This window comes from Triturus cristatus, chromosome 6 (assembly GCF_964204655.1).
Source record: "Triturus cristatus chromosome 6, aTriCri1.1, whole genome shotgun sequence".
In the NCBI taxonomy this organism is placed as follows: Eukaryota; Metazoa; Chordata; class Amphibia; order Caudata; family Salamandridae; genus Triturus; species Triturus cristatus.
The window spans coordinates 1,461,819,452-1,462,107,809 of record NC_140589.1 but is presented as its reverse complement, the minus strand read 5'-3'; the positions used below and the strand labels follow the sequence as shown (position 1 = coordinate 1,462,107,809).

The 288,358-nt window shown below is 44.9% G+C and overlaps 1 protein-coding gene across 1 annotated transcript; it reads right to left on the bottom strand.

The window, feature by feature from the left end:
* Positions 1-102,623: 102,623 nt before the first annotated feature.
* Positions 102,624-258,331, bottom strand: SERTAD2 (SERTA domain containing 2). The gene is made up of 3 exons (XM_085612524.1): positions 258,007-258,331; positions 163,645-163,790; positions 102,624-110,088 (listed from the first exon to the last, which is right to left on the bottom strand). The coding sequence occupies exon 3, from the start codon at positions 110,082-110,084 to the stop codon at positions 109,155-109,157; it is 930 nt and encodes a 309-aa protein (XP_085468650.1). The 5' UTR covers positions 110,085-110,088; positions 163,645-163,790; positions 258,007-258,331; the 3' UTR covers positions 102,624-109,154.
* Positions 258,332-288,358: the final 30,027 nt, after the last annotated feature.

Here is a 288,358-nt window from a genome sequence, read left to right as displayed (position 1 = left end):
AACTTCTTTTCAAGTTGTTTATTGCGTGCTGGACCCCATATAAATGTTTGACCCACCCATCACCCGAACCTAATACCCTAGCTGTTATAGACTGCTTTATCTCCCGGTTTTTTCTTTCCACAACAGATTTTCCCTCAGGATGGAATGGAGAAGAATGCCACAATGCTACGCCCAGACTGGCCATGGCTTCTTTGTAAGCCCTAGAGCTAAACGCAGGACCCTGGTCCGAATGTAGTGTGCCTATTACGTATGTGCCGATAAAGACTCGCAAATCTTCTATAACATTTCGAGCGTCAGCCGAGTGCTGGGGCCACATCCATAGGAACCTAGAGCACGAATCCACTGCGACCATGATATATTTATAGATCCCATCCCTTTGTAAGGGACCGCAGTGGTCCAGGTAAACACAAGCTAATGGTTTATCTGAAATTAACAGGGGCGTCTGCGCAGGACGTTTCACAGTAGAGACTTTCATCTTTTGGCATATCTCAGTCCAAAACATAATTCGCATCAATTATATATGAGTATTTGAGTGGAAACTTTTTAGGTAATGCCGCACCGCTGCCTTTGCTTGATGCATTGACAGCCACCATTATTTCGCGGTTTGTTTTTGTTTTTGAACGAGTGTTTGCAGCTTCGGAAGCCGTTTGCACAGCCCCTTTCGTGGCTTCATCAGCCAATGAATTCCCTTCAACCTGAACGCCATCACGTTGGTGACTCAGCGTGTGTATCATGTGAGTGTTTTGTAGTCCGTTTCGCAACTGAACTACTTGTTCCCAAAGCAATTTGTGCTTGATTGTGCCACCTTTTGCATCTTTGAAACCATTTTGAATCTAATTCTGTAAATATTCATTGTAAGATTGAACACAGTAAAAAGAATCGCACACTATCAGTGTGGGGAATTCGCGATCTGTATTTTCAAGTGCCATCTTAAATGCTTGTAGTTCAGCTCGCTGAGCTGTACAATCTCCTAGAGATTGGGTTTTTGTGACCATTGGTCTGAATTTGCCATCTCGCATGCGACCTTTAACGATAGCACACGCTGCACTGTAAGCTTGTTTGCTCGCCGTAGCGGGCTGTGCAGATTCGTCAGTATAAATTATAAATTCGTACTGGTCAAGAGGGAGAATTTCAGTAGGTAGAGGACATTTGTGTTCATATTGCAGGAATGCTTGTGTTTTTAAATATGGATCAAAAACTTATTCAACATCAGTTGCAGCAAGAGAATTAACCCATTGTATCCATCTCGGATGTAAAGCTTTTGCATTTGGAATGCTAGCCTTTGTTACTGCCTCTAGGGCTGGTACAGGAGTCACAACCATAATGCGTTTCCCCTGTGCTAGGGCTTTCTTTTGCTACAGCGGTTTGAACTGCTGTCAGAATTTTTTCTGTAGAAGTGAATTTCATTTCTGCTTGTGTATACAAGTGGGATTTGTATGCAATTGGTACTTTTTCACTTTGTTAAAAGTTAAGTAGGTGAATCCGCATTGACCCGGAATTATTCGGATCACTAAGTTGCGTACGTTTACGCGTGTTTGCAAGTATTTCGTTGCTAACATGTCTGGAGTGAACGCAAAATTTCAGTGTTTTTGTGTCCAATGTGTTATTTTAAAATCAGGTATGATTAATTCATAGAGAGGTTTAACCCTTTCTGCGTAATTTCAAATATAAGTTCTTCCAAAATTCAGCAAACCTAGAATCGACTGTAAATTTTTCAGCGTTTTTGGCGGTTGGAGCAGCGCACACTTTTCTAAAAAGTTGGCTGCCAGGCTTTTGCCTTCACTTGATAGTTTTTAAAAAAAACTTTATTTAGCATGTTCACAGATCATTGAACAATTCCATGAAATATGGACAGTTATCAAATAACAAAGAAATATGGAAGTTACAGTCTAGGTAGATAGGCAGTACGTTCCAAGCAATCATGGCAGGACATCAAAAAACAATCTAATAAAAGCTCTCATATCGCAAGTCCACCTCAACCTCAGGTGATGCTATGTGACTACGTGTGTGACAATTTACACCAGCAGGCCAAATTATTCCCTCCCGGGTTCACCCCGCAACCAACAAGTATATCTGTGCACTACAACAAAGAAAGACGGCTTAGATGCTAATGCTGTTTACCCAATGCCTGTAGGGACAATGCCCTGTTCCTGCTGTGTAGTGGGTTATGTTTGCTGCGCGGCCAAGTAGTTTCTTAATGGTGCCCATATGTCTTTGGGTCTGGAGGAGGGAGGGGAAGTGGATGCATACAATTCACTTTTCATGGAAGACGTGGCTAAACTATTCAGCCATCCTTTTACTGATTCCCACCCCAATAAATGGCAACTTCTCTTTTAGCTAGTAACAGGCTGATGGCGACAAACCTACGAATCTTGGGAGGAAACTGCTCTACATACCCTAGTAAAGCAATTTCAGGTAAGGGCACCATCGAGACATTCACCATATTACTTATGGTGTTGTGAATTTGAACCCAGAATGCATGTATACGCAGGCAGGTCCATGCCAGATGGGCGAAATCCGCATTGAGGGCATTGCATTTGGGGCAGTAATCGTACCTAGATGGGTCTCCTTCACTTGATAGTTCATATCCTAGGAAAAGGATGTTGAGGTGGGCAATTCTTGACTTTTTAAAGTTGAATTTGTAACCCTCTGAGGCGAAGCCCAATATTATGGTGCTCACCATGTTCAAGTGCCTATCCAGGTCATCGTCTGTCAGATGTATATCATCAACATATGACAATGCCTCGTCATCATAAGTTTGTAGTAACTGTTACCCTTGCAGAGAATAACCCCGGGCTGTTTTTGAATCCCTGGGGCAGTCGACAAAATTGACGCTGCGTCCCCATTATTGAGAAAGCGGTCAAATATCTGCTTTCTGGTGCAATATTTGGACAAAAGAGACCATTTGAAATGTCTAATGTGGTTTTATATTTTTTACGCACAATGTTATTCATTAATGCTGTACCATGTGCATTTTGCACTGCAAATGTTTTGCAACAAGAATTTAAGTGTCTGTAATCCAAAACTAGACGATATGTATTGTCTGGTTTGGAGACAGGAAACAAAGGATTGTTCATTGATGATGTGCATTTTTCAATCACCCCCTGATATTCAAGTTGATCTAAAATCTCCCTGACCTGTTTTTTTTAGCTTCTTGCTTAACTGGGTACTGCCTTTGTGCAGTCGTTTGATTTTGTTAACTGGATTTTATGGTGAGGTGAGTCCTCATCCCATCCTACATGATTTTTATACTGTGCTGGGGCTTGGGCTACTGCCCATTTCCTGGCTAATGTATATTTTAAATGAACTAGAACATGGTTGGAGAAGGCAGGCATAATGATGTCCTGGTGGCCAGTCCTGTTCTGCTAGAAGTATATCATAACCCTTTGAAAGATGCTCCCAAAAGAGTGTTTTCACTTTTCTTGGTATGTCTCCCTCCATCCGGAGTGTTATTTCACATAACCTATGTGGAGAACTAACCCTGGTGTCTACAGTCTCAACTTGTATATCTTCATTCAAGTCCACTGTCTCCAGAAGTCCCTTCAGTTTCTGGCGAGCTATTGTAACTTCTGCTGCACTGGCCAACATGGTCTGGGTCCATTCTCCGTTCTTGAGTTGGGTTCTTAGTATTCTCGGCTTGTCTGATCTTCTGACCTGCTCCCTTTTTCTTGGTGAATTGAGGTTTTGCTTTATTTTTTTGAACGTGTTGATCGTCTTTGGACTTCACGCGTTCTTCCTTGTTTTCTGACCATCCTCTTTTTTCGGATGTCTGTGATGATATCTCAAAGGTACGAGAGGGACGTGTATCATTATCTTGATATCCGTCAGGTTTTCTCAAATTATCCCTATTCCTGAGGTTGTACCTCCTTTCAGAGGGCTCCTTCTGTGGAGGGGACCTGCCTCGGGAATGAGAACGCTTCTCTTTGGAATTCTGTTTACTATTTTCCCACTTCTTTTTAGAAGAGGTAGGAGTGTTTTTAGGAAAGACCTTAGCAGGACTTTCAGACAGTTGTGGTTTTACTGGTTTCCCTCCCAGACTGTCTCTGCCTAATTCCTCATAGGATTTTTCAATTATTCTGGCTAGTTCTTGAGGTTGTTCTGTTACATCAAATTCCCTTAGTTTCTGGCGAATCGCCACTGATGCTGCTTCTCCTTTAATATTGGATCATATTATTGCTGACACCTGGTCGAAATTTTTATGTAACTTCATACCTAAATTCAGAGCAGGCTCTGCCCCGTATTCGTTTTGAATCTGTTTCGGGACATCAGGTATTACCGCCTTTGACGGAACACCATGTGTTTTTGTGTAGATAGCAGCAAAGACTGTGCCCCATGAGGTGCAGTCTTCCAGGTGTGGTGTGATCCCCATTGGGAAACAAATTGTTAAAATTCTGTGTTTTTCAAAAGGGGTAGTATTAGGAAATACTGCTTCGATTTTAGTAATTTTTTGAGCTAACCAGAATGGAATTTGTTTGCGTTTTGCAGGTAATTTACCCATGTCTGAGTGTAAAGTCTGTGGAGTAATTTGTAACGTATTCCCCTTATGAGGGACTGGATTTTGAATTGTTAATGGTTGTTGGACTGTGAAGGCTCGCATGACATATTGAACCAATTGTCTATATATCTTGATTAACTCCTTGAGTTGAGCAAGTAAATCTACGTCTGACATAGTTTCAATGTCAGGATGAGGTGTATAGCCGGCTAAAATTGCCCATGTTGCTCCTGGTCTACCTAGTGGACCGAGCCTGGTAATGTGATTGTAATGTTTTAGGGCACCTTTAAACCAGAGCTCATGCTCCTGGTATGTGAGTGGAATTTCAATATCCTCGAAAGGAATATATTCCGTAGGTGATTCATCTTCTTTGTAGAAGTTAAACATATGTGTTACTGGATTTGATTCTGGGAATACTATCCCTGAATAGAATACCTCTGTCTGGTGAGATTCATGTGCCTCTATCACGAAAACTGCTCTACCACCTCTTGGTGACAGACCATGTTTTATAAGTTTTAGAGTGATGGCTCTCCTTAAATTTGGTGGGATGTGTATAACACCCACCTCTTCTTCATTAAGACCTGTAAGGTCAGCCGCAGCGTGACCGTTGATGACGATGGGATCGTCGTTCTCCGACATTGTTTAATGAAAGTTGCAGAGCAAGTTTCAAGGAAACAAAGATAAGGTGCACAATATTTTGGAACACTGTATCCTTCAACGTTGAACAAAACCAAACCGCTAATACATAGGACTTTTGTCCTACTCGGCTATGGCGGATATTATCCCTACCCACTCCAGACGTCTTATGGAGTTTTATGAGTAGAGGATCTCTGAGAAAACCACGACTGAGTTACTTCAGTATCTAGCGTTGAATTAGTGCCTTACCAAACCGTTGGGCGCCATGTAGTGTAGTTCCTATATCCCGGATATCCCGCATTGGAATAACATACACTATAGATTTGACATAGGACTAAGGTCAGTATGTCTCTATCGAGTATATTAAACTTAATTACTTGTGTGTGCCAGCTAACTCAGAGGTCACTTCTGAATATAAAAGAAGGGATTAGTCTCTGACAACCGCATAAACATGACAACTTTGTTTTCCTTTTAGAATCGAACAGTCTCAGAATCGTGGAAACAATAGATAACATTTTCACTCAGTCAATCGTGCATGCTTCGTTTCTACAGAGTTGCACAGAAATAGAGAGACGGGCGTTTCAATAAAAGGGTTTATTGAACAGTGTTTTTTCTCATGAAAGAGATATGAATTGCTACAATCGTAAGACAGACTGCAAAGTACAGTATGTACCAGGTTAGCAGTAAGATAAAATAATGCTGCAATAGCATGGTTTGTAGCTATGACATATATTAATCAAAATACATACATAAATAACATAAGCTAAAATGTGATACTCATCTGATGCTTCTAAATTCTTCTACCCCAGTGTACCTCCTAACCTAAGTGCAGTATGAGGTTTGAAGTAGGTGCCATTTCTAAAGTATAGCTAGCTATATTTTAGTTTAGCCAAGAGTTGTCAAACGTTTCTCTAAGTTCTAGTCAGCTCCATACCTTAGAATGAGAGAGGTTGGAATCTCTTTTCTGGACTCGATAGTCTAACCCCCCGCAAGGGAAGTCGGAGAGCACTGGAGCTGGATTCTCTGCAACGAGGATGGCAGTGTCAGGTCAGTGCATCAGGCTGGAACTCGATCTTCTTCCGAACGTGCCGTCGCGAACCGCGTAGTCTGGGTTGGATCGACGTAAAAGTCGGGCAGAGCAACGTCATGCATGAACCCCTAAGGAACAGATGTTCATGCATACCTAATGAGTTCTTGGAGAAATCAATATTCAAGCTGAGGGAAATTCTTAAAGGCTTAAGGGTCTGGTTTTCCAAGATTTCGTTGTGACGTGGATGGACGGATTTAGGTGGCCATGCCTGTATTCGGTTTGTACAGACTATGTCTAAATAAGGGCCGGATTTCAATGTCCAAATAAGAGCAATGTGAATTGTACCTATATAAGGGCATAAATCTGGAAACCTATATATGGAATTTAAATCTGAACACAACACCCACTCCAGTTTCGTATGAACGACGTTACTAAATCCTAAACGTTCTAAACATATCTTAAAACAGAGTATCGCATGGGTTTGCTAAAATAAGCTAAAAGCATATGTCCTGAAAATACTAAAATATATACATGTGATGAAATGGCTCGTAAAGTAGAGAAGAAAAAAAAGGCCGAAACCATTTCATATCAGGTTACACAAGTCAATTTGTTATTCATGACAAGGTGGCATACTGTCCCTGGAAGTGTTATCAAAGAATTCTGTTCTCTATGAATAGTTCTACTATAAGCAGATTACTGTGCCACAAAATGAAAAAATACTATTTTAGGACGGGAAGAAAAAAAATATAATCATAGAAAAAGTTCCAAAGTCAGTATCATGTTTGAAAAAGAATGAAGGCCAAATTCAGAGTCTCTCCGGAAAACTGTGTGCTTGAATCAAACGTCAGTGTGTGGGGATGGAGAAAACATAACATTTTCTAATCCTGCAGACAACAAGTCGTCTACCGTTGTGGGTGAGAGTTGGAATACCTAGTGTAGAAGATCAACAGCACATAGATGCGAACTGTCGCCTTCAGCATGGGAAGCATCAGCAAAGTCCGGATTGGATGTTACCTGCGCGCCTGGTGTTTCCTCTCGTACCTCAGCAGTAGCATGTTGCGTCTGTGAGATCTCAATGAGTGCCGCCATCAGGATTGGATGCCGCTGGGGACAACACATAGCATGGGCCGTTATCAGCTCCAGCAGAGTATTGATATCAGTAGGCATGACTGATGGGAGTGTCAAACAAATGTCCAACACGCATTCTTCACCGCATAGCAGGCAGCGTAGAACAGGTAAGATGCAAGCTTGCCAGATTGGTCTGAATGACAGAAACCAAGTGGTGTTTAATTCTCGTAGACGAGTTAAGCTTAGAATTTGGACGGTGCGCTCACGACACTTCATCTCCAATAGAGTTCTTTCCATGGTGAACCGGGTGTCGCTGGTGATTTGGCTTGCAAATTTGGGAGCAAAAATAGTATCCCTGCTATAGGGAGCGGCAGTCCACCAAACACAGAGTGCACGAAGTTTGGAAAAATTCAGAGGACTGCTTGAAAAGATGCTAACAGTCCTGCACACACGTTCTTAAATCCATGTACAATACCGCTCGTATCAGACATGTTTAAGATACGACCTAACATTTCTGAGAAATGCACAGGGCAGTTTGTATACAAAAGGGTATGTATATCTGCAGAAGTCCTTGCGACTTGGAGATCATAGGTTTCTTTGGCAGAGGTCAAAAGCACAGTTTTTTGTAAAAGAATGGCTTTCATTCTGCTTAGAGTATCAACTCGTATAGAAGAGAGATTCAGTGAAGGCCATAAAGGCGACTCCCTGACTATGTCTATTTGGGGAAACAAGACCTGCATACAGCAAGTGACCCTGGATGTAACCGTTACTAGATATGGGATACCTGGCAGCATGCCACAGCAGCTGTGATCATTCAACATAATGTAACTCCCATTTGAAAGTTGACCAAAGATTTGATTAATCACTGCTGCCGGTGAACCGTGCAGGTGGCAGGATACGTTTGTAGTGGAACCGTCACAGACCCCGTGTAAATTAATACCCTGACAAAGGAGACAACCGCTTAGTGCGTGTTCAGTTTTCACCGCTAAGAAACACTTCACGTCCCCCACTCCAACATCTGTGTGTGTAAGGTAAATCCCAGGATGTCTTGATGTATTCTTTACCCAACCTTTCATATTTGCCTGCTGGTATATTTTTTAGGCAATACTGAAAATGGAAAGTCGGAACAGGCAGAGTGATCTTACCATGTATGATCCACTCAGTAGCTGTTTTTTCTGCCACTGTGAATGGTAATTTCTCCAGCTTTTCAATGCTCAGCACCGTATAGTCTGCTGCCCTTTGTGCCAGTTTGATCTATCTGTCAGTGAGATTGAATTCTGCAAACAGTGACGTAGTATTGATTAAAAGCCAAGGCACATAGCCAGAACGCATCTTTTGAAGCGTCCAGCCTAATAGCATGATAGAACGTAGCTGTGACTGACCATGTTGCAACATGACCAAGTCTTGTTCCATGATGTCTATGACAGTCCTGTCCAAAGAATATATCCTGGACGACAGTCGTTAACCCATTGTCTACTACATAGGGAGATTTCTCTAAATGAATACGATCACTCCCATCAGACCGAGGTGGTCTTGGACAGAGCGCACAGGGTGGGGCCGCCCCGTGCCCCTAACGCCCCACCAGCGGACATTCTGGTGTGTGTCCAGGACTTCCGTACCAAGGAGGCTATCTTCACAAAAGCGAGGTCACTTCACCCCATTGTTTACCAGGGGCACTCCTCAGTGCTGTACCAGGACTTAGCTCTGATTACGCTGCAACGGCGCCGCCAATTCCGTCCGGTCACTGAACATCTGCGCCAGCAGGGAGTCTCCTATTCCTGGGGGCACCCTTTTCGCCTCATTTTCCGCCACGCTGACGGGCTCTATCAGATTCGTTCACTTGCGGAGGCGTGCCGGGTGTTGGGGCTGGCAGCTCCCACCGAGGACGACTAGGCATGCAGCTCTGCTTCAAATCCAGAGGTGTTCCTGGCGGGATGGCGGCGCCGGAGCGGTCGACGCGGATCTCGGCGGCTGCCCCGTTCAGAGATTGTTAAAGGTCAGCAGGCAGCCCTCTCTACGGCAGCTGAGGCTCTTTCTGGAAAGGATGCGATGGCGAACTGACTGCCCTTCCGGGCCGGATTAGCTTCTCGCTTCTCTGCTGGGGGGGGCGGCGGGGGGAGTGGGTCCTTCTCTTGGTCCACGTAACCCCCATGTGGCAGACTGACCAGTTGTCCTGGGATGACGGACTCTTTCAACTATCAAGACGGGCTGTTCTGTTCCGAGTTTGGGATTGGTTTCAGGGACAGTTGGTAGTTGGGTATTCAGGATGTTTCTTTGTTCCTCGTTTTTCCCCCTCTTTATTGTTATTGGGTGGGTCCCCCTTGTCCACGTTTTCTTTTGTAGGTCCCATTGAGCGCGCCTCGGGTAGTCATAGTCCGCTCCTGCCCGTATTGCTCCCTTCTAGGGCCCCTGCTGCGGCTGCTCTCACTCATCCCCCTTAGTGCGCTAGATGCCAAGTAGACCGTTCAAAGTGTTGACTCTCAATGTCCGGGGTCTGAATAACCCAGTTAAGCGTAGGGCGGTTCTCAGCTATCTGGAGCACTCGGCTGCCGACATTTGCCTCCTACAGGAGACTCACCTGCTTGCCAAGGATCACCATAGACTTAAGTCCCGTGCCTTCCCAACGCAGCTTTTCTCCTCTTGCTCCACTAAATCGGCCGGGGTGGCAATTCTCATTTCCCGCTCCTTTCAGGGTAAACTCCTTCAGAAGGGTGCTGAGATCAGGGGTCGCTTGCTTACATACATTTCGCAGTGGCTGGGGTGTCCCTCGTGATTGGCTCGGTATATGCTCCCAACGAAGGGCAGAACAAATTCCTCCATCATGCACTCACTGAAGCGATGGCTAACTCAGAACGGCGCCTATTGCTTGGGGTGGGGACCTAAACCTAGTGTTCGACAATGTTGTCGATCGCTCGTGCCAACTCACTAGTCAGGTAGGGGCCCTCTCTCGGTCCGGTTTGACGCATATTCGTGACTTGGGATTAGTGGATCTGTGGCAATGTTTCCACCCCTCGAGCCGCACATATACTTTTTATTCAGGGGCTCGTAAGACTTATGCCAGGCTCGATTTTCTTTTTGTGCTCCTCCCCACTGCAGACACTGGCTACGGAGGTGGAGATTCTCCCCGTGGCGTTGTCGGACCACTCACCGGTCATGGCTTCTTTATCGATACCACCCACGCACCCGCCACTGCGGCATTGGCGTCTACGGGATTCCTTGCTCCATCGCGCCTCCACGGTGGATCAGATTAAAGTAGCCACTGTGAACTACCTGGTCGCTAACGCGGACACTTCGCTCGCGACTCAATGGACGGCCCTCAAAGAGGTCCTCCGCGGAGAATTTATAGCGATTTCCACTGCAGATAACAGGAAGCGAGGCCGGAAACGGGCCGAACTCAGACAAAGGGTGGCGGAGCTGGAGCAGATGCACCAACGCACCGTTGCTGCTCGGCTTGGCACCAGCTCTGTACGGAGGGTAAACAGCTGGCGGCGCTGGACCAGGACAGGGCCGAATATGCAGCCCTTCGCCTTCGCCATTCTTACTATAATGGGGGGGGACAGGTGTGGCCGGCTTCTGGCGCACAAACTCAGAGAGGTGAGGCAGAGGCAAGGTGTGCAGGCCATCCGTCAGCCGGGGGGTGAGCTCACCTCAGATGATAGCGCTATGCCAGAGACCTTCCGCGAGTTTTACGCTAAGCTGTATTCGGGGTGACTCCCTTGATAGGTCGCATTGCCTTAACTATTTGGAAGCGGCCCAGGTGCCTGCTCTGACTGCGGAACAGGCCGCTCATCTTGACAGAGATATTGGCTTGGAGGAGGTGGTCGCAGCTATTTCCCGTCTCCGCCTCGGCAAATCACCTGGCCCGGACGGTTACTCCGCGACCTTTTATAAAGCCTTTTGCTACCAGGTAGCCCCTTTGCTGCGTGACCTTTTTAACACATTTGCACAGGAGGGGACGATTGAAGAGATGTTGGAGGCCTCTGTCATTGTTATACCAAAGCCCGGTAAGGACGTTACAACTTGCGGTGCGTATAGACCAATTTCCTTATCAAACATTGATATTAAATTATACACTAGCATCTTGGCGACACGTCTTGCCCCCCTATATGACTAAACTGGTGGAGCCAGACCAAGCAGGCTTTATCTCGCAGCGGCAAACCAGTGACAACACGAAGAGGGTCATCCATCTTCTTGAAAAAGCATCACGCACGCAGGGGGATTATATGCTACTGGCGATTGACGCTGAAAAAGCCTTCAACAGGGTTCACTGGCTCTACTTGGAGCAAGTCCTGTACCGGTTTGGCTTTGGGGACAAGCTGCGCACCCGGATATTGAATTGCTATCACAGGCCCCGGGCAACGGTCAGGCTAAATGGACAGACGTCTTCCCGTTTCCCCATCAAGAGGGGCACCCGACAGGGGTGTCCCCTCTCGCCTATCTTATTTGCGCTCTACATGGAGCCTCTGGCGAGGAGAGTCCGACAACACCCGCTTATATCAGGGATCAAATTTGGGGGAGATATACATAAGATCAGCTTGTATGCGGACAACATTCTTCTTTCCCTCACTGACCCCATCCAGTCGCTGCAAGCCCTCTTTATTGAGCTTCATAACTTCGCCCTAGCCTCGGGCTTTAAGATTAATGTGGACAAACCAACCGCCTTAAACAGCTCACTGTCCGCGCCCACATTAGCCCGAATACAGGAAGAGCACCCGCTCCAGTGGTCCGACACTACGATACCATACCTGGGGGTGCAGTTGGGCCCAACGATCCCAGCTACCCTCACGGCCAATTACGATAGGCTTCGAGCTCAGATCCGCAGGGAACTCGGCAGGTGGAAGCACTACCCCCCTCTCTTGGCTTGGTAGAATCGCGGCTGTCAAGATGACCATACTCCCCCAAATTCTTTATATTTTCCAAACTCTTCCGCTGCGCCCTCCCACAGGTTGGATTCAACAGACCCAGTCCGACCTGGCACATTTTATATGGCAGGGGCGCAAACCTCGGTTTAAGCAGGAGATTGTGGTTCTTCCCCCGGAACAGGGAGGGGTGGGCATACCGTCCTTGCAGCTCTACTTCCAGGTGGCACAGCTCCGCTATTTGGTTGAGTGGAGCCGGTTAGAATCTGAAAAGCATTGGCTATTTCAGGACCAGGTGATTGCAGCGAAACTTCTTCAGGGTATCCCCTTTCTCCCGAAGCGGCATAGGCCGGCCAACCTCTACGCCTCTTACATCACCGGCACTATTTTAGAGGCCTGGGATCGCACTGCTGCCTCACACAGGCTAACCACATTTCCCTCAACCATGACCCCGTTGTTTGACAATCTGGACTTCACCTCTGGGTTGGATCCTAGGGCATTTACAAACTGGGGTCTCACCTCTTGTCGGTCCTTAGGGCACTTGTTTGATCTAGAGGGCATACTATCCTTCCCACAAGTCAAGACACACCATGGTGTTCCGGAGTCTGATCGGCTACAATATTTGCAACTCCGACACTGGGTACTTCAGCCACAAATTAAAGCCGGGGCTCAGCGCTTTTTAACCCCATATGAGAAGTGGCTGCTTACTCGGTCTTCCGATAAAAAACTTATCTCTGACCTATACAAACATCTGCTTGCAGCCACTACCCACACTTACAACGCCAGACGGGCGAGATGGGAGCTGGGGAGGACTCTCTCTCACAAAGAATGGGGCAGCATATACTATAAAGCTCGACACTCGGCGTACCATGCAGGCCTAACAGAGACGCTGACCAAGGTCGCCACTTACTGGTATCATACGCCGGAACGACTCCACTGCTTTGACTCTCGCGTTAGTGATAGGTGCTGGAGGGGCTGCGAGGAGGTGGGCACTTTGGAGCATATTTTGTGGAGTTGTGATCGCATCCAGCCCTACTGGGCATCAATTGTGGATGAAGTAGATGCCCATTTAGATACGCAGCTTCCTCGCTTTCCAGCCTATGTCCTCCTTGGCCTACCCCACCCGCTAACATACCCCCTGAAATCTCGGAGAGGCTGCCTCATTGCCATTGCCCTAGGGGCAGCCACTCAGAATATAGTAGCACATTGGCGCTCCCCGCAGGCCCCTCCGCATTCGGACTGGCTACAGCGGCTGTGGAGGATCTTGGGCATGGAGAAAATGTCCCTCACTCTAGCGGGCAAGGGGGAGGAATACCCGAAGCTCTGGCGGCCCTTCCTGTCTCTGCTTACAACGGAGTTCCGGGAGTTGACGTGCCCCCGGTACCTCAGGCTTCTCCGCCTTGCGTATGCTGAACTCCCTGAAAAACGTAAGCCTCGAAGGCCACGCTGAATGCGTGTCTCGGGGACCGTCCTCTTTTTTCTATTTCTTTTCCCGGTTTTTAATCATAGACTGTGGTCAAGGGGGGGAGGGTGGGTTGGGGTTAACGGCGAGGTCTGATTTGGGGGTTTTGCGTTGGCTGTTAAGGGCCCTTGTTGATGACCGCTCCTCGCATCTTACTTAGTAATGCTACTATAGCCGGTATTCATTGTCTGTACTGCGCTGTCTTTCAGGAGCATGAGGTCCTGTTTTTTGTTCTTGTTTTTTTTTTTTTTAAATCAATAAAACAGATTTAAACCATAAATTAATACGATCAATTTCTCGTATTTGTTCTGCAGTCTCTGCTTGTGTGACCTTCCATGCTTCATTATAAGCAGCGTAGATACCGGCATATATGAAACGTTTTTTGACGCGGCTTTCTTGGTCCTAGCAAGAATTCTCTAAGGTCTGCACCGTTTTGAAGTAAAGTTAAGTGTTGTTTTACATCTTCTAGTGTAGCTTTCTGTAGCCAATCAAGGCAAAGTTTTCCTACACTGTAAGTTGTTACTATCCCCGGATGCTGTCTTTGGACATAACGTGGGTCTGGCCTTTGAAAGGTAAAACCTTGTGTTTTGTTCAGGAATCTATCTTGACAGTTGTTTGTGTCTAAGGGCCAGAGCAACCGTTTTTTCCATTCAGGATCTGATCTGTTATTATTCAAAATATTATGTACGTCGACCTCCCCCTGTGTAGTGCTTTCACTTATAGGTGCAGGTATAGACGGAGTGTTCATGTCTTTTATCTTGGCTATTCCAAGGCATTATGCTTGTTGGACAGTGTCATAATTTGCTCAGGGATGATACAGGCTCTAAACAAAGCTTCTATTCCCTGTACTTGCCAATCTTTAGTACCCCAGACAGTTGTCTCCATGTTGTCTTTCCAAAAGTCGTAACCCTGTCTAGACAGTTGGGCAATAAAGGCTGTAGAATAAATCTGTTTGGTATTCGTTAACATATTTTTCATTCCTGTCTTGTTGACATTCTTAAAGTAAAGTGTCTCTGCATTCGAGATATTAAACCCTGAAAAATATGGAAATTTCATTGCAAATGTTTTGGAGCTACCCTTTGGTGGCGTAGGACAATGTTCCCATTGGTTATACATAAAAACATTTCTAGGTGTTGCAGATTTATGCAAGAAATGATGACCATAGTGGTTATAACAATACAGTTGTTCATAGTCTGATGAACCTTGTAAATATTCATTATCAGTGAATGCAGTTGACGCCTCTAGATCAGACATCATATTATTAACAGTCTCGAAGTCGCAATCATCAGAAAAGGTACTGGAGGTAATAAAGTCACTTAATGAAATTTTATATAAATGTGGAATCTTCAAAAGCTCCGGCGGGCCAAAAATGTCATATTCGGTTTTGTCCCAAACTATACCATCAGGTATAGGAATTGCTTTGATGTTCACTGCTGACAAGTCTCTTGCTTCACGATGGGGTGATTTGTGTGGCTGGAGAAGTAAATTCACTCTTTTACTTGCTGTGTCCATTTGAATATATCTTCCATTAACTAGCATACCCAGAGTTATTACCAGAGCTAACCAAAGTAGAAAGAAGAATATTCCCAAAACAATCCATACTTCAATCCATGGTGAAACTAGATACGTTTTTTCCAGTAGATGAAAAAAGTCTGTTGCTTGTTCTTTGAAACTTTTTTGTACTGGCATTGTTTCAGGCTCGCTGGGATCCTCAGAAAACGTATCGAAGTTCATGAAATAGCCAGAAGCAGTTCTGTCAATGGTTGGAGTTGCATCCGTATTTGATGAAATTGCTGGAACCAGTTCAGCACTTGTTACTTCGTTGTAAACAGGTGTATCTGGACGAACTGTTATTTGGGTCTCAAGAGGTACAAGGTCCATAGCATTGTTACTTAGTCCTCTATTTCTTACTTTCGAATCTTCAAAGGTGATGAGTCTCTCACTTTGAACCTCTTGGATTGTAGCTATAGGAGTGCGTCTGCTACATTGGCGGAATCCACTTGGCCTACTGTTCAGTATCGGCCACATAGTGTGGTTTGATCTGGTCGATGGACACAAATCTTTTCTCCTTTTTACCAGCAAGGGGCGGCAAAAGTACTGTTCTTGATCAATGGATTGCTAGGACAGGTACTGGTTGTCTGTATGAAGGCCCAAATTCCTTCTTATCCATGATCTTTTCTCTGACTAGATCCCCAAGCTTTGGGATCCAGACAGGCCTTGCTGGGATGGCCAGATTCTTCTCAGTGGTGGCTGGCTTCAGGACAACATTGCTTTGTTGCGTTTTTAGTTCATTTAAGTCCTGTAAAACAGCCAAACGATCTTTGATATCAGATTGTTTGTTTTCCACCACTGTGCCTTTCATATCTAAGTCCGGAACCAACATTCTAGTCCCAAACAGGACCTCATATGGAGTGACACCCCCTAGAGAACTTCTTGGCAAGTTGTTTATTGTGCGCTGGACCCCATATAAATGTTTGACCCACCCATCACCCAAACCTAATACCCTAGCTGTTATAGACTGCTTTATGTTTTTTCTTTCCACAACAGAATTTCCCTCAGGATGGAATGGAGAAGAATACCGCAATGCTACGCCCAGACTGGCCATGGCTTCTTTGTAAGCCATAGAGCTAAACGCATGACCCTGGTCCGAATGTAGTGTGCCTATTGCGTATGTGCCAATAAAGACTCGCAAATCTTCTATAACATTTCGAGCGTCAGCCGATCGCTGAGGCCACATCCATAGGAAACTAGAGCACGAATCCACTGCGACCATGATATATTTATAGTTCCCATCCCTTTGTAAGGGACCGCAGTGGTCCAGATAAACACAAGCTAATGGTTTATCTGAAATTAACAGGGGCGTCTGCGCAGGACTTTTCACAGTAGAGACTTTCATCTTTTGGCATATCTCACAGTCCAAAACATAATTTCTAGTCTGTTTCCTAATGCCGGGCCACCAGTACCTTTGTTTTAATAAAGCCACTGTGGCTGAAACACCTGCATGGGCAGAGGCGAGCCCTTCATGTGCTTCTAGGATTAGCCGTAGTCAATGTTCCATGTTTGGAATTACTCTATCCCCCAATCCAGGGATTCGAGCAAACGGAACGCCATTCGCATCAATTATATATGAGTATTTGAGTGGAAACTTTTTAGGTAATGCCACACCGCTGCCTTTGCTTGATGCATTGACAGCCAGCATTATTTTGCTGTCTATTTTCGTTTTTGAACGAGTGATTGCAGCTACGGAAGCAGTTTGCACAGCCCCTTTCGCAGCTTCATCAGCCAATGAATTCCCTTCAACGTGAACGCCATTACGTTGGTGACTCAGCGTGTGTATCACGTGAGTGTTTTGTAGTCCGTTTCGCAACTGACCTACTTATTCCCAGAGCAATTTGTGCCTGATTGTGCCACCTTTTGCATCTTTGAAACCATTTTGAATCCAATTCTGTAAATATTAATTGTAAGATTGAACACAGTAAAAAGATTCGCACACTATCAGTGTGGGGAATTCGCGATCTGTATTTTCATGTGCCATCTTAAATGCTTGTAGTTAGGCTCGCTGAGCTGTACAATCTCCTAGAGATTGGGTGTTTGTGACCATTGGTCTAAATTTGCCATCTCGCACGCGACCTTTAACGACAGCACACGCTGCACTGTAAGCTTGTTTACTCTAAGTAGCGGGCTGTGCAGATCAGTCAGTATAAATAATAAATTCCTACTGGTCAAGAGGAAGAATTTCAGTAGGCAGAGGACATTCGTGTTCATATTGCAGGAATGCTTGTGTTTTTAAATATGGATCAAAAACGTATTCAACATCAGTTGCAGCAAAAGAATTAACACATTGTATCCATCTCGGATGTAAAGCTTTTGCATTTGGAATGCTAGCCTTTGTAACTGCCTCTAGGGCTGGTACAGGAGTCACAACCATCATGCGTTTCCCCTGTGCTAGGGCTCTTTCTTTTGCTACAGGGTTTGAACTGCTGTCAGAATTTTTTCTGTAGAAGTGAATTTCATTTCTGCTTGGGATTTGTATGCAATTGGTACTTTCTCACCTTCGTTAAAAGTTAAGTAGGTAAATCCGCATTGACCCGTAATTATTCGGATCACTAAGTTGCGTACGTTTACACGTGTTTGCAAGTATTTCGTTGCTAACGTCTGTTTGGAGTGAACGCAAAATTTCTGTGTGTTTTTGTGTCCAATGTGTTATTTTAAAATCAGGTTTGATTAATTCATAGAGAGGTTTAACCCTTTCTGCGTAGATTAAAATGTAAGTTCTTCCAAAATTAAGGAAACCTAGAATCGACTGTAAATTTTTCAGCGTTTTTGGCGGTTGGAGCAGCGCACACTTTTCTAAAAAGTTGGCTGCCAGGCTTTTGCCTTCACGTGATAGTTAATATCCTAGGAAAAGGACGTTGAGGTGGGCAATTCTTTACTTTTTAAAGTTGAATTTGTAACCCTCTGAGGCAAAGCCCAATATTATGGTGCTCACCCTGTTCAAGTGCCTATCCAGGTCATCGTCTGTCAGATATACATCATCGATATATGACAATGCCTCGTCGTCATAAGTTTGTAGTAACTCTGTTACCCTTACTGAGAATAACCCCAGGCTGTTTTTGAATCTCTGGGGCAGTCGACAAAATTGACGCTGGGTCCCCATTATTGAGAAAGCGGTCAAATATCTGCTTTCTGGTGCAATATTTGGATCAAAGAAACCATTTGAAATGTCTAATGTGGTTTTATATTTTTATGCACAATGTTATTCATTAATGCTGTACCATGTGCATTTTGCACTGCAAATGTTTTGCAACAAGAATTTAATTGCCTGTAATCCAAAACTAGACGATATGTAATGGTTGGTTTAGAGACCGGAAACAAAGGATTGTTCATTGATGAGGTGCATGTTTCAATCACCCCCTGATATTCAAGTTGATCTAAAATCTCCCTGACCTGTTTTTTTAGCTTCTTGCTTAACTGGGTACTGCCTTTGTGTAGTCGGTTGATTTTTTTAGCTGGATTTTATTGTGAGGTGAGTCCTCATCCCATCCTACATGATTTTTATACAGTGCTGGGACTTGGGCTACTGCCCATTTCCTGGCTAATGTATATTTTAAATGAACTGGAACATGGTTGGAGAAGGCAGGCATAATGATGTCCTCGCCATGTGGGCACTCCCTGACAAATTCTGGTGGCCAGTCCTGTTCTGCTAGAAGTATATCATAACCCTTTGAAAGATGCTCCCAAAAGAGTGCTGTCACTTTTCTTGGTATGTCTGCCTCCATCCTGGTGTCCACAGTCTCAACTTGTATGTCTTCATTCAAGTCCACTGTCTCCAGAAGTTCCTTCAGGTTCTGGCGAGCTATTGTAATTTCTGCTGCATTGTCCAGCATGGCCTATTCTCCGTTCTTGAGTTGGGTTCTCAGTATTCTCGGCATGTATGATCTTCTGACCTGCTACCTTTTTCTTGGTGAATTGAGGTTTTGCTTTATTTTTTTGAACGTGTTGATCGTCTTTGGACTTCACACGTTCTTCCTTGTTTTCTGACCGTCCTCTTCTTTCGGATGTCTGTGACGATATCTGAAAGGTACGAGAGGGACGTGTATCATTATCTTGATATCTGTCAGGTTTTCTCAAATTATCCCTATTCCTGAGGTTGTACCTCCTTTCAGAGGGCTCCGTCTGTGGAGGAGACCTGCCTCGGGAATGAGAACGCTTCTCTTTGGAATTCTGTTTACTATTTTCCCACTTCTTTTTAGAAGAGGTAGGAGTGTTTTTAGGAAAGACCTTATCAGGACTTTCAGACAGTTGTGGTTTTACTGGTTTCCCTCCCAGACTGTCTCTGCCTAATTCCTCATAGGATTTTTCAATTATTCTGGCTAGTTCTGGAGGTTGTTCTGTTACATCAAATTCCCTTTGTTTCTAGTGAATCGCCACTGATGCTGCTTCTCCTTTAATATTAGATAATATTATCGCTGACACCTGGTCGAAATTTTTAAGTAACTTCATACCTAAATTCAGAGCAGGCTCTGCCCCGTATTCGTTTTGAATCTGTTTCAGGACATCAGGTATTACCGCCATTGACGGAACACCATGTGTTTTTGTGTAGATAGAAGCAAAGACTGTGCCCCATGAGGTGCAGTCTTCCAGATGTGGTGTGATCCCCATTGGGAAACAAATTGTTAAAATTCTGTGATTTTCAAAAGGGGTAGTATTGGGAAATACTGCTTCGATTTGAGTAATTTTTTTAGCTAACCAGAATGGAATTAGTTTGCGTTTTGTGGGTAATTTACCCATGTCTGAGTGTAAAGTCTGTGGAGTAATTTTTAACGTATTCCCCTGATGAGGGGCTGGATTTTGAAATGTTAATGGTTGTTGGACTGTAAAAGTCCGCATGACATATTGAACCAATTGTCTATATATCTTGATTAACTCCTTGAGTTGAGCAAGTAAATCTACGTCTGACATAGTTTCAATGTCAGGATGAGGTGTATAGCCGGCTAAAATCGTCCATGTTGCTCCTGGTCTACCCAGTGGACCGAGCCTGGTAATGTGATTGTAATGTTTTAGGGCGCTTTTAAACCAGAGCTCATGCTCCTGGTATGTGAGAGGAATTTCAATATCCTCGAAAGGAATATATTCCTCAGGTGGTTAATCTTCGTTGTAGAAGTGAAACATATGTGTTACTGGATTTGATTCTGGGAATACTATCCATGAATAGAATATCTCTGTCTGGTGAGATTCAAGTGCCTCTATCACGAAAACTGCTCTACCACCTCTTGGTGTCAGACCATGTTTTATAAGTTTTAGAGTGATGGCTCTCCTTAAATTTGGTGGAATGTGTATAACACCCACCTCGTCTTGATTAAGACCTGTAAGGTCAGCCGCAGCTTGACCGTTGTTGACGATAGGATCGTCGTTCTCTGACATTGTTTAATGAAAGTTGCAGAGCAAGTTTCAAACAAACAAAGATAAGGTGCACAATATTTTGGAACACTGTATCCTTCAACGTTGAACAAAACCGAACAGCTAATACATAGGACTTTTGTCCTACTCAGCTATGGCGGATATTATCCCTACCCACTCCAGACGTCTTATGGAGTTTTATGAGTAGAGGGTCTCTGAGAAAAGCACGACTGAGTTACTTCAGTATCTAGCGTTAAATTAGTGCCTCACCAAACCATTGGGCGCCATGTAGTGTAGTTCCTATATCCCCGATAGGCTCTGCGCATTGGAATAACATACACTATAGATTTGACATAGGACTAAGGTCAGTATGTCTCTATCGAGTATATTAAACTTAATTGCTTGTGTGTGCCAGCTAACTCAGAGGTCACTAGAAACTTCTCGAATATAAAAGAAGGGATTAGTCTCTGACAACCGCATAAACATGACAACTTTGTTTTCCTTTTAGAATCGGAACAGTCTCAGAATCGTGGAAACAATAGATAACAGTTTCATTCAGTCAATCGTGCATGCTTCGTTTCTACAGAGTTGCACAGAAATAGAGAGACGGACTTTTCAATAAAAGGTTTATTGAACAGTCTTATTTCTCATGCAAGAGATATGAATTGCTACAATCATAAGACAGACTGCAAAGTACAATATGTACGAGGTTAGCAGTAAGATAAAATAATACGGCAATAGCATGGTTTGTAGCTATGACATATATTAATCAAAATACATACATAAATAACATAAGCTAAAATGTAATACTCATCTGATGCTTCTAAATTGTTCTACCCCAGTGTACCTAACCTAAGTGCAGTACGAGGTTTGAGGTAGGTCCCATTTCTAAAGTATAGCTAGCTATATTTTAGTTTAGCCAAGAGTTGCCATAGGTTTATCTAAGTTCTAGTCAGCTCCATACCTTAGAAGGAGAGAGGTTGGAATCTCTTCTTTCCTGGACTCGATAGTCTAAGCCCACCCCCCCCCCCCACCCCCCCCCCCCCCCATGAAAGCCAGTATTGACGTAAAAGTCGGGCAGAAGAACGTCATGAATTAACCCCTAAGGAATAGATGTTCATGCTAACTTAATGAGTTATTGGAGAAATCAATATTCAAGCTGAGGGAAATTCTTAAAGGCTTAACGGTCTGGTTTTCCAAGAATTCGTTGTGACGTGGATGGACGGATGTAGGTGGCCATGCCTGTATTTGGTTTTATACGGACAATGTCTAAATAAGGGCCGGATTTCTATGTCCAAATAAGGGCAATGTGAATTGTACCTATATAAGGGCATAAATCGGGAAACCTATATACGGAATCTAAATCTGCACACAACATAGCTTGGCATGAGCTTCTTAACTCCACGGCAGTTCAATTGCTACTGGGAGTGGAGGAGGCGAGTCTGGCATATACGGAATGGCTGGAGCAAGCCTGTGACGTAATAGCTCCAGTCAAAACCTGCCGACCTAAAAGAGCCCAGCCCTCCACGGTTTACAGAGGAGTTCAGAAATCAAAAACTCATTTGCAAACTGCTCGAGCGGAATTGGAGGAGAAGTTATAAGGAATCAGAGAAAAAGTCCTACAAACTTAGCCTGCAGAACTAAAAACAACTCCTCTTCTCTGCGAAACAAAACTTTTATGCAACTCGTATTGAAGGAACGAAGAACTCAGTAAAAGAATTGTTTAGAACAGTTGCCACCCTGGCTTCACCTAGGCCTGTCACAGTTCAACCAAGTCAGGAACTATGTGAAGAAATTGCCAATTTGTTTCTGTCAAAAGTGGAATCCATCTTCCTGGCCTTTAGTGGGGTAAGCACAGATGGCACTAACATGGCTAGGGATGAATCCAAGGTTGAGAGGGCTCTTATCCCCACTTTTGAGAATTTCGCACCAGTGCTCCCTGATGATATTCAAAGGATCCTTAGGGATGTAAATTCAGGGTCACCTTATGACCCATGTCCGGTTGCGGTGGTCAAACTGGCACCGGGCCCGATCGTAGCATCCTTATCATCCATATTTAACAATATGTTTGGAACAGGGCACTTTCCCAATCACTGGAAATCGGCCTCCATCTTACCCCTTTAAAAAAATCCTAGCTTGGATCCTAAGGATCCAAATACTTTTCGCCCTATCTCTGGACTCCCACTCCCAGCAAAACTGATCGAAAAAATCATGAATAGACAACTAAGCACCTTTTTAGCAGAGACACAAGCCTTAGATCCCTCTCAATATGGCTTTAGAGAGGGACACAGTACAGAGTCCGCACTCATTAAAGCCACTGAGGAGGTCAGGGAAGCCGTTGATCAGGGTGGCAGGGCAGCACTGATCTTATTAGATCTGTCCGCCGCCTTCGATACGGTCCACCATGATATATTAATGGACCACCTAAAAGCATGTGTAATCCGTGGGAAAGCCTGGGATCTTTTAAGATGTTTTCTTGCTGATGGAGGACAAATTGTTGCATTGGGAGATTACCAGTCCAATCCTTTTGCTCTGCCTTGTGGGGTTCCACAGGGGTCCTCTCTTAGTCCGACGCTTTTTAATGTCTACGTGTGCGCTCTGGCCCCCAATATAAACGCATTTGGATTTGGTCTCACCTCTTATGCGGACGATACCTGAATTGTGGTATTTATGACACCCGGCAAGGAGGTGGGAATAGAAGGACGTTTTCCAGAATTGCATGTTCTCTGTGGGAAGTTGGATGGCAGAAAATTGCCTAATACTTTACACGGGTAAACCGAGGTTATATTGTTCGGCAACAATACCAATTTCTGGACACCAAATTGGTGGCCAGACTCAGTGGGTACTCTCCCTACTAAAAAGGTTAAAAACCTGTGTGTAATAATTGACGAGAGTCTCACCTTTGCGCCCCAGGTAAATTCAGTGGCATCAAAAACAATGTTTGTTATGAGAATGCTCAGAAAAATATTGCCGTTCTTGCCCCCGGGAAGCAGGCAAACAGTGGTCACAACTCTTGTAATGGCGAGACTGGACTACTGTAACAGTATTTACCTAAACGTTCAACAAAGATTCTTGAACAAATTACAAGTGTTGCAGAATGCAGCAACTAGACTGCTCACTGGTACATCGAGATTCTCTTCGATTTCTAATTAAATCGAAAAATTGCATTGGCTCCCGGTAAGGAGCAGAGTACGTTTCAAGGCTCTTTGCATGGTTTCTAGGCCACTCCAAGGCACGGGACCAGACTATCTAAAACGGAGATTCCAATGGTTTATCCCAGAAAGAACACTGTGATCAATGGGGGCCAAGTTGGTCTTAGTACCACGCATAAAAAAAAACGATGGGGTGGCAGAAGCTTTGTTCACTGCGCGGCAAAAGCTTGGAATAATTTGCCGTTCCATTTGAGAAATGCCACGGAAATTTTATCCTTCAGGAAGGGCTTAAAAACTTGGCTCTTTTCCCAATAATTTGGTCCCAACAAATCTATCTTCTGTTCTCGGACATTAGGAGATCTAGCTAGCGCCAGGACACCTCCGGGTAATCGACGTGCTTTAAAAATGTCATTAACATGACATGCAACCTTTCGCTGTGAGATCTGGGGTTACAGAAATATTGCCCCAATGAAGGTGGGGGAAAATATGTTCATGAGAGGCCTTTTAGGTGTAGGGCAAAGTACCCCCTCAGAGATCATCCATGAGGAATTGGGCATGGGTTATATTGAGGACTTTATCCACCTTTGCCCTTTCTTATTGTGGTGTTCTGTTTGGGTTAAGGATGAGTTAAGCATAAATAGATTAATTATACAGTATCGCCTACCCTAGACAATAACTTCTGCATACAATGGCTACAATACATAAAGTCACATTTAAAAGCTCTTGGAAGGCCAGAGTTATTTACCATCCCGAGGGCATTCCTAAACCTGACATTGTTTGGCTTAAGCAGGTCTTCTCTTTTTGGGTGGCAGCCGAAAGGAAGGCCTTGGTCTTAGCCAAGCGTTCGATGCAACAGTACTGCATGGTAAAATCCGTTTATGGCATATAACCCTATCTTCTGTTGGAAAGGTCTATTCCCCATCAACGTCTCCTGACGTACTTTAGGCTGGGCATATTCCATCAGTTTTTGTTTGCAAAAAGTATTTGGTTTAAACCGACTGATTTACCAGTTTGTGTCATTGATGAGTTTTCAGCTATGGATACCCTGCACGTTGTTTTTATGTCCCAGGTTCAATACTGTCCATTGCAAATTTATTAGGTTCCTTTTGTTGCCTCCAGATTTAAGACGGACTAGACCTGTCTTTTAAGCTTACAGCTTTTATCCACACCTAAAATTTGTTTCAGATGATGTGGTTTCTGGCTGGGATTTTTAGTTATAGAAATTAGTCTATTTTTAGCATGTGTCCTTGTATAATGCTGCTGTCCCCATCCTGTTCAGTTTAAAGGATTATCCCACAGAGTTACACTACAGGTACACATGTAGACAGATTATTTGCAAGTTGATGTCTTTTTCGTATTTTTTCTTATTTGTTGATGACATTTTTTTATATTGCTCTTTCTGTGTGTATCTATATACATATATATAGTACGGTTCCTTGGTCTTTTGCTTACTGATTGGACATCTATAGTGTAGTGTTTACCTTATATGATTGTATTTAAAAAAAAAAATTGATTAAAGTTATGATAATGAAACTCTCAATTGTGAAGAGATGGACTTTTCAAGTTTAGTGTCACTGAACTCACAATTTAAAATCACAAATTATGATGGAAGTTGGATTTTAAATCCCAGTTTAGCAAATGCCACTTTTAGAAAGTTGGTATTTACTTACTTTAGAGATTTTGAAATCTCAGACTACTCCCCCCAACCCCCTCTCTAGTGGCGAGGCATGCTGATCTCCAGCACTGGGCCAAGATGGCGCATTCCCAGGTCTACCAGTGTTGGTAAATCTGGGAATGGCTCAAAATACATGAGTTGGTAGCGGAGGAACACCCACGCTCCATCCATGAAACGTCTCTATCACATAGAGTAACACAAGGCAGGAACTTGTGCTGTCATGCAACACTCCGGATTTACAAAGGTGGCCTTGCCTGGCTTGTTAAATCTTATCTAGATTTTGAGCGGCTCAAGGGCAATGCAAAACTTTGATAAATATGCTGCTAAGTAAAGTGGTGCGTTAATTAAAGAATTCCCATTCACACCTTCCTCTTGTTCAAAAATAAATTATTGGGTGTTACCATAAGCCACAGCTGAATAGATGTTGGTCCCGGGAGTACCAAGGGGATCTCTAAGAAAGGCTAATCATCTCCCAGCAGAGAATAAAACAAGGCGTGGCATAACTTCTGTAATTTTTTGTAGTCTAATCGTTCAGAATTACCCTCAAATTCTGTGAGATTCTGCAGAATAATGAGAAGAAGTAATTCTGCATTAAGAGCTATTTTCATAGTGCAAAAACTCTTGTTTCCAAAATGAAACAAAAATAGCACTAAATAGCACTAAATGCAATGAAACATGCAAAGTAAGCGCAGCTAGCCACTCACACTTGCTTAATGTGCATTTGGGGTAGGATTTCCCCCAATTTACTACCAGCATTTAGCGCTGATTTCATAGCTCAAAATGCACACTCACATCCAAAATGGACACAAGGATGTATTTTGTGCTAAGAAAAGAGTGCTAAATGCAACAGCACATATACACCAGTGTGAGCAGCCACTCGCTACATTTGCTGAATTATTTACCCCCAAATTACTCTAGTTACGCGAGTAGTCATAATGGCATTATTATCAGTAATTCTGCGTCACAGAGTAATGCTGATTTAACAAAATTACTCTGGCGTAATTGAAATTCTGCCCAGCCCAAAATAAAACCGTATCCTTCCAGCATGCCCTAAACAGTTCTGCCCTGACCTCTGCCCCCACCCTTGAATGAAGCAAGCTGATCTTCTTTTAAAGAGACTAGCAGACAGGCAAGCTTGGAGACATTTTAGCCCAAAGAAAATGTCTCTAGATCTGCTAGTGCTGAGAGTTGACAGAAAGGAAAAAGGGGGCTTTTCAGTTTCTGTCAATGTCTTCCCTTTTGCATTTTTTCTGTGCTTCTTTTTCTTCTCCATTCCATATTTCATATAATCAATCCTTATTCAGCTCTGACCACCCTTTGTCTGCTTCTCTCTTTCTTTCCCTGCCTGTCTCAATCTCTTCCTCCCCCACTTCCCTTTAGTTCGTCCTTTTTCCCAATGTCATTATTTCTTCACTCTCCTGGTGACCGTTCTTTCCTTCTTTGGAATCCTTAAATCTCAGCCCTGTCATTTCGTTTTGTCTCAGGCTATTTATGAGCTTCAGTGCAGAGATCTTTGAGTCCCTGATCACGGTCCAATGGGGTTTAAATGCTAATAAAATCACAAGATCTGCCCCCCCGCCGCAGATGCCAAAGCGGGTGATTCCCATAGCCCTTGTGCTGGAGTCTATAAGCAGTGGTTGTGAAATAAGAGGGAGACTTGTCTTTTTGCAGTACAACTAGTCACAGAATGAGCCTGGAGAAGTGACGCATCAGTTGGATCACCTGGATACGAGATACAAAACCTGCATTAAGACTTGCTTGAGTCCCTTTGAACCCTTGATGAGGGCCTGGCGAGTAGACTGTGCCATCGAGAAGTGCGTGGTGGCTGAATCAAAGAGGTTAAGTCAGAAAGAGATTTCCCTTTGGACCTGTTTGTCAAATCTCACACACAACCCACACTCTATCATCGCGATCAATGCTTTATGTACACCCCCTGTTACATTGAAGTTCGAGTACCACACCTGTATGTTATTGAAAAGTTTTTGTCACTTTATTTGTAAATAAATCACCATGTCTAAACTAAAAGACACTTGTCAAATTTCATATAGGTATCAAAGTATAAAACCACTATCACATGTTTTAAAATTGAATAAAACCCAATTAAAAACCCTTTTCAATACTAGACTAGATACTGATCTTTTTTGGCCTACTTCACAATCACAAATGCATGAACGCAAATACATGAACATAAAACAACTGACAGGGAGAGTACAGTAGACAATCACCCATGTCCTTTTCAGCCACTAATCTGTTTAAATCATTGCTCAGTACACAGAGTATCTTCAAGTAATTAATATCCACTGAGTCCTTCAATGCCAGTCCGATTTAGTGTCATCAATGGAGCAACTGGTTTCAGCGGATACCCAATATTTAGAGCCAGCTTCTTCAGGATAGAGTTCTCCCACAGTATCTAAAAAACAAATCTAACTATACAAAAAGACATAAAGCCAATAATAAACCCAAATTATTTCTGTATATATATATCTACACATATTTCTCAAATTTTCTTGTCCCATCTCACATTATTGCCATATCTTCCAACTTCATTTCTTCCCCACAAGAATGTCTATATTTAACAGGTTTACATTTTTCACATCCAACCTAACTGGTATTCCCACCTCCATGTGCCTGTGTTTTCATACACTTCATACTACACACATCCGATCCTGCAATCAACTACATTTTGTTCTTCCTATATACTCACGACCTGTTGCACATCCCTGTATAGGAGTATTATTTTTGGAGTCGCACTCTATGATTCCATACTTCAACTCCTAAGGGGTCATAAATCCACCCACTCCATAAAACATCTATTATAAGATGTACCAAATCACTTTTCTATTTTAGTGTGACACCCCCGATTTTTTTGCATGCGGGTCTGTTCTTGTCTGGTCCCAATGAATGTGGACCCAAGAGGATTCCTAAAATAAAACAGAGGGGGAGAATCAGGGAAATCCTGTTATAGCGTATTTTTTCTCTCATCATTTTATTCCCTCATCCTACCTTTCAGGGTTCCATTAACAGGATCGAATGGAATCCCTGCTTGAAGAACGTGGTAAATTTATCACCTGATGTTACTTCTTTTCTCTAAAATCCATCCTGTGTTGTTTTTCTAACAGGGATGAGGCTCTTTTCTATATATGAAGCCTATGAAATAGAGGAAACACTTTTAGCTACACATTCCTGTGGAGTCAGCGATTAAGTGTAAAACATTCTCTGAGTTAGAGAAATAAATAAGGGTTTTGTTTAATTTAATTTTTTATATCGTGAACGTGATTGGACCTCCTCATGTTTCATAACACTCCCTATTTTCCTTACTTCATATACAAGAAACGCCCATGTGCGTTCATCGGGTTTAAAATAAGTTATTCTGCTATTTCATCTCCCGTGATTCAGTACCTTGCATTCTATATCCTCCATTTGCATTGTCATCAAAAGAGGTACCCCATATAAACCGGGTGACACCCCGCCCCATCTTATGTTGTTTAAATAAACCGATAATCGCCATTACCTTCCACGTGTCGGGACGCAGTCATTTGTCCTCGTTCAATCCCATTAAAAAAACGTCCCGGCTGTTCTTGCTAGGGTCTATATACTTACACTTCCTAGGGCATGAGTTACTCACTCCTTCTACACTTTGGCCAGAGTCCTGTCATTGGCTTCACCATCCTTGACTAGTTCATCTTTCCTTTCCCCATAACATCTGAAGTAGATCTTTCCCTCATATATTCGTATAACGAGGATGTTGCCATAACCGTTCTTGTTAAACAATGAACCCCCTTTTTAACTCTCAATTCATAATATAGTGTCTAGTTTAATGTCCATTCTATTTACATGAATCATCCCATTTTAACTCTCTCAATTCATAATATAGTGTCTAGTTTAATGTCCATACTATTTACATGAATCACCCCACCTGGGGCCATCAGTCGGCACTGTAGTGAGTTCTTTGTCATCTCATCATCCAAACTGCAGTTTTCCAATAATTCTACTACTTTTCATGATTTTTTGATCATCCTGCATTTCAGTTTTTGTGGAAGGGATCACCCCATGTGATATACAATGTCACATTGCGCCGGAATGTTACTAAGATGTATATACAGTTTCCCTTCCATCAATGTAGGGCACATTAATTTCCATCAAATGCATGCTTTATTCCTTTAGGAACCACTGGTCCTTCAAAGATAATAAATCCTGTATAACTCTCAAAGATTGCAGACCTATTGGGGATATTCTGCTCTGTGTCTCACAGAACCCCTGTCAAGGACAATGTCTCCTCAACCTTCCCATTCAGCTCATCCATTATTATGTCTATACACTGTTTTATCCATGCAATTAATTTCTCCCATTCTTCTCTCGAATTCAACCCATTCCGGATTGTATTCAACCTGGATATGTGCCACTTGTTCTCTTGATTTACGCTTATCATCTAAGCAACCCTGTTATTATTTCCCAATTGAAATCCATGTGTCCACAGCCTTTTTTTCAGAAAGTAATCCACAAGTGGGACATTCAGTTTAGATGTTTGAATCGCTGACTTATGCCCTTGTTCTAGAATCCTTAATTCTCTGCTTGTTTTCTCCACATATCCTAGCTCACAGGGACATCTAAGGAAATGTACCACATTGGGTTTTATCTCATTTTTAAACGGATGTGAGAGTGGTTTTATACTTTCTGATCCCTATATGAAATTTGACAAGTGTCTTTTAGATCAGATATGGTGATTTATTTATAAATAAAGTGACAAAACCTTTTAACAACATACAGGTGTGGTACTCGAACTTCGATGTAACCGTGGGTGTACATAAAGTGTTGATTGCGATCATAGTAATAGTGTGAAGTGTGGGTGAGGTTTGACAAACCGGCCCAACGGGAAATCTTTCTGATTTAATGGTCTAGCACGGTGCCCTGTCTATTTGGGAGAGTGGGGCCCCTCTCTGCTTACTTTGAAACAAACAGGCTCCAGGGAGTGCTACTGCTTTGAGTGAGAAAACAAGGAGAAGAGATTGAGAGTGGGCAAAGGAGAAAGACAGAAGCCTTGTTAGTGTAATAGGTGGCTTCCAGTGAGGAGAAGGGCAGCAGAAATGGGTAAAAGGGAACAAATACATTGCAGCCTCATGGGCCATTAAAGAACTACTGGAGAAGTCTCAGGCTCTGGCGCCATGCGTGCTGCACAGAGCCCAAAATTAGCAGTTATACAGGAGTTCTAGTCAAAAGGGGGTAATGTCAGAAGTACTCCCAAGAGAAAGGATCAGAGGTCTGCCAAGAATGCCCAGGTGCGCAAATAATTTACAATTTGAATAGTGAAGGGCAGACAATTTAGGGAAAGGGGTGAAGATGAAGAACAGTGTCCTAAGGGGAAGCCTCTTGGTAAGCACTGCGACACCAGATAAAATAGAAGGAGATGGAACTTCAGTACATAGGCTAAGATGGGATCGTTTGTAGCAACAATGCTAGTTAAACAAGCAATGGAAAAGCCAATACTTTTTGCCTATACAAGATCTATTGGCTTTGTCAATGTTTTAATATAGCTTAAAGTAAACATTTTCAAATGAAGTGCTATGACACGGCCAGTATTGACCATGTCATAGCGCTTTTTAAAATCTTTCCTTTATGCCATCTTGGGCAGCAAACAACATGAGGGAGGAGGGTGGGGGAGTGTGGGACAATAAACAGTGGGAGGTGGATGGGAGACAACAGACAGCGGAGGAGGGCAGGGGGGGGTAAACGGGGAAAAAAAAAGCGTTATGACGCAGCCAGTGTAGACCGTGTCATACTATTTCTATTAACTTGTGTGTGTGTATTATTTTAATCAGCAGGTGAAATTTTAAATAGCCTTTTTTCCTCCTAAAAAAAATCGATTGACCAAGAAGTGTTGGACTTTCTGGATGTTTTAAACATTAACTTGGATGAGCTTGTTGTGATGCCAAGTGATGGCTTGCAAGAGACTGGTATCAACGTGATACAGTTTTAGAATGTGATGATGCTTAGAATGTTGGTATGTGAGCCTGGCAATTATTTGCAGATAGTTTTAGGATAAATCCATGGAAGAAATCTGTGCCCTTTTGGCCTTGTTATGAGCTACACTGCTGCTTGTCAAGGGCAGTCTTGTGAGAACAGACACACACCTACCTCCCCCCTTACATCTGTTACATCTATCCCACTTAATGGCTAGTTCCTTGATCCCCGTATCTCCAGAGCAAGTCAAAATGGGGGGTATTCCTTATCTGTTCCTAGAAGCAAGCTCCCATGTGTTCAACCATTTGATGTAGCTAGGACCCACCGCTACAATAAAGTTGCTTACAAGTACACTAAATACTCACTCTGACCAACACAACCGTTACTGAATACCATGAACCCTTCCAATGAGAGAAGAAAATAGAAAAGTTGCAACCAATATTTTCCAATCGCAAGAAACAAACACAACTGTGACCAGTTGCAGACAATGTTCCACCCTTCAGAAATGTAGCTTTCCAATCAAAGAAAACCAGAGATCCAGTGTAGTAACTAAACAAGCACCGTGCTCTACAACCCAAGCCAATCATCCAATCTAATGGAAGAGCACATTTACATCCAATGAGAGGATCAGAGAAATGACTATCCGAGAAAATAAAAGAACCCAAACATGCATGTAAAAATGTGGCAACATCTACAATATCAAATAACTTAATATTGCCACACAATGTGTAATCGATCTGGAAGGCAGAATCTAAATATTGGTGTAACCAATCCCAATACCCGCTACACAAACTCCTGCAAATGTAAGATGGCCAACAATTATGCAGCAAAGTATCCTAATCCATATTTTTAGTGTGAGGACACAGAAAACGTGTATAAACAATGATTTGCAATATAGTAGCTGGTACTCAGTTCTGTTGGAATCGCTGAAGCCTTCTCAAGCTCCTGAGTGAGTCGCCTCCAGCAGGTATCTCCCACCATTTCTTACATTGTGCATCTGCTTCGAGATAAAGACTTGAACTGCATAAGAAAGATCTCCTTCAGACCAAAATGACCACAACAGATGTTGTCTTCCTTAGCATTTCGTGATATATGTGTATAAATACTGCTACTGTAACATTTACAGGTGGATACAGGTTATTTTCTCAGAACTTGTAAAAGAGCCTTTAAGTTGCCCCATATCAGGCTTGTATGAATATCATAGCCGGGGAAGTTTTAATGTTGCAGCCTCGGTTATGTATTTCTACTTTTATTTTAGGGGTAAAAAACAGCACAGGCGGGAAGGGTTGTTGGGAGGGCAGCCAGCAGCGCGAGGGTGGGGGAGTAGAGGACCACGGGCTGGGGCTGGGATGATGGAGAGGGATGCAGACACATCCACTATAAGAGTGCATGTGCAAAAGTAGAAAAGGAGTACCTCTAGGATACTGCGGCCAGTGGAAGGACACTGACCACAAGAAGCCAGAGGTGAGGAAAAGGTGCTCACAAATAGGAAACAAGCAAGAGTGACGTGGGAGCCAGCCAATGGTAAGTAAAGGTAAGTAATGGGCAGCCAATAAGCCCCTTTTGAGATTTTTCTTTTCTTTACAAAGATTTCTCAAGTGCTGTACAGGCGAAACTTAGTAAAAAGGAAGGGATCCTCACACAGATAAGGTTAATTTCTGGATGTACCGACAGGGGTGCGCTATCCTGGGTCTTTGGCTCCTGAATTAAATCACTGACAACCTCCTTAGACTTTTAAGGATGTTTGGTTGCCGACATTTGAGCAAGCCCTCCCTCTGGCAAAACATGCTACTCTGGCTATACTAGACATGGTGGAGTGCCTGGAGAAGTTAGAATATAGACAACTGCAGGCAAAAAACTTGATTAAAAAAAGTTGGCAACAACATAACTAATAAGAAAACTGTCAAAGAACTGGTGCTGAAAACCTCTTCCCGTGGTGCTAAAATGTATGTCCTAGAATATCATTCACAGCAAATGAAGGAAAAATGGGAAGCCATAGAAAATTGGTCTATAATAATGAACTCAAAAGGCCGGAGCATTAACGAGGGAGCAGAGGCTGAAGACTCGGAGGGGTATCTAAAAGCATTATTCCCACCTTTTCTTATTAACAGTAAAAGATAGAAAGGGAACACAGGTTAAGGTGAAAAGGAATCAGAACTGCACACACATGTTCTGCTTCCAAGGAGTTACTAGTCTTACAAAACCTTTCAACCTATTACTTTGGGCAAGCAAAAACACCTAAGTGTTAACTAATAAACTGAGCACCGACCCAATACACTAGGGGCCATATTTGTGACTTAGTTTGCGTCGCTCTTGCACTATGCAAGGTGGAATTGATCGAGCAGTTGGGATCCTCAATGAGGTTACATAGTTGTACCTGAACACATTTCTCAAGGAGTTTTGCCAGAGTGGGGATGTTTGTGATTGGTCGGAAGTTGTTCAGATCCTCCGGGTCGGCTGAGGGGTTTTTAAGAATAGGCAGCACCAGACTGGACTTTAAGCAGTCGGGGATCTCACCTTGAAGAAAGGAAGCATTAATAATCTTGGTCCAGAGAGGGACTAGTGACCTTATCAGATACTTGAATAAAAAAGAGGGAAGGGGATCATTGAAGTGATTAGAGGGTTTCAGGGTAGAAAGAATGTTGAGAATGGATGTGTCGCTGAAGGGTGCAAATTGACTCCAAAAGGCTTTGTTTTTAGGGGCGTGACTTGCAACCAGCTGGGGCTGCGAGCGGAGGGGGTAGTCTGGTAAGAGTGGTAGATTGACAAGGGCCGACCTTAGATCAGAGTCGATCTTGTTAGATTTTTCAAGGAAGAAGGCGGCAAAGTCCTCGCAATTTGGTTGTGGACTGTAGATGAGTGTTGATTGCGTGGTAGTGTTTTTGGATTGATGTTTAATAAGATCAAACAGCATTTTGGGGCGATTTTTGGCTTTGTCCAGTTGGTTTCTGAAGAAGAACTCTTTTGCCGTTCTGATGTGTCTGCTGTACATACTCCTTTTCAGTCTCAGAAGCTTAAGGAGTTCGGGCGATGGAGAGGCTCTCCATGCGCGTTCTGCATCTGTCGGAGTTTAAACTATCATTGAACCGGGGATTGAAATCTTTGTTGGACTTTCTTTTCAGTTGTAGGGGAACAATTGCATCGAGGACTTTCAGCATGGAGTTTTTGTAGTGTTCAGTGAGTTTGTAGATGTCGGACATGACCGTAAGTGGAGGCAGGGACAGATTACATCGAAAAATTAGCCCATTAGAAGAGTAAATCAACATTGTGAAGAAGACCATTGATGAGGACTGGTAAGAGGAACTGAAGCTGAATGGATCATTAGAGCCATCGGCAGCATCTGAAAGGAAAGGATTCATATGAGGTTTAGGTGGAGATGAGAAGAAAGTATTGGTACACAGGAAAAAGGGAAGGCTTATACGAAGATATATATCCATAATGTTATTGGGGTGATAGAGTTTTATTGTGATGGGAGACGTGTATCATATTACCAAGTGGGTATGGATAGGTAGGACTGAGGACCCTGGGTAATACCCGAGACTGAAAAGAATCTATTGTTTTTGGATGTCATGGTCGAAGGTAGAACGCTGGAACGGCGATGGAGGGGAGAGACGGCCCCACAGAAGGGATTGTAATGAAAGATGGTAGCACCATGAGGATTTGTTGGTTTCTAGGTAAAAGTATTTCTGATTTCCTTAGAATTCTGTTATTTCATGGTTGGGTAGGGAATGTATTGGAGAAGGAGAGGGCCAAGAGGGAGAGCAAAATAGCAGTGGTGGCCGGTAACTTTGAATTTTTATGAAAATGTTTTAGGATTACCACATTCATTGTGAACAGCAGTGATGCCCCATCAGATGCCGCTCAAGGAGCCTAGGGGTGCGCAGGGGTTACACCCATGAGGGATGGCATCACTTGCCTCTGATGTCTGAGAGTCCATCCTACTATTGCTCTGCAAGCTGGGCCAGATATACCCCTATCAGCACTTGGCTTAGTAGTAGTAATGGTGAGCAGCCACTGGCTTTTCAGGGAGGTTTTGTGGGGGTGCATTTGGGTCAAACTCAACAAACACTCATCACGCAAACAAATGATTATCCAACCCAATGCTCTTCTTTAGAAAAGAAATTACTTTATTGCACACACAAACGAGCTACTACCATATTCAGTTGTTAATCCTCTGGAGGGGGCCTTTGTACTCAGAATTTAAAATGTCCTTTTCCCACCTTCCTTGTAGCTCTGTAAGAATGATGTGGCAAGTTTCAGGCACAGGCACATTGCTACCCCACTGATGTTTAGAGTTTGTGCACTCCGATTTATAGTTGCTTCTCCCAGCCTCGATATTTCCAATTTGAGTCTTTTAGTGTTCTGGAGGACTTCTTCTGAGGGTATGGTGAGTTGGGCGGGGTCAGAGGTCACAGGACCACTATTGGAACTTCTCAGGCAGCAGGGTGGCTCCAATGAAAAATTTCCTAGCTAACGTAACGGAAAGTTTCAATTCTATTAAGGACTCGGAGGCGAGGATTATGCTCATCTTTCTTTAATTCAATCAGCAGCACTTCAAAGTTAAACAAAAAAACACTGTTCCCATGAACCATAGGGAACCATAACACAGAACAATAGAGTGTCCGTGGCTAGACAGTCCGACTTCCATGCACCAATCACAGGGCTCCTGGGAGTATGTAGTCTGTCTCTATCCATTCCTCCTCTTTTGTCACTGTAGGCCAGCCAGTCCCAGATTCTCACGAATCTTGTTTGCCAGAATCGCCTGCAGAAGTAAAGCACAGAGTAAGCAAGAGCATTGGCTAAGGCTTAACCCTACAGGGGAAGGAAGGCCGTGAAAACATTCAATGGATACATGATAAAACCCAACATTCATAAAGAAGACCAATTACTTACCTCAGTACAAGGGCGAGAAAGGTAACCCCAGAACTGGTACCCTGGGTGGGATAATCCTCGCCTCCGAATCCTTAATAGAATTGAAACATTCCGTTACGTTAGCTAGGAAATTTTTCATTCTATGTCAGGACCGGAGGCAAGTATTATGCTCGTTTAAAGCTTGCTCACCACCAAATGTGCCATATCCAGCACTGGTTTGAAATAAAACCGTTTAAAGGTGGAATCCGAAGACCAATCTGTTGCATTAAGAATGTCTTCTAGACGAGCTCCCAGGGTAAATGCTTTAGAGGCCATGGCCCCTCTGGTAGAATGGGCACCAAAAACACGGAGGTCAATGCCCGCCTCCTGCACCACCCACCGCACCCAACGGGCTATTGTGGGGGAGGAGACTGCCTTGTGAGGCTTCTTCAGTGCGATAAGCAACTGTCGTTCTCCGGGAGGGCGGAATTTGTCTGACATTTCTTCATAAGCCATGAGGCAAGACACCACGCAGAGCTTTGGAGAATCCGGGAAGGCAGGATAGGAAATGGAGGTGGTACCGCATTTCGTTCGCCTCCGGACAGTGAAAGTAACCCCAGAAGGGGAGAAAAGCCTGCCTGAGACATCCAACGCCCAGACGTCCGAGACCCGTCTACAAGATCTAAGACAAAGAAACATCGCTAGTTTAGCTGAAAGTTCCTTTCGGGACAGAACCTGGTTCGGTTGCTAAGACAAGAAAAGGTTCAGGACTTGATTGACGTCCCACAGCTGGGAATATCGAGGCTCTGGCGGCAAAGAAAGACGAATGCCTCGAAGAAGGCAAAAAACCAAAGGGTGCTCGCCCACAGGGGAGCCATCCACCAGGGAGTGGCCGGCTGAAATGGCTGAGCGAAAGGTATTAATGGTCCTATAAGCCAAACCGTCGTCAGCCAAAGCAGCCATAGAATTCAAAATCGAAGTCACATCCGCCGCCACGGGATTGAGACTCCGGCGCATACACCAACGAACCCATCGCCTCCAAGTGGATCGGTATCACTTGACCGTACTATCGGCCCAGGCCTTGGACATGAACCTCTCAGCCGTTCCCGAAAGGCCCGGGACCGCCCATCATCCCCGGTAATCCGCCACGGCATCAGGGCAAGGGATCCCTGCGCTATGAGGGATGAGGAACTCCGTCGGGATTGAGGAGAAGAGTGGGGAAACAGGGGAAAGGCGTAACCTGCCTCCTCCCTCCAGTCCTCGAGAAACGCATCCGTGCTCGCCGCCAGGGGATCCGCCGCCAACTGAAGAACCGAGGCAGCTGGAAATCCAAGCGGGATGCGAACAGGTCCACTGAAAACGGACCCCAGATGCTCTGGAGGTCTGCAAACACGCCCGGGTGCAGCTTCCACAGGCTCACGTCCTGAAAATGCCTCGAATGAAAATCTGCCACCTGGTTGTCTTGACCTGGGAGATATTCCGCCGTGACGGAAACGCGATGGTCTAGGCAATACTGCCAGAAATTCGCCGCCAGGTCAGAAAGTGCTCTCGAGCAGGTACCCCCCAGGTGGTTGATGTAACGCACCGCTGATACGTTGTCCATCTTGAGGAGGACGCAAGAACGGACCGAGTCCTTGGTCCAGCACTTGATCGCGAAGGAGCCCGCCAACAGTTCCAGACAGTTGATATGGAGCCGCTGCTCCTGTGGCGACCACAAACCTCCGGTAGCAAGCTCTCCACACCGTGCGCCCCATCCGGACCTGCTGGCGTCGGACTCGATAACGATATCGGGCGCGGAACCGAAGATCCCTCGCCCATTCCAGGCTTCCATATTGGCAAGCCACCACTGGAGTTCTTCCCTGGCCTCGGCCGAGAGGACAACTTTCTGAGAGTATGAGAGGCCCCTGCGGAGGTGACGGGCCTTGAGGCATTGCAGGGCCCTGTAGTGTAAAGGGCCCAGAAAAATCGCCTGGATGGAGGCTGAGAGAAGACCTACTATGCGGGCCAACTGACGTAGGGTCATCTTGCGAGAAGGTAGGCTGAGGGTGGAGCCACCGAGTCGATCACGAAACCCAGGAACAACACCTGCTGGGCCAGAACCAGGAGAGATTTTGCTTCGTTGATAATGAAGCCCAGGCCCTGAAGGAGGTCGACCGCCGTCTGAAGGTGAGTCGACAATACCCGTGGACATTGGGCCATGATCAGGATATCGTCCAGGTAGACGATCAGTCGCATGCCAGACGCCCTCAAGCGTTTGATCGCGGGCCGAAGAACCTTTATGAAACACCAAGGGGCAGATGAAAGGGGGCGTGGCCAACCGGGCAGCGAGATGGCCGCTCTGTGAGTGAGCTCCGCCGGCTGCACTCATTAATCCTGCAAAAATCCTGTTCCGGACACACACAGCGTCCCGATTTGCACACCAGTTGACAGCGGAAGCCCTGGTGCCTCACCGATCGAACTTTGGAGGCTTGTGGTAAATATTTCGTTACCGGTACTATTTTTATGCGGTAAAGTCTATTAAGAATAACTCAGTAAATATAAGAGGCAGAATCCGTGGTATTAGAGGTTTTAAAAGGCTTTATTCCTATACAAAGGAATACAATTCGAATTGTAGGCATTCTATTCCATCACCACGAGAGTTCAGGAAGGAAGGGCATATATTATTGACAGATAGGCAGTTTTATAGAAAATACATTACAGTATCACAGATGCAAGAGGCGTAACAGCTGATAATACAGGTAAACTGTGCATACGTAGCTAATAGGGGCGTATACATGGGTGTAATTTAATAAACGTCATCATACATGATATCACAAGTGGGTGGATCCATAAGAGAATCCTGCAATGTCAGCAGAAATATTTGGCAGAGATGCGCGCGCAGCCGCATGACGTGTGATTGACGTGCAACTAGAGGGTGAAGGGGACTTGACATTTAGCTCTACATGTGGAGACAGAAGTCTGGGGTTATGTCAACCTAATTCCAAATCATATCAAATATCCTATGTTTAAAGAACTGTGTTATCCAAAAAGAGAGGTCTCTTAGGATAGAATCTTATTCTATACTGACTATACTGACTGTTAGTGCGTGTACAAGCGTCTAAGTGTCTACACTAGATGCGAGGGGGTAGGAATATTCCATGGTAACGGGGCTATGAATTATTTGCATGAGGGCAGCGAGGCCTGGCCCTTTGCACGGTAGCTAGAGGAATGTTTACCTAAACTACTAGACAGGAATGCATCGGATGAGGAGCGGAGGAGATAATCTTGAAGGTGAAATACAGTTTTTGGCAGGCGACGGGCTGGATCAGGCACCGTTAGCCGCGCAGGGAGTAGGACAAAGTTCATGGACACAGATGCAGGCTCAGACTGGAGCTTTCAGAGGCAGAAGGCAGAAAAGGCTTGATGACAGAATTCGGGCCTACTCGCCTGAATCTGTAAAAATGTGGAAAGTGAACCACATAAAGTCGGTGGCCTTTCATACTTAGGAAAGGAATATCTGACCCATTCATGGCGGATCTGAAAGAGGACATGTTGACGGTGGACGCACATATATTTGCGTCTTCAGAACTGGAGCAGGAGGGAACATACATGTACTTATAGCATGTACATGGAGCCGTTGGGGTCTACGATAGGGGACATAACTGATCACAAAATTCATATTTCCTCATTCCCTCCTTATCCCCTTCGGACCCTTAGGAGATATCGATCTTCATCAATCCATCGATCTGTTCATATAGCATCATTTGTTCTTCTTTCTTCTTCCGGGATCTCGAACGAATACTTGGATGTGGGATACACGAGGTGGCACACAGACCACAAATCGCTGGCCCACATTGTAGACATAAGCAGCAACTGAATAGTATGAGAAAGCCAATACCTAGGAAGGATAGGATTCTCCATCCCCAGGCTGACAACACGCCCCAGAACCAACCGGACCAAGTCCAGGTGCCTGGACTCTGGTGTATCTGGCTTACAATCTTATGAAGGCGAGTTATGGCTTTATATACTGACGGCGAATTTTCTGGTATGAAAATGCAGCAACTTGATCCGATGACCCTACAAGCTCCGCCCCTATCGGCCAGGATGACGTCAAGGACAAGACGATTTTGAAGCACAACAATCCGCATAGCAGACTGCTCTTCTGTTAAATTGCCTAAGGCGGAAATAGTTTCGTTCACTACTGCTTCAAGGGTTCTGGTTAATCTACGTATCAGCTTACTATTAGTGACTGTACCTATATAGGGAAAGAAACCTTTATTGAAATCTGTGTACTTTTCCCATGCTGTTTCAGTGTAATCGACAATTGGGAGATCTCTCTGCGGTCTATTGTGTACTAAATGGGTATTTCTATGATAATCAGGAGGAGCTAGGAAAACAGGTGGCAGAAGGAATGCTATGTAACAGGTACCATCCCAATCTAGAGGTAGACGTATATATGCGGTCTGGCCACATATAAAGTAGGAATGGCGAGAAGCTCTGTATGTAGACTTGCCTTGATCACTGAATTTTATTACAGTGGTGCATTTACTATGGCCCATGTGTATGGAACCATTCTTTCTTACACATAATTCCCCTTTTACTGGGAATACTGACATGGCGGACAAGATTGGTGTAGCTTCAGATTCAACGTTCAGGATCATGAGGTTAAGTGTAAAATTACCTAATCCATATACTTCATTTTCTAGATCAGTTCCTGTTCTTTTGGGAAGTCCCTCCTTGTTAGGGTAGCAGACTTTAAGCAAAACTAAATTCAGGTTTCCCCATACCCAGTTGTCTTGATAAACTGCAGAATTCGAATCTAGGGAATTTATCAAACTAAACCATGCTCCACAGGAGCCATTGTGTGTGAACGGATAGGGAAAGAGGGGCAACACTCCCTTATAGTTCTGATAGGGAGGGAGTCGGCCACATATCCAACAATTTGTGGCATTGCTGGTTTGATGGGAATGATGTAACATACTAATGAATGTGTTGTTGCGCAGCGCAAATCTATAAGACAATTCATGTGGAGGTAATTCACTAAAAGAATGTTCTGCAGTTATATTGTAAGCACGCTTAGGAATAGGGTAATACATGTGCAATAGGATGCTGACAATGATGATCAGAAGACTTAGAAAAAACAAAATTAATAATGTTACTGTGCAGTGACTACGAAATGATTTACAATACGCATGCTTCTTGAGCTGCATCTGATGATTTCTTTCTCTATTCCGGTCTAGAGGATACATGTCAGAGACAAATTCAACCGATTCACCTTGGAGAGGACTTAAACAATCAAATTGTCTGACTTACTAGACCTCAATTTTAGTTTGTAAAGTTCTGGTTTTGTTAATTCAGCCAAGGGGAGCTTTGAGTCTGTCTGTGAGGGAATACAGGGTTGAGTATCTACACTGGATGGTAGTCGATAAAATTTCTTGATATGACTCGAGTGCAACCACCCTTTCCTTCCCTCGATCTTCACGGCTGTCCTTGTGGTGAGTAGAACCAACTTCGGTGACTTCCACCTAGGATCCAGTTGGGTCTTTCGGTCAAAATTCCTGACCAGCACCAGGTCCCCAGGAACCACGTCATGGGGCTTCACCTCAGTATTGTCGGGAAAAGCTGCGGATACCTGTGAACGACAAGATTGTAGTGCAGACATCAAGGAAGCCAGGTAATCTGTCAGCATATTACAGTCAACATCAGTGATTTTGCGAGGTATAGGCGTCCCCCACATATTTGGTGGTCTACCGAAGATCACCTCGTATGGGGATAGCCCTGTTCGGGAATGTGCTACCATTCTCATGTAAAAGAGCGCAACTGGTAAGGCTACTATCCAATCAACTCCTTTTTCTCTACATATTTTGGACAATCTAATTTTCAGAGTTTGATTATGACGTTCCACGAGACCTGCCGCCTCGGGATGTCGGACACAGTGGAATTTCCATTGGTAGCCTAATAGAAGGGAAACGTGTTTCATTAGTTCGGATGAGAACGGCTGGCCGTTATCTGAGTAGACAACACGTGGTAAACCGTACCGTGGGAAGAATTCTCGAACTAACTGTTTGGCTGTAGTCGGGGCAGTGTTAACTGGCATGTGGATACTGTCAAGTTCTCGTTTCAGTGCTTGGCTATAGATGCTGGGGCTTTCTGTAAATCCTTGAGGTGCGCGTGTGAATTTAAAGCTTCGTCCATTTAAACTAAAACCGAACAAATATTGACTTTCCGGATCGATTGGGACACTAAAGAAAGCATTCTTGAGATCAATTACAGTGAAAAACGTGGCTTCTGAGTCAATAGCTGTGAGTAATGAAGAGATATCTGGGACCACAGGGTATTGTGGTACAATACATTTATTTAATTCGCGCAGATCAATAACTAATCGATATACTGGTGGAGCTTTTGGATCCGTTCTTTTAAGAATCGGAATTATCGGGGAATTACATACATTGGAGTCAGTTTCGACAACCACTCCTTGTGCAATGAGCTCGTCAATGATTTGCAGTAAAGCCACTACAGCATCTGGTGGTAACTTGTATTGTCGCATTCGTGGTAGTACTATTCCTGTTTTCAGTGTAACTCGATATGGTGTAATGTTCATGCAACCAACATCAGTGGGGCCTTGTGCCCATAAATGTGTAGGTAAATTCTGCAGTCGGTGATCCATGTCTCTGGACACGTAGTGACCTTTAAAGTCACGTAAAAATAGTCGTACTCCTTCCGGAGAACAACATATTATGGCTCCTAGAGCTTTCAATGTTTTTATGCCTAACAAGTTTTCTGGACATGATTTAGTAAGCAATAAATCTGTAGTACGTGTCAATGGACCGACTGTAAGTGGAAGAGGTTGTGTTACGTCATTGATTATAGGTTTTCCTGAGAATCCAAGGGAAATATTCTGTGAGCCTGAGAGGGGTGCCCCTGGAACTTCACTGCGTCTTATAGTTGTTCTGCTTGCCCCTGTATCAAGTAAAAACTTTCTGTCTTCCCCTAATAGTTCACTATGTACATAAGGTCCCTCTTGGTCTACAGGAACCTCAATAAGGGGTAAGCCAACTTCCCTCTCTAGGCTATCTCATGAGTATCGCTGATAATCGGGATAATCTGTTTGTGCATACTGATACATCTGTTGTGTTGTTGCTTGGGTTGCAGCAATAGGCGGCGCTTGTGGTGGTGCTACGATCTGTTGTGGAGCTGCCTGTTGCGGAGCTAGTTGTTGCGGAGCTAACCTAGGTTGTGCATTCTGAGGGATTTGTTGTTGATTCTGATCCTGTCTAGGTGGACGTGGTCTCTCATGCGTTCTACCTGTGGCTATATTATGTTTCAGGACTGGACAATCGTGTATATAATGACCTGGTTGTTTACAATAGTTGCATGTCCCTTTCGCAGGACCTGCGGAATCACCTTTTTGATGACTATCGGCTGGAACTGACTGTGCAACAAGCATTTTCATTTTTGTATCTTTCATACGTCTTTGTTCGTGTTCTTGTTCTTCTCTAATTCTATTGTGGTGATATTGTAACATCTGTAACATCTGTGATGGGGTATTACCTTGCCAGGTACTTTCGAATTTCAATACTCTATTCTTGACTTGTAGCAGAGAATTTTCAACTAATTTTGTCACAAACAGATGTGGATATGACTCACTACTGGCTTTTATGCCACTATTTATACTAAAACATTTTTCAAATCGGGAATAGAAATCACTAGTGTCTTCATCTGGTTTTTGTTTACAGGCTGAGATTGCACCCCAGTCTTCCTTTTTCGTGGTTAATAAACGTGGCAGTACCTGTATTAGTAATCCTGCTAGTGCTGTAGTCTTTTCCCCAAGCCCTGCTCCTGCAGCTCTGGCCTTTTCTTCGTTTTCTAATGCTGTCCAATCTATCTTTTGGTCTCCCACCTCCCATTCCTTTTCTTTGAGTTTTTCGTAAACACCGGCGGGTAATAGGACTTTTAATATTTTCATAATATCGGGGTAGGTATACTCTCCCATGAGTAACATGTCTTTTATCTCACGGTGGAAACCTGCTGGGTCCTTGTCATGGCTGGGTACTACTTTCTTCATTTCTAATAATTCCAGTTTAGTTATAGGCGTGTACACAAACACGCGTGTAAAATTATCACCGGCACCTCTGATTGGGTGCACTTCGCGTAACGGGTTCTGTCTATCTATGTGATACATTTTTCTTCCCATGATGGGAACTGGAACGTGTTCTGGGCATACGAAATTTAAATATTGGTTTCGGGATTCTAGAATTTCCTTAATCAAATCAGTACCTGACCCTCTCCATATGTTCGTGAGTAGTTCTGTCAATATGTCAGGTAAGGGTCCTGGATCGGAGTGTTGGCTTTTATATAATATAAGGAGGTGTTGAATCATGTATATACTAGCTAAGCGTTGTTCATATGGGTCTAGATTCAGAAACGTGTGTGCAAGTACATCATCATTGTATTCGCCGGGACTGTCAGCCCATTGTACTGCTGACCTGGCTAATTCTTGTTCGTCCATGGAATCGAGCATGTGGTACCCCCTTCGATCTCGGAGTAATTTATCAGCGGCTTGGAATAGGTGTTCAGGGGATTTTGTATTTAACATAGGGTTTGGAAAATGTCTATTATATTCTGGACGTATTGGACGTATCGGGTCATTAACCCCTTCCATGCTGCGCAGATTCCGCCGCTGTGCTGACGGAATCTTGCGCGGGCGTGGTCATGACGGAACGGTTCCGTCATGAGCACAGCTCAACCGTGGCTCATGACGGAACCGTTCCGTCATGAGCACCGAAGGGGTTAAAACCTCTGGTATTATTATGGGGTCTTCCTCTACCTACATAAGCTATTGTGTCTAATTGCTCTGATTCTTGCTCCTCCTCCTCTTCTGATTCCACTCTGTCTGTTTCTCGTCTTTCTTTATGTATTCGTTCTACTTCCTTGCGGATCTTTCGACACATGGCGATTATACACGCCTGTCTATCATGTTTCTCTTCTGATATGTTCTGACCCCATTTGGCAAGTCTTTGCATGGTATCGTGATCTGCCCCAGGTCTGTCTTGATTCCTTATTACACAATTTATGAAAAAACGTAGTAGTTGTCTTTGGACATCCACTTTCTGGTATTCCATAGCTTCGTTAATACTTTCGGGACCTTGCCCTGTTTGGACAAAGCGATATATATTGTCTAGGTGTTCACCCATTCCTGGTATTGTCATTAAATATAATGTAGCTCGTCTTATCCGAAGTGATGATATGAGCAATTTATCCTGTCTACCTGGTACTGGGTCGTATCTACAATCCACAAGCTGTTCTTTAAACATGTCGGATGTCGCTAGTTGGGGTGTACGTTGGAGTGCTAAATCTCTAAGGGTCTGTTTATTTCGCGGCGGTGTGGCAAACATGTCTGTCGTACCTCCTGTAGCACCTTCTGAAGTGCTAGGCACGAAAGGATTCGTTGGGCGTAGGATAGAGATTGTAGATGCGGGAAAAACTGTAGAAACGGACGGGACTTGCATAGGAGTTTGTTGCTGCGGGGGCACAGAAGGATGCTCTTGGTGTTGAACACCATCGGCAGGCGGTGTGGGTGGTATGGCATTACCATACTCGGGAGCTGCGTCATCTAAATAGGAGGAAAGGAAAACGTCTTTTGCTGTTTTGGGATGTGTTTTGGGATGTGCTTTTATCGGGAGCAATGGAGGAGTTAAATCTTTTGGTATTTCCGGGGTAGCCTTAGGTAACCCTTCGGCCAGAAGTGGATACATACCATTCATAAGAGCGTTTCTTTGTCTATCTACTTGTTCTGATTTCACTCGGGTACCTTCCTCAAGTAATAGATTTTCTCGGGTTTTATTTGAATTCTCTCTACCTTTCTCTTCCTGTCTGAGTGCTTTTTCTGTACGTCTATATGATTCTTTTCGCCATAATTCAATGGCATCTTTCTGTGACTGTCTGGCTTTCTTTTTCCATAATTCTTCTTCTACTCTCATGATGCAATCTGCATCCCAGGTCCCCGCTGCGGGCCATCTCTGACTCTCTGGTAATTCTTTGGTGTAGTCCACCCATAAATCAAGAAATAATACGGCATCTAGGCCATGCTTATGATACATAAAGTACCCTGGAGTGTCCCTAGGTGGGATGGGAACAGCTTCTTCGAGTACACCTTTTCTAGTTTTGATCTGTCTTAGTTTCGAAAAGAGCGGCATTTTTAGACCTTATTACTAGAACACACTTTATACAAAAAAACACAATAATGAACAGTCATTCACACCACAATATATAGAACGTATTTAAAAACATTTAACACTTAACAGTTTTACGAACAATGATAACTAATAGAAAACTAGTTACTGACATAATACTGACACTAGATAATACTTATTTATATGCAAGACATACTATATATACTGCTAAACAGTACAGATACACTGCTAAAACAGTGCAGACCGGATTTGTGTACCCAAACCCGTCTTGACCGGCACAGACTATGTGCACGTTAAATGCCTCCCCGGTAATGGTACTCACCGGGTAGCTCGGAACGGAAGGCCTCGGAACGGAACTGAAACTGGACCCGACTCGACTGGACTCGGAACTTCGGAACCTGGCGGGTCTCTGTATACCTCGGATCTTGCTCTCTCAGCTAGGCTCTGGTCGGGATACTTCGCACTTCTCACCGCCTCGTCTGGGTGTTGATCGCAGCCTCAGTCGTCCCCGCTTGGCCGGAGGGAGATACAGGAAATCCTGCAGATACGCGTTTTTGTCCGTTCAGCTGTGGCAGGAGACCGGGCCTGCAACGCACCGCCGGCGCGTGAGATGAGAAAGTGTCCCTGTTCGGGCGCCAATTTATGTGGTAAATATTTCGTTACCGGTACTATTTTTATGCGGTAAAGTCTATTAAGAATAACTCAGTAAATATAAGAGGCAGAATCCGTGGTATTAGAGGTTTTAAAAGGCTTTATTCCTATACAAAGGAATACAATTCGAATTGTAGGCATTCTATTCCATCACCACGAGAGTTCAGGAAGGAAGGGCATATATTATTGACAGATAGGCAGTTTTATAGAAAATACATTACAGTATCACAGATGCAAGAGGCGTAACAGCTGATAATACAGGTAAACTGTGCATACGTAGCTAATAGGGGCGTATACATGGGTGTAATTTAATAAACGTCATCATACATGATATCACAAGTGGGTGGATCCATAAGAGAATCCTGCAATGTCAGCAGAAATATTTGGCAGAGATGCGCGCGCAGCCGCATGACGTGTGATTGACGTGCAACTAGAGGGTGAAGGGGACTTGACATTTAGCTCTACATGTGGAGACAGAAGTCTGGGGTTATGTCAACCTAATTCCAAATCATATCTAATATCCTATGTTTAAAGAACTGTGTTATCCAAAAAGAGAGGTCTCTTAGGATAGAATCTTATTCTATACTGACTATACTGACTGTTAGTGCGTGTACAAGCGTCTAAGTGTCTACACTAGATGCGAGGGGGTAGGAATATTCCATGGTAACGGGGCTATGAATTATTTGCATGAGGGCAGCGAGGCCTGGCCCTTTGCACGGTAGCTAGAGGAATGTTTACCTAAACTACTAGACAGGAATGCATCGGATGAGGAGCGGAGGAGATAATCTTGAAGGTGAAATACAGTTTTTGGCAGGCGACGGGCTGGATCAGGCACCGTTAGCCGCGCAGGGAGTAGGACAAAGTTCATGGACACAGATGCAGGCTCAGACTGGAGCTTTCAGAGGCAGAAGGCAGAAAAGGCTTGATGACAGAATTCGGGCCTACTCGCCTGAATCTGTAAAAATGTGGAAAGTGAACCACATAAAGTCGGTGGCCTTTCATACTTAGGAAAGGAATATCTGACCCATTCATGGCGGATCTGAAAGAGGACATGTTGACGGTGGACGCACATATATTTGCGTCTTCAGAACTGGAGCAGGAGGGAACATACATGTACTTATAGCATGTACATGGAGCCGTTGGGGTCTACGATAGGGGACATAACTGATCACAAAATTCATATTTCCTCAGGCTGCCAGATGGGAGGAAGCCGAGCTGTGACCCTGGGCGGCCTGTCCGAGTCGACATAGAGTCGCAAGCCTGCCGCCTTGGAGCCTGGGGCGAGCGAGGACAGCTACTGCGGTCCGGGGATCGAAGGGCCTGAAGGTAACCCCCGTGTCGCGACGTACGAGCCAGGGACCGAGAGCGGAACACCTCTGAGCAGCACCGGTGGGACACTAATACGCTGGGGCTGCAACGCCAGTCTATATATATCCGGCTGATAAGAGCGTAGACGCGGATATCTCCCCCGGGCCTAACTTGGGAGCACCCTGAAGGCGGGACCGCCATTTTGTGTGAGGGTCCAGCGCTCGGCTAGAGGCTGGCCGCGGGAGAGATCTCCCCGGTCTGGCCTAGGAGCTGCCCCGTATTGAAGCGAAAACACTGCGGAGAGAGCCGGTAAATTAATGTTAAAGACTCACGCAAACGGTTGCCGCCGAAGGGTACCCTCACACGATCTGCGACCCGAAGACTAGAGCGGGGAGCGCAGGCACGACACTCCCCCTTGGTCGGAGACTGGCCCTGGGATGCGGCGCCGCTTCTGGGGAGACCGCACTGCACCCGACCCTGCCCCACCGCATATGTGCATGCGACATTCATGGAACACGCACCAAGTTGAAACCAAAGCTGCGCATGAGGGGGAAATCTGCTGATTGTGCTCCACCTGAACTGTACCTGGAGCTATCACCGGTGCAAACGCCCTGAAAGACACAGAACCCTTGCACCTACTGTATATTGGCTTAGGGTAGAGCCTTGTGGACGCCCAACATAGCGTGGACGGAGAGGCAGCACTCCTGGCTCCTTCCTGTGGACGACGCCTCAAACACATAACGTGAGTGCTGTGCTGCGCAGAGTCATTCTGCCAAACGCGGGCGGAGTGGCGGACACATTCACTAGCTGCAGGCTGAGTGAAGTTGCAGGCACCAGTGTGACTTAAATAACTAAGGCACAACAGGGCCGGGACATAGGCCTCACGGGGTACTTGTGTGATGGCACACCAGAGGCAGCGCTGCAGTACTGTGCACTAATCCTGGGTCCTGCAGGGGTGTGGACGCTGCGGGACTACCGTTGTGTGCAAAGCCAACTCTGTAGGACTGGGCACTAAGGCATCTGCGACTGTCCTGCCCTGGCCTGGTGTCCAAGAGAAGGGGTGCTCCGCCGCTGACATACAACCCACTGAGAAATCTAGTGGAGCCCGAGACCAAACCCTGCGCACGTGGTGGCCCTGTTGCGGCTAGGCAGTGTACGTGAGGAGTAGGAGGTGTACATCTGGGGGGCCAGGTGCGGCCTTTGACACTGCCGTATAGATAAGCAGCTAACAGGCATTGGTGTATAGCTACGCCTGAAGTGTATACCTGTAAGTGAACACGCCTGAGGCGTCGCAATGGGGGGGAAAAATGATGCAAGACAGCCCAAACTTACTTTCGCACAAAAGCGCCAGGCCAAACAAAACGCGGCAGACCTGGAATCGGCGGAGTCTTCCTCACAGGGAGCTGATTCGGACATTGATTTCAGGGCACTGATGATGGAGGTTAGATCGAGCCTCAAAAGCATAGGTACCAAACTTGACGCCATGTCCTCACAGCTGGAATCGGTGAAAAAACAGGTGGACACTCACGAAACCAGGCTGGACTGCCTAGAAAACTGGCACACAGAGGGCTGCGAGTTCCAACAGGACACCAAACAACGTCTTACAAATATAGTAAAAGAGCTGGAGTTCCTCCGGGCTAAAACTGATGATCTGGAAGCACGCTCTCGAAGATCTAACATTCGCATCACGGGCATTCCGGAGACGACGAACACTGGCAGAATGGAGGTGTACGTGTCAGACCTGCTCCACGAAATTTTCGACCCAGCTCTCACAGGTATTTACGGTCGAAAGGGCGCACAGATCGCTTGGGAAAAAAACGCCGGTGGGATCGGCACCGCGCCCCATTCTTGCTAAGATTCTGAATTTTCAGGACAGAGACCTTATCTTACGCCTGGCTCGAGAGAAGGGTAAAATCACGCACAAAGGCAACAACATCTCCTTCTACCCTGACTTTACTCCTTTGGTGCAGACCGCCCGGAAAGAATTTTTGCCGGCTAAAAAACTGCTACTTCAAGCTGGCGTCCAGTACTCACTGCTATATCCAGCAAAATTAAGGGTGATGCATGAGGGCACCGCACATCATTTCACAGATGCCCAATCGGCACTGAAATTTGCCAAACATATCTGTGGTTCTGGGGCGAGAAAGAGGTCACCAAGATTAGGGGAGGAAGACGGACATCTGGGTGACAATGACTGATCACATTGCGAATATGTAGAGTGTAATATATGCATAGGTTGTCTTACTCTGTGGTTCAGATAGAAGCTCCTCTACACCTAAAGTTGCTCTGGTGAGCCTGTTTTGGATTTTGAGAGGGCGCGGAGATATTGCCCCTGATTTGTTGCTGGAATAAGCCAACATTATAATACTCCGCCAGGGTGAAAGTTGTGAACTGTGTGAGGTGGTCAGCGCTGGTGACGTGGATGGACTGTTATAGTGCAGCTACCCTGTGCAAACAGGGGTGTACGCTTGGAGCACCACGCCCCCATGGGGTGTCTCCCACTATTTTTGTTTTTAGGTTGCCAACACGCTATGCGTGTATACAGAGGGGATTTGCCACAACCTGATTGGGGGGTTGGTGCGGGTGGGGGGTGGGGGGGGGAGTTGGGAAGTTTAACGTTACTTAAGTACTGGTACGATGGAAATGCTTTCACACAACGTGATATGGTTATGCTCTATCATTGCTCAAGTGGTGCATCCTGGTTGGTATATACTAAGCTATGCAGCAGCACTGTAAATATTACGCAGAGTGCGAAGTGGGATGGTAGGCGCTAGGATATTGACATGGAACATTAGAGGACTCGGGGACTACAAAAAGGCTAGATTAATGCATGGGTTCCTCTCTAGGCATAATGTGGATATATGTTTTATACAGGAAACGCACATCAACTCCGCTCCATCACCCAGACTGAAACACTCAAGATGGGCACGGGTGTACTCCGCCATTTACTCTAATTACACTAGAGGGGTGGCGATCCTCATCCGTAATGGGCTAGACTGGAAAGAGCACCACACTATCTTAGACAAGGAGGGTAGATATGTTATTACACATTGCACACTTCAGGGGAGAACACTGGTGCTGGCGGCCATTTACGGCCCTAACGTGGATGACCCAGAATTCTTCAGAGCTGTATGGGCACAGATCATTTTACTAGATTGTTCAACAGTTGTCCTGGGTGGAGACTTCAATGTTGTGCTTAATGATGCGTTGCATCGTAGAGGCGCAGTGAGGCCTACGCATACTAGAGCCCGTCAGGCTATCTTGGATATAATGGAAGATGGTCTACTATCTGATGTGTGGAGATCTAGGCACCCCAATGACACTGTAGGGACATGCATTACGAGTCAACATGCGGCTTGGTCTCGCCTGGCCTACTGGCTGGTGTCACCAGATGTGGCTTCCTGGGTGGTGGGGGTGGACATTCAAGCCAGATCGCTCTTGGATCATGCCCCTTGCTTGTTGGAGATAAAAGTACCAGATGCCCCTACTCGTGCGTTCTCCTGGCGTTTACCCCCTCATGCGCTTACCGACTCCGCTTTCACTGAAGAAATAAGAGCAGACATTGTGAAGTATTTTGAAGACAATGCAGGGTCGGTCACTGCCGAGGCCGTCCTGTGGGATGCATTTAAGGCGGTGGTCCGCGGCCAGTGCATCTCTAGACAGGCAGGTGTCCTAAAAGCAATCCGCAATACTCTAAGCACTTTGGAGAGGGAATTAAAAGAGTTAGACACGCGCTTCTGCAATGACCCTTCACCCGAGTTAGCGGTACAGATGAAGGCTAAACTGATGAAATTCAATGAGGAGGCGCAACGAGAGGTAAGATTCCTTGGCAAACAAGCGGAGGCACGTACATACGGGGAAGGGGACAGACCAAGCAGAACCCTAGCGAGACTCATATCTCCACGCACACAGTCAAACTATATACACTCCATTAAAAACAGTGAGGGGAAACTCATTGTAGGGCAGGAAGCAGTTCTTAACACATTTGCAGAGTTTTACTCGACCCTATATACCTCCAGACAGACTACTACTCCGGCATCCCTAGACGAATTCCTAGACTCAATAGCCATCGTATGGTTTAACGACTTCCATCGTCGGTATATGGATGTCCCAGTTACTGCCCAGGATATAGCTCAGGTAATAAAAAGTATGCCCGCAAACAAGGCCCCGGGCCCAGATGGTCTGACGACAGCCTTTTACAAGGCCTATGTCGAAGAATTGGCCCCCAGACTCCACTCTGTCTTTGCCGAGGCCCTGGAAACCGCATCCCTGCCCGACTCGATGCGCGAAGCATTAATAATAACGCTGCTAAAGCCGGACAAGGATTGCCAAGTATTAGACTCGTACCGTCCCTTATCCCTAATTAACGTGGATGCTAAAATCTACGCTAAAATCATCGCGGACAGGCTACAGCCCTTGTTACCAATGGTGGCACTGCCTGATCAATCTGGGTTTATCCCTGACCGGGCCACATCGCACAACCTCAGAACGATATTTTCAGTCTTACACTATTTACATCCTTCCATACAGGCGGCGGTCATTTTCTTAGATGCTACAAAAGCGTTTGATTCGCTAGAATGGCCCTACCTTTTTAGGATCCTCAGCAGGATGGGTTTCAGCCCCCTCTTCATAAACTTGATAAGATTGTTATACGACGCTCCCAGGGCAAGAGTGCATGTAAACGGACTTGTATCCCAGCCATTTGACATCTCCCGTGGGATAGGCAGGGGTGCCCCCTATCCCCATTACTCTTTGCTATAGCCATGGAGCCTCTTGCGGCTAGAGTCAGACAACATCACACAGCGAGAGGTATAGGGTTCAGCTCTCGCAGCCTGCTGATTTCCCTATATGCGGACGATGTCACGCTGTATGTCACCAACCCCGCTGTGAACTTAAACCCACTGTTGAGGGAGTTCGTCCGCTTCGAGGGTCTGGCAGGGGTATCCATCAACTGGTCCAAATCTGTCGCATTCCCCTTGACAGATACCACATCGGAAGTGTTATCTGATTATCCCCTACGCTGGGAACCTGACTCAGTCAAATACTTGGGGGTTTGGATCAGTCGCAACCTGCAAGATTTGTGGACTCTGAATTATGGGAGAGCGGTGGACTGGCTGGAAGGGAAGATAGAACTCTGGAACAAGCTCCCCCTGTCTTTGGTCGCGAGAATAGCCCTAGCAAAAATGGTGGTCCTTCCAAAATTCTTATAGCTATTCGTAAACATCCCGATACCCCTGACTGCACACTTTCACGCTCGAGTAAGATCACTACTGTTGACGCTGGTTTGGGCTGGTGGTCAGGCAAGGTCATCTTGGGCGCTACTTACACTCCCATTGAGGCAGGGCGGACTGGGGGCCCCTGATATGAAACTATACTCGCTATGTGCGCAAGCACAATTTCTACAGTTTTGGGTTTTTCCCACTCCTTGTCAGCCACATGTTGCGGTGGAATTGGCTGTCGCTGCCCCATCGCCACTGAGCGTAGCACTATACGGAAAGGCGCCTCGGCCATCACAAGACGTGGACACAGTGGACATGCTCCGGTGGACGTGGCGGGAATTACAAAAGAGGGCAAAACTCCCACTTCTTTATGCGCCAGCCATTCCCCTGCGAGGCAATCCAATGATGCCCTGCCTACAAGATAGAGGGGGTGACGTCACTATTAGGGGGGAGCCCCTGCATACATTTGCCGACATCTACCCCAATGGCACCTTCAGGGATCCCGGTTCTGGAGAGGCTGACCCACCTGAGTCCTTCTCTGACCTCTTCACTTACCACAAGCTCAAAGAATCCTGTAAAGCACTGTGGCCTCAGTTTCCAGAAGAACCCCCGCAGCTCCAGGCGCTACAATACTTGCTCTCGAAGGCATCTTCTAAAAATCTCGTGTCCAGGTTATACAACTGTATGCAGGAACAGTCCCCTGTCATGGTACCTTTTTTCCATGCATGCATGGAATGCGGAATTGGAAGATCCCTTGTCCGAAGACCAGTGGGCCTTCTGCTGCAGACAGCTAACGGAACTATCGCCTAACTATAGGTTGCGACTGGTGCATTTCAAGTTTTTACATGGGTACTATCGTACACCAAAGTCGTTACACCGCATGGGTCTTAGGGAGGACGATACGTGCTGGAAATGCGGATCCGAAAATGCTTCTTTTATACATGTGGCATGGAGCTGCCCGAGGCTAGAAGAATACTGGTCAAACATTTTTGTTGCTATTAACCAAATCTTACTCAGAGCCGATACGCCATCTCCACACCTCGGGTTGCTGGGATATGTTCAAGATACTATACCAAAGAATAAGAAGCTACATGCGCTATTGCTCCTTTATGCCAAGAGACAGGTGGCGGTGCGCTGGGGTCGTCGATCACTGCCAAAATTTACTGAGTGGGTGAAGGATGTGACATATGGTAACACGCAACTCGAACGCTATTGGGAAACGATGCCGACTGCTTCCCGGCCCAGAGACATCTGGGAGCCCTTCCTACAGTGGTCGCGAGAAAGAGCAAGCTCCCCTAATTCCACACATTCGCTGTCTGGAGAGGTCTCTGATGATATGGGTTGACACTGTCTGGCGGGAGAGTGCGTTCACCTGTACTGCTGGACTCTGTGCACTTTCAAATTTCATTGATGACTTCTGTGGGTGGTGGGATTGAGATCGAGCCTCGTTGTCTGGAGGGTGTATTGCCACGAAATGCCTATCCCGGAGTCCGTATATTACAATGTGTAGTCCTGCGCCTATTGCACCGTACCACAGTCAGATCTATATGTGTATTTTTTGTTGCTGTATACAAATACTAAATGCGAGATGCTTCCTTCGTAGGTTTTGCTCCTCCATTACTAGAGCAATAAGTTTTTTATCTAATGCTTTCCTTTTGTACCATCGTTCGTTTTGTTTATGTTCTTACAAAAGTGGATTTGGGTGTAAAGGGAAATCAATATTCGTTTACTTACTGTTTTACAGTGTCTGATTTGATTAGAACATACTTTTTTTGATGGAAGTATGAATGTAAACAACTGTAATGTCATTGACTTGCTAACCTGAATAAACAACTTTAATAAAAAAATTTAAAAAAAGAGGCGGGTACCTAACCGTCCTAAATGAAAAAAGAAAAAAAAAAAGGGGCGGATGAAAGGCCGAATGGAAGGGTGGTGAACTCGTACACTTTGTCCTGCCAGGGGAATTGCAAAAATCTCCTGTGAGGAGGGAAAATCGGAATCGCAAGGTAAGCGTCCTTGAGGTCCAGGCGCGCCATCCAATTGTTGGGCCTGAGGAGATCGCGCAAGAGATGGATGACCTCCATCTTGAAGTGGCGGTATACTAGCCACGCATTGAACTCCCGCAGATTGATGACAGGACGCTGCGTCCCATCGGCCTTGTCGAGCAAGAAAATATTGCTGAGGAAACCTCTGGGGTGCGGAAGCGCCTCCACGACCGCCTGCTTGCCTAATAAGGCGGAGACCTCCTGATCGACCAGCACCATGTCGGCGGCCGAGAATGAGAGAGAGCGCGGGGGAACCGGCTGTGAAGGCTCCCCGTGGAATTCTATGTGAAACCCTTGGATCGTTTGAAGCACCCATGCGTCCCCTGTGACAGAAGTCCAGGCCTGGAAAAAATGCGCCAGACGGCCCTCCACTTTTAGAAGGGAAGAAGGGAGAACACTCACCGGAAGAGTTGGAGGCTCAACTGCCCCGACCGCCTCTGTTTTTCCCTCGGCGACCTCTGGTCGGGTAGAAGTTCCCGAATCTGGCTTGATCTTGGTAGTTGCCATTACCGGAGCCTTGCCCTCTGCCCTGATTAGGACGGCCGGACGAGCGGCCCCTGCCTCGTCCGGCCCCCCAGAAAACACGGGGGCGGAAAACTCTCCTGATGTAAGTCTGGGCCCTGTCTAAAGAGGTAAAGGTATTAACAAATTTGCCCAGTTCTTTGATAAAGGGCTCTCCAAAAAGACCTACCTGGGCTACAGAGCCCGCCTCGGAATCAGCCAGGTCACCGAGTTTAGGGTCCACCTTAATGAGTAAACTCCGGCGTCTCTCCATAGAGAGCGCGCAGTTGGCGTTCCCTAGGAACACCACCACCCGCTGGGCCCAAGCAGAGAGGGTATCTGGAGAAATCAGGGAGCCTGAGAGCTTGGCCTCCTCAGCCATATCGAGAATCTTTGTGGCGGGCCCAAAGACGTCAAGAAGCTTGTCCTGACAAGCACACCAGGACCTGTCAATACCCCGCTTGGGGTCCTTGACAAACTTTTGCAGGAACGTCGCCATGCGGGGATCTATCTCTGGGGTAGCAGCCACCACCGAAGGCCGGGGGCATTCCGGCCTGAGACAGCTTCTGGCTGTGGCCTCTTAACGGCCGGTGGATTCTGCTGGCGACGTACTGGGCAACTTTCTCCGAGGGGTCCAGTCCGAGGAACGGGGTGTAGGATATCGTCGGGGTCTAGCATATCAGCGCAAAGATTTTGCGCCTCAGGGGTCGGATCTGGACGGGACGGACGCCAGGGACGGGATGGGCCTGCCTCATCCGCTGCATCCCCTGATGGTGCGGGTGTCACCGGTGTGGGATTGCACGCGAAGAACGCCTGCTTAAGGCGGGCAAAAGCATCCATGTCCACCCCAGCACCCCTAGGACGTTTAGGGGGTGGGGGCTGAGTGTCGGCGGGGGTACCACCGGTACAGGGCAAGGAGGGGGGAAGGGTCCGCGCCTTGGCTAATGTCGCACAAGCCTGTTCTATTCTCCCGGATAGGCGATCCTCCAAGGGCCCCGTGGCCTGCTCTACCGCCTTGTGGATAGAATCGTCCACAGCATCGTAAAAATCCTCATCCCACTAAAGGGCAGTGAGGGGTCCTCCTTCCACTGATCATCCTGCTGATAACTTCATCGTCATATGCCTCCATGTGGACAGCAAAGGAGCGTCAAGCAGGTGAGTGGGGCCAGAAGAGGGAAACCTCTTTATCAAGGGGGGCTGAGTGTCGACCTAAATCAAGTGCGGGCAGTGCTCGCTTGCAGGAAGGGAATAAACCCACGGGACCAACAGCCCTGGTGCAATGTTAAGTCAAAAGGGCAACCCGCCTAGTAGTATGTGAGTCCCAATACTGACTCCCTTCTGGAGCGTGTATGCAGGCCTAAACAGTACAGACCCCCAAGGCGATTTGAAAAATCCGCAGAGAAAATCACTGCCTAATGGCAGGTACTGACTCACGTTATGCGAGCGTTCACAGGGGGGACGTGAGAAAAATAACACTGCCTCATGGCAGGAACAGACCGCAACGCTGTAAACCGGCAGGCAAGGCTCCTCGGAGAAACGTCTCCAGCTGAAAAACACACGAAGAATGCGCGGAATGACGCGAGACGTTTCGTCGATGAGGCGCGCACCAGGTGCCCTCTTGCGGCAGGAAGACTACCGCGAGCCTGAGCACCACAGAGTCAACGGCCGTTAGGGAGCTCGACGCTCCCACGGCCGGGCGAAGGAAAACCGAGTAGCGGTTCCCTCGCTAACACACACAAGAGAAAAGTGTCATCCCTGACAGAAAACTTAATAATTAAAGCTGAAAACAAACGTGCATAAACAGAACTGCGCAATACAGCGAAGGCTGACAGGATAACCAAAACGTTCAGTACATAAGCGAAGCGCGTTCAAGAAAAATTCAACAGCATAATTTTACACACTAAGCATTAAAGAACATTCCTATCCACCAATTATGAGGAAAGGAGAAACAAGGCACTTATCTGGCTGCAGCATTAAAGAAAGAGGAGGAATGGATAGAGACAGAGGACTACATACTCCCAGGAGCCCTGTGATTGGTGCATGGAAGTCGGACTGTCTAGCCATAGACACTCTATTGTTCTGTGTTATGATTCCCTGAGGTTCATGGGAACAGTGGTTTTTTTGTTTAACTTTGAAGTGCTGCTGATTGAATTAAAGAAAGATGAGCATAATCCTCGCCTCCGGTCCTGACATAGAATTCCATTCTCCATGGTGACAAAGCTGCTTCGTCCACTTTGGGGAACAATGTCATGAAAACAGCTATGCAATCAGCTCGGGCACATGGTCTTGCCGGTTCGGAATCACAGTGACACAGTCTGCTTCAGGCACACTTCTGGAGTGTTCCACAGCAATGCTACATTGAACAAGTTACTTATCTTTGGTAACACCTTATCGGTGCAGATGCCTTACCTTAGAATTATCCCCAGATGTCAGACTGGATCTGGACATTTTTCTTTAGCAGTACCCCTACGCGCCAGTAGGTAGCGTCGCCTGCAACAGAAGTGACTTGTGCCGTGCGTGCTGACACCAGTTACTGTTCATTGCGTTCCACACCCAAAACGCAGAGCTACGAAGTACAGTGACCACTGGTGTGACAATCTATGGCCCTGAAAGGGTGAAAGCTCTTGTCCCTAGAAATCCGCTGGGTCTGTGGACCAATTTTTCACATGAGGAAGTCCTGCAAGACCAAACGGGCAAAGTGCCCATCTCTACTGAGCTGCATGTCTAGACAGTAGTGTTTAGTAAACGTGCGCAAGGAAGCCCATGTTGCTGCCTGACAGATGTCCACGACCCGAATGCAGTGGTTGCATCCTTAGTTCTGAAAGAACTAGCATGCAACCCATCAGGAGGCTGCCTCTTAGCCAACGCATAGCAGATTTTGACACACAGCACGATCCATCGTGAAATGATCTACTTCTGTCATTTCTTCACTACAACATGCCCCACGAAGAGTTGTTTGTCCACCAGGAACTCTTTTGTGCGGTCCAGGTAAAACGACAAACTTTTTGGATCCAGACAAAATCTCTCCTCATTTTTGAAGGGATGAGGCGGAGCATAAAAAGTAGGCTGAGTGGTGGATTGGCCTGCATTAAATGGAGTGACCACTTTTAGAAGAAAGGAAGCTCTCCTACGAAGCACCAATTTGTCTGAGTAGATGTTAAGATAAGGAGGCTTGGACGACAAGGTCTGAGGCTCAATAACCCTCTGGGCTTAAGTTATTGCCACCAGGAAGGCTGTCTTCATGGTCAGGAACCTGAATGGGCAATTTTGCAGAGGCTCAAAGGAAACACACGTAAGGGAAGTGAGGAAAATGTTGTGGTCCCATTGGGGCATAATAAAGGGAGTAGGCGGAAACGAATGTTGTAGACCTTTTTTATGTACAGTAGGGGATTTGAAGAGGGGTGGCTGATTAGGCAACCACAGAAAATCTGAAATGGGGGTGAGATAGCCTTACAGAAGGGCAGTGCAGAGCCCTGCTGGGCAGGGAAAGGATGAAAAGGAAAAGCTGAGAAACGGTCAGGAAGGGGATTGATTTGTCTTTCTGTACACCATGCCACAAACGTACCCCAACAGCAGGTGTAAACTGTCTTGGTGGAGGGATGCCTGGCTGCCAATATAACATTACAGACTTCGAGAGGAAGGTCCACAGCGGTCAACTGTCATCGCTGAAACTCCACACAAGATTGCAGAGCGTTAACCGGTTTGGGTAGAGAACTCTCCCCTGCTGCTGCGACAGAAGATCCTCCTCAACAGCTTGGGATACCAGACTATCCGTGCAAGAGCCGCAAGAATGATTTGGGCCCAATCGTTTCTCATCTTCTTGAGAACTCTTGGCAGGAGTGGTATTAGCAGAAAGGCGTACAGAAGGCTTGAGCTCCACTCAGACCAAAAAGCTTCTCAGAGAGCGAGCCGCCTTGAAAACTCCATTGCGCAGAACTACTGACATTGCATGTTCTCTGCGATGGTGAACAGATCTACCCACTGCTGAAAGTGACCTTGCACCAGCTCCGAATGGAGATGCCATTCGTGATTCGCGACAACTGTAGCTGAGTTCATCTGCTCTGGCATTCAGAAAATATCACCAGATGTTTAACCACCAGGGATATGCCCTGCTGTTCTGGCCATGTCCAGAGACGGAGGACCTCTTGACATGAGGTCCACGACCCCACACCAACCTGCTTGTTGTAGTACCATGGCAGTGGTTTTGTCCATGAACAGTTGCACCAGCCTTTCCTGGATGGAGGGTAGAAAGGTTTTCAATGCCATTCGGATCACTCGGAGCTCTAACAGCAAGATGCAGGAGGCAATGAGGCCCAGCAGCCTCAAAGTGTCTCACCGAAATCTAGGATAGAGGCTGAAATATCATATCATAACCTGAATATCCTGGACTCACCTTTCGGGGGGTTGGCCCGAAACTGCACTGTGTCCAGAACAGCTCCAATGAAAGGGAGCATCTGAGAGAGAGAGAGAGAGAGAGAGAGAGAGAGAGAGAGAGAGAGAGAGAGAGAGAGACAGGTGTGACTTCGGCACATTGATAGGGAATGCAGGAAGTTAGCCATAGTCTAGATGTGGGAGATGACAGCCTGGGGCGAGCCCCCCTTCTTTCACAGTCTTGCCACGCTTAAAAGCAAACATGGGCACTTCGATTGTCGAATCTATGTTCTTTATGATATGCCAGTTCTTTGTTATTAACTTACGGACTTGGTTGGTATGAACACCGAACGTAGTCACGCAAATAAGTCTGTCAATTGTGGTCTTTTCTTCGGTGACTAACAGTTCTTCCCTAGGACAAAACCAGGCTCGTTTAAGTGAATTCCTGACTAGCCTGTTGGGGTAGCCTCTCACCACTAATTTGGCTTTTAAAGTTTCTGCCTCTTTAGTGTAGTCTTCCTTTTTCGTACAATTTCTGCGTAAGCGCAGAAATTGCCCCAATGGTAGACCATCTCTTATTGCACGTGGGTGGTAACTTTTGTAGGAAAGTAGTGTGTTCCTTTCTGTTGGTTTTCTGTGAAGAGAGGTGTATAAAATCCAATTTTCCTGTTGTATATTTAAATCCAGAAAGGCTATGCTAGATTTATGTATAGTTGAGGTTAACGTGAGATGTTTTTGTATAATGTTCAAATATGTAACAAAGTCATTGAATTCAGACTCACTTCCTGACCAAATGAGAAAACTTTCATCTATGTAACGCTTCCAACATTTAATGTTGGAGCGGTACATATTCGTGGCATCAGGTACTCTACACTATCTGTTCTCTCCATTTACAAGCTCAGCTGCTTCATCACAGCCACATACTGACGTTATCCCTCCCTCTTTTTGTAGGTGTCCCTACACCCCTAGGTCCTGAAGAGACCCTACATTGCACACAGGGTCGAAACACCGTCGACTGTTTACAAAAGCGAACCATTTAAAACCAGCACTTATCATTGAATAAAGCGCGGTTTATATACCGTATATCTCCTAATGGTCGTCTTTATGATATATAGGAAACCTTGTACATATGTCACAATTATGTCACCACTGTTTTAGGTTCCATTTTTCACTGGGACACCATTCACTATTGTTAGAGTATTATTTAAATACTGGGGCAGATTTACAAGCCCCTTGCGCCACTTTTGCGTCATTTTTAACATGGGAAAAATAACGCAAAAGTGGCACAAGGGACTTGTAAATCTGTCCCCATGTGTGTAGTTTGTTTAAAGAACTGTATAAATAATTGTTCATGAAATACAAATTTAAGGTGTGTTCAACTGCTTCTCCTTTTGACATCACATTTAACCCATTACATTGCCATTGTGCATTTCTATATCAAGATTAAGTTGCCATTAGTCCACAGATGTCGTAAGTAGGTGGCATAGAGGGAGGGGCAGTCTCAAAGGGCAGTGAGTAGGCCCTTTGGACAATCTGCAAAACCCACCTGTCTGATATTATGGACTGCCAGTGGTGCAGGTGATCCTGCTGCCCTCTGGGTGCCCATGATTGTAAACGGAAAGACTAGGAGGGTTTGGAATCTGGTGGGGGTGAGGGGGTGGACTGACTCATCTGCTGGCCCCTTACTTGACCCACTGGTCAAGTGTGACGCCTGGGTATAATTCTAAGGTAAGGAATCTGCAGCTAGAAGTCTCTATCGATCAGGGACACAGCGAGGCAGTACGTTTGAACACACCAAGATAGTACCACATCAGAAGCCCCAGCTGGAAAGAGAAATGATACCCTGGTTGAGGAGCATGCTGGTCGCACTTTCTTCAGTTGGACGGGCCCACAGCTTTGGGGCCAACTGCTTTTTGCTTGCCCTGGTAGACAGCTGCTCCTGCAGGGTTGGCTCACTCTTTTCCTCTAGCAGGTCGGTTTCCAGGTGATTTAAGACAGGGAGACGGCTCTTTTTTCCAGGTCAGATTCCAAGTGATGTCCCCTAAACCCTGGGAAGCTGGCTGTTAGGCAGACTTCAGCTCTGGTTGCACAACAATTACCTGGGAACTCTGCAGAGTACCCCCTTCATTGGTCAAACAAAACTTGGAACTGAAAAAGCAATTAAGTCAGCAGCTCCCACTTTTATGCCGATAAAGAAGACAGCAGATGTGCATTTATGACACTTTAATCATCTGTTTGTGTCTGTTCTCCTCTCATGAGTTCTTTCTTGGCTGTCTTACAGACTCAGCCTTAATCTTGAGTGATGCTCCTCGCAGAAGGGTTATCTCCAGGTTGAAGCACCAACAATAGAAGCACAAAGCTGTGTGAGCATTCTACACTTGGTTCTCAAAACCCACATTTAAAAATAATCGGGAAGTGAGACAAAAAGCTAGCCTCAGTTAAAAGATCCGTCACAATCTGAAAAACAGAGACTGCAGTCCTACCCTTTACTCCACAGTATAACATATGGCAGTGCTCAGGAAGCCCCATCAGCAGCTCCTTGTAGCAAGGAAGCTGGGCTCGAGTCGGGGTACCACGCGGGTGGACGGCGTCCCCCCACTTATTTTACCGGGTTTTTACCGGGTGGACGCCGTCCCCCCTGCCCAAAAGATGGAGCCGGTACCCGAGCCTGCGCGCGCGCTCAGCACTCACCAAACCCCACCTTCTATTGTCGAGAGAGGGCGAACAGAGCCCTTTAAGTTGTTTCACGTTGATGGAGCCGTTCAGTATGACAGACGGGTGCTCGTGGCCGTATATTAGAAAAGGTCAATATGTGTTTATGCATTTCAGACGGAGACCGGCAAATTTACTGTGGGCAATAAATACGCACCGAACAAGCGCAGCTTTCATTTCCCCGCTCCTTTGAGTGTCAATACGGTGACTAATTCCAAGGTAAAAATTCCCCTTTGAACCTGCCCCCATCGCCTTCTAACCTTTGTTAATTAGTGGGGACTACATCTCGTGACGTCACTTCCTGTCGTGAGGTCACTTCCGGTGACACCACCTAACTTGGAGAGTCCCCCCACTTCTTTTTTTAGGACTTGTGCCCTGCAAGGAAGCACGTTGTACACCATGCAGAGGACAACACGTCAATAATAGGAGACTGCCAGCACTAAAGCTCTTGTTAATTGCATAATATGACATATGAAGCGTCTAGCTAGAAGAAAGCATATAAGTGGACAAACTGAGATAGCAGGGTACAGTGTATGTGTGGGATATATAGTGTGAGAACGTATCAAGAAATCAATGGAGCGCTGTTTGAAAATAAGGGACGGGTATTGCCAGATAACTGATTGTATAAGAGGGAGTGGTGCACATTTGAAAAATGTTTGATTCCCAGGTGTTAAAGTTAGCAATGGCGCTCTATTTGAAGAAAGAGGTGGGAGTTGCCATATGGTTGACTGTACAAGGGGGGGTGCAGTCAAAAAATATTTGCCTCCCAGGTGGAAAAGTTGGAAGCGGGTGGCTATCATCATACAAAGGAAGTTCCCATTCATTAAGCCAGTGCAGAAAAGGAAAGCTGAACTTTTATAGATGATGGTAAGAGAGGTCATATGAAATATTTTCATCACATAGCATCTGAGTATACACTCAGCAAGAGCCAGGCAAGGCGGCTCCTCCGTTCTGGTGGAGGAGCGTCGCCCCACTAGGTGGCAGCAGAGGTAAACACTCGAACAATAAAATGATAATAAACCAATTTTATCATAGTTTTATTGTTCTTCTTACCTGCGGCTGCCGGCGGCAGGTCATGGGACTGGGCCATGCATCCTACAACAGCAGCGGGGAGGCAGGGTTATGGCCACTACTAAGTGCGCATGACTGTTTGGCTGGTCGTCTTAGGCTGGCCAAACTGTCATGCATACTTAGCATTTCGCCACCCGGCTGTATTGTACAGCCAGGTGGAGAAAAGCCACAGGCTCCCAGCCACAGTCTGAGCGCCGAACCATGGCGCACACACCAATCCCAGCGCTGCTCTCATGCTGGGAATAGCATTTCCAGCATGAGAGCAGCGTCAGAAATTGCCATCTGGGAGCCTGCGCAGTGTGTTTAGCCCGGGACCGGATCAGGAAAGGAGCAATACGGCAGGTAAGTTCTCTATTTTATTTTTTATTTGGTCGGTACCCAACTCCCCTACCTCACTGCTTCGCATCCTGTGCAGCCGCCATTGGAGCCAGAAAAGGTTTGTCAAAAACTTTGTCTTAGAACAGGCACACTTTTCAGTGGTAGTGGGAGTTGACCTAAATATATACACATAGGAATCCTTTTACTGGTCCTTAGATTAAAAGAAGCATCAACTAAATCAGCTTCTCATGCCCTGAAAGGGTTTTCAGGAGGCTCGTCTAAGAGATGCGTCAAGGGTATTCCATTCTGGTAAGAACCTACCTTTAATCCCAATGTTAACAGAGCATACACAAAGAGATTAAATACTGTCCACAAATGGTACTTCTGATGGCCTTCGGGATTCTTTAATAGGGAGTGTTACAGTATCAAGGCAGGCTGCTTTGATGATAATCATCTGTATGAATAGAAACCGCTACAATGGAGGCTCAGTAACAGACATTCTGTGCTTTGTGCGGAGATAGCAGATCAGATTAAATATTATTTAAAGGGTATTGATTTAGGGGAGGCTAATACAGAAGTGTTGTGGAATGCAATTAAAACATTGTTTCTTTGCAGAATCATTATGATTGCAACACTCTTCAAGGCATTGAGGCATCACATGGTAGAATGTTGACCAGGAACTAAGGTACCTGGCACAAAACAACTATGAACTAGTAGGACTGTAGAAGGCTAACTATAATTAAGGTCCAACTTAACAGTGTTACAACTTACAGGCCAGATCAAGCAATGATGAGAATGAACCAAAAGTTCTCTGTATCTAGTAATAAAACAGATGCACTGAAACCATATGCCCAGAAGATACAATATAGGAAATAAGCAAACATAAAGAGACAGTAAAGGCCTCTGACTAAATCAAAATGAAAGCTGGTATGGTCTCTTATCTGGAAAAGAAATATCTGCTCCAGATATATGTTTAAAGTGTGGTTTCCTGAGTGGGCTAAATCTTCCCAAGCTGCTCGTCATTAAGTAATTTGTTAGAATAACTAATCTTGCAGGAAGAGGTCTTGGCAGAAGTAAAATGTATAAAAACAAATAAAGCTGTCACTCATATGACTTCTTTGGCATATATTTACCACAATGGTGTTAGGGATGCTAATTGTCGTTCAACACCTTGAGCAAAGGTAGTTGCTGAAACAATACTCTCCATGATGCCTAAACTGTGTAAAGACTAGCAGGGAAGAGCCTCATATAAGCACACCGCATTGTTAGATCTGCATGTAAAGATTTATCTCGAGGTCCTTTGCAACATGACTGCAAAAGGTTCTTTTACAACATACATCAACTGATCAAAAAGGTAAAATCCAAGATAGTCAGGCATTTGATAATACTAGAGGAATTGTGTACATCATCCACAGAGTCAAAAGAACTGCCAGTACTGGTCTCACTTGATGTCAAGAAGGAATTTGACCAAGTAGGGGTAATTTCTTCTTAAAATATTTGTCAAGGTAAGGTCAGGCCCAACTTTTTTTTTAAATGATTGAGTTGAGCTAGAAGGATCCCATAACCTAGGTAGCAGTCAACAGATGCATTTAGACAAATCTTCTTTAGAGGAGAGGGTGGCTGTTTATCACTGCTCTTATCTTCTCTCTTGAATGAGCCCATGGTGGCCAAAAGTGTAGAAAAAGGGTAGTTTTGATTCTGCGGATTACTCATCTATTGAATATTCCAGGCGCTAGACTAGATTCAGAAACTTTTCCATAGCTCTTCCACTGATTCTATATAGTCATCATTATATCCCTAGTCATTAAGCATCCACCCCGATGTGGCAATATAATATTTCTTTTTCGTGCTGTCTACCTGAATGTAGAGCTTACTCTTTAACAGTTCTGTCAGAAGTGCTTCATGCCTTCTACTAAACACTTAGGCTTCAAAGCCTGCAGCGCTAGTGAGGGCCAGATGTTTCTTCCTGACCATCATGACATCTGCGTTTGGTGTCTAGGCTCAGACCACGACTCCAGATCCTGGGAGTCCTTTCACAAAATGCATCCTAAAGCCATCAAGGAGAGGTAAACGTACCTCTTCATGGTTAGAGCAAGCAAATTATGCTTTCTGCTACATTCGAGGTCACCTGGGTCCCAGGAGTCTATTTTGAGGAAGAAGAGACGCAAGCAAAAAAAAAAAAAAAGAAGACCGTAATAAACATAGGAAAAGAAAGTCCCTAGAAACTCTCTGATCCCAGGTTTTGTCTGAGCCTGAATTAGTAGGCAAGAAAATCTTCTCTGCGTGCAGTTTAGCACTTAAATCCCTCAATTCCACCTGCCTTTTGGGACGCAGCACCCAACATGCCTTATAAGAAATGCCAAACCTAATTACCAACAAATTGCCAGAACACCTACAAGGACACTATACTGAGCTAGTACGTGATGGCAAGGCGGCTTCCCCGCAGATTTTTCTATATATCTTGAATTTGGCAGAAATCGGTTGCCAAAGCAATTGGAGCAATGGGATCCTCAGTGATGCACAGGTGTCTTGCCTGGCTGAGAACTGCTGGCTTCTCCTTGATTGTTCAGACCTCCCTCATGGACTTGCCCTTCAATGGGTCCAAGCTGTTAGGAGAGAAGGTCGACTTTGCCGTGGAGTGCTTAAATGTAAGCCATGCTACGGCATGCTCCCTTGGATTGCAGCCCGCTCAATGGGATTCTAGTCAGTTTTGAGTGTTTTAGATGTTCAAGCAAGGCTTCAGTTTTCACTACTGCCAGTCTCAAACAACCCAGCAGCAGCAATTCTAGGACCTTTTGCTCCAAGAGTATAGCGGCAGGGTCCACCCCATACAACAGCCAGCCTTCTCCTCCTCCCCTGCCCTCAACTCTAGTTTCTCCTTTGTCAACCCATTTGTGACTGGTTGGAGGCCAGGTGGCCTTTCTACAGGCCTGGAAGGCCATTACTTCGGTTTAGTGGGTCCTTCAAGATGAGGGGAAATTATTTACCCTACTCTTCCACAGGTACTTCCCCATCTCCCCTCTCTATTTTTTTACCAGACAGAAGGCCATATCGACATCCTCAAGCAGGATGTGGCAACCCTGCTGATAAAGGGAGCAGTAAAATTGGGCAGAATCAGGAGATTGGGCTGGGGTACTATTCTCAGTACTTCACAAGATGGATAGCAGTGTTCGTACTATCCTAGACTTGAGCATTTTGAATTTCTTTCTCCACAAAGAGAAATTTATGACGCTAACCCTGGCACTGTTTCTTATGATTCTGGAAGCAGAAGAGTGGGTGATGTCCTTAGACTTGTAGGATGTGTATTTTCATATTCCGATCCTATAGTCACACAGGAAGTACTTACGGTGTGCATTTGGATCCACCCACTACCAGTTTGTGATCCTCCCATTTGGACTGATGGTGCCCCCACCCGTCTTTACCAAGGTGATGGAAGAAGCAGCGGCACATCTCAGATGATCAGGAATTCCACTATTGCCATTGCCAGTACTTGGATAACGAACTCCTGAAGGTCAAGTCCCCAGAGATGATGCTGCAGTACTTGCGGAAGATGCCAACCCCACTGTTCGACCTGGGTTTTTCAGTCAATATACCCAAATATCACCTGGAGCCTTCTCAGTGGCTCCTATTATAAGGATGCAGTATTCAGTATTGTGGAGAGGGGCAGTAATGGTGTAGTAACTCAATGTTATATGTAGTATATTATGTGCCAAGGCTTAGTGAATAGAGTGGTGTGGGGAAACATAGAATGTAGAACTTTGGGTGAGGCCGGAATGTAAAGATTGCAGTTGACCTCCTGCGTTTGAGGTGGCAGGGACGTTTCTCCTTATCTTATGCATATTTAATAAAACCTTCTTTGGATCAACTCTCCCATGTGGCTGGATCTCATTTACTTCATTTGGCAATGATTTCAACCCCTGAGACACCTTCAGACGTCTCAACAGCTTTCGCGTGCGACAGCATCCGACACTGACCCAGAGATATCGCCTGCTACACCTTATTTAGTTATGTGGGGCAAGATCAACCAATGGAGAGTATATTCGTACTAGGGGAAACGTCCCAGGTTCACTAACAAGGTACTGTGTAATTTTTTTCTAGAAGCACTGCCTGATACTGGTCGTACTTGGCACGCGACTGGCACTGGTTGACTTACATATTTTAAAAGTCAACCGTTATTGCACGATGTGCCAGCTTGCTTCGAACCACGTTGCGTGTGCCTCCATAATTACTTTTAACGTACCCAGTATGCAATCCTTGCACGCGACCCCCCCTTTGCTTCTTGGTCTGTCCGCTTTGTTCCTGCCTCGCAATATCATCACATAACAGCTTGCAGGAGGATAAAGGCCCAATTCCTACTGAAACAGATGCACAGTGACGTCCTGCAGCCACTTTACCAGGTTGGGAAGTAATCCATTGATCTGAATGTTGCTTGAGATATATCCTGAGCCAATTACCGTTGTACAATTTCCATCAAGGTATTAATAAATACTAACATTAAGGGCAGCTCAGTGACGGGCACACCTGGTGTAAGGAGAGTAGCTCGGTGATGGGCGTACCGTTCACATATTTGTAATGTTTAATTATTAAGTGGAACCTTTCTTTCATTCATCAATTGTGATTTTTGAGCATACCTAGAGTACAGAGAGCAGCTTGGTGACAGGCACACCTTTCTCATACTGGTAGTCTTCAGTACCAGCCTGCCTGCCTGTCACCCATCATTTGTTGTTCACTGTGATAGGCACACACTTGTGCTTGTGGTTATCTTCGCTTACCTTGGTGACAGGCACACATTTCTCATATTTGGAAATCCTGATAGCCTGCCTGTCATCCATCACTTGTTGTTCACAGTGATAGGCACACCCTTGTTATAGTGGTTAGCTTTGCTTACCTTTTGTCATATTGATGCTGTGTAGCATCGGCTCCCTGCTCAGTGATAGGCATACTGTGTCATCATGATATGAAGCACCTAGGAAAGTAGAAATAACTAGCTATACTGTACTTGTCATTGTGTTCTTTGGGGGTTTTCACTGTAAAAGAACTGTATATATAGGAACTATATATATTTTATTCATAAGCTTTATGAATTCTTTCCACATTTTACAGAGGACAAATATTACACCACATCTATTTTTCTTATCCCACAGGGCCACCTCCAGGGTGGTCAAAATGGGAAACAAATATGCATAAGATAAGAGAAACGTTCCAGCCACCTCAAACACAGCAGGTCAACTGTAACCCTTACATTCCAGCCTCACCCAAAGTTCTACATTCTATGTTTCTTGACACCATTCTACTCACTAAGCCTTGGCACATAATATACTACATATAACATTAAGTTACTACACACCTCCTTCCCTTTGGCAAAAAAAAACACAAGAATCTCCAGATGTTCAAATACTTCTTGGCCCTCTGGGCCTAAACAATTTAACAGTAAAGGAGTTTTTCTTTCAGCACTTAAAGCACCACACAAATATATAACGAGAAAATACTTTTTTCGACTTACATTGTTTAGGTCTAGAAGGCCAAAACAATGTAAGTCTAACAAGCAAGTAAGTATTTGAACATCTCCCAGATATTGAAGCTAGCGAGGCAGAAGAGCTAAGTGAATTGGATATTTGTGTTAAGAAGCTTGATAAACATTACCTCCCAAAACTGAGTACAATTCTTGAGAGATACCATTTTTGAAAGTAAATACACAAATCTCAGGAGTTTGTGGAAAGTTATGTCACAAATTTGAGGAGGTTAGCGGCCACGTGTAAGTCTGAAGAAAAGTTAGTAGAGTGTAACCTTGACCAGATCATGCTCAGTTGCAATATCAAGATAGTAAGGGATGAAGTGTGGCAGAAAGACTATTTCAAGCTTGATGAAGTACTTATGATCGCCAAGAAAATTGAACTTTCACTAGCTTGTGTTGATGTTATTAGAAACTAACATAATCCTCCACTTGGAAAAAATTCATGCAATCCACAAATTTACATCTAGAAACAACAAATCCATTTCTTCAAAGAAAATTGCGGGGGGGGGGGGGGGGGGGAAGTGTTTAAGTGTAGTGCTTTCGGCCATTTGGCCAATGACAGGTGCTGCCCTGCTGTTGTACCATCTCTGTCTAAGAAACCTTTTAGTGGGAGGTGCGGGGCTTCCAATCATTTGACCAATAATAAGAATAGTCCCGCACTGTATACCAAGTGTCATCTATGTGCCGTGTTGGGAAACTTTGCCGAAAGTTGCAGGTCTCAGAGTAAGGCTAAGACAAAGAAAGTGAAAGAAGTGATGGTTTATGATTAAGATGATGAGGTTGATTATGATGATTTACATTGTGGGGAAGTCGTTCTTCAAATTGGACAACAGGGCACAAGCGGTCCTTTTCACAAAGTAAATGTTAACGGTGAATGTGTGGATATGCTGTTTGAATTAATCTAGAAACTTCATAGGTTGTCCACCATAACCTAATGGACGTACATCCGGTTTGTAGAGTTTGACCTTCCCAAAGAGTTTGTGCGTATAAATGTCTTTATGTATTAGGGAAATCTTAGCACCAGAATCAAAGGCAAACTCGGATACATAGGGTGTCTCACTGCTGGGAAGATATAGGTTTCATGTAGGGGAGACCGCATTATCAGTTGGTTTCACCAGAGAGATTTAAGAGTTATGTTAGATCCCAATAGTGAACCAACATTCAGAAACAACTGCCGGATGTAATGGATGGAGTCAAAAGTAATGAGACTGGGGTACCATCAGAACTACAACATAAATTCAAAGAAGGTCTTTGAGGAAAGGTTGGGAGGTTTGACTAATAAGGGGCATAAGATCATTGTGAGGAATGGTGTTTACCATGTGGCATGTAAAGCGTGTAGCATGTTTTTTGCTTTGAAACAGACCAAGCCTTAAGAACTCAAAAAGATTTGAGGATTAAGGGATAATTGTTAAGACTGAGGCCACAGAATGGTTGCGCCTGTAGTTCTAGCGCACAAGGCCTCTTGTGATATACAATTGAGTGTCGACCTGAGGGCTCTTAATAGAGCTGTGGTGGTTGAACCTGCTCCCAAATAAATCGGAAATGCTTACGCAGTTGGTGGGAACTAGCATTTCTCAACTTTAGACCTCAAGGTGGCATACCACCAATTTAAGTTGAATGGTGATTCGAAGGATCTGACCACATCTTTTGGACTGTTCAAATTTATGAGATTACCATTTGGGCAGTTTTTCAGAGAGCAAAAGAGGATGTGTTAGATCTTTACCCCCGGAACCCCATCTATCTGGAAGATATTCTGATTTATGGCTCCAACCAAGAGGAGCATTATCTTACGCTAAGGTTAGTCTTAGAAAGGTTTAGGTTGAGCGGTTTGATGTTATGACAAAGTAAGTGTAAGTTTAGTCAGAAAGAAATCAACTACTCGGGCACAGATTGACCAGAGAGGGAGTGAGACCTAAGGAACAATTGGTTGAGACCATCAATGGCCTTCATGTTCCTGAGGATAAGGAGGAGCTGTTAACCTTTTTAGGCACATCAGAATATTACAATCAATTTGTGCCTTCTTTTGCCAGCCGCATGGAAAATTTGAGGATGCTATTAAAAAAGGGTGTTAAGTTCAATTGGTCCTCTTCTTGTGAACAAGAGTTCAGGGATGTTAAGTCTGCACTTAGTAAAGCCCTGTCTTTTCAAAGTTTTGATGTTCATGATGACACTGTTTAGATGACCAATGCCAGCTCTATGGGGGTGGGAGCCGTACTGAAACAACTAGGAAAGGCGTGGAAAGAAACATGTTTATTTCAAGAAGTTTGGTGGGGCCAGAAAACAAATAATCTGTAATTGAGCGTGAGGCTCTTTGTATTCACTGGGCCAAAAAGAGACTTAAGAAATTTCTCTGGGGAATTGAGGACTGATCATAAACCTCTCAAAGAGATATTTTATAAGAAAAACCTAGATGTGGTTTCTGGTCGCATTTGCAAATTGATGGTGGCTCTACAGGATTTCAACTTCAAGATAGTGTATATCCCTGGAGTGGAGAACAGGCTTGCAGATTGTCTGTCAGGGTTGATTCCAAAATTAGAATAACAAACCTGATGTAGTTGATGAATTTTGGATCCTTAATGAATACACAGCTTGGGGCGCTAGAGGGCGCCAAGCAAGATGGCCGTGCTCGTGTGAGGCTCTTGCTGTTCGGGCTGCAATCCGCCAGATATTTGCGTCATCTCGTGCGTAAAACCACTTCAAAACACTGAGAAGGCTTGGGAGGAGATGCGGCACTGAATATACATTGGCAAAATTGAAATTGAGCAGCGGTGACCGAGGATCCCTTCCCTGGAGCCGGAGCTGATCTCTACAAGATGGCGGCGGCCGCGGAGGACGGCTGAATTCCGGAGGGAGCGAGAGCAATCTAACCGATTTGGGACTGAGCAGCTGGCGCTGACCGGAGGGAGCGACTGCGGCCCGACGTCCCTGCTCGAGACGGTGACTTTGCCTGGAACCTGCAGCGCCAACGGATTTGGTGGAGATTGCCGCATACAGATAACCCGGTAAGACGTGCGTTGCCATTGAGCGCAGTTTCACCGAAGGAGGGACTCCCGCTGCCGTCCTGCATAGGAGGAGGTGAGCGTAACAGCGCTCAGCCATAGGGGGCTAGGGAGAGGACCGGACGCCGGGGCGTGGAGGCGGCGCACTGCTGGGTCGTCCGCAGCGCCCCTTCCCCCTCCCCCTGCGGTCTTGAGTGAATCGAAGGCTGCTGGTGGGCCGCTGGGGCACCCTGGATCGGTGGGTGTGCCGGCATTGCTGCCTACCAGCGGGAACCACCTAGGGCTCGAGCCCTACAGCACCAGTAAGAGACTCCTAGCTGTGGCTGACAGGGGGACATTGAAGGAGAGCTGATATTGCGGCCTGGGACCCGGGGGCTGGACCCTTCCGATCCTGCCTCCGGGGCTGGGCTGCCCTGGTGAGGGAGGAAGAGAATCTTAGAACCCACATTGCCTGGAAGGTGCCCGCTTGTGAAAATATTTCCCCGCTCCTGCAGGGGACAGCTAAACCTGTATTGCTGCTGTTGGGGGGGCTGGGTTACTGCATGCGGATGCCCCCTCCCCCCCCCCCCACTAGATGAGTTATTGCATGAAGCGGTGAGTGCGCCAGGAACTGACTGGAGCGCGTCGCGATTCAGGGAGCGCGGTGGCCGGGAAGAGGCTGGACACTGGTATTGGAGTGGTAGAGCTCGCTTTTGGCTGGCCGCTGCGGGGACGCCGTGCCTTCTTGCCGCTTGGGACCTGGAGGTCTACAAGTGATCTGCGCAGCACGGAGAGGATAAACCTACGAAAACCACTCAGGGCGAAGAGAAAGTGAGGGACCTGGGCTCGCGGTCGATCACTCTCCCCTATCGCTTTGGTACGTGATTGCACATCCCAGGTCTTGGAGATGGGAAAAACCAGACGGCCGCCAGCCAAAGCTGACCTTTGAAGCGCGAAAAACTACCCGCTCACAGGCAGAACAGGAGAAGGATCACACGGAACCCCAGCCCCCCTCCTCTGCAGATTTGAAGGAACTCCTGCTCATCATGCAGTCCAGCTTGACCTCCATCAAATCCAAGATGAACTCCATGAATGCACGGCTGGACGGAGTCACGCATAGGGTAGACAAGCATGAGGACCGGTTGACTGAGGCGGAGCGCCGGATTTCGGACCTCGAGGACACTGCCACTGCCACCACGTCCCGGACTTTGGATATGGAGAAGGCTCTAAAGGTGCTAGCGGCTAAGAATAAAGATTTGGAATCCCGCTCTCGCCGCAATAACCTCCAAATCTTTGGTGTATCCGAGACGACAGCTACAGGGAGTATGGAGGAATTTCTGGAGCGTCTCCTTATCACGCTGTTTGGGAGGGATGCCTTCTCGCCGGTTTTGGTGGTGGAGCAGGCGCACCGCACCCTGTCTGCACAACCTTTCGCCGGGGGCCAATCCCCGACCGATCATAGCCCGGATACTAAATTATCGGGACCGCGATGCCGCCCTCCGCCTATCCCGAGAACATGGGCAGCTCCGGTTTGAGGGCATGGACATCTCTCTCTACCCCGATTTTACCATGGCGGTGCAGGAGCAGAGGCAAAAGTTTATTCCAGTCAAAAAGAAACTGCAGCAGCTCAATCTGCCCTACGCTATGCTTTTCCCGGCACGGCTCAAAATCACGCACTCGGGGAAACAGGTTTTTTTTAATACCCCCCTAACAGGCACAGGACTTTCTTAAAGGCTTGTCAAGACAGCAGACGGCCCGCGCCTCTCCTCCGCACCCCCCGGAAGAACATGGCGGCGCCTCCAACAGAGTGATGAACTGCCGCATCGACCCTACACTAACCTTTGCATAGTGGACAGGAACTTGCCGTCACGATATCCCTTTCCGGGAAGCATCCTATTTGTCATCTCTGATGGGCGCGGGGGAGACGCAATACGGCACAGAGACTGAACAGGATGATCTGTATGGACTTCTGGGGCACGCTTTCCCCCCTGCTCAGAGCTACTGAGCCTATAATGTACTAGACGGTGGGGTCCTGGTAAGTTCTTTGTCCCATTCTTGTGACCTGTATGCTGGTAATTACTTTATTCTGTAGAACGCTGATATTTCCGCACTGGTCACCCATTAAGCCATAGACTTAATATCTGAACTGGTACGAGATGATTTTCTAATGTTGCCCGAACGCCCTCTCTTCTGTGAGGAGGTTTCGGACGCCCTCTAGAGCTCACCCATCAGGTGAACCCTATCTACTGTTTGTATTCCTTGGTTGGGGTTGCAAAGCTTTGATTGTTTGCTGTTTTTACTCAGTCTTATTGTTTAGAAAGAAATGACGGTGCCTCTAGGGACACGGGGGTGGGGGGGGACCACGGCAGGATTGGGCTGCTTATGTGGGAGGGGGGGAAGTTTATTTCTGGCCACAGAACCGGACAGATCAATGCCTTGCCACAAGCCACTGTTCCTCAGACCCTCGATGTGAACTCTCTCTGCAACTGCCACTTAACACATCGCTGATGAATATGTATTCTTACGCCTGTCGCCATGACTGATCCCCCGACTCAGCCTACATACCGGTTCCTCACATGGAACGTACGAGGACTAGGGGACCCGTGCAAGCACCGCCATATCCTGGCATATTTAAACCGTCATAATATACAATGTGCTATGCTGCAGGAAACTCCTTTTAATCCTAGTGCTACCCCTACATTTGCCGCTAGATGGGCCAGCTATGCCAGTTTCTCTTCCTACTCATCGTATGCACGTGGCACGTGCATTCTCGTGAGGAAAACTCTTCCCTATACTCCTATTGGGTCTCTGGTGGATAAGCACACACCTTTACATTCGTTTTATGTTATGGGCCTAACTCTGATAACTGAATTTTTTAGACTACTCTGGGGTAAAATATTGGAAGTAGGCTCCACACACTTGCTATGGGGGAGGGGAGGGGGGGGGGAGACCTGAATGTCACCATTGAGCCTGCTTTGGACCGCTCACACCCGCAACTCCGCCACTGGTCCACATCCCAATCTACTTTAAAAATTATTATTGCTGATAACGATCTCGTGGATGCGTGGCGACATATGCATCCGTTAAAGAGGGAAGGTACCTGCTTCACCACGGCTCGGGCCTCCTGGTCCAGAATAGATATGTGGCTTCTTACTAAAGGGCTTATCCCATGGATGACGCACACCCTCCATCTCCTACACACTTACTCCAACCATTCCCCGGTGCTCATAGTTCTTACCCCTCCGCACAAAAGCTCTCCATTCTTGAATTGGCGCCTGAATCCACTTTCTCTGCTAAACAAGAACTTGAACAGGAGATCACAGACTTCTTCCCGCGCAACGAAAACTCGGTTAGGCACTACTCCACTATTTGGAAGGCATTTAAAGTCACCATTCAAGGCCTGTGCATCGCTAAGAGCGGAGGGGTCCTGAAAGATATCAGGGCTAGACTGCGGCGACTTGAGGGTGATCTCAAACATATCGAAAAGAAAATACAGACAGCGCTGAAGTCCGAGCTACAAGCACAGTTTAGGAGTACATTAGATGAATACCAAGACACTGCGGAACAAGAATGTAAATTCAGGGGAAAGTACTTTAGGCCGTGCCAATATGGGGAGGGAGGCAAGGGGTCTGGCATCCCTCATCCGGCCCCCGCGGTTTTCAAACACAGTCCTAGAGATAGAAGATGTGGATGGCCAGACCCACAGGGATATGGTGGCTATAGTGAAAACTTTCCAACGTTTTTATAAAGGTTTGTATAAGGCTCCTTTTTTGAAGATACCACGATTGCGTGGTTGGGGGATGGTCAATGGGACTTTCTGTTGCGTCATCACGAGGATGAGGAGATGATAACCGCTATTATGCAGCTGTCATCTGGGAAGGTGCCGGGGCCGGATGGCCTCCAGGCGGAATTCTATGAAACCTTTCATCACCTGCTCATCTCGATCCTACGACATATGAGGAGGCTAGTGAATCTGGTTTTCTCCCTCCTTCTATGCGAGAAGCTTACATTATCTCCATACCCAAGCCAGGAAAGGATGCCAAATATTGTGAGTCGTACTGAGGAAATATGAATTTTGTGATCAGTTATGTCCCCTATCGTAGACCCCAACGGCTCCATGTGCATGCTATAAGTACATGTATGTTCCCTCCTGCTCCAGTTTTGAAGACGCAAATATATGTGCGTCCACCGTCAACATGTCCTCTTTCAGATCCACCATGAATGGGTCAGATATTCCATTCCTAAGTATGAAAGGCCACCGACTTTATGTGGTTCACTTTCCACATTTTACAGATTCAGGCGAGTAGGCCCGAATTCTGTCATCAAGCCTTTTCCTGCCTTCTGCCTCTGAAAGCTCCAGTCTGAGCCTGCATCTGTGACCATGAACTTTGTCTTACTCCCTGCGCGGCTAACGGTGCCTGATCCAGCCTGTCGCCTGCCAAAAACTGTATTTCACCTTCAAGATTATCTACTCCGCTCCTCATCCGATGCATTCCTGTCTAGTAGTTTAGGTAAACATTCCTCCAGCTACCGTGCAAAGGGCCAGGCCTCGCTGTCCTCATGCAAGTAATTCATAGCCCCGTTACCATGGAATATTCCTACCCCCTCGCATCTAATGTAGACACTTAGACGCTTGTACACGCACTAACAGTCAGTATAGAATAGATTCTATCCTAGAGACCTTTCCTTTTGGATAACACAGTTCTTTAAACATAGGATATTAGATATGATTTGGGATTAGGTTGACATAACCCCCAGACTTCTGTCTCCACATGTAGAGCTAAATGTCAAGTCCCCTTCACCCTCTAGTTGCACGTCAATCACACGTTATGCAGCTGCGCGCGCATCTCTGCCAAATATTTCTGCTGACATTGCAGGATTCTCTTATGGATCCACCCACTTGTGACATCATGTATAATGACGTTTATTAAATTACGCCCCTATAACCGCCTTTATTAGTTACGTATGCACAGTTTATCTGTATTATCAGCTGTTACGCCTCTTGCATCTGTTTCACTGTAATGTATTTTCTATAAAACTGCCTATCTGTCAATAATGTATGCCCTTCCTTCCTGAACTTTCGTGGTGATGGAATAGAATGCCTACAATTCGAATTGTATTCCTTTGTATAGGAATAAAGCCTTTTAAAACCTCTAATACCACGGATTCTGCCTCTTATATTTACTGAGTTATTCTTAATAGACTTTACCGCATAAAAAATAGTACCGGTAATGAAATATTTACCACAAAAATTGGCGCCCGAACAGGGACACTTTCTCATCTCACGCGCCGGCGGTGCGTTGCAGGCCCGGTCTCCTGCCACAGCTGAACGGACAAAAACGCGTACCTGCAGGATTTCCTGTATCTCCCTCCGGCCAAGCGGGGACGACTGAGGCTGCGATCAACACCCAGACGAGGCGGTGAGAAGTGCGAAGTATCCCGACCAGAGCCTAGCTGAGAGAGCAAGATCCGAGGTATACAGAGGCCCACCAGGTTCCGAAGTTCCGAGTCCAGTCGAGTCGAGTCCAGTCCGGTCCAGTTTCAGTTCCGTTCCGAGGCCTTCCGTTCCGAGCTACCCGGTGAGTACCATTACCGGGGAGGCATTTAACGTGCACATAGTCTGTGCCGGTCAAGACGGGTTTGGGTACACAAATCCGGTCTGCACTGTTTTAGCAGTGTATCTGTACTGTTTAGCAGTATATATAGTATGTTTTGCATATAAATAAGTACTATCTAGTGTCAGTATTATGTCAGTAACTAGTTTTCTATTAGTTATCATTGTTCGTAAAACTGTTAAGTGTTAAATGTTTTAAATACGTTCTATATATTGTGGTGTGAATGACTGTTCATTATTGTGTTTTCTTGTATAAAGTGTGTTCTAGTAATAAGGTCTAAAAATGCCGCTCTTTTCGAAACTAAGACAGATCAAAACTAGAAAAGGTGTACTCGAAGAAGCTGTTCCCATCCCACCTAGGGACACTCCAGGGTACTTTATGTATCATAAGCATGGCCTAGATGCCGTATTATTTCTTGATTTATGGGTGGACTACACCAAAGAATTACCAGAGAGTCAGAGATGGCCCGCAGCGGGGACCTGGGATGCAGATTGCATCATGAGAGTAGAAGACGAATTATGGAAAAAGAAAGCCAGACAGTCACAGAAAGATGCCATTGAATTATGGCGTAAAGAATCATATAGACGTACAGAAAAAGCACTCAGACAGGAAGAGAAAGGTAGAGAGAATTCAAATAAAACCCGAGAAAATCTATTACTTGAGGAAGGTACCCGAGTAAAATCAGAACAAGTAGATAGACAAAGAAACACTCTTATGAATGGTATGTATCCTCTTCTGGCCGAAGGGTTACCTAAGGCTACCCCGGAAATACCAAAAGACTTAACTCCTCCATTGCTCCCGATAAAAGCACATCCCAAACCACATCCCAAAACAGCAAAGGACGTTTTCCTTTCCTCCTATTTAGATGACGCAGCTCCCGAGTATGCTAATGCCATACCACCCACACCACTTGCCGATGGTGTTCAACACCAAGAGCATTCGTCTGTATCCCCGCAACTACAAACTCCTACACAAGTTCCAACAGGTCCGTCCGTTTCTACAGTTTTTCCCGCATCTACAATCTCTATCCTACGCCCAACGAATCCTTTCGTGCCTAGCACCTCAGATGGTGCTACAGGAGGTACGACAGACATGTTTGCCACACCGCCGCGAAATAAACAGACCCTTAGAGATTTAGCACTCCAACGTACACCCCAACTAGCGACATCCGACATGTTTAAAGAACAGCTTGTGGATTGTAGATACGATCCAGTACCAGGTAGACAGGATAAATTGCTCATATCATCACTACGTATAAGACGAGCTACATTATATTTAATGACGATACCAGGAATGGGTGAACACCTAGACGAAATATATCGCTTTGTCCAAACAGGGCGAGGTCCAGAAAGTATTAACGAAGCTATGGAATACCAGAAAGTGGATGTCCAAAGACAACTACTACGTTTTTTCATAAATTGTGTAATTAGGAATCAAGACAGGCCTGGGGCAGATCACGATACCATGCAAAGACTTGCCAAATGGGGTCAGAACATATCAGAAGAGAAACATGATAGACAGGCGTGTATAATCGCCATGTGTCGAAAGATCCGCAAGGAAGTAGAACGAATACATAAAGAAAGACGAGAAACAGACAGAGTAGAATCAGAAGAAGAGGAGGAGCAAGAATCAGAGCAATTAGAAACGATAGCTTATGTAGGTAGAGGAAGACCCCATAATAATACCAGAGGTCTTAACGACCCGATACGTCCAATACGTCCAGAATATAATAGACATTTTCCCAACCCTATGTTAAATACAAAATCCCCTGAACACCTATTCCAAGCCGCTGATAAATTACTCCGAGATCGAAGGGGGTACCACATGCTTGATTCCATGGACGAACAAGAATTAGCCAGGTCAGCAGTACAATGGGCTGACAGTCCCGGCGAATACAATGATGATGTACTTGCACACACGTTTCTGAATCTTGACCCATACGAACAGCGTTTAGCTAGTATATACATGATTCAACACCTCCTTATATTATATAAAAGCCATCACTCCGATCCAGGACCCTTACCTGACATATTGACAGAACTACTCACGAATATATGGAGAGGGTCAGGTACTGATTTGATTAAGGAAATTCTAGAATCCCGAAACCAATACTTAAATTTCGTATGCCCAGAACACGTTCCAGTTCCCATCATGGGAAGAAAAATGTATCACATAGATAGACAGAACCCGTTACGCGAAGTGCACCCAATCAGAGGTGACGGTGATAATTTTACACGCGTGTTTGTGTACACGCCTATAACTAAACTGGAATTATTAGAAATGAAGAAAGTAGTACCCAGCCATGACAAGGACCCAGCAGGTTTCCACCGTGAAATAAAGGACATGTTACTCATGGGAGAGTATACCTACCCCGATATTATGAAAATATTAAAAGTCCTATTACCCGCCGGTGTTTATGAGAAACTCAAAGAAAAGGAATGGGAGGTGGGAGACCAAAAGATAGATTGGACAGCATTAGAAAACGAAGAAAAGGCCCGAGCTGCAGGAGCAGGGCTTGGGGAAAAGACTACAGCACTAGCAGGATTACTAATACAGGTACTGCCACGTTTATTAACTACGAAAAAGGAAGACTGGGGGGCAATCTCAGCCTGTAAACAAAAGCCAGATGAGGACACTAGTGATTTATATTCCCGATTTGAAAAATGTTTTAGTATAAATAGTGGCATAAAAGCCAGTAGTGAGTCATATCCACATCTGTTTGTGACAAAATTAGTTGAGAATTCTCTGCTGCAAGTCAAGAATAGAGTATTGAAATTCGAAAGTACCTGGCAAGGTAATACCCCATCACAGATGTTACAGATGTTACAATATCACCACAATAGAATTAGAGAAGAACAAGAACACGAACAAAGACGTATGAAAGATACAAAAATGAAAATGCTTGTTGCACAGTCAGTTCCAGCCGATGGTCATCAAAAGGGTGATTCCGCAGGTCCAACGAAAGGGACATGCAACTATTGTAAACAACAAGGTCATTATATACACGATTGTCCAGTCCTGAAACATAATATTGCCACAGGTAGAACGCAGGAAAGACCACGTCCACCTAGACAGGATCAGAATCAACAACAAATCCCTCAGCATGCACAACCTAGGTTAGCTCCGCAACAACTAGCTCCACGACAGGCAGCTCCACAGCAGATCGTAGCACCACCACAAGCGCAGCCTATTGCTGCAACACAAGCAACGACACAACAGATGTATCAGTACGCACAAACAGATTATCCCGATTATCAGCGATACTCACGAGATAGCCTAGAGAGGGAAGTTGGCTTACCCCTTATTGAGGTTCCTGTAGACCAAGAGGGACCTTATGTACATAGTGAACTATTAGGGGAAGACAGAAAGTTTTTACTTGATACAGGGGCAAGCAGAACAACTATAAGACGCAGTGAAGTTCCAGGGGCACCCCTCTCAGGCTCACAAAATATTTCCCTTGGATTCTCAGGAAAACCTATAATCAATGATGTAACACAACCTCTTCCACTTACAGTCGGTCCATTGACACGTACTACAGATTTATTGCTTACTAAATCATGTCCAGAAAACTTGTTAGGTATAAAAACATTGAAAGCTCTAGGAGCCATAATATGTTGTTCTCCGGAAGGAGTACGACTATTTTTACGTGACTTTAAAGGTCACTACGTGTCCAGAGACATGGATCACCGACTGCAGAATTTACCTACACATTTATGGGCACAAGGCCCCACTGATGTTGGTTGCATGAACATTACACCATATCGAGTTACACTGAAAACAGGAATAGTACTACCACGAATGCGACAATACAAGTTACCACCAGATGCTGTAGTGGCTTTACTGCAAATCATTGACGAGCTCATTGCACAAGGAGTGGTTGTCGAAACAGACTCCAATGTATGTAATTCTCCGATAATTCCGATTCTTAAAAGAACGGATCCAAAAGCACCACCAGTATATCGATTAGTTATTGATCTGCGCGAATTAAACAAATGTATTGTACCACAATACCCTGTGGTCCCAGATATCTCCTCATTACTCACCGCTATTGACTCAGAAGCAACGTTCTTCACTGTAATTGATCTCAAGAATGCTTTCTTTAGTGTCCCAATCGATCCGGAAAGTCAATATCTGTTCGGATTCAGTTTAAATGGACGAAGTTTTAAATTCACACGCGCACCTCAAGGATTTACAGAAAGCCCCAGCATCTATAGCCAAGCACTGAAACGAGAACTTGACAGTATCCACATGCCAGTTAACACTGCCTTGCTTCAATATGTCGATGATCTGCTGATCACTGCCCGAAGCGAACATGAATGTGAGACAGCGTCACTGACGGTTTTGAGATTTCTGGCCGACAAGGGGCACAAGGTGTCCCCTTCTAAGCTGCAATTCTGTGTCCAGCGAGTTGTTTACCTTGGGCACTCGCTGTCCAAGGAGGGAAGGCAGCTTACACTTGACCGCATCCAGTTAATTGCTAACATGCCACCACCCAAGACACAAAAGGATGTGCGGGCTTTTATAGGCCTCACTTCATACTGTAGGCAGTGGATCCCTCAATATGCATTTCTAGCAAAACCACTCATCCAGTTGACAACACAGGAGGCAGCCACATCGACTGTCCTCCCTTGGACTCAAGAACATACACACGCCTTTGAAAGCTTAAAGAAAGCTTTATGCCAAGCACCTGTCCTAGCAACACCATGTTACAGCAAACAGTTTACACTCTTTGTTACAGAACGCGAAGGTACTGCCTTGTCAGTACTCACTCAGGAACAAGCAGGATCACACAAACCATGTGCTTATTTCTCTAGTACATTAGATCCAGTAGCTCAGGCTCTTCCTGCGTGCCTGAAATCGGTGGCAGCAACAGCTTTAGCTATCAGACAAAGCGATGCCATAGTGTTAGGACACCAATTGACAGTACAAGTACCACACGCAGTAGAGGTTCTTTTGAACCGCACACAAACACAACACTTGACTATAGCGAGACTCACCGGTTACGAATTGACATTGTTTCAGCCACACATAGAAATCAGACGTTGTAATACGTTAAATCCTGCCACACTGTTACCAGTAGGCGGAACAGATCCATTGGCACATGATTGTGTCGAAGTCATTACTATCACGACGAAACCCAGACAAGACTTGACAGATATCCCTTTGTCAGATCCAGACTTGACATTATATGTAGATGGGTCATGTATGAGAACAAGTACAGGAGAGTTAGTGGCCGCTTACGCAGTCACAACAGACACTGAAGTCATTGAAACAAATTGTATTAACACTTTGTCAGCTCAAGCAGCAGAGCTCATCGCTCTAACACAAGCCTGTATTCAAGCCACAAATAAAAAAGTCAACATATACACAGATTCACGTTATGCATTCGGAGTCGTCCATGACTTCGGCGTACTGTGGCGAGAGAGAGGTTATTTAACTTCTCACGGTGCCCACATCCAACACGGACCCCTCATTCAAGCCCTATTAGACGCGATTCATCTACCTACTGCAATATCGATTATGAAATGCAAAGCCCATACAAAGGTTACCGATATCATTTCTCAGGGTAATGACCTAGCTGACAGAACAGCTAAACAGACTGCTCAGAATCAGACTCACACAACTGACATGACAAAGACAATAGTTCCGACACCAACACATTGCATGACAGTTAAGGATCCCGCCCTTGATGTAATTGACATACAGACACATGCTACACCAGAAGAAATAAAGAAATGGACTGAATTAGGAGGGATCCAAACGGATCAAGGATGGATGACGAAGGAAAAATCTATATGGTTTCTTCCCGACTCAATGGTTCAAGTCATCATTAACACTATACATAGTCCAGCACACCTAGGAGAAAAAGCTATGCTAGACAGCATTCAACACATTTGGTTCAACAAACACTTGCGAGCAGCAGCTAAACAAAAAGTTCGTACCTGTATGATATGTTGTCAGTTTAATCCAGGTAAAAGCATCCCCGTAGAGCAGGGTGGATTTCAACCTCCCGATCATGCTTTTGAAGTCCTCCAGATGGACTATATCCAGATGGAACGATGTCGAGGATTCAAATACGTTCTCGTAGTTGTCTGTGCTCTTTCCCGTTGGACAGAAGCATACCCGGTTTCAGATTACACTGCCCCGACTACTGCCAAACAGTTAGTTCGAGAATTCTTCCCACGGTACGGTTTACCACGTGTTGTCTACTCAGATAATGGCCAGCCGTTCTCATCCGAACTAATGAAACACGTTTCCCTTCTGTTAGGCTACCAATGGAAATTCCACTGTGTCCGACATCCCGAGGCGGCAGGTCTCGTTGAACGCCATAATCAAACTCTGAAAATTAGATTGTCCAAAATATGTAGAGAAAAAGGAGTTGATTGGATAGTAGCCTTACCAGTTGCGCTCTTTTACATGAGAATGGTAGCACATTCTCGAACAGGGCTATCCCCGTACGAGGTGATCTTCGGTAGACCACCAAATATGTGGGGGACGCCTATACCTCGCAAAATCACTGATGTTGACTGTAATATGCTGACAGATTACCTGGCTTCCTTGATGTCTGCACTACAATCTTGTCGTTCACAGGTAACCGCAGCTTTTCCCGATAATACTGAGGTGAAGCCCCATGACGTGGTCCCTGGTGACCTGGTTCTGGTCAGGAATTTTGACCGGAAGACCCAACTGGATCCTAGGTGGAAGTCACCGAAGTTGGTTCTACTGACTACAAGGACAGCCGTGAAGATCGAGGGACGGAAAGGGTGGTTGCACTCGAGTCATATCAAGAAATTTTATGGACTACCATCCAGTGTGAATACTCAACCCTGTATTCCCTCACAGACAGACTCAAAGCTCCCCTTGGTTGAGCAGTCAAAACCAGAACTTTACAAACTAAAATTAAGGTCTAGTAAGTCAGACAATTTGATTGTTTAAGTCCTCTCCAAGGTGAATCGGTTGAATTTGTCTCTGACATGTATCCTCTAGACTGGAATAGAGAAAGAAATCACCAGATGCAGCTTAAGAAGCATGCGTATTGTAAATCATTTCGTAGTCACTGCACAGTAACATTATTAATTTTGTTTTTTCTAAGTCTTCTGATCATCATTGTCAGCATACTATTGCACATGTATTACCCTATTCTTTTTTTTGAAAACCTTTATTGACAGTTCAATAGAGAACAAGTATGGGCCTACAACCCCCCGGGGCCGGCCGCTAAGCGATAAGAGCAAAAACAGGCAAGTGTAAACACAGGCAGCACATCGGGGAGCAGAATCGTGATGCTAATACTGTGAACAACGTAGGTAGGGCACCAGGAGAAAAAGGTTTTCGTTTTATGATGAAACGAGGCAGAAGGATCAGGTGCCAGACAATTTTCAAACAGCAATTACAGGTATGCAGAGTAATAGACGTAAACGATTTACAGCAATCTATTAGGTCAATGGCGCAAACACAAGAACATCAGGATGAGGAAGAATATCATAAGCAGTTGCGCCTGCAGTCCCCCGCCAGAACTCCCGGAGAGCACCCCGGAAATTGTGGTACACATGGAGCGGCAACGAGTCATAGCAAAGGAGGTGTATCACGCTGATCCCAGAAAAAGAAAAACAAAAAGAATCAGAGAAGAAAAAGGAGGCCATGGAAAAAGAGATAAAAGACGAAAGAATCCCCTCCCCCAACCCCCCACCCTGCACCTCTGCAGATGAGTACGGCCCCCCCCCAGCAGTGTGCCTGTCGCCCTGGAACCAGACCCGAAATATAGAAGAATAGGGAAAAAGAAGTAGGAAAAGCCCCCACCAGACGGGGGGGTAGAGAAAGTATTAATAAACTGGAGGAGGGCCTTCAAAACATACCCCCGGCTTCTCCCTCCCGCACGGTAAGTTTCCCCCAAAGTGAACAATAAACAGCACAAAAGCGATCTTCTCAAAGAAAGATGGGGAGCATTATGCACCTATTATGCTGTTAGCTATGCCAGGAGAGCACGCAACCCCTGAGCCCGCCCGTCCACTAGATGACCACCCCTGAAGGATCAGCCCTATCCCTGACCACTCTTTGGAATTCTGCCCATGCCTACCCCTCGACCCAGCACCGTATCCGACGTTCCAAGGTAGAGGATTGTCCAAAAACGTCCGAGAAGCGACGCACACAGGTGGGGTGGAAGTCTCTGAGCATCAACACAGTCCGCAGCGTGGAGAAACAGGCTTCCCAGTGCTGCCCCAGGATATGCACTGCACTCAAGGTCCAGGAAGGCAAAAGCAGCCAAAGCAGACAATAGGTGCTGGAGTTGTCCCTGGGTCACAGGAGGGCACGTACGGGACGGGGCTACCACATCCCACTCAGGTCCAATGCCTCCGGGACAGATCAGGCCCTCAGCTGGACGTACACACTGTAGCATACTGGCCTGAGTGTCCAGCCGTGCACTAACCTCAGGGGTGGCCGCCAAAGTATCCTCCTGTGCGCAGTGTGGGTAGTCCCTGTGTACGTGCGGACAGGCGGGCCGCCATTGCCCCAACGCCGACGCCACACCGTCGAGCTTACTCCCCAAGACCCCGACACCATGAATCAAGGAGGAGTGAAGAGCACCAAGGGCCTCGAGGAGGTCGCCGTACCCCAGCACAGCTCTCTGCGATCGCGCCGCCACACTCCCAAAAGTCGCACTCTCACAAGCCCGCTGCGACCCAGCGGACAGGATGGTAGGCTTCATCGCAACAAGATGGCCGCCAAGTATGCCCGACCCTCACCGGGGCCGGGACCCTGGGACAAGCGTCTCGATGGCCACGTCGCTGGTGACCGGGTTCCGGGGGCAGGCGAAAAGTTATCCGTTGCGTGGTCACGGGCAACAGTCGTCCCCACTACGGACCCGCTCCCGTAAAAATCCGGGGGCGGCCCGCAATGATCAGGGCAGGATACAGGCGGCGGCCGGGCAGCTCACCATCAAAGGCAGGGGCAGCCACCGGAGGATCTGAGAATTGCACCCACGGGCATGCACTCGGTCCGCTACACTTGACAGTAGAAACGACCACGACGAAATGTAGGCCGAGTTTGGCACCGCTCCGGTGGACCGCCTCCGCCCAGTCACAACAGGCCGCTATTGTTGAACTGCCACCCGGCCACGGCGTCCACTTGAGGTCCCGGCTCCAGGGCCGCACAGGCCGCAAAGTTCAAATGCACGTTTCTCCGGCGATACCGCAGCCAGAAACCTCTGAGTCACACAGTTGGGTGCCACTCTCCTTCAGAAACACGACCGCGTAGCACAGGTTGAGGATCTCGTGCAGGATATCCGTGCGGGATGCGGAGGTTCACGGAGCCGGGAGTCTACGCTGCCGTCCCGGTCGCCATCTTGGCTCCTCCCCCGTATTACCCTATTCTTAAACGTGCTTACAATGTAACTGCAGAACATTCTTTTAGCGAATTACCTCCGCATGAGTTGTCCTATAGATTTGCGCTGCGCAACAACACATTCATTAGTATGCTACATCATTCCCATCAAACCAGCAATGCCACAAATTGTTGGATATGTGGCCGACTCCCTCCCTATCAGAACTATAAGGGAGTTTTGCCCCTCTTTCCCTATCCGTTCACACACAATGGCTCCTGTGGAGCATGGTTTAGTTTGATTAATTCCCTAGATTCAAATTCCGCAGTTTATCAAGACAACTGGGTATGGGGAAACCTGAACTTAGTTTTGCTTAAAGTCTGCTACCCTAACAAGGAGGGACTTCCCAAAAGAACAGGAACTGATCTAGAAAATGAAGTATATGGATTAGGTAATTTTACACTTAACCTTATGATCCTGAACATTGAATCTGAAGCTACACCAATCTTGCCCGCCATGTCAGTATTCCCAGTAAAAGGGGAATTATGTGTAAGAAAGAATGGTTCCATACACATGGGCCATAGTAAATGCACCACTGTAATAGAATTCAGTGATCAAGGCAAGTCTACATTTAGAGCTTCTCGCCATTCCTACTTTATATGTGGCCAGACCGCATATATACGTCTACCTCTAGATTGGGATGGTACCTGTTACATAGCATTCCTTCTACCACCTGTTTTCCTAGCTCCTCCTGATTATCATAGAAATACCCATTTAGTACACAATAGACAGCAGAGAGATCTCCCAATTGTCGATTACACTGAAACAGCATGGGAAAAATACACAGATTTCAATAAAGGTTTCTTTCCCTATATAGGTACAGTCACTAATAGTAAGCTGATACGTAGATTAACCAGAACCCTTGAAGCAGTAGTGAACGAAACTATTTCCGCCTTATGCAATTTAACAGAAGAGCAGTCTGCTATGCGGATTGTTGTGCTTCAAAATCGTCTTGTCCTTGACGTCATCCTGGCCGATAGGGGCGGAGCTTGTAGGGTCATCGGATCAAGTTGCTGAATTTTCATACCAGAAAATTCGCCGTCAGTATATAAAGCCATAACTCGCCTTCATAAGATTGTAAGCCAGATACACCAGAGTCCAGGCACCTGGACTTGGTCCGGTTGGTTCTGGGGCGTGTTGTCAGCCTGGGGATGGAGAATCCTATCCTTCCTAGGTATTGGCTTTCTCATACTATTCAGTTGCTGCTTATGTCTACAATGTGGGCCAGCGATTTGTGGTCTGTGTGCCACCTCGTGTATCCCACATCCAAGTTTTCGTTCGAGATTCCAGAAGAAGAAAGAAGAACAAATGATGCTATATGAACAGATCGATGGATTGATGAAGATCGATATCTCCTGAGGGTCCGTAGGGGACAAGGAGGGAATGAGGAAATATGAATTTTGTGATCAGTTATGTCCCCTATCGTAGACCCCAACGGCTCCATGTGCATGCTATAAGTACATGTATGTTCCCTCCTGCTCCAGTTTTGAAGACGCAAATATATGTGCGTCCACCGTCAACATGTCCTCTTTCAGATCCACCATGAATGGGTCAGATATTCCATTCCTAAGTATGAAAGGCCACCGACTTTATGTGGTTCACTTTCCACATTTTACAGATTCAGGCGAGTAGGCCCGAATTCTGTCATCAAGCCTTTTCCTGCCTTCTGCCTCTGAAAGCTCCAGTCTGAGCCTGCATCTGTGACCATGAACTTTGTCTTACTCCCTGCGCGGCTAACGGTGCCTGATCCAGCCTGTCGCCTGCCAAAAACTGTATTTCACCTTCAAGATTATCTACTCCGCTCCTCATCCGATGCATTCCTGTCTAGTAGTTTAGGTAAACATTCCTCCAGCTACCGTGCAAAGGGCCAGGCCTCGCTGTCCTCATGCAAGTAATTCATAGCCCCGTTACCATGGAATATTCCTACCCCCTCGCATCTAGTGTAGACACTTAGACGCTTGTACACGCACTAACAGTCAGTATAGAATAGATTCTATCCTAGAGACCTTTCCTTTTGGATAACACAGTTCTTTAAACATAGGATATTAGATATGATTTGGGATTAGGTTGACATAACCCCCAGACTTCTGTCTCCACATGTAGAGCTAAATGTCAAGTCCCCTTCACCCTCTAGTTGCACGTCAATCACACGTCATGCAGCTGCGCGCGCATCTCTACCAAATATTTCTGCTGACATTGCAGGATTCTCTTATGGATCCACCCACTTGTGACATCATGTATAATGACGTTTATTAAATTACGCCCCTATAACCGCCTTTATTAGTTACGTATGCACAGTTTATCTGTATTATCAGCTGTTACGCCTCTTGCATCTGTTTCACTGTAATGTATTTTCTATAAAACTGCCTATCTGTCAATAATGTATGCCCTTCCTTCCTGAACTTTCGTGGTGATGGAATAGAATGCCTACAATTCGAATTGTATTCCTTTGTATAGGAATAAAGCCTTTTAAAACCTCTAATACCACGGATTCTGCCTCTTATATTTACTGAGTTATTCTTAATAGACTTTACCGCATAAAAAATAGTACCGGTAATGAAATATTTACCACAGTACAGGCCCCTTTCTTTAATAAACGTGGATGCGAAAATCCTAGCTAAATTAATTGCCAACCGTATCAACTCCCTGATGACAGCACTGGTCCTCCCGGACCAGTCGGGCTTTGTGCCTACTAGAAGTACCTCCTACAACTTGCGCACGCTGTTTGCGCTACTGCAGGATATTGATCCGTAAACCAACGCCACAGCAATATTCCTAGACTCTACCAAGGCGTTTGACTTCCTGGAATGGGACTACCTTGCCTTCGTACTGCAGAGAATGGGGTTCCCCTCCCCCCTTTTTGGCCTGGATCAATCTGCTGTATTCGGGCCTGCAGGCGCGGATCCTTATTAACGGGGCGCAATCGGCTCCCTTTGCGATAACCAGGGGCACACGACAGAGGTGCCCCCTGTCCCCCTTCCTATTTGCTATAGCCATTGAGCCATTAGCAGCGAAAATCCGACAACACCATCGGGAGTATGCCCTGGTCTATCCGGAGAGGCAAATTTTAATATCATTGTATGCGGATGACTTGACGCTCTATCTGCGAAACCTCGACATAAGCCTTAATCCAATCCTTCGTGTCATGACTGTCGGGAGTAAAGGTGAACTGGGGTAAGTCCCAGATATTCCCCTTGACTGAATCCACCCCGCGGTTCGAGCCGGATTATCCCTTGGCTTGGTGCGCAGAATCGGTTACGTATTTGAGTATCCGTGTTTCCCGCTGTCAGGAAGAGTTGATGAGGGACAATTATGGTTGCGTATTGGATCAATTAACGGACAAAATAACCAGATGGATTGTGATGCCTTTATCCATGGCTGCCAGAGTGTCTTTGCTTAAGATGGTGATTTGACCTAAGCTTCTCTACCGGTTTACTAATATACTGTACGCTCCGAGCCGCTATTTTTTTAACAGTATCAAGTCACAGCTGATCAGATTGATATGGGGCGGGAAGAAGCCCAGACTGGCTTGGGAGGTCCTCACACGCGCCCTTTTGACGTTGGAGGCCTGGAAGTCCCTGACATTGAATTATATTTTATCTGCGCTCAGGCTCACTTTGCGGCCTACTGGATCCACCCCCCCCGATAAATGCCTCATTTGGCAGTGGAAGATGGATATATGGCCCCCACTCCTTACTCTGCATACTTGAGCGTTCCGGCCGTACCTAGACACCTGGCCTCCACGACTGTCCAATGTACCACTCGTGCTTGGTGCGATCTGGCGCAGAAACTCCTAACCCCCCTTTTGTACTCACCTCTGGCACCTCTGCGAGGATGGCACGACATACTGATGTTGTCGGATGTTACGGAAGCTTTCTCGGCTCACTTGGGTCAACTGTACACACGCGGGACCTTTTGCACCAGTGAAGAATTCTTTGGTGCCTCCTCCCCCACCCCGCTAGAGCGTTTCTACTATGTGCGACTAAGACAAGACGTTCATGCCCTTGCGCCCTGCTTTCCCCTTGAACCGTCCATTATGGTCCCCTTGCACGTCCTAATGCAGCAGGATTCCCCAGAACATGTAGTCTCGCTACTGTACACCACTATACAGAAGGAGTGGGACCCCGCCCCGGCCAAAGCCAGATGGGAGAACGACATGGGACACCCCCTCACGGAAGAACAGTGGTCTTTCTGCTGTCGGCAGACTGGCGACATTTCGGCCAACAGCAGATTACAACTCATACATTATAGATATTTACATCAACTGTACTATACACCTGCCCGATTGCACCGTCTCCGGCTGCGCGGCAATGACCGCTGTGACCGATGCGGAGGGGGCAGGGTTTGGACACTTGGCCTGGGATTGCCCACTGGTCTGGCACTACTGGAGAGCGGTTTTCAACGCACTGGACGAGGTGACCGGGGTACGCGTACCTGATACCCCCCTTGTGGCACTTTTGGGGTACACTGAGAAATTGCCTGTTAAGATCCAAAAATACACTTCTTTGGCCCTTCCGTTAGCAAAAAGACAGATTGCATGCCGCTGGGTGAGAGGACGCGCCCCAAAATTTAAGGAGTGGATGAACGACCTTATACATTTTCAAGATCAGCTTCACACTTATGCTGAACTTCTTACACCACCAACTCGCCCACTAACATTTGGGCCCCTCTGCAAATATATCTCCTGCAACATACGGATATTGATGATCCCAACTCAGCCCAGCTGCCGGGGAGGCCGGGAGGGGAGGGGACACCGAGATGAGGTAAACTCATGAATGGATAGAGGAGGCGGTCTGGCGGGTGCTATGGCATCTGTGGATTTGAGAGTAGCGGCGGGGAGGGATGCGGGCACATGGCGAGGAACTGTGGCTATGATCACTGATTCGGACGAGGAACAGTGGCAAGGGAACTGTGGCCTTTTTACTTTTTTCGTGTTACTGATGTTTATTAAAGACCTGAACAGTTGGCTGAATAACTTGCATGCCCCCCCCCTTACGCGGCCGGCCCAATGGGTTGTAGGCGGCTTGTTGTGAATCTTCCCCTACCCCCTCCGATATGAACTCCTGTGAGATGCAGTGCCGTCCCGCTGGGATGTAGGCACCTTGCTGTGTCAACTTTGCAAACTGTCAATAAAGGTCTTGGAAAAAAAAAGAAAAAAAAATGAATACACAGCTTGTGAAGTCACTGATGGTGTGGTCAGTAAAGGTGAGTGGAGATGTTGCTTGAACGAGGATATAATCTTGAAGGAAGAAAAATAGTTGGTCAGGAAATGGTGGAACTCAATAAAAGTTTGAGAGAGAAGAGGGTTTGAAATTTTAAATGGTGAAGGATAAGTTATCAGAGAATAATGGTTTCCTGTGGAGAGGTACTAAGTTAGTACCTCTAGGTCACGTCTGAATGAAACTCAGACAGTTAAGTCACCATGGCAATTTGGGTATTTCAAAACCCAAGGAGAGACACAGACTGCACTTCTAGTGGCCCGGTATGGACACTTCAATTGAGCGGTGTGTCAGAGAATGTTTGGACTGTTACTGCAGTGACAAGAGTTGCAAGACTGGAGTGCAGCCCATGGTGGTGAGGGATGCTCCTGTGAGAGCATGGAAGGAAGTAGCTCTTGATATTCTGGGACCAGTTACAAGCAAAACTGGTCCCTATTATGTGTTGGTACTAATGAATATGTTCTCGCGGTGGCCAGAAATTTGCATTACACAAAGTGTGGAAACTAGTTGCTTTTCTGAAGGATATTTTCAGCTGCAAGGGTCTTTCAGCTATGTTGATGAACAACAGTGAAGACAAGAAAACTGGAGGGACTGGGGCTTAAGGCAGGTCCTGCATGCGTGCCCCGAAGTAGGATTGATCAAACAAGTAGTATGCAGTTCCTATGGGGTGGGGGGGTTGGAAAGAAAGGCTCTAGGTTGTTTCAGAAGGGTGTGGGGTCTCCTTTTAGGAGCAAGGGCCCTCACACACCCCAGAGGGTGTCATAATTCATCATCGGGCAGCTCCTTGTTGGGCCGGCGCTGCAATGCCCAACAGGCCCCACTGGGGGGCTCTTTGCCGGAGGCCTTTTCTTTTTGCCGATGTGAGTGGAGTGGAGGGAGGGTGTGTAAATAAAAATAACAGGAGGATTCCCCAAAAACTCTTTATTCACTGGGTTCTGAGGTTATGATTAAAAAACAAAGTCAAGGCGTGAGCAGGGTATAATGAGCCTCTCAGACCCTAGTTAGTGTGTGCGAAAGGGTCAACATGTTTAATGCCTATTTTTGTCCATAGGATCATGGCATTTCATCAGGATTGGAAGATCCTGATCTACTCATATATGATTTGTGTACGCTGTGTAATACCATACCCTAAAACAATGTAAATTTATAATATAAAATACCTTCTGGGGAAACCTAAAAATAAAGAGAGGCAACAGAAAATAAGCAACACAAAGTTAACTAGCACATATAGTTGTCAAATAGAGTATGCAGAGGCTGGTTGGTACAATAAGTTATCAGTCAGTGTGTGCAGAACCTGGCCAATAGCCACAATAAATAGTAAAAACCACAATATGAGCCAATAATACACCCATGCAAGTTGATTTGGATCATGGATGCAGTGTTGGATAAAAATAAATATTGACATAAGATGTCTTATAGCATTTCCGCGCATGCCCAACTAGTAAAGCGCCAAAATGGGGCCCGGAAACCAACTTGATAACCCGTGATAGGAACTTACCTAAAAGTGAGGTCTACTGGCCCCAGTCATAATGACTCAGACAAACGCTCATTGGCGTATTGGTGAACCTGTTGGGTGAAATAACATGATCAACTGTATTAGTACAGAACATGGTCCTGTGTTTGAGCCAAGCGGGGTAGGCAGAGGTTGGGGGGAAGAGAAGGGTGAAGAAGTGTTGATGACGTGGGCCTGTGGTAAATGGTGGTGGGCACTGCTGTTTAGGAGAGTGCCTGTAGGGGTTGCAGACAATTGCATGCTGTACCGTTAAAGCCCCTGGGGGGGGGATGGCCGGAGTGACCGGCATACATTGATAACAGGTGGTCCCGGTAAAAAGGTAATTGCGCTCAGGTAAAGGAGGTGCCTTGGCATAGCAAAGTAGTTCATAATCCAGGCTAAGGTTATGCATAATGGTCGTCGTGGAGGCCATGTGCTGCCGTGGGGGCCACGGACCCTCACGGACAGATGGAATGCAAGTATGCGGGAAGCTAGGTCAAGCTCACAGGCGTGGGATGTAACCCGTCAACAGGGGGAAGAGAGGAGAGAGATATAATACTTACAGTTCGCTGTGCTTTTCTGCATGACGACCTACCCCTCGTCCTGCCAGCACAGGAAGGGAGTAATCCCGTGGTGGATGGGGGTTCTTGTCGGGCACAACAGTGTCCAGGGACATGGAAGAGGTTCTAGCCTTGAGGGGAATAAAGCATAAAAAAATGTGCTCTCCAGTTGATTGGCCTGACGTTTTACAAGCCAACCTGTTTTGGAACGTAAAAATACGGTACTATCAATCTGGTTTGCTAACTGTTTTATATATATATATATATATATATATATATATATATATATATATATCCCTGGCATCGCCCATTTTGTACCTATAAAAATGAATACAATTGGTTATGAAGAAAAAAAAAAATTCTCTCGATCATCCCGAGACAAATGGAATGGTAGAGAGATTTAACAGAGCAGTAAGAGTCCATCCTGGTTTGCAAGCCACATAATACAGACTGAAAAAAGGATTTGATGGAGAGAGCTGAGGTTTTATCACCTTACACCACACATATCTACTGGTAGGGTGCCCTTTGAGTTTTTTCAAGGTAGAAGACAACACCATGGTGTCGCATTCATGGATAAGGGATGATAAAGAAAGTGTGTGCCAGAATGGTGATTGGCAGAGATATCAACATGTTGAAAGTGGGGAAGAGTAAGCAACGTTTTGATGAGCACAAAGTGGTGTGTTCCACTCCGGTGTGTGTTGGAGATGTGGTAAAGGTGAGGCTTCCACAGAAAAGTAGGACCTCAAAATTCTCCTCACCTTTCTGGGTTGTGGATGCATTTCCTGGGTTGTGGATGCATTTCCTAATTCGGTTAAACTAAATGATAACTGCATTTGGAATAAGTAGAATTGTGGCAATATGTACAAACGTGAAAGAAAATGGTGGTTCCAATAATAATAGTAAAGACACTAAGAGCCATGGTGTAGTGGACAAAGTAGAGTCCCTCCCAAATTCATGAGGGACTCAAAATTCTCCTCACCTTTCTGGGTTGTGGATGCATTTCCTAATTCGGTTAAACTAAATGATAACTGCATTTGGAATAAGTAGAATTGTGGCAATATGTACACATGTGAAAGAAAATGGTGGTTCCAATAATAATAGTAAAGACACTAAGAGCCATGGTGTAGTGGACAAAGTAGAGTCCCTCCCAAATTCATGAGGGATTAAGTTTAAACATATAGGGAAATGAGACAAAGGAAATCTTGTTTGATATGCATTAGTTGTTTTGACTTTGTATGTTGTGGTTTAATGGGTAGTGTTCTTGGAGTTTGTATGTAATGATCTGCTGGTTTCGTGTATCTTTCTGGTCAAGCATGCTGGAACATGAGGGCTCTCAAGTGATGCCTCTGCAAGGAGTGGTTCCAGCATGTGGGCGACTTGTCAAATACGATCATAATATCTCAGGCCATTACAGTGGATCTAACCTGGTGGGATGTGGCTGAGCAGTTAACATCAATGATTTCATTTCAGCCCCACTAACTGTGGCCACTGTAGTGACGTATACCGCCACTGTCGGATGGGGGGGTAGATTTGGTACAACAACAAGCAGGGTGAGTGGAGTTGCACCTTCGGTCTTGGAAAGCCCTGCTACTATGGCTTGGGCTCACCAGCATGGTGTTTTCCTCTTCAGTAAGCACTTCCTTCCACAACCTTTATTCCTCAAGTCTCAAGGAAACAAACGTATGCACTGGGCCCAAGACCTCTTCCTCAACCCGGGTTGTCTGAGAAGCGTGTGGTACTCACATCTTCTGCGTTTCTCCTGTGCACACGATTCCAGTATTTCTCTCAGATTGGATCTCCTGTCTCAATCGGGTTGCAGGACCTCTATCCGAACCTCCAGAGCCTCCACCTTCATGCCTGGAAATTGATAGGGGGTAATTTAGCCACATTCCAATTGCCAGCACAAGTGGTGGATGTCATTCTGTCTGCCTGCACTCATTCCATCGAGCGGGTGTTCCAGAAGGTAGAACAACGAGTGCTGCCCTGTGGCACATCACTGTACATATCGCTGCCCAAGGTAACATATGTCCGTTGAACAGTGTGCTTTCATATCTTATGTTTGTTGGCCTACTTGCATGGATGCGCTCTGTGTTGGACTTAATGGAAAAGGTAGGTCTTCAAGTGTGTTGGTCTATGTACATTTTCTGCCCATACATTTTTCTGTGGTCTTTGTGCATGTACTGTACAGAAGCCAATTCTAGTGGCTTGGCATACTAGTTATTACCCTCTGTAGATCTGACTGCAAAAGGTTTTTTCTACACGTCAAGCTTGAATTTAGACAATGATTTTTTGTCTATCCTTCTTTGAAAGGTTTATTAAGATACAAGTGTTTTCTGGTTCCACTTATACATTTTTTTTGTTCAAATCTGTTTTATTGAGTTTTTAACAGACATACAGAATAAAAAAAAAAATTTAAAAAAAAAAAAACGTACTTTCCCAGTGTTCACGCATGTTGCCTCATGTCAATCAGCTAATCGCGTTTTCATTACACGTCAGCTGAGCCCTTCAACATTCACGGCTCATTCGTCGCTCTGAATCGATTACATACACAACTTACAGCTCCTCACGTTAGTGCGATGTTTCATAGGTCGGTGCGCCTGGTTCCACTTATACATTAACAACTGTTTGTACATGTTCTATTGAAGCAAAAACTAAACCGTGTTTGAATTTGTTTTAATGTTGCACACAAGTTTTGCATTTGTCACGCCTCTGCAATTCATTTAAACTTTAAGTCAGTTCTCTCCACTGTCAGCAATTAAAAAACAAGTTACTTTCGGTTTGGAAAGGGCGATTAACAATTCCGTAGAGTCATTGTTTCAATTGTTGCCGTCTCTACAAAAAATATATAAAAGAAAAATTTAAAGTTCCTGGACCAGTTGAGCACGAGCTTCTCTTCTCCTTGCCGAATAGCTGAAAAGTGAAAGGGAAGAAACAAATCTTGCCGAAATAAAGATAATCTCGAGGCACATCATTGTGTAATTTGGGATTTAGAGATAGGACAATTGCAGGAATATTGGCCTGGTGTTGCTGTTGCAGTGCAGCCACAACCGACTTCAGCACCAGCAGATGTATCCCCCCCCCCCCCCCCATGCACACTAGGTTTAACATTGAAAACACTATTTTTATTATTTGTACAGCTACATAAATACATTTCACATATGTAGTGAAACAAAACGGAGCTTTCATAGGCAAAGCTGAATGAAGAGTTGGCCGGTTATTTGTAATTTTCTTTCTTTTTCTGTTTAACTGTTTTGGAGCATGCCCTAGCTTAAAGTAAGAGAAAAATGTGATATTTTTTTTCTAACCCCTCTGCGAGCAATCATTGATCAATTTCAGAACGACCATGCGGGAGGCAAAAGGTTCCCAACACCTTATGACAACTACGGGTTACTTTTCCCTAACTTTACACAGGTGGTTCAGAACCAAACTAAGTGTAAATGCTTCTTACACATACCAAGGAGGGAATCCCATTGCTCAGCAAACTATGCTTGCTGCTGAGATGTGCTGTAATGTGCAGGTGCTGAATTTGAATCCTGGCAAGACTGGCTCAGCGTGTTATCCTTCTGAGAGCAGTAAATTGTGTACCAGTAAATTGGGTATTAGTAATACAGGTTATAAACATCACTTAGAAATGTCACCACTGCAGAAATAAGTGCTAGGCCATAAACAAATTGCTGTAGCTGTTTTACATACCATGCCAAAATTGAAGGAATTGAGGAGACCAAGAGGAAAAACATTCATTATGACATCCATCCATCTAAACACGTGTGTGCAAAACAAAAACTAAACCTCACAATCTTCTGTCGATGGTGCTATACTCCATTTGAAAGAAGTTCAAACTTGATAGAGTAATGCTGGCATGGGCATAGAATGATGAGAAACATTGTCAGTAAATGATGGAATTTCCCTGAAAATATGGGAGTTCTTTGAAGGAAATCTGGAACAGGTTTGGCCTATTTACTAATAGATCAGAATCGTAGCAGGTCGTATTTGTTCTAAGTGATGTATATTAAAGAGGTAGGTCGCAAATTACGTCTCGCTATTATTAGACACAAATAGGATTGAGAGCCTCATCAGTTACACCTGCGGGAAATTTTATATAGAATTTTCCCGCATTGATTTATGTATGAACAAATCTGCTCACAAGTATGGTCTGTGGGCGTTCCAGCATCAGTCCAACTATTAAAGGTGAGAAAGATCCATAAACCTGCATGTTTGTTGATACTGCAAATTTGTAGTTTGTTTCCCACTCCAAATAGACTTTTAGATTTCCTCCTGTAAGGTTCCAAGATCCTTAGCCAGGTATACCTGTAGCTGTAACTCAATACCATATAAAATCCACTTGTATTTTTTGTATGAAATGTTGTGGTGGGGAGAGAACATGTTTGTTTCCAGGCGAGAGTAGTAGGGTGACCATTGGTAAGGCAATCAGTGCTCCGAAAGACTTAACTTTATGGGAATGTATAAACTTCACTGTTACTCAATACATATAAATACCTTAAAAAAGGATCGGAGACCGTGTGTTAAAGGGGTGGAAAAGTTTCTCCAAACACCATCCATACTTCTTTGGGCATGCAGTTGAAGGGATTTCTGTAAGGTGGTCAACATTTCAGACAATTTAAAGGTAACCATGAAGCAAGAGGACTCTTCAAATTCTTAAGGATACTCTTGGGCATACTTTGTGAGTCCCCAAAAATGCCTAAATCGTATTCAATTCATAAGTCTTTATTATCGATAGTTTCATCAAAAAAGACATTTTACAAAATAAAAATGCGACCAAACAAATATTAAAACTGTTACTACAATTCACAATAAAAACACAGGAAACCATAGTTCATTAATTTTGGTGCCTCCTAATTCTAATGAGCCAGGCCCAAGCTAAGAATTTAGCGACTGCAATTACGATAAGTTCACTTGTATCAAAACGCAAAATATCCAGTGCTTCTAGGCTTTGTCTTGTTCCCAGTGTTCGACATAGGGGTTTAAGCCATTTGGCCCGTGGAGCAGCGTACGCTGGGCAGACAAAGAAAACATGACCCACTGAATCAACGCAGTCCATACACCAATTACAGGAATCGCGTGATGCACCCTTCCATTTTTTTGTAAAAAGATTAGTTGGTAATGTACCAACTCTAAACTGGTGGTAAAGTTTCCTGTCTTTGGGTCTGGTGATGGTATCCCAATAGGGTTCAAGAAGTGGGGTTTTCTTTTGAACAAGAAATCTGCCTGTCAAGGAGTCGGCTGCAACTGAGGATAGTTGTTTTTGTAGTACCGTTGACCAGTACAGGCTTTTAAAATCTTTTTTAGTAGGGAAAGAGTTGTTACCTGGGTCTGACCACAAAGTTCCCAAACCCATGGAGTCTAGTAGTTGCCTAACCTGTCGGAACCAGGGAATATTACCTGCTCCCATGATGGAGCGGACATCAAGAAAGGCTTTAGCATAGGGGCCTAGTTCAGGTACTGTCCATAGTCGCCTCCAATAGGCCAAAGGCTTAAACCTAGCAATGTCATCGAAAGAGTGGCAACCAAGATCCAGTAACAACGGTTTCAGTGGGGTAGAACTGGGCAGGCCCGTAAGCATTCTGAAGAATTTATGTTGTGCCTTGACCAGAGAGGAAAGATTGGCAAAGCCCCAGAGTTCAGCTCCATATAGAATCGCTGAGTTTATCCTTGCATTAAATATTTTAATGGGGGGGCCAATTATTTTCGACTGGGATAATTTCTGATCTTTAACAAGGCATCCAGAAAGCTGAGAAAATTTAAGATTAAGCACATCAATTTGCGGCCTCCAATCCAGCTTATTTTCGAATACTACCCCCAAATAGGTCATAACATTAGTTCTTTCAAGCAAATCATTATTCATGGATATATGACCCTTCACACATTTCCCTTTGTTAAACACCATATACTTGGTCTTAGATACATTCACTGACAAATCGAAATCATTACAGAAATTAGAAAAGACATTCAAAGCTGACTGTAACCCTGAGAGGGTCTGGGAAAGAAGAAGGGTATCGTCAGCAAACATAAGGAGTGGTATTTTAGTACCACCCAACGTGGGGGCATCCGTAGGGGTAGAAGAAAAGTACTGAACCACTCTGTTAATAAACAGTAAAAATAGTGTGGGCGCAAGTACGCACCCCTGCCTGACACCCCTGTTTACCCTAAATCTTTTTGTGACCTGACCCTGTTTCCCCCAATGAACTTGGGCAAAGTTGTTGTCGTATAACTTAATGATAATGTTCAAGAGATCTCCCGGAATACCTAGCTCCACCAAAGCGTCCCATAGCTTGGTCCTATTGACCAAGTCAAATGCTGATCGAAGGTCTACAAAGGCAGCATATATGGAACCACCACACAGATAAACTGTTTTCCAGACAATTAGTTGGAATTTGAATGCCTGGTCGATGGTACAAAACCGGCCTGTAAGGGAGAGATAATATCCTCCTGATCAATCCAAATCTGGATTCTTGCCAGTGTCATTCTAGCAATGATCTTCTGAACAGAATCAATAAGACTAATAGGGCGATAGTTCCCCGGACAGGAACGATCACCCTTCTTAAAAATCGGGAGAATCTCTGCGCCCCTCCAGGAGTCAGGGATAGCTGCCCCTCTAGCTAAAGCATTGGCAAGATTTGCAATACAAGGTACCCAAATACCAAAATCAGATTTAAAAAGATCAGCAGGGACACAATCCATTCCGGGTGCTTTGCCGCTGGGCACCTTTCAAATTCAAATCATAGCGGGTGGTTTATGATGAGTAGATTTCAAACTTTTTAAATAACACAGGTAAATCGACTCCTGAATGTCCTCAATTGGTCAATGGCTTGCCCAAATAGGCATGGCCAAGATATCAGTTTCTAAAAAGTAGTGTGGCAAAGTAAGCATCTTTTTATAGGGCTTTATCTATCTAGATGCTAAGGATTTGGATTCTTTTTTATATATTAGCACAATCACTTTAGAGTACAAATCCCTACTTTAGTCAACATTGGTTACTTTTATTCCAGTGCTAACCAACTTCTTCAAGCTTTGAAATACATCTGGTTTCCATGGCATGCCATACTGTACCTGTACTATACACGTAACAGTTCTGAACATGACAGACAGCTGCTGTGAAAGGTTAAACTCTGCACTACTTATACATGTTTAGGAGCACACTGTTTCTCTAGGGTCCTGGTGAAGCCCTGAAAATGCACCATGGTGATGTGATTGTAAATGTTAAAGCACACACACAACTAACATGGCACACTTTTCATTCTCAGGTAACAAAAAGTGCAATTTACTTTTCCAGTAGATAATAAATAGTGGTCCATTAAAACTATATACTGGGAACATTTGTCAGGCATACTGGTACGTATACGTTAGCAAAGTTGAACATGTCAGCTGGCCGAGAAAGAAATCGACAAACGCATAAAGACCAGTTTATATTTTAATTTTATTGTATAATATAAAACTACAAAAGACCGGTCATTTTCATGTACATTTGTCCAATTATTTTGATCACAGGCAATACCTACACGTGAATACAGATTTCACGATTCAGTTGTCTGTAATATTGCATAGAAAAGGCACAGCTCTAAGGTCTGTGGGGGAAAATGCATCCTTCCTTTTTGACATCAACTAACACTTAACAGTCGTGCATTGAACAGTTATCATACGTTGCTCTTTTCTAGGAATCTTTGTCGTTACATGTACTTATCACAATAAAAATGTAGCAGAACAGTGTTTGAGGTTTCAGTATGTATTACGATCAGACACATTTAAGTAAATGTTTGCATAGAATAATGCAAACGATGTGTTGTAAAAAACTGAAATTGTATGAGATGATCAACATGTACGATTTTTATGAACTAGCCATATTTTTGGTTTTATTTAAAAATTATAAGGTGGACTCTTAACCTTGCAAAATTTCATTGAATGCCATTCACAGTTACAAATTAGTGGAGAACAAATGAAGAAAAGAAAGCCACCATGAAGATGGAAAAAAGGAGCATTTACTCACAGGACAACCATTTGCAAATGATCTCGCTTTTGTCAGAAAGTCCTGCATGGACTGAAAAAACAAATGTGATTGTCAAAGTCCGCTTAATACATTGATCTTTTATACTTCAACCTGGTACTAGCTCTTGGGTACACATAGCCAAAGAGATGCTGCTCCTCCATGTCATATTTATTTTGGGTCATACTTTCCAATATTTCTTGCATTTTGTTACATGTAGAAATTGGCATCTGTTTAGACTGAGTCCTTCACACAACAATGTAAATTAAACTGTAACCTCAAACAAACTGTAGTAGGTTCCATAACACATCTGTAGATGGTAAACATTTAACAGTTAAACACCTAGTACTTTTTTCAAACCAACAGATTCCCATGCAAATGTGAGAAATTCGGCACATTGCCCATCTCACTAAGAGAAAGGAGGCCATTTTGTTTTGTTTCTTTTTGTAAAGGAGCCTCCTCTCCCCATCTTCCATTCAGACTTGTATTCCTACCAAGCACTGCATTCCTATCATACATTCTATACACATTACAATCCAGATGTTGTTAGCGGCACAAAAATAAATATATTTACAAAAAAGGGAAAAGGAATAAATAACTTAGGAAAATAAAAATCACTTCAAATCCAAAGCGCCTCTATTCTGCTCTTTTCTTGTCACTTCATTGCACATCAATGTTTAGCCATGTACAGCCACATCAGTATGCATGGTTTGTTCTAAGGTGTCTTTTATTTTCTTGCTGTCCTACATACTACACATAGACGTAGCCTACAGCACCGCAGGAGATAACACAGGAAATAATTGGAAAACATGATGTACCATGGCCTTCTGTGACTTTATAACCCCAAATTACTCTTCTCTTTCTAAGAAAGAGAAGATTAATAAAAGGTATAAAAAATTAAATTTGATACAGTACAAAATCAGTGTAGGCTGCTTCCCCCTTTCAATAACATGCTGACTGCTCCTAAATATATTTGAACTATAAAGTATTTATTTGCTACAGAATCAGCGCATTTAGTTCAAGCCGTTCATTCGGTAAACAATTGAAATATGCCTTTTTGGTTAAGCAAAATAGGTTATCGCGTACATTCCCATCTATTTCTTACCAATGATAACATGTAAGTTCGTGTCAATGGTACTTTTCAAATGCTGAAGGACTAAACAAACATCAATTTGGGGCTTTATTCTGGACAGTGATGGATTCCCAACATCCGTACGTAGTTTGTCACAAATTAGTGTTTCACTATTGTGGCAGTTTTAATTCTACAACATTAAGAGCCAAATAGTGCTCTAAAGTTGAAACTAAAGGAAGCATTGTCTTATAGTGTGGTCTAGAAACATATTCTTAGGAATGAACAGAAATTCAGCATTTCAAGATGAAGCAGTTCTACAAATTACAGAATAGTGGTCCCGCTGATTCCAACCTATATTGTAAAACACACAATATCTTCAGTACTTCGATCAATACCAAAAAACTGTGCGCTCACCTTGTTTTAAAGGGAATACACCTTGAAAAAATTCTTATTTTAAATAATTTAGCTTTAATTGAGGACAGCAAACTTTGAATAGGTATTAATTATGTTGTGTAAGCAATAGTTTACTTCATGAGGCATTTGCCAGAAGGGTGTGTTTTAGAAATATAGGTGTATGTGGCTGTGGAGAGGCATGCACATGTATGCATATAAACACACACAATCTAGCCCCCCAGATTGTTCAATATTACACCATACCCCAGCATGTGCATATGTCATCCTGCCTCAAAAAATCATGCATTAGGTGATAGAAATAAGGACAAAATGTATGGCATTCTTCCATTCCAGATCAAAGGAGAAACATAAACAGTGGTTTCAAAAAAGGTGTCAGAAAAATGGGAGCAGAGGTTTCACTTCAGTTTGCACTATAAAGTTGTTTTTAAGAACTGTTGCCTTGTCGTTTGTTCAGTGTACGAGGCACATAAACTCACCTGCACAGGAGCAACAGTATATCCATCAAAAGCTGAGGAGGTATGTGTGTGCATATATATATATATATATATACACACACACACATATCTCTGAGATACTACTGGACCATGAGACACATTATCCATTAGGTATTTTAATAGTGTAGAATAAAGGTTTCAACTTTCCTCTGGGTGCAATCTGCAACAAATCCCTGATTTAAGTAATTCCACTGAGTCAGGATATAAGTCATAGGCATGAATCACTGCCATAAATTACAAGTTTTGAAACCACTGTTTATGTACTAACAGCCCCACACACAATACATACAGTATATTTATATATGCTTGTTTGGTTTATGCCATGCTGGTTTTTTCATGTGCAGTAGTTAGAAACAAGAAACAGATCACAAAGATTTTTAAATCCATGCAGTGTGATAAAATCTTAGTAACTAAGCCTTGCCAGTATTTCTTCATTTTTCTTCTGTGAAGTGATCCTAAGTGAAATATTTGCGTCATTATTCAGTGTTTTCTCAAGTCAGTTACCCGCTACTGTGGTAGTATCACCTTTGTAATTTAGTGATAACTATCTGAATCTGTATTTCTAAATTAACATGTTGGGCCACATTTATTTTCACCAGCACAGCATAAATATATATGTATGTGTGTGTGTGGGTATATTTACTCCCCGACTCAAACATGTCTCTCTCAATACAACCAATTAGTGCCTCTTGTGTTCTACATATCTTGTCTACACATGTATTGCTCTGTATGTAAATACACATGCAGAAAGACACACAGGAACACAGAGGTTTAGAAAAAAACTAATAGACCTATTATACGTAAAGTGCCTTCCTGGAACACTGTCTTCATTAACACAGATAGACCCAATTTTATCCATGGCAAGAAGCGAGCAGAATTCACTCAATATTGCCAAATGTCGTGCAATATAATTTAAAATGTCTTAAATAAATTATTATAAAAGTTATTCCTAAAGAAGCCATATGCATTCCAACTGTATAGTTGCACTTAACAGCAAAAGTACCATTAAAAAGCTAAAATGACAGCGCAGTTCCAGCAACAGGCATAATACATTGCAAATATTTTTAAATTAAACATGTACCCCTTTGAAAATAAAAACCTATGTGCACAGCAATGGATAACTTTGCAGATGCGATGGAGAAAGACATGCATAGAAAGCTGTCCGCAGATTCATTACAGCAATTTTCAAAATGACTGGAGAATATAAACAGGAACTGTAGATTTTAAAAAAATAACATTAGCATGGCCAAGTTGCAAACTGAAATAGCTCCATTTGCAGGAGAGAAAAAAAACAAAAGTAATAATAAAACTAATCTAAACAGGCAATAAGGAAATTTGTCAGGGGTGTAATACTTTTGGTGCCCACTTTTAGCACCTTTTTTAATCAGTAAAATGAAATGTTTTCTTAAAGGGTGAGCAAAACTGACATTCTTTGGAATAAAGAGTTTTTTGCATCAGACTTAAGCATTTTTTTTTTTAAATATGAAATGTGGTGACAGTCATCTGCATTGTCGTGCTATAAATCCGCTGTCAATACAATCCATTTGGGACAATGTTGAACATACAGAAGGGTGAATGGCAGAATTAAAGTGGCAATAACGTAATGAAGCCATCTCAATTCGTACTTTAGTAATAATGTAGTTGGCATACCAATCATCTTCGTAGTACAGGAGGTAGAGAAACTGGCAGATTAAGTTGGCTCGGCTGTCTTACAGAATTACATTTCTGCCTATTTTTCGAGAGGGGAATATTTGAAAAGTTAAAAAAACTGACAGGATTTATTTTTAAGAAAAGAGGATTTTTTCCGTCTGGCTAACACTGGACAATTGCCTTACTTATTCATATGTACCTTATGTGAACAGTATGACTTTATAACACAAATAATGTACTATGAACTGATTGCGGACGCAGCACCGATTCTGGGTGGGCAGTCCTACTGAACAAGAAAACGAGCCCTGTAAAATACCGTGGCAAAAACACTGATGTAAAAACTTTTCTTGCACAGTAAGCATTTAGTAATCTAGTAGGTATAAATTTTGAGTGAGCTGGTTGAGGACCGGGATGAGTTTATTCCGAATTCTCCTACACTCATAGGTCATTGGAGGATGTCATGCCTTCCTAACCTTGGTGTGAAGTTGATCCACAGCCAGAGGTTTATGTAATTTAGATTTTGTGTGCAAAAAAGTTAAAGGCACCAGATGTCAGGGCTTCTCCTACCAAATTAAATGGCTGTTGTTTCTCTTTAACTCAAAGATGCCCAAAGGACAAAACACCAAAAGTATTAAAAGGTAGAGTGAAGCAACTTGCAAGACACTTTCTTGAATGAGAAAAGAAAACATTGTGGGGGCGAAGTGTCAATCAAGCAATGTGGGTGGTGACTTACTGGCTGCCATATCAAAAGCCTCAGATATTGTTTTTCATTGTCTGCAGTTTAAATGCCATTGCAGATAGAGGGCTTGGGGTAAGAGGTATGGGGAATGACAGGGCCCAGCTGCAAAGTGTTGAATTCTCTAATTATGAAGTTACCCTGAGGACCTCCAGCACGGGCAAGACAACAGCACCTTCACGGGAAAATGGCCAACTTCCCAAAGTCACTACAATCCTCAGTACTTCACACTTTCCCCAACTGTATCAAATGCTGTTGTAGATGATCCATCAAGGATTTTTTGAAAAGTCCCATTACCCACAATTCTCTTGTACTTCCAAGCAAGAGAAAGGTGAGCGGTAACAACTCCTTGCAAAGGATGCATTTCACCACTAGCCAGTGGTCACATTTGGTAACTGAATTACTGAGGCGAGTAGAGAGGAATACGTGATAATACCAATATTTGAAACTGCCCCATCTAATGAGAATCTCAGACATTGATTTTGAGATATGATTATTATAGACACTGCAATACTGTTTTGCCACCTGTGGCTAATGCAAGATTAATGGCTTTGAATGCAATTTGGATGGTTTTTATGTAATAGTGTTGGGATTTCAGATAGTGGAACACCGTAATGACACCACAAATGGAGAAACCAGAAAATCCATAGGAGACTTTACGACCTAATGCTATGTTTTGCAGCTATTTCCTGCTGACATCTTTACGGGCTTGCCTGTAAATAGCAGTGAGCCCAGGAAAACAGTTCAGACACAGGAGTTGGCATTAAGGACTAAACCACTTGTAAATTGCATGTACTGTCTTCTCAGCCCTTGCTTAAAGCACTTGGTGTTCCAGGAAATGCGATGGTAAAGCGGTTTTATCCAATATCTTCCAATGCACTGTATGCATAGAAAACTTTACAACTTTGTATAAAAGTACAGCATTTCTTGTAGGATTGGAGTAAGCAGGAATTCATTGGGCACACGCCATCAAAATAGCTCCTTTGAGAGTACAAACAGCATTTGTTTTTAGAAAAAAACACAATTGCATAAACTGCAGAATCTGTACAAAAATATCAAATTCATTTGGGCGGCAGTCACTATACAGCCACGTAGAGGCAATACTTTGAGTAGAGGCACAGCTATTGCCTCCAAAAAGACCAAATTGCTATATCAACTTCTGCTGCAATACCAAAATTATTTTAAAAAGGGGGAGGGTTAGCTCTATGATAAAACAAGTCACTTTTACCCAAAAAAACTTTTACCAAAAAAAAAAGAAGACATGCAATAAACTGCTTTCTCAAAAATAATCCTTGTGCTCGGCATTTACAATTAATTTATGTCATTACAACATAGTTACTTTGTTTACAATGCATAATCTTTCCTATGCTGGGATACTAGATCTCAAAGAACCACTCAAAATGCCTCGACAGTGGTCATACAGGGATGAAGGCACTCCAACTCTCCCGGAAAAAATGTTGTGTTCATGTCGTTTTTTTAAATTACAAAGATGCATGCACAGCGCTGTGAAGTTTTTGAAGGGGGACTGGGAGGATTGTAAAAATACTACAAATGTCAATCAAGGTGCATAAAAAGTCACGCTGCTAAGACCCAACAAGCACCTCCATTATATGATCTAGTTCTGTTAGGTCCATTTTGAAAGGCTGGCTCGGGGTGACTGGTTGACTCGTGTACGGGGCTAAAGTCTTAAGAAGATCATCTGCAGAGACAGGAGATATTTTTGAGACCGGTCCAGAGGCAGATGAGCAAGGGTCAAAATCATACATAGATGTGTCAATGTCAGCAAACAAAATATCATCCAAGGTCAAGTCTGTAAGAAAGCCAGTGGAAGCAGATATCTCAAAATTTCCAGGCAATGAGTCCATTAGTTTTGATTCACTTGCTTTGCCTTCGTGGAGTCCCTCAATCTTTTGAATACTAGGCTCATTGGAGTTACCTTTAGAAACTGCGGCTGCCTCAGTAGAGGTAGGTGTTGTTGGACAAAGCTCCTCAATTTCTTCCAGGGCGGAAGAGAAACTGTCTTTTAAAGGTTGAATTGGCGGCTGTGGTAGTTTAGTTGGGCTATCGCTTTCGGAAGCCTGAGAAGTGCAAAAAGTGTCATCCTCAAGCAAAGAGGCTGGGGTGAGGCAGGATTCTAGTGGCGTAGTGTTTGTTAAGTCAATTGGATGAACAGGGTGGCAGGCAAGATGGCTGAAAGCAGGCTGTGCCTCTTGGTAGCTGTCACCAAGAGAATCAGCAGGCTGCGAAGTGGCGATGAATACAGGCCTCAAGCTGCCTTCCTGTTTCAATTCCTCTTGAATTCGTCTTAACATGTTGTTAATTAGAACAGTTTTTTGTAGGCGTGGTTCTGTTAATGGCCTGTGGTTGTAAAGTTTCATAAGGGAAATGTTGAAGATAGTCTGGCGCTGTAGAGTGTAGGACACCTTAGAAGGACCGTCAACTGAAGACACCACTTTGCCTTCCAGCCCATCTTCATGCTCATCAAACTTCCGCTTTCCTCTTTTACCCAACATAAATCTGAAAAATAGAAAAAAATTGTTCATATCCGTTTGTGGAACACAATTTTTTTTATCTCTAGAAGAACTAATATTTGCACATCACAAAACTGAGGGCTTACACAAGGGTGGGAGGGGTCTGTGTGTGTGTGTTAAGGGAAGATGGATTTAAATAGAAGTTACCTTTAACAGCCTCAAATTAAAGCTATCCTGATGATATCATCAGGGGTACAATATCAATCCGAAGAGATCATTTTTTAATAGTGGAAAATATAAAACAGGGTCAAACACACACACACACACACACACAAGGAACTCACAACAGCCAGCTCACTCTGCAGTAACAATATTACCACTTAACATCAACAAATAATGCATGAAACCAACGCATAACACACTAAACAAAAACCCTACAGTGAGCATTGTTAAAGGGGCAGTGTGGGAACTAACAAAACTTCATAATCTCAGTTACCTCTGACACATACTACAGGCCGGGCATTCACCAATTTTTCCAGGTGGAATGCACTGAAGCTGAATTGGTAAAGATTTCCACCAAGAGACAACAAACACTACTAACCAAAGTAACATACACACAAGCAAACACAAACTATAAAGCAGCATCATGCGCACATCCACACTACTGATTACCAAACTCAAAAAAAAACAAATCAGACTCTGGTCTGTGATGGAATTGTCAAGACCAAAGTGTGAATATAGCTGAATTCTGATAATGCAGTGTAGTCATACAAAAGGTAGAATATGTAGTATTCAAATCTCTGTTCTCTGGAATAGAACAAACCCACACTTGTCTGGCAGGCCCCCTCTGGTAATAAATTCTGGTCAAAAATGTTATCTCCTAAAAACTATACATCTCAGTTTATACCATGCAAATGCATTTACAAGAGAAAAGGATTCCTCCGCAGCAACTCCTGAAATTTTAAAAGACAAATTATGGACCCAAATTTTATGCTTTACCCAAACGACAATTCAATGTAAACGAGGAGCAAAACACTAAAAGGGATTTGCCTCGTTATATTTGCAAAAAATGCAACCTTGATTAGAAGGCGTTAAAAAAGAAATTTAAATCTCTCTATGGAGCTAACCTTAGTCCACTACCATAAATTAGGGCACCAGCTTTAGATCTCCTAGGCGTTTGGTCCAGCAGTTGGTGAGGCAGAAATTGAGCCAAAATAGTTATGCAGGATCAGTAAAGACATAGGGCAAAAGTTGTACTGTTGAGTGATGTTATGCAGGCTGAGGAGCAGAGGAACACAGCTGCTCAAACAAAAGACAGCTTAGCAGCTAACAAGAAAACGTATTTCTAGTTTTTGAACTGGTTTCTATAAGCGAATGTCCTTCGTACAGCTTTTTGTTTCGTTCTAGCAAGGTTTCCACTACATAAAAGCCCACACATACTGTAGTAAAACAATCTTTCCGAGTGCTGTACAGATCCCGACTCGAGTGCAAAGAGGCTCTTGAACTGGGAGTCTGTGTTCTGAGGTAATGACTACCGATTCGCAGTTTTCCTTGTTTCACCGGAAAATACCTGACAAAATTAGTCTAAGGAAAAATGTTAAAGTTACACAATCATATTATCAAGTCTCTGAATGTCATAAAGACATTTTTTTGAATTGCTAAAAAGCTCACATCTTCAGCTTTTGCAAACGTTTTATACCTGCCTCTGAAATCAAGAGGGATTACCGGATTTATTCTCCTCCAACACAGGACCCACATGTAATATACTCCTTCCTTCTGTCCCTAATGCTACTGGGGTTTCTCCAATGTGACGGGGGCTTTTTCTTTTCCAGCTTTTAGCAGTTTTAAACCTCCCACCCTTGAGTCCACCTGCACTTTGCTATCTTCTATTATGTATGGATTCCTTCTTGATCCTCTGCCCTTGAAAGCAACTCATCTCGCCATTACCACCATCGTCCCAACACTTAAGGAAGTTTATAAACAAAGGCTTCTTTCTGATCTGGTCTCATCCTGTTGGAAATAGTCTGTAGGCTACCCTCTTAAGTCAAAGAAACTGGTACTGATCCTTCTATTTTGACTAATTTTCTTTTTTTTCTTCCGAACAATGTTATTGGCATTTTCCCGATGAAACCAAACAGTAAAGAAGAAAAATAAACACCAGACAATTAAGACATGGCAAGAAAGGAAGTGAAGAGCACTTTCAGGAGAATTGAAAACGTTTTTCCAATGCATCGAATACCAGATTATAAGCCCCTAGTACTAACCCCAGAATACCCTGTCTTGACTACTTCCGTTTCCTGCCAATCTTACTGAAGCTGCAGTCAGCAATTGTTTTAACTGATAATCCATGCTTTACTAGGTCCACCGAGGCTGGCTGCTGTCCATCTCATGGGACTTAATCCGTGGTTACAGTTTTTTTGGACCACATACAAGAACTCTGGATGACAGGGGTCAGGCTGCTCTAATTCTTCATGACCTTTGGTCAGTGTTTGATGTGGTCTGTACCCCATTCTATTGACTAGGTGCACAGACATTGTGGTGGGAGGTCCTGCCCTGGGCTGCTAATCCTCCTTTACATCCTGTTGGGGACAGGCTGTTTCTCCAGTTAAAACTGGATTTCATCAGCTTCCATGTGAGGGCCCTCAGGGGTCTTCCTTGAGCGCTACACTTTCCAGTGTGCTTACGAGGAGTCTATCGTAGCGGAGCACTTATGGGAATGTGGACTGAGTCCGGAGCCAGGAGAGGATCACGGCTGCGCCTGCATGAGTCCAGGGGCTGGCGTGACTCATGTAGGCAATTAACTCCTCGTAAGCACACCGCTATGACGATAGCAATTTGTTACTGGATACGTATTTCCTTCCTGAATGTGACGTAGTGGGCACACATCCTGTTTCATCCCTGAATACCTCTAGGCCCATTCTGCCTTACCTCTCATCCCCTTGAGGACATAAGTCAACCACAGCCCCATTGCGGTGCTACACACAGCCCCCCAAAAAATTGCATATATTTCTTCCTTGTATCTATTGGTTTTCTCCCCCTCTCTATCTTTCCCTGTTCCCTGCAACATGTTTTGTGCTTATTTATTTTTCTAATTGTCAACTAAATAATACCCGTTGAGACATTGTTGTATGTTACATACTATCTTACCCAGATCTCAACTGGGTTTATGGGTATCCTCCTGTAGTATGTTTCTGCAGCTGTATCATTGACCAGTGTGGTATTTCTAAGGTTCTTAGGGTTTTTGGCTGGAATTCAGTGCTCGCTTCTCAGTCTTCAGCAATGTGATCTTTTTGGACGCAGAGGTTACAGATCTAGTGTGAGTCCTTCTGTGCAAACTTGTTGTGGCACTTTGGGCAAAATCCAAAGGGAGTATTCTCCAACTCTCTTGATGATACCGGGTCCCTATGTGCATAATATCTGACCACATGGTCGAGCTCCTCTGGTAGTAACCCTGTTGAAGGATTGGGTTTTACTTGATCTTATCCAAAGTTCTTGACGTCCTTCGTTGGTTTGCTGGTTTATTCACAAATTCTCAGTTTTGGTCAATAAATTGTCAGTAGATCTTTTTGGTCCCGCTGGAACTCTTCAGCTTGCTTCCGGACCCAAAGTGAGAAAAAATAAATCTGACGATAGCAACCACACACAGGGGGCTTCCAAGGGCAATATGTCTGACATCATGGGGGAAGGACAAGACACAAGAGGGTCTTCAAAGAGATAACTGTGCACCCCACTACTAGATGGTAGAATAACGCAGAGCATGCAAATCCAGAAAATATTTGCGCAGCAAAACTTTACACGCCAAATCTCTAAGCTTACATGCTTAAACTCATACCCTTAAACCATATATCCTTAAATCTATACCCCTATCCTAAACTCCTAACTTTAACCCCATAGCTTGTAAATATTACACCTCAAACCCTTAATCCTAAACCCAATATTAGTAAGTCCTATATCTTATATTCTTAGCCTTTATTTAACCTTTAACCCACTGCACACTGTCCTTCTTTCATTATATTTTGAGAACATACACTTTAGGAAGTGTTCCTTTTTTGAAATATTTGTTTTTAAAACTAATAATATAAAAGTGTTATTTTTAGATGGGTTGACTCAATACCCAGCACAACTGACTAGGCCAAACTCAGTGCATCATTTTACCACCTATTTCTCACGGTCAGATGAAGCCCAAGTAATAGTTCAACCTGTGGAATATATAAATACTTTCAACATCTTCATTAAAAACGTACTACACAAAGACGGGGAGTATGCACATGCTCTGCTGCATCTATCCTTACGTCAAACTCATTTCTGAAAACAAGTTATAGTTGCACAGACCTTTCTGAGTAGAATTAATCTTTATACCAACATTCTTAGTTCAATCGGCAATGATATTTACCAAAGGATAGTAGAAATTATTGAAGCACAGCCAATATTTATAAATGACTGCGGTTCACTCAAACCGGGTTTTATTTGAAAAACATTAACGTATTTTTAAAAATTATTTTAAAAAAGGCAATTTGAGAGTTTTTCAAATAAGAAGGAAAGAATGAATAGACCCCAGGTGTAAGGAAAAACCAAAACCGAAACAAAGAAGAACTGAGAGGGAGAAAGTGAACGTCAATGGTATATTGGTTTCTTTATATCTAAAGACAGCTATTTATATTCAGCACAATCAAGGACACAGGAAAATAATCATTGTATCACAATTATAGAAACCAGTCAGTCTTTGTACGTGTCTCGGCGGTGTTTCGACCCTTAAAAGAATACAAGGGTCCCATCAGGACTGAAATGACCTGGGGTCTGAGAAAGGAATGACTAAAAGTGGGTTGGAGGCTGGTGAAATAAGCAGGAGCTACATGATGGAAACGTAAAGGAATACATACTGGCTGGTTAATGTAGAGCGTCAGATCCGCAAAAGGGGCACCCGCTCAAGAGTTGAACACAATTATAGTGCCTGGTTGGTAAAGGCGGCTCCTATTGTGGACTTGCAAGGGGCAAAAGTCCCCTTATTAATTCCTTTAAAATCTCCAACACGTAGTGAAAAGGATGCAAATGCGGCCTACATATTATCTGTGAATGTTATTACATCAATGTTGTTTTGGCCAAGACTTTAAGTTGTAAGAAGCATTCGTGGCTTTCCTTGGGGGAGGCGGAAAGGGGGATTCAGAATTATTTGCTTCATGAAAGCAGTAAATAACACTTCTGCCAGCCTCGAGGAATGTGCAATTTGTGGATTTACATTCATAGGTACTGTCTCTGAGAAGTGTCGGCAATTCTAAGGCTTGGTTGCTGTACGCTGTTAAGTGCACATCCTCACTTGTTTTGACGTTAGAGTTTCTACTAAAAACATTATCTGATCTAATTAACATCCAAACAAACAACTGGGACTGACAACTTCGATGCTGTTCTTCAAACACCTACAGTCTATTCAGGTCTCATATGCGATCGCCCTTGACACACAAGCTGGCAAAACTAATAATACAAGCATTGGCAAAGGCAGTAGGTCTCGCCTATGAAGAGCTATTGGTTTTGCCAATCTGTTTTAGCCATGTTGTAAACCAGCGTGGCTGCTGTCCAGCATGGTTAAGTTACTGGCGTGGAGTGGAATGGCAAAGAGTGAAGTAGAGTGTTGTAGAGTGGAAGTGACATTGACTATAGTGGAGTGGAGTGGGGTACAGTAGAGTGACATAGAGTTGACTGGTGTACAGTGCATTGGCGTAGAGTGCTGCAGAGTATAGCGGAGTAGAGTGCAGTGGCATAGAATGCAGTATTGCAATGTAGAGTGGCATAGAGTGCACTATTGCAGAGTAGAGCTTCGTAGAGTGCAGTGGTGTTGAGTGATGTAGAGTGCATTGGCGTGGCATGGCGCTGAGTAGAGTGACAGTGTGCAGAGGCGTGGAGTACAGTAGTGGAGAGTACAGTGCAGTGGCATAAAGTAGAATGGACTGGCGCTGAGTGCATTGGCATAGAGTGCTGCAAAGTATGGTGGCAGAGTGAAGCAGCGCACAATGCAGCGGTGTAGATTAAAATGCAGTGGTGCCGAGTAGTGTAGAGTAGACTGGCAGAGTGCAGTGTGTAGAATACAGTTGTGTAGAATGCAGTGGGGTAGAGTAGCAGACAGTGCAGTAGCTTAGGGTGGTGCAAAGTAGAGTGATAGAGTGCAGTGGCATAAAGTGCATTGGTGTAGAGTGCAGTAGTGCAGAGTACAGTGCCTTAGAGTTTGGTGGCATAGACTGGAGTGGTGTAGAGTGCAATAGCATGGAGTAAATTGTTTCAGAATAAAGTGAAGTGATGCAGGGTAGTGTGCAGTGGCAGAGAGTGTAATGGCGTAGAGTAAAGTGGTGTACGGTGCAGTGGCATAGAGTGCAGAGTAGATTAGAGTAGTGTATAGTGGATTGCCGTAAAGTGCAGGTGCATTGAGTGGAATAGTGTAGAGTGTATTGGCATAATGTATTGGCATAGAGTTCAGTGGCTTAGAGTGGAGTGGTGTAAAGCGGAGTAGTGCAGAGTAGAGTGGAGTGGCCTAGACTGGGGTGGTGTAGAGTGCATTGGTGTAGAGTGGCATAGAGTAGATTTGCATAGAATAGATTGGTGCAAAGTAGAGAGGAGTGCAGTGGGGTAGAGTGGAGTGGTGTAAGGTGGAATAGATTGTAGTGGTGAGGAGGGAAGTAAAGTGGAGTACAGTAGAGTGTAGTGGCGTGGGGTGGTGAAGGGTGGACTGGCATAGCATAGAGTGAAATATGCATGTTGTAGTAGCACACTGCCATTACAGACAACACATTTTCAATTGAATTGACCATTACATTTGCACAGACATACAGTTTTACTGATAAAACTATACAGTGCACAAACAATATGTGGAAATGGCATCACATAGAATATTGATTTGTTTTGATCATATTTTCGGTACGTATTAACAAAAACGTGCCTCACTTGTGCTGTCCTAATTTGGATATATTCTGAAATACTTGCAGTTCATTTAAATGTTGTTGTATAATACAAAAAAATCCTTTCCTTCCCCTCGTTATCCAGCGAGATTGCAATATAAATCCCCTCACTCTGAAGTATTGCATTGTATTGTATAGGATTCCTGTATAGCGCGGCTCTCACCCAACGGGTATCCTGGCGCTTAGAGACCACGATGGATTAGGTCAACGAGAACCGGCTGAACTATTAATCAGAAGTTAGAGAAAGAAAAGTAAACACCCAGCTCCCTCTAAGGTGAGAGTCCGACATTGGACCTCTGTCTTTGCCCAGCAAATGAGACAAGATGAGAACAAGATTTTCAGGCCCGTTTAAAGAAATGAGCACACTCGGGAGGAATACAAGGGGAGTTGGTGTGTAAAGACTTTGCTCTTTGGGAGGCACAAACTCACCCTGAACAGCCTAAAACAAACACAGCCAGCAGATAGAGAGCCAGAAAATGTGAGTTGCAAACCACAAAGGCAACGGTAAGCAATGGGCAGGGAGCATTCCCAAGGACACTTTCTGAATGGCCACCAGATGCCTGCGCTGTCTGGTAGGCTTCGACCTAAAAAGCACTGGCTCAACGAGTTATACGTCTAATTTTCTACTTGCTCTTTACATACCGGTTGCAACATGGAAAAGTCGTCGAAACAACTATCGACAGAAGCGAACGACAACTTCCTGTGATTTTCCAAAAACACTTCAGAGCGTGTAAAATGATTCAGAATTTCCTGTGAACAGGACAGGCCGTCTAGACTCAGGGGGCATTTATCTGTTGCTCATCATCAAAATATTTCTGAAACATTTAAACTACACTTCTCGGCATCGTGTTTTGGGTTTCAGCGGACGTGCACAGGTTCTTTCCTCCAACTGGCCTGCTGTGGCCCCAAGTCGGAGACATTATTCGGAAGATCTCCGCAAACATGGCAGCAGCTGTCAATCTCCCACTACAGGGTACAGGGCGAAATAACCGCGCTGAAGAGGCAGGCTGGCAGCTTTTTGAAGCGCAATATCATATCTGTGTTATTCCATCTACCAGGGAAGCAACCTCACCGCCATAAAAACAACCATAATTGTGCATTAATATCTCCTCGCCCCAGTTCCTACACCGTAGGCAGCAGGGCCGGTCTTTGGAAGAATTTTTTTTTTTTTACATTTTATCATCTATTTTACAACTCTGCTTGTTTCCGTAGGTTGAGAAGACGGCGATCTCAGCACTTCAAAATCTTTTGTCAGGGAAGAAAGGTTCGCTAGGCCCAAGCCCAGGGAGCCAACCTTCAGAAAGGCGCACAGAGCTGTCTGCAATACGATAAACAGCAGGGTCCCTTTTACTTGGCTCCACTGGTTCAGTTTGAAATTATTATTATTATTTTTACAAGCCACGGGGACTGTTTTTAATAACACCTTAATTAACCCCCTTTTCTCCCCCTCCCTTCCGCCGCTTTCCCACCAGCACCAATAACTTGGCATCAGCTCAAGCGAGATGGTAGGTGGGTGATGTAGGGGGGTGATTCAGGTGAGCCGCGCAAGGAGCAGTTTTGTGTTCAGAGGCCGCTTTCATCAGCCGAGGCCTGACGTGTGAACACAACCTGGGCTCCCAGCTGCCTCAGTTTATTCACTAGCAGCAGCGAGTGTGCCAAATTTCTGGCTGCCCAGGGCGCTATCTGAGGAGAGGCCGGCTCTGTTAAACAGGCCTGGGGCAAGGAAAACTCTGAGCAATGCCGAGCACACTTGATGGGACATTAGGAGTGGTTCTCATGCAATGCCTACAGATCTAAGCTCGCAAAAGAGACAAGGGTGCCAAGGGAAGCCAGACGGGCATGCTTTACAAGCCGCGTTACAAAGGCTAACAGAACGCAAGAGGAAGTTTTTTAAATTGTTGGTGAAAAAGCAAACCTTCTATTTGGCACTTAACTTTGCCACACTGGCTGAAGAACTCTGTAGTGCAGCAAGTGGTTTTGTTTCTAGGGTGAGCCTCGGACAGAAGGCGATCCCAATAAGTTATCGGTCTTTCACAAATGAACACCCTGTGGAGTTCATGGAAACAGTTGTCTCTGGGTAGAGGCTGCGCTCGCCTCTCTGGGTGCTCCACAGATGAGGATGCGGCACTGCTGGCTCTGTGCTCAGAGAACACTGAAGAAGCCTGGGCATGCATGACGTAATGCATGTGTGCACGCATAATATATATACATATACACACACATACATACATATAAATACACACACTTACACATACATATACACACACATATACACACACATACATAATATACACACCAACACACATATACACATACACACAATACACACAATACACACATATACATACATACCGACATATACATATATGTAAATATGTAATACTCCCTCCTGGTTTGTAATCGATATATTCCTGGGGTGCTTCCTACTGTCTTTGCCAGATATCCCTCAGGTAAAGAAAAACGATTTGAACTGGTCCAAGAAGGTTTTCTTGGCTGCTGGGCATATCCATTCAATATTGGGATATCAACTTCACATTTTGATATTACCTTTTTCATATCACACTTTATTTTCAGTAGGTTTCAGCTTCTATTTTATGTAGCAAACAATTACTTGATAGATCCCAACACTTTTTTGGAAATTAACTTTCATCAAGGGAAAGTGTTCAGTTTTGATTAGCTTTCAAAGGCTTGCCACACACACTGGTCACACCATAAGGATGCCTCGGTTGTTGGTAAATCATTTCTTGTGAACCTTTTTCATGTAGTGTGGCGTGTGTGCTGCTAAAGTTTTGTTGGCTGTGTTCCTTGGGGCTTGTTGCGCAACTTGGCCCTGTTGACTGCGCTCAAAGACTATTCGGGCCAGTCCCTTAACAACCCCGACAATGGACTACATCTCAAAACCAGGCATCCATCCGTGTACACCCTCAGACGCCCACAGCCTTTGGGGAAATGAGCAACCCCCCTGGTTCTCCCGGTTATCAATCATCTCTCCAGCTCTGGCTTCTAACGATGAATGGATCAATCAGTGAAAGGGTGCAAGATAGCCTGCCTGAGCTTGGAGGTGAATGTATTGATTAGTGAAAGAGAGCAGCAGGCCAGCCTCTCCTTACAGTGCCCCTATACAGAGATCTAAGAACAAGCCATCCCCGGGTAATTAGATAAACAGATACCCATCCAGAGATGGGAGCAGTAGGTCAAATATTCTCTTTCCACGGCTAGTAGAACCAGCCCATGCTCATTTGATGTGTTCATCGTTCAGGTCAGACAGCAGAATTATCTCTCATCTGCCACCATCAGCAGAGCTATCCTTCACCCCTGCCAGAGTATTCACCTGCTCAGCTGACAGACCTCCTCCTCAGAGACCATCAGGTGATGGCACTGGGTTCTGGAGGTGTATGGTGACCGAAACCGCTCCTAGGATGCTTGTTTCCAGTCCAGGGAGGACCTGGCCTAGCAGTTCGGGCTGGACTGTTCCCACGGGGCACAGGGTCAAGACTGATTTGCATAAGCGGGGCTCAAACTGGAATGGCATGGGGAGCAAAACAACGATGGATTTAGGCCAGGATCTCCGCATTGGGGTGAATGTATGACATTGTTCTGCATTCTGCCCATCAATTGTTCTTTTTGAATTTTTACAAATTAAGCACTGGCTAGGCCCCTTGGTCATCTGTGCCATTTGGTGCAATGTACCTGATTGCATCCGGATGCGGTCAAAGTTTGATGCTTTCTTGCACTTCCTCTGCTGCTTGAAGACTGTTTGCAATCCCCATTCCCTTTTTCATTTCAGTAGTAGTAAAACTTTCTTTCAAATTAAAAAAGAGAGAAGCACCGGCTAATATTTTATTAAACAATCGAATTTTATTTATGGTGTCAACAAACATTGAATGTGAAAGAGGCGGGTTTATGGCTTTGCGGAATTCTCTGTAGAGTTTCAAAGGGCAGGGGCGTTAAAATACAAGTGGTGGTGGGGGAAACATACAAGGACCTACCTACACACGTCAATCCATGATAAAGAGCTCTGTAATTTACAATCTCCGCAGCGACAAAATAACTAGTAAAAAAGTATACTCCAGCTTACAAATGAAATTAAAAAAACATAAAAAAGTCCCTATGCCGGAGCGTTCGTAGTTCCAGGCGTTGAGTGGTTCTTCCAGGACCGGTTTATACTTTTCAGTAAGGGATTTGTAGTCCTGTCGACTACATTATAAAATCAATTCTACATATCCACGAATGAAAGTAAAACCCTGGGGAAGGGATGAGCAACCTCAAACTTGCGAACTCTACCCTACGAACACCCTCTTTTTAAATGATGGTGGTCCAGAAGAAAATAAAAATGTCCTGGTTTAAGAGGTTGTCATGCTGGGAAGCTTTGACGTACGTCCGTGGCAGGGCTTTAATTGGAGCGGGTCCTACCAGTGCTCAGTGTAGCAGTCTAGTTCTTCCCCTAAAGACTGCCCCCGTAGCCCGGAAGGGCCCACACACATTGTAGCACTCTCTGGCCAGGCGTGGCCAGCGAGCTTAAATAAACGGGCGGAGGTCGCACAGGACTTCCGGCCCATACTGTGATCCAAGTGTGCGTATCCTTTATTCGCTGGGCCCCATATGCGAGAACAGGTATAGTTAAGGAAGAACGTTACACTCAGCACCAGCAGTAATTAAAATGAACTTTGAAACGTGTCTACACCGGCTCCTGTTTCACCCCAAAACTCTCAACAATGACTGTACAAACCATTAAGGTATTTCATGTCATTGAAGCTCCCCCCCCCTTAACATCTCACGTTTTTCTTCATTTTTCATCTCCGAAGAGTATTGATTTTTTACGATGCGATTCTGTAGTTTCGTTGTTCATGCAAAATAAGACTTGAGTATATTTCAAACTGTGAAAGGGTCACCTTGGGTGTTCCTGGATGATCTTTGGCCACGCCCTTTTCGGAGAACTCACCCCCCCTCCTTTCATCCACTTACAACACTGCTCTATATTATCACCATGCCACCCGAGATGTGGATTAGTCCGAAATGTGGATATCGAATGCACGCGATGGCAGGCAGCAATCAGAGTGTTTGGCTAATGGGCGCCATGCTGTGAATTAAACTTCGATTTTGCCCTGACACGGTATAGAATGCCAGCTGGGTGAGGGTACCCCGGCCTCGAGAGCCCAGCTTGCATCAGGATGGAAGGCCCAGCTTCAAAATAAGAAGCCACCTCGGTGCAGAAAGATGTACATTATTATTATTTTTTCTTCTACAAAAATTCTCAGGTCTTCTAGAAAAATCGTCAGGTAGAGGATAGGGTCTTTTCCAATTAAAACAGACCTGCTGACTACAAGATAGTGGACCAAACATCATTACAATATCAAACCGTAGGACCTTGCACCCAGACGGCTGTCTCTAAAGCCAAGCATCAAGGACAATGGTTGTCTCACACATTCACAGGACAATTAAAAACCATAGGGACGAATTTAATTAAACAAATCAGGACTAAAATCCATGTCGAATAATTGGGGGCTAATTTACAAGTGCACTGGATAGGAATCGCAGTCGTTTTGTACGAGATTCTTGTGAAACTGTTCGGAGGAGGCCTAGTTGCTTTCTTTGACAACGCACACAATGGATATTTACATCTAGGATCTGCATGATTTCTGCATCTCTTTGAATTCACAAAGAGACTCACAAGTGGGCCAGTGCTTAATTTGGAAAACAATAAGGCCACTGCAGCCTGCACCACCCACTGACCTTGCGAGAGCAGCCAATGACGCTACCAAGACAACCACTAACCATCACACTCCTACAAGCATGACAATGCAGTGTATTGCAGGTCCCCAAAGCTTTAAGAATGAATGGCCTTGGGGCGGGAATTAGTCATTTTAATTGTCAGATGAATTAACAGCTGTTGTGGTGCTCAACACTAAATTCGACAAACCGTGCCACCATGTGGCAGACTGTTATAAGGGTCAGCACTGACAATTAAGTGCCAGAGCTGAACACCGGAAACCACCAGCTCAAATTAAGCACTGAAGTGGGCCCAGAAATCTACACAAAACATAGATTTTAATGGGATTGTATGTGAAACTTTAACACATTTTTTTCCACTTTTCTTTGCATGCTTTACCACTTAAGTGTGTTAAGTGGGTGTTAAATCCCACAGCGCAGGTTTGGGAACAGTCGCAAAGCTACTACATTGTGGGTGTGCATAAAATCCCAATAGCCACCCCATTGCCACCACCTCAAATTTTTTTTACTTATGGCATCTGAAAATGCAAATCCTTAGTGGGTTTTCTGTGTTAGTATGGAGGATTTTTCCTAACATAAATCCTAATTGAGTAAATATGGTTTGTGAATTAGATGCTACATCCAAATTTTTGAAGAAGTAGAGTTTACAACCTCAAAATCTTTTGTGAAGGAGATCTTTCCTATTTATTATTTGTTGCTATTTTATTCATACCGAGCATCTGCAGTACAGAGGTCTTGACGTTTTGCAGATCCTGACTGAACACTGATAAGCAAGAAGCGCAACAGAGGTTGCTGCAAGTTAAGTTGTTTCATGTTTTATATTTTGAAAAAACAATGAAAATATAAGAATACCCCTGTGGTGAGGAGTAAACGTTCCTCGCGACCCCAGCTTCATTAGAGCCGAGCTCAATTACGTTTTCCGAGGAACCAACGGCACTTTAAAAGTGTTTTTTATATATAGCGGGCTGGTTAATGCATTAAATTTTGTCAGCATATGAATTTAATACAAACATATTTTTAAATGATCTACTGCCAAAGGTGTATCTGTTGAAATAACAGATATTGTACCACCCAAGTTAATGGTACTCATTATAAAACTGAGAAACCTGAAAGGCTGTTGGCCCTGCATGAGATTAGGGCCTCATGAACAAAGAATCGATTTGGTAAAAGTGGTCGCAAATTAAGCATCGACTTTAAATGAAATATTTTTGAATTTGAATACTGACCTTTGTACTAATAGTCGGTTCACAAAATACAGAATCATAGTGGGTCGCAATTAGACCTACCTCAACCCTGCCAAGTCTCCCATGTTCATGGCCGATGTGCTGCTCCAGTCCAGGTTTTTTTTCTGAATTTTGGGACTTGCAGTTGTGTTTATTATGTTAAAAAAAAACAGTTCTACAAGTCCCAGAATTCAAACACAAAACCTGGACTGGAACAGCTCATAACACATGGACCGGGGAAATATTTATAAGGTAAGTCACAAATTGCGACCCACTACGACTGATCACAATCACAGTGTTGGTGGCCTGTTTGGGTCAGCAGACCACCAGATCTGTGATTGCTTTCAAGTAAAGCAGTCTTTTATAATAAAAAAAAAGTGCAGCCCATTTTCCTGTTACACAAAAAAAAGAAAAATCACACAAACGTTTTTTTAAGAGTGGGCTGTGATCCCATGGAACACACCCAACTCCTAAAAAATATTTTTTGTCAACACTCACAAAAGAGGAAGGGGTCCATTGGCGACCCCTTCCTGTTTACAAATGAGTTACAACCTCCTTTGAGTTGGTGGTAAAATATTGTTTTACCACCGGATTTCGGTGGCAAAACATTAATCCATAAGGAATCAGCATTTGGAAGGTACAACCTAAACGGGCCTCTTCCAAATACAGACTCCTCATTGTTTCCTAAAACCATTTATTGGTTTTGAAAACCTTTAATGAATTGTTAATTGGGTTTAGTACATTTGAAACATTGTTTCAGCAATCACAAGCCCATCAACTGCCCGAATCCTCTGCTGGTTTGTAACCCTTAAAATACTTTGAACAAGAGGCCCTGTGTTCAGTCGAGCATTCAATACTTACAGATTCCTAAATCAAGGACATTCACCTACTCCAGCTACTGTAAACGTTAAACAACAACATTATATTTTATGAAACTCATAAAGGTAAAAACCTGAATCAGTCTGCTGGGAATTCGAATATGTGACTTCGGAGCGGGTGCATTTACACACTGAGTTTTTCTAAGCACCTAAAACACAGTTTGAAGATGAGATACAACCCAGAAAAATCTCTGTGCATAAGTTGCTGTGGTTCTTTTAGGGAGAAAATGCAGGAGGCTGGTGGGGTCCTTTTTTCTTTACTGCACAGCTATTCAGTTTCATAGGGTGGCTATTGTTGTATTGTACTCCAGGTGCATTTGTAGAGTTTCACACCTCTGAGAAGCACAAGTGGAACACATGTATGACACTACAAAATGGGTCAGAGCTGGGTTGGAAGGTGTTGTAGTGCAGCATGGCATGTGGTGTTGCGCCTGAGTAACCAGAGTGGTGCACTCGGGAAAAGCAGTGTGAGAGCGAGGGCACACACTTTTGCATTCATCAATTGGTTTGAATTATTCTGTTAGTTTCTATAGAATCCTCTCCGAGAGCACAATACCAGGGACAGACTGTCCATTTGGGCACTCTGGCATTGCCCCGGTGGGTTGCAAGGTAGGGGGCTGCTTCCAGGGCAGAATTCTGCCATGATCCAGTCGTGAAAGTACTTAACTAACATATTTGAAAAACTGTACATTCATTTTTAACATTTGGACCCATTTTTTGAAAAGATTTTTTGAGGGAAGAACTCGTGAACCGCTCCTCCTCCCTGCCACACATACACACTTGCCCACCCCTCCACAGAGATAGGCTGCCCCACCACGCTCACTTCTACAAGACATTGGGGTCGCTTGAACAAGTTAGCTAGCCTGATTTGGGTTCCAAGTCCAGCCCCGATCAGGCCTCACTGCTAAGTCTAGCTGCAGATCTTGTCCCCTGGTTCTTTTCAATCCTTCTAGTGCCTCAGTGAGTGAGGGTGCACAAATGCTCTGAAGCACCGGTCAAGAAAGAGAAAGTTCATTCCATAGTTTCTTACAAACCTTCCCACACCTAGCCATCACTTTGTGGCCTTACAGCCGGTTATTTGTAAGCGACTGGCTGGTTTCCTGTTGGGAATTATACGGTCCTTGGAATGGTGCTGCCTCTATCAGCAAGTGTTGCTCATAAGCCCCAAGTGGGTGCCCTAATTTTCTTTGGGATTCAGGATCACCAACAAAAATGGCAAATCCACTCATTGCATTGGAGAAGACCAGTTTAAAAATTAGTTAATAGGCAGTGCTTTTCCTACATGCTCGGATGTCTTTGTGCCCGAAATGACACCCCCGTCCCAGTGTTGCAAAGTCTAGAATTAGCAGTGCAGCAAATCCAGTACAATAATGTACCAGTGCTACTGCCATTGGTGCCCAGATGACTGGGGACCCTTGTAACTTTCCCTTTAACAATAGCTCAAGCCATGATAGTTATCCTCGGTGGATCCAAGAGACCCAACAAATCTGCCGGGCTAGTAAACACAATTCTGGGTGAAAACTCAAGAAGCTGTGGGATTGACCCTCTGGCATGAATAGGTCCATGCTGGGTTGGATATGCACAAGCTTTGCTTTGGTGTTTTACCTTGCGCGGAATTAGCACTTTGATCCTGAGGATCATTAAAGCACACAGTGTAAATCCATGCACAGTCGCAATCACAGGCGAGATTGTCTCTGCTTGTTCTACAATATATTAACTTTTCAACATGCAGAAGGTTCGCCCAGTTACCGCTGCTTGTGGTGTGGAGCAGAGTGCCTATTGATGGGACTGGGCTTTACTGGTGCATTCGGAAAAGGGTGCTTCATTTTTAAAGTTGGCTAAAGTGACTGTTACCATACACGAACACCATTGCAAAGTAGGTCAAGGAGATCTGCATGTATCTCAGATTTTCAGGATGGCCACTGACCGGATAGATGAGTTCCCTTCAGATGGATATGGCCTGATTCTGGTTTGAAGTTGTCTTTGCATCTAAGCTTTGAGAACCATCAAAGGTGTTGCATTTGTGGACTAGGTACTCGGGGAAGTGGAAATGTACAGCCTTATATGGCAGGCAGGCTGTTTTAAAGGACACTGTGCTTCCCAGAGGTTAGACGTGGCTCCATGAAGCAGAGTTGCTGCTGGTTTGTCATTCAGCTACCTGCTGCATTCTGTACCACTTTTAGTGGGGATGTCTGACTTTTTGTGGGAGAACCTTTGTAATCCCATTAAAATATATGGGAATCTGCAATCCCTGTATAAACAGCAGTCACTAATTGCTTTATAATGGACGTTCTATGATGCACCAAGTCGCAGATTATAAAGACAATACATCAGAACTCAACTATTACAAGTTATTACAGTCAAGTTCTGACGTCAAAATGCCTGCTGCCAGAGCCAAGGTGAAAGGCAGATCTGGTAAAAGAGCACAACTGAAACAGCTGTTTAAAGCAACAAAAGCAAAATGTTGCTTTTCTTTCTGCTGCTCTATTTTAATAGCTTACAATGCCAAGCCGAGAGAATGTGTTTATTTTTTGCACTCCTTAGATAGAGAAAGCTAGAATCTTTCTGCATCTTTCTACGCATTCCGAGCTACTGGAGCTTTTTTTTTTTTATCTACTTATATCGAACTGTTTCGAATATCTCTTTGCAACAAATATCCAACATGTTTTTGATGTGTTTAATTTTGTACTAAATGTTTTATTTTTATGTTTGCAAATATGCTCACACTTTATTAAAGGTACGCCCTAAGATTTTAAGTGGTGCCTGAGTGATGGTGTGACCCTGTATTATATGAGATAAATTGTCCCTTAGCATACATAAGGATACTGCAAGTCACCTTGGAATTCCATAACCTTTTAAAGGGACTCTGCCTTCGTCCTCGTTCCTCTATATGGTTATGGAACTCCTCGGTGACTTACAATATCCTTATAATGTACAGCAGGGGGGCACTTTATCCCTTACATCTTAGTCAATATGAAACAGCACTACAGCTTAGAATGCAATTTTGAGGTCCCCTTTTGCAATTAATAATTTAGTGTCCGAGTAGTTTCAGTTGGTAAAAAGCATTAAAGCTAAACGTGACTTGAAAAATGTCTTTAAATGGTCCACCTCTGTGAATGAGTAACATATGGATGTAATGGATACTGGAAGAGGTGGAATAGGAGGAGCATGAGTAGTTGGTGAACCTTTTAAGTAAAATTCATATGGTCTTGGGAGAGTTATACAATGATAACACGGGCTTCTGAAGTCGTCAGAGGGGGAAGACAAAGTGGCCCGATCCAGGAAGTTTCTCAGATTCTAACCAAACCAAAATGATAACAAATCCTTTCACTGCACAAGAGTTCAGATTCAGGGGTCCTTTTGCAGCAGCTGAAGGAAACTAAAGACTGAATATTACTCATGTACAACTTGGTGGTACAGTAAGTACAGCCAGTTGCTCCCTAAAAATGTGCAACTGAACTATTCGAAACCATGTTGTCCGGTTAGATGATTGCTTGAGTGGCCCACAGAGATGGTAGAGATTTACTGATGAAAAGCTTCAAATGAGGTCGAGTGCAGTGACCGACTGCAAGGTGGGGAGCCATGCAGAACCTTGCTTTTCTACACCAGGGCTGCTTGGACCTATGATAAAAAAATGTGGAGGAGGAAGCTTGAAAGAGCAGCAGATTTCCAAATCTTAAGGTCCAAAGTGTAGGTACAAGTGGTAATGTAGCATTTATACGCCATTATGACCGTATGTATTATTTTGATGAATGTTGAAAAGTTAATATATTGTAGAACAAGCAGAGACAAGCCCGCCTGTGATTGCGACTGTGCATGGATTTACACTGTGTGCTTTAATGATCCTCAGGATCAAAGTGCTAATTCCGCGCAAGGTAAAACACCAAACCAAAGCTTGTGCATATCTAACCCAGCATGGACCTATTCATGCCAGAGGGTCAATCCCACAGCTTCTTGAGTTTTCACCCAGAATTGTGTTTACTAGCCGGCAGAGATTTGTTGGGTCTCTTGGATCCACCGAGGATAACTATCATGGCTTGAGCTATTGTTACAGGGAAAGTTACAAGGGTCCCCAGTCATCTGGGCACCAATGGCAGTAGCACTGGTACATTACTGTACTGGATTTGCTGCACTGCCAATTATAGACTTTGCAACACTGGGACGGGGGTGTCATTTCAGGCACAAAGACATCCGAGCATGTAGGAAAAGCACTGCCTATTAACTAATTTTTAAACTTGGGTTCTCCAATGCAATGAGTGGATTTGCTATTTTTGTTTGTGATACTGAATCCCAAAGAAAATTAGGGCACCCACTTGGGGCTTATGGGCAACACTTGCTGATAGAGCCAGCACCATTCCAAGGACCGTATAATTCCAAACAGGAAACCAGCCAGTCGCTTACAAATAACCGGCTGTAAGGCCACAAAGTGATGGCTAGGTGTGGGCCACCACAGTCACCAGTGGTTACAGACTGTTACAGGGCGGGATAGAATTTGTATAAATATGCGCCACTGAAAAGAAAGAAAGAAAGTGGTCCCTTTTAAAGGAATAATTTTTTTTTTTAAAGTCAGTACTTTCATTGCGCTAAGCTAGCACGAACACAAGCAAACAAGAATGCATACTGCTAGGACATGCCAGCTATCCCCATACGGTCACGCATAGCGACGTCCATGTACCCATCTAGCTGATCTTGGCTAGCAATACACATACTATTAGAACACTTTACCTGCAGAGCACAGCAGCAAAGGGTCTTTTGCAACCAGATATGAACGCAAGCATCAATGCACCCACACAGAGGGATTCAACCCCAAAATCTCACTATTTAAAAAAACATACACTTCACTGAAGAAATGGAGGTATTCAATATGATTTGTCACATGGATTATCTGGATGCACAAACCACCAAGAGAAAGGGGTGGTCTGAAAAATGGAACATCAAGAGACCAAGGGCCTGATTTAGAGTTTGGCAGACGGCTTACTCCACCACAAACGTGATGGATATCCCATCCACCTTGTTACAAGTGCCACTGGATAGAACGCAAATTTAATAAGGTGGACGGGATTATCTGTCATATTTGTGACGGAATAAGCTGTCCGTCGAACTCTACATCTGGCCCCTAGTCACTTCCTCTACTGCTCAGTGGTCCACTTGATTCTCCCCCATAGCCTTTCCACCTGCCAAACGTTGTATCTACAGGTAACGATACAAATCCACAACTAATTAGCCACCTTAACCACTTGCAGAAACAAGAAGCTATGGCAGATGACTGGAATACTATCCTTCCAGAACCAAACCATTTCCTCCTGGTTCCCGTCGCCCCCGTGGTGTACATAGGGACCTGCTAGGCATCACAAGAATGTCTTCCTTTGAGGATGCGAATAACTACTGCTTTGAGGGAGCTAATCATGAATTTGCATAAGTAGTGAAATAAAAGTTTTCATGTCAAAGAAGCAATCACTTTTTCCAACCAAGAAGTTTTAGGCTTTTTCCGATTATAAACAGGGCTGTTCCATCCAGTCAATCAAATGCAGATACTCAACCCATGCGAGTGCATATCTGCCTTTTTTTATAGGTCGGATACAGCAATCGAGGGGCTACTAGAGACCTCTTTACATTTACACAGTGTGATCGTATTGCCCTCCATGCAGCGTTTTCGTAATCTGCTAACTTTTCATGCTGAAAACCTGCAAATGAAGCATGAGATGGTGGATTATATATCAGGTATTAGGAATCCATAGTCACCACTGACCCTATACTTCCCATCCACTGGTAAAGACAACAGGTAGAGGCGGAAGATCAGGTTGTTTAAAAATCATCAGACAATACTTGAGGGACATCAATAGACCTAGAAATATTTGGCCTATGTGCTTTTCAGAAGGCTGAAATCATTCTGACTTTCAAGGGGTTTTTGGGCTGCAGTGTCACTGCTGATCTCCCATTGAAAAAGCTCTCAAAACCACAAGCTTCAACAAACAAGCATTGGAAAAGTCAATAGGTTTGGCCTTGTTGTGGGAACTTATGCAAACAGCTTTTGTGAATGCCTGAATTATTATAATAAATGTATTGGTTTTGCCAAAGATTGTGCATCAATACAGGTGGAGAACTCAAGTGTGAACATGAACGGACAAAGCTGACAGGTTTGTTGATGCTGGTTTTGCTTCTTTCATGGTTTTTGCTAAACGTTATTGTTGGGAGGAGCTACAGGGCCATCATCAATCTACAAAAAATGGCTAAAAGCAAATATATTTTTGGTCTTAAAAACCACACTGTCATTGACGTCACTGGCCAGAACTACTTTGATACGGATGTGCTCCTTATGGAAGGGCTGAATGCTGTCACTCACAGTGAAGTTAACCAATAGCTGAAGGGGTGTGCTGATCCACTGCACCATGCTGTATGCTAAAGTGAGTGCAAGAAACATGTGAGTGATACAAAGCAGAGAAATGGATGAAGAGGGCTGGCTGAATTCCTCTGTAAGTATGTATGTTACAAATTATAATACAGTTTTAGAAAAAACCTAAAGGTCTTGGCTAACACCAGACATAAAAATGCAAGTCTTAATGAAAACATTTTAAAACGAGCCCGTTGCAGTGAAACACCAAAACAAAAAGTTTAATGTGTGATGATTTAGTCTAATTTTGAGATGTAAAATAGTCCTTCACAGTGATGATAGCCTGCACTGTGTGGGAACCTCAAATGTGGGAAAAGGTGGCAGAGATTTGTTAAGTTGGGAATGTATTCACTTGCGGTAAGAGGGGGGGGGGGGTTGGAGTACATGATCACTCCGTGGCTCCTCACTTACATCGAAAAGGTCAATAGGGGCCCAGGTCCCTTAGACCAGGAGGTGTTGGAGTGGTACATGGTCCAATATTCCTTTGACGGTATTGGTTTTGGATACGTTAAGGTCGACGTGGTTGTCTGACATATAATAATCCTTTTTTTTTTTTAGGCATTAGCCCAGAGTTTCGATTAATCCAGCTTTAGGATAGTCTGACTGCCATCAACACCGCTGTAGTTTCAACCATGCAGCCATGCTCTGCATGGCAGACAACATGTGCACATTTGCTTTTAAGCCCTTTATCAAGGAATTTAAAAGTCTTAAAATGATGGTGAGTATTTCAGATAACTACAACCTGGTTAAGTAATTTATTAGAATGTTATTGAGGCACTAAAACAAACCCCATCGTCAACTAAGGTGACATTTTTTGGCCAGCCATACTTGCCACAGAAAAGTGGTATTGAAATAAGTGTTTTTAAGCATTTGTTTGGTTCTCAAATCCAAAATGACTGTGTGCTCAAAAAAACATCTTCAAGGGCACGATTTTCCATTAAACTAAAATAATAAAATATCACAGAAAATAAAATTAAAAAATATATATATATATATCAAGGTTACAGCATTTCATACCTCAAATACTGTTTTCTCAAAGTCTCTAATCTAGTACAAATTTGGTCTATGGAAGCAAAACAAACACTTTATAGAAAAACAGTAGACCAAGTCACTTCAAGGAGACGACATTGTATTTTGAAGGTTGAGGAAACAAATTGAATTTGTATGTGTATTTTTCTCTCTTCCAACGCAGACGTTATAGTCTTTTTGCAAACAATAAAAGGGTCTGCTCTTCCTGTACTGAAAACTGTTGTACTCAAAAGGCAATGGTTTATCATGTCCAATTATTAGGTGAAGGTGCTTTTTCTTTTTTCAGGGACAGGAAAGTGTCCTCATTTTACACGCATTTTTTATCTGCAATCAGAGTCTTTTCAGTGGGGCTTTACTTCATAAAATCTTTTTGGAGAATATTCTGTTGTCATAGTCTACTTCCCTCTGCCTAAGTTCTGTTACTTACAAAGACAGATAAAACATGTGACCTCCTTCCGAGGCCTGGTTTATATAGGCTCCGCCCCTTCCAACTTCCAGGGGCCCAGGACAGGGAATTTCTCACATGGTATTCACCAATGACGCCCTAAAGCCCATTCGCTCTCTTCCCCGATCCCCGCCCCCACCCCTCCTCCGTTTCACTCCGCCTCCTAGTGGGGAAGTGTTGAAAACACACACCCACTATTTTGGCAATCCTGTCATGGGTTCCTCACAGACCAGATTTCTCTTCTTATTTATTTATTTGAAAAGTTTTATATAGCGCTGGCTCGACCCGGAGGTATCAGAGCGCTTTACCAGAGTACAAAAGGATTATAAGACACAGCATAGTTATTCAAAAGCAGAGCATTCGTGTAAAACACCAGGAAAATAAACAAGAAGGGCAAAGAGCAATATACATGGAGGGCTAATTTAGACAGTAATCAGAGGCACAGGTTATAGCAACGCATTCGGAGAGGTAAAATAAAAGAGATAAGTTCAGACAGAATGGGCAGGAAGCAAAGTGTGAGCGAAAGCTCTCACGGATATGAGGGCCTTGAACCTGCCTAGAGAGCCTGAATGTGAGCATTCCAGCCACCACGGGTATGACTCCAGTGATCTGTGAAATGCGGCACTCTGTTTTAGTGTTCTGTATGCTGCCCTACATTCCACGGCTTGTGAGGCTGCCACTGTGTGAAGTGTGCCTCAGATCTGGTGCTGAAGACATTTGTCTTTGGCCCCTGTTTTTGTGTCTCCGGGTTGCTCTATTTCCAAACTGTCTTAGGTGAGGCCCCTGGAATTATGGAGCAGTGAAGGACCAATTTATATGGCAGGCTTGACTAAATTATGCAGCAAGAAAAGGCAAAATATGTGGTGCAATGCGGCACTTTTTGTGATAGTATTACCTCATTATTTTGTCATCTTTACACAGGTTACCACGATCTGGCCAAAGGTTTCATGAGTGTCAGTTTGACTCTGAACGCAACAATAAGCAACAGAAAGGTGACCAGTCAAATTTAGCAGAGGGCCTTCCACTGCTGCAACACGTGTTGCCGAGTTTTTAGTAACTTTTGAGCAATTTGAACTAGAAATATATATTTTTTTAAATCTGCAGATTATAGAGCATGTGATGGATCAGAATTCTCTTTATTCTGCTGGGAATAGCCATAAAAGCATGCAGGATATGTGTAAAACAGAAATGAAATACATACAAATTATTTAAAAAATGCGAATAAAATAATAGGGTTTGTTGTTAATAACGAACAATCTAAATAAAACAGGCTGGGATGAAAAAAACCAAATTAAAACCGAGACGGGTGCTAATTCCTCACTCTACTACAATTAACCTAAAAGCATCGAACTCCTGGAGCGGACAACAGCTTTAAGAAACAGAATCACATGTCCGCACGTTTCATCATCTGGTAATGGCAGTAAAAAAATGATATGCTTTTACATACAAATCTGTAGATTTCGAAGCATTAAAAACGGTATGAGGATTTTTTTGATATATATTTTATAATATTCACAGAAGAAGAGAAAATGTATCATAGTTTGAGTTTATGATGGATTATGTGGCATACGCGGCAAAACCATAACTATGCAGAAAACGCAGTGGCTGTAAAAGCATGTACTTCCAGTGGCTCTGGTCTAGGGCCTCTCTGTAGCAGTACAGACCACGAGGAACATCTATGTCCGGGGAAGAAGGCGCTACAACACAAAAGGAAAAAGAAAATGCAAGAATTCTTCTAGAAGTCAGACGATTGCTCCATCCCAAAGCCAACAGAAACACTAAAAACTCCATAGGATTCACCTACAATGCACCACATGACATCAGATACACAGTTTGTCAGATTGACAAATTAAAAAATAAATTATGCTGGACGGCAGTGCCAGTATTCCTTATGAATGAACCATACTCGATGGATGTTGTCTCCTTAACTAAAAAAACCTCCAGCACACTAGGGCCTAATGAAAATGTCAGATGTAGTTCTGCTTTGGTACAGGTAGGGAACAATTCTACTGCAGACAAACCAAACAGAAAGAAATAACACATTTAAAAGGAACTCCGATTTCTTGTCGTTGAAGATCTTGCAGCCTTTAGAAGTAATGCTGCAATGTGCAACTTTAATGTGTGCAAAAAATAATGCTAAATTCACCTAACTCCCACCACCAGTTAACACTACTGTAAATCACACGATTAACAGAGCTTCCCTCTCTGGGTATGGAAATATCCATCATGTTGCTCGAAGGTAGCTTATCTGGGCAATATTCCATCAAAGCCGCGAGAGAGCAGCTGCAAAGACACGGCCTGTACAATGCACTTCTCTGAAGCAGGATTCCAGGAAGAACCTCGACAGCACAGGACACTCATTCCTTTTATGCCAAATGAGCGTGAAGGAAAGCTTCACCAAGCAGAAGAAGGAAGGAACGGACGACACTGGGGCACAGAAGACTTCGGTTCTTTTATTAAAGTGGAAACCGAAAAAAGACAAAGTGGGGAAAATAGAATTGGATTTTGCCCCAACAGCCGAGAACATGGAGGTACTCATGCCCATGAAACCTCATGGCGGCCGCCAGCAGTCCAGTTAACACAATCATTTGAGCACTAGAGGGCTCCGGGCAATCTAGGCACTAGAGCCTTTTCAGAAGGGGCTTTTTCTACAGGTAAGAGATTCGATTCTGGCTGAGAACGTGAATGCTCAAGGTGACTTTTGTCACAAACCTGTGCTAGGTCGAGGTATGTGATAAACAGCTCACTGCAGAGTAAATTGCTGGGTGGGTGATTATGTTCTCGAAAATAAAAGTCCAAATCTTAATGGATCTTCAACTGCCTTACGCACAGAAGTTCCATTCATTGGTCAGCGTGAAGAGAGGCAGTAGACGGGCACAACCGGAATCCAAGAAGTGTAAAAAAAACAAACAAAAAAAATGATAACAGGACTTTTCCATTTATGCCCCCAGGAACTGGAAAACCACCCCCATACCCTTCTGGACCGCTTCAGCAATTTAGGAAAGAACTGAAGACACCCCTCTTTAAAGAACACTACATAACAAGGGGCAGTTCCTCCTCTCACTGCTAGCTGCACTCTCTGGTGCAATCGTCAGACGCCACGCCATGCCACGTTGACCACGAAGGGCAGGGCCGGGATCTGCTGGTGCACTGCGGTCATTGAGGGGAGCAGAGCGGCTGTGTTCAGCCCTTCTCCCTTCACCGGTGCTCGCCCAGTCTGCCTCATTGCTGTGCTTACACCATCACAGCTGCCGCGCTGCAGCTTGGTGAGGAGGGACTTGCCGTTCGCCAGAGGAGGTGGACAAGTGGACTCAGCGGTGGTTCTTTCGCTATGGCCATCGGAAGCCTCAAAAAGGTCAAAAATAAAAACTATAATAAAACATGTTTATTATCATTCAATTTTTTCTCTCTTAGTCCAGGCTTGGAGCCATTGCTTGGGGGGCGGGGGGCAGTAACAGTTGGAGTTGTGGGCACTTATCAGTGCGTAATACAATTTGGCCAGCCATCTCAGACCCGCCAAACCATCATGCGCACTTAAACCATCTCCAAATCTTACTCCATTGCTGGGTTGGAGACAGCAGGCACATGCTCCCAGTCTCCCCGGGGCCGCAAATCAAGGGCGCGCAGGCCTATCCTGACGCTGCTCTCATGACACGAGAGCAGCATCAGGATTTGCTGCAGTGGAGCCTGTGCTGCCTGCAGTGGAGCCTGAAGATCAGAAGAGCGGCAGGTACATTCTTATTTGTATTTATTTATTTTTGTCGCCCTCCATTGTCCGCCATCTACTTCCTTCCCCCGCCCCGTCTATCTACCCTGACACCAGCCGCCACTGGGTGGACCACAGGCACATACAACTGGACACTGCCCGGCACATTTGATCACCCAGCAGCCCCGGCGCACCTTCCCCTGCTCTTTACACAACCTGCTGCAGGGAAGGAGGTGGCGAGCGAAGCCAGGACGCAAGGCTGGTGAGTGGTTGTCGGTTGAGCCCCAGTGCACGTGGCAGCAGGCCAGCTTGGTTGGATGTGGCTTGTATCTGGGTGAGCTTCCCCCACCACCAGCACCCACAACAACTCCCTGGAGGGCTGCTTGTTGTTGTTGCACCCTTCTTCTGCCACCATTAGTCTGCCACCCTTCCATCATGAGTAAAGTCACGGTCAGCTCGGATTCTTTTCTGCACTAATCAGCCAGCCATGAGCTTTGGTGCTTCGCGCTCTGTTTGCTGAATTCAAGATCTGGAAGCTGCATCTCAAATTCAACCAAAACCAGCGCATAACTGAAGCAAACCAACATGCAAATCAGCATGCTTGTGCCCCCAGCATCTTGCGGCAAGCACTTCTAAGAGGGTGAGCGGCAGCGCTTGGTAGTATTATTCTTCATTCAGGGTGCCCAATAAGCACCAATCTGGACTGGTTGGTTTAGTGCAGCAAAATATTAACCCACAAATTATAACTCGGGTGCCAATAAGATATTCGCTAGTCACACCGGAAAGTCACTAGACATCAGATTTCCTCTGCGTGCCTTCCCTAAGCCTCTACGAGCTTGCGAAAATGTGCACATGAAGCTCGTCCCTCTTGAAAAGTCATGCAGCAAGAGTATGAAGAGTAGCTGGGGTCAAAGCAATCTTGGGCATATAAAAACAGGGGGACCTTCCTTCACACAACCTGGGCAGTGTGTCATCTTTTTGAAAATTCCCTATCATAGAGCTTAACCAGACCATGGAGGGTCAAGCATCATCTCCCGTAGGAATAAGGTAATACAAAGAGTCAATCTGCAGACACAGGGTGCTTTAGCCCCTTTTTGGGATTTTTTTTACACAAAGGACACCCTGCAAAAGCCTAGCTCCAATGCAAATGTTGCACCCTCTACCACGCAGTATGCCAGTCAAAATGATAAAACCCTCAACGTTGCTAGCGGAAGTTGCATACTTCAACTAGAGGAGGGTCACCGTTGCCCCCCTCCAGCACAGGAAAGGGCCAAGGAAAGGACCCCTAGTGCTTGCGCATAGGTTCTAAGTGGTGAATTAAACAAGGGAATTTCCCTAAAAACAGCCTCATCTTCCACTGCCATGATGGAAAGCCACTAAGTCATTAATCCAGAGGATCAGCTGTCAAAACTTCCTTGGCCCTGACCTCCTGAAGTCAAAATAGTATCAGGCACAACATACAAAACTCCAATAATGTCTCTAGTGCCAAAGACAGATATCGTCCCGGTCTCCAAGGAACTTGCGTCCTTCTGCAGTGCTAACAACGACCAAGCCGTGACCAAGGGCGATCTAGACATTCTCTGCTCACCTTGTGCGACCACCAGAGTGCTTTCCCAAGCCCCAAAACCTATGTCATATACACTTCCAGTCCCAGTGACTACAACAAGAAATCATCTCGCCAAGGTGAAAGAACACTATATCAGGGATGGCAAGATTTTCGATATAAAGGAACCGTCGGACCAGCGGTCTCTCCACACGCGAATCAACATCTGACTGATGCAATTAAAGGTCCCTATGACCAGGCGTTCACCGGCGGCCGTCAAGTCACCAGTCCCCTAGCCTCCAAGGCCACGACATCCTCTGGAAACAGTCCAATAGCTAAGATACGTTATCCAGATCAGTCCGGCCAATGCCTTCAGAGAAGCAACTCTTAGAAGGTGGATGAAGTCCCAGGGGTCAACGCACTGACCTGGCGGCCTGCCATTGATAATACACTGACAACCATGGGTGAGGCTGCCATCATGCACACAGATAAATTGGACAACCAAATAATAATCCTACAATCACTGGCGAACTACGTCCAAGCCATCGTCAATCGACTAGAGAATTTAAACTCTCTCATTAGGAGAGCTCAGCAACTGGCAGACAAATCATTCACCAGCTTTCTTCTCTCTACCTCTAGACAAAATTGCGACGCTATCATGGAGAATGTTGGACCTAGTAAACAAGTGCAATGCAAGCAAGCTCAACCTCAGGCAAAGACGTACTCTGGAAACAGAGGAAATTAACAGCATGGGAGCGTCTCACCCAAGTATTGAGCCTTCACCCCACCAAGTACTGAGCCTTCATCCGATCATGCACAAGAAGACTGTCTCCTGCAAACCTCCAAATCTCGGGCACCCCCAGCTATAGAGGCTGTAGCAAATTCCTCAGCCAATGAATCTTTAAGCTCAAGCACCGGTAATCCATTCGCAAATACGCTGTCGAAGAAGAACAGGAGACATCTAAGAAAGCTCAATAAAAGACAAAAATACCAGACAAAAGTAGGTCAAAAGACTTAACCCATATTTTCCAACTCATTGCAGGGAAACAAGCCAGTAAATAGTCAACAGAGGAAAAATCGCTGCATAATGGTAACAAGTCTCCAGGCGGACCGCAACACTCTTCCGAGGATTTAAATATCACCCCCAGGGCCCGATGGCCTCCCCACCTGAATATTTAAATCTGCAATCGAGGAATAGGCTTTCCTACTAAGTCTTCTCTTTAAGCATTCCATCAAGTCGAGTGATGTACCAGACAGTTGGAGAGGCTCCATACTAACTCCAATCCACAACAAAGGTCTGAGCCATCGACCAGCAATTTTAGGTTTATAGCCCTACTTGACAGTGATGGGAAATGCTTTGCAAACATTCTGAACAACAAATTAGAAGAATGGGTGGACAACAAGGCCTTAATTTCCATCACTTAATCTGGCTTCAGGCGATGCCATGGAACTGAAGACAACTGGATCACCCTTTCTTCCTTCATAGAGGCCGCTTCCTTCAAAGTCGCCCCCACCCCCCTCTGTACATAGCATCTATCAATTTTACCACTGCAATCGACAAAGTGGACAGAGAGAGACCATGGCAGAAAGCACATAGCTGGCGTATCCCAGAAAACGTACTGAGAGCCATTAGCAGTCTTTACACCAAAACCTGGGTGAGAGTGATAACATGGACAAACGGGGTCCCCAGACATAAGATCTGGACCAACACTAGAGTAAAACCAGTTTCACACCAGTGTTGGTCCAGATCTTGTGTGGGGGACATCTTAGCTCCGCTTCTATTTAATCTTTATCGGCTGACATAAATGAGGTACTAGCAGCAGCTTGTGCCTTTCCCCCTAAATTTGCGGGCTCCCATGTTTATTGCCTTCAATACACTATTGAGACGCCATTATTTGATCATACAGCATTGGGGCTGCAATGATCCTTGGATACACTAGCCCGATACTGCAAGGAAAAACAAACTTTTAGTTAATCACTCCAAAACTAATGTCATGGTATGTGGAACTAAATGCATCACGAGATGCAACAAATTGACATTTTTTATGGTTGGCGTACAGTTGGGACTAGTACCAGCCCTCAAGTATTTGGGCATTCATTTTAACCGGCATGGTTCATTAGCAACACAGCTTTATAAATCTTAAAGATAGTGCCTTGTCCCTGATAATGAGCTTCAAGAAATTGGTGGACAAGATGAGAGGCCCAGATCTTACAGGCGTCTGTAAAGTTGCCGAAGTCAAGTTTATGCCAATCTTGACCTACGGCTCATTGATATTTAAAGACAGTCTTGCAATATGGCTGGACAAAGCTCCAACCCGTTGCTACAAGCGATTGTTCCATTTGCCCAACTCCAGAGCTCAATAGAATCTTTGAATGCGCAGGGCATCATGGACAAAGTCTGCTACCAAAGACAATTTCTAAAGTTTTAGCTAAATGTGTAAAAATAACATCAAGAGAGGATGACAGGCAAGACCTTGCACGAACGCACATGCGGACTTATGCGTGCCTCTTTACCAAAACCTGCGAAAAGCCTTATATCTCACCAGCCACAGGAAATTGGTCTTTAAAAAAATAACTAATGAGCCTCAGATGTGGACTAATACTGTTAAAAGCATATACATTTGGGGGACCTAAAAGACGCCTCTAACCAGAATTGCTGATTAGCGTTATTTTAAGCAGGAATCTTTGATGCATATTATTTGTATTTGCCACTGTCCGAAATGTCTACGGTGCTTCTGGTTAATGCCAATTTTCCAACGTCTGGGCATAAACCAATGTAACCAGACCATCCACACTTGCTTGACTGGTGCCGATGCACAGCTTTCAGTTAGATGCTTGAAATATCTTAGGGCGGTCCTAAAGCAGCTGAATGCAGTCCCTGCAGCTAGCCAATGGGGCAGCTTGAAAGCTGCCAAGAGTCTCCAGCGCTAGAACAGTTAACAGTGCCCGAGGCTTTTGCACCTTGCACGATGCACTTTACTTACCGGCCTCCAGCCCTACCATGCCATTCTGGCTAGGATCAGTGGGGAAAAGGAGCACTGCAGACAGTGAACGGGGCTATTTGAACACTTGTCATCAGACCCTAACCCTAGATCAGCTGCCTCAGCCGGAGGTCATTGCACTTTGCACCATGCACTTTAATTACCAGCTCGTAGACTTACCTTGACACCCTGGCTAGGGATCAATGGGGCAGAGAAGGTCTATAGACAGGTAAAGGGGTATATCGAAAGAGGTCACGGGATCATAGCCCTAAAACTACCATTTAAGCCTGAGGCGATCTGTATGCTGCAGGGGTGTGGAATTTAATAAAATATCTACTTGTCCATAGGGCAGGTTGCTTCATAAACCGACTTGTCCTGTAACAAAATCCACTTGTCCCTTTTGTGCCATGTAATGTGGCGACAAATTACGGCAGCAATCTCATTATGCAAGAGTTCTGATAAAGCCTCTCTAATTATGCCAGGGCTTGTATCATAGTAGGGTTTGAATACTAGCAATTTCCTTATGTTACTACGTTTCTGCAGGTCTATATTGGGGCTGAAGGTAGTGGTAAGCAATAGTTCAAGGGTTGGAATGCCCATTTGAGTCTGTGCAAACCTACTAACTTGCATGTTTTAAGGGGTTTCACCAACTCTTTTCTAATCTTTTCCCATACTGAAAAAGGTTGGAATTTTACTCCTGGCAGTGGCAGACGTAAAACTTCTTCAGTGTTGGGAAAAAAAGTGATTGGAGGAAAAGTGAACTTGAAACATTCTGATTTTCACATGAGCAAATCTACACAAGCACATTTTCTCATGCTAAAATGCAGTTCACAAATATTTTCTAGGAGTACTATTTCTTGGCCTACTTCTGTAAATTCTTGCGAATTCACGGAGACTGTATATATGCATTTAATGCATAGATATATACCATGGATGCACTTTTGAGACTTTCCTTAATAATTAGGCCTGAGGTTAACCATGACCTTTTGTGTTTAGTAAAATTATGTCTCTCTCTCTCTCTCTCTCTCTCTCTCTCTCCTTCTCTTGGTCTATCAGCTGGCTTCACTGTGAGTGACAGTATTCTGCTCTATTACAAGGAGCATATTGGCACACAAAGTAGTTTTGTTCAGTGCCTGGAACTGCTGTGGCAATGTGTGCTTTTTGAGACCAAAAACAGTTTTTTGCTTTTCGAACGCTTGTTAGAATGGCGAGGGTCCTGCAGCTCCCACACAGATAAGGTTTTACAAAAACCATGCCTAAACAAGTCACGTATTGACAAAACCAAAACAAGACCCCCAAGTTCAGACCTACTGGCTTTGCCAATGCTTGTTTATTTTTGTTTCCCACAATCGTATTTTAACTGGTTACACTGATTTTCCATTATGAATATTTTTGGGACATACAAGCATACATCAACAGGTTACTATATGATGCTGAAAAGATATGGTACCTAAAATCTTACAGTAGTTGAGCAAAATATTTTTTTCCTTGCATTTTTTTGTGAACATTTTATTTTGAAAGCAAAGAATCACTGTTGCTTTCAAGCTTCTGCAAATATTTGCATATAATCAGAGAGCATTCTGGGAGCATTATACATAGCCTCATATTACTAAACTTTGAAAACGTGTGTACGCGTTTATACTGGAACCACAGTCCGTAGTGCAGGCAGAGCTGGCAACATTTACTTTTAGTGCTCACCCTAATAATAAAGGCTTTGCATTAATGAACCATAAATACAAGTTTGAACCGTGTTAACACATGGACACACATATTACCTTAACTGTAGACAATGCCCTTCCTTGTTCCATAATGTGGTATTGTAAACTGGCAGCTAAAGGGTTTGTGCTGTAGGGGGTTGGGCCTACTTGTCCCAAGGACAAAATAGACATTAAAACTTGTTGCCCTTGACCCCAAACAATATGTCCCGGGCGTCGGGCTATAGGAAGTCCACATCCCTGTATGCTGCATCAAGGAACTTTATTTCCCAGTCCCTAATCCCACGAGGACACTCTGGCTAGGATCAGTGGAGAAGAGGAGCTTTCGGTCTAGGATGAGAGTAGAGTGGACTCAACAGGCCCCTCAGCACTGCACAAAGCACCCTAGTCCCAAATGTCATGTTAGGCACACTGGCATTAATGGCACCACGTCCCTTGCCTAACCTGCCCTTTTTCCAACTCATGCTTACATTTACCAAGCCCTATCAGTCATTCAGATAGTCTATAAGCCTGCTCCGTGGAAGGTTTTAACCTGACCATTGTTGATAGACTAATTGGCATAATTGTACACACACAAGAGTTTCCGACACCGATGGAGTCTGGAGGCTTTGCTTAATTTTCTCCTCCCTATAAGTTTTTCACATCCTTTTAACCTAACTTTGAGTTCATTTTTATTGCTCTTTCTGTTGAATGTTTTAACCTGAATGCTCCATTTGATTCTTTGGTAGAAATGTAATACATCAAGATTGTATATTGACGGGAACAGATGTAATGGACTGTTAACTGTACTATGTATCGCGTTTTGATGACGTATGCCTTTTCATTTAACAAAGATTTCAGATATATTTTCTCCGATTGTTATGGTTTTAAATAACTAGAATAAGACAAGTTTTATCTTATCCATCTACTACATCACAATGCATGAACCGTACTCAACCCAGCTACTTCTTATTCATTGACTTTATGCGCGTCTTTGACCACATACAGCACTCCGCTGTGTTTTGGCTGGCTAGCGCTATAGAAACACCATATTGTGGCAAGCTATTCTCCACAGTCCTATTGTCATAGTCTCCTAAGGCATAACTTCCTTTCCCAATTTACTGATGTTGTGGTGAACTAAATGCGGAGTACCTCAAAGAAATAAAAACAGAAAGAGGCACAGGACAAACATAACCGCAAGCTCTGAAGATGGTGGACATTTATGGCCAGGTGCCGAGCTCTAACGTGTGTGATGCTGTAGTACAACGCTATGGGTTTAAGCAAAAAAACAGAAGCCGTGGAAGCAAGACTAGTCAGCAACTCGCCTGAAAACCCTCCACTGAAAGCCCTGGTTTTATAGATATGGGCTCAATACAAGTTAGACACTCACTCTAGTGATATGCGTTTGAAACAAGCAAGGGATACTCCGCCCTCTGCCCTTCCGAGATTGATACCATCAGATTGTCACAGACACCTGCTACTTCCTATGCTTAGAAAGGACAGGAGAGCTGGATGAAGCAGTATGCACAGAATACTTTTACCATTTCTAAGATTTGACTCTTGCGTTCAGGCACCTGAAAAAGGGGAACGCGACAATAACGTGTGAAGCAAGTAAAACTATAAATATTCTAGTTGAAATAGGCTATGTAGTTAAAGTTTTCACATATTCATTTTCAATTTAAAGCTTAATATATTTTATCATTAAACTCAAATGAAGGACTGTAAATACAGGCAACTATGTTTCTATTACCACCACCCTCAATCCCTATCAGACACATTGGTTTGTGTGGAATCATTCTGAAACGCATTAGGTGCACAATGTAGCGTGTCTGCCAATGTTTCAAAAAACACTTTTGTTAAAAGTTGCTCATTTTGACTTTAAAGAGACGGTCGTATTGGTGGTAGGTACGGTTTGCAATTATAATGAGCATCTCGAGTTGTCAACTCTGATGTCTTGAATACAAACATCCCACAAGAAGTTCCACTAATGAGTTTTCAAAATTCCAAAACATTCAGCAAAGCTGGTTATGAATCAGTCGAGTTAAAAAAAGAATATGGTTGGAAATATCCCTACAAATGGCCACAAAGATCACCCCTAAAACGAAAGGCCCCTTTTGTTTTAGGCGTAAAAATAGGTTGGAGTTAAAATTGGAAGATTCTCTCTTTGTGGCACCAGTAGATTGTGCAAAACACCCTCCTTTTACCTAGACGGCCAGGCAAACTAGTCCCCAGCTCTAAAACCAATGCAGTGAGTACCAGTGGATAAATATCAAAATACTGTGCAGAATTACAAGCAGACCTGCCATCCTTTAGACCATGTGCCAAATGACAAAAAGGCCTTCAAGATTCAATTGCAACCTAATGACATGTAGATTAAAGATGGCATATGTACTCCGTATTAGTGAGGCGATTATGCAAAGATGCATATATATTGGATTGCATCTGTTTCGACCACAGACCTGTCCCAATAAAGCGTCTTTTACTCTCTCAAGGAGATCTTTGTGTTTTCTGCTCCGTCTTGCCCGATACTCACAGCTATATCAGCCAGGATGACTCGGTCCGTCAATGCTGTGATACTGGCCCAAGTTCCTACAAGAGGCAATGTGGTGCTCTACAGAAATGAGCTCTAAACGTAGAAGCCCTAAATCTCCTATACCACAACGGCTTAACATACTTTACTATATAGAAGTATTTTTAGTTGGAGAAAAGGAAACAGAACGCCCTCAGGATGAAAGAATTCAAAGTCCCAAACCAACTGCGAAAATAGGGGGGGGGGGGGGGGGGGGAGAAGACGACTGGCTGGATGTGCATTCAAACATGTACAAGCACAATCGTTTAACAAGACCCCCCGATAATAGGACTACTTCGGAACTTTGCCTTGCGGACACACTGGTTTGCACCAAAGGTGTGAGAAGATATATTCTTCCTTGCACAAAGCAATATGGCCATTTTGCTGCTATTCTACAAGAGAAACATTCATAAAGGACACAGAATAACAAATGTGCAACACAAAGTGACCATTTTTGCCTTGGAATATGACCAACATCTTGTCCTGGATTGCTCATCCTTTTATATGCCATTCGCTGTATCCTGCCGCTGTAGCAGAAAATGTATTTTGTTGCAACACAGAGGAAGGTATTTTGTGTTAGCACAAATGGACTTCAAATTGGGTACCAGCGGTATGGCCCATTGCTGTTCTTCATGCAATATAGGCTAATTTCATGTTCACACTCTAGTTGGAAAGGAAGTCTGGAGGCAGACGTGGGAGCTGTGAGGGAGGGTGCGCTGATAGCTGAGAGGAGCATTGAGGAAGGCTAGATTAGTGCTGTTTAATTTGCTCAGAAGAGATGATCCGAGACCCTGAGGTGATACAAGTGATCAACACAGAGGAGAATGTGGCTTGTGATGGGTACCCTCTTCCCACATAGTTCCAAAAGAAGTTAGCCACTGAGCATTCTTATTGCGCGACAACTAGAAAATCCCGGATCAAAAAGCTAGTTTCAGCTAGGCTGCTTAGTGGCAAGGGTGAGCTACGTCAACAGCGATGGGAAGGCCATGGAGTTTAGGGCCTCCATTAACGCAGTTCGACTGCTATTTACTTCCTTATTAAGACTCCTAATTGTGTTGGTACTCTGTACATTCTTACTAAAGGGTAAAGTCCTCTATTCTCGTATTATTTAATATATGTTCATAATTGTGGGGGCAGTGGAACCAAAGAGCACTGTAATGAAGGCCTGCCCTGTAAGTGGGGTGGGGTATGAGGTAGCCTCCTATGCAAGAGACAGGTAAATGACACCTGCAATCGATCACTATCCTACAGGCATCTTCAGGTGTGTGGGGATGGTGGTGGGAGGGCCCTAGACAAAAAACACATCCAAAGGGAATCGAGTCATAAAACTTTTGGGACTGAGGAAGCAACTTGCCACATGCTGCAGAAACATGGTTAGATTGAAAATGGCAGGGCAGGAGGGGTAGTCAACTCAGCCAAGTAGAAATCAGCAAAATCAGGAGCAAGAGACCGGCCACCTAAAGCAGCAGTATGCCAACTTTATTTTGGGTGGTGTTGGATGAGGAAAGGAATTTTCAAGCTGAACTAAAGAACACAATACATTGTTCACAGGGGGGGGGAGGGGGGGAAGAGGAATGAGTTGTAGGCCTGCAGGTATAACAGTTATCAGTAGTTGTTTCTCGAAAACATTGCAGTTGGGCATGGAAGGGACACATTCATCAATTATGCCTTTAAATTTGTGGGGAAAGCATGGCAGGTCGCTTGTCCAGAGACCCTGGGTATATTTCGTTGTGGAAGGGTATTCAAGTGAGTAAAAGGGCGGTGTGTCAGGACACTAAGTTGAAATGGAGAGGGACCTAGAATGAAAGGGTATGCAGCAAGACATGTTGCAGATGTTAAGCTTTCGGGATTCCGAAAGGGAACGCTAGTGTGGAGGGATAAGATGAGTCAAGTGTAGAGATGTGAGGATGGTTCAAATAGAAAGGACTTCTGCTGGGAGACAGCATCTACAATACAGAAGATAAGTTATGTCACGCAGCCTACGTGTGGGACAGTGCTTTTTAAAAGGTGGATACGATGGTAATAGAATTGATCTCTGCAGGGAGGACCTTTCAGGGTTTGGGAGCAAGAATGCAATAGGTCCCAGGTGAGAGGTGGTATGAAGCAGTTTGGTGTACCAGTGCAGTGGAGGGTTTAGGATTCAGGGTGTGGGAAGTACTCGTAGACGATGGTCTGCATCAACTGGTGAAGTACTAACCTGTAAAAATCATAAACTACTGTGATGATGACAGGCTGAAAGTGAGCTTCTGCAGTGTAGGAAAGTTTTCAGACAATACCCTACGTATACACATGAATATTAAGTGCAGAAGGTAGGCGGGTGGCCTTATAACAAAAACTGCTAAGTGATTCACTTGAGTCTACCTTTCATGCGTGACCAAGTTAGGGGCTGAACCTGGAATTTTAAGCAGCATTTACGTAGCATTCACCAACAGCAATGTGTATATGCTTGGAGTAAAGATGGTCGAGGGTGACAGAGGCAGAAAAGAGTTATTATCCTCTTATTACAAGGTATCCAACCCAGAGTGTATAGCTATTTTCGAAATGTGTATTTTGGGAACAGTTTTAGTTATTTTTAACCTTTTATTGGAATATGAGGACTCTCAGAGTTCAGAGCCATGTGGACAATTATTTTTTTAATATACGTTTGGCATTTTTAAGCCAGCGTTCATCTCTTTGTTTATCTGCACAGTAGCCATTGAAATTATTAGGCAAATCACAGATAACAATAACGTAGTGTCCCCCCAGAGCACTCCGGATTCCTATTCAAGCTTTTTGACTCCATTTACCACAGTACATGATCACTCTTCCATGAACAGTGTTCGCACAATATGCGGTGATAACTATCCAGTTAAAGCCCTCTCTTATATCCGGATCAATCCCATTCAGTTCAGGGCGGTTGCTAGTGCCTTTTGCAAACAGAAACAACTCAATCCATGCCTGAGCCCCGCTTGGGTTCCAAGTTGTCCCACTCATGGATCATAGTGCGCTAATTTCGGCCATGACACTTTGTCTTGATTCCGCTATCCATTCTTCCAGTCTTGGCTCAGAGAACAACTTTCAGCATCTGGAAATCTACCGTTTAGCCAAGAGCAGCTCTAGGTATATAAATGTGCATTATTTTCTGGATTAATGGGGCAAGGTACGTTTCCTAATGTACATAGCACAGTGTGACATAAGTCATGTCTACCAGTCACCTTAACCAGAATCGCAGAAAACACTCCAATAATCCTCCAATGAGTAAAAATCCTCCAACGCGTCAAAACCCCATTACATGTGATAAAAAGTCTCCTCTTTCTCGCCACATCTGGGACAGTTACTGGGTATCTCGGGTTTTAGATGATGCAGCCTCAACGGGGTCAAGTATATTGTTGAAGGTAAGTGAACTGAACGTTTCTAAAAACCTTCTCCAAGAAATACGTGAACCGGTCTCATTCATAATCCGTGGACATCGTCTCCATCACTACTCCCCATCTGAATTTGGCATGCCCATTGTACGTTACCAATTTCATGCTATGCACACCCCATACAGTTGGGTGGCAGCTTTATAGTCCATACCAAACATAAGCAATATTTGCAGGACCTTGGCCATAGGAGGTTTCTCGGTCAACACTCCCCACAGCTGTCGCAGTACATTGGTGATTCTATTATATGAAATAAATTCCCCGGTCAGTAAGTCAGATTCTGCCTCCAGTTCTTCTGCATCTTTAGGACCCCTAGCGCATACAGACTATCCATTACACAGTATGTGGTTTACCCACCTAATGACGCAAACATCTGAAGTCATGCATATATCTCATGCAGATCCATATGGATATTGGCAATGACTATGAAGGATAGCCCGAAAGGGTACGTTCATTCCCATCACCCGCAAGAAATACAAAAACAGCCATACCGGCTGATCCGTGTACCATGTATGCCTCTGGCTGATGCCACGTCAGTTTCACCGAACTGCCCCAAACCCTACATTCAATGTCAGTGCTAGAGATAGTGAGAGACTGCTCCACCCCATGAGTGTATTTGGGCAACACAAATTCTTAGGGCCTTTGGTGTTGTTCAAATATTTCACCAGATTGCAATCAGTAGAAACCACATTGATTATTAAAGCTATAACATTACATAAAACTAACCACCATAGATGATAAATTAGACTAAAATACAACACTGCATTATGAAAAGGATGTAATCGTAGACCGTTATTTGGTGTCCCTGCAGGTTAGAGATTAAGAGCAGGAACGTGATAAGGAGGATGACAACAAGTATATAATATTCTTGTCAGATACCTTCAAGCTGGTACAAGATAATGGACCTTAAACTCTTGGTTACTGTGCAGTCTTCTTCTAGTCAGTGTATCTCAAAATGAACTTCTTTCTTTCAGCTAAGCCTGCTCTCTCAATTGAAACATGGATGATGCTCCTTAATGGTAAGGCAATGTCGGGCAAGGACGTCATCAACTTACATGCTGGGTGTGAAAACCAACACTAAACGGACGCCTAGGCCCTCTAGGGCGTGGTAAACGAAGGGCAGAGGAGAAGATTACGGTGGAAATGCAAAGTTGAGGCAACGTGGATTCCCTAAATAGGAGTGGATAAACAAAGAGCTGTGGTAGCTCTAAACTGGAAGGTGCCTGGCCCAGGGAACTGTAACCCCTGAGCTGATGCAGTTTGGCAAGGCACTTTCCCATATTGTTTCCACACTACTACTTATCTCAACTTGTGCTTTCAAAGCCAATGATCACAAACCCTCAGGTTTCGAAGAGGTGCATTTATCTGGTTGCACAAGGCAACAGGAGCCTATAGGTGGACAGATGCAGTAAACCCACAAGCGCTATCACTACGTTGTAGGGTCCAGCCTCTCATCAACAAGGATCATGAAATGCATGCCAGGGTCTGGCTTGATTGTACCCCCAGGCGAACACTTCAGATGTCGCCATGTTGAGTTATTCCCAATTTATACTGAAATGTGTTATGACCCGCCTCCTCGTTAGTCCAGACTTCCCACAGACTGTGGAACTTATCTATTGTCGGACTGGTCTACCACCATACAACTGATGACTCACAGGGGTGCTGCTTCACTTCAAAATATAGCTTGGTTAAGCCGGAGTACAAAATTGGTGTACACAAAGAATGTGAACTCTTAGCCATATGCCCCGAGTGCTACTTTCCGATTAACCTGCTCTCAGCGGGAGACCTGCCCTCCTTTACAGACCACGGAACATACGATTTTAAGAAGGAAACCTACGCAAAATAACATTTACTGTTGTGCCATGCAGCATTCCTGTTCAAATGCAATACAATATCTTAGAACAAACTATCTTAACTTGTGGATACAGTTGGAATCGCAATAACTCGAACTACAAACTAACTCGTCTAAATTACAAACCGCACCCTCAAAACCAATGCAGTGCTTTTTTGTTTCCTTAGGGTTTAAGTAGTAATCTCAAGAATTCGCAGGTTGAAAAAGTTTAGCCATCAGAGACCAAAGGTTGAACAGAAAGGGGAGTGGCAGTGCGGCCTTAAGAGCCCCGGCAGGGTCTGACACACTGAGCAGCTTCACCAGAACTGAACACTGCACAGAGTAAAAAAGAAACCACGTCTGTGTCCCTCCCACAACAAAACGCAGAATTCTACACCCAAAACAAGAGGACAAAGTAGCTTATTTTAGGTGTGAATGTCAAGCTGACAGAGCAACACAACACCAGAGATAAAGCCCACTGGAGATACTGAAACTACATATACCTTTCAACACACAGAAAACACAATTTACTTTCTTGTGCACTGGGAAAAAACAAATATGAGAAAGTGTAGGCAGATATGGTGGAGCTTAAACCTGCTATAGCAAATCCTAAATCCTTGTATAAAAACCATATTATCATTGCCTGTGCTGCAATAAAATTCTCCCCAAAGGATTCCCTTTCAGAACTCAGATAGGTGCGGACACTCCTTCAATTATGTATATTCCAACTCCAGCATAAAAGCCAAGTGACCGTTTTTGTTTTACAAAGATGATTGTAGATAAATTCAAACTGTTTCCACTGCCATGTGGAAGAATTACACCTGCATTTTAAACAAGGAACACCGGAACTAACGTCTCTGTCTTCTGGTGTGTTTTTTTGTAAAATAAAAGATAAGAAGAATGGATATGTTTATGGCAACATATTAGCTTTTTCCACGCTATACCTCATTACAGGAAATATATAATCTGTGTAAACATAAACTGCAACAATCTTGTAATCTGACTTGCATGAAACGGATCTCAATATCTTTTGCCAAAAACTAATCTGCTTTTACTCTTCATGTCTGCATGGAACATGAGAGCAAGACACTCAGGATTTAAACGGTTTGTGGGAAGGATAAAGGTGGCACCATGTATTATAAGGAATAAATGACCCTCATTATCGTATATTAAAAGGATGTTGCAAGTCACCTCGGAGTTCTATGACAATATAAAGGTACTCCTTCGACATCTATATGGTCATGAAATTCCTCGGTGACTTGCAATATCCCAGTACTGTATGGCAGAGGGTACTATATCCCATAGATTGTATCTCTAGCACGGGGAGGGTCTGACAGACAACCCACAATTGATATCTTAACACACTACATAATGTTAATCTGTTAATCACTATTGTCCCACTGAGTAAGGTCAAATACATGATGAATTGGGGGTACTAAACCCATGATTATTCGTACTATCTATTAATTGTCTGTTGTCTAAAATATATGTAAATTGAGATTTTGTGGTCTTTCTACATTGCCATTACCAATACCCGAGCTGAAGATATACTGTGATGTATCATCGAGGTATATAGAACTCATGCTGTGCTAAGTACACAGTTTGAAATTTATGATTTATTGTTTCACATATTTCATGATATATTATATTTGTTTATTTGCACTGATGTGACATGGAAAGTTGGAAAAATGCACAGTCTTTTCTTTATGTTAAGCGTCATGTGTGACGTGAATTGTGTATATAAAAAAAGTGAACTCCGAGTGAAGGTCATGTGACCAAAAGCTGTTTAGCTCGAAACGCGTCGTTTGTGCCCAGAATAAATTTCATCTTTGAAAACTTGGATCGGAGTGGCTCGTGCTCAATTTATCGTGTAAGTTTGGTGGTGGATTTAATAGAGTGGGGGCGCCGGCGAGCCCCAACCCGTATGGAAGGGCGTTTTTTCGCGCCATTGAACTCTGCTTTGATCTCCAAATCAAAACAAAACGCCCGCCGGCAGCGCAAGAGACTTACCGCAACACTGACTCGGAGAGGAACGGCTCCGTAAAAACCAATCCAGACATTTTCATTTCAGAAGGGTCAGTGGGCCGAGAAACAGTGACCCAGCAGCCAGGGTTCATTTGGACAGTTGTCCGGTGTAACGCGATCCAAGGGTGAACAATCGGATGATCAAAGTGCATTGTGGGCAATGGAGTTCCTGAAAGGCAGAGAGGCATCTGCAAGTTTAATCTTAAAAAAACCACAACGAAGAGCAATCGGGATGGAACAGACACTCCCCAGCTGCAAACAACATTGAGCATTAAACAAAAAGGCAATCATTTAGAAAAACTACGGAGAAAGGAATTGAGTCGATGGTGGGAGGCGACTTCTCTCCAGAATAACCTAGACGTCGACCGTATACTGAGAGGGCTCAGAAACTTCATAGTGCCTACGTTAAATAATCCAAAGCAGGAAGTATTAAAAGCATGGATGTAGAATACCACAGCCTGCTCGAAAACAATGCTACAAATTCTGATTAAAAAACGCATGGGAGGAGCATAAAGATCTGTTGGAACAGATACAAAATCTACTGGATGAGATGGCGAAAGATTCTGACCAAAATGAAGTTAATAAAGTCCTGTCCGCAGTTAATGACAAAATCATCATCTTTGAAAAAGAAATCATAGAATGAAAGCAGAGAAAATTCGAGAGAGACTACAGATGTGGAAGAATTTTAACGTTTGCCAGGAAATTCAACAAACTCCACTCTAGCCTCAACAAAGACCGAGCTTGGGAGCAGCAGATAGAGGAAGATGGGAGTCGGGTACTAGTCTGAGCTCAGACATGGGTTCTGTAGACAGCAGCAACTCCAACCCCTCCGAGATAGTTTCTTTTTCCGAGGAACTGCGCCTCTTGCAAGAACTAAACGAACAGTCGATAAGAGGGAGAACAAGGGGCAGAGGCAGAGGAGGAAAAACAAAAGCAAAAGAAGAAACCGCCGCAAGCAAAATCAACACTGGCATGGGAGCAAGGGGCCAGAATCGAAAGCAGAAGTAATGGATATATAAGAACTTACGGTAATGAATTTATCTCAAAGACGTAACAAAACCGAAGAATAGGTACTCAAACTAGGCCTTACTTTTTTTCCAGACACACCCCTAGATTACTCACAGACACGCATTGACCTTTACCTGTTTGTACGTAAGCTCAAACTTTTCAAAATACACAATTTAAAAAAAGAGAGGTCAGAGCACGAATTATGACAGCAGACCTACCAAATCCCTTTGTATTGAAGATATTAACATACTTCGATCACTCCAAGAATTGGAAGAGGTACCTGGGATCCAGGGAACACAACCAGTGGATCTTTTTGATCCCGTCAACATTTCCACAGTAGCTAATCTGGGAATTGACCCAGTAGCACCTAACATGACGGGTTTAGAGCTAAATCAAAGTATATGCCACAAATTGCCTGAGACAATATGGATATCGTTCATGAAGCTGTTAACCAAGATATCTCACAACTATTGAAAAAACCAGTGTCGAGCTCTAACATAACCAGAGCTCAGAGGGAAGCTATATTGGCACTACAAAGTGACGAAAGTATTATAATAAAACCCGCAGACAATGGCGGTAACCTCATCCTTTGGGACAAGGGAGATTACATACAGGAGGCCATGAGACAGCTTAACAAAACTGTCTGCTATGTCAGAGTAGACAAATCCTACCTGGCAGAACTACATAACAGATTTACTGATCTATTGAAAGAGTGGTCTGATGACAATATTCTTAATTGGGATGAGCAGCAATCTTTAAAGAACATTACACCCACTGTCCCTACCTTTTACCTGGTCCCTAAGGTGCACAAAAGATCCACTACATCGACGGGAGGCCCAATAGTTTCCACCAAGAATAGCCTTTTTGAGAATGTCTCAATCTATGTTGATCATTTTTTGGCAGGTTATATTAGAAACTTAACATCTTATGTAAGAGACACTAAGGACTTTTTACAAAAAATTGAAAACATACACTGGGGTAAAGAGAATTGGTTAGTATGTTTGGACGTTGAAAGGCTCTACACCAACATCAGACACAGATGGTCTCAAGGCTTGTGAGCATTTCTTAAAAACCAGAAGCATACATCTACTGGCACACACTCGCATGTTACTGCAAATGATAGAGATCTGTTTGACAGAAAATGTGTTAATGTTTAACGGTGCACTGTACAAGCAGATACAGGGCACTTCAATGGGCACCTGCTTCGCCCCCAGCTATGCCAATCTGTTGGTAGGCTGGTGGGAGAAGCAGGTGCTCTGGAGTGAGTCTTTTGAGCATTGGATCAGCAAAGTCAATATATGGCTAAGATACATTGATGATGTCTTTTTTGTGTGAGAAGGCGGAGAGGATGACTCCTACATTTTGTAAACTAATTGAATCAAAATACTGTCAATCTCAAATTTACCATGCACCACAGCCAACAGACGATGGATTTTCTTGACATTAGGCTTACTGTCAAAGATAACAAATTGTTTAGAAAAAGCACAGCAGGTAATTTTGTACTTCACTCAGCCAGTTGCCATCCCCCCAACTTTAGGTGGAGTATCCCATTCAGCGACTTCCTAAGGGCCAAAATAAATTGTAGCTCTCAAGATAACTATCAGAGGAACAAAAAAAGAGATGATGGGCAGCTTTCAAGCAAGAGGGTATCCCCTCAAAATGCTTAAATTGGGTGAAAGCAAAGCAGATTCCATTAAGAGAAGCGAGGCTCTTTACAAAGCACCCAAAACTAAACTAACAATGGAGAGATCTTAGATCAGATTGATCACAACATATAACACACAATCTGCACAGTTTAGTAAAATCATTAAGAGAAGATGGGATATCCTCACAAACGATCACACGTTGAGAGAGAAACTGGGACAACATCCTTCAATAATTTATAGAAAGGGCCCCTCACTTAAGGATATGCTAGTCAGTAGCCATATGGAACATCACAAACCCAACTGGTTGGAGAGGACAAGAGGATTCCACAAGTGTGGAAAGTGCAAGGCGTGCAGCAACAGTCAAACCGTGAGGGAAGTCAAATTACAGAGAACCAACAGGCAGTGGATCATTAAAAAGAACATAAGTTGTGGAACTGATTTTGTAATTTACGTGATCACTTGCCCTTGTGGCAAGTGGTACATTGGTTCCACCACTTTCCCAGTGGAGAAAAGGATTTTAGAGCACTGGCGAGCTATCACAAACAAAGATCTTAGCTCTAGCACTGCTAGACATTTTAACCAGGCACACAATGGAGATTGGACGACTGACAAATACTTTGCCCTAGATACCATCCCCAAAAGTTCGAGAGGGGGTAACCGGGTTCAATCCTTGAGAAGGTCTGAATCTAGATTTATTCTACAGGCTGGGAGTGTCTTCCCGTTTGGAATGAATAACGATGAGGAGATGCATGTACATCTTTAAATCTGCTTCTTTACATGGTATATTTCAGGAACTGGAGTTTGCAATCTGACAATGTTATTTTTTTGTATTGGAGAAGTATATTGCATTACCCGTCCCTCACTCTTTCTTTTTGTATCCCTAAATGTTATGTGACTTGCATGCATATTGTTTTTTGACCTACCGGAGATGACCAGTTACTATTAATTAAAATTTTCCGAGACAGACAATGTATGAATTTGATCTTTTTAAACATATTGATTGGTTTTCAGTACGGTCAATTGTAGTTCTACAAACGGGCTTTGTAACACATTGCTAACATTACTCTGTTTGATTGTTTTTTAGCAGATCCACTAGATGGCTCCCAGGGGTACCTCCATCACGAGCTAAAACTTTAGACGCTACGAGCAGAGGGATCCAGATGTTTATACTGAACAACCACACTCTTTATTGGTTTAAACTGGGGCACTACATCCCAAGGTATATCACTTGTTAGAAGATGTCAATGGGAGCAATCCTTAATCAATCGGGTACTATACCCTTGATTGTATCTCGAGCACGGGGAGGGTCTGACAGACAACCCACAATTGATAGCTTAACACACTACATAATGTTAATCACTATTGTCCCACTGAGTAAGGTCAAATACATGATGAATTGGGGGTACTAAACCCATGGTTATTCGTACTATCTATTAATTGTCTGTTGTCTAAAATATATGTAAATTGAGATTTTGTGGTCTTTCTACATTGCCATTACCAATACCAGAGTTGAAGATATACTGTGATGTATCCTCGAGGTACGTAGAAATCATGCAATGCTAAGTACACAGTTTGAAATGTATTGTTTCACATATTTCATGATATATTATATTTGTTTATTTGCACGGATGAGACATGGGAAGTTGGAAAAATGCACAGTCTTTTCTTTATGTTAAGCGTCGTGTGTGACGCGAATTGTGCATATAAAAAAATTGAACTCTGAGCAAAGGTCATGTGACCAAGAGCTGTTTAGCTCGAGACACGTCATTTGTGCCAAGAATAAATTTCATCTTTGAAAACAACTTTGGGTCAATTAATATAAACTTTTAGGATTATTGAAGAAAGTCGCAGTTGCAACTTAGCAAAATATCAAATGTGAGATTGCAAGTGTTCTTAACATGAAAAATATACACTGACAGTATACGAGGGCAAACACCGGAGAATGAAATATGTACTGTGCAGGGCAAAACACAGTGATTAAGAGGCTAGAGGTTGAGGGATGATACTTTTTTCAATAAGTCTTAGCATGCTCAGACCCAAGGCATGTTTTTGTTCAATGTGCCTGCAGAGTGCACCATGGTCACAGGACATCGGTGCAGTGTACAAGGAACAATTTAGCAATAGAGTAAATTAATAGGTATAGCAGAAAGAGAGCGTCCTGAGATTAGAAAACATGTGGAGCATTCAAGAGAAACCAACCACCTAGGTTTTTAAAATTATTGATAACAACTGGCCCGGTTCACAGTGGTATTTTATTTTGGGCCATAAACGCATGTTTATGGTCAAACTACCTCGATTTACACCTCCCAGAAATTCACAAAAGAATTCCGGGCAGGTGTAAACAGATTTACTACTGTAGATTTATCAGCCAAGAATGCAGAGAAAAGCATGGTCATAAATCCCATTGAGGTGTGGGAAGTGAGCTAAAGCGCGGTCTGCCTTGTAAGTTTGTGAACGTCCACAAAGATGCATGTTTGAGGGTGTTCATGAACTCCAATGGGAGCCCTCCTCATCCGAGAAATGACTGGAAATGTATTCCAACCAAGGGCTGGAATAACTTCCACTCCAGGATAGGAAAAGAGACAGATCACCTCCAGATATTGAAGAGGGGATCCAATGACAGGGCTTTCTCCACGGGGAAAACTTTTTCGCCCAGAAAAAAGAATGGGCATTTGTCCAGCGGTCTCTATATCTCGTACCTAAATCTGTGGTATGTAGACTTCCCCACCGTGTGGGACAGGAGCTCGTGAGAGCAGTTGCAAGACTTACATAGCAGCACACCGGAAGCATGCACCTGGTGCTGCTTACCAGGCATACTACTGGGAATATTGGGGGGGCGGGGACATAAAACTACACGTAGCGGGATAAGTAAATCTATTTTTTTTCTGTTTCGGACCTCTAGTCTTTTTAGCTACGATCAAGTCTCAAGTACACTGGATAGAGAATTCCAATTCCAATTAGACGCCAATCACCTTGTTCAGCTACAATTAATTATGCTGTTCAAGTTCCTGTTAGCTATGCAGTTGCAGGATTCTATAGTGGCTTCAAGGTGACGAACTGCTTTAAAAAAAATAATTGGGAAAACAAACAAACGCCAAACTGTTTAGGTTTGTTGTAGGTTAAAGAAAGGAGCACAAAAATAACTGATAGCACTTTAATTGATATTAAGAGGAAAAGGTGTTTCATCCTGAAGAAGACCGCATCAAGCAAGGGTATGTGCGCGTAGAAGTGAATATTGTTGGTGTACAGATTTATAGTTAGCTGGTAATCCTGTTCTGGCCGATAACTCCAGCTTCCTGCGCAAACGGGATTCCAAGGGTCTTGGAATTTACGGAACATATCCATCTGCAACAAGCAGCTGGAAATATGGCCAGCAAACTGGGTGGAATTTGGGAGAAACATGCAGAAAGTCGTGCGGTAACCCCTCTGTGCCTGTTATTCCCCCTTTTCAGATGTTAAAACTTGGGATCTGCCCAGTATGGCAAGTTGAATCGGGGTGCTGTCCTGAAGCATCTTGGTACCAGGCCCTTCAGCGGTACGTAAGCTGGAGTTCCTGGCAGACTGTCACAGTGTCGGCAATGAAAAAGGTTTGAACAAACTTGTAACGACGTTGGTATATCTTACTTTTGCTTTGTCTTTCCTAGGATGCTTTGCCTTTCTAATCGCATGCCAGACAACTCAGGTGTAAGTGGTGCTGAATATGGGGTTTGGAACACCATTTCAAAGAGAAAGAGACAAAAGGGAAATTTTCACATGGAAAACGTATTTCCCTGCAAAGAAAAAAAAATTAAAAAACAACATTTCACATTTACGCGAACCCAATTGATCTTTTCAAATTTGGAAGTAACAAACGGAGCGTTCTGTCTTGACTAAGTAGTCAGTTTCTTCCTCCATAGCATGCAGCACGCTGAATGACACTATGATGGGAGGAAGTTTCGTTAGGCGGTGATGCTTTAGCTGGGACCGCCAGCACTACATCCTATGTATCCAAAGGGTCTGGGCTTTGTGCAGGGACTCCCTGTGAGTCTGTGTCATGGGAATAATGACTAGGGCTACCTGTGTCTGTATCATCTGAAGGATGGTGGTATAGGTTGTGGAGGTGGTGTAATGTCAAGTGGCATAGGGCTAGCAGCCTTATGCTCCATACTCTTCTTCTTTGGAAGAGGCTGTGGTAGTTCAAGGTCTAGCCTTTTCCGGTTGGGGGCCCTTTCGGGCAAATATTCCTGTTCCAGTAAATGTCTTTTATCCATTAGTTCGTATCTGTAGTGGTTGTGGTTTTACTTTTCTTTGGCATCATGCCCTGATCAGTTTTTTTCTTCCTGTGCTCTACTAGAGTGTGGGATGTCGATTCTGTTGATGTCGATGGTTAATTTGGAGTCAATGTATGGCTCTGCTCCGATGGTTTCTTCAGAGTCGACTGATGGCTTGGCTCCGACGAGGTATGCTGCGTAGATGCCATACGTTTGGTCAGCTCCGACAACTTTGTCGACCCCGAAGGAGAGCGGAGCATTGAAGGTTTCATCAGCATCACAGGCTACACAAGCGTTGATTACTTTGTCGGCACAGACTGCTGCTATGGCTGCAAGGGCTTCATGTCCCCTCCACGTCCGTCCCTGTAGCCTGGAGTCTGATCGGGATCGAGCGCAGTCTCATTCTGTCTCAGCTCCAAGGCACATTCTCTGTGTCAGCCAGAACCCGAAGGCTATGGCGCACCAAGGCGATGGTGGGAGGACTGTGGGTGTAGAGAGTTTGAGGACCGTGGGTACTTATGGCCCTCGGCGTGGTCTTGATCCTGGGCTCAGATCCCAATGTGGTTTGCTCTTCCAGAAGTACCACAGGTGACATCATCGACTCATCACGATCTTGGCTGGAGTCATCGGAAGCGACATATTGTAGACTGCACAAGATGGAATCCATCTCTACGGGAACGTACTCTTCCTCCTCATCGCTGATCTCTAGCTGCTGCTCTTCATCTGCTGAGAATTCAGCCTCCGCCACCACCTCTATGGTATGAGAAAGGTGTCGGTCACCTGTGGAGTGTAAGGTTTCTTATTCTTGAAAAGGCCACAGGCAGCGCAGTCCTGCTTATTGTGCTCTGGCCACAAGCAGAGGTTGCAGACGTCGTGCTGGTCAGAGTATGCGTATGCTGCCATTCATCGAGGGCATTATCTGAAATGTCTCTTTACCTTCCATCACCCAGAGCCAAACATTCTAGGCGGAACTTGCAAGTGTGCTCCTGTGTTCCAAAGGCTGACTAGACAGAGATGGAATCCTTGAGCAGAAGCCACTATGAGTCTGTTGCGCTCCATGGGCTGCAAAGGAATCTCAGATGCACAGAACTCCGGCGCAATCCGTCCGAACCCGATGGCAGAAACAAAAAATATATCACAATGAGCCGTTCAACATGTGCATTCCCGCGATGAGGAGGAGACTCAACGTCACGTCAGCAATAAAAGACTTCTTCAAGAAAAGTTGTAGGGTCCGAGCCAAACACTAGATAGCAGGAGTGTGCATAGCATGTGTATCTTCAGCCAACATATGCTAAAAATATACTTTTTCTGTGGAAAGAAAATTGTGAAAAGATCTAGCACTTGCACCTACCCATCTCTATCAAGAATTTACTAGTAAAATATTCCCCTTTAAAACATCACTTGATATATCTATTTATTATATTTTTAAGGTGTTTAGATTTGTATGTAATTGATCCACGTCTAGATGTTTTCATCTCTGTTGCATCTTTTCCCTGTTGTTTTTAATATTTGTATGGAACAATTTCACTCAAGTACGGAAATACCAAATTACATAACCTAACTTTAATTTATTTAGTAGAGCAAGGCAAGTACCATGAGATATCGCAATTAATCGGAAAAATCCATTTGGTTATATCAAAGTAGTTTGTTTATGGTTCCAGAAGTGATTCTTCCAACTTAAATTCACTTATATTCAAACACACCAGCCAACACGTGTTTCACCCCCTTTTCTGGCCTGCAAGCCTGTGGCTTTTTCAAGGCCCTAGTGATACTCTATCCGTCAAGCTGTATTGGAACTCCAATGTGGCTTGACGGATAGAGTATCACTAGTGACCACGGACTACAACAGACCGCAGCAAATATTTAAAGGATTAGGCTCCTTATATGAATTAACTGAAAATATCCCCTTATAGAACATAGCTGACATGATGTAACCACTGATATCATTTCAACAACATACGCCTTGAAAAATATTAAAAACAACAGGGAAAAGATGCAACAGAGATGAGAACATCTAGACGTGGATCAAATACATAAAAATCTAAACACCTTAAAAGCATAATAAATTACGATAGCTCATGGTACTTGCCGTGATCTACTAAATAACGACATGAATTGAACGGGTCAGGGATCTCACATTCTTCAAGGCAAAAAGCCCATCGATACATCCTCATTGATTAGGGATGTTACACTCCTTCAAACCCCAACTGTAATTTACCATTCACTTGTTCTCAGTCAGCTCAACGATTGAACCCAAATGGGAATCTAAACCATTGGCACTCCACCCATCATTATCTCCCATTTTCTGTGTGTGTGCTTCCTCTTTAATGGACCCCCAAGTCTACCGGTTTTATCATTACTTATGGCCTAATAGGTGTGTAGGGGCCTGGTGACAAGAACTTTTTTCCCAAAAATCTAACCAGCCGAGGTTGTCAAGCTCCTGGAGACAAACACTGTGGGGCCATTAATGAGCATCAGTACTGCTTTGTGCCACGGATGTTCATTACTGCATGCGGTCATTACTGCCATTTATGCCGGTGTTATTGAGTGCCATTGATGCTTCGCACCAATGATGTTTACTGCTGCCTGGAGTCAATGATGCTTCTTCGTGGCTTGTTACATTGACACTCATCCGCCATATTCAACACCATCTCCCCCACAATCCTTTTAGCTAGACTGAGCGAGATTGGAGTGTAGGGCCTCCTTGCCTTACAGTGGCTGTCTCATCTCAGTGATCATTACCAGAGAGGAAAATTTGCCTCCTTGATTATCAGAAAGTTTCCCTGTTATGCATTAAGTGCCTCAGGGCTCATTTTAATATAAACATAAACTTTGTTGGTGAACTGTGTAAGTTCCATTGGGTATCAACTGATAATGTATGCTGATGATACCCAGCTTGTCGCGCGCCCTGACAAAGAACAAAACCAGGCCTGTATACCACTGAAAGTTTGTCAGAGACAGTGAACTGAATGGTGAAGAACTTGCTGAAACTCAGCACCAGTAGGACAGAGGTACTGGTTTTAAGGCAGGACAAATCGATTTGGTTGGAAACTTGGTGGTTTTCAGATGTTGGTCCAATTCTTACCCCTCAATATTTGGGCTACACATTTAGGGGTTTAATTAAATGTCAGGCTGTATTTCACCAAGAAATTACTAACTTAGTATCTAACTGCTATTTCAATCTCACAATGCTGAAGAAAATGTTTCCATCCTCTGCTTCAGGGCCAGACGATAGCAGCTCAAGAACTAATTTTATCCACAACCGACCATTTGTAAATCTTTCCTTAGGGGTTTCCCAAATAGAGACCAAGAAGCTCCAACTGAATTTAGCAGCTTGTGTTATATCCAATCTGAAAAAGCAGTCCCATATCTTCATGCACAGACTGGCACTTCATTGGCTCCCGGTGGATAAAAGAATCAGATTCTAGGCATTGTGTTTGATACACCAAGTGGTGTGCAAAAAAAGACATTACTAATCTGCAGGGCAAAATTCATGAATAACATCCCATTTAGCCTCTTCATTCTGCATTAGAAAATAACCTAAACTGTCTCCGTTTTTGGTTATATCAGAGCAGAGTTCACGCTTATCTCGGACAGACAAATCCTGGAACACCGCTCTTGAAATCCAAGTCTTGGTATTTTCCATTTAGGAAAGCTCTAAAAACTATCCTATTTGAGTAATATGCCAGTGGTATGTCATGATTCAGAATTGATTAGCACCAGAAAACACAACAGGGCAACAGTCGTGCTCTATAAAAACTAGTAACAAAGCATAACAAACCACACTACCAGCCTCCAACACTTCTGTCCTTTCGCAACAAAATACCATCACCCTACTGCTGGAATCCCTCTTATCACCCCTCCCCCAGTGGGGTGGAGGGACGGACACTCCTCTCTAGCACCACACTGCCAATTCCCATCACCTTACCTCACGACTCCCAACATACAACTATCACACACGACTCCCAACATACAACTATCACACACGACTCCCAACATACAACTATCACACACCCATGCACTATAGTACCATTCCACACCACCACTCTTGCCCTCTACAGAACCTCACTAACACTCTCTAGCACTGTGCCTCCCCTCCTACATCACTACCATAGTCCCACAACCGTTCATAATGGACATCTTTATGCTCAGAACACGACAGCTTTTCATTATAAAAAGCCCAGGCTTACTTGCTCAGTTAATGCATGTTTATTTTGACACCATTAAGTTACTCAACGTATCTTAAATCCACTTTGCATTCGGTATGGAAGGAAACAAATGCTTGTAGGTCGTTTGACCTCCACTTACTTTACTTTGAGGCCAGTCTGCTCCTTGGCCTTTTGGGGCACCAAGCCGAATCAGGAGAAGGAAGCGCAGAAGACGGCAGTTGAAGGATGTGCTGCCTACATCTTGCCAGATGTTCTTTGAAGTACAGATGTGTGAGCTCAGAAGGCCTGTGGATACAAGTAGGTAAAAACAAAATTTACAACAACAACAAAAAAAACTTTCTATTTTGACTGCAACACCCTCCCCCAAAAAATAAAACCATGGCCAATTTTTGAAATATATCAATTTAAATCATTTCTAATACGTCCACTGTATTCACCTAGAGCTGACTGCGCCCTTCACTAAAACTATTTCACTTGTTTTGGTGTTTACATGTGATACGATTTCTTCTAGTTTGTGTCTGAAATATTCTCGAATAGGCGGACCTTGAAATATGACATCTTACATAAGATGAAAAAAGATTCTCCTTCCTCCCCATCTCAGCCAAATTTCAAGGAAAACAAACTCACATAAAGAGTTTTTAAACCAGGAGAACAGGTGAAGCAAATCATGTATCGAAACTGAAAGTGACTATTTTTCCCAATATATCAACTTTTTAAACAGCACAGGGGAACTCAACTTCGACTGTATTCTGTTACTCTGAAATGCACTTCAGAGGCAGTGGAGGTAACAACTCCTTAATGATAGCATAAAAGAGGGGGACGAAGTAAGAGTCTGCTTTCATCCAAAAACAGTGATTTAGGTCTTGCGCAGTCAATACATTAGTCATGAACTTTGTACAGAGAATGGAAGTCAACCCCTTCAGCCATCTACTGATTTATTTTACACATTTATAAAGCAAAGGTCTACCATACTGGTGTTAGTGCGCTTTAGAGGGAACAGGTGTAGAGATGGAAGCCTGAAACAGCCAGAGACCTGAAACAAAAACTAAAAAGTATGGAAGACACTGGAGTTGCAGATAGCTGGGTGGTGGCAGAAACAGAAGGCTAGAAAGGGGGGTGGGGGGGAGATAAAGGAGGCAGGATGGAGAGAGATGGTGGTGAGGGATAAAGGTAGGTTGGCCAGTAGGTCACAAGGGGTCGATTAAAGGACACAGAGGAGGAGGAAGGTCCTAAAAGTGGACAGGATGTGCAAGGGTTGAGGAGAAGGGATGACATTTCGGAGGATGAATGAGGAGGGGTGTGGAAGGAAGGCTACTGGGAATGGGGGAAAATAGGCGAAAATTTAAAGAGTAGTGATACTAGGAGAAATATTATACAAACATGCCAGAGTTTTTGTTTTTTCCGGGACAGAGCCTTTGATGCATCTCCATTCTTCCGGCAGAGAGCTCAATATAAAAAGGCCACTGCGAGAAGGAATTAAGGAGAGCAGCTGTAGTTTCTTTGTTCTAGGCGAGGGGCCTTGGATGCCAACTTGAATTTGATGCTCTTCTCAAAGGGGAGTCAATGTCATTCGCTCAAGTCAAGAAAGAATTGAGCTACTTAGAAATGAGAAATTACTAAGGAAATCTGTAATTCTGAATGGGATTTCCCTGGTTATTCCTACATTTTGTCAGGTATTTCCCTGGAGACTTCACATGCTCTTAGCAGGCAGTTTTTCTTGGAGAAAGACCAGATCTTGCAAAGTTACAACAGACTCGTAATTTGGAAGGACCTGATATCTCCGGCTACCAGCCCTTTGAGGATTAAGAGCCCATTTATAATGCTGCCTTAATTATCACTGAATGATGGCTTTAGTAGCTGGTCTTAAAAGTCCTGGGCCAGAGCCAGCCTCCCTGCGCTTCACCTTGTACCATCTGCTTTAATCTGCAAGATTGTTCTATGAGTTAAGGACACACTGTGAAGAATGTGCGACCTTTCAGGTCACTGGTTCAAATTCATCTAAAGTTGACTAAGCCTTTCAAAGTTTCAAAACCAACCCATAGAGTATCACTGATATTTAAAGTGCTACAAAATGACAAAACTGCAATAAAGTACTATAACAAAACACCTTATTAAATTTAAAAAAGCAAGTTATAATGCACGCAAGTCTGAAAACTTTTTTGGGTGCAAAAGGAAGCCATTGAAGAGTCTGGCACATGCTAAACTAGCCAACATTCTCTTTTTGGAGATCTCTCTCACTATCAACTACTTTGAAAAACTGGATCTTTCAGCATGGGAATTAAAGGAAGGAAAAAGTGGGTGACTTCCCCTTGAGGGCCCGTTGATATGGGGAGGTCTTCATGACACTGGGGGACGGGTGGAAAACCGAGCCCTGATCGACACATTGGAGGGTGCGGCAAGGAGGGGGAGGGGCTTGCATCCCTCCTCAAGGTAGGCCTGAAACAGCCCGGTCAGAAATAGAGGGTGGGCAGCTTGTACACACTTAGGCGGATTTTGGAGGCCTGACAGGTGGGGGCCAAGTAGGCACTGGTGTTGGTAATCCGGATGAAAATATCTTGAGGGGGACGAGGCGTTCGGCCAAAGAGCTGGCTTGGCAGGCCCTTCAATATTGGAGGGCATGGGGCTGGCTGCAGATCCAGTCAGAGGGGCCGGCGGGGCTGGGAACAGACTCCGGGTGTTGCTGGGAAGGTGGGACTGGTGGGAGAGGGTTCCACAAAGCATAAAGGCGAAGGGGCCAGATGGGTTACCCTGGGGAGGGCAGGACCCCCAGGAGGAAGGGGGGGGAGGGGGGGGGGGAGGAAATCACGCAGGGCAACAGACTCCATTGCCCCCAGCTGTTTCTTCTGCGGTGTAGAGGGGTCCAGCATCGTCATTAGTGGCTGGCATGTTGGAGCACAGATGCGGGTCAGAAAGAGGAAGGCAAGACGCTTAGGAGCAGGCCCCAAGAGGTGTACTCTTGGGGGGGGGGGGGGCTGCGCAGGAAATAGAGCACACAGGGGGTTTCCAGGGATGAGAGAAATTTGCATCCCGGCGCCCGGGTGATGAGAATGTCACTGGTAAGGGTCAGGTTGTAGGGGTTCCACACACTGGATCGATCCTCTTTTTTACAGGTTTATCGTCCACGATAGGCAGCGGACCCGGGAAAGCATGGTGCGGCTCATCTACCCAGAGATGAATAGAAGGCATGGCGCAGGACGGACGGCCGGATGGCATCGTGGGAGCCGGCCTTAACTGACACACATAGAAAGGTGAGGATGTAGAATTACGTCTAGAGCGGTCGACCTCGAAGCTGGGGAACTGGGTTCGAGTCTCGACATGGACGCGCAACATCCTGCGATTCTGGGCAAATCACTTAATCTCCCCATGTCTAACAAAAATTAATGTATCCGTCTGTAACGAAGGTGGTGCTCATGTAAAGCGCTCTGATATCCGATACCTTCGGGTCAAGTTCGCGCTATATAAAACTTAAAAAAAAAAAAAAGGTTCCGGTAAGGCCTTGTCAGGGCGAATGGCGAACATGCGCAGAGCTTCGTCGAGTGGGGGGACATATGGGTGAACAAAGCAAACACAAAGAGACGGACGGAGCGCTGAAACTTTTCAGACACTCCCCCCTAGTCACAGATTTCAGTTGAATCCATCATCGCTCTTTAGCTCACTTCGCCACCTCAGTTCAGACCCAGCTATATGCAACTCAGTCTTGACCCTGTGCCTCATGGGAACAGTCCAGCCCGAACTGCCAAGCCAGGTCTTCCCTGAACCGGAAACAAGCATCCTTGGACCGTGTTCGGGGTAACACCCCTCATCAGCCAGGCTAGCTTGAATCCAGTGGCAAAGTGAGCAAGGGACCCACGTCTGGCATACCCGGCCAACTTAGGGCGAACAAAGCAAAAACAAAGAGATGATGGACGGAGCGCTGAAACTTTTCAGAGACTCACCCCAGTCACAGATCTGGGTTAAATCCATATGGGTGGCAACGGCCTGTATCGTCAGAGTTCTTGGGTGGGCTTGGTATGGCCCCTCAGGGGAAGGTAGAAGGTGTCCCCACGGTGCGGTGCAAGATGCCACATGGGGTGGCTGGTGTAAAACGCAGTGAGGAAGAAGATAAATTGAAGGAGTACATAGACCTGGATTATGAGGAGGACAGCCTTGAGGAGGGCAAGATTGAGGACAGTGATGTCAGAGTGCCATGGAACAAAGGTGGTGGCAGCAAAGCCAGGGGCAACCAGACAGGGCGGGGGTCACTTTTATCAGTGTTTCAGTAGCATTTTTCAGGACACGAGAGAGGCACCGGCAAAATCCACTGACACCCGGTTGGCAGAAAGGAAGCATTCATTGGCAAGGCTGCAGGCTTTGGAGCGGTCACCAACCTTAAGGCCAGGTAAGAGTAACAGCCCCAGTAAAGGTGTCAATGGGGATGGGTGCAGGACAAAACAAGGTTGCAGAATGGTAATTACATGAGGGACACTGCGGTGGGCATGGATGACAAGGGGCCACATGACACAGATGGCTGCAGCAAAAAAAAAAAAAGGATGATTGTGCGGATGGTGGGACACCCACAGGGAAGGCAGCAGCTGAACAGTCGGGCGAGCAGGTCAAGGCCAAAAGTACTGATGACTAGGACAAAGATGGGGATAAAGTAAAGTCAGACCGGACAGATACCAAGGAAAGTGAAGAGTTACAAATAAAGAAACTCCCCTACATGGGGGTGACCAAATCATTGGAGGCACATCTTTTCTTGTTGACTGAAGAAAAGATTTGGAAGGGGGAGCATGTGGAAATATTTAAGTTTGTTAGAGAATTGAGGGCCAAGGAGGGATCTAAGTAGAAGGAATAGGAATTGTTTAAACGTCCACGGGTGCCAATAACCACAGAAAACTGGACAGCTGCTTTTTTAATTTATGCCAGCGCATACTGCGAGAAATACCCTGAGTGGAGTGTGGCTGTTCAAGTAAATGGTCTTCATATGTACAGCGCAAATTTCATTTGGGGCATTGCGTGGGCACAGTACGACGATGAACTTGTTGCTCGTGTGACCTTGATCTGGAAGCAAAATGGGGGGGAAATAGATTCCGACCTATGTCAGCATACGATGAGTCTGGTGAAAATTGGGAAGCCAATTTTTACAGCCAGCGGTTTTCCAATAATCTAATGGCCCTTTCAATCCCCCCGCCCAGGGTGAGGTGGGTGTCAGCTAAAAGCCAGGGCAGAACACTAGGAGCCTGTTAGGGCTTCAATAAAGGGTTGTGCATGACAGAATACTGCAAGTTTAGACACAAGTGTTCCAAGTGCTGGGTAAGCACGGACTCATGCACGGTTACAGTACCGCCAGGGCCAACAGCGGGGACAGCCAGTGTGACCCACCAGCCAGTGGTAGTAGACCCCGGGGAGGTCAGAAGTGACCCACGCCACAGCAGACAATTCCTTGTATGCTGGATGAATTGGACAGACTGACATTCTGGCTTTGGTCCTACCCCAACAGGGAGGATCAAGCAATACTGCAGGAAGGGTTCAAGCAGGGATTTCATTTGGAGTATGAGAGTCCTAGAGTGCGGCGGTGGGCAGACAATCTGAAATCAGTCAGGGAACACCCACAGAGTAAGCAGGAAGAATTGCAGAAAGAGGTGTGGGAGTGTAGGATGGCTGATCCTTTTGACGAATGGCTTATGGAAAATCTGATTGTGTCCCCGATAGGGGTGGTTCACCAGAAGGAACATGGTCAGTTCCTGTTGATCAAGCAATTGTCTTGGCCATAAGGGCAATCAGTAAATGACTATTAATGAGGAGTTGACTTCAGTGTCCTATTCATCAGTGGACATAGCTATGGCACTGGAGGAGCAGGCACACAAATGGCAAAATGTGATGTAAAATTGGCTTTCTGCTTGCTACCGGCACACTCAGAGGATTTTCAGTTACCGGGTATTCAATTTGGGGGGCAATGGTATATGGACAAAGCACTCCCAATGGGATGTTCTATCTCATGCACTTTGAGTGGTTTCGCTCCTTTCTGCAATGGTTATTTAGGTGATGCACTGGACACGTGTGGGTGACCCACAATTTGGGGGATATCTTCTTTGTAACGAACTCTGGCTCCGTGGACTGCCAGCGTTTGCTGGTAGGTTTTCAAAAGCTCATAGAGGATGTTTGGGGTTCCATTGGCAACTGCAAAATCAGTGTGACCACAGAAAACACCTTCATTCTTGGGAATTGAGCTGGACCCTGGGGTCATTGATGCTCGTTTGTCACCGGGCAAAAATTTGGTGATGCAGGTGCTGTTGGACATAATGCTTGCAAGGCTAAAGTCACGGTCAGGGAGGTGTAGGTACTTTTGGGTCATCTAAATTTTTGCACGTATGGTGGTACAAACTTCTGCAGGAGACTTGGTTTGGTACTCTGTGGGCTATCTTTGCCGCACCATCGTGTGCGCCTGTCAGCAGACACGCAAGAGGATGTGCAAATGTGGAGCTTCTTTTTGGATCCGTTCAATGGCAACCCCATGGGTACTCTGAGTGGGAAATCCAGATCTTTTCAGATGGGGCAGGGGGAATAGGCTTTGGATTGTACAGGCAGGGATGCTGGTGCATGGAGGAATGGCTTGAAAGTTGGAAGCACGGGGAATGCAGCATTGCGGTCCTCGAGTTGTTTCCTTTGATGGTAGCGGTCACTCTGGGGAGATTTGGTGAAGCGCAGGAAGGTTCTGTTTTGCATTGACAATATGGCAGTAGTGCAAGTGGTAAACAGACAGTCGGCACAGGACAGGCAGGTGCTAAAGTTACTGCGGGTTTTTGTGCCAACGTGCTTACAGCATGATATTTTGTTTAAGGTGAAACATGTGCAAGGTGTGGACAATATACTACACAAAAGCGGGCCTCTGAAAAAAATGATTGGGAGAAGGCAGTACTGATTTTGCCTACTCCACACGTTTCATATAGGTATAACTCAATATTTAATTCAATAATGTAGACTCATGAATCAGACATTCTGAAAAATCAATAATTGTTAAAGAAGCTACTTCATTTTATATAACATTTAGTGTTTATATTTTAAAAAGCAAAAGTACACTGTCATTGTTCATATCACAATAGTATAAATTTACAAATTCAGTTTTCAGAAAAATATACTTGAGAGTATTTCTCATAAAGATAAATTCATGACAGGACATCCAAAACTCCACGTTTAATAAAATATCTCATCCATACTATGATCTATCATACTTCATTCACTCTACCTCATTCACACCAAAACACATTAAAAACATGACATTATAGCCGAGGGGGGGTAGGAATCTGCTCACGCAGTCCGACTATGGACCAGAGGTCGATGGGAACGACAATCCTCCTGCCAGTGCATCCATTAGAGGTTTTTGCCCAGTAGCATGGGGTAAGAAACTGTGTGGGTGACGAGTGGCACTCACGGGGAAGTTTTCAGGCATGTCCACTGTGATCCGGTGACTGCATAGCAGCTGTTGACAATTCTTAGGAAAGCCCTTGCTAGGCTATGCCACAGATTACGGCTCCCACTCTTCCTTTACTCCTGTTTTTATTTTCCGGATTGGTTTTGGGCCCAGCTTGTCGGTTTGGATCGTTGGACATTCGTTCATGAAATGGGCTGACAGGGAAGGTGGGAAGAGTTCTTGGGGGATGTAACCTGGGGTTTTATTTAAATGCTCTTTCTGTGGCTTGGCATGCTAAAGGGGGTATGCGGTGGAGAGAGCTTATGCCTACTTTGAATAAGTTGTTGTAAAAGAAGGATTGTCCTGACATTTTGTTAATACATTTGGGCGAAAATTATATGGTTGTGGAGAAAGGTCTGTTGTTGCTTCGAGCTATGAAGAAGGACCTGAGGGAGATAAAAGTAGAGTGGTCAGGGTCTTTTGTGGCATAGACTGAGTTCATTCCCAGGAGAATTGGAATGGTGCTAGTAAGCCGGCAGTGATGGACAAGACAAGGAGGAAAATCAACAGGGAAAAGTGGCATTATTGCAAGGACGAAGGACTAGGTCGAGTAGAACATTCTGATCTTCGTTATGACCCGGTGGAGTTTTAAATTTTTTTTTTTTATAGGAGATGGGGTACATCTTTCATGGTATGGGATGTAATTTTATTTCTTGGAAGTGAAGGGGTGACTGAGTGTACAAGGGTGAGCTGGTCTAGCTGCAGGGTGCAGAAAAAGTCAAGCTAGTGCCATTTTAGGTCTTGCGCCTAGCGTTGCAGTGCGCAGCGCGAGACCTCATGTACGGGGATCTGAAAGCTGACCACACGCTCGTGCGTGTGATTTTGCTTTCGCCGACTGCAATTGGCTTTAGCGTGTTTTTTTTTTTTAAATAAGGCACGCAATTGGGCAAAGGCGGGCGCATGTCCCGCCTTTGCTCCGCCCATTCATCGGTGTCTATTACGCGCAGCAGCACGCGTTCTCGCTGCCGCGCTCCCTCGCCCCCGCTCCTCTGTGGTTCGCGCGCACCACTGGTTTTGATTCCCGCCCCCGCTCCTCTGTGGTGCGCGCCACTGGTTTCAATTCCGTGCTCGTTTTGGTTAGTTCTGCCCCGCACTTGGGATACATGAATAATGCAGCAGGTGAGGTTTGATGATTGCCCTCTGCGTGGTTCCTTGCATGTGTGCCCTCCTCCCACAGATGTGCCCCCACCTCTTCACATTGTCACTAGCTTGTGCGTCATATTTATAACCGCATTATCCCTTTCCCAGAAAGCTCTGGCGTGCCAGCTTCTGGCTGCGCGTAGCACCTCCGCTGTGCTGCCTCAGCCCCCTGGCTGTAGGTAAACAAACAGTTAATATGTGAACCACGACATCTGGCGACACAGAAAAACAGCAGCGCAGCTCCACTGCCGGGTGCAAGCCGCACTCACGTTCAAGAGGCCTGGGGGCAGTATACTTGAACTGGAGAGCGCCTGTATCGGATCCCTACCAGCATGTATCCACATGCACCGATGAAATACATAAAAGGGCACCGTGTATACTGACTGACATGCCAGAGACCGGGTATTCTTTTTAGGTGCACTGCCAGACCGGCAGAGACCAGGGACTGTCCATGGACAGGGACAGCAGGATGCAGACCTCGGTGCTGAATATACACACTAATAGAATGGAGATCGGGGCTGCACTCAGGTCCAAATATACTTTAGACCAGTGCTTTAAGTGGGATAAAAGATGAAGGGGTCCTTCGCCCTAAGTGGGATGGGTATTCCCAGACGTGGGACCCGTGCTCACTATGCCACTGGAGTCAAGCTATCCTGGCTGATGACGGCTGATAGCCAGAAACCGGTCCTAGGATGCTTGATTCCGGTCCAGGGAAGACATGGCTTGGCAGTTCGGGCTGGACTGTTCCCATGAGGCACAGGGTCAAGACTGATTTGCATATGGCCATGTCTGAACTGGGGTGGCGTAGTGGGCAAAAGAACGATGGATTTAACCCAGATCTCTTGACTGGGGGAGAATGTCTGCATTGTCAGCATTCCGTCCATCATTTGTTTGTTGTAACGCTTTTCGCCCTAAGTGGGATGAGTATTCCCAGACGTGGGACCCGTGCTCACTATGCCACTGGAGTCAAGCTATCCTGGCTGATGACGGCTGATAGCCAGAAACCGGTCCTAGGATGCTTGATTCCGGTCCAGGGAAGACATGGCTTGGCAGTTCGGGCTGGACTGTTCCCATGAGGCACAGGGTCAAGACTGATTTGCATATGGCCATGCCTGAACTGGGGTGGCGTAGTGGGCAAAAGAACGATGGATTTAACCCAGATCTCTTGACTGGGGGAGAATGTCTGCATTGTGAGCATTCCGTCCATCATTTGTTTGTTGTAACGCTTTACATGAGGTGTGGCACAATTAATTAATGTATGTGAAATAAGACCCTGTGTTGGGCAAATTCATGAATGAGTCTCACTTGACAAAACATAATTAAAATCAACAGGACATTTTATTTAACTGCTCGTATAGCTAATAAGGGCCTACTTTCTCTCACTGGCATATCCAGTGCAGATGGCTGAAAGTGGAGCCCCTTGCTTGACCCAGAGCGTGCATTTTATGTGGACAGCATGGTTGGGTACATGAGAGGATGGGGTATCACTGTTTGTGGGAGGTGGGTGCACAGAAGTCAATTAAAAAATGTTCTATCTCCCCATTTGGCCCCATGCATGTTGCTACTAGTTGCCCTCCTTTGAATGCGCCAGCTGATGTCACTCCGATTGTTGGATGAACACATAACAAATTCACCTGTGCACAGTTTCACCTGTGCACAGTTGCAGCTTGTCCTTTTTTGGCAGTGTCAAATGAAGAGTAGCGCAGTGCACTGAAGTATTATGGTAAAATAATGAAACTTCTGTGCTACTGTGCGGTCACATTCCAAGTACTGCACAGGTGAAACTATACCACCAGAATACGTGTCAGGAGAATTTGTATGTACCATGTAAAATAATGTTCCTCAGAGCATGCCGAAGAACGATGCCCCAATAAATGTACTTGCCCCTCAGAATATATTCCAAACAATGATTCTCAATTAGGATCATTCTCAGCATGGCAGATAAAACTATCACAATATATTCTAGAGAATAATACCTATGAAAATATGTGCCCAAAATAATTCCATTCTGATTATGTACCAAACAGTAGGACTTTCAGACTGTGTTCTGTGGGATAATATGTATCCCATTATCTGCCAGCGATCAATGTCTAATAATATGTGCCATTAAATAAAATGTGTCAAAGTATGTGGCGTATTCGGACGCCACCTGTAAGTCTCTAGACATCTCAGCTTGAGGTGTTCAAAAGTTCTTTAAACAGAGTGCCCATAGGCTCCTCTGGGAGTGATCTCTCTCCCCAGTTAGTATGAACAGTGAGTATGAATTGTGCAGATCCTGGCACTTCCTCATGGATTCCAACCAAATTGTAACCTATCTGTTTCCTTCATGAATTGCTTTAATTGTCGTTTAATTTTATTGTTGCAACCATGGCACAAGTTTTCACGTTTTACAAATTATGCTTCATTTTTTTGTTATTATGCAACAATACTGTATCCTGGCGTTGAGCTGGAATGAGTAACTGAAACATTTTGCGAATGTTCGACCTGGCACCCCGTCACCCTGAATTTAAGCAATTCCATTGGTTGGCATTGGAGTCTCGAGCTTGTTGCTTTCTATCGAGAGTGATTTTTGTGTTGATCGTTATTTTTGTGTAGCTGTCTGTTGGCAATAGGCCTCACATTACTAAAAAATTAGAGCTATTGGTGTTGCATTATTATTTGCAATGCTAAAAGCTCAAACATTTACTAATGTGAAACCTATTGCGTTGCAAATGCTTGTTCTGGTGGCAGTTGGCCCACAAGTTTGTAGGGCTTTAGGTAAGGTTATTGTAGTTGCCATAGGCGATCCAGGCTGAAAGGGAGGGTGTGATCAAGCTCACACAGGAACGAGACATGAAGTTAAAAGTTACAATACAGTACAATATGGATTTGCAAAGTGCATGGCTGCATTCGAAGAGGCGTCCCGGCAGTAGCGGCTTTAAGGTATAACTAGGCGATTGAATCAAGAACCAGTGTAGGGACCTAAATATCAAATAGATAGGTCTTCAGAAGTTTACAGAAGAGTGATTGGGAGGGCGCGAAGCAGAGGGTTGAAGGCAAAGAGTTCTAGAGTTTTCCAGATAAAAAGAAAAAGAACCGCCAACTCTTCTTGTAGAAGTTTTTGCCTATTGGAGTGAAGTACTTTCTCCAGATGGTAGGGATGCGATCTTTTTCTTAGATAGCAGGGCCATTTTGCTCACAAGCTCTGTAGGCAAATGTTGGAGTTTTAAATTTGATGCAGCTAACAAGGGGCAGCCAATGAAGACTTCGCAAGGGGGGCCGTATCAGCGGAGCAAGATGGAATCTTCAGAATCAGCCGGGCAGCAGCAGCAGTCTGAATAATCTGCAAGCGGTGAAGCAGATAGGATGGTAGACCTAAGGATAGGCTATTGGCGTAATCCAGTGTAGATGTTATCAGAGCGTGAATGACTGATTTACAGCTTTCCTTAGCGATCAACTGAGTCATCTTCCTGACCGATTTCATAGTAAGGAAACCACCTGCAGACACAGCTCTAACCCTCGGTTCAAAGGACAGGCTGGAGTCAAATTTGACTCCAAGATTTCTTACCACCGATGCACGGGTAGGAGGGGAGCTTAGCTCAGAAGGCCACCAGCTGTAGGCATCTGGGTGACTGTCAGTGCCAAAAAAGAGTACCTCTGTTTTGTCAGAGTTCAGTTTGAGGCAGCTCACATTCGTCCGTTGGCCGACAACAATCAGCCATCCCTTGAAGGCAGTCAATGCACCCACCTCCTTCTCCTGGAATGCGAGCATCAACTGTGTATCGTGTGCATAAGAGATGACCCTTGTGCCCCATGCCTCCACTAGATTAGTCAAAGGGGCCAAGTAGATATTAAAAAGTAGACTAAGGGCAGAGCCCTGAGGAAATCCGCAATCAATTGGTTTGGCTGAAGATGTAAAAGGGATGAGAAAGACCCTTGTGACTTGGCCTCCAGGTAGGACTTGAACCAGGCCCAAACTGGGTCTTGGATATCCATGTCCCATAATCTGTCCAAGAGAATGGAGTGGGAGACTATTGAAGGCCGCTGACACATCAAGAAGGACAACCATGGCTACCAAATCCTGATCGAGATTACACAATAGGAAGTTCTATTTAGTAGACGTTAATAGATTCACTGTTAAACGGGAGGGGAGTTTAAAGTGGTACCATCGCAGGAGTGCAGTAGGTCATGATGTAGGTACTTGCTGGGTACATTATGTGGGGGGCAGGACCTATGGGGTGGGAGTAGGAATAGTAGGTGACAAAATTGTATAGTGAGGTTTTGGTCTTGTATGGTGGCATGCCTAGGAAATTCTTTGTGATGCGCACCCGTTTCAATAAAGCAGACTTTTTCCACACAAACTAAAGTGTCAGGGTCTGTGCTGCGCCCCTTTCACCCAACGATTTAATGCTTCACTCAATTACAATCAAGCAGCCGTGGAGAGAGGAGAGGATATGTCTGCACAATCCGTTCAAATTTCTAGATAAATGGAGACTTCCAACTTACCGGCCAGTCACTTTTTGAAAGAAATTAATTTACAATTTAGATTGCTAAAAGTTGATCGTCTTTTCAGCCCTGAAAGCGTTCTTTCTGGTGCTTTCAGTTCCACGAACATCTTTTATGTCTTACATTTGAAAGAACATGGTGTACTGGCATTTTGTTTTTATGTACCTTCGGTTGAAGATTCTTAGCCCGGGCACATAAAGAGTCTCTATGGGCTGAATGCAGGCCTTGGAGGTTCGCTTCAGGAGGCCCGGATTTACAGCCTCTGCAGGCTGACGTTCAGTGAAGCCAGTTAAAAGTCGTAGCAGACTCCAGGAAGTTTCCTAGCTTTCTTTTTCCACGGTTGGGGGGGGGGGGGGGGGGGGGGGGGGGGGGGAACAGCGATTCCAGGGTAGAAGAAAAAAATTGGGGCCTGTAGTAAAAGGGTTGCTCTGCAGCCAGTGGGCTTTACCAACCAGTAATGCGCATGAGTAAAGTGGATCTAATTCACAAAGGAGAGTAAAGTAAGATATACTTACTTTTGTAACGTACCCAACACGTGTACATTACATACATGCAATTCCCAAATAGAATATGAAGTGCGAAAGACAGAGCGCAAAGATGAGTGGCATGTAATCCAAGGTGGGTAGCATTCATGCAGAAGTAACTCTCTGGGTGTTCGCAAGGGTTGTAGATCCGCATGTAGCTAGCATGAGATGTGTGAAACGTGCAATGAACAGCACTAATTAATACAGTTGTAAAATTGTGCATAGTGAATGTTGGCATGTAAGGAAACAAAAATGTGGCAGGAAGCATGAAGTGGTCTTTTGGTGGTGTTTTTTGCCAAACCCTATACAATTACAGCCGGGGGGGGGGGGGGGTTGAATGGGTGCAAATCATCAATATGTGTGGTTTATACACAATGCATTCATTCCATGAGCCATTAAATTACTAAATGAGGTACAAGCTTGTGTATAGTAATCACTTGCACAACTTACACCCCCCCCCCCCCCCCACACATACACACACAGCTGTCAACTGCACCATGGGAAATATTTTTCCTAAATACAGTAAAAATAAATCTGTTAAACTCTGCAAACCAGCATTTTTTGCAATTTGAAATAAAAACTATATCGGCACTAAACATCCCAAAAGCGTCAGATGGCTGAGCTACCTCTATGTTACTGCACATAGGGAAAAGTTCCTTGTTGAATATGTAGGTTGTGAAATTGCACCAGTTCTACTTACACGTCCATTCTAGAATCTCGAAAAACAATCACTATTCCATAGATGTCATTCATCAACTGCTAACCGTGCCTTGTCAGTTGGTCATTTGATACTCCCACCAATGGCCTTGCTACATCTCTGGAACAAAGGTTGCACCTTTCGCAGATAAATATAGTGGACTCTTGTTTATGTTTTGAGAATATAGAAAGGCCCGGGGATAATACTTGATTAAGATTTTTGGAGAGTACACCGTATTTTTTTTTTAAAACATGCCAGTTCTGCTTCTGTTTAGTAATAACTTAGAGACCATTTAGATAATTTAAAAATACATTTGAAATTATTCTGTCTTGGAAAATTCAGATTTATGTTTACCTTCCAAATGAAAACATTAGTGGTTTTTGCCAACGACTGCGTCACTGAAACACGATTAGGTGTTTTTTTTATGTAAAACCCAGCATAAAGATATGGTGGTGGGAGGGGGGAGAATAAAGCTAACTGTACTATTTCTACCTCAGATTTAAAATTGTGCCTCAAATCTGGAACCACACAAATGTCGTTCCCCATGTTTATTTGCATGCGCAATATCCAAATACGATGAGGAGGAGACTGCAAATAAAGTTGTGCGTTAGAACCAGTCATATAGACATTAATTCCAACCGCATGGAAAAACAACTCATTCATGGTAAAACCTATATTATACAGTGCAATGGTACCATTTCCTCGGGTGTTTTTTTGCACCCGTTCTAAGATCCTTGTTTACTTTCTGTATTTTCCCCGCTTAGCTTATTCTAGCCCTTGGTCCGCAAATAAGAGGTATGTTGTAAAGCACTAAGTTTGGTACCCACCCCAGTGAGGTTGAGAGGTCAAAGGTTATATGATGTCACTTCCTCTTCCCCTGGTATTTTGGTGAACAGAAGCCCTTATTGCACAAGGTACAGACATCCAAACAGGTCGACAACAGTCTTGGAAGCATGTTTAAGAGATAAGTTAAAAATACATGTACTTACGCGATTGAAAACAAGCATTAGACGCAGGAGTTTTAACTCCGGTCAAACGCTGCGCACACAAGTGCCCAGGTCCCTGCAGCAACACCCACGTTAATTGGGCAAGTCAGACAAAAATCGTCTCTCACAAATAAGCAGCGTAATTACGCAGCCAGTTAATAGTGTGGCAGCGGCCAACGTGTTCCAGCGATATTTTCAAACTGTAACCCGATACTACTGTTTCCATCCTCGTGCCGGGCCTGCACTCCCTTGTTGCATACTGAACTATTTGAGGCCCACGGGGCACGCGGCGAGCTCTTGCTGTTTATTAACGTCAGGCAGAGGCTGGGTTTTCGACTGCGCGCTGCGCGTGCACCGCCACCCACACCATTGCCATCACAGTTCCTGCAAAACACGTAGGCCGCCGAAAGGGAAACGCCGCGGACGTCGAACAACGTCAACAAGACAGCTAAGAAACCTGCAGCACGCTAAAGCAACAAACCTCCGTGAACGCGACAAAACACGAATAGGACGAGCTTAAGGAAAAAAAAGCGTAAGCATCCAAATCTCGCAAAAGGCTGAGAGAAGTCCAAGTTAAATGAGAAACAGAACCGAACGCTGTCAGTATGACATTTGTCAAGAGTAGCCTTAATTTCCTTCTAGCAAGAAAAAACGCCAAACGCCCCCATGAATCAATTTTATATATAAACGCTCTTGGCGAGAAAGTGTGTGTTAAACTTCAGAGCTTGGATACGAAAAGCATTTTTGTATGGATGCATTATAGCGCTATTTATTTATTTAATGTATTTTTATAAAGCGCGGACTTTACCCGAAGGTGTCAGAGCGCTGTACAGTAGAACCAGTTACGTTACATGAGAGAAATGTTACAAAATAGAACGTTACAAAAATAGCAGGACACAGTATCACACACAGCAAGCAAGAGGCGGTAGGGAAAAACACAGAAGGCAAGAACACAACTCTATGCTCAACGAACGTCCACATTTTCCAAAGTTTACTTTTGACCACTAGTGATTTTTTTCCTGCCAAATTTTGTGTAGATTTTGAAGTGTAGGCACAGGTCGGCTCTAAAACTCGTTACATTTTTACCCCAAACAGATATACTTAACACCATTATGCGTTTCCATACAGGAAATTAACAGCTTTACTCCATACTTGGCGTTTAGGTAGAACTTGTTCTAGGGTACGGACTTTTTAGGACTGGATACCGGTGTCTGCTTTAGTTGCATTACAAGGCCCTACCCCCAGTGCATACGATTAAAACACACAACACCGACTACACAACATACCACGCAATACAGAAATGGGCTTGGTGCAGTGCCCGTTAGAAGCTTTGAAAACCCGGTCAGTTGGCGCTTCAATCAATATCTGAAAAGGAATAAAACACTGTCGGTTGATAGGGGTGTATGAGGGGTGTATGGTGAGAACACCTCAGCCCCACGTGGGAGGATAGGAGTTGGGAGGCGATGGTGAGGGCACACTCTACTAATCATACTAGTCGCCAAGAAAACATCTAGAAATCGGACTTAGATTCTATAATTCAACATGGTCAATTCGAGAATTCCTGCCACTCTCACACCAAAACACCCGAGTTGAAAATAAAAATAAATAAAATGCAGGGTGGGTGACTAAAAAAAATCAACACCCCAAAGTCATTGGAGGGAGACCAGAACGTTTATCACAACTAATCCTGTGACATTTTTTGACAAAAAAATACAGTTGAACGTAATTCTGAAAACTAAAAATCTCTGAAATTCTCCAGTTATGGTAACCACCGCAACTGTAACACAACTACGGTCAAACTAACAGAAATAGGAACGGATGTGGCATACACTAGGATGACAGTAATGACTATAAACCAATTTCAGCAGCATTGCATTTTAAAGTGCCATTTAATCATGCTTGGACAGTGACTGTATATTTTGTAGAATTAATTACCACTGGCCTGCAGTAAACAAACCACACAAATTACGATACTGCCGGACCTTACAACTGCCCTCAACACCATCAACCATTCCACCCTCACCCACACCCGTCTCTAATGGGGCTCACGGACAATGTCCTTCAGTGGTTCCCCTCCTTCCTGTCCAACTGACACCAGTTCATTCACATGGGCACCCCCAGGTCTCAGAGATACCCATCACCTGCAGAATTCACAGACTTCCATTCCACCACCTATCATTTTCAATCTCTACATGGAGCCCTGTGATAATGGCATCAATATTCACCACAACTTAACACCACTTTAGTTGAAAGTCTCACCCACTTCAGACAACCAGCATCTCAAAGCACCTGATGTAGACCTGCATGTCCAGTACTTACCTGAAGCTCAACTCTCCCAAGACAGAATTCCTGTTATTTGCTTAGAACAACAAGTAGGGACTAGTACAAACTTAGCTCAACGATATGAATTTTGTTGGCTTCAAACCTCAACTTTCACCTAAACGCAAGTCATTTGGTTTCATAAGTCTCATCCACAAGGAGCACACTGCCAAGAAAACAAAGATGGCCTCCTACCAGCTTTCTTTATTGAAGAAAGTGTAAAAAGTCCACCCAAAACGGGACTTTAGCACTGTTGTTCAAGCCTTGGTAACATCAAATTAACATGGGTGGAATGTGCAGCTCCATGGCCTTCCAGACTCCACACTAGCCCCACTCAAAAGGCATCCTACACAACACAGCATATCTCGTCCAGGACCACAAGAATTATGATCACATCACTGACTTCTCTGGCAGGCCGCACCTTCAAAACCAGTTGCATCACTTAAAAAGTTTCACGATCTGCACGCCCATCTATCTGGCTGACAAGCTCACCATCTCTAATGGTTCTGATCACACCATTACACTGAAGTTAAAGAAGTGTATAAAAGAGAGGGAAAAATCAATGCCACAGGCCTTTTCCATCTATGCAGTCAGGAACTGGGGCAATAGCCCTAACCCTGTTCTAATTCAAGAAAGAGTTGAAGATGCACCTCTTTAAAACCACAAACCAGCTACTTCTCAAACCACTTGTTGACTTGTATTATGGCCTTTGGCCCTGCACAACGCTCTGCTGTCTTTTTAGGTATCGCCTGAGATAGTGCATTCACTATTGCTTGTGAAATTTTTTGTGAACAAAAAGCAACAAAAAAACCTAAAAAGGGCTTAGAGCCTGCGAATTACTTACCATTGATTGCCTTCACTGTCACACTCATGTCCTTGCTCCTTATTGGTCAGGGCATGCCGGTTTCACTTTCCTCTTGACGTGTTTGTCCCTTTTATGGAGCAGGGACCAAGTACAGATTTATTGCTTTATTAGTGTCCTTCCGCTGGTCGCCACAGATTCAGGTACTTTTTTTCTTGCTTCCTTCATTGTCATTGCTTCCTTATCATTGACGCTCACGTATAGTTGCTTGTATCTGCCCACCAATGCAGTTGTTTGCACCCCCTTCCATCGTCGTTGCTGGACTCCCCTCCTCGCTGTCATCATTGCTTGCCTCCCCTACCCCTCCTGTCGTCGTTGCTTATCTGGCCCTTTTGCATTCTTCCTGTTGTTGCTTGCCACATACTCCTGCCACTTCCACACCAGTCATTGCTTGCCCCTTCTGCAATTCCCTTCCACCAGAAAAAAGCACTATGAAGCAGCCAGCTCTTTTTAGGTCGAGCATCAGCGATGACCTGTTGTATCTCTGTGTGCCTTTGGCAAACCCACCCATTGCTATTGGCTGTTACCTGCAGCATTCAGAAATGCTGGTTTCTTATCAGTCTATTACAGCAATTGTCCCTCCTTTGTGTGGCTCCTTCCTCCCATGGCGATTTCACCAATTGTTTCTTTAGGTTGTCCTGCAGGAGGAGGCTGGGCCTGGCTTTGTTTGAGGTACTTCCAGCTGAGTCACTCCTGGCCACTCCTTCTCAGCCAGGGTGCTTGGACTGGCAGCCTTTTTTATTTATTTAAGCTGTTTGGGGATGCACAGCGTCCTCATTATGCAGTTGTTCGTGTTAACTTAAAATATATATCATATTCTGTTGCGGGGCTGTTTTGCGCTCCGTGATGACCTGTGCCCCAATCCTGCCTCTTGGTTTACAGGCGCCTGAAGTCTCTCACTACTGGCTACAATAAGCGCTGTGAGCTCCGATTGACTTGTTTCTTAAGCACTGGCAAACCAAGAAGTCTTCCCATTGCGAGAGTTATTGAATTTGCCAATGCTTGGGCAATGAGTTGCTGGGCCTACCCTCTCCCTCCGCCTGTGTAGTATCGGGGTATGAACAGGAACACTCTGGATACACGTCCGTAATTCAGAAGAGTTTTAATTAAGATATAAAGCTATAAACGTAGGGAGCCCACGGCAGAGATACCAGTACAAACAAGCGGCAAGCAATAACTGCCGTGAGGAAAAGAGAACACCAACTAACAATGCAGTAAGTATTCTAAACTGGAGCACATAGAGTTATAGTGACAGTATACATGTAAAGTAACATACCACATACCCCCCCCCTGAACAAAAAACGAATACATCACATAGTCTTGAAATTTGGTAGGTAACTCAAAAACACGTTGACTGCGCACATCTCCATTATTAGGTGAAGGTAAAACATGCCTAGAATAGCATGAAGGAGAAACCGGTGTAGATAACAGAGTCATCAGTAGAAGCAGTTTGGGAATTAGTAATGTCAAAACCAGGACCAAAAGTAAAATCAGAATCATTTTCATCATCAAACCTGTTAGCATAAACTTTGTTAAAGATCTGGACTTGAGAATTAGTAACCTTCACAACATCGTTCTTGCTCCACCAACCTCTGTTTTCTAAAACAACAGAAGGCTTAGTAACTCTGATCACACGAACAGGCAATGTAAACCTAGATTGGCCATTACATACTTTATAAGGTTTCTTAATGAGAACCTAATCATTAACTTTAAGATAATTATTTTGAAGTTTAGACATACCATCATAAGACAATGGCAAGGGCTTCGCGTTCAATTGTGCTATAATTACATTCAGTGGGTGTCAAGGCACGGGATGCGAAAGCAATAGTACTCTCTTTACCATCCGCCCACTGACCAAACACAGCACCGAGACCTTTTTGGCTTGCATCCACTGACATGAAAGAACTAGCATTAGGAACAAAAGAGTGTAATGCAGGTGCATTTATAACTAAGAGTTTCACTTTCTCAAAAATTTCTCGAAGTGTATCAGTCCATACAAATTTAGAACCCTTTTTAAGGAGACATCTCAAAGGTTGGACCAACTGAGCATAACCAAGAATAAACCCAGCATAGTATTCACACAGTCCAAGGAATGAACGCAAAGCATCTTTATCAGTAGGAGGAGCACTGCATATAGCTTCAGTATTTCAAAATGTAGGTTTGATACCTTCACTGGAAATTAAATGTCCACGGTATTCAACCTCATGAACAAGTAGTTTACATTTGTTGGCTTTTATGGTCATGCCTTTGTTTTGTAATATTGAAAATACCTTATTAAGAACAAGTAAGTGTTCCTCTTTTGTTTCTGTATGGACTAAAATGTCATCTTGAAAAGCTTGCACTTGAGGCAAATCACCAAAAAGATTGTCCATGAGCTTTTGGAAAACGCTCGCGGCTGAAGCGAGACCAAAAGGTAACCAAGTATTTAAAGGCACCAAAAGGAGTCACAAAAGCAGTGAGCAGATGAGAGTTGGATTTGGTGATAAGCAGAATGCAAATCAATGGTGGAGAAAAATTTAGATTTCCCAATATTGGCTAACATCTCATGGATGTGTGGTAAGGGGTGACAATCGACGAGGATATTTTGGGTAAGGGATCTTAAGTCCACACATAGCCCAAGATCCCCAGTCTTTTTTTTCCCGCAAAACTAACAGAGAAATCCATTCAGAGGCATCAATGGGAGAAATAATGCCTTTGGACTGGAGATTAGCTAACAGGGATTTTAAATCATCTCTGACACTGAGAGGAACAGGTCTAACCCTATGTACTATGGGAATAGCATTTTTTTTTTTAAAGTAAAATGGTATGTTCATATCCTTTGACAGTACCTACTGAATTTTTAAACACATCAGAAAAAGATCGTGCAAGTTTGTCAATTGTAGACTCTTGATCAATAATGGATAGGATGCTGGAAGGAAGGTCACCCAAGACAATGGGAGGGTCTTGTCCAGGACGTAGAATGATGCCTGAAAGAGCAAGATCCTTCCATCCTATGATGTCTCTTCCTCTGACTGCCACATACATTTTTGTTTTAACAGATCTGCCTAAGCATTCAAGTTTGCCCCAAAAATAACCCAATAAGTCACTATCTTGCTCTCCAAAAGCTTTGGGATTGATGTCAGGAGCAATTAGCGGTGCACTATTAGGCCATAGTTTATAAAATGTATGGTCTGCAAGGATAGTGACGGGGGCACCTGAATCTGCCATTGCTAGAATAATTTTATCATCAATAGAAATATCAACTAAAGGCCCTTTGATAGGCTTGTCAGAGCACTCAGGAACATCAACAGTGACTAAAATATTAGCAAACTGGGAAGTGCAATCTTGGACCTCAGAGGTATCCACGGAAATATTAGAAATTCTGACTCTACTAGGGATGCGGTTAGGTGTTGTGTTCATACCTCTCCTACATACACTTTGAAAGTGTCCAAATGTCTGACACTTAGCACATTTCTTTCCTATAGCATGGATGTTAGGGTTTTTCCCTATGTGGTCTCTTGAACCACAATGGAAACAAACTAATTGGGTTCCCGTAGGATGAATTTAAAAATATTTTCTGCCAGAATTTTGCTTCGAATTGATGACACAAACAACATTCTCGTCAGATACAAAATTCACATTTTGAGAAGGTACAGAATGCATATTAGGTTGTGTGAGGGGAATAGCAGTTTGATTACTAGAAAAGACTTTGGATGTAACAATTGATCTCTCAATGCTTTTAGCAATGTCAATTGTTTCAGTCAAAGTTGGGTTGCAAGTAAGCAGGCGTTCTTGGATTTTCTTGGAGTAACAATAAAAGAAACTGATCTCATATATAAACATCAACATTAGTACCAAAATCGCATTTTTCAGCCAAAACCCTTAAAGTTGCCATATAATCTTCTGACTCCTCAGAAGATTGTTTGCACATGGCGAAATTAACTCTTTCTAAAAGAACACTTGTAGAATCCGAATATTGTTTTCCCATACGTAACTTTGCTTCAAAAAAGACGTTCCACACAGTATCTTCAGATGTAGGTGAAGGAAAACGTGGAAGGTTGTCGAAGACTCTGCCACCAGCTGTTCCCAAATGATTTATTAACAATGCCAATTTCCTCGTAGGAGAGTAGTCATCGGCGTCAATTGCAGTTAAATAATTTAAAAAATCTTTCAGCCATTCTGCCCATTTTAAATCTGGTTTGCCTGGTTTCTGTAGAAAAGGTGCAGGCTGAATGACATACAAATAGAAATCCTCTATCAAGACCTATATTTCTTTAAACTAGACCTATACAGGTTCTATCCTGCCAATGTATAATCTATATCTATGAAATCATGAAAAAGATACAGAAAAGATGTATTTATTTTAAACTCATTTATAATTTTTATTATACAAAAAGTTTTTTCATTTATGTTTTTTTAACTTTAAAATTATGTTTCTATTCACACATTTTCTCATTCAAATGTTATTTGAATCAATTAGAGAGACACTGATTTTGTGTACATATGAATGACATCTACAAATTGTACAAAAAGAGAAACATCAATAACATGTGATACAAAATGAATGGACATTGATTGTGATGACCCCACAACTACAAAGACAAAACGATATACACCATACACACTACTTCATGCATTCATCAATCATCCTCATATTCATAAAAACATGAGATTCAATCCTGTGGGGGGTCCCACCACTGAAATTGGAGAAAAGACAGAAAAAAACTGTTTCTGATGACACTCTGTCTCCAAGGACCGCTCCTCAGGGATAGAAGCTTGATAATTGGTCTACACGCGTTTCTGTGGAAACCCACCTACCTAAGGATCAAATATAGATGGAGGAGAATCTCAAAACCCAATATAAAGGGCTAGGGGTCATCTTCGATTAGCGAGCAAACTATATAGAATGTGTATGTAAGTCGTCTTTACTGCTGGTAAGTCCGGGGCACAAATTTGAACTGAGGTTGACCAAGAACTAGATACGTCTCCTATTGGCGTGGCATATAATCTAATGAGTCCAAAACCACAGGCACATATAAGGAGGGGGCAAAATATGTCCACATCAAAATGGCTGCCCAAGAGTGATGAGTCTCTTAGTTTTGTGTATGATCTCAAATAGCCTCCTAGCTATGAGGGTTGGTTTCCAGCATACTCTCCGTATCGCAATGAGTAAATATGCGACGACAGGCAGGCCGAATGACACCCTGAGCAGTTGCCATAATAAATAATGAAAGATAGAGAGGTATTAAAACAACAAATTGTAAAACAAATGAAGTGAGGAACAGTATGTAAAGGGGTGTGTGAATCACAGAGGACGAGGTGTCTCACAAGGAGTTAAAAATGTATATAATAAATATAACCGAGTGTTGAGAAAAGAAGTTGAAATAGCGTATAAAGTCACTCACTTGTATGGCAGATAACGATATAAAAGGTGTAAACAGGACTCTGCAGAATACGACAACAAATTAGTGAGGATGGTGTGCGAATCACCGATTGAGGGGTCGCACTATGAAATACGTTGGAGTAAAGTCGGAGGGTTTAGTAAATCAAACCACTTCACGACTTACCCAAAATGGTCGCTGTGTGCGTGACGTCATCGCGCATCCCACAATGCTTGGCAGGACTTCCTCTTCCTCCGTGTCACCGTGACGAAGAGAAAAGAATGGAGGAGACGATGAAACTCGTGGGCTCCGGAGATCCAGATCTCGTATGACAAAGGTAGGAGCGTGCGGCAGCCAGCAGTGACGATTTGAACAGGGTTGCGCGAGTCTATCAACGGTAGCCAGCAAAGTTCCAGGAATATTGTAGAGAAATGAAAAAAAATTACTCTGACCCACCTTCCGGAATAATTAGACAGTCTTTATGGGTCGAGATAGAGTCACAATGGTGGAAACGCCGGTAGGTTCCAGTAAAGTAAATCTCTTGTAAATGCAGTAAAAACAATTTAAGAAAAGCACCCCACTCCTGGTACCAAATTGTAGTATTGGGGTATGAACAGGAACACTCTGGATACACGTCCGTAATTCAGAAGAGCTTTAATTAAGATATAAAGATATAAACGTATGGAGCCCACGGCAGAGATACCAGTACAAACAAGAGGCCAGCAATAACTGCCGTGAGGAAAAAAAAGACCACCAACTAACTGAATGCAGTAAGTATTCTAAACTAGAACACACAGAGTTAAAGTAACAGTATACATGTAAAGTAACATACCACATACTGCATGAGGTTTGTGATCAGAGAAGTTTATTTGGAAGTGAAACTAAGTTTCTGAGGCAGGGAGAGGACACCAGGGGCTGTAGTCGGGCCGCACCCACACTGGAATCATGCCCCTTTGAGGTTAGTTGGGTGCTGGGGAGCCTCGCCTGCAGACCTTGACCTGGGCGGGCAGTATGGAGGTTGAATGGACAAGCTGCTGATGCTGGCTTCTCTGGCTCGGCCAGGTTCATATAACCTTCCCTCTGAAGGTCTCCTCGCCTCTGGCCAGAGCACAGCTAGGACCTCTACTGAATGCTTCACGCGAGAACAAGCAAAAGGCTCCCTGCTTGTTCCCGGCATTGGAACCCAGCAGCAGGATCAACTATCTGGCCATCCATGGTGGGCAAGCTGCAGGGGGGCTCTGGAAGGGGCTAGTATCTGGAACTGAACACCAGGACTCCACCCAGAAGGTAGGCAGGCAGGGTGGGTGGGTAGAGATATAAGGGGTAAAATTGGAAGATCCTGTTTGTGTAAAATATCCCATTTACTTTTCGCCAACTGTTTACCTTGTGGTTCACTGGTCCATTAATTCAAAGGGCCCACCTGCCTTTACATATAGCTGCTAATTAGTCAATGTCAAGCGTGCCACTGAATCAGTTGTGGATTTTTTGCGCTCTCCACGGAGCATTCTGGGAACTGTAGTTTTGCTCATAAGTAATCTGTCAGTCTATTCTAATGTGCAAAGTGCTGTGAGCTTAAAAGCGAGGACTGGCTACAGACGTCAAATATAGCGAGCTATTTAACTTTGCGTAAACACTTATTCCTCAGTGCTCACAATCCCAGTTACAGGTCACCGAAATCTTATCCCATGTAGTCAGTCATATTTTCTCCTTTTAAGAGTCGAATTGTGGGAAAACACAGCAAAGGAATTATAACCTTGAGCGTGAAGGCGATGTGGGCTTGACCAGAGATGTGGCTAACAAGCATTGGCAAAGCCAATAGGTATCACCTATGCGAGAATGATTGGCTTTGACACCATTTTTTAGCCCTATGTCATAGCACTTTTGTAAATAACTTTTAGCCAGGCAGCACAACAGCTGTGCTGCTGTACAACATGGCTAAAAGACATGTTTAAAGCCAGTAGCTCTCACACTGGCAACAGCTATTACTTGTTTTTAGGTTCTTGCGACACTAATACTATATAATATACATACACCCAAACTACCGTTCGGAGGCGTGCCATAAGCAAGCCAACATGGAGTCAGATATAAATATGAGACGCAGTAAAAAAGCAACTTGGAAAACAATTCCAACACAGATTATTTACCAAGGGGTGGCATCGGCTGAACCGTTTCAAAATGCTTTCCATGTAGTAATACAACATACATTAAAGTACATGTTAAACATCAGGTTAAAGCCATGCAATTATGGCCACATTCTTGTCCATATGGTTAAATGGGCAGGAGGGCAAATGATCAGGGTTAACCTAAGGTATAAGCCAGCTGGCATTTTTGTGTTAGCTGTGTGAAGCGGTTGTTGCACAATATGGTGATGATGCAGAAAATATAATGCAACTGGATAGTGTACCGCGGCTTCTGAAAGTGTTTACCTTCTGGGTCCCCACAAGCAACCTATGCTCTGCTGATCAAATGCACCTTACCACTCGCAAGCTACCTCATCCTGGGTCCAGACTGCAGTCCCTCAACCTGGACCTCTCTGCTAGAAGGGCAGCCAAACGGATAGCTACCACCTTGTCTCACAAGTTCAAAAAACACCTCAAAATGCACTTACTCCAACTTGAATGTAAAACGACTGATGCCTCTTACTCCCGCTAGCCTCAGTTTGCTAGCTCCCAGACCAGCCTTCACCCTGCTACCGCCCCACCTCTCAAAACCTGCTTAATGAATAATGCAAAACAGATATACACAATTAAATGTATGCACTGCCTTGTCGTTGCCTAAATCAGCAATATCTTAAAGCAAAGTCCTAACAACTACTCAAGAGGGGGGGTGACTGTCCCATTTATTTAGCATGTGCAAAACTTCCTTCATAATTAAATACAAACCATCTTCTAAAGCTGGAGCAGTGTATGTTTTTTTAAGACCTCTGCGTGGTGTAAGGTTTGATCCACTTCACTTTAACCTGGTATTCTTCAGGAGATAGAGGTAAATCTGAAGCTTCATTCTGGGATGCAAATACAGTAGACAAGTTCGACTCTCTATAAAATAGCTCCAGGTGTCTAATGTATGGAACAACGACACTACATATTTATACCACAAACTGTTTACATTTGTAGGTCATTGCACAATTTCACTGACCTTGCCCATGTCCTTCGCACATTGGATTCCCTTCCTGGCTCGTTATTTCTGTTCATCAGTACCTCCTTATATTATGTGGGTCACTGCAAAGCGTCCCCTCTCCCCACATCACTGTTTGTTCCGCAACACTCAACAGGCAACACACCGCTGTTGATTCTGCACTGCACCCAAGATTCAGCATAAGGGCAACTTTACCGACGTCTGTGCTCCCAGCCGTCTCCCCTCGCACATGGGTACTACACCCCGCTCCCTCCATAATTCCCCTTTCTCCCTAACCCAATGCAGGACATCGCAGGTTCCCCTGCAGCATCTCCTCTCATCTTGGGAGCGGCAAAAAAGTAAGGAGTTACCCCCCATGTGAAACTGACTTGTATGCAATCATCACACACAGCCCTTCAATGCTCGCCCAATTCTCTGCTCACTGACAGTCACTAACAACAAAGCGTCTCATCAATGCAGTGACATGCGGATTTAGAAACGTATTGAATAGTTGCCTTGTGAGAGGCACACAATGACACTGGATCACTCGGGGTACAAAGTGCCAACTGCGGAGATCTGGGTGCCTTCCCCACTTGGGTGACTGCAACTTACTGCAGGCGTAGTAAAGCAGTGTAACACAAGAACAAGACATATTCTTTTTAGGGTTACCACCCTGCAGATAGTGCGTGCAATCATTTCACTAAAAACCCACAACTTTTCATTTTTTCTTTTTCACAAGTGTGAAAACGTTCGTCGACCTGTGGGAAAAATAAGACGATTTAGGGACAGAATTCAAAGATAACAAAAGTAATTGACTCCTTGGCTACCCCTATAATGCGTCCCGCAATAGCTCCACTTCCATTTCCTAACACGGGCCTATGTGACCCCAAGGAAGATCACTGAAATGTACTCTGGGGCGCCCTCTTAAGACTCTGGATGGACATTTACACAAGTTGGGTTCTTACACATGATGCGGGAATGCCTGAAGATATAAGATATGGAAGGGTGTTACACATATACTAACACACTGCTCTGTACAGGGAATAGGGAAGCATTTTGGGACTTTTCTGTCGCACAAAAGGGCGAAAAGCCAAGTCAAATTTCCTAAACATAGTATTACTATTAGCAAGGAGGTCAACAACAATGGCTTGGAAGGGACAAAAAACCCCGATCCCTGCCAGATGGCATGAAGGAATTTAACTGAGCTAAGGCAGAAAGTCCCACATTACACAGAGAAGAGACAAGAGGGCAGAGAGAGCAACCCAGAGCTAGCTAATGGGCCGACCTCCTTCAAGAGCTCTTGAGTGAAAATAAGGATAACAAGCTGCCTCGACTTCCAGCAAATAACTCCTCATCAGTGGCATACACGGACTGCACCATAACTGAACAACTGGGAACTAGAATATTACCCCTCCCCATGCTCCAGGAATTTAACATGTAGAATGAGCACACACGGGGCGGCTTTAGCCGTGGTGGCACCCGGTGCAACAATAATTGTTGGCACCCCTACACCCCATGACCTCCTCCTTGGATTCTCTCACTACCACCGGGCAAAAGTGCCCATCTTCTCTCCAATCATAAATTATTGCCTAAACACAGCACCTCCCCAGAGGACAGCGCCCCCTCCACTGGTCAGCGCCCAGTGCGGCTGCACCAGTTGCACTGCCCTTAAGCCGGCCCTGAGCACACATCCCTGTAACAAACATTTGTGACCGCTTTATTAAACATCCTCTACCGCTAACCCTGCTAATGTGAGCATGGAAACATGCAGTGCTATGTATTTTCTTGTTTTATAAGAACTTCACCTGCAATTCAAGTTCTATCAAATAAGCTGATCGAGTATAAAAGTGTACACTACATATACAAGAGGCTGTGACGCAGCGGCCAGAGCTGCCAACTCGGGGCCTGGGGATCCGGGTTCGAGTCTCGGCGCAACATCCTGTGATTTTGGGCAAATCACTAAATCTCCCCGTGCTCATGGACAGCGCTGGATACCATCACTGGTGATAAGCCGCGCTGTATTAGTTTACAAACTTAACATATGTACTACTGCCAAAGAACAAGGATATGAATGCCCTATAAAATACATGCTCTGAATTGTACGTAAATACCTACACCGATATATACTGCAAATAAACACCTTGTTAAATTGTAAAAACCGGGGATTTAAAAAAAAAAAAAAAATGTAAAAGCCTCCAAAAGCTTTCTCGTAATGCAAGGCATATGACACCTACATAAATGCAATTTTTCACGTTTCCTATTGATAATATCATATGGGCTCCCGATTCTAAGGATGCAATGTTCTTTCTCTTGCAGAACTGGGCTGAAGAATGAAGTACTTGTTTAAGTAATGAAGAGTACCTCTGAATGACTGACAGAGGCATTTATACAGCACCTTTGCAAAGATAATTGCACCTAGGTGCTGCTCTCTTTAACGTAGTGCAGTGTTACTGGTCAATGCAGACATGTCCATGTGGGACTGGACGAAACAGAGGTGACAAAGTGCAGTTTACGCTTATCTAAAGAGGAGGACGGGTGCCACTGAAGCTGGCTTCAGCAGCCTCCGACAGCTGCCAGTCAGTCTTCTTTACAAATTGTGCAGACTGGCCTGGCCCCTTATGAGTTGCCTACAGCAATATCCTCAGGAGAGTGGGCAATACCACTCTGGGCTAGTCAGGGGTCCGGAGTTCCCTGACCAGAAAATGTCAGAGTCTAAAAACTCTGGAGTGGTTTTACTTGGAGGTGATATGCACCCGGGGAAACTAGGGAAGGACATGCAGGGCAGAGGCACAGCACTGCCCCGCCCACCCCAGGCACCAGAGGGACAGCAGAAAATACTTAACCCATGAGGAAATGGAGAAGGTCAGGCAGAGGAGAGCAGTCAATGGTCCCATGAACCAGTTCTCCTCCCCCCCAACCAATGTCTACACAAACCAGAAACTTTTTTTTTTTAAGCAGTGCCTGTTACTTTAAGGAATGCGTGCTACTTTTGATCGAAAGCAAAACACAAGAATGGAGATCTTATGTTCCTTGAAGGCCACCATGCCGGTCTCAGCAGCCAATCACAGTGTGTCGCAACAGGCCACAAAAAGTCAGTGATTATAGTGTGTAAGCGCAACAGACATCCAGGATAATGACCACCAGACATCCAGGATGAAGATCACTCGACTTACATCTGTTTAAGACTGGATTTGTGAAAGGCGAGTGGTGGACTTCAACAATTACTCCGGATTACCAGCTATGAAAGGTGCAACAGGGTATCACTGTGAAGGCCACGACTCCTCGGATGGATAAGTGGAGTCCAATAGATGTTAAAAAGGGTGAGGGGGAAGAGATGAAACCACAGGTTAACATTCAGTGTTTTGAATGACACCAGCAGAGCTTTCCCATAGTTTCCCCATCATTCAGGAATGATCTAAACCAATTCAAGACTTTTCTTTCAATCTTTTCTATTAATGACTGTTTCAGTGGTAAGGGTCAACGATATCAAAGTCTACATACAGAGAGGTGACAGACTAGGATGTCCTTCCACCTCCCCCACTCACTCGGTACATAATCCCAAGCTTGAATCATTGCAGTCTCCAGGCCACCCTGTGACCCAAACCCATTGTTGTTCATAGACAATGTTCTTAGTATCCAAAGATTTCTCAAAGAGGGTTCTTCTAGTTTTTCATCCCCAATGGGCATCCATACGATGGGCCCATTAACCATATGGATAAACGGGCTCTTTTTAAATAATGGAGTGATCTTGATCGGACCATCAATTGCAAATAGATTTTAATTATTTCCAGGAGCATCCACCTGGCAACGGAAATAACTAAAGCGTTGAAAGCTAGGGCTCCAGATGAAGAAAAATAGGGAGTGGCTTGAGGCTATGAAAGATACTGGAATACACAAATGTCGGTTCACATTTCTTGTGGGCTTAAAGAGGCCAAAGTAGGCCCAGACAGCTCCTGTTTTTGATGCAGGTCGTACCATAAGGCTGCAAAGGGGTAGCAGAGCATAAATTCGGGTGGGTTTCATATCTCCGCCTTCAGCAGCAATACTAATAGTGGAATGGTCCTCCTCCCCCACCCACCAGGAAGCATAATCCAATCAAGCATATCCCCTGGAAAATTGCACCAGAAAAGTCATGGATACGCAGCCTTGCGCCATTTCTTCTAAAATGAACTCCCTCTCTTAACACTATTGGTAAACAATATTTGAATTTGTTGAATGGAGGTACATGTGTAGTTACACTGATGCACATTTACATTGTCAGCCACAGAACTTGCAATCAAAATGCTCACACTAGCACAGACAAGCAAGATGGATCCAAGCAATCCATTTACAGGGGCGCATAAAAGGCAGCGCTTAGACATTAATGAATGCACAGATACGACATGGAAAAATGGAGCGAGAATGTACGAGATGTCTAATTTGGACCCTACCATTTAGAATTGCCCACTGCTTGTAATAAGGTCTGGGAACTGGTGGGTGGGGCTGAACACTAGATTTCCAGCAGAAGCAGCAGCATACTTGTGCACTGGAAAAAAACAAGCTGTTTTTTGCACCAATTGCTGGTCACATAATAAATAACCTGTGCAGCCCAAAACAAAGCCTTTCCCAAAACACATTGTTCATCCACACAGAACTATCCGTCAGTCTGCAGCTGATGGCTTTCTTTCTGCTCCATCCAACAGAACAGTAGCATCATTTGTATTTAACCCACACCTATTGTTGGCGCGCCTGGGAGCAGGGCAGCAGTGACAAGCAGCTAGCCAGACTCCAGACATGCCAGATGGGCCCCGAGGAGAACGGCCGCCTCCGTCAGCTGCTGTGGCCAGCCTCCCTCCGGAAGCCTTTCACTCTCCACATGCTGAGGTGTGGGCCCAGCGCACTCCATCCTTCCCGCGCCTCTGGTATCCCTAAGGCGGGAGGCCTACAGACTGGCCCCCCGCGCAACCAGAGCAGGTGCAGAAGCAGGCATCACTGGGGAGAATAGGAACAAGAAAGGCGGAGGCCAACCGAAGTGCCAGGCACCATGCACACATTTACCTGCACAAATGACAACAATGCCCCATGTTGCAACACCAGTATCTGTGTACCTGGGGGTTTCCGATTGGAGACAGCAAAAAAAAAAAAAAAAAACTCGGTGTGTGTGGAGCAGCCCTCTCTGAAGAACCTCCCCCCCCCCCCCCCCCCCACCCACACAGGAGGCCTGTCCTAGGCCTTGGTGCACCTAAGGGGTATGCCTAGCCAAATCCTTTGGGGGCACCTCACCAAATATAGCAGGTGCCGCCATTTTCGCCACACCAGTGGGCACAACACCAACCCCCTTTCAGTGGCAAGCCTTAAATTGGTGCTGCCAGGCTATTACCACACGGGATGGAAACATTTAGTAAACATGTACCACTGCCACGCGCGTCTATCTGTACGACCTTTGACCTCTTCTTCACAGCTGTGCAGCCCTCTGGTACCAAAGCCGCGAGTGTTAACTTCAACAGAGACAACTTTTCAATGCACGGCCAACACGCACATCACGGGCTGCAGAGCGTCATTACTACAAGGGGGAGAAAAATCCGAGCTGCGCACAGCGGCAGATGGCGAGTCCTAACCCCGCCACCTCCGCCCCCGCGTCAGAAGAGAGCGGGCAGGAACATTTGGACACCCTTTGTTCGCCCGTCTGCATCTTTTTTCCCTTCTCCGCGAACAAGAGGCTGAGTAGGTCGGACTGAGACGTGAATCTCGCAGCAAAAAAAATATCCTTACGATGCAGACTTTTTTTTCCACCCCAATTCTTTTAATAACTTCTTGGCTACGACCTTTGTTTTTAACCAATATTTGCACTATCTCGTCCCAAAAGGTAAGTTGTTTTTCCCTTCACAGTACAGGACGGTCATAAACACGGTCTGTAAAAAAAAAAAAAATTTTTAAATACCAGTGTGTAGATATGTTTTTGGCAGCGCCCTCGCTTGCTGTCGCAGCCCTGAAGTATCAGGTTGCTGCTGCAGTCCGGCGGACCCAGCCATTTAGCGAGTTAAGAGCACGATCTTGCAGGCCAAACCGGAAATGTTCCACGTGGGACTCAAAAACGACTTTATTATAACTTAAAAGCATTCTAAACCGTGTCAATTAAACACATTTTACACGGAGGGTCTGAAGACAGGATATCCAAGGAAGCAGAAATGTTATTGCACGTATAATGACTACATTAGAAGCTGCCTGAAAACAAACCGTTCCTATATTTAGGCAGTCATTCCGATTTGCGTGCAAAATCTGATTCTGGCGTAAACTCCGCAGCGCCCGAATCTGGTGTAAAAGTGGAGTGGTATAAGTGCTAGGCCTGGGCGGTAAATTCCATTCCGCTCGCGGGATTTGGGTACATTTCACGTTCCGCGGAGAATGTGAAATAGCCAAAAATTCCACGATCCGCGGCTTCATGGAATTTTTTGCTTGTTTGCGCTTTCAAAGTGCATGTTCACAAGATATTCTCCCCCCACCCCCCCCCCCCCCGAGCACGCACACAACGTCCGCGAACAGGAAAAAAGCAATTTTTGCATGCTCACGGAGATTTGTTACCGTTTCGCGGAGCTTTGCTCAGCACGGCTACGCAAATTCCGCCCACCTCTAATAAGTGCACGCGGGGGCATACTTCCCTGAACAGTTTATTAGTTAAACTCTCCAGCAATTAGTGTGGGGAACAGCAGGAACCTGTGAGGAATTCCCTTAATTTCCATTAGACAAATGATACAAGATTACCCCGCCCACCGCCCCCCACCAATAAATGACACTAATTTACGCAAATTTGCCAATCCATCTTTTTTAGCACGAAATGTAGAATGCAAAGATGTGCTTCTTTCCGGGACTCATTTTGCGCAACAACAAAAAAGACCCAGACAAAATCGCATGTGAGGTAAACAGCCAATCGCGTTAGATTTGTGTTGTTCCCGCGCTCCAGCAAAAGGATTTTTATACGAATGCAAGCGCAATTAAGTCTCGTGATGTACTGCACGTCCCCTAATAAGCATAATGCGAAATACCGGAAATTAAGCGAAACTGTGACGTAAACAGTTTTCACCCAGGCCCAACCACCAGAACACATTGCGAACAGGCTGCATCTTATTATCGAGTTATAGTCCATTCGGAGGTAAGACATTTAAAAGGATACTGCTTTGTCGGACTGGGACAGAAGATAAACCAGGGCACCAGATTAAAAGTGGCCCCCATTAGAGAATTGTAAAGCAAAAATGTGGCTCAAGTTTACAAATCGGTGCAATCTTGAACTTACAAAAAAATGCTGTATCAGGAAGAGTGCGTGGATTTGAGCATTCAGCAGGCTTTGTTTGTTTTAATATCAAGGAAATCAACAGTACAATCCGGCCCAGTAGAGCATAAAACAGGCCCCCCCACAAGCAGACCGAAAACGGACCCACACCCGGACTTGTCTGACCAGCCCTTTGAGTGCTGCCACTTTGCCCTATGGGCCAGTACGACCCTGGGATGCAGTAGAGGTGCAGTCATAAATATCACCCCAGGCTGTATTGGTATCTACCAAGTGCACTTTTACCATCCAATACTGCGACAGAATCCAAAATGAGCTCCTTGGAATAGGCCTTCGTTCTGCAAAACCCCCACGCATGATAGGGATAGTGATGGGGCTCCACTGAGAGCGTTACTATTCACAAAAGGAGAATTTGCTCCAAAGAGTACTCACACCCGCAACAGATGAGCAATTTAAGAACCAGTAAAGTAATACAAATCTAACAAAAATATTTAGAGAAAAAAATAAATATCGCACGAGTAAAATAATCTGGATACCCAGAAGAAAACTGATGTGAAGTTCATGCACCGAAGTGTGAATTTCATAGGCGCGTTGTATCCCCCCCAAACGAGTAGGGTACACGCTCATGCAAATTAAAAAAACGACTGGCGCACGGACAGTAGTATGCAATACAGTTGATAAACACAGAGAAAGTAGAATGTTACAATGCATATTTAACTATTCCTAAAACAGAAGCCCTTTTTGCTTCTGTTTTGCTGGTAATAATATAGTGTTATTTCAACCCTCCAAGACACTGTGGATTTTTATATTAAAATGTTTTCTAGAACAGAAACCTTTTGCCTTTGAAAGATGGAAAAAAATTGTTTAAATTACTTTTTTTTTCTTTTTTCCCTACTGGGCCAATGTAGAAGATCTGGGTCTGCGAATCACACAAAGTCAGAGAGAGGAGTGTGAATTAGAAAAAAAGAGTACATTACAAACAGGTGTAAGCATAGAATGGAGCTAGTTATATCTCGTGGAGATTCAAAAGCCACTACTTCTTATCTAACATTTGGTTAAAAAAAAAAAAAAACTTATGGCAGTCATGTAACAATTCCGCTTGTGTGAATAGGGCAAGCTTTGAATATACAAACTAGACAGATGTGTTCAGAAAACAATGCCAGTCTTCCTCAGCATCAAGAAACCAGGACAAGTGATCTTTTTAGGTACTCAGTCAAGTCAGATAAGATGCACACTCACCTGCATCTAAAAGGGGATACGGTTTGGGAATAAAGGTTCAATACTTCTGGGCGCTTAATGCGTCGGAGCCCAAGGCGTAAATGGTCTGCATAAAAACTTCACATTACAACATGAGGTGAGGCTTACGCAGAATCTCCTTAAACTTTCCAAAGCTGTCACAGATCTAAGTCCTTTTATGCATGTTTAATTATCATTGTAAATAACTTATTTCACCTACTTATCGGTTTGCTACAATAATTATTTTATTTAATTTCACGAAGGCTTCTGACTTTGCACTTTTGTAATCAAATGCCTAAAAACCGCAGCATAATGTATATATAAAAAAAGATTGCAAAAACACTAAAATCAAGTCGCCAAGATGAACTGAAGTTACCGCTCCCACATAGGCCACAGGCCACACACCCCGGTGCTCTCTTGGCCAAGAACCTCATAGAAACCACCCACCACCTCTTCTTTTTTGCTGATGAACAAGAGAACCAGTCCCTTAGTCGTAGGTCTTGCCAGGAAGACACCGCTTGGCAGCCTCTAGAGGGCTGAACAGGGATCTTCCTGCCACTGACTAGGGAGTCTGTTAAAGCACCAGCCTCTCAAGGCGCCTCCGGTTTAATAAAAATATACTGCCTGGCACAGCCCTCAAAAGGATGCCCGATTCAGCGTTTGAGGAAGACTGAGAACTTGCGGTGGTAGGCGGGGAAAAATCAAGGAAGAGAAGAGAACCTTGCACCCACCCTTCAAATGTGATTGGGTAGAGTCCGTACCACAAACCAGCAGCAGGAGGCGCACGTCTCCACGCTCAAAGGGTACGTATTATGTAAACATAAAGAAGAGACAGCAGTGGTCTTCAGGGTACCTTCCACCACACTATATGTTATGTTATGTTAATTAAATTTGTAAAAGCGCACGATTACCCTATGGTGTCCTGGCGCTGAGTTCAGTTTAAGCGAAGGTCAGAGGGGATTCAATGAGTAAAGAGCCAGGTTTTCAGACCTTTTCTAAAAGAAAGAAGGTCTCTGGCATTATTCAGAAAAAACTGTCCCCACATCACCCAATATTGGAGGGCAATTCTGGCCACAATCACCCAGGTATGTGGAGTCGAGGTCCCCCCTGAGTCACGGAGATGCTTGCTCAATGTGTGGGAACCCACGGATCTGAACCACGCAGAACAAAACTGGGCGACCCTTGGTATCACCTTTGCAAAGAGAAATATTGCACTACACTGGGGGGCACCCACGATCCCCTCCCACCAGCAGTAGTGTTGCGGTCTAGACAGCGCCATGGTCGCGGAAAGGGCGGTCTTTATTAATAGGGGATGTCCCTGAAAATGGTTGAGTGTATGGGTTAAAAGGAAGACGTTTCGGGGCAACATATGCGCCACACCACCCGACGACTCAGATCCGGACTTGAGCGAGTGAAACTCTGGATGTGGGCCCACCGTGAGGGACCGTTCCTGAGGGGTGGGAGGGCTTTCAAGACTGTGCGTTGTTGTGATGGTCCTCACTGTACTATTCTTATATGTATTGTGCAAAGTGATATTGCCCCGCATGTCATGCTAACAACAAATGTGCTAATCAACAATGGTGACCATTTATACTCGATGTGTTTTAAATTTAATAAAAATGTTTAAAAATAAAAAATAGAAGAAGAAGAAGAGACAGCAAATGTACTTTATGGGTACAGCTTATATTCAGCCTGAAAGAAGGGACACACTATTTTTCAAAAGATATTTTTTGGGGGGAGAGTGGTGGGGATCATCTCCAAAACCCAGGGCTGAGAAGGTTTGGTCATTGGCTCCTGATTCCATCATCTGGACCCATACATTCGAAAGCAAGTCTTTAAAGGGCTTTTGTCTGAAAATGGATACTTTTTCTTGGAAGATTGTTAAAAAGCAGTAAGCTCTGCCCAAAATTAGTCTTTGTAGGAATGAGGAAGACGTGAACGTAACAGAACTTCTGACATTGCAACAGTCTCAACACGGTCTTAAACCGAGGGCAACAATGAACAAAGGTTTTATAGCAGTTTTCCCAAACTGTAGGTGGGCCGCGAGTCAATTTTAGTAAGTCCAAGTAAGAAATAAAGAGGCCTTTCAACTATTTATCATGTACCATTACCTGCGCTTCAAAGTCAAAGGTCAAATGTCAGTCTATGTATTCTGACAAATTCCTGCTTATGTTTTTTAACATGGGGATTGGTGTTTACATACTTCTCTCACCGTGAGGAAAGTGAAGCGTGCTACAATCTTGGTGTACCCAAGATTGTAGCATGCTTCACTTTCCTCAGTGGGAAAGGGAAAGGCTGCAAGTCTTGTTTGTAACACGCACCAACATGTAAAACCTATAAATGAACTGTACACATTCAGTAGTCAGGAAAGGAAAAATGAAGACCTTTTTTTTGTAATTCTGACGTGTGATGGAAACAAAGATTTTATTAGGATCAAAACAAATTAAGACACTTTACTTGGTGATGCACAAATGATAAATATTAACTGAAACCAGCTTTTCAAACATTATTATTTGTGTGCAATATATTTTTAGCAGCAATAAAACTATCTATGCAAATTTAGTGGCCATTTCAATTGAAAATGTGCTGTCTGTAAATGACAGTGCGCTACCACAGGATGCTTCAGTTACTTTAAAAAAAAAAAAGGTATATATATATATATATAAAAATAAATAAGAGAGAGAGAGAGAGAGAGAGAGAGAGAGAGAGAGAGAGAGAGAGAGAGAGAGAGAGAGAGAAAGATCACCTGTCTCATGTCCATAAAATCCATCTCATGTCCATTAAATCTAGATAGTCCGGAAAAGGTTTTTGTTCTAAAAATTGGGTTATGGTTCTAAAAGGTTTGGGAAGCACTGCTAAATAAGGGTTTTTTCAATGTATGTTTAGGTATTTATGGCAACATTTTAGCTCCAGGGCAAGGACAGAGCTGTTCAAGAGTGGCACTGAAGGGCTCGGGTGCAGAGAAGATTCAAAATAGAGGGTAAAATGATGGGGCAGAGATGAAATCACACAAGAGCAGGTAGTACTTTTCTATGGATTCGATGCTCCGCTCAGTTGGCATGCAATTCAACATTCAGGGCATGTTGGTTTGGAAGCCCTAGTTTTTTTGAAAATGTTTTTGCAATCTCATTTGAATCAGGTGATTAACCGGCCTTCTCATGATATGTTGACCCCTCCCACACCTCAGCAAGTTTCTCTTTTATGACAGATATAGGGGACCGTGATTGGATCGAAAGATCATAACTCAAGGAGCTATAGTTTGTAAAGATCAGCAACCAGTGTAGGAGTCGATAGCTCTCTTGGTTCGCAGTGTTCAATAGTATGCACTCAAAGTCACTCAAAAAGTGGGAGAGCGAAAGTGAGAGACTAAAAGTGTTTCACTGTGACGTCATTGTGGTCCAAGCCTTGGCCAGAGTGATGAGCTTTAGCTGAAACCCATGGCGAGTTCACCGACTCCCTAAATGGTTCAACAATTAAAACTAGAAGAATAGAACTCAACACACCCGAACATAAGTCACTGAGTGTCTGTGGAGATGCAGGGCCTCAAGTTACAAGGGCACTTTACTATTAGCCAGGTCTTCCGTTCTAGCTGTATGAACCAAGTTTGGGGGTCATGTGAAAAAGTGGCTGTTTGGAAACCTGAGGGCTCAAGGCTGTGAACATGGTTCTGGATCTGCTCAATGACGGTAAAAACTACTCTAGAGACCCACATTGTATGGATATTGCACAACCTTGAAGCCTTTGCACAATATTATAGTGATGTGCCATGATGCTGTCAATGGATGGCAACACCTTCCAGAAAGATAAAAACGTGATACTCGGCATAAACCTATGCATGACTAGTATGGAGAATTTATGATCGCATACGAAGAGAGAGACAAATGTGTTGTGATGTATGTTACTGCGCTCTTTTCGGCAATCGTTCCCCTGCTCGCGGCCTTCTCTCAGATGCTATAATCACCCATGTCAACTACCAGTGTGGAGTGTTCCACCCTTGGTTCATCAAATGTGTCCACCTTGTGAGTGCTGCATTAGGCACCCAGAGCACAGGTTAACTGCCTATTTATCTCCCACAAACCCCAGATACTTCCTGAATTTGAGATTAAAAATGGGTAATGCTTAAGGCATACTGCCTAATGCATTGTATTGTATTTTTGCATACCACTTATTTTCCATGACAAAGCACTAAGGAGCTTTGTGCAAGGGTAGCAAGCTACTCCATAGTGCCAGAGTTAGTTTCTAGTGCTAGTTGTATGTTGCCTTAGTATGTCATGAAACAGTATTAGAGTTGGTAATGAGATTATATGTGTGCAGCTTCTAGTGTAAAGTTAAACGCCAACTGTTGTGATCGATGCAGATGGTTTGTCTATCCATAAAATGTCTGCACATTCTGCATCCTGCACAAACAACAAAAGATTTGCATTGGTTCTCCTCCTCTCGAGGCAACACACATCCTGACTACTTCTGAAGCTTATAGGTGCCAGGCCGCAAGTGCTTTTGGGGCTTAAGCCCCACCAATAATTTATGAGACCAATGGTTGGGCCAGCACCTTTTACACTGTTTACGGACTGGGCACAAGCGAGGCTCGTGCATTGCAAGCCGTCTGCTTTCTGAAAGCCAAGGCCTGGAAGAGATCAGCCTATCTAAAGGGGCTGCAGCATGATGTCAGAGACACCAAAGGCTGCAATTCAAGCCAGGTCTCACTTCTGGGGTGGCAAGCTTGAGCGGCGTCCAGCACTAGTTGGTTGGCACTAGTTGCTGATTTATTGTGCTTGAGTGAGGGTGAGCCCTTCCATCCATCGTACAGGCATGCTGCGGAATATGCACTTCGCCTCACCTCCCATGGAACTACTCTTTTGCCCTGGTCCCAGCAATTCCATGGTGAACCTGGCTCCCTCGATGAAGCTGCACAACTCGAACAAGGGCAGCACACCCGGACCTCGAAGGAAAGCCCATCTCTAGGGAAAGGGACACACTAGTGCACCATAAGGCTGCACTATACCCCAACTATAAGGCCAGCTTCCGTAACAGCGGCCCGTGGTGTTCCCCGAGTCTAAAAACAGAGACAAATCCAAGCCTCGAGAATGAAAGTTAATCTGAGGTTGGTGGAGAATGAAGGCTGTGTGACATGGATTTAACGGAGTTCTCCGCCATCTGGATCAAAGCTGCAAGACGTGATTTGCCAAGGAATTCCCTTGGGTGACAAAGGATTTCTTTGCGAGTTTCACTTGCGTTTCGTGCCAAAAGAGCGGGTTGAACAAACCCCTTACAGACTTTGCAGGAAAGTGGAAATTTGGATGGAACCTTGGACTGGGGGAGGGGGCAGGAGAGATAAATCATATGCTGCTAAATGCAGTAAGTAATCCTGGGGTGAATTTATGAAAAGAAGAGGGACATGGGGGAAGAGGCAGAAGAAACGGAAGGTGAGTGCTCTCTGGCACCAATAAAATGGCGGACTTGTGTAAAATTGTGAGGGTGGAACTGGAAAGGTCTCTTTGCAGTACAATTATTAAAGATTCAGTCGCACACAAAGGTTCAATTTGTGATTAGAAGGTTCACACGTGCTCTGGTGCAAGCTCGTGGCTGTGACGCAGCTTTCGTGGCCTGAAGCAGGTTCTGTTAATACCTTTTATTAAATGGTAACGCAGCCGTCCAGGGTTGGAGCGAATCCCCTTCAGAGCCAACCCGGGCAAACGTGTCCTTGACAAAAACATCTGCATCCGATACAGCCGAGGAGTTTCTTCAGTCCGGCCCACGGAAAGAGTGCTGAGTCGGTGAGTTTCACAATGACCCAGCGCGGCAGGAAAACGAAACAAGCTGCTGGAACAAAGCAGCGTATCTTTCGCCTAACAAACTATGTGGAACGACTTTGATCCGTGCTGCACCAGCGCTACTCAAAATTGATGTTAAATTAAAAAAAAAGTAGCACCCCAAAAAATAAACTTCATGGCGGTAGAGCATAAGGTCCAGCCATATTTAACACATTTTTTCTTATACAATGAGACATACGACCAAATGAAGGAACAGCAATCTACCTATGCTAGTTTGTAAAACATTAAAAAAAAGCCATAGAAGGACGCATACATCCTGACCACATACTACATTTTTAAATAAAAATACGATTAGGCACAGTGATAACAAGAAGGAATTCTTGCCTATTTGACAACACAACTTGAAGGCCACCCGGCCCCCAACAATCCCACGTTTTTCGCTGTACCAAAGACTTCGGTGCCTTGTGAATTTGCCACTCTGATGACCAGAGTAGAGGCAGCCTTTTACATCAACTCAAACCCAAATTTGCCTTACAATGTAAAGAGGATTTTAACCTCACATAGATTAAACTTTTCACCAAGATTTCGGCGCCCCGTTGGCTTGAGCCATCTCTTCCTGGACAGCCCTGCATTCAGGGCCGCACACCTCCCTTCAAACATTCATAACAGAGTCAGACATATTCGGGTCAGGAATATATAGAACAAACACCCGCAATCTGCATGTGGAATAGAGATACAAGGAAAAAACGATTGCATTTCCCTCATTAGTGTATGGCCATACAACCCGGCATGATAGGTCTCATGTTAATGTGCCTGTGGTGGAGATGTGTGTAATCTGAGTCACTGGAGTGACTCATGGCGGCTGAATGTGCTTCTCTTGAACGGATGACTAATGGTGAAGAGGCACTCAGAGCAACAAATGTTGTGTGACCGGTAACACTAAAGAACGAGATTTTATCAGGTAAGCACAACCAAACATATTAAAGAGGGAGCTGTAAGGAGCTACATCAAATCTTGTATAATGTGCATTTTGGGTGGCTGTCAGGATTAGGTCAATCAATAAATCCGTTTTTATTTATTGAGCACAACTAATCACCCAAGGGTATCCAGGCGCTAGGATCTCGCAGGTCTCAGTCGAAAAACCAGGTCTGGAGTTCCTTTCTGAATTCCGCTAGAGAGGATAATGTTCGCAGGTGGAGGGGTAGGTCGTTCCAGAACTTGGTGGGGAGGTGGGAAAAGGAACAACCTCCACTGTAGCTTCGGTGAATGCGGGGTGTGTGCGAGGGCGGTGGAGCGCATGTGTCTGGTGAGTTGGTGGAAGTTCAGGCAGTGGTTGATGTATGCTGGCCCTTGGTCGCGGAGGGCCTTGTAGGTGTGTGTCAGCATCTTGAACAGTCATCTCTTCTGGATGGGGAGCCAGTGGAGGCTCTTGAGGTGGGGAGTGATGTGGGTCCATTTGTGGAGGTTGAGGAGGAGTCTGGCTGCTGGGTTCTATATCATTTGTAGTCTCTTGAGGAGCCGGGTGGCGATTCCGGCTTAGAGTGCATTTCCGTAGTCTAACTGGCTGGTGACAAGGGCTTGGGTTTTTGGTGTTAACAGGAATTCATCTGAATATTTTTCGGAGCATGCAGAGGGTGCGGAAGCAGGCAGAGGAGACTGTGTTGATCTGGCGCTACATGGTGAGTTTGCTGTGCAGGATGATGCTGAGGTTGCGGGAATGGTCAGTCAGTGGGGGTCAGAGTTTGGTTGGCCACCAGGTGTCGCCCCACGGGGAGGGGTTCTTCCCGAAGATCAGTACTTCCATCTTGTCAGTCTTGAGCTTCAAGCAGTACATCCTCATCCAGTGGGCAACTATTCATGGCGTTGAGGAAGTTTGTTCTGATGGTGGAGGGGTCTTCCATGATAGAGAGGATGAGCTGGGTGTAGTCTGCGTTGGATATGTTGTTGAACCCATGGGTTCTGACAGTGTTGGTCAGGGGTGTCATGTAGGTGTTGAACAGGGTGGGGCTGAGGGATGAGCCCTGTGGGACCCCACACATGATGCTCTGGGATCAGAGGTGAAGGGTGGTAGGTGGATTCTCTGGGTTTGTCCGGTGAGGAAGGATGCGATCCATTTGAGGACTTCTCCCTGGATGCTAGCATGGTGGAGTCTTTTTATTAGGATGTCGTTGGATACGGTATCGAATGCAGCTGAACGGTCGAGGAGGGTCGGGGCTGGTGTTTTTCCTCGGTCGAGGAGGGTTTTGATGCCATTGGTGGCGCCGATCAGGGTGGTCTCAGTGCATGAATAGGTTTGTCTCGAAGTTATTGAAGTTCTCAGTAGATCTAAATTTAATAGATTTTTGAAATTATTCCAGGGGTATACTGATTGTAGGTGTGTTAGACGGACCGGGAGGGTCGGCCGAGGACAAGGGGAGAGGTCTCCGGGGAGAGCCGTCTCCAGCGATCGTACAGGCAAGTAACTTCCCCCCCACAGATGTACACCACACAAGGATAGGCTTTAACGCTCTTTATAAGCAGTTTCTTAAGGTACGATGGAAAGGTACAAGGAGGTCTGGACTCCGGGATCCCCTCGATTTTATTCTCTGGGTTTGGGAAGGGGGGTAGCGGGACGGTCTGGTTACCAATCTGGTAGATGCAATGATGGATAGCTCACAATCCTCGAGCTTGGTGTTCTAGCTTGGACGGTCCGCGGCAGCGCCAGCAGGTCCCGGTGAAGGTGGTCGTTACACGGTCCGCGGCAGCGCCAGCAGGTCCCGATGAAGATGGTCGTTACACGGTCCGCGGCGGCGCCAGCAGGTCCCGATGAAGATGGTCGTTACACGGTCCGCGGCAGCGCCAGCAGGTCCCGATGAAGATGGTCGTTACACGGTCCGCGGCAGCGCCAGCAGGTCCCGATGAGGATGGAGGATGTAGAAGGCCGCGGCAGCGCCAGCAGGCAGGACGATAGTTCACAAGGCAGGGCTACGGCAGCGCCGGTAGTCTGACAAGGATGAGTTCTTCGCGGTGTCTCTCGACTCCAGGATACAACTGCCTCCCTGCTCTGGAGCTGCCCTAGTTATAGGTCTGGCGCCCTTTGATGTCCGGACCCTCGCACTTGGAGATCGGGAGGTCCGGGATGAGGGAGTCCAGACACCCAGCAGGGGGTGGAGCCAGCGCCCGGGGGAGCTGGAGGGCGATCGACACCTGGCGGGGGAGAGCCATCGACACTCCTTTCTCCCATCGACCTGCCAAGTGGTCCGTTCACCTCCTGGGTGGATGGTGGTGCCGGGATGGCGGGGCCTGGCCAGGCCCAGGGTTAGGGTCGAGCTGAGGCCACGCGGCCTCGTGGTGCAGTGTCCAAGATGGCGGCTGGTCCGGACGGGGGAGCCGGGAGTGGGTCGGCCCCATGATACACAGATGTCCGGGGGCAGGAGTTCCGTCTGGAGACGGGTTGCGGGCTGGTCCTGTGGGTCACACCTGGAGGGCCGGGGCTTGGGCCGTGTCATGCGGGGAGGGAGCAAGCCCTTCATGTGGCCTGTCCAACAAGGTGCGTAAGGCGTTCCAGTTTTATTCTTGCCATGAAGGCTGCCAAGGAGTTTTTCATCTCAGTCTTGCAAACTACCATTCTAAAATGAGGGTGTTGGTCCCAGTCCAACTACCAGTCCATGTGGTGAGAGATTCACCTTCACCCTCCACATCTAGGTCTCCTTACCCCTGCCCGAGGAGGTGTGAGGTAGAGCATGCCTTCACTTATTACTATTTGGAGATCGTGACCATTCCCATACAAAAGGGCACGGAATAGACAGATCTCCACCTCCACACTCCGCCATTGCTTGTTCCAGCTGGCCCCACACTACTTTCTTGATACATGGCACCAACATACCTTTCTCTTCACCATGCTCATGGCAGATGGCAAGAATAACTGCACGGATGCCACATCAGCTCTACTGTGCCTCACAAAAACATTCACAGCTGGCCACTCTGCTGCAGCCAGCCTACCAAAGCACGGACCACCTGGAGTGATGGACCCAACGCACCCGTCATCCCATCCTCCGCGGACCACTGCACACGGAGGGAGCAGTGAGGAAAAGTCACAGGCCTTCAGTTGGATTGTCCTCAGAAATGTGAACAATACTCTACAGAACGGAATTCAGAGGAGGGGGGACTTCAAATATTTTTTGGGGTCAGTTTACCCTTCTCTTTAGACGGTTTCGGCACTTCCAAAAACCTGGACAGCCCCAAGTAAAACTGAAGCTTTGCAGGGAACTCAATATCAAGTCTGGCAGTCGGGATCAAGTTTCCAGGAAGTATAACGGATAGAAAGGTAGAAGTCCCAGTATTCCCACTGAGCCTACTTTTTCCTCTGTGTAATGGCTTAGACATCTTACCACTGGAGTCTGGCGATCATGTCCTTACAACATTTTAGATGCATGCCTCAGAAAAGCCACACACTTGGGGCCAATTCACAAAAGCATTTGAGTATAGAGAGTACTACAGGAGTACTCATATGTATTGTCTTTGTGAATTGGCCCTGAAACGTCCAACTTCATATTAGTAAAAATACAAGGAGGGCAGAATTTTTCTAGCTGTACTAACCATAAATGAATAATCCTTGAATAGTCCAATTTTTGATGTTTTGAGGCCACTTCAGAAATGCATGTAACAGTATGTAAAGGAGAACTTCTTTACATATTTCAGATGCCTTTGTGAATTGACGCTATTTGTTAATGAAAGCAGCGTGCATTTGTCCAAATGTCCTCAAAATCAGATGGACATTGTTTTAGACTTTGATTTGTGATGGATTCTGCTGAAAATGAGAAATTTTCCCAAAAAAAAGCCTTGGCAGATCTCTCTGCACAGTGTAGGAAAAACAGGGGAGACGAGAACTCGCACAGATTTTTCAGTTGGAGACTTCATTGACCATGGTATTCCTTTGGACAATGAACAGAACAGAGGCGTCAGGTTTCCTCAGGAATGGTAATGAGGAATTATCTTCTGAAAGATACTGTTCAGTCCTTCTACAAATACCTCCTAAGGCAACGGAGACCGTGAGAAAGAAGACTGGACCAGAAACAGAGAAAACGCTTCTTGCCTGCAATTGCGTCAAAGATTTGTGAAACTTTACATGCAGTCAATGATGTCGATATGGTTGAATACATATTCCGTAGATCTCCACTTTAATATGTTTTCCATGGTATGGGGTTATACCTCCAACCAAGAACAGTTCCTTTCTAAGATCCCCATTTAAGTCTGTGATTTCTTCAGCAACTGTTCTCAAACACAGGAAATGTGGAAGGTTTCAAAAATGGCAGAGGCAAGAAGGTGGGATTTGCGCTACTTCCTACCAATCTTCAAAACAGGTCTTGTCTGGAAGAGGAGGTGGCGAGCCCAGCTATACCTCTAGTTTCTTCTAGTTATTCACTTAATAATGGACAAGGTTTCCCTGCCTTGACAATTCTTATTGGCGAATTTGCTTCTTTCTATGGCTTTATAGCTAAATTAACAGATTTGAATCTTACATATACGGAAATGTTCACAAAGGGGTTTCAAATTGGATAGTAAAGGGAATTAAGCCGTTAAAAGTCTGCTTTTTTCTTAGTGTGGTCAGGCAGACTGTTGTTGGGTTCTTTTTTTAACAGTGCTTTAGTCTTCAGTGCTGAGGATGTTCAAATCCTTATATAAAAGGTTTTCCAGAGGTCCAGCCAGATTTCCTAGGTTTCATCACCAATGGGTTTAGTCTGCTTACTTCTTCTCGTTGTAGGGGTGGAAGGAACTAGGGTTGAGCTTGTATATTATTCAATTCTCTGTGAAGGGCCTCAACATGAAGAGTTTCCTATAGGTACCTGAAAAGGACACCAAGATGCACAATAATCACACCCAATTTCCTTTTAGGTTTTATTTATCCTTTTCTGACTTCAGTCGGAACTGGTCATTTTTTTCCAAGTTTGTGTCCTTTTCCAGATAGGCAAAGGATTTGCCAAGTAGAAGGCCGAACTAGGCACAAAAATAGTTTTTCATTGAGTAGGAATCTCTGTAGAGGACGAGAGTGTTAACAATGTTTGCCAACAATGCCTAACTGGCCTATATCCACAACACGTGTACCTCACACATTACCCATCAGAAACAAACAAAGCAACTAACGTAAACAGTGTACATCAGCTTTTATAGCGCACAAAAAGATAACTGTGACGGACTCCGGTTATGGTAGGTATTGAGGGGAAATATATTTTTTATTGTATTTTGTATATGTTTTGCTGTTGCTCTGCAGAAGTGAAAGCAAAGTCATGTGTATGTGTGCTGGTGCAGTTAATAAAAGATTACGACTTTCTATCAGGTGCCTCTGGAAAATCCTCATAAGGGAAGGCAGAGACTTTGGGGAAGACAAAGGCTTGATTCACAGTACAATAGTGAGAACTGGTGGGATGAACAATGCCATCTGTGTTTCTTTAAATAACAAGAGTTGTACTCTAGCTACATGTATTTAGTAAACCTTACATTTGACAAGGAAGCGCTTTGCCGACACGACACGCTACTCCATGAGAGTTCTATTAATGGAAGTAAGCACCTATGAATGCACAATATAATTTAGAGGGGGACAGGATGCTTGAGTATCAGAGACAAACTCATGCGAGCACAAAGCAACCAGTGCAACATCAGACATTACATCACAAGACATTACATTGGAAGTCATTACTAAAGTATCTTTACATCATAGTTCTTTACATCTGGAGTTCCTTTACTTCACAGGTAAGGTGATATGTATTAATTCTAACCTCATATTCACCCACATTTCTACATAGATATGCAATTTTTGTTATAATTATATGTATGTATATTTTTTTAACTTCTAAACATTTCTTACATTTAATATTTTTTACATTACAATAATAATTGTATTTTAAATCTAAATAAGTATTACTTTAATTAATTTTTACTTAATATAATCTAATTTTAATGTACCCAACCCTGAACCATTAATACTCCTTACTACCATTCCCTTAACCAGTAGCACAACGCAAAAGATGCCCTACCCCCCCCCAAAGGAAAATGTGAGGAGGGGCCCATTAGACTCCGATATCTCACAGATATGCATTGATTTTTGGCTGAATGGGGTCCTCTTGAAGGGCCACCGAAGGGTTGCTCCTCCCGCACCAAAGGGGGTCAATGGACCTATGTTACGCCCCTGCCCCAAACACAAACCTCCTAATTACGCCTAAACACAACCTACTACTGATCCATAAAACACTTGGAATTCCTTAACACAACCCTTCCCCTGAACCCTAAAAAGCCCTTACTGCCACTTAACACCCTTCCCTGATGCCTATAAACCCCTAACCACCCTTAAAAACCTAAACCTTAAATTAAAGAAAGAAAAAAAAAATAAGAAAACCATACCTAGATTTTAAGTTACATATTTTAACCTTAAATAAAGTCATACGTATTTCTTAATTTTGCCATGCTCCATTACATTTTAATTTATGTATGAAATAACTTACAATTATGTTAATATGTGAATGTAAACGTATAACTTATTGTCAATTATTTTACACAAATACATTTTAAATAAAGCTTAAAGTCATCTTAGCATTTAAAATGTGCATATTTAATTAAAATATAAACGTGTACAAGTTCATATGCATATACCCATGACTGTTTATATGGAGGGCTTTAAACTTTAAAAAAATAAGTGACCTCCTTTGTAAAGAACTGAAAGCGTACTTTTGATGTAAAGACTCCCCCAGTACTGAAATGACAAACTATACCAAATCTGCAAGGTAAAGGTAGCATTCATAACCGCTGGTCTTCCACTCCATAAACAGTGGTACACAGCTGTGTTCAGCAGAGGAAGGTGACACGTGCACAATTTATTCACGTCTACCTCACCACTGCATCGGCTTACTACACACGCAATGTTTGGAGCCCCAACCGATAGATAGATTTGAGGTCAGGCTGGGTGAGCTCTTGACGTACACGCCCCAGGCAGACACCGTCAGTCCGATTTTACTAAAAATATTAGCAAGGGCTGGTGCAGGGATTGGTCTCATCTTGATACTTCAGGCCAGGAATTATTTGTTTCCTTCGTTGCTTGGAACAAGTTTGGCTTGGTTCAGGCCGAGGTATTTTTTTTATGTTTTGTTTCCTCGCGAGCACAATTACCAGCGATTCCTGCTCAGAGGAGAAAGTGGAACTTGCCAGCAGCCCTTGTGTCGTCTTTCGACGAGCTGCGTTGGTAGATCGGAGACACAAACAAACGGAAGCGGGCGAAATAAAAGAGTTTCGGCCGCATGAAATCTAAAAACAACTGATAAACTTCATGCAGGAAGAACACAGATATGCCACCCATTGAGAGGCCGCGGAAGGCCCCGATGTGCGAATGCGCTGCGCCTGCCTCATTGGCACCGCTCGCCGCGGCCAGTTCAGCAACGTTTTGAAAAGTATAATTCGCCGCCGGCGCCGTGGTGCCTCATCAGGGAAGAAACAGCAGTTTGGAACCCCGAAACCCCCGGCTGCGACGCTTGACTCGTGCTCGTGTAATTCTGGGCAAATCAATTGATCTCCCGGTGCCTAAAATAGTAAATATGTGAAAACGGACATGCATACATAACAAGCATTAGCAAAGGCAACATGCCCAAACGTTTAGGGCCTCATTCCGATGTTGGTGGGTCCGCCACTGAAAGGCCGTCGTGGCGGGCCCACCGACATCCAGCACAGTGGTCCGACTGCCGCATTATGGTGTGGTCAGTTGGACCGCAGTAGGCGGAGGGACCAACCGAGGACTCCGGCAGGCTCAAGGAGCCCTTCAGAGCATCGGTTGGAGCATAATCCCTACAACGTGGATGGTGCCTGCGGAGGCGCCGCCGTAGGGATTACGATCAGGGCCGGACTGGCCATAGCGGGCACCGGGCAATCCCCCGGTGTGCCGCACGGGTGGGGGCCGGTTTTGGGCTCCTGGGGGCCGTTTTTGTTACAGGGCCGTTTTTGCGGCATAGCTGCAAAATCAGCTCTGTAACAAAATCGGCCGAAATCCGGCCCTGGCAAAGAGCTCGGCGGCACCCCCCTCCCCCCGGGGAGGGCGGCCGAGCACTTTGCCAGGGCCGGTTGTGGTTCCCAGTCCGGCCCCGATTACGATGTCCCTTTTCCCTCTGCCTTTACATGGTGGTCCATCCGCCATGTTAAGGCAGACGGAAAGGGACTTTGGGGGACCCTAGTAGGGCCCCCGTCCTCTGTGGGACTCTGCTATGGGCCCCAGGGGCACATATTGTGCCCCCCAAACATCCATGCGATGTTTGAAAACATGCCTTTTCCAATTGCTACTTGTGCTTCGGCCCTATTCTGGGTCACAGCACAAGCTGCAATTGAAAAAGTAATGTTTCCAACCGCCTTCACGGCGTAATAAGTCGGTGGAACCGCCGACTACATGTCAGGCGGTCTCTATCCTGATACAATGGCCCGACCGCCATCGTAATGAAGGCCTTAGTACTTATTGGCTTTGCCAATATTTTTTAGTGACACTGAACATCATCCACAATGCTGCTAAAGTTTAAAAGTAAAAAACATAAAAAAGTCTTTTATGTGGCGGCCCATGTGCTTTTGTGCAGTACGCCTAAGTGGACCTACAAAACGACATCAGCTTTTTTTTTTTTTTAAAGTTGCCAGCACGAGGTTGGATCGGTAACTAAAAAGAAAAGAAAATACGCAAAAGCATTTTTGTTTTTTCAAAAGCAGGTGGGGGAGGAACAGAAGCAACATGGGTCAGAAGCAACAGGGATGGAATGAACATGGGACTCAGAAGCAATTCAGCAGAGGGAGTTATGCGGAAGCAGAATGGGACACTGAAGCAACACTGAGTGGGTGAAGGCAGAAGCAACACAGGCGAGGGAAAGCAACATGGAGCACAGGTGGGGAAAGCAACACAGAGGCCCCGGGGAAGCAATGGGGAGAAGCACAGTGGCCACAGAAACACAGAATGCAGGGGGTGAGAAGTACACAAGGAAGAGAGCTCAAAGACACATGCGTTCTCATGGCACGCTAAACACAACAGAAAAAAGTAGCCCTTGTTAGACAAGCAGTAGAAGCATGGACGGCGGCCTATCAAAGAGATGGTAAAAAGGCACAACTCCATTGGAAGGACTAACACAAGATTGACAAGCTTGAATACAAATGAGAAGCAAGAAATGTATAGTGATAGGAAAGCCAAGCAGTGGGTGGGGCTCCAAGCCTCTGTATGATCTTGGAAAGCTACAATTTGTCTCGCAACAGCCAGCGCCTGCATGGTTTGGTAGGCTTGACCTAAAAATGTAAAAAGAACTGTGCAATTCCCTACTTGATGTACATAATTTTGTATACTCTCCCCTACACCTTCGTTAACGTACAGTGCTGAGTTTCTCCCTAGCTAGGTTCAAGTTACTTTAATACTGACACACACTTAAATGCATTATTGTGAATTGGAGATACACTCTAAAATCTCAAGTGGTTTAGGTAAACAATTCTGAATCTATAAACCCTTTTCTTAAAATTCTTTTTATCACGTGCTGAAGTTGCACACCTGAAAAATGTAACTCCAGATAAATGAATATAAATTCAAGCACACAAGATGCGAACTGCAGGGTTATAACTTGATCATACCTTAGAGAACATATGAATATAGGGATAGCGTATGAGCATTAAATTATGTGGGTGATCTGTCAGATTACAATTCTTTCATATTGATATAAGGCCATACCTGGAAGCTTATACAGTTTAATGTGTGATATCCCATATCCTTGTGAGACATTTCTGTGGGCTGAGACCTAGTCCTGAGATCCCGGGACATAGTTTCAAGTCCCAGGAGAGAAAACTCTGTATCGACTTCTAGAAAGTGGAAGGCAATGAGTATCTATCAAGCCATCAATTAGGTTTGTGGTTGACGCAGGGGCGACTGGAGCAACAGTTCTACCTAAATGCTTACCTCTCAAGTACATTTTTTATATATACACAAAATGGTCTAAAGGTCAATTTTTTGTCTTACTACAAGCACTGGAAGCCTAGACTATGTTGTGCTTAATAAACTGGAAAAAGAGGGGTTTAATGAATCTTGGCATTTAAAGTACATGATGCATGACCACCATAGTGCACAGTCTGCCATCGGTAGAGCTTCGTGGCTCTATCGTGGGATAGTTTTAAACAGTGCTTTCAATAGACATATAAAAGTTCAGGTACTACCCCAGAGTACCTGCTTGCCCCCGAGAAGTGCTGGTACTCTACTCTTAAAAGGACTGCACCAGTGCTGGGAAGTGTAGGTACGCTCCCTTTCAAATTAAAGAGGGCAGGTACTCATCTCCTGCCTACTTAAGGCACTGGTTTTGAGGGCAGGTGAGGGGGTAAGGGCAGATGTATAGGAAACGCTGGACATGCACCTCTGAGGTGAAGCGGAGACGTAAAGGCACGTCTTGCTGGAGCGGTAGATATGCGGCTTTAGAGACTAGGAAGGGGTGGCATGTTCAGTAAGTTAAATTATGCCAGTCGCGCGCCACGTGGGAACTGGCATCCGTTTCCGAGTACTTAATAAGAGCACTACAGCCTAGCTGCCTCTCACAACCTCGAGATCATTCTGAGAAGGAAATGTGCTGAATCCAGCCCCCCTCTTTGATGCTATGCTCTGTGCCCACAAACCACCCAGTCCATCGCGCGAGTAACTGCCGCGAGCCATCGCTCGCGCTGGTGATTACAGGATCTTCGTTTTTAATTGTCTCAATACTCCGCAGGAGCTTCAATTTGTTAATGAACGCTTCATTATGGAAATTTCCTCCAAATGAGCTACAAAGAGCGGGTACCCTCTGTTAACCTGTCTTGCAATGTTGAGGCACCGCAGCCTGACCCCTTCTATGGCGATCGAGGTATACCTATACAGGCATCAATCGCCCCCGCCCCCCTTCACCAACGTTCTACAGGTGATCCAGGGTCACGGACATGGCGGGGTGGGGGACAGCAGGAGGGATTAAAGGGCTCAAACATTATCCAGAATCAACATTCTACTAGGTAGGGCAGACATAAATGCATCAGGGGCTCAGATGTGACCCTGCAGCCACTTCCGGCAACAGATGAAAGATACAGACACGAGAGGCTCAACTGTACCCAACACAAAGGCCCTGCAGGTGATACAGGCATCAGGGCCTCAAGCGTTACCCAACACCAGCATCCTACAGGTACTACTCACATCAGGCATTCATTCGTTTCCCCGCACCAGTGTCCTGCGGGTGATACAGGCATCAGGGCCTCAAGCGTTACCCAACACCAGCATCCTACAGGTACTCACATCAGGTGCTGCAGGCATACAGGCATCAGAGGCTCAAACGTCCAACTGAACCGCTGTCCTACAGGTGCTGCAGGGATACAGGCATCAGGAGCTCAAACAAATGTACCCTGCATCAGCACCCTACAAGTAAGGCAGGAATAGAAGGAGGAGGTGCTCAAATGTACCCCGAACCCACTACTGATAGGAAATGCAAGCCACAGCCATCAGAGGCTCATCTTCACACTACACCAACGGCCTGAAGGCGATGAAAGCATCAGGGCCTCAAGCGTTACCAGACACCAGCATCCTACAGGTAGTACTTGCATCATGCATTCAATCTTTACCCTGTACCAACGTGCTACAGGTGATATGGGAATCAGGGGATGATGCATTATCACTCAGAGGCCAACGTCCTACAGGTGACTCTTCCTTGCACCAAAGTTATACAGGCGAGGCAGGGAAAAAGCATCAGGGCTCAAACATCTGGCAACAAAAACCTACACCTGAAGCAGGGCAACAGGGATCATAGGTTCAAACGCTACTAAGCACCATTGTCTCACAGGTGATGAAAGGGCTCAAGGTCACTCGTGCAGCTATGACGTAGGTAAAGGTCACTGAAACTCCACCTGCCCATAATCAACCATGCCCATGTACAGTGAATGCTCTGTTACAAGGAGGTTACAAAGAAATACTGCATGACAATCACAAAACACAGCTAGATAAACAAAAAGCTCAGCTGGAGTACAGTAACTCCCAGAAACCATTGCAAATAGTTGGGGTTCTGAATTCCTCATTGGTATGGAGACGAGAATGCTCGGACGCAGCCAGATCTGAACGTGGAGGGCAAACACATTAGAAGCAGTTGTTGGTCAGAACATCGCATGTTAAATATTGTGCTACCAAAATATTGTAGGACAAAAAGCAACAGCCAAAGTATGGACAAGTTAAATATATTCAGGCAAGTAGAGCGTTACTAATCTTAACTCCATATCTATGTACTTTCAAGATTTATACACACAATATAATCTCTCTCTCTACATATATATCTATCAATATCTATCTATATCTATAGCTCTCTCTCGATATATATATATATATATATATATATATATATATGGATAGGGATTGATAAAGCCTGCTGCGCAGGCGAAACGCGTCTCTCTCTCTTGTGGGGTCGAGGGTGACCTGAAACATCATTAAATCAGCCCCATACTCACAGACCGGTGTGCGTGCCTCTTCTTTGGGGAAGTAGGATTGGCGATGTGATATATATATATATATACACACATGCACACACATATATATATACACATATACATACACACACACACAAACACACACACGGTGCAAATATGTAGAATGAAGTATAGTAAACCTATATTAACCTCTATATATGCTTACCATGTTGAGATTTTGATCACTGCTACTTGTGCTATGACATTTTAGTAGGATGATGTGCCCTACTCGATATCCTGATACAATACCTTACAAGCATACCTAGCCAATGATGGGGCTCACAAAGGTCCCACGTGATCTCATTCTGCTATAAAAGGTAGAGGGGAGCAGGAGTAGTCAAAGGGAGGAGGAAGGCGGGGGGGCCTGTAGCCCTTACTAACACACATCCTGCATATGGGGATCTTCACCTATATGCAAGTTAGTTGTAGAGGCTAGAGCTAGTTAAAGGCGAGCACCAGTGAGCAGGACACTGACTATATGTGGACATATTCATTGCAGGCAAAGAAAAGGACGGACTACATAGGGTAGCGTGTCATAATATTGAGATCAAGGATGCCAACCTGCAGATAGATCGACTCCACAATGTTGACAACCAACAAACCATCAAGGTAAGCACATATAGGGAAGTAGAGATTTGCTCCTCTCAACTCCACTTTGGATTGCTTTGACGAGACAATGGCAGTCAATATTGTGGTGTTGATAGAAGTGCAAGTTGATATCTACATGTCAACATAGTTGTGGAACACCACTCGTGGGTCTGGTGAATCTCATCTGCTTTTAAATTCTAGGACTCTATGCTCACCGCCTAATTTTCTCACTGGTCCCAGATATAAAGTTCACATCATTAGTCTGTGATTTCCAAGGAACAGCCAAAGGGAAGAGCAGTCCCACATCTTCTTGTACCAGTGTATGTCCAAGGGGAAGAGACGCCACCTGAGCATCACTGCAAATCTCTTTGAGGACATTTAGAATCTTAGCCGCACTGTCCTATATTTGCTACGCATCCCTTATTCTACTTATTTTGATCACTCTGACCCACTTGCAGGTAAAGAAAGACACTGCCCTGCTATCTGTTGCTTCCATAAAGATTGTTTCTTGTGAAGGATTGCTTCTTTGAATGAGAAACTTCAAGGTATGCTGCAGTTTCTCTTTTTTACCTACAAAGCACTAAGGCAAATTCTCTCTATTTCCAGACATGAACTTGGCACTTCTCAAGATTCAGAGGCCCTGTGGCACTGGTGTCTCTACCCAAAGAGGTATTTCTTGGTGGAGTAAGAGCTCACAGACAGCAAGTTTACTACAATGTCAGAATTAGAATTTCCTCAGTTTAGATTAGGGGACGGCTAGACTGAGTCGCTTTCGTTATCTCTGGGAGAAAGGAGCTCCAATCCTTCGGCCCTCCAGAACAAACAGTGATAAAGACTGGAGTTTTATTTTATCGCTTTTAGATAGTTACACTCGCTATGGCCGTCTGCCTGGGATATGGAAATAGTGTACAGGGAGGAACACTACGCTGCTGTCCTAGAAGGTGCTGCAATATACCTGTCCTTTCAGCAGTTCCATTGATGATCTGCAACTTCTTTCTGATACGGTACGGGGGACAAATGCTTCTGTCCCACCAAATTTAAAGGGATGTGATGGGTTTGCTCTATGAAGGCATTCCAGGACGAAGGGGGTTCATCTTCTCAGGGATCCTTTTATTCCTTCTGATTTAACGAATAACGAGGACCTGAAGGATACAGGCCTCTTGGTACCAACTTTGTCACTGCATAGGTGTACATGACAATGGGATTGTAACTCTATGGGTGTGAGATAAATTTAAATTTCTCGGACTTTCAAAGAAGTTGTGCATCCCAAGACAGATCAAGATAACGAATTAGATTAAGTACATTTTCAAGATAGACTATCGCTCCACGGCAGTTTCTATGAACTGTAGGTAGCTGGGGGCATCAGTTAAGCCAGGTTCCAGGCTCTGCTACCTCAAAGAACAATGCAGAAGCAAAATACACCAGATCTCGGAGCGGGGCCTACTTATTCAACATTTGCTACCTTTTTATCCAGATGCAAGGGAAGAATTTGCTGTTCTTCCACAAGGAGCCATGGAATTGAAGATCCGTTTTTTTGCTAGGCAGCATATACCATACTAGAGTGAAAAGTAGTGCAGAACAAGATGTAGAGACCTATCTAAATAAATGAGTTATTTACAAATCAGTTACTTCCAGATGCTTTCCGGTTTCTTTCAGGGAATGGTTTGGTGAAGAACAGAGTATGCCACTATGTCCTTTTAAGATTTGACAATGAAACAACTGTGAGATGTCTTGTCAAAGAATATGGTCGATTTAGTAATTTTTCTGTCATTTTTGGCTGGTCTTTTCACAGCTCTAGCTCATTGAAATTCTAGGTTTCTGCAAGAAAAGGAGCAATGTGTTTCTGGGAAATGTTTGCTTTCGTATGGGTTTCTTGCAGGTGGACATCTTAGGATGCCACTTTAATCTGCGGCTGCTGGTGTTCTTCGTCTGGAGAATGGACCCTTCTTCGGTTTATTCAGTCAAGGAGAGGAAGACCAGAGCACGTGTTTCTTCCATTATAAGTAAATCAGAGGGTCCTCTTATTAATTTCGAGGTGGGGAATTCTTTGTGGGAGACACTCTTTTCGTCAAACTTGGCACCCTCCTTTTCTGGAACTAACAGTGGACTTTCCAGAGTAACTTGCTTCTTTTCCAGGTGATCTAGATCTAAGCAGGGTGGGATTGATGGGGGGGGGGGGGGGGGAGGCATGCACTACAGGATTCTGTAGAGCTGCCTGAGATCAACACCTTGCAGGATTTCAGAACATGGTTATCCACAACCTTTTGGAGGAATAATAAATTATGAGGAATTCCTGGTCTACACAATCAATTTATAGATACAATTATGTCTGTGATTTTACGTGCATTAAGGGAGACTGATACTCTGAACACCTGTCCAAATGCTGGTAGTTTATGTTGTGCTTTATTTGCTTAGAAGTTATAGAGAATAACACGCTGTTAATGCGAAAGAGATCTGCAACTTCATCAGATTCTTCCTTGGTTTATAGAGAACTGGCGGGAAAACAGTTTTAGTCCGGGCAGCAGTCTGTTCCATTGAAATGCAGGTGCACCTTGGGTCCCAATATTCCTTGCTGCCGCATGCGAGTTCTGGTCTGAGATTTTACCTACTTGCCTAGACTATAAAAATCGACATTGTACTGAGCCATAAGTCAACAAAATTAAGTATTCTCCTGTTTCTAAGTTTAGGTCGTAAGGTTTCAGGCGCGGGCTTTTAGAGGAGGATAGCCATTTTTTAGGTCTCGCCTGACCCAGCGCATGCGCTGGTCTGGCGAGACTTATTGAGAGGGCTCCAAAAAGTGCTACCAGGCCAGCCTAGAGCTACAGTGCATGTGCGCGGTTGCGCGCGCCGCTTTTACCGCGATTACTTTCACTTTCACGGCCGCTTTGATGTTTGGCCGCTTGGCATAGCCAATAGGTCTCGCTTTGGGACCTTATAAGTATTTAGTTATGCAACTGTTGCATGGCTAAACACTTATAAGGTCCCAAAGGCGCGACCTATTGGCTATGCCAATGCTTGTTTTTTTTTCCAACAACAATTTTTTTTTTTAATGTCGCAAGGCCTACCAAGCCAAATTCAGCTACTATATCTTGCCCCCTCTTTCCTCATGACGAGAAGCAGTGCCGTTAAATGCCTTAAATGTTGCTTCAACTATTGATTTCAAGCTTAAATCCCCGCAATGATCGATTTCTTGAGAGACACCTTGCTATCAGGGTCTTTTTCCACTTCCCTCTGTCTTGCTAAACCGATTACAGAGGAGTCAGAAACCGAGTGACTTATTAGCACCTATTCTGCTGGGGGCGCTCTGGCGTCAAGAGCAGTGGATGTGTCTGGGAGACCGAAGACTATTTGTAGGGCTGGAGACAGGCCTTGTGAATCTTTAGTGGGAATGTTTAAACTTGGGATTTGTTTCATAAAATGTGATTGGTGCATTTTAAACGTCCAACAGCAGAGTATCTTGTCGTTCTATAAAGTTAAGACTCTTCCGCACTCGTGTGGGTGGAGACAAAGTAGCCCCCAACATCTCTCCCAATACCTCCCATACTCAGCTTGTACCGCAATTATGAATTAGGGTGAAAGGTGGGTAAACGTGGTTGTAGCAAGGGGGAGTCTCTGTTTTGTATATGTGGACTCAGCTTTCGTTCACAAGTTGCCTTCAGATGTTCAGTAACTGCTGTTTTTTTGGTTGTAAGCATCTAAGAACAGGACGAGGTGACGTGGGCAATGGGTATTCGATCATGTTCTGAATCCTTCTCGGGAGACAGTGGTTTTGACCTGCTTAATGGAAAATAAGGCGCTTTTCTTGTTACATCGTGTGACTGTGATGAAGGATATATTTTCCCTTTGCTGCTATGCAGTTTGTAAAGTAATATATGGGCTACTTAGGTCATTAAAATAATCCAACCCTCCAGCCAGTCTTGTATTGTAAATGTATTTATATAGCGCTTACAACTCGAACCGAGGCATTTAAGTGATTTTTCTGTGTGTAGCACGCTACTCCGGAACCCAAGAATAGAAGTTAGGTTAAAGCAATTTTTTTTTCTGGTGGAATAATTGTGTTAGGTTTGTGCTCTTGATTTCATGCATGTTTAGTGGAGTTTGGAGTATGGAATACAAGGATAGGAATGGATTTGAAAAGGTGGCGTTTGGAGTAGGGAAGTAGTACGTTTTCTGTAAGAGGTGTTCATGCTTGTTAGTTGGGTGGCATGGTAAAAAGGAGGGATGGGTGTTTGAGAAGGATGTTTGGGAGTTCATAGTAGTGAGAAAGGTTTGGGGTGAGAAGAAGGGTGGATGGAAAGGATTTTAAAGAAAGTAAATAGCAAAATGTAAACAATTAATATGCATGTATGTAAACAATTTATATGCATGTATGTATATACACCACACACACAAGATGCTTTTTAAATGTATGTTTGCTGGATTAAACTGGGATGCTGTCCAAAATTATCTTGTGGCACTTTTTAATGGTATCAAAAAACACCTTAGAGAGGGACATAGCCGATAACAGGTCCAGTACCCTTGCTCCCAAGACTCTTTTAGGAACAGCTACCCCCATGTGCTCTACATTTTTAATGGTTTCATTAGCTTACAGATACATAAATATACACATGCCACCTATTGTAGTTATTAGTAGCAGGTACAATCCTCTATATATGCACATATACGTAGACAGAAGCAGCAACTTTGACATGGTCTGATATCCATATGCATCTTGTGGTGTAATATATAGTTTTCCCCTTCTATAAACGTATCTCCTTAACACAGAAAGCATTGTTTGAAGTACACCGAGATGTACATATATATCCTGCAAGATGTTTGCCATGTCTGCGTATTCTATTGTGGTATATTCTTGGGCTGCGAGTATAGTCATCATAGGAGGAACAGCCAGCTCTTAATTCATCTTCTGAAGTGGAGATGGTTGCTTGTGGATCTTATGTCTAAGGGTACAGAGTTCCACAGTTTGGCTGCTTGAACAGAGAAAGAGGTTCCACTTATGCTTTTTTTCTTACAAGTAGGAATTATGAGTAAGGGAGACATTCTTGAGCGAAGGTTACTTTGTTGTATGTATTTTTTGATGTTCTTCCTGATGAAGACTGGTCCTTTGCCATGTATTGCTTTGTGAGTTATACAAAGCAGCCTGAAGGAGGATCTTTTTGCAACTGCTAACCAAGGTTGTGCCCTCAAAGCAGGAGAGATGTGTGTTTATGACTTTACATGTACGAAGAGCCTAGTAGAAGCGTTCATTAGACAAATTTGAGCCATGATACAAACCATTAGTGTAGTCCAGTTTTGATAGGACAAGATAGATGGTAGCTTGAACTTTATGTGGTAATGCAAGATGCAGGAAGATGCGTCACTATGTTTTCTTTGTGAGAACGCTTGATTTGGCTACTTGTGGATTTATTGACAGTTTGGCGTCCACTGTAATTACAAGGTTTTTTTACCTCCTTAGATATTTTTGGTTGGAGGTGGCCCTAGATCAACTCATAATTTAGCCCTCCAAACGACAATGGTAAAGATCTGCAGAGTGGTTTGGAGGGGCATCACTATGAAGACGAAAGTTATATTTCAGAGGGCAGCATGAAATAGTTTCCATGTTTCCCTGTAAAAAATAGGTTTTATTCCACTGTATTTCATTCAACTAAATTTGCACAAGAGCGGTCTTAAAAAAGCACATCCATTTGGGTTCTTCATGTCAGGTTTCATTCAGATCCTTCAATCTAGGACCTAACAGTATAGGGGGTGTTTGGAATGCAGTATCAATTCCCATTTCAACTTCAATGGAATTCCTTGTTCCTTGATACAGAAAAAAAAGCTACACAGAATTACACCAAACTAGACATGCAAAGAGAACTTTAGTCAAGGAAGTTCCTGTAGTTTGAGTGGTTTAACTCTGTTCAGAAGTTTGAGAATATAGGGGTCTATTATGATGTCGGGCGGATCGCCACCACCCGCATGGCGGTGGCAATCTGCCCACCATCCCCCGCCCACCTCCCATTTCTCCCCCCCCCCCGACATATTATGATGGCGGGGAGTACCACGGCAGGCGCGAAGCCCGTCCGCTGCTTTTCCGCCTGGTCGACTAGTCGACCGGGCGGAAAAGTGTTGAATATGGCATCCATATTACCATGGGAGCGGGAATGGCGGCAAAGGCATGCTAATTTTGCAGTTGGGGGCCCATTACGGACCCCCCGGATGTTGGGGGGGTGGGGGGCACATGGGGGGTACCATACCCCCTGCATTGGCACAGACAAAGTGGCAGGCACCATGCAGTGCCTGTCACCTTGTGCATACCAATGCACGATGTGCATTCCAGCATTGTGGCGGGCGGTGCCGTGAGCACTGCCCGCCACAATGCTGGGAATAGAGGATGCCACTGCCACGGTGGCGGTGGCATCCAATTGCCGGTGTGGGACCGCCACACCACTGGCAGCCGGTCCCAGCACCGCTAGGGTGGCGGGCGGATGAAAGTCCGCCGGCCATCCTTATAGGCCCCATAGTATTTAGAAAGTGTACAGCTTGGGCATAAAGAGGTTTAATTTTAGAGATATCTGAACCACAGATTACTAATCCAAGTAAAAACCATAATGGCGTACCACTGGCCTAGGGAACATTTTCTTCCAGCATCGATTGAGGATTCTCAAATTCTTCATGCTCGGGTTGCTTAGTAGTCGCACAGATTTTTTTATTGCGGGCACCATCGCATGGTGGCAAAAATGAAAAGCTAAAGGCCATATGGGGGCAGAGTGAATCTACCCTGCCCCTCCACCAGTGGAGGGACACCAAAGGGATCTCTCCCACTGTTATAAAATAAATTTCAATACATTATTTTGATTTGATTTATGAATCATAAGCTGAAAATAATGTCACTGCACCTCGACTGCACATGGACAATGGCATGCGTCAGGTTGGAAACAGGGCCAGCCTGCAGTCCAGTTACAGCTGCCAACCGCTGCTGTGGATGGCTGAAGCCCACATACAACGAGGCTGGGCCTCCCCCCCCCCCCCCCCCCCTATCTTCTGTTCCAGCCCATAATTTATATGTAGGCATTGAACTTAAGCTGGGGGAAATATAACTGGTCAAGAACGAGTACATTGATACTAAACCTATTTCTGCCAGTTAGCAAAAGGTGCATGTTTAGAGATGCCACTTCACTTTTCAAATGTAGAACGTGGGAGGGGGTAAAACTTGGAAAAAATGTATCCTATCCTTGAGGATAAAAGGTTGGAAACAATCCTATTACTACAGTTTTTACTGAATGAGAAACACCAATGAGCCTCGCAAATACAGCGCAATTGCAACTTTCCCAGTCTAACCCGAGGCATTAACCATTAGAAGTGCTTCCGACACACTTCTATATGATGGACTGGCTCAAATAGGCCTTTGTGAATATCAGACTGGCTGGTATTTTCAAAATCTGCCAAGCAAGTCCCCAACCATCACACCTTTGCCAGAGGGATAGCTCAGTAGGTTAATATCCTTGTTGTAGGGGGGAGGAGCCAAGATGGCGATCGGGACGGCAGCGTAGGCTCTCGGCTCCGTGAACCTCCGCATCCCGCACAGATATCCTGCATGAGATCCTTAGCCTGCGCTATATGCCCGTGTTGGTGATTGAGAGCGGCAACCGATCGCGTGATTCTGAAGTTTCTGGCGGCGGTACCGCCGGAGAAATGTTCACCTGAAGTTTGCGGCCTGTGCAACCCTGGAACCGGGACCTCGAGTGGACAACATGGCCGGGCGGCAGTTCAACAACAGCGGCCATTGGTGACTGGGTGGAGTCGGAACACCGGAGAGGTGCGGATATTGGCCTGAATTTCGCCGTGGTCATTCCTACCACTGGGGCGTAGCGGAACGAGTGCATGCCCGAGGTGGCAATTCCAAGATTCTTCGATAGTCGCCTGAGCCCTCGCCAGTGAGTGGCTCGGACGCTGCCTGTAACTCGTCCCGATTTTCGCGGGCTGCTCCCGGATTTTTGCGGGCGTTCCTCCAGGGTGAGGATAACTGTTACCTGTGACCATACACCGGATACATATTTTGCCTGCCCCCGGAACCCGTTTGCAGTACCATGGACCTTGATGCGCTTGTGCCTGAGTCCCGGTCCCAATCTGGGGTGGAACTACCCTGCGGCCATCTTGATAGGATGGATTCTATCATCCTGTACACTGGGTCGCAGCAAGATTGGGAGTATGTGGCTAAGAGGAGTGTAGCGCAGCGGGCGCGAGGAGCTGTGCTGGGGTACGGTGACCTACTCGAAGCTCTCGGTGCCCTTCGTTCCACCCTGGTTCACGGCGCCTGGGTACTGGGGAGAAAGCTTGATGGTTTTGCATCAGCGTCGGAACAGTTGCGATCTGCCTGTCCCCAGGTAACCAGGGACTTGTTTTACTTCACACAGGAGGACAGGGTCGTGGCCGCCCCTGTGAATAGGGGGAAGCTGGAAATTCCTGACAATGTGCCAACATGTGGCCGGCTGGCTGTAGGTCGGGTCTGTTCCGGAGGTTCTAGGTTTGAGCAGAAGGTGGTGGCTTTGGCCCACGCACAGCCTCCGGCGACCCAGGCAATAATCAAGCAATGGTCGCCTGCTCTGGCTGATTCCTACATCCTGGACCTTGTGTGCAGTGCGTGTCCTGGGGCAGGACTGGGAAAGATGATCCTCCATAATGATGACTGTGTTGGTGTTCAGAGACGTCCATCCCACATGTGTGTGTCGCTTCCGGTTATTTCTTGGACGCTCCTTTTCCTCGTAACATTGGACATGGCACTGGGTCGATGGGTATGCATCGGTGGATTCGCAAAGAGAGGCCAAGGATAAGACTGATCCTTCAGAGGTTGTCATCTGATAGGCGGGCGGGCACAGGGGTTGCGTGCTCTCACGGCATAACTAATAGTGTAATAGGTGCATAACGCTCCCCATTTTTCTTTGACATGAAAAATTCTTGTTGATTACGGTTTGCTTTGGGGAGGAACACATTGTGCGGGAGGGAGAAGCCGGGGGCATGTTTGAAGGCCCTCCTCCAGTTTATTAATACTCTTTCCACTCCCCCGTTAGGTGGGGTTTCTTTTCCTTTTTCCTTTTTCTCTGTTTCTTCTATATTTCGGGTCTGGTTCTGGGGCGACAGGCACACTGCTGGGGGGGGGGGGGGGCCGTAGTCATCTGCAGAGGTGCAGGGTGGGGGGCTGGGGGAGGAGATTTTTTCGTTTTTTACTTTGTTTCTATGGCCTCTTTTCTCTTCTCTTATCTTTCTTTGTCTTTCTTTTCTGGGGTCAGTACGGTAGGTTTCCTTCGCTGTCAAACACTGCTTTTTCATTTGTGCCTCAATTTCCGTGGTGCTTTCTGGGTCTTAGGGCAGGGGACTGTAGGCGCACATGACTCGTGATATTCTTCCACATCCTGAACCTCCTGTTTTAGCGCCACTGACTTGATAGATTGCTGTTTATTGTTGACGTTTACTATTCTGCCCGCCATTTTTCGCTACTGGGAAATTGTTTGGCACCTGATCCTTCCATTCTCTATTATAAAATGAAAACCTTTTATATCCTGGTTTCCTACTTGGGCTGCTAAGTGGCCAAGAGTATACTAGCATGGAGATTCTGCTCCCCGAGGTGCTGCCTGTGATTAAAATTTGTTCTGTTAATCCAACTGCTTAGCGGCCGGCCCCGGGGGTTGTAGGCCCATACTTGTCTTTGGTTGAAATGTCAATAAAGGTTTTTAAAAAAAAAAAAAAAATATCCTTGTTGTAGTGCCCACAGAGTAGCTTACAAACAGCTCAGGTTTGAACCATGAAGGGTCGGAGCAGAGCTGCATTACTAAGATGCTGAGAATAGAAAACAGTCATGACCAGCAGTACTGTTCCAAACTTTACAAAGAGCAGATACACTACAAAGAACATTTGTAGGACAACAGTTCTTACTTGCGTGTTGATGAGACCCTCGTGCAGTGCTTCACTTAAAAATATACTAATAAATAAAAGAGCCCAAACGTTCCCAACACTGCCTAGCCTTTATTCTATCACCTCTTGCCTTTTTCTTCCACCACTATTCACATCCTCTTGCGGCATCTCATTCGAGCGGGTGTTTTCATCAAATAAGTTCTGGTCCATAAAAACGAGTATGTACTAGGGGGGTAACAGTTTCTCAGGAATAAGAAAATTACCAAATTGTGGTACCTAAGACTCACGAAAGGTTGGATCAACGTAGGTGTAGGGGGGAATTTCTCCTTTTCAATATAGTGCCCTCACACCCCCTTGCGAGTGTCATGCTTCATCATCGGGCGTTGCTCCTCGTGGGGGTGGCGCTGCAGTCCCTCACGGGCCCCGCAAGAGGGCTCTTTGGTGGAGATCTTTTGAGGAGACACCGCAGTTGTGCATGCAGGTGTGTGGGCCTATACAAAAGGGTGAGTGGGTGTTGTAAAATTACCGATTGGTACCTAGAACCAACGTTTATTCAAGGGTCCATATGGTAAATTAAAAGGAAGTGGATCCTGGAGCTCCTCTTTAGAACAAATACAGAGGGCAGATGTGTGACTAACCGCTGCTCTCCAGATGTGTGCAGTAGTGAAACGTCCTACTTAAAACAGGGTCAACATGTTTCGCGCTCTCAACTGGTCCCTAAAGGATCCTTTGGTGCTTCTTCAGGACCGAAGTGTGAAGTGAAAAAAACATGAAACAGGTACCAGGGAAGAAGGAGCCTGTGGACCTATAATACCTTGTTCTTAAGGAGTTTAGCGTCCTTGCGCTGATAGGGACTCTTTCTGTAGGTACCTATACCCAACCCCTCTATTCCAGAGTTCAGGCTCCGTCGGCACCCTCTCGGTTGTAGGATGAGTAAATGTGCTCGCCTTTCAAGGGTCCAGTAACCCACCCCGCCGTCGTGGTGTGCCCACCACCTGAAACCACTGGCTCAAACTAAGCACAACCGTAAATCTTGCTTGCACTCAGGGTCTCTGGAATTATGCGACTTTGCAGCCGCAGCGATTTTCATATAATTATAGATTTGCTGATTTTGACACATGATCGTTCATCTGCCACATAATTTGCAAACTAGAACAACATTTTTTTTGCTTCTAGCTCAAATGTTTCAAAGGTCACTAAACATGCAAGGATACGCGTTGCTGCACAGTGGAAGGCCCTTTGCAAACCTGAGCTGGTCACCTTTCTGTTGCTTATTGCCATATGTGGGTGTTAAACTGGCACTAATGAGGTGCAAGCAGTGCCCAGGTGCCAGAGTTATCAAGTTTAAAATAATAAAGTAATACTATTCCAAAAATTGCCACGTTATGCTGCATAATTTGCCTTTTTGTTGCCGAATAATTTACTCAACCCTGCCACATAATTTGGCCCTCTCCTGCTGCATAGTTCTAGTGGCCCTGCCTGCACCTCGCCACATTAGACACCGAGCTCCCCTCCCCCAAACGGATACACGTAGATTTCTTATCTGCTACATTTGAAAATTATGTCAAGTGATAGGATTGAAAACAGGGGGCAACCGCAAGACGACTTCTGGTGGGCTCTGGAAGAAAATGACAATAGGATACAATTTACTCGAAGATAAGCAGCGCAGCTACTGTGTGACCCCCGCACCCCCTCCCCCATCCCCCAAAAAAGCCACCTTTCACACGTCAGTTCCCAGCGCTCAGTAAACGGTCTAATTTTCCTGCACAGAGTGCCGCGTGCTACCCAGTAACAAGTACACAGAAGGCTCAATACAAACACCGCACAATGCCATGGTTAAACACCACCGCGACCACAGTCGTGGCCGTAGGGTCACCTGTAGTATTTCCCCAGTGGGCTGAGAGCTAGGAAATGCTTTCTGTGCTGACCCAACCATGAAAGCCCCCTGGGTTCATTCTGCCCATGGCCTCCAGCAGCGTGGGGATGATTTGAATATTTTTGCGGATCATGTTTTTCGGCCCGGCCCGGCCCCGCCCACGACTTGTCTGCAGTGGCTCCTTACCCTGGTCAACCCTGCACCTGCAGGCGCGAGTCAGGGACGGCCTTCCTCACGCGCACTCCAAGCAAGATCCTCGTGCGGCAGGCACATTTTTAGAGCAAGCATTGCATGGGAAAGGAATGCAGGATGCTGTAACCGAGGCGAGCTGGGCCCCAGCAGCACGCGGCACAGGCACAGTGTCCTAATAGAGTGGCGCGAGCTGGTTTAACCCCCGCCTTTCTTCTCACATATTCGGCGCATCACAAAACACACCGGCATCTATGAAGGTGGCAGGATTCAGAATTCCTGAGTTCGACCCAAACGTAAGTATAACGGAGCAATTAATGGTCGAGAAAAAAAAACTACACAACTCACCAATTCAATATCAGGGGCGTTCAAAATCAGTCCAGAAGGGACGCTGCAGGTCGATTTTTCAGGATTTACACTCAAAGTAATTTTTATACCGCTGATAGCAAAGAAAATTATTAAGATAATGTTAGTTCTGACAAGGTGACAAAGAGATCCAGCCCCAGTGCTCCCGCCTACCCCCACCCCACTCGAACCAGCGCTGGACACCCCTAATTCATGCTGATCGATTCTATATTGACATTACATTTTAAATACTCCATAAAAATCAAGTGGTTAGATAAAACTGCAAACTAAAACAGCAACATTTTAAACTAAAACAAAGAAACGCCATCACAAGCTAATGACCGGTTGCAAGATGTAAATAGTTCTCCATTCTCCGTGTAAAACTTTGCCAACCAAGGCATAAAGGCAACCCTCTGGTCACTCAAGCAAAACACTTCCTACATAAGACCACAATAAGTGCCAAGCACTGTCCCACACTGTAGAATACTGCCCGCCCAATAATGTGCTTTAGCACATTACAATGAAGTGTGAGGAACTATACAAGAGCATTTACAATACAACGCAATGCGTCAAGGGTCCAACTGGCTACTGCGGCACTTTGGCATTTCCCTTTAGTGTTGCAAAATAGGGGGGACGCTTTCAGGGGCTGCCATGATCCAGCTCTGAACAACTGATTCAATTTGTACAGTTTGGACCCTTATTTGGGGGGAAAATGTACTTGGCGGAAGAACATACCCACAGAGCTGGATGCCTGCTTTGCCCTCCCACACAAGGCACTGTGGGGCTGTTATTAACGTTTTTGCCAGGGCTGATTTTTGTTCAGTCTAGCCCTAAAGGTGTCCAAAGACCCGTATGCAATCAGCTGGACCTAGAAGAATGAGGTTGCCACTGGCCAATTGGAAATTCCACCAGGGAAATCTTGTGGTAAACAGTCATTTTACAAATATATGTGTGGGTATAATAGTTCAAGGCGATTGTACTATGGATTATCGAGGCTAGGAATATGAGAATACAAATACCGTGTACAGCAGTGGTTCTTAACCCTTTGACTTCTGTGGACTCCCACTTATTGAAATCCGGGGCCCCCACTGGGTCATTAATGGAAGCCAGGACCGCGGCTCATGAAATTTCGAAGATTTGAAACTCAAAAACAATACACAAAAATACTGAAACAAGCATTCAAACAAATAAATGCTCAAGTAATGAAATATTTCACTTAAATCACGCACAAAAAAATTTACATTTTAATTGGAATGTAGGGGATTTACTAAATTCATATTGGGCCACCCGTTGCCCATCATATATTTTGTATGATGCATTACTATGAAACAATCTTGTTTCAAATTCATTCGCAGTTATGGAAAATAAAATAAAAATCCTATTTTATATGTTGCTTTTTTATATACACTTTAATAATCTCTTAATATTATTTAATTTTCTACACAGCCACAGACCATCACAGGTCCCCTGGACCACAGGTTAAGAACCACTGGTGATCCGCACCTGGAGGCTCGTCTCGGCTCTGATGCTGGATGACTCTGTGTTCATCAGGACATCAGGCAGTATCCAAAAATATTGATGCTTTTTCTCAGGAAAAAGCTGGGACCTTCTCTTTTCCTTTGGTTGAATGGGAAACTTTTAAGGTTGTCGCAAGGGGGTTATGCATTAAAACCATGGTGGGTTTCGTGGGGCATCCTAAAAGCAGAATTGACCTTATCTGAGATAGAACGAGCAGTGGTGCTCTCCCCGGACAGAGTGGATGAGTTGCGGGAGGCACAAACTAAATACTTTGACACAATCGAAATGTTTTGCTGCCATGACTATGCTGCCTATCTGTCCAGAACTCACAACGAGAGAGACCAGTCTTGTCGTTTACTGGCACGCTGGGTCTCCACCCCCCCCCCCCCCCACGCTTACCTGACTCTACCCCGCTGCCATTAACCCTACCCTCTGGGGGCACAGCTCATAGCCAGACAGCTATCAATGCTGACTTCCTTGTACGAGTAATATAGGGCCCTATACCCTGCTCCACCAATGCTGGCTGATGCTCGGTTTGACTACTTTGTAGCCCAACTTCCACTTCTTCGCCTAACACCAGAAACCCGGCAGTCACTTGACTCACTCATTATGTCCTCAGAGATCCTCTCAATCCTAAAAGACCTGCCTCATGGGAAGTTCCTTTGTATGAATGGCCTACCAGCTGAATTCCTTACGCAGTTTGCTTCCCAATTGGTACCCTAATTACTGATCCTATAGGGAGCGGTCTTCTCTAAGGGCGCACTTCCCTCTACTCTTAATACCGCACTTACCTCTACCCCACAGATTTAGAGTCATATCGACAAATCTTTATTTTAAATACAGATTGTAAAATCTTAACTAAATTACTCACCTGTCCCTTACTACTGGACTTAATTCTTTAAGACTTGGCCGAAACACCTCTCTGAATCTTCGCAGGCTATGGCATATTAAGAACGATTCAGCAACTCTTTCGCCAGTGCTGACTGCATTTTCGTTGTATTTGGAGAAAGCCTTTGATTCCCTGCATTAGGACTATATGCATAAAGTGCTGGGGTTATTCGGGATAAGACCGTACTGACAGAAATGGATACAAATTCTATACTCTATACCTTCAGCTTGGGTGAAGACTGAGAAGTGTATATTGGCACCGTGCCCACAGGCAGAGGCACCAGACAGGGCTTCCCAATATCACAGTTCTCATTTGGCATGCCCAAGGAGCCTTCAGTGGTCCGGCTTAGTCTTCTCGGGCGACCAGGGGATACCAGTACATGGCACCACGCACAGTGTCCCAATATGCTGACAATCTCCTCTTGCATGTCTGCGACAATGTCGCTGACATATTCAACATCACACATTTTTTCATTGTTTGCCTACATATCTGGCCTCAAGGTGAACTGGGCTAAATCCTGTAGATTTCCATTACATCATACTGGACAACCTCTACATCCCTTTTGGATCTCATGTTATGATTAGCAACCACTACATTTCATACGTGGGTATCAACAAATAATCCTAAACCTGAGGATCTACGGGACGGAAACCTAGACGACGCGATGCAAGCACTCTGAGCACAAATAACTCTTTGGTCATCCCTGCCCGTCGGTGATGGGTAATGTTGCCCTGGTGAAAATGGCTGTGTTACCCAGTCTTTTATTATTTTGCTAACCTTCCCCTCCTCCTCTCGAGTTCTCTTTAGGCGCCTAGACTCCTTCTTGGTTACGTTAAAATGGGGTTCAGGACGACGTGGGGTGTCACTTGCTCCCCTGAAACCACTGGTAGATGCAGGAGGGCTGACTCTCCTAGATTTTGAGCATTACAATTTAGCTGCACAGTTGCAGTGGACAACCTGCTGGCCCTCTGGTCATTCCCTCCACGAAACAGGGCTTTCACCGGCTGACTAAAGGGAAGCTATTTTGAATGATCTCCTGTTTCCTTTTGTTTGTATGCCTCCCCGGGGCACAAACCTCTTAGGATTGGGAAGGAATGGTCTGGCTAGGACCAATAAATTAACGGGCACATCAAAACCTTTTGCCCCGGCTATTCCCCTGTTGTCCTTCCTCACAGGGCAAATGCTGATGGGATATTTACGATCTTCTCTTAAAAGGTATCCTACAATCCTGAGATCAATAGATTTAAAATTATGGCCTAGTCTTGTACTTTTGATGAAATTATGAAGCATTTTTATTGTGGGCCATTACACTCCCTATTGGTGTCATGCTTCATCATCAGGTTGCACCCTGGTCCCTATAAACCAAGATGGGCTCAACCATCTTCCAGGGAGCACTTTGGATAAAGCTCTAAAATTAAAGTGGAAAACAAATAAAAAATACCTATAGGTTTCCCCAGTTTCCCTTTATTTTGGGTACCACTGGTATGATTAAAAATATATATTTAAAAGTTGGGTTAAGTGGGGAGTGATTACTGTCCCTATACCCTATAGAAAAGTCAACTTGTTTCAGCCCCTTATTACAGCCCTCACAGGGTCCTGGGCTTTCATCGGCACTGAAAATCAAAACCCCGTTCTCTCAATTTTGATGTAACAGTTTTGTGCAGGCTGTTTGTGTCTTCCATCATTTATTGTTCGTCACGCGTGTAGGACATGAACATACAATTAAGAAGAGAGGCTGGGCTCATTGCCTGGGCCTCGAGTTAGGAGGCAATCCTTTGTACCTTGCATCCACGGTGTCTCCAATTCCCTTATACAGGTTAGTGAGACACATGCCTGTAGTCACACTCGCTCCAAGGGACGCATGTCACTGGCAACCGATCTGGCCACCGAAAAATGTCTGTGCCAGTAGTAAACCCGGCATGCAGTAGGAATCTCTACACGGGTGATCTCTTCAATAAGGAGGAGATAAATCGATTTTCCTGCACTAGTTACGGAATACGATCTTCCACCCGGGAAGTTCCTTACTTATAAATGTATTCTCCAACCCCATCAAAAATCATTTTCCAACCCCATCAAAAATCATTTAACAACTGATTCCACATACCCTCAACTCAAAATGTGTACCAGATACTAGACACAGCAGGAATGTGAGAGAAACTGATTTGATGGCTTTACAGAGCATTTCAGCTCCAGGCCGACAGGTCCCACCTATGGCTACGAACCGCATGAGAGACGGGCCTTGCTCTGGTCTTTCACAACACTGAGTGGGCCATGATACTAGCTAGCATACTCTCACAGTACTCAGAGGCTAGATTTAAATACATTCAATGTAATATTTTGAATAGAGACTACCACAATCCTACCAATCTAAATGAAAACTTTCCTGGATCCAATGCATGCTGCTACCGATGCTCCCGCTAGATGCAGACTTTCTTCATATGCTAAAGGTTCTGCCCCTTGTTGTAGACCTACTGGTCTTGAATATTACAAGTGCTCCGTACTGCAACTGGCCTCCCGGTGACCAACTCGCCTGAAGGAGTGCTTCTGGGATTATACACTTGTCCTAAACTGGAATGGTGAGCGCTTATAAATTCCTGGAGTTGGCCCTACTTTTAGCAAAACATACCATTACCATTCATTGGAAACTACATATGGTCCCTTCCCTGCCAGCACAGGCTAGGGCAGTGGCCTTTTGGAGTTGGATTGAAAGTACAGTGCTTCACAGGGAGAGGGCGGGCCTACAAACACACTTTTTTCCTCAGACCTGAGATATGCTCCTAGATCAATTCAAAGACATCACCAAAGATGACCCACCCACCCTAATATCTCCCTGACCAACATAGAGACATACAGTGCACACTACTATTTCAGTTCTGGAAACAATAAGGAAGGATTGGGACACCATACAGGGCAATCTGGTACAGCTACAATTACGGAGAATTAGGATGCAAGCAGTTTGCAGAATTACACCTAGGAGGTGAAGGTACCTCACAGTTTACACCTTTAACTCCGACAGCAGTAGCGGGGAGGGAAAGTTGGGTATGCTATGTTTTTATTTCTTATTTATATCAAGTCAGGGGCAGAAAGTTTTCACTGTACATCGCAGCAGTGATATTTCACAAGTTGCATGGTATTCAGGAAATGCGAATTGTGAGAAAAGTTGACATGAATGCGATAGGTGTATACTCCTGTATCATGCATATTGCCTTGTACTTAATAAAAACAGTTGGGGAAAAATAAAAACACTGGTGCACAGAATATCGAGGAACAAAATTTCAAAAGTTAAGTGCATACTGAGGAAGTATAGATTTACTATTCTTGACTCCAAATCTATGCATGCTTAAGATATATATAGGCTTGGCCCAACACCCGCACCCGCTGCTGAGCGATCCGGTCCTAGCCACATTGAAAAAAAAAAAAAATATATATATATATATATATATATATATATATATATATATGATTCAAACAAGGTTGCCCCCTGGTGAATTGCACTCATCGTCGGTCTCCTTCATCAAGAAAGCGATCTAATGGGTTCTTTAATACAGCCATTGCATGCCTGACGCGTTTCGGGCCTCCGCCCTCATCAGAGGCATCCTGTGGTATAGTTGACAAATGCACTAACGGACATATGTCCCTATATATATATATATATATATATATATATATATATATATACATATATACACACACACACACACACACACACAATTCTGTAATCCTGTAATATTCACCTGCCTCTAATTTCTTTATAATCAGCAATTTGTGAGGCACCCAGTTACCAATTATAAAGAAAATATGTCGGATACTATAATCTGACATCACAATGCTGGCTGCCAGAGCTGACAAGCAGAGAGAATTTTTTTATTTTTGGCACTCCATAGATAAGAGAAAAACTAGAAACATTTTGCATGTTTCTACACATCCCAAGCTACTGTAGCATTTTTTTTTTAAACTGACTTGTATTGAATTGTTTCTATTATGTGTTTGCAACAAATATCTAACAGGTTACACTAGAGGTTCTATTTTTATTCTTCATGTCTGCAAACATGCTTTCTCTTTCATATGAAAGAGCTATGCACCATGGTTTAAATTGGTTTGTGGGAAAGGTGATGGTGTGACCATGTATTGTATGGGATAAAGTAGCCCCTGCTGTACATGTTAAGGATATTGAAAGTCACCTCAGGAGTTCCATAACCTTATAAAGAAACTCTGCCTCCGGCCTCGTCACTCTATATAGTTACAGAACTCCTTGGTGACTTGCAATACCCTTATCCTGTATGACAAGGGGTACTTTAGCCCTTATATATGGTACATATATTTGGAGTTAGGTATAGAAAACATATACCCACATTCCTGTCGATATTGTGTCCACAATATTTGGTGCTAAAGAGGGTCTTATCTCGATATTATGGGCACCCAGGTCCCACCTGCAATGGTAGTAATAAGAGCTTCAGAAATCTCCAGCGACTGAATTGTGGAAAATACCCTTGCCACAGGCAATAGACTGTCTTGGATTTTTCCACAATACAATTTCCAAATGCACTTCCAAAAAAGAAAGGATGAACCCTATAGCTTTATCTATAAATGTAAAGAATAATACGTCAACACTACTGCAAATAGGGAGAGGAATGACATTATTCCACTTTACTTAAGACCAAATTAAGTGAAAACTGGAAATATTTTCAGAGTTCACTGGCTGGTCTACGACTGGCCTTTGAAAGAACTCCGTAGTTGCCCCTCAGGCAAGGGGGGTCTTTGCTTTGCTGCTGTGTGGGACGGTGTAATGTCGACTCTACCAGGAACCCTCGTTTCTGCAGCAGGCGGAGTCACCGGCCAATGTAGTTTTTCAGAAGAGTGGTGAATTATTTAAGGGGGTAGCTGGGGACATCGGTGCTGCTGCTCAATCCCTCTGCACATGGAGTGACATGATAAACAGCTGCAAAAAGGGGGTGAAGTGCACTGCCGCATGTCTTAGATATTACACACACACACAGGCAAGTTTATATGGTGCAAAATTAAGTAAGGCGGCAAAACTGAAGTTTGAAAAACGAGACATGCCCATGCCAGTCACAGGGAAGGAATGTTTACAAATGCGCAACCTGTCAAGCGATTCACTCTAGCAATTAAATGAAACAAAATAGGATAGTGTGCATGTCCAGAATGACGGTAAGCACTGCAGCCTCAGTACTGGAGGACTCGGAGCTGCAGCTACAGTGCCAGACAAAACTGCCCCAGGCCACGAAAACCAGTTAGACCAGATGTAGCAGGCGGACCGCTTGCTTTCTATCTGTCCTCCACACTTACACCGATCCACACAGTTTACTCGCAGTCAAGTGGGCGTTCCCGCCGCGCGCCTGACGCCGCCGTCTGCGTGCTGCCACGGCACGGCGTTAGATCTCGAGGCAGCCCCACTCTGACAACGCGCCCCACATTTGAGCTCACCCCGGAAGCTTGAGGATTTGGAAGCAATGTGCACGGCAGACGCGTTCACAAGTGGTGTCTGGGCACCCCCGCGCCCCGGCACAATTGGTTTATGCCGCGGATTAAAATCACAGGCAGAAGAAAAAGGAGGTTGAACTAGTTAATCCCAGCAGGTAATATTAATCGTACAGAAAAATCAAATGATTTGCTTGAAAACATCAGTGAAGGAAAGCAGACGAGATTGGAGGGGTTCAGCTCCCTTCCACGTGCGCTTTAAATCTGAAGCACCAATTTGTAACAAATGGTGTCAAAATATGATTCTTTGACATGTTTAAATATAGTAAGGAAGCTCCCTGTAATGAGGGCCTAACTGAAAAGAGGCATGCATGCCGGATAGAGCAAACGCCAACTTTCATCATAGGCGCTGGTAGTAGGGGTGCTGCATCGCCCCCAAAATAACCACACTGGAACTCAGAAGGCGAATGAGCAAAAAAGACGCCTTTACATTTAGGTTTTATCTTTTCACGTTTGCTGTGAAAAGATAAGTCAAACTCCAGATGACCGTCAACCATGCGTGTGTTTTTTTAGCATGGAGATTGGCGCTTACCTTTCTTTCTCTAGCTTCAAGGTTAGAGGATTTTGCAAAGTGAACTATTTGGCAATCTTGCCGAGGTACAGGCAGTGTTAAAATGAAAGATTATAGGATGTCAGATTTTTTTCTGACACATTTAAATACTGTAAATTAACTGTACAAATATTTCAAATTATGTATCAGCAGTTAAGGAAAGCACAGATGAAGCACATTTTTGTAATTCCAAAATGTGATGAGAAAAAGCTTTGAATAGGATCACAACAAACCAAGACACTTTACTTAATCATGTGCAGATGCTGAATATTTCCTGAAACCATATCTCCACATATTGTTTGCGTATTATAGTTTCATCAGAAAAACTGCATGTCGGTATGAATTTTGTGTCAATATCAATGGAAAATGTACTGTCTAAATGACAATGTACTACTACACCATGCTATACTAATGTAGTGGCAGTGCTCTAAAGTGCACCGCCGGCTATATACTACACCCAAACAACGTTCTTCATGCGACCCATGGATTTTTCACAATCCCTACGACTTCAGTGATGCAACATTGATGGCAGCACCCTCACTCTGAAAATGATTTCAGTACCCCTGCCTTTCACCCTTCCAAGGTCAATAAAAGTAGTACCATTCATTTTGGTAAGATAGCAAATAATACGCAATAAAACAACGTTTTGCATTTAGTAGTCGACCCTTGATCTTTTTCACCCTTGGGACAATGGGAGCGAGCAGGAGGAGCCACTGACCACATCTCTAGATGCACATTAGCTGGTAGGTGACTTCACTGCAATATATCCACACATCCTTCATGCATTTGGGTGATGGTGAGGGTGTTTCTCGCTAAGGTAGGAAGCATGTAGAGCTAAAACGACATAAGAATTCATGAGTTTTTATAGTCATCACATGATGTTGGGGACTGGTTGTCCAAATTTCATCTCTGGATGTTGGAAACTGTTCGCCCAAATTGCCAGGGACAGAAATGCTAGGCTCCAGCTTGCTTAAAACGGAGGTAGGTTTGCTGGTGTTTAGAAGCACACAGAGGGTTCTGTGATACATCAGTCATGGCCCTTTGATCAGGCAGGATCACCGGAGGAACAGGGTGGTAGGTTCGTAGGCAGGACCGGGGCAGCAAAGGAAATGCTCCCTAGAGGCGAGAAATAGACTTGTACAGCAGTAGAAAGTAAAGCGACTGATAAGCTGCGGAGAGGATCATGACCTCTAGAGAAAAGTCCAGTAACTCACCGGTAAACATCACTTATAAATGGGGAAGGGAATAGTGAGCATGATGGACTAGGTTGACACTAGGGCGCTTATGCCAGTGTGTAAGAATATGGGGCCAAGGGTGTGATTCTTGTTGGTTCTTTTTTATTATCAAGGGGCATCTCTGGTTCCTTCACCATCTTCCCCAAAGGAGGTACAGACTCCATAACAATGAAAAAAATATTCTGAGGATGACATTGTTGGAAACTTTCATCTTGCAATTTTTTTGTGCTGAAACTCTAAGTGCAGAGACAAATGGCACTGTGTCATATAGAAAGAACCTCTTGAAAATGTATGAAAAGGTGAGGGGAAACAGAACACCGCAGTCTAAACCACAAGTGTTCCAACTCCGCAAGCGAAACCACGCTTGCCTTAACCACGCATGTGCGTGGTTAAGGCAGTGCGTGGTCTAGCTGCATTGGACGGAAGCAGGAAGCCCTCGCAGGGAGAGATCCGCAGAGAGGTAAGTGGGGCTGAGGGGGTGGGTTTGGGAGGAGTTTTGTGGGCTGGGGAGGTCAGGTCGTTTTCTGGGCTGGAGTGTGGGTCGGGGGTAGTTTTCTGGGCTTGGGAGGTTTAGGGCTAGTCTTTAGGGCTGGGGGTGAGGCTAGTTTTCAGGGATGAGGGTGTCAGGGGTAGTTTTCAGGGTTGGGGTGACGGGTAGTTTACAAGGCTGGGGGGGGGTCAGGGGCACTTTTCAGGGCTGGAGGGGGGTTAGAGGCACTTTTCAGGGCTGGAGGGGGGTCGGAGTAGTTTTTAGGCCTGGGGGGAGAGTCGGGGAAGATTTTTTAATTAGGGGTTAGGGTATTAGGCCTCAGGGGGAGGGGAATGGGCAGTTGGGGTAGTTTTAAGGGTTTAGGGGAGGGCGGGGCAGTTTTTAGGGCTGGGCCGGGTCAGGTTAAGGGACAAGGTTTTAGGCCTCAGGGCAGGGGGAGGGGCCAGTGTGGGGGAGTTTGTGTCTTAGGGCAGTGGCGAGTGGGGCTCGTGACCTTAGCCACACATGCCCCTTTACCACAAAATTACATGGTAAAGGCATACGCGGTAAAGGAATGCGTGGGTAAGACGCGGTAGTTATTAAGGCCACATTGTTTAGGCATGCGTGGTTAAGGAATTTGTGGTTCAGACATACAACCAAAAGTGAGTGTTACCAGGCATGAACTATGCAAATACCCAAGGAGTAAACATAAACCTTCACCTGCTAAAGACATACAAAGTGACATGACTTTACATTGAATAGATTACTACCAACAAATTAAAACAAGCACAAACATTAGGCAAAAGCTGAGGCGAGACACACTCCATGAATCTTCTTAGCTTAATACGTGTGACAATTATGAAAAGTACATATTATGCAATATACCATAGAGCTGTCGCGTGTGTGAAAATGGCTACCTGCACAGGGGGTTATGCCTGGAGTGTAAAAGGCACACAAGACACCACTCAACAGCTAGAGAGCCTTTTGTACCACACGAACACTGTTTGCGCTGGGGATGTTGCCATTGCTGAAAAACGTTGTTTAAAATAATAAAATAATGCTGCTCTAAATGTGTGAGCATTCATAAGGACCTCAGCTGCTTTTGAAGCCTTAGTTAATCTGTTTGGACGAATTTCATCAGAGTATAAAAAACAGCGGATACTAGCTACTTTTTCAGAAAAGTGCCCAAAAAAAACATTTGGTTGGCAACCCACGAGGAAAATCTTCCCTAAAATGACAGATGCAGGTAGTTGGGGCCTTGTCAATGACACTGTGCTGCTTGGGTTGCCACCTATCCAGTATTGTAATGATATGGCTGGTATATTCAGGTCATGGCCAGTAGAAACATTTGAAAAAAAAATAGAAAAAGTCTGTACCTTTTCCTCCTTTGAAATATGAACCTAAAGCAGAAAACCAAGAAGAGATATCGTAAAAGTATTTTAATGCTGGCTAACCTATTCCGAATTGAGTCTTAAAACAAAAAAAATACAGGATAACCACGATAAACCAATAATAGACTTTTTAACACATTTCTACACTGGAACCAACCCCTGGCCCTTATAGATTCTCCTAACATGAACAACAGACTTGTCAACCTTATGTAAAGTAAGACATTACATACTACCGAAACACGGACTGGTTTGCAATTGCATCCATTGAACTTAAATCTGTGTCCCATTTGAGAGGCTCTATGGACAACAATTTGTCCAATATCAACATTGGCTCGAAAGTCATTCTGCAATTAATTTGAAGCACCATGTACAAATTGCATTTGAAAATATGCAAGTTATTAATTATTGTTTCAGTTGAAATTATTTGTGTATCTGTTTTTATGAAAACGTTGCCAGTATGGTTAGTATTTATTTTTTCGGTCTCTGAAGCATCCTGCTTTAGCTACTGTAGGGCAGGTCTATTGCTTCTAATACATAACAAATACTAGAGTGGGCTTTGTGGCAGCCCCTTGTTGGCGATTGGGTGGATTTGCTGTCCACTAAATTGTCTGCTTTTGATTCAATGGCTTTCCTTTCTATTCTTGTGTTGGTCCCACGTAGGAACATTTCGGTCTCACAATGTTCAGATTGGATGAATGGTTTCCTTTCAGGGCATATTTGACTTTTTTTTTAATTATTTGTTTTGGGCAGTCCAAGGGAGCACTTGTGCTTTTTTGTTCTCTCCCCCATTTCCTCTTTAGGTATTGCTAATTACTCAGCCATTTAAAGCGGACACATATTGGCTTTGCCAGTGCTTGTTTTCTTTATTTTCAAACATGGTTGTGGTTCTGCAATTGTATCGGATTTTATGGAACTTTTCTTTGAAACGAAAAAAAAGTTGGATGTCTGCGCAAACAACGTAACAAATATGTAAAATTGGATAGTTTTCTTGACATGAATAATCTGAGTCACCAAAATATATGTTCACCCAAGTTCAGCTTGTGGGAGCTAAAATACAATGTGGCTGGACATTGAAAATGTTTATTCTCAGAATCAGAGTTTGTAGACTTTCTGTATCCACAAGTTCCACTTATGCCTGGGGCAATCTGCAAGAAAGGCCCATTTCCCACAGTTGTAGATTTAGGGGTTGTAACTTGAATTGGAGTTTAGGGGTTTTTTGGATGTTGGGGAAATCATGTAAATATTTGAAAGACCCTCAAAGATTGAAGTTTGTAGATATTCATACACATTTTGAATGCTATTTCTTACCCAAGTAATACATGCTAAGTTATTTGTAACAAATTTGCGATAAGTATGTTTCCAGGGAAGAAAAAAAAGATGCAAACGTTCCTCATTTCGTTGGTTGTAGGATAAGGAGTTCCCAAATAGGAGTGTTTTCGAGAAAGACATGCCAAGTTGCCATCCTGCAGCTACAAAGGCAAAGTGGAGACTTGCTAATGTTTTGGTGCACCAAGTTGGTCAGGACCAATCTGAAAAGGCATCTTATGCCTACACACAGGTAACATATGTTGTATGAGAAGCGTATTTAGGGCACAATTGCCATCAGAGTGGCATGCTAATTGCCTGGAGCGACAAGTAGACCGGCATGCAATGTTGCAGAAGTGTATGGTGTAATGTGTATGGCCTATATTGGAACAGTTGAGCAAGGTTCCCGAGAACTTTACACATCCAGAGCTGAAAGTGGCACATAAAAAATAAAAATAAAATTTTTAAAAAACACTATTTTGGAGCCCACGCCATCAAGCTGTGCAACTCACACGCCCCAAAAAAGGAAATTAGAAAAACATCTAGCTTTTCAGAAAGCCATACAAACTTGGCCCTTTGGAATTTGGAGCCCTATGTGTTACCCAAGTACCCTCGAAGAAAAACACCCACCAACCACAAAACTTGTGAACAAAACTGAAAAACAAAAGAACATATCTACCACACAAAAACATCAGCAACTTTCAGGTAACATAAACCTGCATGCAGCACCACCATGGATACTTTTACCCGAGATCTTATGTTGACAACGTCATAGACCTATCTGAGTTGCAAAGTTACGTCTTGGAGAAACCCTGGGAAAAAGTAACAAAAAACAGAGGAATCAGATATCCGACGTGTTCCTTAATTTTACATACGGAACAGAGTTTCAGTCTGGGGTCCTACGCTCCTTTCAGGGCTAGTATTATGCAGTTCTGTCACTTATGCATGCTTGCATACAAAAAATACAATTCTAACTTTTGGAATGCAACTATAAAATGAGTGTACCGCACAGCTGCATATAGGAGGAAATTCCATCTTTGATAAAACCGAGAGAATACACTGTTCCTGGCCCAGTGCCCACTGCCAGCCAGCCAGCCTCAGTTTAAAATGGACCTTGCCCTCCGCCTCTTTCTTTACTGCAATAAGTGATCTTTGGACTTGGCAACCACGAGGTTGAGGTTTGTGGCACGGACTCTTTTTTTTCGCCAATTAGCTGTTACCACCAAGTCAGACTCCTCCTTTTACAGGCTTTCAAGGAAGCACAACTCTGAAAATGAGAAGCACACCTCGAACACAGCAATCAAAAACGCCAGCGTTTACACTTTTGACAAAATCACAGTAGTGCTACAGTGCAGAAGCCATACGAGTAAAAATATAGATATGTTGGAACGGGGGGAAGCCTTTCCTGATACCCCAGGATGAGGTATTTAATGGAGGCGGTAAATACTTTTTACTTCAAGTTACAGGAACAAAATTAGTGAATACAGTCAGAACCCGGGTCAGCCACACTGAATTCTACATGCATTGGCATACAGGCTAACCACCTGCTTAAACCAGTTACCATACACTAGAACGTATTAGAGTTTGCCCACACATTTTTCATTTGATACATTTTTAGCAAGTTTGAACTGATGATCTCTGTAAAGGGGGGGGGGGTGCTTTTGGTCACTGTGTTTTCAGCAGAACTCTGACCTCAGATAAATTACAAAACAACAAGGCAAACTTTGGGGTACACACCAGTGTTTTTGCGGTACAGTTTTAACTCCCCGTAAATCAGCCTACACACAAGAGGAAAGGAGGGAAGCGCACCCCCCCAAGATTGTAAAAGTAAAATACGTATGTTTTAGATGTTTTGTGTAGTGGCGGTTATGATCCTTTGAATAGGTTAGTGTGTGTGCTGTAATCGAGTGGCTGTTTTGTGATGACCAAGTTTAGTTTTGCATGCATTTATGAACATAAAGCACACAACAGACAAGAACGGTGTACTTGAAACAGCGTATCTTACTCCGTGCAACGGATTCTAACACCGAGTGGGGATATACGTCAGCACCAAACAGAAGTGCACATCTGGAACAAGATGGCTTAATCCGTTGGGCGCTCGCCGCTGAGAAGTGCGGTTCTCGGATGGTTAGGACTTTGACTGTCGACAAGGCTCAACTCAGCATGCCATCCTTTGGAAGTCAGCATATTAACTGCTAGTAAATTGGATAACAGCAACACCGGTTATTTATAGCGCTTAGGCACAGCAGACCTGCAGTATGAAGTGCTAAATAAAAAACTAATTATTATAATTATTGGGCTCCAGCCGAAACCATGGCGCGCCTAATGAGCTACTGGACAAACAAGTTCCCAAGCGTCCAGAAGGCAACATGTTACGAGCAAAACAATAACTTTATATAAATACGTATAATGTAAAAAATAAAAACACCCAAAGACCCGTCTCAACCTTACGCGACAAAGTTTGAGTGTAAGCTCCACGATAGAGCAAACCCTGCTGTGTGATGTTTGTAACACCCCTTGCAAAAGAAAACGTGCTCGCTTTAAGTCACGCCAACATAAAACAGAATGCATTCCGTACTTTACATCCAGTGTACACTACTTTTGCCAACATGTTTGTATGCACACGTTCCTAATGAATTCAAAAGTAGCTGTTGCTCCCACTCCAGCCTTATGTTAATATTGACCAGGTTTATAAAACGCACCCTATAAAAAGTTTTCTTGCTGTGTAAATACATTCCAACCCGATGCCCCTACTTTCAGCCGCCACGAAGGACGAATGCGCAGTTGTACCTGCGCAGGTATGAGCCCGTTACTGACTGAGCTGCCGCGGCAGCTTCCGGCGACTGAAGACCGTTCTAACGCAGCGTCACACCCGGGCGGGATGTGTGCGCGATGCATTTCTTTTTTAAAGTCAAACCTGTCAATTATAACAATAGCACGTGTTAGGCCTCCGTTATTACCACTAATTATAGAAAGTGCCAGCCTGAATCTCGTGGGGCGCCTGTCTGGACAACACAGAGGTGCCCTGGGATGCGCGCTCTGGGGTACCCGTCTGGCACCGCCGCCGCGAGGCCCAGGCTCCCAGGGGGGGCCACTAATACAGGCTGGAGCGGCCAGATCTGCACCACGGCGGAAAACTAACCCCAAGGCCACGACGAAGGGATTGCCTACTGTCAGGGTAATGACTGCTCAACACACCGCCGTCCAGACACCAGAATCCGTCTGTAACATAACATCCAAACACACAAGGAGAGGGGCGTAACGCAGACTCCTGTGGCCCTGCGGCCGGGCTGGGGTCGTCAGTGGGCCCCCAAGCCTTCAAGGGGGCATTCAGTGAATATCTGTGCGATGCAGGACCTCGGAGCTCCCTCATCACATCCTGCAGGCGCGCCCAATCAGTTTGCGTTACACCACTGTATTGTACTGCAGCATTTATACAATAGCGCTTACTACCCCTAAGTGGGGCGCTGAAGCGCTTGTGCAGAAATGTAAACTAAGCATATGGAACACAATTCAAAAGTAAAGCACTGGTACGAGGCTGCCTCAATTCAAACACAAAGCAAGAAACGAGGAGCCAGGGCTCCCACAAACACCAGGCCAGGATGCCTCAGTGAGGATAGATTTCAAGTGTGTGGAGCGAAAGGAGCTCTCGGGTCCACTATGCACGAGAGATGGGCTTGTCAACCAGCTGAACGCTAAAATCCAGTCAAGTTTTCAGTGCGACCAACACATATGCATATAGGCCCTTATGTACTAATGGCTTTGCCCATGTACAGGATGTAGCAGCCCTACAGTCTCCTTTGAAATTCACTAGCAGTCATTTTGTCTCTAGTGCATTCACAGTGGATCTCCTAAAACAACTGCTTTTTGCTGTCTGCTGGGCTCACACTACCAGAATACTAAAAGACTCTCCTGTAAAATTATTACACCCAGAATACAGACCACAACAATATCTTGAAAGTAGGTATAAAAGGTACATAGAGCTTTGCTATGCCTAATTCCACATCTCCAGATCTTAATGATATCTGTATCATCAAGGTACTTAGATGCGGAGTTGAAAAGGGTTCTATATACCTTGACGATACCTATATTTTCGTGTTACGTACTAGATGCAGCGCTAAAGAGAGTACATTTATACTCATGATCACAGAATCATGGTAATCAGAGTATTCTACAATCAATATTTTTGCATCACAATATTTTTGTTATTGATAGTCAGACCTCCAAGTGCCCAGATGGACTACTTGGAGTAGTCATCAAAAGTAATTACATAGTGTGACACGAAGTTGTTTCAAAAATTACATCCAACATGCAAATCCCTTCAAACGAGAATCACAAGGAAAAAAATAATAATCTATAATTGTATTTTGTGGGAAGTTGACAACGAGAAAAACAATACATGATGTTAACACCAAATTGTGCTGCACCACTTACAGGCCACCAGAAAGGCAAAAAAAACCTCACATTTTCTTTTAATTTTATCAAGGTATGGCAGACGTGGCACTGCGTTTATTTTACATTGGCAAGAGCTTCGCTATGTAACCACCGACGCTAAGCAGCAGGTGCTCTTCTGAAAAAAATGATTGCGGTCGCACTATCTGCTTGTGCTTTGGTCTGGAGTATGTATGATCTATTGGTTAGGGGCTGTTTGGGATGGTATTTAGATTCTAATAGAGGGTATTTATTTTCTACTGAACGTGTGACTGGATTGTTTTAATTCCCATGTCTTTACCTTCCCCATCATTTGAGTATTTTTCTGCCAGTCAGGTTAAGCAAGCAACAATCTTTTTTAGGTTTAGCCTGCACAGCACGAAATCTATGGTTTTTGATATAAACTTAAAAAGGGACTTACATCCCGCCTCCTCTCTTTCCTGGCTTTTCATTGGATCTTGTGTGTGCCACTTACCTTTCTTCCATTTCTATTGACTGTAGCATATTTTCTTGCATTTACCCATGCTTGTTCCTTGCCTGCTTCTCTTATTTTTCTGCCACCGAAATACTGTTAACATCCAATTTGGTCAAACTAAATTACCATAAAGTTTTGCCTTTTACTCTCGCAGCATATTTATTTAACAATGTATCACCCGGAGAGATTAAGTGATTTGCATAGAGTCACAGGATGTTGCGCTGCGCTACCGAGAATCGAACTGGAATTCCCAGATCTTGAGTCAGCAGCTCTGACCCCTGCGCCACATCCTCTCCACTCCTGTGTTATCTGTCAGGGAGCTCTTCCCTTCTCCCGGACGATAACTGATGACAACAGCTCTTTATTCATTACATAGGCGAAACCGCTGCATTACCAATGCTTGTTTAACATGGCGAGCCGGAGAGGTTCACCTCACAATATTTTGTCGATAAATAACACCTAAAAACAAAATATAATTAAACAACACCGCATACTCAACAATATGGTTACGATGCTCATTGTTGTATGTGTCAAAGTGGAAAAGGTAATTTGATATGTATCCTAATCTGTAAAATAATTACATTTCTAATTACATCGGTTTCATTAAGGGTGAGGGTATGAGCATTGCATTTGGTGTGCGAGTTATGGTTTGCATGGTTGTAGTAGGGAGTTATAGATTGTGGTCCTAGCCGTAGCGTGCCAATTTCTGTGGTTTTAATTCGTAACCGTAACGTTATTAAATTGATTATCTGTAGGTATATGCACATCGACAGATACAAGGTGCAGAAGGATTAGTCATTTTTAATGTTACCCACACAACATTTTATGCAATACATTAGCAGGAGTGCTCAACCTTGAGGCCACAATAACAAAAAAAACAAGAAAAAAAGTCTGCCATTTTAGCCAGGTACCCTACCACGCTCTTGTGGCTCAATTTATGCCCACACCATGACTATAAGGCCACCATCCATCCATGCGGCTTCTGCACTTGCTCAGCGCCAGGTCAGAGGCCTTTTCTGCATAAGGTTTACCCGCTTCCATATGCGCCCTAAAATGTGCTAATATGATCAATAAGAAACTGAAGAACTCATGGAAGCATCAGCGAGACCTTAACACGAGTCCCAGAATTCTTCAATTGTAATTGGTTCGGGATTCTGTAGTCACTGAAGTATAAAGTATAATGTGAAATGTAGGACTTTGCTTTCTGACCAGGTGGAGTTGAATGGTGTTATTTTTGTAGAATGACAGGCCAAATAGTCAGTTTGGACCCAAAACCCCCAAACAAATTGAAAACGTCCAGCACACAATTGACAGAGAGCACTCTGGACGCACTGGTGTTCAGGTACAGCTGGTGTAAAGTTAAGGCGGCCCTGGGACAGGAGTGGATGAGCATGGACCAGACCACACCACAAGGATGCTTCTTACCATTCGAGGTAAAGGTGACAGCTAATATCAGCTGCATGAGAGGAATTAGGATAACATCACAAAACGTCTATTTGTACAGCACACTTTCTTCCAAAGGTCTCTTGGCGCTGAAACAATAAGAGGTTTGATGTTACCCAACTCAGGGGTCCCCATTTTAGCGACCTAGGAACGATGACAGGTTGAATTAACCGGACGTGATACGAACCCGTGACCATGAAGTCCACCACAGATACCTGAAGTGGATGCACTAGCCCTTTGGCCACTAATCCGGCAAATAAATACAGCAGTACTACTAAGGGTAGCATAGCTTTAAATTCACAGATGCCACAGTTGTGCTTTTTCTTATGCTTTTTAATTACGTACATTTATTGTAAATGGTTTAGCCAAAATTTACCATTTCACTTACTTTAGTTTCAGGTCAGTGTATTGGTATCAAGCTTGATCTACAGGCCTCACTTGCCGAATAACAGCGTGAGTCACGGGCACAAAACAGTTAATTAAGCATCGGAGTGGCTACTGGGAAACAGGTGCATGTAAGTCACTGGGTCAGTGTAGAAGCTCTAAATTTCTGAGCATGACACACTTCCTGCTGCCTGGAAGCTGGTGGCAGTCACGAGCGCTTGCAGACTGGGACAATATATACGAATGAACCAAACCAGAAGCCTTTTCTGTGTTCTGTGTGGATAAAGGAATATTTATTTGACACCAAGTTCTCGCTTACAAAAATGAATGTACCAGCACCTAACCGCTTTAATGGAGGTAAACGCAACCCGTATATTTATTCTTCAATATCTTAAGTCCATGCTCCTGGGACTGGCCTGGAGCGCGTATGTTTTTTGCGTTTTGTGATAAAATATTTGGAAGTCTTAAAAACACTCTGGATGTGCGTTAGTTCTTGTAGTCTCAATTTGGAACAGCATGACTGGAAGTCCAACTGTCCAAGATGGCAGCTTTCGGTTAGAATTACGTTTTAAAGTATATACAATATCTCATGTGGGAGTGATTTAAACATTTTTAAAAAAACACAAAGAACAGCCATAAGCATTCCACATGTATAGAGACGGGGGGGGGGGGGGGGGGACCACACATAAATGTGGGTTGGAAAGCCCATTTTATTGTCCCATTTACTGAATGGCAGTGTGTAGTATCTTGTTTATGTAATTATCCTGTTACTTTCTTCCTAGCTGTTCAGCCAGTGTGAATGTGCAGCGTGGAATGTTGATGTGATGGACATGAATGGGATGTTTGGGTGCCTGTCAGGTGAGGTGTGGCAGTTGGGAGTATGGGCTCAGCAGCAGGCAGGCTACTCCTGGTGGGGCCGCTCTGCATAACTTGTATCTAAGGCTAAATAAACTTACTTAAAATCAATGTCGGCTACTGGACTTCATCATTACACAGGGCATGCATCCTAGTTATCTCTTACTAAAATACTGGCCCTTACAATTCATCTGACACTTCGAGGAAGTCTTAAAGCTAGCTGTAAAGAATGGGGTTGTTTTAAGTCGAAGGTTTTGCACACTGAAAAAAAAACACAGCCTGGAGGACTCATTCCATGCCATTAAACTGCCTGAGAGACTTCATCCTCGAAAACTTTAATGTGAATGAAAATCAGCGAATTTTTAAAAGACTAAAATCAGTAGTTTCAAATTGACCATCAAGAAGAAGCTTTATCGCGAGACGTCCAAAATGTGCAAAATCGTATGCGCCACAGGTGCGCCCAAATATGACAACAAGCAGTTTTTACAGCAATAACTATAAAATAGAGCCTCGAATGAGCTGTTCTGCGCAGAACACTTACCTAAATAAGAACTTGACCATTGTTTGTCTACATTAATGAGTTTTGTACCACACAAGAAGGGAGCGCCCACGCAAAGGCATTGCAAACAACGTCCCTTTGTGTAAAAATTCACACAACTGCATAATCTTACAGAAACTATATACGACTGATACCTCAACTATATGGAAGGCTACTGACCTAACAGATCGCTTACCCCCTATTATGAAAATGTGCCCAAAAATTCAGCCACCTATCAAAGGGACCCCAGGAGATGGAGACCTGACAAAGGTAACAGCCAGGGTTTTTTTTGATAACTTTGCGGGAACATTTAGCAGGGGCAGTAGAGAGAACCATCCTGGTACCTCAGAGGTATTCTCATCCTCATACCCGGAAAGAGGTGTCCTCATACCCTCGCAGAGATACAATCATGCCCTCAGAAAGATACCCTTATCTCCTTGGAGTGTTATCCCCCATACCCTCACAGCAGTGTCCTCATACCCTCACAGAGGTATTTTCTTCCTTTTTCCGGCAGAAAGTCCTGCTCAAGAAGGGAGCTATCAGGTTGAGATTAGGGGATATGTATGAACACATTTTCCCATAGACACAGAATGGGTAAAACCCTTTGATTCATCTGTCCCTTAATCTTTTCCCTACCACAGAGGTCAAAGGCATGCATGGCTAGGCCTCCCAGGACAGCAAAGCGAGTGCTCATGTTTAAAGAATATCATGTACTAACCCCAACCCCCCTCCACACACACACACACACACGATTTCAACATTTGCCCTGTCTTGTGACCTGTGTCATCTTCCGGTCGGTGGTGTTTGGACTATTGATTCCGTTCTGCTATAAGTACCTAGGTGAGTATGAAACGTGTGCTACCTGTAATTTAGTTAAATACATCGTAACCGCACTAGAAACCAATCAAAAAGCAACTTGGAGTATTACCTATTTAACAAGAATTGGTAAGCACTGTAAGCCTGCACGGAAACAACTGTTTCAAACGGACCAGAAATTCTATCTGTTAAAAGTGACCGCATGATGTAGATGGTTTTAAGCAGTTAACTGTGATGAAATGCTTCCATTGGTATGCTGTTTCACTGGGCTTTGGTATTAAAAAAAAAAAAAAGATTAATGTATCCCTTGCTGAACCATCCAGGTATTTCTTGAAATGTTGGGTCTTCTGTATCAGTTATAAGAATGCAGGTACAATGTGACCTCCAGTGCTGGCACACCCTGTACGCAAATTTTCTCCCCCCAATTGTATGCCAACAACATTGATTTCTGATGGAAGCAAGGGGTACCTTCAGATCATCAATACCATTTCTATGATTCCACATGAAATATTTACACATATCCCAGATACAATTACATTTCGGGTTTTAACAAATGCTTACAATCTCCAAACACCACCAAAGGAACAGTAAGGATTAATCGATTTACAACATCCTGTGAAAAAAAAAAACTGAATAGTGTCCCCACGCCCCGGCACTTAGGTCACAACTCAATCTTCTAACCTTGCACATACCCCTAAAACACTCCTTTTCTAGCCCGCTAAGAGAGCTCTTCACTGTCTCCTTGTTCACTCTAAGATGATTTCTGCCTTTGGATATCCACCTTGGGTGTAACTGTGCCACACATTACCAACATTTTATGAAAAACAAACGGTCCTTCAAACACAAATAAGTGAGAAAGCAATGAATATAGACCAGAATCAGTACTATATTAGGTAGAGATGTCCATCCGGACATGTAGATTTAATATTTTAACCTTAATTATTCAAAATCAAACAGAACGTAATAAAGTGGGACACAGTCCTGTATCCTTCAACATACAACACATGAGGACAATCGCATATATATATATATATCTATATATATGTATATATGACATATTTTCAGGCAAAACATAAGCTTATCGCCAATTCAGATAGTAGGGGCAAGCTTTTAGAAAGTAAACAGTAATGCACTAGCTTTAACAAGTGAGTTTAACGTGCATGCTGTTTAAAGAGTCGACGACGTTTCGATCTATAACAAGATACATAGATCATCATCAGGACGAGAGTTAACTAGGATGAACACATACTGCCTGATTAGCGAGTGCGAGGAGGGAGGCATCCGAGGGTAAGGGTACAACGTTGCGGTTGCTATCTGAATGTTTGATGGAATTTCCACATATACGAAGGAATCAGTTCGCAGGAAGGTTGCGGCGCGGGTGGTGTGATACCAAGGGGCGTCCGCGGCAGTTCAACACACATTACCAACATGGCCTATAGCTGACCAGGTAGAACATTGGTATGAATGTACACAGCGGAGATTCGTTTGTCAAATGCAGGTTAAAGGTTCTACTTCCAGTAGGACCCACATGGCGTTCCATCTTTTCAAAATTGATGAAATATGTACAATTGGGAAGCGTAGTAATGCCTGCAGATCTGAATTCTCTAAATACCATTTGGACCTGCACACAGAAATTACAACTGTGAAAACTCTAAGTGTGATAGATTTTTCACAATTGTAAATTTGGAGTTAGGGGTGGGAACTTAGCAGCTCCAAAAAGAGGGCTAGGAAGTGCTGGTGGGAACCTAATGAACTCCCACAAAGTCGTAACTTTGTAGCTGTTCACAAACCTTTCCAAAGCTTTTTTTCAAACCCTATTTACTCTCCTATACTCTGTGAGAAATAAAGCAGGTTAAAGTGTGCACATTATGTGTGAAAAAAATCAAAATAATGTGACCTGGGGGGGGGAGGGATTGCTTCATATGGAAAATTGATTTCCAAGTGAAGGAAAAAAAATGTACAGTGCATCTTTACTTGAATTGTAAAAGGATAGAATTTCCACGGATGGAAAATGCGCTAGGTTAGGCAAAAACACACATCTGTGGTCTTACAGATTTGGGTTCTATAGAGCAATAGATTTTTGTGAATGCTTAAAAAGTGATAACTAAAAAATATTTCGCCATAAGCTACAAGTCTTAAAAGTGCTACTTTGTGACTCAGCCCTGCAATCAGTTTTCAAATGTTTCATCAGGCTATTTGCATCATACCTGGCGCCCCAACAAAACTGACAACTCCTTACAGCATATATAAAATATGCACGCCGTGCAAACAACATCGACTAGTACCCTTTTTCATGCATTTTTTTCATTTGGTGGCTTGCCAGGTCCCTTTCTGGACCACACAACTAGTAGAGACTAGAATTATTCAATACTTTTCAAACCACTATAAATCTAGCAAAAGCCCGTCAATATGGCTTCTTGCAGTAAAAGAAAGGGTAAGCCTCATATCCTTAAAAACTACTCACATTAAAAGGCTTGTGTACTTATAGTGGCTCCATTATGCCACAAATCTTCCCAGGGAGCATTTGTGTCTTTGAACATTTGGAGAAGGCCAGAGCATCTCTTTGGACTTATATCCTTGACCACGTGCAATATGACCTGCATAAGGCAATCTCTTTCCTAAGTCCTGAAAGCCATCAAACCACCTATTGGAGAGCCCTTGCTCTTCAGTTCATATGCACTGTGGCATAGACATGTATAGCTAGCAGAGGTTAAACAATAAAACTCAAGTCCGACTCTTGGGTGGCATTTATAAGGAGTCTGGGTTATTGCTTGTGCTGCACTGACTTGTGTAAATTTGAAGGCAGGATTGGGACACTAGACTAGAACAAGCAAATGACCTGCCGTGAATTTGGAGATTCACACGCGAATTTAGGTCCAGGTGCAAAGGGCTGCACATGCACTTATGAAATAAATGTAATACTCCTTGCTTGACAGCACACAGCAAAGATACACACTTTCTCCGAGAGTGTGTTCCCCCAATGTTCCTATTTTGGGCCTTAGTAGTGCTAAAATACCTTCCTCTGAGGGTGAATGTTTATGCTGTGGCACGGGCCTGGTGATCTCTAGCTGTGATGTTCTGTACATCTTGTAACTCCACATTAGTACGTACAAGAATGAATAATAACCTTGATGAACCATCTGGAAAATAGATGTAACACAAAAGCCTAATCGTGCCCTATGCACTGTATTAGTAACACACGTATTACCCACTACTCCAGGTTCGACAATGACAACAGCCTGTAAATCCTGTAAATGATTACTAGTATGAAGTGAAAGTCCTGAGTGCATGCTCTATAGGAAAAATAATAATTTTTCAACACTATACAAGACGCTTCAAACTGAAGTGGAATTCTGGTAGCCAAGTGGCAATGGAATCTTGGTAGCCAAGTGGCAATGGTTAAAGCGAAAAGGTTTTGTTGGCCTACTGTGTAGTGGTTACGTTTCACTTATAAGGAACAGTATTATTGGTGGTGACTCGTATCAAGTTGACAGACTGACATTTTGGTTGTAGAGGTATTTGGACAGCTAAAAACTGAGCTCCATGTCCTTGGGAAAAATTGGCTATATATCCCCAAATAGGTGAAATTAGTGGAAATTACTAAGACTCGGTTACAAATGTATTTTACTGGATTCAGTTGTGTGCATACACAGATGAATATATACGTACATCTATACAGATGTGCAAATAAACTATTTAACCTCTGCATTGTACTAATACACGTATCAATCAGTTTTTTGGCACACTGATACGAGTAACATGATTGAGCCACGTGTATCTTCACTAGCTTAAGCACTTCTGGAATAAAGTTCCAGCTGCAGCTTAGGGCCCGCCAGTGGTGTCATTAACTTTTTATCGTGTTTAACGGTGTCTTATAGTTGCATTTGACGAGGCTCACTCATTTCTGGGTTAGTCGAATAGAAAGGTTCAGTGATTTAAAAGATCACACCCAAAACATGCACTGACGAATGATGAGGTTTACTTTCAGTAAAGGCCACGCAGCATTCCATTCTTCCGAGGCGCATGCATTAGTACGTTTAAATTACACCATAACACTTTTCATTAACGATGAGTAGAAATGACAGAAATGTGGCATCAAGCAGTCTATAAAAAACAAGTTATTTTACTATGCCATAGTTGGTTCGAATAGAAACCGAATGTAACTGGGCAACTGGAATTTCTACCAGGAAACAACTTCCACTTCTTAACCGACTGGCGCCGGTGCCTGCCGCCTCCGTGCTCAGACAAGAACGGCCCTGTCCACTTTTCTCCAGTGAACGGCAGAATGGGCCAGACACTGTGCTGAGAATTGGGAAGGTGCGGGAATCCCCCGGTGCCGGACCCGTCCTCGCCTTCAGCACCAGACAGCCGGCCAGTGTGGAGACTGTTGTGGGAGAAGGACGCCCATGATGCTACCTCAGATGGCCTCCCACCAGACAGGGCGCCACCGTGGCCACCGCAGGGGGCTCTCATTGTGGTGAGGGAAATGGAGGGGGGTAGTCTTCCACTGCACGCAGCCCCGTGGCCCTGAGTGACAATACACACCTGCTAAGGGGGGACGGAGGCTGCACGCAACCAGCTACATAAAATTAAAAAAAACACAGCAGCCGCTCCGCCTCGGACACTCGTGACGGCTTCTCTACTCACTTGATTTATTGCGGGCTGAGCAGACCGCAGTACCTTCTGTATCGCGCTATTCGGCAAGAGGGAAAAGAAAAAAGTCATGGTGATAGAGCGAGGCACGGCCGCTGGCGCCCGAGGATTTCCCTTTAAACTGAAGTTTCCCAGAAGCGGACTAACTCGGCCCCTGTGATAGCGTCCTGCAGGAGAGGGGACGACTCTATATAAAAGAGGGCCAAGTTCGGGCGATTCTGCCAAAGTCCCCAATCCAACCTGCAGCACCCGGACCAATCAACCCCAATGGATCGACTGAGTTATCGCAATATAACGGGTTATCTCCCTGGGTCAGTGTATCTCCACAGCTGCCTACAGACAGGTCGGTCACAAGCAGAACAGGAGCGCACAGACATAAAACATGTTGACATCTCCCCCCTGCCCTCCCTCCACGCGAGTTTCTGTCATAAAAAGGGAGAGCAAGGGATGGCGAGCCGAACTTACCGCATGCAGCCTGCACCTGAGCGCTAGAGCATGGGGAGGGACAGACGGACGGGCGGCCCCTCACGCCTCGGGCGGCAGCTCCATGGGACTCGGGGGCCGCTGCCCGCCGGCTGCCGCTCAAGCCTCCCCGGCGCCCCTGGGCAGGGCTGCGCGCAGCATCGTACAATGGAGGAGAGCGAGGAGGAGGAGCGGGAGGCGCGGCGAGCGGCAGCAGCCTGCGGCGAGCAGCGCGCCCCGCACTTGCCATGAACAGAATGACGCCCAGGCAGCTCCTCTCTGCCCCCGGGCGCCCCGCGTCAAAGGCCCTCCCTGTTTCTTTTTCCCAGTGTCTGTTCTTCCCTCCCCCTCGCCACCACCGCCTCCTCCTCCTGCTGCTGCTGCTGCCGGCCTGTCCCCCTGCCTCCCGCCCCTCGCGCTGTGCAAGCCGCAGCTCCAGCGGAAGGCTGGTGCACGGGCAGCTCCGGCCTCTCGCCAAGGAGCTGCTGCCGCCGCCGCTGACCAATGGCGGCCTCAGGGGCCTCCCCCTCGCTCCCTGGGCGCGCGCGGCCCCGGGCTCACATATCACTTGACTCCTCTCCCAGGAGGTCGGATATGCTAATTCATAGCCGCCGCTGCTGCAGAGTGTGGCGGTGGCAGGCAGCAGCGGCGGCGGCTTTAACGCCCTCCAAAGTTGTTAGCTTAACCCTTAGGAGCCACCGAAGCACCTCGTTAAGAAGTGCCGGCTACTGTTGTCCCGAGCGTGCCCGGAGCCACAGCCCCCTCCTCTCAGCCCGGACTTTTTAAAAAGTGTGAAAAACACAAGCGCTGGCGCAGCCGCGCTCTGTGTGGTAGCCGCCACCATCCTAAAGTGGGATAGTTAAAGGGCAGTTTTAAAGTGCTGGGAAGGATCCCACCAAAGGTACTGACGTTGATTGAGAAGTGGCACCGCTGTCATGAAATGTACAGCTACTCTACTGGACCGAGCCAGTGCTGCCCTTCTCATGAAAGGTAGGTACATGTCCGAGAAGTGCCCGGCTATCTTATTTTGCACTACAGGAGCTCTGGTAGACGTGCCGGTCCTGCGTCATGTTTAGCAGGTTTGCGAGTCCTTCTCTTTTTAAAGAACATCAGGTGCACGTACTGTACCACTGAAAGTATAGCTCCTCACAGAGAAGTGCCGAAGTTGGTCAGGTGCACGTACTGAACCACTGAAAGTATAGCTCCTCACAGAGAAGTGCCGAAGTTGGTCAGGTGCACGTACTGTACCACTGGAATCAGAGCTCCTCAGTCAAGAAGTACTAAAGCTGTATGTACTGTACCACTGGAAGTATAGCTCCTCAATAGAGAAGTGCCGAGGTTTACTAGGTGCATATACAGTAACACTGGAAGTATAGCTCCTGCTTGGAAAAGTGCCTAAGTTGGTCAGATACATCTACTGTACTGATGGAAGCAGAGCTCCTCAGTCGAGAAGTGCCAAAGGTGGCCAGGTGCATGTCCTGTACCAATGAAAGTATAGCTCTCAACTGAGAAGTGCTAACTTGAGCATTACGTGTGTAGCATCCTCGCTAGCAAGCAACATTCGTGTTACCCTTACAACATTGTCGAGAATTGCCACTTAGGTCTGTTTAAAATACCCCATTTGTTGAGAAATACCACCGCTGTCCCACCCACTGAAAGTACTACAGCTGTGCTGAACAGCGCCAAGAAGAATGTAACTGCTTTCATAGAAACTCAAGGATGTGCTGCGGCGCCACGCCATGAAGATGCAGAAGTGTGAATAAGACGTACCACTATTGCACATCAATAGTGCTGCAATTTCGCTGGGAAGTGCCGGTGCTGCTAAGAAGTGACACCAGTGTCCCATGAAAAGTGCAAGGGCCCCACTGAGAAGTGTCAGTACTAAACTAACATAAGACACCAGCTCTGCTGACCAGTGGCAATATCGATCCATTAGCAAGTCAGCTGTTTGCAGAGACGTTATAAGACACGACAAAGTGTCCAATTGCCCAGAGCCCCACCTTCCAAGGGGACCTGGGAAAGTGAAGTTCATCTCTCTGTCTATCTCTCTAGCTCTACCTTTAACCTGTGATGCACGAGTGTTTGCTATTAGTGGACTTGTATTGGCAGAGAGTGGATAATAAAACAAAAAGTTGTACCGAACAGGGGCAACACAAATATAACTTGCCTTGGGGTCTCGAAAATCATTACAGCGGCACTGCAGATTTGCAGATAAGAGGCTGTACTGCAATTGTAAAAGGTCAACAACCCCGCTGCTAAGAATGAATGACACTGTCCCAAAAGCTCATCAGCTCCGCAGTAACATTCCACCACTGCCCTGTTCTGAGTACAGTAACGCTGCTGCAAAGTGCAGAACTGCCCCCTGTTTACGCATAGAAGCCTTAACCAGAAGCCCCATTGAATTACGGAAGCTCTGGGGTCAAGTGCCGTTGAAATCTAGAAGTGCCTGATCCGTGATTCCATCAATTGGCTGCTGTCGTGCCTGGCTTATTTGTTCAATGGCCGGGCCTGGTTCACAGATAAACACAACCGTGAACTAAATATAAAAATAAACAGCGAACCTCACGACACCTGCCCGTTTCCAGAGCTGCCCGCCCTGCACCAGACGTACAGTGACATCTGTCAGTAGTGGTTCTGCTGTCAAACTAAACTTTTCAAGGCTCGTGAGCTTCTGAGGCAGGGAGCGGCGGGGGCAGCGGGGGCTTGGGGTCTTGCCAATTCGGGTAGCTCCGAAAGGCAACCATGGGTGACAAAAGCTAGTCTCTTCGTTTACAGCACAACAGGAAAAAAAAAATGCCGAGCCCCGCTGACTTGGAGCAGCAGCAACCGCAAATATGACAGCTATTCGAGGTATTCGACAACTCGGGGCTGGTCAACAAGTCCCGGGCCGGGCGCTGCGCGCGCGCGTGTTCGTTAAAACAGCGCTTCTCGCGGCGCTCGAGAGCCAGCAGCTGCTGTTTTGTTTAGCTGGAGGAGCCCGGGCTGTGCCTCGAGGAGGAGGAAGGGTCTCTGGGCGCACCGTGGGCAGGAGAAGAAGCAGCCGCGAGTCATCCATCCCGCCCCCCGCTCGCTCTCTGAGAAGTGTGAAACACTCCTCCAGCGTGAGCTGTGCCCCCGCTGCAGTGTGTCGAAGCCCCCCCCCCACGCAGCATCGGGCAAACAAGCGTCCGACACCACCGCCAACCGGAAGCATGACTGGACAACTTTATGTTCGTGACTAGACAAGTCAGGATAATTTTACTGCTGACGTCGAACACTATTCTTGCATGTCCTCAGATGTGAACGACAAGTTTCATTCATCTTACTCCATCCACACAACACCCCTCCCACCGACCGATCAAAATAAAGATGTCTTGATTTATGAGTGCCTGTTCATGTGAATCTGCACTTTTAAATCCATTCATGCACATCTAATGTTACACTTGGTCTATGTAGGAAATCTGCTTCTGTGTGGGGAGGCGGCGGTTGTGAGAGGACATGGGATTTGTGGGCGTTCTCAAAGTTTTCTTTGCCTGTTCCTACATTGGAAATGCTTGCAAATGTACTCTTGCCAATGGAAGGAGTAAATGTGTTTCCTAGGTTTGGAGTGGGAAGGGAATACCTGCAAAATTGGTGGACTCTTATGGGAAGGTTGGGTTCTCCTTGGGGAAATATATATTTCCTGTGAAGAGAAAAATGATAAAAGTTAAAAAGTGCAATTGCACTCAGGCATGACAATTTTTGCATATGTAATGTTATAATCAGTAAAATTACGCATGCGTAAAGAAGAATTCTAAAAAGTGTCCCAGGGGTACTCCTGGCAACGCTTTAGAATTGCTGAAATTCTTAAATCCGCATCCACATATAAGTGTAAACCTACACGTGTATTCCAATTTCTTTGTGAACTGGGTCCCAATTATTTTTGATATGTTGGTTATTTATCACTTTATGTCACCTCAAAGTCATCAAAAAGCACTGAATGAGAAAGGGGAGATGGGAAGGAGATATGTCCTGAGGCGGAAGCCGGGACTGTTTGGGCTCCATTTTTAAATTTGATTGACTGACTTGTGCTCTGTTTGACTTCGTGTGTTTTTAAAATTATTCACTCTCACCTGGGCACTTCGAGCGGCATTTGGCACGGGCAGCTGACCCCTGCGCTACCACGCTGCCTCGACCCCCTCCTACGCCCCCAACGATCTCGGCACCGCGTGGACGGTGACCACGCCCACTTTTTGTCCACGCCCCCATCAAGCGCCAGATATAAACGCTGTTAGTAAGCGACTGGCAGCTAGTTCTTGTGTGTCCTGAGGCGGAAGCCGGGACTGTTTGGGCTCCATTTTTAAATTTGATTGACTGACTTGTGCTCTGTTTGACTTCGTGTGTTTTTAAAATTATTCACTCTCACCTGGGCACTTCGAGCGGCATTTGGCACGGGCAGCTGACCCCTGCGCTACCACGCTGCCTCGACCCCCTCCTACGCCCCCAACGATCTCGGCACCGCGTGGACGGTGACCACGCCCACTTTTTGGCCACGCCCCCATCAAGCGCCAGATATAAACGCTGTTAGTAAGCGACTGGCAGCTAGTTCTTGTGTGTCCTGAGGCGGAAGCCGGGACTGTTTGGGCTCCATTTTTAAATTTGATTGACTGACTTGTGCTCTGTTTGACTTCGTGTGTTTTTAAAATTATTCACTCTCACCTGGGCACTTCGAGCGGCATTTGGCACGGGCAGCTGACCCCTGCGCTACCACGCTGCCTCGACCCCCTCCTACGCCCCCAACGATCTCGGCACCGCGTGGACGGTGACCACGCCCACTTTTTGGCCACGCCCCCATCAAGCGCCAGATATAAACGCTGTTAGTAAGCGACTGGCAGCTAGTTCTTGTGTGTCCTGAGGCGGAAGCCGGGACTGTTTGGGCTCCATTTTTAAATTTGATTGACTGACTTGTGCTCTGTTTGACTTCGTGTGTTTTTAAAATTATTCACTCTCACCTGGGCACTTCGAGCGGCATTTGGCACGGGCAGCTGACCCCTGCGCTCCCACGCTGCCTCGACCCCCTCCTACGCCCCCAACGATCTCGGCACCGCGTGGACGGTGACCACGCCCACTTTTTGGCCACGCCCCCATCAAGCGCCAGATATAAACGCTGTTAGTAAGCGACTGGCAGCTAGTTCTTGTGTGTCCTGAGGCGGAAGCCGGGACTGTTTGGGCTCCATTTTTAAATTTGATTGACTGACTTGTGCTCTGTTTGACTTCGTGTGTTTTTAAAATTATTCACTCTCACCTGGGCACTTCGAGCGGCATTTGGCACGGGCAGCTGACCCCTGCGCTACCACGCTGCCTCGACCCCCTCCTACGCCCCCAACGATCTCGGCACCGCGTGGACGGTGACCACCCCCACTTTTTGGCCACGCCCTCGTGGCCCATGCCCTCCGACTTCCCTCTTCAGTAAATACCAATATAATGTGCCTGGCCAGGAAGCGCAGCGGACGAGCGCAGCGGGAGCGCCGTCTTCGCGCCGAAGGCGCGCAGAAGGCGCGCCTAAGGCAAGCCCGTCTGCGCCCGTCCGCGCACGACAGGGCACAGTGCCAGAATCTATGCCGGAGCTAGCCTCTAATAGGGTAAGTTACTCTCGCCGGGCCCTTCTAAGTCTTAGACCCACCAACAATACTATGTGCAACTATGTTTATGACGGAGACGGACCCTTTACTAGCTGTATACTATGTCATCCCGTTCAGCTTCAACTTACTGATCCACCCATCTCACATCCTGGCCTTAAATTAGCCGTACTGAATTGCAGGTCGCTTCCCTCGCATGCTCTACACATCAATCACCTATTTGTAGACCATGACCTTGATATTCTGTTCCTTACGGAAACGTGGCTTAATGCTCATTCAGACTCAGACATGGTCATAGCCCTTCCCCCAGGCTTCCTCATCCAGTCTCAACTACGTCCCTCTGGCAGAGGAGGTGGACTAGCTATCCTCCATCGGGATCACTTCTCCTGCAGAATTAAGGATGCCCATATCTCGGACTCAGAGAGTTGCCATTTTACCATCCAGCTGGCACCGACAAGCTCACTGTCAGGCCTCCTAGTTTATCGCCCCCCCCCCCGGCCCTTTTGGCTCCTTTGCGAGCGCCCTTTTAGAATTTACATCTTAATTGGCCCATTCCACCTCTAATTTTACTATACTAGGAGATCTTAATATCCATTTTGACGACCCCCTAGATACAGGGGCCGTAGATCTGATCCTTGACCTGGCGTCCTATGGTCTCCAACTGACCAATGCTGGAGCCACCCATATTAAGGGCCACTTGTTAGACCCAGTCTTTACTAATGTCCACACCCTCCAAGCCAAAGCATCTCTTCCCCTCCCCTGGACGGACCATTTTTTGGTCCCTCTCTTCCTATCAGGAGTACTCAGGAAGCTCCACAGGCCCACCACCTACACCCGGGACAGGGCTTGGTCCAGACTCTCCACAGAGGACTGGGCCAGGGCCTTGAACTCTTCGACCCTTAATCCTTCTGAGGACCCTGTCATAGCGGACAGAAATTTTAGGGAGTGGATTTCCACTTCCCTTGACTCTATCCTCCCTATAAAATCTCGGGAGGACAAATACGGTAGGACAGGTTCAGCCCCCTGGTTTAGCCTGGAACTTAGAACACTCCGCAAAGAATGCAAAAAAGCGGAGCGACTGTGGAGAAAGGACTGGCTCCACTCTAGTAAGGACGCCTATCGTAGGTCGGTGAGAACCTATAAACTCACCCTGAAACTCACTAAAGCCTCTTATTACGACGCTAGAATAAAAAATGCCACTAATTCGGCAAAAGAGTCTTACCTCATCGTGAAAGAGCTTCTGAAAATACCAGTACCCCCTTCCTCCAACAGGTCTTCACCGGGTAGAAGCGATGAATTGGCAACCTATTTTGATTCCAAAATCTCCTGTATTTTGGCCTCACTCCCACCTCCCAGTCAGTTAAATCACTGCAACACTGATGTGTCTATTTTCCATACAGGAAACATCTCACACCCACAGTTTACCGCGTTCAGGGCGGTATCTCTGGACGAAGTGGGAAAGACTCTGGCCAAAATGAAAAGCGGTTCCCCCTGTGACCCCGCTCCCATGAGATTCTTGAAAACAGTGGCCCCTGTCATCGTGTCCCCTATCACGGAGTTGATTAACATCTCGCTGTCCCAAGGCTCTGTCCCTCCGAGCTGGAAGGGTGCAGTAGTCAAAGCTCTTCTTAAAAAACCTCAACTGGACCCTTCCGATCTGGCAAACTATAGGCCGATCTCGCTCCTTCCGGGCATTAGCAAAATGGCCGAAAAACTGGTCAATGTCCAACTGTCCCAGTTCCTCGAATCCAACAACCTTTTACGTCGGTCCCAAACTGGGTTTCGTCCTGGCCACGGTACGGACACGGCCCTCCTCGCAGTTCTCGAGGAGGCTAGGTGCATCTTGGATTCAGGAGGGTCAGTGGCAGTGATCCTCCTGGACCTTAGTGCAGCCTTCGACACGGTGAATCACCGTGCCTTGCTCCACCGTCTGGCCAGGGCAGGACTCGGGGGCACCGCACTTGCCTGGATAGAGTCTTTCTTATCGGGCCGCTCATTCCAGGTCTGGGACGGCAATTCCCGCTCAGCCTCACTCCCTCTCCTGAGCGGAGTCCCTCAAGGGTCCTCGCTAAGTCCCACTTTGTTTAATGCCTACATGGCGCCTCTGGAGGATGTAGTTGCCCCATTCGGGACAAGATAGTGAGCTATGCGGACGACACGCAACTGATCGTCTCACTCTCACATCTTGACCACTGCCCAGACAATCTGTTGAACTGCCTCCAGGAAATCCACCACTGGATGTGCGATTCATCACTTAAGCTTAACGGATCTAAAACCGAAGTTATGCTTATGGGCAAGAAATGGGCTACTATCCCTCCATCGGTTTGGCCTGATGTTCTTGGCGAGGTGCCCACCCCAAAGAAGGAAATTAAGACCCTGGGAGTCTGGCTCGAACCTGACCTGTCCATGAAGACCCAGGCAGCCAAAACAGCAGGAATCTGCTTCGGACTTATGCGCTCTATCCGAAAGATTCTTCCGCTACTCCCCCCTCTATCGAGGAAACTCCTGGTCCAAGGTTTGATTCTGGCTTGTCTGGACTACAGTAATGTCGTCTATCTAGGAGCCCCCGAATCTACTTTGGCAAAACTTCAGCGTACTCAAAATGCGGCTGCCCGGCTCCTGATGAATCTTCCTATCAGAGCTTCTGCCGGACCTGCACTCAAGGCCCTACACTGGCTTCCAGTGCGACAGAGGATAGAATTTAAGGCTATGTGTACTGCCCATAAACTCCTCTACGGCTTAGGGCCTTCGATCTTGAGAGACATGGTCACTTTGTATAAGGCACCCAGACCCCTGCGCTCGGACAATGAGCGTTTGGCCAACGTCCCAAGATTCAGGAAGGTGCGCACTGGCGGTCGACGTTTCGCAGTAAAAGCGTCCTCTGGTTGGAATTCGCTCCCACGCCGCTTGCGGCTGGAACCCTGCCACCTTCGTTTCCGCAAAACACTGAAAACTCTCCTTTTTCCTAAATAGGACCTCTTCGTTCCCCTCGGTCTGCACAAGTCCATTATAGCGCGGGGATGCCTCCGGGTCACCATGCGCTCTACAAATCGTCAAATAAATAAATAAATAAATAATAAATAAATAATATGAGATAAGATGTTATTCTCAGAATATTGTTGGCAGAAATAGCATCAAATATAGTGTGTTCTGTCCTAAATATGTTTACAAAAATGTTAATTTTCTCTGATAATCTCTACTGGGCTGACATTTTTGCAGATAATATTATAAAACATATGTATATGTCTCATCTTAAAGCTTTTTGGGTCCCTGAGCAAGACACATCTTAGAGACTCTGTTCAGAAAAACCTTGAATTTTAACACCAATTTTCTGCTAATTCAAGCGCCATGAGATCAAACACTATTTTTTATTTTTTTTGTTAAAATTTTTATTAGAAACCGTTTGTACACAATAAAATACAGACAAGGGCCTACAACCACCAGGGCCGGCCGCTATGGAGCCCGAGGGCCCGCAGTGCAACACCACACATTCAAATGAACCAGAGGCAAAGCTCCCGGCAGTTCGTGAGCACATGTAACAGGCCGCGGCCATAGGCCAGTAGCAATCGGAATAAACAGTTTCATTTTTTATTAAATATAAAACACACTCAAGGCAATGAGAGTCCGAAATAGCAGCGTGCTCTTCCCAGGACGGGGAACAACGTATAGTGTCCAAAGCAGTTCTTGTCTGGAAGCGGTAGAGGGGGGCAACGGGAGAGCAACGCATGGAACACACCTCATACCATCCCGCAGAATGCGTGGCTAGGGGGACAAAGCAATATCGATCTCTAATGGCAGAGGCGGGGTGCAGATACGTCCTCGATATAAATTCCATGGACCCCATACCTTAGTCCACTTCCCTGGTTTGCCTCTCGCCACATACACCGTCTTTTCCCTGAACATACACCAGTCCATATTCTCCTTCCATACCTCGATCGTGGGCGGCCTCGGGGAGCCCCACAGCTGTGCAATGTTACGCTTAGCCACCATGTACCCCAAGGTCACCCACTGCGTCTGTGCCGCATTACAATCATTCGGTTCCCAGACATTCAACAAGCACCTCCTAGCCTCTGGCAACAGAGCAACGTGCGTGACCTCCTCCATTACGGTGTGGATACCGTTCCAAAATCGCACAACCTCCGAACATTCCCATAAGATATGGAGAAAGGTACCCGACAGGCCACATCCCCGCTTACACAGTCCATCCATCGAGTAACCCATGCGCAGCAAACCGGGCCCAGTGACATACACTCTATGAAGGATCTTTAGCTGTACGAAACGTAAGCGGGCCGGGATCGCTACCTCTTTCGGGGAGGCCACCGCCGAAACCCAGTCCTCATCGTCCAGTTCCAAGCCATCGCCCGTCCATGCCTCCCGCAGACGGAGCAGCAAGTCCGCGCGATCGTTAATGAGTTTTTTATAAATCAGAGAGATGGTGCTGTCGGGCACGTAACCATCCAACACTCTATACTCCAGTGGGGAGTACTCGGGGATAGCAGCAACGTCTGGAAAAGCCGAACATAGCGCATGGTAGACTTGAGCATACCGGAAGTACTCTCTATCGTTTAATTTATATTCAGTTTTAAGCATTTCAAACGTTTTGAAAGACCCCTTCGCCCAAAGATCACCCACCTTACATATACCAATCATATCCCATTTCTCAAAGCCTTTCGATCTCCACAAACAGCCCAACCGCGCAGAGGCATACAACGGCGTCGCCCGAGTCAAGCGATCCCTCCACCCCATTGCAGCATTCGCCGCGTGCCACACACGTACCGCAACGTGCGTGGGTCCTGTCCACCGCGTGTCCGGGGTCACCGAGTACAGCGCTCTATTATAGTCTCCGCCCGGGAGCAGAAATTTATCCATCTCGAAGGGCGGATTCAGGGCAGGACCGTATATCCCGTGGTTCACCGACGCCAACTGAGACGCCCAATAGTATCGTTTAATATCGGGGAGGGCGACCCCCCCATCGTACCAAGGGAGCGTCAACTTGGCGAGAGCAATCCGCGGCCGCCCGTCCCAAAACAGTTGGCGCTAAAGACCCTCCACCTCCCGGAAATAACGGGCTGGCACGACATCTAGAGTATTTTGCAAAGCGTACAAAAAGCGAGGTAGCGACATCATTTTAAACAATGCCGCCCGTCCGAGTGGCGAGAGCGGAAGTCGCGACGTCGGCCTTCAATCGCTGGAGGGGAGGGAGAAGGTTTCACTCATAGCGGACCGCGGGATCAAGTGAGATAAAGATTCCCAAATATTTGAACCCCAGGGTAGCAATCTGGATAGGGCAATCCCGTGGCAGGAGGGGGGCCCCACCCGAGAGGGCGTAAACACACGACTTGGCCCAGTTGATGACCAGGCCGGAGTTGCGACCAAAAGAATTCAGTACGTCAACCAATACAATTAGCGACTGTCGAGGAGAGGTGAGATACAGAAGGATGTCGTCCGCGTAGAGGGAGACACGGTCTTCAAACTCCGGCGTCCATCTAATGCCTCGCAACGACGGCTCCCAACGCAACCAGGCGGCGAGAGGCTCCAAAGAAAGTGCAAAGAGAAGGGGTGATAACGGACATCCCTGCCGCGTACCTCTCCCCAGTGCGAAGGAAGCCGATACCCTACCATTCACCACCACCTGAGCCAGAGGGTCAGCATATAGTAATTTTACCCAACCAACGAACTCAGGGCCGAACCCAAATTTCGCCAACACGGCCCAAATATATGGCCACTCCAAAGTGTCGAACGCCATAGTAGCATCTAAAGATGCCAAGATGGCCGGCTCACGTATAAATTCCGCTCTAGCAAGCACGCCGTGCAACCGCCTCAAATTTAGAGCGGTATTCCGATGAGGTATGAAACCGGACTGATCCTGATGAATCAAGTCGCCCACGACCCGAACCAGCCGATTAGCCAATACCTTGGCCAGAATTTTGGGTTCTGCATTCAACAGCGAAATGGGCCTATAGGAGGCGCAGCGATCTCGCGGCTTCCCCTCTTTGTGTATCACAACTATGTTGGCGAGGCGTTGGTCGGGGGGGAGGAAGCCCGCCGCACGTGCCGCGAGAAACATGTCCCGAAGATGCGGCGCTATCTTATCGGGACGCAATTTATATAGTTCGATGGGAAGACCATTAGGACCCACAGCTTTACCCGATGCGATCGAGCGAGTGGCCAGAGCGATCTCATCTGACGACAACTTCGCCTCCATCAATACTGCATCAGCCTCCGATAGGGTTGGCAATGCAATGTCTCTAAGCAACAGATGAGAATCTTCCTCCGAACGCACAGAAACCGGAGAGTATACCCCGCGGAAATGGGCCGCAAAGCAGTCAACGATCTCCACCGGGTCAGTCACACGCACTCCATCCATTCTCTCCACAACGGGCACCACCCTGCTCGCTCTCTCCTTCTTATCCAACCAAGCAATCAACTTTCCGGCCTTATCCCCCACATCATACAGTCGTCCTTGCTGCTCTCTACTCATCCCTGTAGCGGCTTCCGTGACCAGCGCTCTATAATCTGATTGTTTGAGGCTGAGAACATGCACTTTCTCATCAGTAACTCCCCGCTCCAAGTCCTCCTCCATTTCAGCTATTTCAGTTTCCAGGCGAACCACCTCTGCTCTCTCGCACCTCTTAGCATGGGAGATAAGGGACAAGGCCTGCCCCCTGACCACCACCTTATAAGCCTCCCATATTGAGACGGCCGACGGCACCGACCCCACATTATCATTAAAGTAGTGATCAGTGGACTTGACCAGTTCCGCGCGGATCCTAGGGTTACGTAGATACCAGGGGCTAATAGGCGCAACTCTCCCCTCTGCCCCAGGTACAACCCTCAGTTGCAACCATATAGGGGAATGATCAGAAATACCTCGGGCTAAATGACGCACCTCCCCAATCATCCCAGCCTGGATCGCCGGCATAACCATGTAATCAAGTCTCGAGAGACTCCCATGGGCCCCCGAGTGAAAGGTGTATTGCGCCTGACCCGGGTGCATCAATCTCCAGCAATCTACAAGTCCCAAAGTGTCCAAAAAACCACTCAACCAGGCCTGAGCCCTAGGGAGATCCCTGGGGGGGTGACGGTCCTCCAACCCGGAGACAACGGCATTAAAGTCACCCCCCAACACCAGAACCCCCCCAGGGAGTCCCAGGACCAAACGCCCCAAATCAGCAAATGTAGCCGTCTGTAACCCCGGAGGTACATACACAGCAACGAGCGAGATAGTCCTACCCTCCCATCTCCCCACCAGTGCCACATAGCGCCCCCTATCATCGTGAAGCACCTCATCAACTTCCAATGGGAGAGAGGCCCTAACCAAAATGCCCACTCCCCTAGAGCCAGAAGTGAAACCAGAGTGAGCGGCAAGGCGATAGCCCCTCCTATTTAGGGCATGGAAGGAGTTCCCAATCACATGCGTCTCCTGCAGGAAAACAATGTCGGGCGAAATCCGCTTCAAAAACTGCAGCACCACCCCGCGCTTGATCCTGTCCCCAAGTCCATTCACATTCCACGAAAGGATTCTCAATCCCCTACCCCCCACCCCACTCCCGTGCATGATACCCACATCCCGGAAAGCACAACCCGGCAGAGAACTTCACATTGCCTTGCGAAACAAACAAACAATCCCCAACAACCCCCCTCCCCCACAATCCCCAAACCACAACTCCCCCCTCCCTGCACCCCTGCTTGAGCCCGAACAGCCCCCCCAACTCGCAGTGTGCCTGTCGCCCTAACATATACCACAAAAAGAACCCCAGAAGGAGGAAAGGGCCCCAATAAGCTCCCTACAACCCCCAAGCATTTGAAGGGCATAATGTGCCAATCTAGGGTCCAGTTGAGCCAAGGTACAAAACGTCACCAGTTCAGTCCATTACCAGGAACCAAGTTCTAGTCCTGCGTCACCAAATCCCGTCCGCTCTCCGCTATCCGACTGTCTCGATCCTGTCCCCGAGGCAGGGCATCCAACCAGTCTCCAGCCGCCTCCGGCCGGTCGAAACAGTGGGAACGACCCTGGAACTCAACCCGCAGCCGCGCCGGGAATAACATCGCATATTTCAGCTCCATGTCCCTCAAGCGCCGTTTGACATCCGAGAATCCCAGCCGTTGTTTCTGAACCGCTTGCGTGAAGTCCGGGTAAAAGCTGACATTAGAGATCTCAAACTTCGGCGGCCCGGCAACCCTCGACGCCTGAAGGATAGCATCCCTATCCCGAAAGTTAAAGAGCCGGGCGATTATAGGCCGCGGGGGAGCACCCACCTTGGGCACACCACCCGGAATCCTGTGGGCCCGCTCCACTGCAAAGAACTTGCTCAGTCCCTTGGGCGCGAGATGATTGGTCACCAGATCCCCGACAAAAAGATCCACAGCAGATTCCTCCGATCTTTCCGGCACTCCAATGATACGGACATTGTTCCGTCTAGCCCTGCTTTCGGAGTCCTCAAGTCGATGGTCCGTCAGATCACTGGCTAGCCGCAACCTACGGACCTCCGTCTGCAGGGCGGCCACGTCCACAGTCAGACTCGACGCCGCTTGACTCAAGGAGTCGACCCGCTCGTTAGTTTTGGACAGGTCTGCCCTGACCAAATTCACATCGATCAGGACCGCGTCCAGTTTATGAGCCAGGGTATCAAACAGCTGACCCACAGCGGTCTTCATCTCCTCAATGGCGCCCATGACGTCCAGCAGGGTCAATTCCGACGATGGGCCGGAGACCTCCTTAGACCTCTCAGGCGATTTATGCGAGCCACCAGGGGATCCCTTTGCCTGCGCATACCGATCCATGTGTACTGCTCGATTTTCCCGGCCTTTTTGTGTTAAAGGGTGACTAGTGTGACTTCAGTCTCTTACCATCCAAGTCTAAGGGTTAGAGTAGTGAATGGAGCCTATTTACTAGGCACTTTGACATGATCCTGTGTTCTTCCCCATAGATCAGGGCTTGCACACATATCCTAGGGGATAGATTCGTTAGTATTAGGGATAACCTGTCCTGTAGTGAGGGTATTTCATGGAGCCGTGCTGAATTCAGGCCTGGTAGGCCTCAAACGGGAGAGACTCCATCTTTCTTTCTGCTCCGGCAGCTTGGGATTCTTCTAGGTCAAGAGTTATGTTTTAGTTATGAGGTGTTATTCGCTTGGAGAGAACCGGTTCAGGCCGGCCCTTATCGAAGGATTGTATTTTTCTTCATGCCGAAGACACTACATCAGGCCGGCCGGCTGGGAACGTGTCCTTGGTACGGGGAGGTACAAGAATTTGGTGGGCGGCAGGTTACGGGCCGGAATTTTCCATGAGGAAATGCACCTCTATATTAGTGAAAGTCTGAGGCAGTTACACGTTCAGTCCGTAGGCGGCATCTAGCCGTTAGCAGTAGAGCTACTACTTATTCCAGGGAAGACAGACGCCATCTTGAAGGCGGAGAAGAACCGAGAGACAGATGCTTTCCTAACAGAATAGCCAGAGAGGAGAGAGTAGCCGATAAGGAAGAGGTCCCAGTGACTCGGAGAAGGGTGATTCCAGGCGAGCCGAGGCACAGACGAGAAGGGAGCCTAGATGACCACTGAGTGCAGGCTACATACTACTAAGGTGATGTCGACCCTTTCTTATTAGAGTGTACAACTTAATCTTTCACTTTTCTTTGCAGGTTATGTGTCATATCGTAATGTTATGTGATTGTATGTGTAATGAGTAATAAAGTATCCAGTTTGTAGTAAACCAACATATGCTGTGTGTTCTTGTATAAGAGGGTAGCCTATTCTTCTAGTCAGCTGCGGCTACATGAACAGATGTTAACCCTGATCAGGTAAGTGGTAACTGAATAAGGGAAAGAGGAGCCCCTCAAACCTGAGAACAGGCTATGCCCGAACTGGCAATCCTTGTGTGATCTGATGAATAGTGAGACTGATTCCCTTTTTGTATGTTATGGTGATCATAGGATGAAATAAGACTGCCGTCTGGGTAGAGAGGTCTGGGTTCGTATGGGACCGCGAGGCCGCCACTTGTGATACTGTCGTATGGGCAGAGAGGTCTGGATCCGTATGGGATCGCGAGGCCGCCGATTGTGCTGAGACTGCCGTCTGGGTAGAGAGGTCTGGGTTCGTATGGGACCGCGAGGCCGCCACTTGTGATACTGTCATATGGGCAGAGAGGTCTGGGTTCGTATGGGACCGCGAGGCCGCCACTTGTGATACTGTCGTATGGGTAGAGAGGTCTGGAACCGTATGGGATCGCGAGGCCGCCGATTGTGCTAAGACTGCCGTCTGGGTAGAGAGGTCTGGGTTCGTATGGGACCGCGAGGCCACCACTTGTGATACTGTCGTATGGGCAGAGAGGTCTGGATCCGTATGGGATCGCGAGGCCGCCGATTGTGCTGAGACTGCCGTCTGGGTAGAGAGGTCTGGGTTCGTATGGGACCGTGAGGCCGCCACTTGTGATACTCTCGTATGGGCAGAGAGGTCTGGGTTCGTATGGGACCGCGAGGCCGCCACTTGTGATACTGTCGTATGGGCAGAGAGGTCTGGGTTCGTATGGGACCGCGAGGCCGCCATTTATGAGATCTTGGTATGCATAGTAGGAATCCCCTGTCCTTAGGTGATAGATATATATATGTTATTGTAGGATTGTAAATAGGTTCTAGGGAGGGGGTAACGTTCTGGCTGGGTTAGTGAGGCTCTGATGAGCGAATTCTATCTCATCCGAAAACCCAAGCAGAACATTTGGCGTCACGAACCGTTTACGAAACCTGTGTGCGTTGTGGTTGTATTGTGTTTGCCTTTGGCGCGTGCGTGGTTTTGTTTGTATATTATTTGTATCTACCTGCGTATAATTTTCTTTTCTCTTTTTCTTCTTTTTCTTTTTCTCTTTTTCTTTCTTTTCGAAAATGTTTTCTAGAAAGTCGAAATCTACTTTTAAGTTGCCCATTGATATTCCCGGTTGGGATTCAACGCCTTATGAAGCCTTAGCCCGTGAGTGGGCTGATTCTACTGGTTTGAGTGAGAATTGGAATTCTTTTTTGGAGCTGGCGGAGCCGGCTAATGTGATTACTTGCTTACAGAAGGCGCCGGTATCTAAGGGTGATGAGCTTCCCGTTTTAGGGCGCAGAGTTTGGATTGTTCTGTCTGCGTACAGGCTTCTCCATGAGAGGTTGTTGAAATTGCAGAACTTGCATAAGGATTTGGAAGCGAACTTTGTTGAGATTCAGAATGCTCATACTTTGTTACGGTGTCAAAATAAGTTGCTTGCTGACAAACTTGAGACGTACCAAACTATTGCCGAGAGAGCGGCTGTGCGAATTGCTCGTTATAAATACAAGAATCGGCGTGGTCGAGTTTCGACGCGGAAGGTGCGTCTGGTCGTGGCGAAAGCCGGACTGGATTGGAATCCTGATGAATGGGATGGTAATATCTGGAATTCGAGTGATTCTCCTTCCTCGGGTGAGGAGTCTGCCAAGCGCGAGTCCTCTCGCTCCGGCCGTGCTTGTAAATCTGCTTCTTGCGCCTCTGATGGTGCACCCCGTGATTGCGCTCGTCCTTCGAGCGGGGTCGCTACGTGTACTGGTCGAGCTCCTTGTGATGCTCATCCCGCGGTCTCGGCGCATCCAGTTTTTCGACGGAAGGTGCAGCAGGCTCCCGGTGCTCCGAATGGTATTGCTTTAGACTCTTTGGAGGATTTTACTCAACAAGAAATTAGTGATATTTTGCAGCGATTTCGGCAGCGAGTTGGTGAGCCCTTGCTCACATGGATGGTGCGCCTTTATGAACTGGGCGCTGCTGGCATTATGTTGGATGCTGGCGATTGTTTGAAGTTTTGTTCCTTGAGTTCGGATTCTACCGTACAGGATCATTTTCGTAACTTTAATGGTGGTGGTCAAATTTCTTTGCTTCAATTGGCGACTGAGGGTTGTAATCAAAAATATCCTACTGAGTCTGACTGGCCTCTTAATGAGAAACCGTGGTATACTTTGCGCGATGCTGCGCAACGTCTCAAAGAGGAGGTGATGAAAACGGCAATTTTTCTGAATACTGCTGATCGGTTGCTTGATGCTTTCTTGACATCTTCTGTGCGGAATCGTATTATTCGTTCTTCCCCTGTTGCTTATAAGCAGGTCATGATGACTTTATTGATTAATCAGACTGGTAACATGTTATCTGTGGTGCTGGAATCGGTACGCCAACTCGGTGAGTTGGGTGAGTGGTTTAAACCTGAACGGCAGTCCCGGTCTGACACTCATACTCCTGGTGAAAATAAATTTACTAGACGTGATATGTTTGTTGCTCTTCTGGCTGATGGTGTGCGAAAGGAGGACATTGATGGTGAGACTACTTCTCGTTTGTGGGAAATATTTCGCAAACGTGGCTTGGATCGAAAGGAGGGTGCCCGGCGTGTTCGGACAACTGAGTGTGATCGTGGTTTTTCTGACGGTAGCGGTGATGACGACCGCCGTGGGCGCTCTGATCGTCGTGATGATCGACGTTATGCGCGTGATTTGTCCCCCCGTCGTGACAGAGACAGGGAGAGAGAGGGGGAAAGAGACAATGCAGGGAACAGTAATCCATTTCGTAATGGAGATGGATATGAACAGGAGGTATCGATACCTAGGAACCGTGAGAGTCTTTATCCTGATTTATCCTGGTACACAGAACACAATAAAAAGGACTAGGAAATAGGTCAAGCTCCAGTACACAGATGGGCTCACAGAGATAATAGACCCTATGTAGATATTGATATTTATTGGAGACATCGTAATATCCAAAGGGCCCGAGCATTGGTAGATACAGGAGCGGAGGCCACTCTTATTCATGGAAAATCAAAGAAGTTTAAAGGTCAGCCTTTTACAATTACCGGATTAGGTGGAAAGGAAACTCCCGCAGTTCAAACCTTACTTGAAATGAGAATAGGTAGAATTCCTAGAAAAGAATACTCTGTATTAGTGGTGCCACTCTTAGAATTCATAATTGGAATTGATATTTTGAAAGGAATGACTTTGCATTTAGATGATGGATGTTACCAATTTGGAACTAAACATTATATATCGTCCAGGCCTGTACGGGTTGGTCGTTTAAGAATGCCCCCCATAAAAGTTCCTCAGGCGACAAAAGTGGTTCGTCAGAAGCAGTATCGTATTCCAGGTGGTCATGAAGAGATAAGTACCACTATTCAGGAGTTGGTGGATGCAGGAGTTATAACCCCAGTTACTTCTGCTTGGAATAATCCTGTTTGGCCTGTACGTAAGAGTGATAATTCTTGGCGCATGACTGTTGATTATCGAGAATTGAATAGACACACACCCCCTTTGACTGTTGCAGTACCGGATGTTATTACCCTAATTGAGAGAATCCAAAAACATCCAGGTACATGGTATGCGTCCATTGATATTGCTAATGCTTTCTTTTCGATTCCGATTGCCCCTGAGTGTCAGGAACAATTCAGTTTTACGTGGAACGGGCGTCAAATGACGTTTAGAAGTCTTCCTCAGGGCTATGTGCATAGTCCTACGATATGTCACCGGCTGGTGGCAGAGCATCTGGCTGAGGTACCAGTTTATCCACAAATTCAGATATGTCACTATATTGATGATATTTTGATCCAAGGTGAATCACAAGAGGATGTTCAGACCCAATTGGATAGAGTCATTGAGTGCTTGCGTGAGAAAGGTTGGGAAATCAACCCGGATAAATTACAAGGTCCGTCCCAGGCTGTAAAATTTTTGGGTATTAATTGGCATGAAGGGCACCGAGAAGTGATCCCTCAGGTTAAACAGAAAATTCTTGATTTTGCAGTTCCGAGAAATAGGAAAGAAGCCCAAAGCTTCATTGGTTTGTTTGGATTTTGGCGCCAGCATATTCCTCATTTGAGTCAAATATTGGCCCCTTTGTACCAGGTCACTCGTAAAAAGAATGCATTTGAATGGGGTAAACCACAGCAAGATGCGTTCAGTCTGGCAAAAGAAGCAATTCAGCATGCTCTGGATTTGTGGCCTGTATGTGATGGTGATGTGGATTTGAATGTGTCTGTACAAGGCCTTTATGCGAATTGGAGTTTGTGGCAGAAACAAGGTAAGAGTAGAGTACCGTTAGGTTTCTGGACCAAAAAGTTACCTGATGCTGGTGAGCGTTATACACCTTTTGAGAAACAGCTACTTGCATGTTATTGGGCTCTGGTGGATACCGAGCAATTGACTTTGGGACATGATATAATTTTGCGACCTGAAATTCCTATCATGCAGTGGGTTATGAGTTCGCCGAAAACTCACCGAATTGGACACGCTCAAGAGGCGAGTGTGATTAAATGGAAATGGTATATACAAGACAGGGCACGTGTGGGACAAAAAGGAGTTGCATCTTTGCATGAGCAGGTGGCACGGGCGCCATCAACTGAAACTGAGAATTAATGTTCCCTACCCTTAGTACAGGAGTCTCCTGTTAAGTGGGGTAAACCTTTTGATGATTTGTCTGCAGAGGATAGAAACCATGTCTGGTTTACGGATGGTTCAGCAAGGTTCATAGGGACGAAACGGCATTGGAAAGCAGTGTCCTATAATCCGATCACACAAAAATTGCTGAGTACAACTGGTGAGGGTAAGAGCAGTCAATTTGCTGAACTCTATGCTGTTTATCAAGTTCTGAAACAAGAGTTACCTGGCACATGTCATATTTTTACCGCTTCTTGGTCTACTGCCAATGGACTGGCAGTTTGGTTACCGACTTGGCATTCCCATAATTGGAAAATTCATTCCAAGGAATTATGGGGAAAAGAATTATGGCAGGAGATTTGGGAAATGCTCCCACAGAGTACTGTTACAATCTTCCATGTGGATGCTCATACCCCGATAGACTCTCTTGACAAATTCTTTCATAATATTGCAGATGAGAAATCTAAAATTGCTGAGGCAGTGGTGGACACGCAAGATTCTGATATTGTGGGATTGGCGAAATGGGCCCACCAGAAAGCAGGACACTTTGGAGAGAAAGCCACTAGCAGGTGGGCTGCTGATCGAGGAATTTATATTCCCCTAGATTTAATTAAAAATGTTATTCTACATTGTCCCATTTGTCAGCATATCAGGCAGCGCAAAGTGCCCCAAATTGTTAAAGGTCATTTACATCGCGGGAAATTGCCCGCTCAAATTTGGCAGATTGATTACATTGGTCCACTTCCTATGAGTAGGAATTGTCAATATGTTTGCACCATTGTTGATACATACAGTGGCCTGTTGGTGGCCCTTCCCTGTAAGCAAGCTACCCAATTGAATACCATTAAAACCTTGGAATTGATTATGATGTATTATGGTGTGCCATTCCAAATTCAATTTGATAATGCATCCCATTTTCGTGGAAGATTGGTACAGGAATTCTGTGTGGAAAACTATATTGAATGGGTGTTCCATATACCGTATTATCCACAGGCCTCGGGTCTTGTGGAGAGGTTGAATGGCTTGCTGAAGGACAAACTGCGCAAATTAACAGATGACAAGTATAAGAATTGGCGAGACTTTTTGCCCCAAGTGCTATTGATTTTGAATAACCGTCCTTTTCTCAATGCTGAATCTCCACTTATGCGTTTGTTTCCTCCGAACGTTAATGCTCAACCTAATGAACTCAGAGAGACTGTGATGTACTGGGAAATTACTCCCGGAGCTTTGGCTCCATGTAGAGCGACCCCAGGGTCGGCAGGTTTAGACTTGCATGCCATGGATGACACCCTTATAAAAAGTAAAGATCGGGTCATCATTGCAACCGGTGTTGGTGTTCATATACCAGCCGGGAATTTCGGATTAATCGCCCCTAGATCGGGGCTGGCTGTAAAAGGCATTCAGGTGCTTGGAGGAATCATTGACAGTGATTATCAGGGAGAGATTAAGGTGCTCCTACTGAATAGCAGTGAGGTTGACTTACTGATACATCAAACTGACCGAGTGGCTCAATTGCTAATAATGCCTGTTTTCAGTGGAGAGATCACAAAAGGCACTGCCCCAACTTTGCTAACTGTACGAGGCCAGAAAGGTTTTGGCTCCACAGATAATCCTGGGGCCAGAGCTTGGGTGCAGTCGCCTAAGAATCCCCCTGAACAAACAGAAGTCATTGCCACCGGTCACGACAATACCATTTTAGTTATGAGACCAGGGAAAGATAGCTGGGAAGCGGTCCCGGCTGACAAATGTTACTTACGAGAATGAATAATGCCTGTATTTGATTCTCTTTCAGATCATTCTTTGGACTGTTGCTGCAGGATGTGTCGGCGTCGGACTATTTTCGGGTTGGTTCGACGAGAGAGGAGGGATCCCGTCAACCCGGGATGAGTTACGCACCCGAGTGTTGCGTTCCTTCGCTGCGTGGGATTCGTCATCGAACTTTTGGACCTTACTGGCAAAAAGGGTGACTGATGCCCCTCACTTCTGTTTGACACCGATGAGATCTGTACACGACATCTTGGCAACCTGTCTGGTTGCTGTCCCTGCTTCGCTAGAAACTTTGACTCATATTTTTAATATTTCAAAGGCTCGCCCCAATGTTCTTCTGGGCGATTTTGCTACCCATGCGTATTGCCCCTTATGTACTGAACTACCAGACCAGATACCCCCCATTCAGTCCCAAATAGTTACCTATAATATCACACAAGGAGATTTGTGTTTTTTCCTTACGTGTAATCCTAGTGCAATTTCTGAATGTCTGCGTCTAAAATTGAAAGGTGCTACTTCCTTTACCCTTCATGAGCGAACTTTGTGCTTTCAAAGGACACCGAAAACATGTGCTTCTGTCCAGAACAATATGACTTGCAAGAGTTTGGTAGTTACCCCCAGTCATTATCGCACGATGTTACTACCTGCCGGATGGCTTTTCTCATGTGGTAATACTTCCTGGCCATATGTCCCCGCAAATATTTCTGGAGGCCCTTGTGCCATTACGAGACTCAGTTTACTGATGTTCTCGTCACATCCGAATGCCAATTCTCGTGTGATTCGAGATGCAGTGATGTTACAGGAGGATTGTGACTCGTCCTTGCATTTATATTCCAAGTCTGAATACCTTAGCCTGGCTATTTCAATTATTGGTGTTCCTGCTTTGGCGGTTTATAATGCCAAATCTATTGTGAAAATGGCCTGCTGGATGGTAAAATCCATTAATCATACTTCTACAGTCCTGTCTGACATGTTATTAGACGCCCAGGGTGAACGCAGAGCCATCTTGCAAAATCGAGCGGCCATTGATTATCTTTTGCTTAAACATGGACACGATTGTTCTGATTTTGAGGGTCTTTGTTGTTTTAACTTGTCTGATCATACACAATCCATTCGCGCTCATATTGACAAGTTACATGACTTGACGGAAGAAGTTAGAAAACACATTGACCAGGGCTGGTTTGACTGGCTCTTTAATTGGTTACCTGATTTGCATTTGTTACGTCAAATATTAGGAGGTATTCTGATTACTATCGCTGTTTTGATTTCTATCTGTTGCTTTATTCAGTGTATTCCTTCACTACTTCAATTCTGCACACTTGGTACTAGACATAGATCAGTTAGTTTTGTTTCATATTATTCTTCCACCGATGTTAGTTCTGTTTAATGAATGTATAATAGACTGAAGTCAAGGGTGAAATGTACTGCTCGATTTTCCCGGCCTTTTTGTGTTAAAGGGTGACTAGTGTGACTTCAGTCTCTTACCATCCAAGTCTAAGGGTTAGAGTAGTGAATGGAGCCTATTTACTAGGCACTTCGACATGATCCTGTGTTCTTCCCCATAGATCAGGGCTTGCACACATATCCTAGGGGATAGATTCGTTAGTATTAGGGATAACCTGTCCTGTAGTGAGGGTATTTCATGGAGCCGTGCTGAATTCAGGCCTGGTAGGCCTCAAACGGGAGAGACTCCATCTTTCTTTCTGCTCCGGCAGCTTGGGATTCTTCTAGGTCAAGAGTTATGTTTTAGTTATGAGGTGTTATTCGCTTGGAGAGAACCGGTTCAGGCCGGCCCTTATCGAAGGATTGTATTTTTCTTCATGCCGAAGACACTACATCAGGCCGGCCGGCTGGGAACGTGTCCTTGGTACGGGGAGGTACAAGAATTTGGTGGGCGGCAGGTTACGGGCCGGAATTTTCCATGAGGAAATGCACCTCTATATTAGTGAAAGTCTGAGGCAGTTACACGTTCAGTCCGTAGGCGGCATCTAGCCGTTAGCAGTAGAGCTACTACTTATTCCAGGGAAGACAGACGCCATCTTGAAGGCGGAGAAGAACCGAGAGACAGATGCTTTCCTAACAGAATAGCCAGAGAGGAGAGAGTAGCCGATAAGGAAGAGGTCCCAGTGACTCGGAGAAGGGTGATTCCAGGCGAGCCGAGGCACAGACGAGAAGGGAGCCTAGATGACCACTGAGTGCAGGCTACATACTACTAAGGTGATGTCGACCCTTTCTTATTAGAGTGTACAACTTAATCTTTCACTTTTCTTTGCAGGTTATGTGTCATATCGTAATGTTATGTGATTGTATGTGTAATGAGTAATAAAGTATCCAGTTTGTAGTAAACCAACCTATGCTGTGTGTTCTTGTATAAGAGGGTAGCCTATTCTTCTAGTCAGCTGCGGCTACATGAACAGATGTTAACCCTGATCAGGTAAGTGGTAACTGAATAAGGGAAAGAGGAGCCCCTCAAACCTGAGAACAGGCTATGCCCGAACTGGCAATCCTTGTGTGATCTGATGAATAGTGAGACTGATTCCCTTTTTGTATGTTATGGTGATCATAGGATGAAATAAGACTGCCGTCTGGGTAGAGAGGTCTGGGTTCGTATGGGACCGCGAGGCCGCCACTTGTGATACTGTCGTATGGGCAGAGAGGTCTGGATCCGTATGGGATCGCGAGGCCGCCGATTGTGCTGAGACTGCCGTCTGGGTAGAGAGGTCTGGGTTCGTATGGGACCGCGAGGCCGCCACTTGTGATACTGTCGTATGGGCAGAGAGGTCTGGGTTCGTATGGGACCGCGAGGCCGCCACTTGTGATACTGTCGTATGGGCAGAGAGGTCTGGATCCGTATGGGATCGCGAGGCCGCCGATTGTGCTAAGACTGCCGTCTGGGTAGAGAGGTCTGGGTTCGTATGGGACCGCGAGGCCACCACTTGTGATACTGTCGTATGGGCAGAGAGGTCTGGATCCGTATGGGATCGCGAGGCCGCCGATTGTGCTGAGACTGCCGTCTGGGTAGAGAGGTCTGGGTTCGTATGGGACCGCGAGGCCGCCACTTGTGATACTGTCGTATGGGCAGAGAGGTCTGGGTTCGTATGGGACCGCGAGGCCGCCACTTGTGATACTGTCGTATGGGCAGAGAGGTCTGGGTTCGTATGGGACCGCGAGGCCGCCATTTATGAGATCTTGGTATGCATAGTAGGAATCCCCTGTCCTTAGGTGATAGATATATATATGTTATTGTAGGATTGTAAATAGGTTCTAGGGAGGGGGTAACGTTCTGGCTGGGTTAGTGAGGCTCTGATGAGCGAATTCTATCTGATCCGAAAACCCAAGCAGAACACCATGTTATTGACCTGGGTATAGGCACCCCTCCGGGTTGACTTGGGTTTCGACTTGTCTCCGTCTAGTCTCGCCGCCATCATCCGGAGGCCACCAAGGCCGGCACCCGCCCGCACCAGGAAAAAAGGGACCAAGTAGCTAAGTCAGTTGAGCACAGCCGTCGCCGACAGTCAGCCCATGTATAATCCGAGAGTCAGGCCAGACACTTCGCCATCCGCGCCCCTCGGAAACACCAGAGTCTTGCGGCCGATATCAAAGAGCAAGCTTGAAAACGAAAGTGAAAGTGCGGGGTCCGTGGCAGGTCAAGCCCAGCCAGCCGATGTTGTTCACTTCGTGCCCGGGCACATCACCAGCTCGAGATCGGGACCAAGGCAAGAGCAGGCCCAAACTTCGGAGTACAACCATTCCGGGTCCCGGCGTCCGATCTGAATTTAGAAAACGGGTGGCACCTCAGCGCAAGTTCATTTGCAAAAGCCCGTCAAGTAAACCAGGATTAAGTCAGGATAGACGTGGGAGGTTGCGGAGGCCCTCGAGAGCCGTAAGCCTACGCTGCCATCTTGGTTGCGCGCTAGGCTCCTCCTCTCGAGATCAAACACTATTGAACTGTACGTAAACAGTTGAGATGGAGAAATAGACTCGAGTATTAAAGAGAATATCCCTTTTCCTGGGACCCTTATAAGGTGAGGACCCTGGGGACCCTTCTAAGATGAGGACCCTGGGCAATGTTCCACTCTGCCGATGCCTTAAAACAAATCTTTTATTTATGTCAGACGATTTAATGACAAAGATATTCTGATTCTACCCAGAGTAAGGAGCCCTGTGGATGGGATGTTCTTAAACCTTCCTCTCCATAGTGCTTATAGAAGATATAAAAGGCCACAGGTTTAATACAAATTTGAATTAGTTTACAGTGAATGCATGTAAAAACTGAAATGAACTACTTTCAATTACTCTTCGGTGAATTATTCTTTGCAACATTATAACACTGCCACCTGAAAACCTTCTCTTTCAAGAAACATTTATTCATTTTGAGGGTCAGGAGCACTCTGGATATAGTTCCATTTCCCAGGCAGTTTAAGGAGGGTGTTCAGCCACCCCGTAATCCATGTTATTGTAAAGAAAGATGTGACACTGGAACCAGTTTTCCACCTTTCAAGGGCATTGTACTGGATCCGTGGCCATCAACTGGGGTCTCCACTAAGTGAGCTGGCTCAAGAGAACTCTGTTTGCAAAAATGTAGCCTACGAGAGACGTTCATGCTTTCAATGTTATTCCTTGTGCATCAGTGGGGACCGCCACAAACAAAGGATGGTGGGGAGAGAGGCGGGAGGGGGAGCACGGGGGAGTTAATAAATAAACAATATTTAAAAAAAACAACTTACCATATCCTGCCGGCTGCCTCCCGTGTCACGCCTCCTGTGCTCTTCCTTGTCCCAGCAGCCCCTGGGACAGACTCCCTGTGCAATCCCCGCGCTGCTCTCATGCTATGAGAGCAGCACGGGGATTGGCCTGGGCGGGCTGAAAAGATGCTCCGCTTAGGACAGTGAGTCTGCGGGGTTTCTCAAGCCCGGCTGTTCAATGCAGCCAGGTTGGCCGGGTTGGAGAAACCTAACTGTGCATGTGTGTTTGGCCAGCCTGAGATGGCCGGCCAAACACACATGAGCACTTAGAACTTAGTGCACATAGCACTCCTCCTTCCCCCTCCCGTGCCTCTGCCCTGCCCCACTCTGCACACGCTGGATCAGAGGCGGAAAATGAAAAATAAAACGATGATAGAACATAGTTTTACTTTTCACCAGCTGGCTCCGAGCCAGGCAGTGGGGCGATGCTTCTCCACCATTGCGGAGGAGCCGCCACCGTTGTGCATGCTGCTCCGGGTTAAGAAAATATTTATATTTCTGTGCCCTCCTGTAATGACCGTATAAACACGGGAGAAATCACATAGTTTAGAGGAGAATGAGTGACATTCCAGTGGTATATAGTACACAGTGAGGTCTATTTCAGTTGAACTACGAAATAAAAGTAAGTTCTAGTGAAATATACCTTCAAGGTTGTAGCTGTGGCTAGAGTTAACAATGATAAACAGAAGAAAGTGAGGTATGTTTTACATGTTATGCAAAGTGCGTATATGAGTATATCTATGTGAGCACATATAAGTAGCACGTTTGCAGATGCATGGTGCCATGTGGTATTTATTATCATGGTTGAGTGGGAGGGGTGCCATGACTTACGAGAGGGGTTAAACTCAAGCAGGAAGGTAAACTCACAATGAAGAGGCCTCCTGAGTATTATCAGAGTTGTTGTTCGGCATAAGGTCATTGTAACATGCAATAGGTGAGGCAGTAAACAGTCTTGTTCGCACGCTAATTGCACTGTATGGTGGTCATAACAAGGAATTTGACCGTTGCAGTGTAGTAATGCTATGTTCTTGCCATAGTATTGCTAGTAGAGCTGTATCTGTTTGGTCTACTGGATCTAAGTCGTACCCTAGATCATCACTGTTTTACGCTATGGACCTATGAATGGTATTTTTCTCTGGTTTGGCTTAAATAACTGGGTTTATAACTATGGCTGTTCAAAGAACAGCATGGCATAAACTATACATACAGATATGCAGAGGGTAATATGTTATTATTTGTTACTAATGTTAAGGGAGGAAAATATGGTGACTACATCTGGCAGTGGTCTCCTTGTCCATTGAAAAGGCATTTTTTAATTTGCCGCGATGGGAGGGGGCATGAATAAAGATGTAGTTTCCCATTTTAGCCCCCAAAGGAAATTTTGCTTGCTCCCTTAGCCCAAACCCCTGAACAGATTTACTACAAACTTGGCATGAAAGTAGATCATTATTAGAAAATGTACAGTAGTTTTGGGGATATACAAGCCAAGTGGACTTTAAAGGGTTAACAATTTTGTACATCTTGGATGTTTGGGATCCCCGGATCCTGAGTAAATTCAGAAATTCAAGAAATGGGATGTGCTGTTGTATTCTATATGACAGGATTGAAGCATAGATTTTGCAATTGAAATTTATTAGGGATATCGGTCTGTAGTTTTTGGGCAGGAGGGGATCTTTGCCTTCTATGGGAATAGCAATTATGATTGCTTCCGCTGGAGTACCAGTGACTTGGCCAGTTTCTGAGAAGTGGTTAAATAACTTCAATATTGGTGACAGCACCTCTCAATCTGGCAAGCGCTAGATACAAGGGGCTTTGCTTACAAACTGCCATGATCCAATCTATGGCTTCCGCTTCTCCTCATTATCTCCATCTGTTGTGCTTTCTCCTTCAATACAGATCAGTATTCCTCAGTGCTAGACCACACAATCTCTATCATTAAACACCACCATACTGGTGATTGCGCCAAATTGCACCCCTTATCTTCCTCACTAGATTTGGCGCAGATGGTCTTTTATTTACCTACTAAAAGCGGTTGAGGGGTGCAAAACAATTCAGGATTATACTTCCAATATAAACATGCCGTAAAGGACCGCAGACTCCGAACTTCAGTTTTGTCGATTTATTATAAGGCCAAAAACAATTGGATGTAGACACAGCGAAGAATCAAAGTATATAGATACAAAAAGATCAATACAGAGCCGAGTCTACGAATATAGGTTATTCGACACAAAAGGCACAAAATGGTAAACTCCAAAATCAGAATGCAACAAAGACTAGATGCAGAGTCTGGGTCCCTTTTCATTAGGAAGAAATAAAATATCGTTCCCTACACTGTTCTAATGGAGGTCCTACCTAATTCCCTTCCATCATTTCCCAAAGGTGTCAGCACGTGTTGACTTCCTAAGAAGTACTCACGTCAAATGGGTTGATAAGCTTAAGGCTTGGAGCTCGCTCTAGTGTTCTCGTTTTCCTCCAAAAGCTAGCAGAAGTCTGGTTTCACTGTCCCTGCGCATCATAAAAAATCATGGGATTCAATTAGAAATACGTCATCCAAAAATTTCCATTGCAACTTTGTGTGGTAAATTTCCAGGAGCCCTTTAATTAAAGCTTCTTTGTTCGAATGGCCTTGGTTCCCAGATAGGCCAGACACGAAAGGCGTCCTCCCTTCTCGCTTTCAAGCCATCTTCAAAGACATTCCAAGTATCTTTTTCAATCTGAAAATAATGAGGTTGCATTCCTGCATCTGCAGTAGTATGAGAACACTCTGTTTTTTTAACACAACGTGCATTTAATTATTTATTTCTTGAGAGACCAAGGAGATGCAAAACTAAAAAAACAATCTGCGATTTTGGGCCTAGACTCGGGCAACTTAAACTAATCACAGTTACATTGTATGAGTATAATATCATCCTGTATCTTATACATTCAGGAATCTCAATACATATTCGGTCCTATTTGAATATATTCACTACGATTAATGTTTAAATGGTTCCACTGAATGCATCTTAATAATCATAAAACACTGCAAACGATAAACTACATGTGAGTGCATCTTAACCATGAATATAGTGCACCCATACAATATAGAGTGCTGAAAGCGCTCTATCAGTTCCCCCCTCTTATGACTAGTGTCATAACATCAACATTATATTCTCTGACAGTTTTCTCCTTGTAGAAAAGACTGACCTAAAAAGAAGCTGTAGCTTGCCGCCCCTGTCTAAATCTTTCTAACCCCTTAAGGTGCTGGTAATGACTGTCCTGCAGTCGTTCCATTTGCTGTTCTCGCTTTTTCAGGACATTTTCCTGATGTCTGGCCTTTTGCCATTTGTATGCTTTGATAGCTCCCAGTAAGACAATTATACAAATGACAGCTATTGTGATGGGTTTCACAATGTATCCCATTATTTCTTGCCCCAAACTTCCAAACCAGCTCCCAATTTTTCCAAATCCCTTTCCAATTTTGTCCCAGAGTCCTTCAGCAGCCAGATTGCGTAACTCTTGATGTATATCTGAGATATTATTAATATATTTCCTTATATCCTGACTATTGTCAGGTATATAAGTGCAGCACTGTTGGACTCTCAGTAATTTGCAGACTCATGCCGCTTTTGCTAATAACACATCTAAAGCAAGATGATTTTGAAGAACCATAGCCCTTATCGAGACCATCTCTCCATCAACTAATAAGAGAATTTGGGCCATATTCACAGAGAGTTTATCTACTAATGTTGCCAACTTTCTGATTTTTACATCATTCAAAATCACACCCATATAGGTCAAATTATGTCTGTGGGCGTAAGATGTGTCTAAAGTAATAGTAGGCACAAAATATGTAGACA

Bases quoted from the DNA above. Each gene is read 5' to 3' on its own strand.
- SERTAD2 (XM_085612524.1), bottom strand. From the start codon at position 110,084: ATGTTGGGTAAAAGAGGAAAGCGGAAGTTTGATGAGCATGAAGATGGG.